This window comes from Leguminivora glycinivorella, chromosome Z, assembly GCF_023078275.1.
Source record: "Leguminivora glycinivorella isolate SPB_JAAS2020 chromosome Z, LegGlyc_1.1, whole genome shotgun sequence".
NCBI lineage: Eukaryota > Metazoa > Arthropoda > Insecta > Lepidoptera > Tortricidae > Leguminivora > Leguminivora glycinivorella.
In genome coordinates this window covers 16,825,254-17,070,002 of record NC_062998.1, presented here as the reverse complement: position 1 = coordinate 17,070,002, position 244,749 = coordinate 16,825,254, and the positions used below count along the sequence as shown (strand labels likewise).

General features: G+C 36.5%; 9 protein-coding genes across 12 annotated transcripts; 4 read left to right on the top strand and 5 right to left on the bottom strand.

Annotated features, from left to right (window-relative positions):
* Positions 1-38,172: 38,172 nt before the first annotated feature.
* On the top strand, positions 38,173-42,945 carry LOC125241024 (glycerophosphodiester phosphodiesterase GDPD6-like). Its single transcript, XM_048149298.1, has 2 exons — positions 38,173-38,217; positions 40,805-42,945. The coding sequence occupies exon 2, from the start codon at positions 40,815-40,817 to the stop codon at positions 41,940-41,942; it is 1,128 nt and encodes a 375-aa protein (XP_048005255.1). The 5' UTR covers positions 38,173-38,217; positions 40,805-40,814; the 3' UTR covers positions 41,943-42,945.
* A 2,857-nt stretch (positions 42,946-45,802) lies between these two features.
* Positions 45,803-50,481, top strand: LOC125241034 (UDP-glucuronic acid decarboxylase 1). The gene is made up of 9 exons (XM_048149311.1): positions 45,803-46,531; positions 46,691-47,010; positions 47,375-47,554; positions 47,655-47,760; positions 47,842-47,955; positions 48,038-48,225; positions 49,389-49,521; positions 49,710-49,846; positions 50,223-50,481. Exons 1-9 carry the CDS (start codon positions 46,471-46,473, stop codon positions 50,337-50,339), a joined length of 1,356 nt encoding a protein of 451 aa, XP_048005268.1. The 5' UTR covers positions 45,803-46,470; the 3' UTR covers positions 50,340-50,481.
* A 742-nt stretch (positions 50,482-51,223) lies between these two features.
* On the top strand, positions 51,224-52,486 carry LOC125241036 (trafficking protein particle complex subunit 2-like). Its single transcript, XM_048149313.1, has 3 exons — positions 51,224-51,423; positions 51,561-51,710; positions 51,913-52,486. Exons 1-3 carry the CDS (start codon positions 51,334-51,336, stop codon positions 52,090-52,092), a joined length of 420 nt encoding a protein of 139 aa, XP_048005270.1. The 5' UTR covers positions 51,224-51,333; the 3' UTR covers positions 52,093-52,486.
* On the bottom strand, positions 52,269-54,851 carry LOC125241035. Its single transcript, XM_048149312.1, has 4 exons — positions 54,670-54,851; positions 54,333-54,578; positions 53,950-54,099; positions 52,269-53,298 (listed from the first exon to the last, which is right to left on the bottom strand). The coding sequence occupies exons 1-4, from the start codon at positions 54,752-54,754 to the stop codon at positions 53,231-53,233; spliced, it is 549 nt and encodes a 182-aa protein (XP_048005269.1). The 5' UTR covers positions 54,755-54,851; the 3' UTR covers positions 52,269-53,230.
* Positions 54,852-57,863: 3,012 nt separating this feature from the next.
* On the bottom strand, positions 57,864-59,835 carry LOC125241742. The gene is made up of 2 exons (XM_048150356.1): positions 58,966-59,835; positions 57,864-57,881 (listed from the first exon to the last, which is right to left on the bottom strand). Exons 1-2 carry the CDS (start codon positions 59,833-59,835, stop codon positions 57,864-57,866), a joined length of 888 nt encoding a protein of 295 aa, XP_048006313.1.
* Positions 59,836-62,890: 3,055 nt separating this feature from the next.
* Positions 62,891-65,398, bottom strand: LOC125241716 (beta-1,3-galactosyltransferase 6-like). 3 transcript variants are annotated; one of them, XM_048150319.1, is made up of 3 exons: positions 64,611-65,396; positions 63,850-64,040; positions 62,891-63,557 (listed from the first exon to the last, which is right to left on the bottom strand). In XM_048150319.1, the coding sequence occupies exons 1-3, from the start codon at positions 65,244-65,246 to the stop codon at positions 63,227-63,229; spliced, it is 1,158 nt and encodes a 385-aa protein (XP_048006276.1). In that variant the 5' UTR covers positions 65,247-65,396; the 3' UTR covers positions 62,891-63,226. The 3 variants fall into 3 exon arrangements, with proteins under 3 accessions (XP_048006276.1, XP_048006278.1, XP_048006277.1); XM_048150321.1 differs by having other exon boundaries at positions 65,205-65,395; XM_048150320.1 differs by having other exon boundaries at positions 63,422-63,557; positions 63,850-64,036; positions 64,611-65,398.
* Positions 65,399-66,618: 1,220 nt separating this feature from the next.
* Positions 66,619-115,059, top strand: LOC125240824 (ATP-binding cassette sub-family C member 4-like). The gene is made up of 27 exons (XM_048148950.1): positions 66,619-67,019; positions 67,180-67,266; positions 67,593-67,678; positions 68,492-68,648; positions 79,971-80,181; positions 82,553-82,775; positions 85,591-85,747; positions 87,540-87,742; positions 88,053-88,310; positions 89,701-89,860; positions 91,270-91,412; positions 92,059-92,211; positions 92,517-92,710; positions 93,085-93,279; positions 94,107-94,315; positions 94,794-94,933; positions 99,032-99,258; positions 100,214-100,364; positions 101,003-101,129; positions 101,495-101,598; positions 102,887-103,010; positions 107,774-108,013; positions 108,819-109,005; positions 110,898-111,070; positions 112,201-112,300; positions 113,360-113,500; positions 114,390-115,059. Exons 2-27 carry the CDS (start codon positions 67,190-67,192, stop codon positions 114,435-114,437), a joined length of 4,188 nt encoding a protein of 1,395 aa, XP_048004907.1. The 5' UTR covers positions 66,619-67,019; positions 67,180-67,189; the 3' UTR covers positions 114,438-115,059.
* A 2,221-nt stretch (positions 115,060-117,280) lies between these two features.
* Positions 117,281-213,894, bottom strand: LOC125241006. Of its 2 annotated transcripts, none has more exons than XM_048149267.1 (11): positions 213,677-213,894; positions 192,430-192,627; positions 150,355-150,536; positions 148,984-149,079; positions 144,898-145,006; positions 142,830-142,963; positions 133,287-133,469; positions 121,452-121,592; positions 121,127-121,272; positions 120,808-120,978; positions 117,281-119,848 (listed from the first exon to the last, which is right to left on the bottom strand). In XM_048149267.1, the coding sequence occupies exons 2-11, from the start codon at positions 192,618-192,620 to the stop codon at positions 119,768-119,770; spliced, it is 1,434 nt and encodes a 477-aa protein (XP_048005224.1). In that variant the 5' UTR covers positions 192,621-192,627; positions 213,677-213,894; the 3' UTR covers positions 117,281-119,767. The 2 variants fall into 2 exon arrangements, with proteins under 2 accessions (XP_048005224.1, XP_048005225.1); XM_048149268.1 differs by having other exon boundaries at positions 117,281-119,839.
* Positions 213,895-218,531: 4,637 nt separating this feature from the next.
* Positions 218,532-220,461, bottom strand: LOC125240649 (dynein regulatory complex protein 9-like). The gene is made up of 2 exons (XM_048148648.1): positions 220,353-220,461; positions 218,532-218,848 (listed from the first exon to the last, which is right to left on the bottom strand). The coding sequence occupies exons 1-2, from the start codon at positions 220,428-220,430 to the stop codon at positions 218,645-218,647; spliced, it is 282 nt and encodes a 93-aa protein (XP_048004605.1). The 5' UTR covers positions 220,431-220,461; the 3' UTR covers positions 218,532-218,644.
* Positions 220,462-244,749: the final 24,288 nt, after the last annotated feature.

The window sequence follows — 244,749 nt, the reverse complement described above, 5'->3', positions numbered from 1 at the left end:
TACGTAAACAAGACAGGTACAATCTGCCGCTTGCAACTAGTCCTAAGTACATGAGGCTTTGCAATAGGTAGGTACTTTCTATCTTAGTACCTTGTAACATTTGGATATATGTAAAAAGGAATCTTCGTGTAAGCATTTTTTTACGTTTTAGCGACGGAATGAAGTGCGGACGGAATATAATGCAAGTGTATATAAATCAAAAGCCGTTTAAACCACTAAACAAACATCACATTTCCCTATCCCATGCCTCTTATTGAGCCCGGCGCCGCGATGGATGACTAATGATGTAGTATTATAATGATCTACATGCCTCATTTATCCGTCCCGCCATGCGCCTGAGTCTCCTAAATTTACAAGCCCGTGCTTTTTTAAATCATGTTGAGGACGGGCGTTTTAATGGATATACCTAATAACTTGCTTGCCTCAGCACGAAGAGTGCTACGGTCACTAAAGCTTACAGTTTTTTTATTAGCAAGCTTTAAATCAAAGATTTTTATGAAAGTTTTGGTTGATCGAAACTCAATTCAAATTAACGGTCATAATTCATACAAAAGTTAAATCCCAAACCATTACTGCCACTAATTAATAAATAGCAACGATATTCCAATTGAAATGGTCTAAATAAGATCCCCAAATTAAGTGGTAGGTCAGTATGTAAGTACCTACGTTCAGACTCAATAAATAGGTACTGTAATGAAAGCGTTATGTGGAATATTTGATTAGCTTATTCTTGTGCCTGGTTCACAGTGATACATTAAATGATTTGTAAATCGAGTCAGGGGGCCGATTTTTGAAACTCGGCCATTTGATTTCGTGAAATTCGTTCAATAATATCTCCACTACTAGCGCTTTCAATTCTACTAACAGACTCGAAAACGAGTGGTCATTACCACTAGTTTTAAAATTACTATTAGCCGTCCTTTTTCAAAAATAGCATTACGTCGTTTTCCACAGACTTTTGAATGCCGAATTCGAGCGCTCTAAATTCAAAAATCGATCCCCTGATTCTACTTAATGTCCTCAAAAAATTAGGCTACAAGGCGCCATCGCCAGTCACGAGTTGAAGGTTACATTCAAAGCGTCTCCAGTTCCACAATATGACAAATAACATTAAAAATGAAACTACACGAATACCAACATAAAATAAAAATGTCAAAAATTTAAATTAAGGATTAAAATATTTAAATTTAGTGCGAGCGAGTCCCGCTCGCGCCCGGCCGGCGTTCACGGGCTGGCCGGCCGACGCGCGGCTCAGCGCTGTGGAGACCGACTCTTCTCGGCTCTGAAAATGTCCATCTCAACTTGACATTTCAGGAACTGAATGTAATCAATCGAATTGAAAATAAGTACCATGATAGTAGCAAATTCCTTTAATTCGCTTTCTGAACATTTTTATTAGAGGCCTAATAATGCACGTAAGCAAATAAAAAACTTCACCTAAATATGCTATTTTGTGATGTAAACCAAGAATGGAACTGTTTCTGTTTTGCAACACCCATTATCCCCAGACGCCTACTTTTCAGGTCGCGCTGACCATTTAGACGCGAGCGCGTTCCATATTTAGTCAACACGGCCGAATACTATAAATTAATGGAGTGTACTGTATTTTAAATATTTGAAAGCATTATACAGTTTAGAAAAAAAATCAAAATATCCACCATAAAATAATATATTACTTAAAATAAATAATACAATCATAAAGTAGTTATAAATGTAGTGTTTATAAAACGTGATCGTCATTTTATGGTCCATATAATATCTGGGATGGACGGACCGTCAGCCGAGAGGCGCGCCGCGCCGAGCGCCGGAGCCGCGGATGAGGCGACTTGTACTCATTAACAGGCTGAGACGCCAATACTATTCATTCCAATAATAACCTTTAGTTTTCCTCTTCACCAAACAACCCGGGTAACTATATTATAATGTGTCTATTTTGTACTTTGTCATTAAGTTAGTACTTCCTTCTTGAAACGCAATGTCATTTTCAATCGAGTAATTTCATATGATAAATAGGTATTTCGTTCATTTAATAATTGATTTCTTGAATGTGGTCGATAAACAATAAGTAATTTTCATATCATTTTGTCCAGGTATACGTAACTACGTACAGCACAGTCGAGTGTAAAAATATAGGTTTAAGTACAAAATTTGTTCTAAAAATAAGAATAAAAGCTCTGTGACATATTTTTGAGCAATTTTTGAACACCCATATTTTTACAATCTATAGACGACAATTCAAACCCGCCAATAAATTGAGCACTAATCAATAAGACGAGCACGTCTTAAAGAATTAGTTGAGAGTGCACACCGACGACAGGTAGCCGAGGGCTGCTCCTGACAACTTATAATTCGCGCCCTCCGCCCTGCAATCACCGGGTGTGTGAGCCCGACAGGCGACCTTTGTGCCTTAAATGGTAACTACAGACACGTTCAAAGCTGTCTACAACAGAATATATTCGGGTATGGGAAGGAAACTACTTTAATTATTGACTTAAAGCGGGTTGTGTGTCTTGATAAGTTTCTTACGACGGTTGAGAATTGAGAAAGATGAAAATCTGTCATATTAATATGAAATTATCCACAGATTGCATGAACTGCCATCTGACCCATTCAAGTATGGTATAGTGGGACAATTACGATTGGGGGCCCTGCCTGGGGGCAACTGATCCATTTTTTCCATGTTTTACACTATTAACTTGAGCTCCATATGTATCCACTGAAATGCCCCCCCCAGTCGCAATTGTCCCGCTGTACCTTACCTATTATACTGCAGTTATTGCAACACACGTACCCCTGAATAATGAATAATTTATTAGTAATTAATTAAAATAGTGAAGCCTTTATTTGCTCTATTTTTATCGCCCACGTCATAAAATAAATAAGAATCATCAGTATCACGCCGCCTAAAAATACTCACTAACTTTACAGCGTGTAGACAATGGCACTAAAATCGACTGTCAGCTGCAATCTTAAAATTGCACAAGACTCTGTTGTCTCGCAACTGGTCAATAAATTGAACCTGCTGGCTGCCGTTCCAAGTTCTAAAGGTGTTAGGGACGATCGGTCCCAATATCCGAATGGCACCTTGTTTACGTGATCTAGTAACTAAGTTGCTGGGATGAAAGCAAAAGGGCTGTCACGTGAGAAAAGTGGGAGAGGGTGGTATCGATTGCCACGCCCACCCGCTGGGCGGTTGCCTAGCAACCGGCACGCTACCTCCGCCCGCCCTTCCGACAAACGTCTTGCGCCCAGACCGATTTTCAGTGATACTGCCGCTCACAGCGTATCAGTGTTTGACAACCCTGGCTACTATCCAGTAGCCAAGTAATAAATGTATATATTATTTTTACTGATCTTTGCACAGTTATTTACATTATATTTATATTAAGTATATAAGACCTGCGTGCAAAGGTGAGTCTTAATCAATCAGTAAAATAATAAACGAATATGAATGCTAGAAGACTTCTCCCTAAATTCATTGGTATTTTATACACGAGAGTAGATTAAAAAGCTTGCGGCCTAAGTAAGAAAACCAATTCAAGGAATTATATAGACCGTCAACCAAATCTTGTCACTAGAAAAAGGCGGCAAATTTGAAAAATCGCGGGCTAGCAACACTAGTTTTGAAAATCGGTGGAAGTTCGCGTGTCATTTGTATCTTATCTATGGAAATCTCCGTCCTACCAAAAAGAGAAATAACTAGCACATATCCGTCCCTTTTTAATACATTATCTAATTCGTAAGGAAGGAGCGAGCCCCTTGAAAAAAAAATATCTGTGGCTGTTCGACGTACATTGCTGGTTTTTGTACGTTTCATAGGGATATCATACTTTAGTTTGATGTACATTGCTACTGCCAAAATTTGGTTGACAGGCTATATTTCTGTATACGTAGCATCTGCCGAGCTTACTATTGCACAGATGACTTAGATGACATCTGGATCCTTCAATTTTAAAAAGAGCTTTTCTCCATCTCCACTCCTTAAATATGTAGTATAAGTACATTACGATACAAGCGCGGAAAACTTTTGTAACGTTTTTCGAGTGCCACGGTTTGGAAATAGTGGCGATAAATTAAAACACAACCGAAGGGAGTTTACGAATTACGATATTCCTCTTAGCATGTGTATCGTACGACGTTTTTCAGTACATATGGCCCTTTGAATTTTGGACATAGGCACATAATGAATCACTTCTCTCTATACTCCTATTTTTAATTAGCCAGAATTATTGTAAACAAAAGTGTAGCCGGAGCTATAAAAAATTTGCACCATTCGAGGTATTAAAATTGCCGATATTTTACAGGTTTAATAAAAATCTTTACATATTCCATTACACAAATAATGGCTCTTTTTAAACGAAAATAAATTGAAACACTAAACGTTTTGGTATATTTATTGAAATTAAAAAGCCGTTTTCGTCGGGTAGTTTGTATATTGCTGTGGAAATGTACCTGGGCGACCAAGTAGCGGGCCGCTAAATATTATTTTTTAGCAACTTTTGAGACTAGGTGGCAGTGATTTTTAATTACTAATTAAAACCGTCATCTTCAAATGCGATGGTGGTAAAAAGGTGGTTATAAATTAAATTATTGGTTTTGTGAGTATCTGATATGACAGGACATCGTCTATTTTGGACCAATTTCTATATTGACTTGCATGGGATCATAACATAATATAACAGTCATTGTGTTCGACCGCTTCACGATTTTTAAGTATGTAATAGAGTGATCGTTAATAACTGGTTAAAAGTAATTTGATTTTCTCTCGGCCCTTACTTTGAGAACCCCTGACTTGAGCTGCACGTGTTACTTTGACAGTGACAGCAGTTTGTTTACGTTTATTCCGTTCAATTCGTAATGGGACAATCAATCACCTTGGAAAATGAAGTCACTTGAATATATTTTACGTCCCGTTTAAGAAGGAACATGCAGAAAATGAGACCTTTTAATTTTGTTTCCACTTGTAATAGGTTGAAGAGTTTACAGTCGACCACTCTATTAACGTCCTAGAAAACAAATGCCCCTTGGAATCACATAGGCTTGTTTTAGAAGTGGAAGCATGAACAACTGTTGTTAGCAATTTAGGTCTCTGGCTTATATTCGTGGGACCCCCGGCAGGACCACAATATGAATTCTTGACAAAAAGTACCGAGAAACCGTTTCTGCAATACTGAAAGGAACTTCGGGTTCGGGACCTACCTACTTAAATATCTTGGTCACTTTGAACTTGACATCGTTCGCTGACACCTAACAGCAATATTTTTGAACTCATAGGAAATGTATAAACTGAAATAGATATCATACACGAAAGAAAAAACGGCAAGGCCCACTGGTGGCCGAGCCGGGAATCGAACCCGGGTCTTCAGCTTACGCGGCTAACGTCTTTAGGAAATGTTTTTATTTTCTCCCTTCCTTTTGATCTTCTCTTTCATTATCATAAGGCATAAACGCCATTTTAAGTACCTACATTGATCAATATTAAATGGAGATCACCTTGAAAGACTTGATAGAGAGTACCTAAATCAATATTTAGGTACTCAACAGTTTGAGGAAATATTTTAAAGTGAGTATATCTATGTTTTACAATTATTATTTATCATCATAAGGCATAAACGCCACTTTAAGTACCTACATTGATCAATATTAAATGCAGATCACCTTGAAAGACTTGATAGAGAGTACCTAAATCAATATTTAGGTACTCAACAGTTTGAGGAAATATTTTAATGTGAGTATATCTATGTTTTACAATTATTATTCATCATCATAAGGCTTAAACGCCACTTTAAGTACCTACATTGATCAATATTAAATGCAGATCACCTTGAAAGACTTGATAGAGAGTACCTAAATCAATATTTAGGTACTCAACAGTTTGAGGAAATATTTTAATGTGAGTATATCTATGTTTTACAATTATTATTCATCATCATAAGGCTTAAACGCCACTTTAAGTACCTACATTGATCAATATTAAATGCAGATCACCTTGAAAGACTTGATAGAGAGTACCTAAATCAATATTTAGGTACTCAACAGTTTGAGGAAATATTTTAAAGTGAGTATATCTATGTTTTACAATTATTATTCATCATCATAAGGCATAAACGCCACTTTAAGTACCTACATTGATCAATATTAAATGGAGATCACCTTGAAAGACTTGATAGAGAATACCTAAATCAATATTTAGGTACTCAACAGTTTGAGGAAATATTTTAAAGTGAGTCTATCTATGTTTTATAATTATGTCAGTGTATTTTACATTTATTTATGTATACGAGTATGTTTTATTTAGGGATTCTTACAAAATGTATAAATAGTTAATTACTTATAATAAGTACCATACAATTATAAAATTAAAAAACAATTGTTACTACATATGAACAAAGTCTATTTATTGAACAAAGTATCTACCATGAGCGTTGACATACATTTTCAGTTTACGTTCACCGCAGGTATTCTAAAGCGTCAAAAACTCAAAATTAGAACAAGATCGACTTAATTTATGTTTCGTCAAGCTTACGAGTATCTAATTTTTAAATTAGAATACGCTAGCTTACAAATTCATGGGCTAAAATGCCCCAAAGTAGTTTAATTAAAATTACTTTCCTAAAAACAACACAAAAACAGCTTATCAAAGTTCAGAAAACATTCTCCCAGTACTGCAAGTGACACATCAACACTTTTTAAAATTTGTGTTATACTTGTAGTTACGGAGCGGGGGACGAAATGGCAAGGGGCGGAACTTAATTTAAGGAAGGCAGCTTGTAATGAATTGTAAGCTGGAGTTAATAAAGGGCGCTCTGGCTGGGCGCACACTGACGCGGACTTGCTATCTCCGTTTTACGTCTAACATTCTCGTATGTACCCGTACCACAAGTCACTTACATGTCAACATACTTAAGACGATACGCTCTCGACTATTTCCTCCCTGGTTTTTGAAGATAGAGCAATGATTTTTTCAACACAGATTATTATTATTTTTATCTGTGTCGGACCGTTTTGATTTTTTTGGTATTTTTATTTTAAAAGACGCTAGAGCCAATCAAAAATTTCTAAAAACGGCCTTTTTCAATATGGCTCAAAAAAGGTGTGATACTCAAGATCGGTAACAATTAGCCAAAAAATCTAAACGGTCCGACACAGATTATTTCATTGTTATTCAGATTCTCAAATTTCGTTTTGTTTAAATAAGTTTTAAAGGAGGAAATAGTCGAGAGCGGAACCTCGATTTAAAAGATTTTTTCGCAACATCTTTTAACTGAGTTTTTCTTAATGGACATTTTTTTTTCGATAAATCTAGTTAATAACACTAGTATATTTAACTGAAATTCCCAAATTGAAAAGGGGCCTCCTTTCCATTTTAGCATTTTCGCTCCCGTAGCGTCTTAAGTACTTTTTTCCTCAAATTGTACAAAAAGTACATACCTACACCTACGAATATAGTTATAGGAATGTGAGGAATGAAGAGTACATTAATTTCATAGTTTACTGATTCAATATCGATTACAGTTATTTTGTTGCAAATAAAATATTCTACACTTCATTTGTTTTTTGCTTCGGAAACCCACACGCAGTTATTTATGTTCGTTTTATATCTTTAGAACGATCTCTGTGACGATCGTCTTTTGTCGCAGGAGCCGCTGTTTTTTAGCGCCCCAAAAAACAATGTTGGTGGTTAAAGGAAGCCGTTGATTGCACTGCCCTGGTAGATCGTAACGCGCGGATTTCTTTGTAGATCCCATCTTTATAGCTCGTCTACTCTTTGATCTGCAAGCACTATTAAATAGTTAATAATTTTCATTTATTGGTCGCTGGTGAGTTATGGTAATCACTTCGTATTGGAAGTTGTTATTAGTTTTTCTGCTAAGTTATTCGTTTTCCTACTATTTATAGAATAATTTTTATACTGAAATTTGGACCTCATCGTATTCAAACAATGTTGTGGATGGCACAGCGACTCGGTACCGATTTGTACTCAAATCGGTATCCTATCGCTATCTTATAATCATTGTTCGAATATAACCGACAACTACATATTCGTATATTTATTCCGTTTTCATTTACTGCAAACTTAACGTCCAAAAATATTGTCACTTTAAAATGTACATTTCCAATACGGTAGATTTATCAAATAAATAATAATTAGTATAATTACCTATAGGTACTTGTAGGTACGCATAAAATCGACGTTCACTCTATCCTAATACTAACACTAATTTATTGTCTGATAGGTAATTATTTATCTAGTACTAAATATAATATAAATGGCCCCATTTACCTACTTTACGTGTAGTGAAACGAAATACCTAATACCTTAATTAGTACACATTATGCATGCCTATAAATATAAATACTACTAAAGATAAAAATCTCTAAAACACATTCCTTAGATAGACATATATTACACACCTATCATATTAGAATTATACCCTATAATTTAATTTTCGAAATGGCGTACGCAAACAAAAACTTAAGGCGGGTGTTGTCAGGTGAAAAAAACCGGTCGCACATTTCATTTCTTTCTTTTTTTTCCCGAGTTAACCCGAGCTAGTGGTCCGGATTATATTAAAAAGATGAGGTTTATTCTAAGAAGAACTATCATAATTCACTAGAGATCGGTCGTGGAAGTAATTATGATAAATAGATTTACCTATAGTTCGGACGTCGACAGCAAGAACAGAACAGTAATAATGATGGTTGCATATTAATGAATTGGTCTACCATGAGTTTCTATAAGAGAAATTCCTTTTAACGTTCGTATCGTACGAGTAACACAGTTTTCAAAAAAAATCTAAAAGTAAAATTAAGCTAAAGGAAAATTTGACCCAATAAATTGAACGACTGCAATATGCCAAGTAAAATTTGGCGAAAATGATTTGTGCTAAATTGAATTGAATGCTCGTCATACCGTCAAAGTTCAAAGAAAATATGTTAAGTAGGTATAGTAAAATATATTTTAATGTTAACCATAGGAATAGTACATTACATCAGAGGCCGGGAAAATGAGGATTTCCGGCCAAGTGGGTATATACGGCCGAGCGAGCGTGCGAGCGAGGCCGGATAGGGATACGAGGCCGGGAATCCGTTTTCACGCCGAGGCATGTATAGTGCTTTTCTCAAACATACAATGAAATAAAAAAAAAATGCTCTAAAGGACAATATTTTATAAAAAAAAGTTACTTTGCAGGCCTAGGCCTAAAAAATAATATGAAATCCCTTTACAGTCCTCTCGAATTGTTGCGCCCAAAAAGCGATACTTCCCAGCCCATTTTAAGGAACGTAAAGACAATATTTCATTGCATGTTTGAGAAAAGAAATTTTACATATAACTCTGTATAGACAGATAAAGTCTAAGGTACCGCGGGGTAAATCTCGACTGGGGGTCAAATGTAACTAGTAATTTTTTTCCATGTTTACATTATTAAATAGAGTGTCCACCGGTTATATATGGTAGGCGTCTTCAGTGGATACATGTAGAACTCAACATCATAGTGTAATAATGGAAAAAATGGATCAGTTACAATTGTCCCCCAGTCGAGAGTTGCCACGCTGTACCTTAATATTAATATTTGACAAACATATGAAGTTTAGAATTGCTACCAACCTTCTGGGCACTCTTTAGAATCTGGTCCTGTCTTTTATTTGTATATTTCGTGGAAATATGTTGTTCGTTAGTTTAAGTTTAATTACATATATAGGTAAGTATTTTTTAATGTTTTAATATCAGATGTTTTAACAAATTAAGTTCAGCCGCACAATACTTTAAAATAACTAATGGACACCGGACATCAGATGTGTTTAAAAAAACCTTATAGCAAAAAAATGGCCGACGGGCCGAACTAGTTAATATGCAGACATTAGACGTCTATCTATACGAACTCTACATTATCCCAAAGTTTCATATTTGAGAAAATGAGGAAGGTCTGGCGGCTCTGGGCTCTTAGTCCATAGGCAGTTAAGGAAATGGGCAAAATTGTCAAAACAAGTTCAAAAGTTTTAATCATGTGTCGATTATACGGCAGTCTATGTACGTTACTACAAATTATAATTTAACAGTAAATATCTTTATATACTCGATCAACTTTGGCCAAGTTAGTATGTAAATATGAAGTAGTTACAAAAGCAAAATATGTGTTACAGAATGTATAAATATGATTCCCACGACCCACGAGAGGCGCCTCGGCACAGCGGCGTGACGGATCGCCGTATGACCACCACCTTATCCGTCAATATCTGACACCATTCTCTATTTTCGTCGTTTTAGGACGTGAAGCGATTTTATCCCAAAATATAATAAATATGATGAAGACTTTACCGGTTGTCACTACTAATATTATGTGAAAGTAACTTTATTTGTCGGTCTGTTACCTCATTACGCTTAAATCTATTAAGAAATGTATTTAGCATGGTTAAGTAGCTACATCCATATACTATGCTACTCTGGAATCATTTTAAAGGGGTTCATTTGTCTTCTAGTGGTATCTATTCGTGGTATAAAATCATGGGTGGTATAAAACCTAAGGCTTTCATGGGTTCCTGAATCCATTAAAGAGCGCCTAACCTGAAATGATGTTATAATCAAACCGTTATCTGTAGGCACGGCACAGGTGGCGCAACGGGTGTTTTGCATTTCACAAAAGCTCAGGCATAAAGGTCTATGGCCAACAATAGCCTCACTCCACTTCTAAGCGCCGAAGCGACAGATGCAACAATGCACCCACGAATGATTAATTGTACACAACTATTAAATTTTACATATACGAATAAAAAAACAACAAAAACTGAACTCAAGTTTTTGCCTTTTGTTTATTGCGACGACGCCAACATGTCTGCACTAAAAACGGCTCGAATTCGAAGAATGAATATTAATTATATTTTGTCTTACTCATGCATTCCATTTTCGAGACCGATATGATCTATAGATCTGATCTACGAGCCTATCGATCATGTGCATTGTAATCGGAAATTATCGAAGTTGTACCTTTTTGCGGATAATGTTTGACGTGGACTGGTGATGAATAATTGGGAACATTTATTTATAAGAATATTATTATCATATTAAGTGATTATGAGAGAATCACCAATGTAAGGTAAGAATAATATCAATGTAGGCTACGGTTGTCATCTGTTTATTGCTGTTTATTAATATGCAGACGATGTCTAAATTTTAAATAAAGTTGAATAGAAAAAAAGCCTTTATTAGTAACTAATTAACTTTTGGTAATATTTCATCTGCCGGGATTGCATGACGCGAGACAAAAAACGAAAGGTCGGATTGACCGCGCCAAAACCAAAACGCTGTGTCCAAAACAAATAAAACTTAAACAAAAAATGAAGCCGGTTAATAAGCTGGATGACATTTGGGAATTCGAAAAATTCATTTAAACCATTATTAATAGCGTGCTTGAAGTAGGTTCCGTGTGATTATTAAAATGAGAAGACAGCGATTCGATGTTTGAGAGATAGACAAAGCATTTTTAATTACAGCACCCGAGAAGCCTTCGCACGTCCACGAGCCCTGCCTACCACGGCTCTACAAACTGCTGAAGGTTAGCTCACTCGATTGTAATGTTTTGGTTACCCGCCTCCTTGTTTTATTGCTCAAACAAGACTCTTCATAAATGTTGCCCATGCAATACGCTTATTTCATTTTTAAGTTCTGTTGCTTCTTCGTTACAAGCCTCGGATGGCGTGATAGCAAATAATTTTATAAGGACCTTTAACAATATGTCAAGCCGTTTCTTACCCACTTTTTTCTTGTTTTCACTCATAAGTTTACATTGTTCGATTTCGAGCCAGACGCGGCTTTGAGACGATATTTTTCAAAATTTCTTATTATGTAAAAAAACACAAAGCGGGTTCTTTATGCATTTCGGGGCTACATTTGTTATTATGGGAGAATGATAATGTGATTATTGTTTTGCGAACTTCGGGATGATTGATAGTCGAATGTCACGGATAATGAAGTGTTTTAGGAGCCGGAGCCTTGCGTTTTGGCTTTTAAAATGATTGTCGTTAGTTAGGTAAAGAGTTTTTTAATGAATATTTTACTGTGTTTGGTAACAATTCGGTTATTCAGGTAGATATTTTGGTTTGCATTAGAGATGACTTTATATCAGATTTACTTTTACGAGTTCCTGTATTAAGTGAATAAAATGCTTTTTAGACGAAAAGTAATGATGTCAATTGTACAGTTTTGAACTAAAATCAACCTTAGTCATCAATTAAATAGGTACCTATCTAATTAGGATCTAAGGAACTCAATACACAAATGAATGGATGACTATGCGGTAATTGAACGATAGGTTATAAGCAAAAATGATTGTATTTGAAAGCAATTGGGTTTGTTGCAGCAAAAGGTGGAGCTAGAGACCGCGATACAATCGCTCGTTTGCCGCCACGATCGACGCACGGGACAATGCTGCACAAATTAATAATTCACGGCTCTAATGCCATTAGGCGTGATTTTAATTTGAATCGATACGCTCTCGCTTGAGAACGCGTTGTCTTTTTCTGTTTATAGTATTTCGTCAATAGCCATTTGTTGTTGGTGTGGCGTGTCGATCGGATCAATTGTGAATCAATTTGACCATTGTCCGTTTGTCCAATATCAATTCTACAGGGTATAGGAATACATGCTACACGGATGTAAAAAATACGTTTTGTTTGTAATATATGAGTATATGAGTATTATCCTTACTGTGATTAAAGAAATGGCTTGACGTAAACATTAGGTACAGTAAGTGTTTTTACTCTCACTATGTTGAGAAGGGTTTAATTGCACTAATAAACAATTATTTAAAAAAACAAATACCTTGTTTGATTGAAATGAAGTGGTCAGTCCCTGTCCCTTTTCAGTTTTCGTAGAAAATAAAAAGGAATTCCATGTGAGTAGGCGGCGCTGCCCCGCCCCGGCTCTCCGACCCACTCATTATCCACTTAGTCCTATCACTTCTGTATACAACTCCTAATATTTATTGACACCGTTACAAATTTAAAAAAACTGGAGTTTGAATCACGATCTTATCGATTTTAAAACTGTACAGAAATGGCGACAGCGACAATGACCGACGCCCAACGTCGGGTCCATCCCTGGAAGCTCGAGCCAGTCGAGCCCAACTCTGAAAAGCTGTCTAGAGACAAATAAAATATTGTTATTTGAAGTAATTAAATAAAGTTTTTAAAAGGGGTGGGAAACAAGATTGTTTGCAGGATTGTTTTCCTTGTTTCGTGTGGGAACACAAAATGTAACCACCCTAATCAAGTTACAGCCCCCGCTCTGCGAGTGTGATGTCTCTCGGGAGACATTTGTTCAATAAGTAAGTGAAACCACGATGATTGTAGTAGGTACTTGGGACAATTATAGCTAATTAAATAAATAAATAAATATTATAAGACATTTTTACAGAGATTGACTGAAGCTCACGGTAAGCTCAAGAAGGCTTGTGTTGTGGGACTTGCGGGTACTCAGACAACGATATATATAATATATTTTTATTTTATTTTTTATTTTATTTTATTATGGCAACAAACAGTCATTACATCAAAAGATACAATAGATGGAATACATAAAAGACATACAGTGCCGAAAATAATATATAAATACTTATATACATAGAAAACATCCATGACTCAGGAACAAATATCTATGAATTAATCGATTAGAAACAGGGAAAAAATATGAGTCACGGTCAAACTGCCCGTGATATGTTTTTAACTTTTTATGTAAAGCTACTAATAATATAATGACATTGAATAGGTACGGTTTCAGGATATCAAGTTTTGTAATTAAGTAGTTTGTCTGGATATTAATTTAATCAACTACATAGATTTTATAATATTCTATTTACATTTTTTATTGGACATAGATATAAAAGTGTTACCTAATATTCCCCTTATAAATATGCATCATCTTTTAACCACCTTATGGTCGACCCAGATGTATGTAGATCACGTAAATGTAAAAAACAATATTACCTAACCTAGCACCTTCATAGGCAAACAACCATATTCCCCTAAATTGATACGTACCTATCTTTCGAGGTTCGAATAAATCTGACTCAAAAAATCTATGAACATTTTTTACAGAATCTCACAATCGATATACATACTTTAATTATTCTGTTAGAAGTCTAAATTTAAATAACCTTAAAATTTACTTGGCTCACACCGAATAAAAATAAACCTACCTAAGTATATAAACATTACAAAAAAAAAACAATTGACTTCTCTTTTGTTACTGTAATTTTAAATAAAGTCGTCTTGATTAAAAAATATACAATTTATGTGACAGTAAATCTTTACTCCCAATAAAGTCGGCTTATCTGTTCACCCTTGCAGTAATCAATGTCTAATTCAGTATTCGCAGCTTACGATAATGATTAACGACAAGCTTTATTAATTCGATCTACTAGGATTAGAGGCTCACACAGTGGTGAAGGGTAGGCGGAAAAAACAAACGCATTTTGCAAGGGATACCGCCGGGGCGCTTGCTAGCTCACTCTCAGCTAGGGTTGCCTATTTCGCTTTACTAGAAAGTAAATTCGAAATTTAAAAATCCTATATTGCCATTAAATGGATTTTTTATGTAACAGTAAATATTATTTTTCACCACACCAACTGGTAAAGGGTTTCTTTGCTATTCGAAAACAGATAGCAAAATTGCATTTTATCCACAAGGGGGCAAAGTAATTTCATACAAATTTTAACTCGATGTCTTAATCTGGCTGCTAGATTTTTACCTATAAATGATGATTTTGAATCATAAATATTGAATAAATTGATGGATTTGATTTATTTGGATGTTTTATAGTCAATTTTAACTATAAAACTCCCGTGAGACTCATACATATTTAAAAATATTTTAAGCGGGTTACTCACGTATTAAGTCGATATAGCGTTCGACATGTTTCGGTTCAATTCGCTCGCTACTCTTGAGAAAGGTTCTCGAAACTGAACCTAAACATGTCGAACGCTATATCGACTTAATGCGTGAGTAACCTGCTTAAAATATTTTTAAATATGTTTTATAGTCAGTTTTTTGTTTGTGTTGGTGTGGTGAAAAATTTTGTGTTTCACTCGGTGGCAAAGTTTGTTTAACCTTCGTGCCTTGATACCCTCACAACGCTCAAGATTCCACTTTTTGAACCACTCGCTACGCTCGCGGTTCAATATTGGAATCTTTCGCTTGCTCGGGTATCAATATTGGTACTTTGCCCCCTTGTAAAACAAATAACTATTTTCAAAATAATACGTGTGACGCAATTTATTAAACTGTTTGGATAAAAAATGTAATATAACTACAAAGTACATGAATAAATATTTATTCAAAGCTTATTTGTTGTAAAAAAGTTAGCATTTCACTGGATGTCCCACAGCTATGCCACATGGAGGCAAAATACCTAAAATATCATATATGTATTTGCTGAACCTAGATTTTTATTTTGCTGAAATAAGACTATTTTATTTTCGAAACTTAGTAAACCTGCATTCAAAGTTTTTTTTTTTTTTCAAACGAACAAAAGGCTAAAGAGCCCTCTATTCCGGCTCTGGTTTCTAAAATAATAGACAATAGTATAGGTGCACGGCTGGTGCTGCCATCAGTTTGTAAGTTTTTCTAGATTGAATCTCATGGACACTTTGTTCCAACGGCTGCTGCTAACATTAATTTGTGACAATCAGCGCCACTTCTTAACTATTAATATTGCCAATAAGTAGAAGCCTTTTATTTAACCTTACCTACTCGTAAGTTAAGAGTATCAACATTTGCTGATGCATATTGTGTATTTAGTATTTATTATCATACTTATATTGGGGTATAAGGTACGGAAATGAACATTCTTTATATTTAAAAAGACATTTTCTTTTCATCCAGTAATAATCAAATAAAATTACAATATAACATGAGATACCCGATGAAGTGGTATAATACAAGAAGGTATAAGTACCCACAAGATATTTAGATATGAGATAAGTGCTAATTACCATAAGTATACCTAACTCATAACAAAATGAAATGAACTACTGCTTATTTGCAGCAAATATGATAACAACACGATAAAACAACTATTTATTACTTAATTATTGCACTTCGGTATCCGCTTTATCTATGGTAATCCATCATAATACTATTTTGGTTAGTTAATAATTAATCATGGTTAAAAAAGTAAGTAAAACTATTGCCTCTGCGAACTATAGCACTTCGCGATATGTTTAGAAAACGCAAAAGTGAAAACCTCTTAGTTCGTTCAAACGAGTTATTATCTTAATCACACGTCACGATGGTCTTAATCTTAAATAAAATTAATATAGAAATCAATTACCTGTCATCATATGTAGGTGATTAGCAGTCTAACACCAGTAAAAATAATTATGCAAAAAATAATATTAAGGTTCGCGTTAACAACCCTGCGGGTAAAAGTCTTGTGTCAACAAACAGGGGTATGGCAGACTGCCTCGAGGGATGCGTTTATTTTTAATAAACGCTTTTATTTAACAATAATGTGATCACTGGTCGTCACTCTGCGACCACGCACACACGCGACGTCATCGCCGCGCGCCGTGCCCGTATTCATTACGTGGTCTATAAAATAATCAGTCTTAACCAAACTATAAATATCATTGGAGTAGCTTATCAAATCGACTTGGTACAAGTTTAAGCCGAGTATTTTCTACATACAATAGGTATGTATAATACGTAACTAAATATTACTAAAATCAGTACATTATTAATGAGTGGTAGAAGTAGTATAATATTATAATCGTTAAATTACACAAATTTAAAATAATATTTATTAAGATATGTTATGTAGGTGTAAAATAATTCGCGCTACGGGTACGAGTACAGCCACTTTTAACCTTTATTATGTGCTTAACGATGTGCATACAACCATTTTGTCTGCATCCCGATGCAAGCGATTTGGCTCTGCCCCCAAAGTAGTCTAGAGCCAATTTGGCCACAAGTCTTCTCCTTCACGATTTTCGTCGACATCTCTTCTAAATACCTAAAACAGGTATGGATATGTTCCTCGTTCTCTCCAGATTACGAATTGACCTGTTTTAGTTTAAGGAGGGGGGGACGGGTCGAGAAAAAGGGGGAAAGATGGCGACCGACCATCATAGATATTTATTCACATCTCGAGTCCTATGGCACCAGTCTGTTCGTGCGAGGTGTCATTTGAAAGCTTATTAAACCTACTTTAATTGTTTTCAAATAACTATGCTCATAAAAGTAACCGTTTAGGAAATATTTGAAAATATGTGTTTTTTTATCGCGCATGAATTGCACAAGTACTAGTAAAAAATGCGTCTAACTCAATAAACAATAACTTTACCGCAATTGATGTTATTATAAAATTTTTGCGTCTATTCATGCTCTTTCTAAAAATATAAGTTTCATTGGTATATGATAATATATAACCATGTAATTAAGAATTTTGTTTGGCAGGGGTTATCCTCCAGGTCGCATAAACGGGCGCTGACCGTAGTAAAGTATTCAATATTTTTGAGGTCTTATTTTACGGATCCATATGTGAGAGGTATCGTTTGAAAGATAATTAAACCTACTATAATTGTTTACACATAACTATAGTATTAAAGGTAGCTGTTTACATAATATTTGAATATATGTGTTTTTTATCGAGCATGAATCGCACAAGTACTGGTAAAAAATGCTTCTAAGTCAATAAACAATAACGTTACCGCAATCGATGTTATTATAAAATTTACGCGACTATTCATGAGCTTTCTAAAAATATAAGTTTTATTGGTAAGTGATAATATAACCAATAAATTACGAATTTTGTTTCGTAGTGGTCACTCCGCCGGTCGCATAAAAATGAGCGCTGACCGTAGTAAAGTATTCAATATTTTTAAGTTCTTATTTTACAGATCCATATGTAAGAGGTATCATTTGAAAGCAAATTAAACCTACTATAATTATTTTTGAATAACTATAGTTATAAAGGTAGCTGTTTACAAAATATTTGAAAACATGAGTTGTTTTTTCGAGCACGAGTTGCACATATACAGATAAAAAATGCTTCTAACTTAATAAACCATAACTTTACCGCAATTAATGTTATTATAAAATTTACGCGAAATTTCACGCGCTTTCTAAAAATATAAGTTTTATTGGTGTATGATAATATATGACCAAGTAATTACGAATTTGGTTTAGCAGGGGTCACTGCGCCCTGTCACGATATTGGGTGCTGACTGACGTCGCCAAATTTTCTACGTTACTCAGATCCTATTTTACTGATAAATTTGTGAGAGGTATCATTTGAAAGCATATTATGCGTACTATCTTTATTTCTAATATTTCAAGTCGAAACTGTAGAAGTTTACAAAATATTTGATTAGTAATATGTGTATTTTACTGTGCATGAATAGCATTGGCATTGATAAGACACGCTTCTAGCTCAATAAATTATAGTTTTCCGCAATTGAAATAATAATAAAATAAACGGAAAATGTATGACTTACACAAAAAATAAGTTTGGTTTGTATTGCATAAACAATTAATTTGAATTTGTTCAGCTCACCTACTGCGCATCATCATATAAATGGATGTCCACCGTCGTTGCCTTTTTTCATGATTTTTCAGATTTTATTTCACTAATCGTATATTCATAATAAATATAATCTATCACGTATCGAATTTACTTATATACTTAATTGATCAGTAAAATAAAATCTGTAAAATGATGAAAAAATTAAGGCAACGGCGGTGGACATCCGTTTATATGACGATTGACCGTGCGCAGTGGGTATGGTGGACAAATTAACATTAATTGTTTAAGCAAAACTAACAAAACTCATTTTTTGTAAAGGCCATACATTTTGCGGTTCATTTCGTTATTATATCAATTGCGGAAAAATATAATTTATTGAGATAGAAGCATGTTTCACTCGTATCAGTGCGAATGCTATTCATATACAGTAAAAATACACATATTGTCAAACATTTTGTAAACTTCTACAATTACGACTAAAATTATTAAAAAGTAACGATAGTACGCATAATATGCTTTCAAATGATACCTCTCACAAATTGATCGCTAAAATAGGATCTGAGAAATACATAAAATTAGGCGACGGTTAGCACCTATTTACGTCACGGGGGTGCAGTGACACCTGCTAAACCAAATTCGTAATTACTTGGTTGTATAATATCATACATCAATAAAACTTATATTTTTTAGAAAGCATATGAAATGTCCTGTAAATCTTATCATAACATTATTTGCGGTAAAGTTATTGTTTATTGGTCATGCACCAAGATACAATCTTAAAAATTATGAAAACGGCAACGAAAATGGTCATCCATGTATATGACGGTGCGCAGTGAGTATGATGGATAAATTAACATTAATTGTTCATGCAATACTGACAAAACTTATTATTTGAAAAGGTCATACATTTCGCCGTTTATTTTGTTATTATATCAATTGCGGAAAAAATATAATTCATTGAGCTAGAAGCATGTTTTACTCACATCGGTTCCAATGCATATTTTCAAATATTTTGTTAGCTACTACAGTTACAACTAAAATTATTGAGAACTAATGATAGTACGCATAATATGCTTTCAAAAGATTCCTGTAAAATAAAATAGGATCTGAAAAATATAGAAAATTTGGCGACGGTCAGCATCCATACGTGGCCGGGCGCTGTGGCCCCTACTTAATCAAATTTGTAATTACTTGGTTATATAACATCATACACCAATAAAACTTATTTTATTAGAAAGCGCGTGAAATTCCGCGTCAATCTTATACTAACATCAATTCCGGAAAAGTTGTTGTTTATTGATTTAGAAGCATTTTTTACCAGTAGGTACTTGTGCGATTCACGGTCTATAAAACACATATTTTCAAATATTTTCTAAACAGCTACCTTTATGACTATAGTTATGTGTAAAAAAATATAGTAGGTTTAATTAGCTTTCAAACGATACCTCTTGCACATGGATTCGTAAAATAGGACCTCAAAAATATTGAATACTTTTCTACGGTCAGCGCCTATTTATGCGACCGGGCAGAGTGACTTCTGCTAAACCAAATTCGTAATTACATGGTTATATATTATCATATACCAATGAAACATATATTTTTAGAAAGAGCATAAATAGACGCGAAAATTTTATAATAACATCAATTGCGGTAAAGTTATTGTTTATTGAGTTAGACGCATTTTTTCTAGTACTTGTGCAATTCATGCGCGATAAAAAACACATATTTTCAAATATTTCGTAAACGGTTACTTTTATGGGTATAGTTATTTATAAACAATTAAAGTAGGTTTAATAAGCTTTCAAACGACACCTTGCACGAACAGATTGGTGCCATAGGACTCGAGATGTGAATAAATATCTATGATGGTCGGCCGCCATCTTTCTCCCCCCTTTTTCTCAACCCGTCCCCCCCTCCTTAAACTAAAACAGGTCAATTCGTAATCTGGAGATAACGAGGAACACATCCATACCTGTTTTAGGTATTTAGAAGAGATGTCGACGACTTTTTGTAAAAGAGGTCGTTTGGTCCCTGACTAAAGATATAAAAAGTTGATAGTAGACATTTAAATTAGACTCGCTTTTGTTCGTGCCAAATTACATAAACAATTTCACTAAATTATTCTTGTTTTTAGTACCTACGAGTAGGAGGAGGAATCATAAAGAACTGTAACATCTCAAAAAAGTAAATAAGAGAATCAGGTCTGGCTACTATCACGCTGCGCTGCGTTACACGGAGAAAAAAGTCTCGTCCATGATACCTGAATAGTGTAATCTGAACGAGAAAATCTAGTAAATTCTGGGACAATTGTTCACATAGTATAAATAACTAAACTAGTCTGTTTAAATGCGTTGAGCTTAGTGAACTAGTTATCTTGTAATTGCTACACATTAAAATAGCGTGTATTACTAGAATATTTAGTAATCATAACACGTGGACCGTACAAATAAATAATATTTTCTTGCAGAGCTTAATAAATGAAATGTGACCTTGACAATATATTCTTGTAAAGGTAATATATACATTACGTATCATAAAATAAAAATATTGTAAGGGTCACACAGTCAAATTGTGTGTATTACTAGATTATTCAGTATTTATAACAAATGGAGTGTCTAAATAAACAAAATAATGTAAACTCCACAAGAAATTCTTGTAAAGGTTATAAAACTTTAGTTAGGCCAATAATAGGTATCGTTAAGAATACAAGTCATCTGATATATATTACATTCTCTTCATTTATGTAAACTTCATTAAATGGTTGATAGAACAAGAAAGTTAGTTACAGCAACTGCATTTATGGTACTCTCTAATAAATATACAATTGCGTTAACGTGTTATATTTTTATCGGTACCTATGAATTTTTCTGTGCACTGTATAGACAACTAACATTTCTTGTAAATGTAAAAAAAGGTTTGTTGTCTATACAAGGTGGTTCAGTAGGATTAAAGGCCGAGCCACGCCAGATACGTGTACGTAGACGTGTGCGTGGCGTGCGCGCTGTAAAGTACGAATCTTCAAAAGAGATGATACACCGTTAGACACACACGGGAAACACGTCACACAAGCGGTGTAATCTCTAATGAGGATTCGTCATTTACACCGCGTACGCTACGTGCACGTCTACGTACACGTATCTGGCGTGGCTCAGCCTTTAATCCTACTGTACCACCTTGTATAGACAACAAACCTTTTCTTACATTTACAAGAAATGTTAGTTGTCTATACAGTGCACAGACAAATTCATAGGTACCTACCGATAAAAATGCAGGTTGCTAGGACCAGTTCCAAGAGACAGAAGCCTAGAGTTGAAACTGGGATCCGGAAACCTGGGTCACCCAGCATATCGTCCCATTAATGCAAATACCGACTAAGTGACTTTTTGACGAAATCGAGTTTTTAGCACCTATAGAATAAGATTTTCAAGGGCTACAATATGTTAAAACCCATGTATTGATACGACGCTGCATTCAAAAGATAGCTTCCGCATAAAGTTACTTAATGGTCAATTTGTTGCATTATAAACTGCCAGAATGTAATATGAATATTTAATATAAACTTTTATGCTTTATCCGCCAAGTAGAACCTTTTAATGGTGTATAGTGTTTTTTTGCATTTAAACATTTTGTTAAAGTAGCCATCTTATGTTCTACAAAAAAGTTTAATGTGTACATATTTGATTTTTGCAAATAAAACTATCAACAAAATTCTTTATTTTAAGCCAGGCTAAATACACCAAATGTCTTTAAGATGTTTTTCCAGAAGATGTTTGTTTACAAACATCAGCAATTTCATTCTACCAAAAAGTTGTATAGGGACTATAATTGGTTTTGCATGTGATGTGACGAAGGAAAGGATAACGGTCTATTACTGCAAATACCGACTATGTGTAAATAGGCGATTTTGAGATAATGCGGTTTGAAAGTTTGAAGGCACGTTTTATATGAAAACATGAAAAAATTTACGTTATGTGTATGGCATTTTAAACCCTATATTTTTTTGTTTACTACTTTGTCGTATATATATTCAGAATGTATTTAGTTGACGATCAAATACGATTTAATGAAACAGTCGAATACCTACTTAGTTGGTTTTTCCTGTAGAAATAAATGTTTGCATATTTCTCTTCTTTATACATAATTATAACCCATTGTTTGTCTTAAATAAAGCTTCGTTTTTCATACGATGTTCTACAACCTAAATGAGTTTTTTCTGAAATATACCGGGTAATAATTATAAGTTAGCCAGTAAGCTAATATAGTCAGTAGTTTTTAAGAATATTGTACGCTCGAAATGGGCACTGTTGATACTGTATTTCCTGTATATCATACCATCTTATGTACACAGTTAACAATGAATAAACTTTACTTTACTTACTAGCATACCTACGGTACGAGTAGACTTCAGATGTCACAACTGTGTACCACTTCACCAACTGCAGTATTAAGTGGTTGAAACCACTCATGGTACCCTTTAGGTATTAAATCTCTGTCACAAAGGCTGAATAAAGTCTTGAGGACACTTAGGTGGAGTCGAGGCACGTCGAATCGAGCCCTGCATACATTTACAATGAACGATGAATCCGATTCGACGCGTCGCTAATGGACGTAGTTTCATAAGAAATGCAGAAGGCGAATTAATGAGATTCGACTCGGCGAGCTTAGTGGTCACTAGGCTTAAGTTCATATCGAGATCTGGACGTAGCACAAGGCAAGAAAATCAACGCCACAAATTAAACTCCAGTTCAGTAGAACCACCTCAAACCTCTTAATGTATCATATCATATTTCTATCTCGGTCTAAAGCTCGATAAACAACTAGCTATCTCTGCGTTCAAGAAGATGGACTTACGCAGACTTTTTGACAAAGGTATCGTAACTAAATAGTACCATGATTGCTTCCAATCACTTAATACCTAGTTAGTCTAGCATTGTCAGCCGTGTTACGGACGTGTTTGTATCGAATTCCACCAGCGATGAAGATGTTGTTTAATAACTTTTTATCACTCTTGCGCAGTAAGTGTGCAATCGCACGAAGGCGTATCAGGAGTAAAAGAAAAAACTTTTTCCCAAAAGAGTGTTTAAATTTGTATTTTGGACTACCATAAATACTTTTTTATCTTTTTATTGCAAGTGTGATGAAAAACACTGCATGTAACTGGGGGCGTAAGAATATTGCAAACATGATTGCTTTAAATCGCCCCAGAAAGCTATGTAATTACCGTTACACATTACTTTTTCTTACTTATTACCTCATCTACGCCTACATTTTAGTGACTTTGGCGTAAATACTACAAAACTTTAAATAAACTATTACTTCAGGTTATTGAGCGTACAAAAACTATTTACCTATACTAAATGTAACAGTGTAGATAGTGAAATTTCGAACATAAATTATGGCGGACTTCGGATTGCTGAGACAGTGAACTAGTATGTAGTAAGTACCTATGCATATTATGCTATTACCCAAAAACGCATTAACAGATTTGTAAAATTCTTTTTGTGATTTCAAGGGAATGCTATTGCGTTACTTCTTGTTAAATTTTACTGAAATCGGTTAAAGTATTTTGTGAAAAATCTCCTAAAACCGGTTGAAGAGGATTTTTTCAAAATTTTTTTTGAGAATAACTCTTCAAAACCATAAATAAAGTATTATTAATGGTTAGTAATGTTAAAAAACTTTTTATTACAAATGTACCAGTTAAATTGACAATGATAAGTGAAGTTTTGTAACATAAAATTAGAGCAGCTATATTTCCTGCAACTAAAACCGCCTATGTCATTGAGAATATTTAATATATTTTGAAATAAGTTCAAAACTTTTGTATATTTTTTCTTTTTTTGCAAATCATAAGTAAAGTGTATTAAAAGCAAAGCTTAATCAAAGGGAAACACTGCTTTATATGTATTAATAAGAGAAATATACAAATTTTTATTTCTACAGGAAAAACCAACTAAGTTTGCTACTATTTTTTTTAAATCGTAGTTTTATCGGCAATCAAATCAAGCCTGGATATTGTTTACGATTAAGTATTAAACAACACAATACGGGCTGTAGAATGCTGTATACAAATAGTAATTTTTTTCATGTTTTCATATGAAATCGTACCTTCAAACATTAAAATCGCATTATCTCAAAATCACTTTTTTGCACATAGTCGGTATTTGCAGTAAGGGGACGATATGGAATGGATGCTATGAGCGGTGAAAATTGGTGAATCTGAAAGTAAATAAAATAATTATATAATTTGTTAAAAAATATATTTCAACGATCCTTAGTGCAAGACTTTATTCATATATTCGTCAGTGTTAATAGAACCGTCCTTCATTTCGTCCAAAATTTATATTTTGCAGAATTTTTCCACTTTTGTTCCACAGTATGGCATGGGTCACAGGAAACTTGCAACCATTGTAAATCATCTGAAAAAGACATTAAAATTTCTATGAATAAATTTTACAATAAGTAATATTCTACGTCCACTTCAGATATATATAAAGACTGTCCACGATAAAAAGTGGTCATATATAACATGGTAAATCTTTTGATACAATGAGAATTTATAAGCAGCATGTTTGTCAAATAATTTGTAGATATCAAACTACATTATAAAAATACAAACAAATTATAAACTTTAGGTGGCCTATGAATTTTAGCAGTATGTATCTCATGATAACAATATTTTTTTGTACAGTGTCTTCTTGCAGTCTTTAAGTACAACAGTTTTAATGACAAAAATATTTTTTTAATGTTTAATTATAATAGCCAAAATATACCCTATTACATACTGATTTTACGATAGTAATCATTTTTCTGATTGTAATCAGATTAAGAAAGTACTGAGATTTTCTAACTTTGCTGAATTCGACTTTTTGACACTTTTTGGCTCTCCATACAAAAACAACTGTCAGTGCTTGGAGTAGAAAGTCTTCCTGACTCCCAAAAGTCGAAATGAGTTTCAAAAAGTATTTTTTTGTCTGCTAAGATGTCATTCTAATGTGTGTAAAACAGCTTATAAAAATATAAGTATTTATAAAATTGTGCCAGGAAGCGTGAGAAGTTTGTTAAACAACACTGTACAAGAAATGAAATGCTTGATGGTATACATTCGGCGAAACCTCAGACACACTAAAGCATTATAAGGAATAGCTTTAATTATTATATAGTTTTATGTATACAGATTTATCAAAATATAATATTGCTTCAAAATGTGCATTCAGGAAGAAAGATTTATCATGTTATGTATGACCACTTTTTATCGTGGATAGTCCTTATTAGTTCAGTATTTAGATTTTGCCCACGTAATGTCGTATGAATTTGTATGCAATGTAAAATGAATACAACATTAAATGCCTTTTTACTAAGTTCTAATTATCTACTAAGTTCTACATGTACGGTACATGACTCACCTGCTTTTGCCAACTCTGCCATCTCCCATCCTTGCAAGAGTTTTTGCACCTCTTCATCCATTTCCTAAAATGGAAACTACCAAACGAATGGATAATACGTAGTGAGTACGTTTAACGATAAATAATATAACCTATTGCGATCCGCGTCCACGCGTGATCTCTCATGACACGTAAATGGCCGCCGACCACGCCGCGAGTGCTTTGACATTGCGTTTCGTTACACAAGCAAAACATTTATTTATGCGGACAATATTTTTGTTATAACAATTATTTTTCGGTGTATATTAATAATAATAATAATATAAAAAAAAAAAAAAAAAAAAAAAAAGACGCTGTCAACGTCAGACGTGTTTTTGTAAATTCTCTTGTATTTTTTTCAAATTTTTGCGTTTACATGTTGATTTTATAATTGTTTTTGTGGAAAATATTGCCCACGATACGAGAATTCTATCATGAACACATGGGCAAGAAGCTAACATGACAAATAAGTACAACATGTGTCGACAACAAAAATGATAACAAGAAGCAAAGCACGCGGACAATCAGCGGTTCTACAAAGCGCACGCCCACCACCCTCGCCCGCCTCGTCCGTCTCCTCGCAACCGCCGTCGAGCGACGAGTTCGCCACCGCCGCGGCTGACACCAGCGAGTCGAGCGACGAGAGCGGGCCGCCGCCGCCGCCGCCACGACCACCTGCGCGACGAGGGCGGCCACCGCTGCCGGCACGCTTGGGGCCTGCGGGACATCCTGCCCCGCCCACGGCTCCCGCTGCCGGTGGTGTAGTGCGCCGCATGAGATGGTCTCAGTTGATGAACGAGAACGTCATGCGAGCGTACTATGGGGCTACAGAGGGGGGAACTAGGCTGTCAGCGTATCGTCCAAGAATGCTGCTTCTGTTTCAGACGCTTGAACCCACCACCACCGTATCGGAGCAGCGACTATCGGATCAGGTGCGCGTCATTCAGCGGTCAAGGCGGTTGGATGACGCCACACTTGATCGGCTTCGCCAGGAGGCTCTCGCTGCTCGCGCGGACCCCGCCTCGGGGCGGAATTTGCCCGCCATGTCGCCGGACCCGGTGCCCGAACCCGACCTGACACCGGATGCGCCGCGGGTTGATTCCGGTAACGACGGCGGGGACTTCGCGAGTCAGAGCGTGAGTGAGCCTGCTAATGAGCAACTGAGGAGGTCTTTGGAAGAGGCGATTACGCAGTATCGCTCCACAAACAATCCTAGGCCACGATTACCACGTCTGCCTATGAATAGACGCAATCTAGCGTTAATGGGAGCCTTAAACGCTTTACTAGAGCCATTTATACGGACTAGTAAAGATCTAGATGATACACACTCGATCATGTACTGCGGAGCCATCGCGGCGTGCCGTGTTGCTCGAGTCAAGTTTCCGGACGCTGACCGTGCAACTAGGACCGCCGGAGGTGTCCCTGCATGGCAAGTACGGATCGAGCGTCGTATCAACTCGTTTAGGACTCTCATTGCAAAGCTGATCTGCTTCAGAGGGGGTAATAATCGCCCTCGAGTAATGCGTTTTGTGAACCAGGCATTCGCGGGGACGGACATCAGGCCCCGCGACTATTTGGCCAATGTCACAGAGCGCATCGACTTCCTGAAGCAGAAAGTCTATGCATGGGCAAGCCGTATTCGCCGCTACAGAAAGCGTGTGGACCGATTCCAGCAGAATCGTCTTTTTCAAAGCGACCAAAGGAAAGTATACCGAAGGTGGGAGGAAACCGACCCTCGTGTGTCTGACGTGCGGCTGCCGGATGCTACTGCCATGTCTGATTTCTGGCGTAGCATCTGGTCGGTGCCCGTCGAACACACGGAGAGTGAGTGGATGACCGTTGTCGAACGCGAGTGCGAGAACATCGAACCTATGGGGGCTATCACCATCAGCCCCGACGACGTAAGTTGTGCTACCCGTACGGCCCAGAACTGGAAAAGTCCTGGACCGGACGGATTGCACAACTTCTGGCTAAAATGGTTTCGATGCTCGCACTCGCGTTTGGCAACGCAATTTCAACAAGCCCTCGATCTTGGTTCTCTCCCACCTTCCCTAACAACTGGTGTTACTTTCCTGCTCTATAAGTCCGGTAGTACCACGGAAGCAAAAAACTACAGACCCATTACGTGCTTGCCTACACTTTACAAGCTCCTTACATCCATTTTGAGAGCAAAAATTAACGCGCATATTGTCGCTAACAACATTCTGGCTCCCGCTCAAAATGGATGTAGGGTTGGGTCCCGTGGTACTAAAGAGCTCCTCCTCATAGACATGACCATCTGCCAACAAGTTCGGCGGAACAGGGGAGCCATCTCGGCCGCTTGGATTGACTATAAGAAGGCCTATGATTCGGTGCCTCATTCATGGCTGAGAAGGGTATTGGAGCTGTATAAACTTGATGCAGCTTTAATATCCTTCCTGGCTGCATGTATGAGGCAGTGGACCACAGTCCTTCGTCAACCAGGAGGCAGGGATGGCCCCCTGGCCCGCAGGACTTCATAAGGATTGAGCGAGGAATATTCCAGGGTGACAGTTTGAGTCCATTATGGTTCTGCCTAGCTCTGAATCCCCTCAGCACGCTGCTGAAGGATTCTGGGCTAGGTTGCCGGCTTCGGAGAGAGGGTGAAGTCATCTCTCACCTTCTGTACATGGACGATCTCAAACTATTTGCACCGAACACCCAAGACCTGATGGTGCTATTGAAAACCACAGAAGTTTTCAGTACCGCCATCAGAATGGAGTTTGGTGTCGATAAGTGTGCAGTCATGCATGTACAGCGGGGGGAGGTTGTAAATTCAGAACATTTTCAACTTTCTGAGACGATGTCGTTCAGATCTATCTCTGAATCAGAAACCTATAAGTACCTTGGTATGTCACAGTCGTTGGGTATTGAGGATGTTGGCATTAGACGGTCGGTGAAGGAGCGCTTTTTCAGTCGGCTCACAAAAGTCCTTAACAGTCTTTTGTCAGGAGGCAACAAAGTGCGCGCCTTTAACGCCTGGGTAATGCCTCTACTCACATACTCCTTTGGCATACTACGGTGGACCCAGACTGAGCTGGACGCCCTGGATCGGAGGGTCCGTTCACTGCTTACCACACATCGTATGTTACACCCGCGCTCGTCTGTTATGAGATTGTACATCCCACGGAAGTGCGGAGGTCGAGGCTTCCTAAACGCCAAAGATCTCCACAACCGTGAGGTGTACAATCTCAGGAATTACTTCCTTAACAACGAGTGTGGGATGCATCGTGATGTGGTGGCAGTTGACGGAAACCTCACGCCGCTCTCCTTGGCGAAAGAGAACTGGCGCAAACCTGTGGTACTAAGTACTGCGGACCGCAGGGCGGTATGGGAGAGCAAGCAGCTACACGGGCGGTTCTACAAGGCCCTCACGGGACCCGATGTAGACCTACTCGCATCGGTGAACTGGTTACGATTCGGGGACCTCTTCGGAGAAACCGAGGGTTTTGCCTGTGCAATTGCGGACGAAGTTATGATGACGAACAACTACCGGAAATATATCCTGAAGGACGGTACGGTCGACATTTGTCGGGCATGCCGCCGTCCCGGAGAGTCACTCAGGCATATCATTTCCGGTTGTTCTCATCTTGCTAACGGCGAGTACTTGCACAGACATAATCTCGTAGCCAGGATTATTCACCAGCAACTTGCTCTTCAATACGGCCTTGTGGACCGCGAAGTACCGTACTACAAGTACTTACCTGCGCCAGTTCTTGAAAATGGTCGTGCCACGCTCTATTGGGATCGATCTATTATCACTGACAGGACTATTGTAGCCAATAAGCCTGACATTGTGATAATAGATCGACTGCAACGCCGGGCAGTGCTCGTTGACATCACCATCCCCCATGATGAGAATCTCGTGAAAGCCGAGAAGGACAAGTCCAGTAAGTACCTAGACCTGGCTCACGAGATAACCGCCATGTGGGATGTTGATTCAACGATCATTGTTCCGATAGTCGTTTCAGCGAACGGTCTCATAGCGAAGAGTCTCGACCAACATCTTAAGAGACTCTCGCTAGGTGGCTGGATCAAGGGCCAGATGCAGAAGGCGGTGATCTTGGACACGGCGCGGATAGTCCGACGGTTCCTCTCTCTGCAGCCCTAACCACCGGCAGCTTGGGCCCTGCCCCGCTGCTGGCGGCACCCTAGGTTAGGTTTTTTATAATGTGTTTATATGTTTTTTTTATATTGTTTTGTATGTGTTTTTGTATTTTACTTTTATATCCATATTATAAACAGCCTAGCCTAAGATAGAAAATAAATACTGGGAATAATAATATAATTTATAGAAGGCCTATGATTCGGTGCCTCATTCATGGCTGAGAAGGGTATTGGAGCTGTATAAACTTGATGCAGCTTTAATATCCTTCCTGGCTGCATGTATGAGGCAGTGGACCACAGTCCTTCGTCAACCAGGAGGCAGGGATGGCCCCCCTGGCCCGCAAGACTTCATAAGGATTGAGCGAGGAATATTCCAGGGTGACAGTTTGAGTCCATTATGGTTCTGCCTAGCTCTGAATCCCCTCAGCACGCTGCTGAAGGATTCTGGGCTAGGTTGCCGGCTTCGGAGAGAGGGTGAAGTCATCTCTCACCTTCTGTACATGGACGATCTCAAACTATTTGCACCGAACACCCAAGACCTGATGGTGCTATTGAAACCCACAGAAGTTTTCAGTACCGCCATCAGAATGGAGTTTGGTGTCGATAAGTGTGCGGTCATGCATGTGCAGCGGGGGAGGTTGTAAATTCAGAAAATTTACAACTTTCTGAGACGATGTCGTTCAGATCTATCTCTGAATCAGAAACCTATAAGTACCTTGGTATGTCACAGTCGTTGGGTATTGAGGATGTTGGCATTAGACGGTCGGTGAAGGAGCGCTTTTTCAGTCGGCTGACAAAAGTCCTTAACAGTCTTTTGTCAGGAGGCAACAAAGTGCGCGCCTTTAACGCCTGGGTAATGCCTCTACTCATATACTCCTTTGGCATACTACGGTGGACCCAGACTGAGCTGGACGCCCTGGATCGGAGGGTCCGCTCACTGCTTACCACACACCGTATGTTACACCCGCGCTCGTCTGTTATGAGATTGTACATCCCACGGAAGTGCGGAGGTCGAGGCTTCCTAAACGCCAAAGATCTCCACAACCGTGAGGTGTACAATCTCAGGAATTACTTCCTTAACAACGAGTGCGGGATGCATCGTGATGTGGTGGCAGTGGACGGAAACCTCACGCCGCTCTCCTTGGCGAAACAGAACTGGCGCAAACCTGTGGTACTAAGTACTGCGGACCGCAAGGCGGTATGGGAGAGCAAGCAGCTACACGGGCGGTTCTACAAGGCCCTCACGGGACCCGATGTAGATCTGCTCGCATCGGTGAACTGGTTACGATTCGGGGACCTCTTCGGAGAAACCGAGGGTTTTGCCTGTGCAATTGCGGACGAAGTTATGATGACGAACAACTACCGGAAATATATCCTGAAGGACGGTACGGTCGACATTTGTCGGGCATGCCGCCGTCCCGGAGAGTCACTCAGGCATATTATTTCCGGTTGTTCTCATCTTGCTAACGGCGAGTACTTGCACAGACATAATCTCGTAGCCAGGATTATTCACCAGCAACTTGCTCTTCAATACGGCCTTGTGGACCGCGAAGTACCGTACTACAAGTACTTACCTGCGCCAGTTCTCGAAAATGGTCGTGCCACGCTCTATTGGGATCGATCTATTATCACTGACAGGACTATTGTAGCCAATAAACCTGACATTGTGATAATAGATCGACTGCAACGCCGGGCAGTGCTCGTTGACATCACCATCCCCCATGATGAGAATCTCGTGAAAGCCGAGAAGGACAAGTCCAGTAAGTACCTAGACTTGGCTCACGAGATAACCGCCATGTGGGATGTTGAATCAACGATCATTGTTCCGATAGTCGTTTCAGCGAACGGTCTCATAGCGAAGAGTCTCGACCAACATCTTAAGAGACTCTCGCTAGGTGGCTGGATCGAGGGCCAGATGCAGAAGGCGGTGATCTTGGACACAGCGCGGATAGTTCGACGGTTCCTCTCTCTGCAGCCCTAACCACCGGCAGCTTGGGCCCTGCCCCGCTGCTGGCGGCACCCTAGGTTAGGTTTTTATAATGTGTTTATATATTTTGTATTGTTTTGTATGTGGTTTTGTATTTTACTTTTATAATCATATTATAAAAATCCTAGCCTAAGAATTAAATTGAATAAAGGAAATAATAATAATAATATTCTTTATTGTGCACCATACAGAAAAAAATACACAAGATGGATCACGCTTAATAACTAGGTAACAACAGGCGGTCTTATCGCTAAGAAGCGATCTCTACCAGACAACCTTTAGGTAGCAGGAAACAATGAAAATAGATCATTAAACGGGTAGTGCCGATATATATAAATTACAATGAATAAAGTATTATATATAATATAGTACATAAATACATACATAAAGATATATAATAATAAATACCTGTATAATATATAAATACTATATACCTACTTAAATACGTACATATACATAAATATATTACATTTAATAAGTAAATAAAGGCAGATTAAGGCAGCGACAAGTAATGAGATTTTAAGAGAGATTTAAAAACGGGGAGGGATTTAGCAAGTCTGATGTTTAATGGCAAAGCATTCCACAACCGAACAGCACGAAAGGTGAAAGAGTTCACGTAAAATTTGGAGTAAGAAGTTGTTGGAAGAAGTATATTACGAGAATATCATTGTTATTTTTTTACAAGAGGCGCAAAGTAAAATCAACTATACTGCTATAGCATTCACTAAGATATACAATGGTACTTAAACATGGCGTTTCGTTACAAAAACGAAACACAATATTAATACTAACTAAATAATTTTTCAACAGAACTATTTGTTCACCAGTATACATTACGAGAATATTATTGTCATTATTTACAAGAGCTGCAAAGTAATACCAACTTATAAAACAGTCATATCAACTATACTGCGATGGCATTCGCTACGCTGCGATACAAATAATAGAGTTGACAGCGATGCGTACATATTTATACAAACTTAATATTTTTAAATATAACTCTTCGTTGAGTTTACATTACAAGAATATTCTTTTTATTTCTTTACGAAAACTACAAAGTAATGGCAACGTATAAAAAAGTTACAGGAAGTATACTGTGATAGTAACCGCTAAGATTAAGATTGTATAGATAATTTTTATTTTTTTGGCATTACAAGAAGCTTCTTGTTAATAGAATTATCGTAACCTTTATTCTATTAGTTGTAAATAAAACTAGAGTTCTCGTATATGTAATTCAAACAGAACTGTTTAGTGCATATTAATGTTTGCTTAGTTCTATTGAATTCAAGATATAGTAAACGTAACAATACAGTTGTTTTTATTACGAGATTGTAGTATCAGTTACGATAAATCTATTTTACTAAACGTTCTGGTAGTATTGTTAAAATATTTTTTTTCCGTGTACTATCAACACAGTGACACGCTACTTGAAAATGTCAAAATTGATACGTATTGATACATCATATATGTCAATAGTTAGATTACTTAGTACTTAAGTCATAAACTCTTACAACCAGGGACATATAAATCATAAACTCTTATCAAATAATACAGTTTTGTTCAAAACTCTTAATATTAATCTTTCAGCAACATGAGTAGGTACATAAATATTAAATAGGACAGAAAATAATATGTAATTTAAATCCAGTAAGACGTAAAAAAACGCTATACGATAAATAAATAATGGTTTAATATGTATTTAGTATAGAAAATGAGGCATTAAATTCATTATTACATGATTTCAGTGTGTTAGTTGTCAAAGTGGACCCCCATGGCGTGGAAAATACCGCGATAACGTACGGAGAATAACTTCATTTCAGTTTTTAGTATTTTTTGTCGGTTTCATGCTTTCATTTTCGCACGTATTTCTGTAAAAACGCCACATTATTGATTATTTTCAGCTTGTTTCAAATTAAAGTGTAATTTTTAACTAGGTATAGGTATACATAACACCTATTTCAATAAAATGAAACAAGATCAATCTAACGTTACCGGTAATCTACGGATTTTTCGCAAAAAAAATAATTATGCATATACCTACCTAGATATTATGTATCACATACATGCTTTAATGCTATAGGTACTATTAAGTTACGAGAATAATAAACACAAAATAATAGCCCTCAGATCTACCGTATTCTTTAAGAGGACTTTCATGTGAAAAATAGTGAAATCTCAACCGAGCCCTTAATCATACCGTGTGTTCCGAGTAGTTTACAAATATATAACATAGGACTTTTTCTACTTGGTCTAACAAAATATAAAAAAATGTCCGAAAGTGGCAATAATTGTGAATGGGAAGGCCCGTTTTCAAAAAATTGCCAAAAATATATAATAGAAATTTATAATCACTAAGGCATAAGAGCAATTTTAGTAAACGTTGCAGATTAATTTTGTACGAAAATAACTCCGATGTGATGTAGATTTTCAAAGAAATTGTCACATCATTTTAGGTAATTTCTGAAAAAAATTGAATTCGTCTTAGCCTTGTTTACTCTTTTTGAAAACCTTATAATAAAAATGTAGTCTGAGAAGTGAGAAGTTTGTAGTACAGGATATACGTATTATAAATTTACCAGTTTCAGTATTCCAAATTGTCCAAATTTTACAAATAAGATCGACTAATCCAGCACTATAAGCGGGTTTTCCTAAACGTGCATCAGAGAAAAATTCATAATTAATTTAATGAGTTAGTTTTATAAAATCCAGTCTGATAAGTATCAAGATAATAAGATGCTCTAATTGAAACTCGAATTAAATATATCTATTAGATAACGGAAAGTGTAGTATTTCACCGACTAAAACTATCAATTTTACATTATTTTGACGTTTTTCTCGAAAGCACCCTTAATTTTATTGTCTTAATATTTAATAACTATGTTAATGACTGACATGCGAAAGTAGCTTTTCGGTTACATATGTGTTTAAATTTTTTTCAGTCAGAATTTATAGACGTTGTCGTATCTACCGTGTTTCTACCGGTACATCGGTAGGTACGTAAATATATTCATAATTCAGGAATAAGATTTGCCACTTCACGGTCGAAATTTAGTAAAGTGTTAAAGATCAGAAATGGATAGGTTGTAGTACGAATCCTTCACCAATTGATTTATTTCTTAGTGTTACGGGCACTGAACAAGACACGATGGAAATAATAATGTACAATCAAAAACAAAGGAACCAGTAAATAAAAGTAAACAAAACTAATTCGCGATATACTCGCTTATCTGTGGCCTAGTGAAAAGGGTACCAAGACCAAGACTCACTTAGACTCAGACTTAAAAGGACATAAAGTGTCGTTTTACTTCAAACTTGGGTAAATCCATTCTGTTCTAAGCAGAGATCGGAAAAATTTGCGTCATTGCTCGCAATAATGTGGACATGTCTCCAAAATTAATCAAATAATTAATCATTTAATTAATTTCTTACTTGACATATAATTTGATTCCTAGTCAATAAATACAAAAGTTTGTTAAAGTGTAGATTTATTAAACTAGTTCGTCTATTTCTCTAGATATAAGACCACCGTGGATTCACTTTTTCTTAATATATATATTTTGACATTGATAGCTAGTATTCAAATTACAGTCGTATTTGCCGTATACCTAAATTACGTACGTACCTTACCTAAACGGCAACAAAATTAAATAATGGCATTTTCTTTACTGATGAGTACCCAATATCGCCAGTTTAAAAACGAATTAATGGCGCAAATTGAATTTAATATAATACGACGTGAAAATGGTACGTATGCGTATTTACCTATACTATTTATATTGATGTAAATTCAAACAACTATGCAGATACTAAATCCCGATTTTGAGGTTATCGCCCACAACTTAGAACAGAAAATAACTGTGAATTATACTGGAATAATAATATTCCTATAAAACTACTTAAGTTTGCCCCATTAACATCAGTGGATTGCGAGCATAGTTTTTCAGCACTTAAGTATGTTTTTGATGTAAACAGAAATAAACTGACTGCTGAAAATTTGGAAAAAATACTGATTATTTTATTTAATAAATCTATACTTTAACAAACTTTTGTATTTGTTGACTAGGAATCAAATTATATGTCAAGTAAGAAATTAATTAAATGATTAATTATTTGATTAATTTTGGAGACATGTCCACATTATTGCGAGCAATGACGCAAATTTTTCCGATCTCTGGTTATAAGGTTGATTATCTTTCAGATCATAATATATTTTTTATATAATCAACCTTAAAGCAGAATGGATTTACCGAATTAAGTTTGAAGTTAAGCTACACATAAATGTTTAGTGGCACTCAACCTTTTACACCTGAGCTGTGCATGACTTGTTGGTACCTCTTTTCACTAGGGCCAGTGATTACATTGTTATAACGCAATAGTTTTAAATATTATATTACAATTATTACAAATGAAGCAGCGGTTTTTTTTCACGGGAAGATGTTAAGGTTCAAGGCTAGTTTCATAAAGGTTAACTCATTAACTGTCAAAAACATGAGTTATTAGAAAATTAAGACTATAGTTACGGAAATACAATTACTAGAAGGTTCAGATTATTATTTGCTAAATAAAATACAATAAGTATAGAAAAAATATTCATACATACCGACATTACTCTGCAAAACCAACGCGAAAGATCTGAAAAAAAAAAAATAACATGTTTATAGGTAGGTAAATATTTATAAACATATCATAAGTATAGCTTGGCAGTAGTAGCTTTCAACGGGTTAAGAATCTAAAGTTGTTAATAATTCACGAGTATATATCAATAGCAATAATTATAGGGCTTTCAAAGCCGGTTAGGTACAGGCGTCAAATCAAATTAAAAAAAAACCGGCCAAGAGCGTGTCGGGCCACGCTCAGTGTAGGGTTCCGTAGTTTTCCGTATTTTTCTCAAAAACTACTGAACCTATCAAGTTCAAAACAATTTTCCTGGAAAGTCTTTATAAAGTTCTACTTTTGTGATTTTTTTTCATCATTTTTAAACATATGGTTCAAAAGTTAGAGGGGGGGGCGCACTTTTTTTTCCTTTAGGAGCGATTATTTCCGAAAATATTAATATTATCAAAAAACGATCTTAGTAAACCCTTATTTATTTTTAAATACCTATCCAACAATATATCACACGTTGGGGTTGGAATGAAAAAAAATATCAGCCCCCACTTTACATGTAGGGAGGGGTACCCTAATAAAACATTTTTTTCCATTTTTTATTTTTGCACTTTGTTGGCGTGATTGATATACATATTGGTACCAAATTTCAGCTTTCTAGTGCTAACGGTTACTGAGATTATCCGCGGACGGACGGACGGACGGACGGACGGACAGACAGACATGGCGAAACTATAAGGGTTAGTTGACTACGGAACCCTAAAAACTGGACGAAAGAAATGTCCGTTAAACCGCGTAAAATGAGCGTAAGAATTCGTTGCCTAATCGGATCAAGGAAAATCTGCATAGGTACGCTACTGCCAAAACTGAAATAAGTGTAAAATGCAGAAACTTTAATTCAGCAGGGTTAGCACATGATTGCCGCGAGAGTAATATGTCGCCGCGAGATAGACTACCCGTCCTTATGTCATTAATATAGTTAGAAGAAGACGTGTCGTCTATGTCGCGGCGACATACTCTCGCGGCCATCATGTACTAGGCCTACAGACCATATCTTGTAATTTACATTTATAATATTAGCTATGTATTGAACCCCGGCTCGTACCAATGAGTTTTTTCTGAACTTATGTACGAAATGTCATTTGATATAATTTGCCAGTAGCTTTTCGGTAAAGGAAAACATCGTGAGGAAACCGGACTAATTCCAATAAGGCCTAGTTACCCTTCGGACTGGAAGGTCAGATGGCAGTCGCTTTCGTAATAACTAGTGCCTACGCCAAACCTTGGGATTTGTCAAAGCGGACCCCAGGCTCCCATGAGCCGTGATAAATGCCTAGATAACGCAAGGAGGATGATTAGCTATGTATTATGCAGACAAAAATTAATTCATGATAATATGTTTAAATGGAAACATAATAAAACCTCATTTCCTATAACAATTGTGACATTGAATGTACGCTTCATATAGCCGCTCAGCCAAGCACAAAGTGACAATCGCTATCTGCTCGCGCCCGAAACAGTCCGGCTGGCGAGACACTTCCACAACATACGTACAGTAAGTTATTACGCTAATGCTGTCATGTTCCATCAATTCCGAATCCAGTTTGCCATATCAGTGTTATACTCTTCAGCATACTTATTAATAATTAACACAGTACTTGTCAGTAATGGATAATAAATATTCAAGTAACAATACTTTTCTGTCGATGGTAAATATTGTGTGTAGTAAGTTAGTTACAGGTAGTAACTGTAAAATTATTTTGCCCTTGCCATTTACCTTGATTAAGGCACAAAAGGAAAAATATGTCTCATTATTTTGTTCGCTATGCTCATCATTTGAAAATACACCTATTAATACATATACAGACAAGTATGCCCTGCTATATGAATTATATGATATACGTAGGCACTTTTAAGCATTGCCAATCCAAAATACATACTGTTCTACTTCATGAATAATATAGCTAAAGTCATTAGATTCGCTATTAAATTTACAGTGTGCGTAGCCGAATGTACAAACGCTCACGAAACGCTCACGATAATATCTCTTTCGTAGATATCTATCTCTATCGCTCTTGCGTATTGGCGCGACTGAGGCAGACTACATTTCTGCGGCGTTTCGGTGGCGTTTCGCGTCGCAGAAATGCCATTCGGCTACAGGGCCTGATAGGGATCTCATCCATAATTAGACAACTACCCAGTAAATAAGTACTTTCCTTCTAATTAAAATTTGCGGATTATTAAAAACAGTAAAAGGGTTTTATTTTACTAGTATTTATGCGTGATAAAATTTTAGACAGTCGTAGCTACTCGTACTTATTTGATTTTATAGTTTTAGATAAATTAAGTAGACTAAGTACATTGAAATAAAACTTACAGTTTTAAAAGTGCATTTAATTACTAAAATAGACTTGAAATTTTTCTAGTTTGGTTTCCTATAATCTATCTACGACATAAGTACCTACCTACTTATATCAGACTGTCGAACTGTGGTGACTAGTATAGTAACAAGATCTTTATTACATTGAAATAAGGCTGACTAAATTGTCACCGACAAATGTAAATCTATTAAAAAATACAGATGTAACGACGAGTGTTATTGTTCATACGTAAGTAGTATGTAAAGAAGGTAAATAATATAACAACAGAATAATAAAATATGAAACAAAGGCGCTACAGCTACAGGCGAAGTCTTAACATATTCTGTTACATGAAATGAATACTTTTTATCTTATCTATCTTTATCTTAAAGAATACAATTAAGTTTGTACTTACGCCATCTGCACATAGTACCTAGATCATTTATAAACACTACCCAAACTCTAAAAAGTGAATATGAAGATTTGCAATGAATGAAGGTACTAACTAACTGATTTGACTAAAGTATGACGAAGAAGTATAGTGACTGTAAAATTGCATAAGGTTACAGTATGTTAGTTAACCCTGCTCAAGAAAATAAACATGAACTTATTGAGCATGTTTCACGGTTCCGTGATAAGTGCGTTTTCACATTATCCGATCCAATATCGGATGTAGGAAGGATTTCAAAGGCAAAAATCAAAGATGAGGCCTTGAATGTATGGGATATCGAGTGTAGGAAGGATTTCAAAGGAAAAAATGAAAGATGACGTCTTGAATGTAAGGGATATCGGTCCTACATCCGATATCGGATAGGATAATGTGAAAACACACTACTACTACTCATAGCTACACGGGTAGTAGATAAATACATACTTTATACATATACTTATAGGTACTCGTATTCAGGTTTCAAAGTATTTTTCACCACACCAACTGGTAAAGGCTTTCTTTGCTATTCGAAAAAAGATAGCAAAATTGCATTTTATCTACAAGGGGGCAAAGTAATTTCATACAAATTTTAACTCGATGTCTTAATCTGGCTGCTAGATTTTACCTATAAATGATGATTTTGAATCATAAATATTGAATAAATTGATAGATTTCATTTATTTTGATGTTTTATAGTCAGTATTTTGTTCGTGTTGGTGTGGTGAAAAGTTTTGTGTTTCACTCGGCGGCAAAGTTTGTTTAACCTTCGTGCCTTGAAACCCTCGCAACGCTCAAGATTCCACTTTTTGATCCACTCGCTACGCTCGCGGTTCAATATTGGAATCTTTCGCTTGCTCGGATATCAATATTGGCACGTGCGGTTAAACAACTACTTTGCCCCCTTGTAAAACAAATAACTATTAATTGTATCTTAGATAAGATGTAGGTACTCGCGGCAAAATAATATAATATTATATATCGCGCGGTCAAGGGGTTTGTGAAGAAAATCTTTATATTTTTATTTAGATACCAATTAGGTATGTCCTGTATTATTTCTGAATTACATACTCCATGCACTTGGCAACATCATAATATTCATAATCACAAACTGTTTGCGCTTGTTATACGAGTATAATATTTACACATTTGTATTCAGGTTTAGGACATCACACTGAGCATCCATTGATTTGATACCGTATTTACCTAATTACCTACATGAACGGAAAGTAGGTGGTAAACCTAAAACCTGTTTTTACACTCCTTTGTCTCATACGAGTATCTGGTCAATTATAACTTAAAACAAGCAATAATTTATATCTACCAACTAATTATTACAATTTTTTTTCTAACAGTTCGGCCAAGATGAAAGCAAATGGCGGCAGGATACTGGTTGTGATAACCATCCTCCTCATCGCCACGCTCTGCGTCACGGCTGCAGGATTAATGAAATCAGTCACGAACACGAAGCGTAGCCCAGACTTATGCCATCCTCTGGTGATCGCCCACCGAGGAGCCAGCGGATACGTGCCCGAACACACACTCGGTGCCTACAGCCTGGCCATCACGATGGGTGCTGACTACGTGGAACCCGACGTCGTCATTACCAAAGACGGCCACTTAGTGGCTAGGCATGACAATGAACTGGGTCTCACTACAGATGTCAGTCAACGCTCTGAATTTGCTGATCGTCGTCGAACCCAAAATATAGATGGCACTGAAATGACAGGCTGGTTTACCGAAGACTTTACTCTCGATGAACTTAAGACATTGCGAGCTATTGAGCGTATACCTCAGAACCGACCGGGTAATGCACGAATGGATGGTGCGTTTGACATTCCTACTATCCAAGAAATTATTGACTTAGTGAAAAGCTTGGAAATAAGTCAACGCCGAATCATTGGAATTTATCCTGAAATCAAGCATAGCACACACTTTCAGCGACTAGGACTACCAATCGAAGGGCCTCTCGTCACACTTCTGCATAACAACGGGTATGAAGGACGTGATGCTCCTATATATATTCAGTCTTTTGAAGTTAATAACTTGAAGGAACTCAAAAAAATCACTGATTTAAAGCTTCTTCAGCTTTACAGCAGTGACCAATCATCTCAGCCTTTTGATCAAGCTGTACAAGGCACCAATCTTACTTACGGCGCCATGGCTACATCGGAAGGGCTGCAAGATGTAGCGTCCTATGCATATGCAGTCGGTCCCGACAAAAGCTACGTTATTCCACGCGACGAAAATAACCATCTCGGTAACCCAACTATGTTTGTGGCTGACGCCCATGCGGCAGGTTTAAAGGTGCATCCTTACACGTTTCGTACTGAAAATACATTTCTACCAGCTGAGTTTAATAGCAGTCAAGAATCTGAAGCAGCAATTGGCAACCTTAAGGGAGAGATAAGCGTTTTTCTGGCTGCAGGTATAGACGGTCTTTTTGCTGACCACCCTGATATACCCGTACGTATGCGAGGACCATGTCTTTGAAATATATTTTTCGAAATAAAAGTATTAGGATCATAATAAATAAAAATATGCAATTATGCAAACTGAAGGATGACACGCTAGAAGCCTTACGGGCCTAGATGTTTTATAACACGAACCAACCCGGCATCTAGTGACACTTAATTGACACATCAGCCCGTTTCGTTCTGTTCTAGCAAGTCATGCTCAAGTTATACTTAAATTGCTATTTTATTTTACGTGCACAATATCTAGGGGACTGCACGGGAAGCATGGTCGCGCGATAGACGATAAAATATCAGACCGTCGCTATCGCACTATTAGTAAGTTCGATAGGGACGGCCAGATGTTTTATCATTAATCGCGCGACCATACTTGCCTGCCTGGACACCGGTCTCGCAGCTTATACCTACATATGATTGTGCCATCACATGAGTAGGCCTAGCACATGATTGTCGCGAGAGTATGTCGCCGTGAGATAGAAAGATGACATGTCATCTATCTCGCGCCGACATAGGTACTCTCGCGGCAATCATGTGCTAGGCCTACTGGTTGCGAGGGAATTGAAAATCGAAGCGAATGATGGAAAAAACCGACGCTGCAACGCAGCGACTTCACCGCCAGGCGCAAGCTTATTTTAGAGCGAGATTTGTCAAAAGAAGCGCCCTAAAACATATATTATGAGATGAGCAATATGAGGTACCTAATGTAAACGGTAGTTATACAAGAAATGCTGATATATACTTACTAAATTAAGTTTAATGTTAGTACCTAATCTAGAATAAGCTAAGCCAAAATGTATTTATTGTGAATGTACTACCAAATCTACCAATGTAGGTATTGTGTATTACCATATTTCTGTGTCCAATGATTATGGTTTCAGAAAAAACAGAGATTGTTAGTTAATATAGACGGTCAAGCAAATCTTGGCATTAAAAAAACCGGTCAAGTGCGAGTCGGACTCGCTCACCGAGGGTTCCGTACAAACTTTCAATAGTTGGATCATCAAAATGTTATTCATAGAATTTACAGATTTGACTAAATCTCTCAAGACTCAATTTCCCACATAACAAGTAATATTTTAATATTACAATTTTATTGTTAGACAACGTCCAAATAAAATCAAGACTATTCGACTTCAATAGTTTACGACTTACGACATGTCGCAAGGACGCTCCTGAACCGACCTCATTATATCAGGAAAAACGCGATATAGTAAATAAGCGTTCAACGTACAGCGACATCTATCGGCAAATTGAGTAAACTATTGCGCGCGAGCTAATATGGAAGATGATTTTTATGGGATAATTGTTTATTGCGTGAACCGAAATTAACCATTTTGCCTCTATTTGAAAGCAGGTAATTTCATTGTTATTTTGTTAAAAAATACAATTTTGTACAATATACTTGCGGGTGCAAGGGTGTTGAAATTTAAAATGTAAATATGAAAGGTTTTTTAAAAATTAAAAAAAAAGTTTTCACTGTTTTCAAAAAGTGTACGATTTTATGTTTCCTGTAATATTCATTATAATAGTCATGTTTGGTGAAAATTCATTTTAGCCATTTTCTGTAATGAATATTAATAAATTAAAAGAAAAATATTTTAAATTTGTAGAGGTTAACGATGTTCATAAGTATTCTAAATTTCAAAGCGATAGCATAAGTAATTCTCGAGATATTTAATAATGTGACAGACAGACAGACAGACAGACAGACAGACAGACAGACGGACAGAGCGGCGCCATAAGGGTTCCTTTTGTACCTTTTTGGTACGGAACCCTAAAAAGGCGAATTTGAAAAATGTAGGGATCACCGGCCAATTGTTTTTGTAAAACCAATGCCTTCCTAAACCTTATATAATGTTGGCGGAATCATCGACGGGCCGTAACAATAAAAAAAATTATTGAAAATGTAGGTGCGAAGGTTTAATTCCCATAAAATTGAATAAAACTGGAATTTCGCGCCATTTTTAGTGTCACAGTCTATACGTCTACAGCGCGTAAACGTATAATAAGGGCGATAAATGAAATCAGGCATATAATTCAATATTTTTATCATCAATTAAGAGGTGTTTTTGAGTTATTCTTAATTTTCAACCCATAATTAATTTTTGAAAAATTTCCCAGCAGCAATGTACTGTAAACGTGGTTGCGATGACAATCAATGACAACTGTCAACGAGCGTTTAACGCGAGTGTGTTTGCATTACGTTGCGGGCCAAATTAATTTGTATGGATAAATAAAATATTTCAATTTTAAGTAAAAGTTATCTAATTCCATTTTTTATGTCCTATACTCACCACCGTTAAGAGGTTCGCCCGTATTAGGTTTACACCCTGTATACCTATGGCGGAGAACGAGCAAAATGTGGTCTAAGACACGACAAAGGTTTTACGACATCGTACAACGGCTGGTATTAGATTCACTTTTATTTACCATAGATAACGCTGCTGTCAAAAAGAACAGTATCCGAAAACCTACACTACTATCTTCTACTATCTTCGCTTGTGTTTTAATTTATCACCACTCGTTTCGAATTTCCTCCGCACTTGTATCGTAATGTACTATCCATAATATACTAATATTATAAATGGGAAAGTGTGTGTGTGTCTGTTTGTTTGTCCGTCTTTCACGGCAAAACGGAGCGACGAATTGACGTGATTTTTTTAAGTGGAGATAGTTGAAGGGATGTAGAGTGACATAGGCTACTTTTTGTCTCTTTCTAACCCCCACTTTCTTAAATTGGGGGGAGGAAGTATATATGGAGCATTCCGCAATTTTCGAATTTAACGCGAGCGAAGCCGCGGGGAAAAGCTAGTAAGGTGCATTGGAGTAATTTCGAAAGTCGTCTAATTTTGAAAGTCACATAAAAATCACCATTATTTCCATGTGTTTCCATCTTATCAAGATTCCCCTTTCGAAATTACCCTAGCATTTTTGTGCTTCGTAGTTACCCCAATGCACCCTAGTTTATAAAACGTTTATGAATGAATAACGCCATCGTACCTAAGAGATGAATTTTTAATGTGCTAATATGGCACCGTTCTTCTGTCACAGTAACTGAGCATGACGCGCCAATTAAGATAAAAAAAAATCATTACACATATGGCCAACGGTTCCACCAACCCTTTGTGAAACCCCTTGGCCAAGATAAGAGCCGCTGTTTACACATTGGCGAACCAATCACTTGGCATTGGCTCTTCATGAAAGATGGACGTGGAATGGAAAAGTCTAGGAAATTCTAGGTCATAGACGTTGTCAGAAAAATTTGATTAAAAAAAATTAAACCCCGTAGTAAAATTAAATTATTTGAAAGTTTATCTATGCCAATAATAGTGTAGATTTTAGCAAATAAAATAACCTTGCAAATGTTTAATGTATTTCCTAAAAAAGATAAATGTTCGTATCAGAATATTAAAAAAATTGTTAATATTAATATTATTTTCGTAAATATTTCACTACGACAGCGACAACGTGTAAACGCAGTTGGCCATTGGCGCCAAGATCCTTTGATGTGTGGACAAAAAACCGACACCAATCGGTTGGCCGGCAAGCGCAAGCGCCAACTGCCAACTTACGGCCAAGTAGCCCTCTACACGCTTGGCCAAGGGGGTTGGTGGAACAGTTGGCCATATGTGTACAACGGCCATTAGGTTTTAGCTCTTGTGCAACACACATTGGGGGTGTTTACACCTGTTGACTTTTTTCTATTGAGCGAAATTTGTTGTGATCAAGGCCTATTAACTCTCTTCCTTGTATCCCCCACAGACGGGAGACAAAACTGTTTTGTCTCCGTCGCTCGGTCTATGGGCCAGTATGAAGGTGCGCACACGAGGCGACGCAACTTTTCATACAAATACGACGGAGACAAAACAGTTTTGTCTCCCGTCTGTGGGGGGGCTTATACGCATGTAGTAATCGGTCGTTCGGCCGTGTATACCAGGAATAAAAATATTTTTTATTTCTCTTAACTGTTACTTAAGTCCGGCCTCCCGGCTAATAACCTCCTTGTGCAACCTATTTCTAGCTTTCTGGCCACTGATATTTTGATTGATATTTGTGTCAATACTGTCAATGTCGATATATGAAAATTCATGCGAAAATTGGTTAAAAAAACCGTGTAAAAAGGGCTTATTCAAATTAGATGATATTCGATAACAATAACACTAGCGCCACCTTTCGAATAGTGTCTTCTTCAAATAGTGAAAGGTTTGCTTTTACTTTGTACAAAAGTTCCAGACATGAAATAAAGATGTCGCCGCTATAGCCAGTCGGATTTGGTAATGGCAACATTGAATGAACGAATAAAGAAAATCATTTCTTTGTTTCATTCAGTCATTCAGCTGATTCCGGTCAATCATCAGTCAGGCAGAATCAGACTCGGTCAACATCATTATTGTGATATTCGTGATATCATAATCGTATTGTAATTGTATGTATGACGTTTCTATTTCGGTCCGCTATTTGCTGATGGGATATTAGCATTCAGTTTTTGGTTTTTAACATTTTGCCGAAATGTGAGCAATAAGATCTATAGAATATTCCTTTCAGATATGTTAAGGCAATCTTTAAAATTTAGAAAGACAATAACCGTAATATGTATTTTGTCTTTACGTAAGTACACATGTTTTCGAATTGTTTCTATGATAAGGTGTTATGTTTTACTAGCTGTGATACTAGAAGATTAAATTCTACCGTTGTCAAACATTGGTTTTGTATTTTATAAATTATTATTTCTGTACATTATAAGTCATATAATTATCTCTTTTCTAGTGTTTTTACTATTTCTAATTCTTACGAAAGATAAATATGAAGAAGGGACTCATAAAGATAACCAAAGACTAATTGTCAATTCACCAGAAATAACCTATAATCAGATAAAAAAAATACCAGTTAGGTTTGAGAATACAAACATGGATAATCCTAAACCAATACAATCTAATGAGGCAGAAGATAGTACGAAGCGTCAACTACAGGAAGCACAGGCTAGAATAGAACAATTAGAGAAGAAAATTGCTATATTAGAGGGAAGGGTACCACAGAAATATCCTGAAGTGAAATACTTGGGTTACAAAGAAAGAAGGCGCATTTTGGTAAGTTAAACAGGTGGACAGCACTTAGACATACTCCTTGTAGACAACTTTAGGGAGCAAAATTCCTGTATCCGGTTGGTCCCATCAGGCAAATCATGTAACTACAGCAACAAAAATTTCTTCACTTTTTTACCAGGCTCCCATTTACATACAGATATTAATTTGAAAGGGCGAAACTTGCCACTTTTTACTTTCTACTCTTTTTTGCCAGGCTGTAATGGCTTGGTAGCTATGTAATAAATATTAAAAAATATATATATATATATATATATATATATATATATATATATATATATATATTTTAAATATGTTATGTGTTATTTAATATATTACTACTTGACAACTCAATCCATTTTCATTTCAGGTTACAGGTGGAGCTGGTTTTGTAGGCTCCCACCTAGTAGATGTCCTTATGATGCGAGGACATGAAGTAATAGTTGTTGACAATTTTTTCACTGGCCGCAAACGCAATGTTGAGCATTGGTTTGGCCATCGTAACTTTGAAATGATTCACCATGACATTATCAACCCATTATATGTTGAGGTAAGTATTCTTTCGAATAGTAGCCGTTTGCTTACTTTTGTAATTATTTTGTATTCCATCTATTATAACCATTCTTTTTAAAAGAATCATTTTGTTTCAGGCTGATGAAATATACCACTTAGCTAGTCCTGCGAGTCCACCTCACTATATGCAAAATCCTGTCAAGACAATTAAAACTAATACATTAGGGACTATTAATATGTTAGGTTAGTGTGTAGAAATTATTTATTTAAAGATTTTTTTATCTTCAGAGTGTATTGTAATATATTCTTAATTTGTATTTTCAGGGCTAGCACGCAGAGTAGGAGCAAAGATTTTAATAGCCAGTACTTCTGAAGTGTATGGTGACCCAATGGTTCATCCTCAACCAGAGTCATATTGGGGCCATGTCAATCCAATAGGTAAATTACAATGAATACCTAAAATGTATATTTTATTTAAAATAGAACAATGAGCCTTACACTATGATAATTTCTGTTTCAGGGCCAAGAGCGTGCTATGATGAAGGCAAAAGAGTTGCAGAAACATTAGCTTACTCATATGCAAAACAAGAAAATGTATCTGTCAGAGTTGCCAGAATATTTAATACCTATGGACCAAGAATGCACGTGTCGGATGGGCGCGTAGTGTCTAATTTTGTTATGCAAGCATTACAAAACTTAACCATCACAGTAAGTTTATCTTATCACATACGCACACATGTGTTAGCTAGTTTAGCTACACAATAATAGACTCGAGTGTTTTGAACAAATGAGGAAAATGCAGCCTATAGCCTAACCAAACATACACTGTTTGTGATGACGTCACTTTATATTTTGATTACTAAAATCAGTGGAAAAAAATATCAGTCCAGTCTAATAGTCTCAACAACTGGACTGGCGTAATAGTTAGTCACTGCCTGTGAAGACAATGGTCCCAGGGGCATGCCTATCCTGGCCGATGAAGTTGAGTGCAGATATTTGTCAATCATGAGTGTTTCTATGAATTTAACTGTATATTTTGTGTATTGTTAGATCAGCCATTCTCAAAGTGTGCTCCGCGGAGCCCTAGGGCTCCGCAAAACCTCTCTGGGGGCTCCGTGTGAATTTTGGTTGACTGATATGCGATTTCAACTCTCTTCCATACAACCAAAGATTCCCCAATTGTAAAAATAAAAACAGTTCCATGTAATACCTCACATTAGAATCTAATCTAGTGATTACATTTTACTATTATGATTAAGACTTATTAAAATAACCTAACCACAAAATTAAAATTTTGAAAAAAACCCTGACCGCGACAAACTCGACCGATTTTCATGAAACATGGCTAAGAACACTCCCGACTTACTCAGCTTTCAGACAAAAAAAACTAAATCCAAATCGGTTCATCGGTTCGGAAGCTACGATGCCGCAGACAGACAGACACACGTCAAACTTATAACACCCCGCCGTTTTTGCGTCGGGGGTTAATAAAGGTTGCTATAAACTATTTTTTTTATTTATTTAATTTAAGGGTTCCGTCAGACAATTTGCTTTCCAAAAGGGTTCCATGGGAAAATAAGTTTGAGAACCGCTGTGTTAGATATTTGAGTACGCACAACACAAACCTAAACCTTTTGAATGTCAAAAATGACGACAATAGGACATTACTAGTCATGCCCATTGCCCACTGCACCTAGGACATGTATAGGTATAAGGAAAGGTTTACATTAGCTTGTTTGCGCCACATAGCTTTGGTTGTTTTGGTGTTTATGACAACTCTTTAATTTGAATAGGACTGTGTAAATTTGTGTATGAAAGTCTTTTAATATTTATGTTAATTTGTATTTTCTGATTTACATTTTTTTTTTCAGGTATATGGTAATGGAAAGCAAACAAGATCATTCTGTTATGTCTCAGATCTTGTAAATGGTCTACTGTCACTAATGGCATCGAGTTATACTCTGCCTGTTAATATAGGAAATCCTGTGGAGCACACAATAGAAGGTAATTTAACATAAAGTGGTCCCAACTATGAAAGCTAAACAAAAAAATTACCAGGGAGTCTAGCCAAGATTAATAAATCGTTCTAATATCGAAATATTTGCATGAATTATCGTATCACTTAGCATCTGACTGGTGAGGTACCGATCAACGTATCGAGCCTCGGCAAATGATAATAATTTATGTTCTAGAATTCGCGATGATCATAAAGAACATAGTCCCCGGGTGCCGTAGCACGGTGGCGACGGGCGCGGCTGTGGAGGACGACCCGCAGCGGCGGCGACCTGACATCACCGTGGCTGAGATGCAGCTTAACTGGTCTCCTAAGGTTTGTTTTAATTGCGTTATTAGTATGCACATATACATAGAAAGTCTAAGGGGAGGGGTTGGGTTATAAAATATTATAAGTATTATTTGTCTTATGAAATGAAAAGCGTAGCGAGCGCGAAGTTTTTTCCATCTTTAAAAGCATTTATTTTCACTCTCAGATTGCAGGTTGTCCTTGCGTTAATGAGGTCAAAGTAATCAAAATTATTGGTTATAAGTTAGTGTTAATACTCGCTATGTTTAATGCTCAATTTCGGAACTTACGCTTCTTCCCTTCCGTTGTTTTTTGTCGTTTTCCTATTAAGTTACTTGAAGTATTGAGACGGGAACAGATTTTGGGTGACACGTTCGTAATAACATTGTTTTCAATTTTATAGGTTTCCTTGGAGGAAGGATTGCAGAGAACAATTGACTATTTTAGAGAAGAATTGTCGAGAACAACTTTTTATAACAATCAAACATATATGGACACTAAAATTAAAGGTTCTCATTAAGACATAAAGTAACATACGTTAAGTATGTATATGGAATGGATTTAGTTATGGATTTTTGTAAATGTGATATTTAAGTATTGACTGTACAATGTTTCACATGTTGTGTTTTTTATTATTCAATAAAATACAATATCATATGGTTCATGGTCGTTTTATTGTTTTCATTTATTCTTATAAGTAATAATTGTTAGTTTAATACTGACTAGAAGTTATGTTCCGTTTATAAGTTAAGTTTTGGGGGCATAGCACAATGGATATTCTCATGTTATTCTGTTCCAAAATTTCAATGAGATAATGCCAGAAAAAATCAGATAAAACGAACTGTAAGGATATTGCAAAAACGCAAATTAAGTAGATCTTAATTGGCAGTCCTTAGTAAAATATACAGCTTAGAAAATCATTATTGATGGAATCTTATCAGTAAAGAGCTATCTTTTCCAGACAACCTTTAAGAGTATTTCATATTACATATAATAATGTCAGTCCCATCCCGATTTTGGTCTCCATCTACATAATGGTGAGTGAAACGATCACAACAGTCTGGTCTGGTTTTAGAAAGGAACATCACCGAAATAATGTAGGTATATTACTGAATTTGTTTTGCGAACGATGGCATGTGTTGTGACTTGACAGTACTCTAGTGACAAGTCTGTTCTAATATTAAACTACATATTTGTTATATTTGAATATTTATCAAATGTTCATTGCATTAAAATGTTTTCTATAGCATGCGAAGTTTATTTCATAATTTAATTTTTCTTTTTTTTCTAGCGATAAGATGTATGTGCACTGCAAACGCATGTTATTTTTTGATTAAGGTTTATAGTTTTCAGGATAATGGTTACCGAACGTCATTGACACATTTTGACATCTGTCTTGTCAGTCAGGTCAGCCTCGATTTGTAATTTAATTTTGTAGGCGTAAATATTTATATTTCTTGTTCATTGATGCAAAAAACTCTAACAAACTTAATAAAACAAATCTTCCACCCAAAATGGCGGGGACGTATTATTTTGTAATTGTAGGTCATTCGGATAATCCTATTTTCGAGAAAGATTTTATCCCTGTTCCGAAGGAGGTTAAGGTATACACTTTTTAATTTTGCTGCTAACGAAACTGCTTTAAAGCTTTTTTCGTTTCTTCTTACTCTCAACTCAATGATTATTACATAATACCAATTTAGTTAAGTATTTTAATTTAAATATGTCAATTACTTCCCAGAAAGAGGACAACAGACACTTGAACCAGTTCATCGCTCACGCAGCGCTAGATCTCGTAGATGAGCACATGTGGAAGGTCACTAACACTTATCTGAAGTCGGTGGACAAATTCAACCAGTGGTTTGTGTCCGCTTTTGTCACTGCTAGTCAGGTAAGCCATTTATTTGTATATAATCATCTGATACACGAATAACGAATAACCCGCCTGGTGGGCACCCGTGAACATTGCTCATTTGCCAGTCATAAAAGCGGGCAGTTACAAATTACGACCGGTTTCTGATGTGCACAATTTTTAGTCTGGTAGTGTATGTGTTAATTTCAAATATAATACAAGAATGTGTTGTATTCCACAGATGCGCTTTATAATGGTCCATGACGCGAGAAATGAAGATGGTATCAAGAACTTCTTCACAGATGTGTATGAAGCATACATAAAGCTCATGCTGAACCCATTCTATAAAGAAGACACACCGATAACTCTCCCTGCTTTTGATAAGAAGGTGCAATTCTTAGGGAAGAAGTATTTAACATAGTCGTGTATAGATTACTAGTCAATTTATTGTTGAAAGGCTACTCTGAGGCAAATGCTAATGTATTGAGATTTTCAGTCTATGCCAGATTATTCTCAGGACTTGTTTTTATACAGTTTACCATCATTCCATGGCAAAATGCCAGCCTTCTAGGCCGTTGCAAGTATTGCAGCTGTGCAAGTGCAATTCAATAGAGAATATATATTCATAGAATAAATAGTTATGATTAAGCTTATCAATAAAATGGATTTTCAATATCATTTATCATAAAATGCTGATGAAATGTTTGTCTCTTAAAACAAGCAAAATATTGCCTAGCCTAGGATATAAGAATATTTATTACCTATAAATTTATACTATTGTTAAGGTTGTGTAAATAATAAATGTCTGATTAATAGAAATGTTTTTCAATCTCAAATCATTTTCATTCCTAAAAAGAATTAGTAATAAATATCACAAGTCATTATAAAACACTTAATTATACAATTATGTTAATCTAAGCTAAGCTAGAATTACTAATCTATATTCATTTCCTTATTCAATTTAAAAGCAGTAACATTGAGTGACATATTTGCTCAGGAGTACTAATAAAAACATTTAAACTTTAAAATTAAAAATGGGACTTAATATTTAAGTTTAAATGTTTAATAGTTTGTTTAAAAACATAATTTTAGGCAATTAAGAGCCCATTTTTAGTTTTAAGTATGTGTAAAAATCGTGGATATTTAAATCCATAATTACTGGTGATTTATCATTTCTATAAACCAACTACTTACAAGATTATGATTGTATTTAAAGAAAATAGGAACATGGAAAGTTAAGAATTTCATAATAATGATGTGACAATACAATAAGAATGATTTACAAGCGCACATTGAAAAACTATACTTGATGAAACTATGTAATGTTTTGGTTAAACATTTATATTGTGCATTTTGTGACATTATAAACCAACCTTGTTATATATGTATATATACAATTATTTAGACAGGCAAGATAATACCTAATTAAAACCTTGAAATTAATAAGTATAGAAAGTTCACAAGTTCTTATTTTGTTGTATGAATTTAATACTGTGTCAAAAATGTAAAAATCATTATTAAAATATACATTAATACTATAATTCAAATAATAAATCAACTTAATAAATGTCCGGCAAGCCCAGGTCACTGTCATTTGGATCTGGGATACTTTCATTTGAGAAATCATCTGTAACAAAAACAAGTTTCAAATAAGAGTTCGTAACATTTCCTAATGTGAAAATTCAATATGAAGAAACTATTATATTAGAAGTGACCAAATAAAATAAATGCTTGATAGTTGTTCATACACTCTAGACTCAAATTTGAATGTTAAGTGAAAAATATCTGACTTGGTGAGTCTCTCAAGCCTAAAATCGCCGTCAATAGAAATTGTCAACAATGTAAACAAACCATTCTATAAAATATCAATATTCTAGCACAATTTTATTATTTTAAAGGTGGAGGGTCATAATGTGATATGAATTGATTAAATAACACATGGATTTAGCCAGTATCTGATGGGTTAGAATGGAAATTAAAGACATTTTGACTACAAGGTTTGTTTACATTGTTCACAAATTCTATTGACGGCGACTTTAGTGCCATCAATTGCAGATGTTTATGCTTCTCAAAAACATGAATTTTGTATTTATTGATGGTAAAGGTGATGATGATGATAATAAATTTGCAGAGAGAAGTGTGGGAGTGCTGCCAGAACAGTAACCTGATGTTTCAACTCCAGAGAACTGGGCTGAATTGAATGTACATGACAAGTGATTGACAGCCCGCCTGCTTCTGGTCGGAAAGCCTACATCTACTTGATGATAATAAAAAGTACCTGTGAAGAATTCATCCTGGTAGGAGCAGTCAAAGTCCAGGGTGGGGCGGCGCGTGTTGGGCGGCGGCGTGCGCTGCGGAGACAGGGACAGCCGCTTCAGCTCCGGTTCTGGCAGGGGCAGGTAGTCAAGCCAGTCTTTAGTGTAATTGTCTGAAATATGATAAATACTCCTACATTTTTACTTCAACAAGAGGACAAGAATGTTAAGTCAAAAGAAGAAATGCAGCTTGATATTATAAAAATACTTTGAAACAAAAGTAATAATAAATGTGTATGACCATTATAGAATTTTATTGCCTCAGCCACCGTGGGTCTCAAGGCCTCATCTAAGCCCACTTTTAAGGCCTTTAAAGTTGTCAACAATAGAAAAGGAGCTTCCTTACCATATTTGTAAACAGGTCTAGTGAACTCCAACTCTTCAAAGTTTACAGCATCGTCAGACTTAGCGTCAGCGTCGTTGTAGATTAGGGCTCCGACGTAGACCGCGCGCGGCGTGAAAGCCTGTCGCATAGGCGTGCTTTGTAAGGCTTTCCCTTTGTTACAAAGGAAAGTTTTCTTCGGTTCGGCGCCCTTTTTCAATGGCTCGTTGGGTTTGATTGGGCCATTTGAGACAGTTTTGCCCATATTCTCTGTAGAAGCACATTAAATTCAAATTGTATTTAAACTTGAGATACATATATTTGTAAATGTGAAACATATAAATATCTGATAATAACATACCGATGTTGAATAACGGTTGGCGTGCCACATTTCTTGTTGGCTGGTGCGTCAGGCTGTCTCCAAAGATGTTGAATAACTCAGACATGGTGAATTGGGTCAAATTTAACTTTTGATAGAAATGGGACAGTAAAATTGTTGTGTAATTGCTTAAAATCTCACTGGTATGCTCGTGCCGTTACTCGATTCAATTTTTTATTTTTTTTATTTATTTCATGACCATGGATACCAGTCCTTCAGTCGCATTCTTAGAGTTAACAAACTTAACAATTACAAAACAAATATAACTATGACTATAAAATACATGAAAATTAAACAGTTTCTAAAGTATTTAAAATGAATTTGAACACAGGGTTAAAATAAACTGGATTAGATAATAAATCCTGAACGCGGCGGGGAACACTTAACGAATTTTCTTCGGCAATGTCACTAATCACACTGACAAGCAATAACCTCTGTAACGAAAACGACTCGCACTCAAAAATCACATGTTTTATATCTGCATTTTCTTTGTAACAATAAGTGCACTTATCATCAGTGATAATGTTCTTCCTCTTGAGATGCGCTGGGACCAAACAATGACCAAAACGTAGCCTATTTATGCAGGTTATGAACTTTCTGTTGCTGTATTTAAAACCATAGTACCACGGTCTTGTTGGTAAGTTTTTTTGTATTTCTGCATACCATCTACCTTTTTCTTGTACTTCGGTATTAAAGTGCCAATATTCCGTCCATAGTCTTTTGGAAATACATCTAAAGTAGTTATAATAGTCTGTAAAAGGCACTTCAAATGATTCTGTGAGGTCCAGGTCGTGGTCCTGACGAGTCGCCTGATCCACAACCTCGTTTCCAGTTATGCCACTGTGGGAGGGCACCCATACAAATTCTACATTTTTCTCTATTTTTCTTAACAAATCCTTAATGAGGTATATAATATAATTTTGCTTATAACCTAAGGAACTACTACATAAGGCAGTTAAAACACTCTGAGAATCACTTACAATAAGAATATTTACATTATTTACATTAGTATGTACATATGTTAAAGCTTCTAGTATTGCCCAAGCTTCAGCAGTGAAAATACTACAGTTACTGTTTAATCTAATGCACTTCGTTATTTTCATAAATGGGTCATAATATGCAGCTTTAACATTTTCTGTTTTCGAACCATCAGTATATATGGTATAGAAGTCGTGTTTTTCATTTAAAAATTCTAAGAAATCAAATTTGTTTTTTACAGAGTCTAAATGAGTCTTAATATTTAAATAAGTTAGCATAGTATTATATGGGTAGTGATAAATTGGCCACTGGCTATTGGTATACATATTTTTTGCCAAATTTTTTGTGTTCATCATTATTGTGCATATTTCAGGTAATGATCCTGTTATGAGAGTATTCGCCGAGATATTAGTTGGCTGAGCAAATTCTACTGGGTATAATATTTTATCCAAGACAACATGGTTCTCGCAAGACAACTCCTTCAGACAAAATCTCTCAGCCAGCTGTAATCGTCGCAAGGACAAGGGAGGTATACAATTTTCAATTTCCATTGAATTAATGGGAGTGGTGCGCATGGCTCCACTTATAACTCTTAAACCAATATTTTGTATTACATCCAATTTTCTTAATAATGTGCTACTTGCATTCATATATGCTAGGGAACTATAGTCAAAATGACTTCTGACTATGCTTTTGTACAACATGTTAAGCGTTTTAGGGTCAGAACCCCAGAATGTTCCAGCTAAACTTCTAATAACATTTATGCTTTTCATAGCATTTTGACTAATGTAATCTATGTTTATCAAATTTTAATTTATTATCTACAATTACACCCAAAAATTTGTGATGACCAGTAACAGGAATTGAATTATTGTTATAACTAATATTTACATTGGACTGTGCAAATGGGTCTCTACTAATTACTAATACTTTACTTTTTTCTGGACTAACTTCTAATTTCAAAATGTCACTATAATATCTTTGTAACTGAGTTAAAGCAGTGTTCATATTATCAACAGCCATGTTTAGATTTTGGTTTTCACTGTATAAAAGCAAATCATCAGCAAATTGCAATATTTTAACTTGAGATGTATTAACAAAATTAAGGATCTGAGATGTGTATAGGTTGTACAGTAACGGTGACAAGGTAGCACCTTGCATTGTTCCTTTGTTAGCCGTTCTGGGACCAGACAGTTTATTGTTGAATTTTACATATATAGTCCTATCATGTAAAAAACCATATATCCAATTTAAAATTTTAGCAGGTAGATCTAATTGATGTAGTACATAAATTAAACTTTCAATATTAACATTATCAAAGGCACCTTTTACATCCAGAAAAACACATATAACATTTGTGTGACTAAGTTTAGCTTTTTTAAGATCACTAATAAATGAAACAAAGCTTTCAGAGCAACTCTTGCCTTTTCGGAATCCAAACTGAACATCTGGTAGCTTTCCTTGGGTTTCTGCATAGTAATCTAAACGTAATTTTAGCATATTTTCAAAAAGTTTTCCTAAGCAAGATGACAATGAAATTGGTCTGTACGATGAAGGATTATCTACTGGTTTATTTGGCTTTAAGATGGGAATTACACATTGTGTTTTCCATGAATCTGGAATGACTAAACTATCCCATAATTTATTATAAATATGCAATAATATTTCTATAGCTTTAGGATGCAACTTTTTAACTAATATATATGGTATATTGTCCAAACCTGGTGATGTGTCTTTTCGACTCTTAAGTGATATAAACAACTCATTAAGTGTGAAAGGTCTGCATAGATAGGTGTTACTGGGAGTTTCATGAGACTGATTAATGATATTATGTATATGACTTTTGTTTAATGGAGATGAATCTGATAATTTATCTAAAAAACCTGGCACCCATTCATCATTTAAATATCTATTATGGGAAGAGCCAATTCTTTTAAACTTTTTCATGTATCCCCATATCCTAGAAACCGGTGTCATCCTATTAAAAGTACTGCAAAGTTCATGCCAAGATTTTACACGTTCCTCCTTTAATATTCTTTTTTTCTGTGCATCAACTTTTTTGTAATTTATAAAGTTAGTAATGCTAGGTGATGTTCTATACTGATTTAAGGCTTCTTTAGACTTATTAACAGCCTCTAGACATGTTTGGTTCCACCAGGGAACAGGTTTCCTCATGACTTTCATGGATTGTTTAGACTCTACTTTTGGAACTGTTTCTGAACGAATATCATACAGAATGTTTACAAAATTATTATACAAATTAAGAGGTTCTGTATTATCAATGTCTAAATGAGAAAAACATGTCTCTGATAAATTATAATATTTGGACCAGTCTGCTCTGTTATAAATATATTTTTCATTTACAGGTTGCGCTTCATATATGGCAGGCTTCACATTTATATCTACCAGAGTTGGATAGTGGTAACTGCCCATCGGGTCATCATGAACTCGCCATTCACAGAGTGGAGCTATGTTGGGACTGACAAGAGTTATATCAATTGCAGATGAATTCCTATTTGGATATTGCACTGTTGTTGGACTGCCATCGTTCAAAATACAAAAATCAAATTCATCTATTATTTTGTATAAACTATTGCCTCTACTGTTATTTGATTGACAGCCAAATAATATGTGATGAGCATTAAAGTCGCCCATAATGAGACATGGCTTTGGAGTTTCAAGTAATATCTTTTTCATCTTATTGACATCAAACCTACTACCATTTGGTGGACAATATATACAAAGAATGTAAAGCTTACCGATAGATGTTTCTATAGCTACACAGATGTTTTGAATGCATTCATAAAAAGTTGTGTTTATGATACTGTATTGTAAGTTTTGCTTAATAAGTATACCAACTCCATTCTTAGTATTTTTGGAATTTTTATGAACAAAGTTGTATGGAGCAAAGTTAGGAATTGTGGATGTATTTTTAAGCCATGTTTCGTTTAATAAACAAATATCAATCTGTTGTTCTGTAAGAAATGTATTTAATAGGGCTCTCTTATGTAATAAGCTTTGAATATTAAACTGTGCTAGATGTAAAAAGGTGTCCATGATTTAATGTAATAAGTTAGATTTTAACACTTCTCGTATTCTTTTATTATTAATTGGAGTATCAGATCCGTCATTTCCCAGCATGACCAAGGACTTAATAAAAGCATTCATGATAATGTCGTCATTCAGTATTTGTTCGTAATTTGGTGAAATTTGGCTTGCGCCTACTGTCTTATTGGGTTTGGTCATATTAGGAAATACTTTTGTATTATTTACTACTGGGGCTGATGGTGCGGTACTCACCACAGTGGCAAAACTCCGGTTGAGGTTTTCATATTTTGCTTTCTTTTCTTCCATTTTCTTTTGTTTAATCGGGCAATCTCTGGAGATCGCCAGGTGATTTCCTTTACAATTTATACACGTGATCTCATCGACTTCACATTCTTTATACGAGTGTTGGCCGGAACAAGATGAACACATTTGTTCCCCTCTGCAGACTCTTGCTGAATGGTTGAATTTCAGACATTTGTAACATTGCAGCAGCGGTGGTATATACATGGATATTGGGTATCTATACATCTGCATGTATGCGTACTGCGGTAAAGTTGTAGCAGCGAAAGTAACGGCAATCGTTCCCAGGGGTACTAATTTGCCGTCAACTTTTCTCATGAATCTCTTGACTGAGATGACCTCCGTGTCACAGGAGATGTTTTTGTAGATTTCCTCGTTGCTCATCTCTTTAGGTACATATCGGATCACGCCAATTGCCTCCGTGAGCATCGCCGGGACAAAAGCTTTTAATTTGTGCTTTCCTAAAAAACTGTCCATTTTCAGGAAGGTATTTGCTGGTGTGGGCTTTTTAAAAGTGATGCCCACTTTGTGGGCATTTACTCTGTGTACTCCAATTATGCCTTTTACATTGTCCGTAAACAATTTGGTTAGAGCAATGGGATTCCTATTGCCTATTTTGTCGTTGTCTTGTGATTCTACATACACAACACACTCGGTAGTTTGATTGTCCGGGAATTGACGCTTGTAATTTGGTTTCACATATAACTTATATTTCGTTTCAGGCGTAGTAGCCGTGGTATCCGCAAACTTTCTCTTTTTCTTCCGCTCCCTATCAGGTTTTTTCTCACCGGGGGCCTCGCCCCCGGAGCTCTCGTCACCCATTTTTATTTACACTATGCTATATGTAAAAAATTATCTATATTTACACCTAAACTAAACAAATATATACAGAGAAAATTAATTTTGAAAATTGGAGAAAATTAAATCACCCGCTCAATTCGACTTCCCGCCAAAAAGTCCACTCGATTCAAGTTCAACCAGTGTTGCCAGGGTATACATCAAAAACATGCAAATGCGTCTTTGCGAGGAGAAAAACATATGATAAATTTACTTTAACAACAAAAGTTTAGATCTAATAAGTCCTTTTAAAGCTGGAAGTGAATGCATAAATGGATCGATGTCATAGAAATACTCATTGTAAGTTTTAGATACACGTTTGAAAAAAGTATGCCTAGAATAATTAGTACGTGCGAAACTCACATAAAACAAATTTCGAGGACGTAAGGAACGATGCGGTACATTAAACATAATATTTTGTAGTAGATTTGGGCTATTAATTTCATTTTTTAAGATTTTAAATAAAAACATTGTGTCTATAAAAAGTCTTCTATTACAAAGAGAAATTATGTTGAAATGCTTAGCCGACCTGGCTGATGACTCAAAGTGCCGGTTCTGTAACAGAGTGCTCGTAAGAAAACATTTTGTATTCTTTCTAGGCGATTAATATGGATATGGTATTGAGGAGACCAGATCACAGACCCAAATTCCAGAATACTCCTAACATATGAATTAAATAGTATTTTAAGGGTGCAGGGGCGCCTGAAGGGTTTACTCATTCTAGTATCATACCTAAATTTTTGTAGGCTCGGTTACAAATGTTGTCAATATGAATATTAAAATTAAGCTGTGTATCCATAGTAATACCTAAATCTCTAATAGAACTACTTTTATCCGAAGTAGAAGATTTTATCCGAAGTCGGTCGCAAAAATCTCCGAAATGTCAACCAATTCTCCGCCAGACCTTTGCAATCCATATGTTCCGTAACGTATACAAGAACCAGTTTTTTTTCGGCAAGGGGGGGGGTCTGAAAAAAGCGCGTGCCTTTCGAAACCTTAACGTTGATGGAATCAACGACCCAGAATATAGGGGCATATTGAATTACGCGTCTTTTTTTGTACCAACATTTGGCTAACCGGCACGCGTTTTATTAAGACAATTGGCCGGTGAGCCCCTTTTTTAACATTTCAAATATTCCGCCAATTTTTAGTGCCAAATTTTGGTTCACCGACTACATTTTACACGCAAAAGCTTTGTACTCGCATTTTAATTTAATGGCTGCGCAGTTTGTAGCTGTCAGTGTCACCGACAGAGCTAAAAAAAATATTTTTTTTATTTATTTACAACATATTATCTATTCAGGGTGCGCGCCCACGGCCGACAAAGTTGCTCGGCGACCTACGTATTTGTATGAAAAGTTGCGTTGCTTCATGAGCGCACTTTCATACTAGCCCATGGTCGCGACAAAAAAGTCACTTCGAAAAGTCGCCCGTGAGCGCACCCTCCAAGCTTCTTTCTGCATTTCTTATGAAATAGCGTCCATCAGCGACGCGTCGAATCGCATTCGATTGTATGAGAACTCGATTCGACACAGTTCGATTCCGTCTTAAGCCTGGCATCCACTAAGGCCGGAAGCAGTCAGACAGTCTGAAAAAATCATAATCTGAAAAAAGATTTGTATGCTAACTGACACTGACAGATCTGTCAGTGTCCGTTTGAACTGACAGTTTGCATACAGTCTTCATTTCATAATCTTAAAAAATCAAAATATTATGAAATCAGATCGAGTGCATTGAAAATTAAGATTATTCGCAATTTGTCAGATCGATCAGAAAAAAAACATAATCTTAAAAACTAAGACGGACAGTTGTGAATTGTATGGAAATCCGTGCACTAGATCTGATTTCATAAAGCAGGCCACAGCACAGACAGTCTGAAAAATTCATAATCTGAATTTGGATTTGTATAAAACTTGTCAGTTCAAACTGACAAATCTGTCAAATTGAACTGACAGGTTGCATACAAATCCAAATTCAGATTATGAATTTTCAGACTGTCTGTGGCGTGCCTAAGACTGTCTGTTGCCGGCCTAAGGCGGAATCAAGCCGCATCACATCGAGTCCTCATACATTTTGAATGCGACTCGACGCGGCTGTTTCCGCCTCCGCTTTAATGGACGCGGTCTTATAAGAAATGCAGAAAACGAATTAACGAGGCTCGACTCGGCGAGCCTAGTGGACGCCAGCAGTTCCTCGATGATTCCATTCCTCCAACTTCAATGTTTAGGATACATTTTACTAATTGGCCGGCTTTTTTACTGCCAAGATTTGGTTGACCGTCTATAAACAAAAAAAATGTTTATAGTGAATACATACTTTTTATTACTTAACGCTTTTATATCAGAAATGCACAGAACATTGAGAATATTTGAAATATTTAATTCATGCATTCAGGTTTTCCGAGCGGTTTAACTTTAAAAAATTAGGGACCTTTTCATAATCTCCGAAATTCTCCGATCGTACCTGATCTCCGCCAATTCTCCGCTAGAGGCTAAAATTCTCCGAAAATCGGAGGAAAATCTCCGAACTGGCAACACTGGTTGTGCGTCTAAAATCTTTTGTTTTTAAACATAGTTACACAGCAGCACATTGTTGATTGCGCCATTGCTCGGAACGGTAGTAAGAGTGCTACGTGATAAGGATAAGCTTATGTGCCAATGAATCGAATTGCCACAGCAACATTGGTACATTTGGTACTTATCGTAGGTGCCGTTCATTTTAAGGGTAGTACCTATGACAGCAACATAAATTAACGGTAAAACTTATATCAAGTGAGTTCTTTTTTCACCTTTACTTTCCTTAAACCAAGGTTTTCCGTGCATAACGAGGGTTTATGAAATGAAATGTCCACCAACAGTATCAGCATAACTAAGCGAACTACTAACAACTATAATTCTGGACGCCTAAATAAAAACCTTTGTCATCTAATGTTGTCATGAGGTTGAAGGGATAGTTTCATAGCTGCTTCACTGCTTAAAATGTAGTCATTAAGTCAGGCTGATGTATCTTCTAACAGATTAAGTCCTGATTTAGACGACGTGCGAACTCGCATGCGATTTTAGTTACATTGCGGGCTTTTGAGGTTACATACAATTTTGCACAGCCATCAAATACCGCAATGTAATAAAACTCGTATACGAGTTCTCGTGCCGTCTAAATATGCCCTTAGGATGGCTATGGTGGATTAATAACTACATGATTTCTTTAAATAATTGTTCTGGCAGTTAGTCAATAATTTTAAGATTGATTTTTGCTTATTAAATAAATATTTACTAGCATCACCTGGATTGGTACAAAAATATACCTTTTTGTTCAGACTCTGAAATCTTCTGCAGTAAATTCATACCTACTAAGAAATCACATTTTACTAGTTCTTTCATGTTTTCATGTTGCCTGGAATACTATCTTTATTCCTACTAGACAAATGATGAAGTGTATTACAACACTGACTTGGACGTGAATTCCACTTATACTCATAGGCTCCTCTTTCAATGGCCTCACTTTTACACAAGTTTCCCCCTTTTGAGTCTACCAAAGATTTATACATTTGAAACATATCTTGAGTAGTCTGTTTATGGCGTACTAACAGTTCATTTAGGCATCCTCTTGAAATCCATTCGGTGTCAAATCTGACATCATGGACTCTGTTGATTCCATCTAATGGAGCTGTCCAAACACCCATAGATATATCCTCTGATCGATACGAACTGAAACAGGTAAAGATATTATAAAAAATATAAAATGGTTGTGTACACAACATTACTTTCTTTGGTTTTAACATAATTATTGATTTATTAGTACTGTAAGACATTTACAGGGGATCGATTTTTGAAAGTCTGTGGAAAACGACCTAATGCTATTTTTGAAAAAGGACGGCTAGTAATTTTAAAACTAGTGGTAATGACCACTCGTTTTCGATTCTGTTAGTAGAATTTAAATCGCTAGTAATAGAGATATTATTGAATGAATTTACAAATATTTAATATTAACTATATTTACCTTAAATAATCTGCATTTTTGGCAATAAAATCAATGATATTGCGAGAAACGACATAACCACCACCAAGTGCATATGGCAGATAGTTGTCACATAAGAACCAATCTTGTTCTTGCCATTTCCCTTTCCGTTGGACGCGAGCATGGCCATTGAAATATCCCCAATATAAGCCTTGATGTTGAGCCGTACCTGTCTGACAAAAGAAGATTTCATAAGTGTCATTTAGGGTCTTTCAACACCAGATAAACACAAAGTGGAGGCTAGGGTAAAAACCCTTCCTTTAAAGTGCTTGAATACTAATATTTCTGAACAGTAGATAGGACTGTTCAAGATCAACTTAGTTTGTTAACATAATGTCCCTAAAATGGATACCTCAGATCACAAAACTTTTATTTAGTTAAACTGAAAATCCATCCTTAAACATCCTTATTTTCAGAGCCTAAATAAAGCATATCAAGAAAATTTTACAAGCTAAAATAATTCTACCTATAGATACAAGACTGGTATTATTTCCATACAAGTTAATGAACACAATCGGTGATAGTATTTTGACAGGCAGAGTACTTCAATTGTTGACTCTCTTACTGTTGATTGATGAGAGATAATAGGTGTTTGTTTGGTAACCTGTAATACCTTGTTTGTTTAATACTTATGAGTTGTTAAGCAGAAAAGTAGTTTTCAAAAAACTTGGACATAAATTTGGGGCTCAAATAAGTTAAATGCATTTTTCAAGGAACTGAAAACAGTCTATTGTTCTTCTTACCTTGACTTGGGTAGATGTATATGTATTGAGAGTATATGAATTCATCTGAGGTGCAAAAGCTTCTAAATCCTTAACTATTAGGTCTACTCTAACAAAGGAGTCATCATCACATTTAATAACATACTTTACATTCTTTAAATTTTCATGGATCCATACAAAAGACAGTTTCATTTTCATAGCCAAATTTTCATATTTATCAGTCAGGTTGTCCAACAAAACCATATCATTACTTCTGGTATTTTCTGTTTTTAACATGTTTATCTTTTCAGTGTTCAATCCTTTAGTACCTACTACAAAGTACACTTTGATAAAATCATGATTGATTTGCTTTTCAGTCCAACTGTGGTTCCACTTGTAGAGTCTTTCTCCATTCTCGACAAATATATTGGATATAAACTTTGCCCAGGTGCTACGTATAACATTGCGCCGTTCCTCGTTCAATGGACTGGTTAAAACAAGCACTGCGTACTCAACACCATTAGTTACACCGTACCTGGCAGTCACTGGGTTTTCAGTATTTACGGCATTAGCACAATCAATTTTCAAAAAACACAATGCTATTCCACAACCAATACAAAAGAAAAATATACTAACGCGTATCATACTCTTATGCCTTTTGATAAATATTGCCACCATTATAATACTCGTTGAATATCGGTGATGCTCAACTAAAAATATATTATCTTTGCCAAGACTAGGGCCAATTCAAAGGAAAATATCCCAATTTTAACTCAGCATCTCATTCCATATCCATCGTGTCGTATTCTCGAGTTCTGTTCTGTTGATACTTCATACTTCAATGTCATTATGTCACTGTCACTAATGTCACTGTCACTAGTGAATGAATGAATGAAAGAGTCGAACGTATCCACAGAATTATAATTAAACCAGAATGAGTTGTTAGGCCAAAAAGTGTGTCCACATGAGAGGTTAAAGTTGGGGCTGGTGTCCCTCTCGCACTTATTACCACTATCAAAATCATTTGAATGACGTCATCACTGTCATCATTTGGGGATACCAGTCAATATTCAAAGTTACTACCAAATCTACTAATACCCAATTAAAGGTTTTTAATAATTGCGCAATTTTTTGGTTTTATGGCTTCATAATAATGACTTACCAATTCGTTACAAGGTATTAATACCCTTGCCTCGATATAATACGAAAATAATTTAAGAAGTTTATAAACTTAGTTATCATACAGGTAAAAATACTACTACTATAGTAATTTTTTAACACTGGTCACACGTGCGAGAGGGACACCCACAGAATTATAATTAAACCAGAATGAGTTGTTAGGCCAAAAAGTGTGTCCACATGAGAGGTTAAAGTTGGGGCTGGTGTCCCTCTCGCACTTATTACCACTATCAAAATCATTTGAATGACGTCATCACTGTCATCATTTGGGGATACCAGTCAATATTCAAAGTTACTACCAAATCTACTAATACCCAATTAAAGGTTTTTAATAATTGCGCAATTTTTTGGTTTTATGGCTTCATAATAATGACTTACCAATTCGTTACAAGGTATTAATACCCTTGCCTTGATATAATACGAAAATAATTTAAGAAGTTTATAAACTTAGTTATCATACAGGTAAAAATACTACTACTATAGTAATTTTTTAACACTGGTCACACGTGCGAGAGGGACACCAGCCCCAACTTTGACCCTCTCATGTGGACACACTTTTGCTAGTCTGTCAAGAACGCCTTTATGCGCAGGTGATAAGGTTCAATTTAGTATGGCAAAAAAAGTGTGAGCTCAGTCCCTATTGTAAGTCGATGGGGACACCAGCCCCAACTTTGACCCTCTCATGTGGACACACTTTTGCTAGTCTGTCAAGAACGCCTTTATGCGCAGGTGATAAGGTTCAATTTAGTATGGCAAAAAAAGTGTGAGCTCAGTCCCTATTGTAGATCGATGGTCGTCGGTCGCCGGTCGTCTACTACGTCTAGTCTAGTCTACACTACAACGACGTGTTGTGTCTGTTCGATTTGTTCTCTCCTGTCTTTCCTTCATTCGCGTTGTGTCGTGTGTAGTGGTTATTTTCCCTGTTTAGCCGTCACGTCAAAAAATTGTTGGTGATGATCTCTTGTGTTTAGTATTATTTACTTTATTACTATATTTCTTTTATTTCATTTATTCTTGTGATTCAATTTCTGTTCCGACGTTAAAAACCTTCTTTATAACTAACCAAGAGTACGGGTATATTTCATTACCACAATATTTAGCAGTTTATTTTGGGGTGTCTTGTAGGTAGTTCTAACTCCTATAATAATTATATACTGTTGATTTGTGACTTGTTGCTAGTTATATAGTAGCATTTTACGGCAGTTATGTCTGTTCTACATTCCTGAAGCTATACAGCTCATGTTTCTTGTATCAGCTGACGAACGACGTTCAGTAAGTATTTATAACTTTCAAACCACGCAAACTTAACTAGTAATATTAAGAACTTACGATACGATACTGTAAATTAATATAGTATATTGATAGCATTATGTAATTGTTTATGGTGAATTAATAATTCATAAACCAATGATATTTATTAAATTACAATTAGGCAAGCAAACATGGAATCAGCGAAGAAAAAAGGCCGTCCTGCACACCCGAGAGCGCACGCAAATCCTTTATCGGCTCTCACATTTGGGTAAGTGTGGTTATTTCATTCAATTATACTTATGCATACAATTATTAACTTTCTCACACATGTCTATTATGTATTGTTTTTGGTAAACTTAATTTTCTACTTGTTCATTAACTTAATAAAGTTACAAAGCTGCTCAGTTGTTATGATTTTACATTAGGGAAATTATTTTAAATATGTGGTGATTTAATGCTCATATTATAATAATACAATTTACTCATTGGTGAATAGTTTAGTTTCGGTTAAACTCCTTTTTAAAACTATAAAGTGTGACTGGAAGGATATAGGTAGTTTTGTAGCATAATTTTACTATAGAATTCATGTTTTAGATGGACTTTGCCAATTTTTTGGAAGGGCTTGAAGCAGGAAATGGAAGAGGAAAACCTATATGAACCTTTGAAAGAACATGCATCAGGTATATCATAATATTCTTTATTTATCATGAACATTTTACTTTTACCTCCTATTAGAAAATCTTCATATCTGGGACTCACCTCTCAGCTGTCCATAAAAATATTGAAGGCAATTCTCAGATAGTTGAGTTAGAATGTTGTTTATATTCAGGACCCAACCAATATTTGCTCATGCCTACAGTTATTCAGTAGGGATGTAAGGTAAATATGGGTAAGTGTGTCATAAGGGGAATTGTGCCTGGCCTTCACATTTGACCTCTTTACTTATTGTCTCGTGTGTTTTGCGATTTCATACTTTTGCTACTTGCTATTTACAGTTAGTGGTAAACATATGAACTCTCAATAAACACTGATCGTTGGTTTAAACAGGTCAAATGTGAAGGCCAGACACACTATTCCCTGTGACACACTTATCCATATTGACCTTACCAACTATGAATTTGGTGTTTGGGGTTCAGGTACAAAGGTCTATGAGAATAATTACATTTGGCTTAGTGGGTAGTGTTCCTGCCTATAAAACCGTTAGGACATATATTTCTGTGATGATCACATATTGTTCTTTTGACTAACAAAGGCATACCAAATAGGTAAATAATACAATCACATCAGTTGTCAATTTTTTTGTACTGTGTATCTATCTTTTGTACTTATGAAGTGTCGATTAATCAGCTTTTTTTGCCTTTATTTGTATGCCTCTTGCTTAGCTATTTTAGGAGTATGTTTCTTAGTACATCAATTATTAAAAGAAAGAGTAAATGAGACTTCTTTGGATAATGCCCATTATTTCAATTTTATTCAACTTTTTTTTTTTTTAGGTCCTCTCGGTGACAAATTTGCTCGTCTTTGGGAAGAGGAGGTGGCTCGCGCTGGTACCAAGCGTACGCCGAGTCTCCTCCGAGTAATATTGCGAGCGTACGCCGTGAGGTGCATGCTGTATGGAATAGTGCTGCTTTTTATGGAGTGTGGCATACGGTAAGTTATTTCCGTATGTAATGTTATTTTTCCTTGTATCTCACTTGGTTTATTTGTTATAACTTTCTAACTAGAATTTTATAATATAGTAAAATTATGTTAAATTTCTAACGTACTTAAACAACAAAAAACATCTTTTGCTGGAGATTTTCTAGCAGTTTTCAAAGTGACGCTTAAGCTTGGCGTCCAGCGTCCACTTGGTTCGCCGTCGAATCTCATTAATTCGCCTTCTGCATTTCTTATGAAACTGCGTCCATTAGCGAAGCGTCGAATCGTATTCACCGTTCATAGTAAATGTATGGAGAGTATGGAGGGATTGGAGGGCTTGATACAACGCGGCTTGATTCCGCCTACTTTCCTATAAGGGGGGTGGAAGTTTGTACGGAGAATTCCGCAATTTTCGAATTTAACGTGAGCGAAGCCACGGGCAAGATAACTATATGAGGTCAGTGTAATTACACGAAACAAAAGGTTGGTTTTTAAATGATTAATTAGTCACAGGCTTCGTACCGGATTGGCGTAGAATTCATTTTCCTGATATTTTATTAAGTTACTGAATTTTGTGCTTAAAATAACGTTAGACCATACCATGCGCATAAATTATACACATAGCGCGCGCCGTAGCGTAATACAAACTACGCTACGGCATGTGTGAGCCTCTTCATTTAATTAATAATCTACAGTTCTCAGAGCAAAATGCATCTGTTATCAATTGATCATACGACGATCCAGTCAAATTGTTGAATAATTTTAAGGTTTCGCACTATATCTTTTGTCTTCATTTTCATCATTATTATTTTTGTTTTACACTTTTCGCCTCCGATTTATTAATTGAGGGATCATGTACAGTCGCCATCAGATATATAAGAGCGCCCGAGGTACTCAAAAATATCTGAACACGCCTCTAACGCCTAGGCAATAGAGGCGTGTTCAGATATTTTTGAGTACCTCGGGCGCTCTTATATATCTGATGGCGACTGTACATGTACTTAGCTACCTAGTAATAAAGTTTGATGTATCGATCTGAAACTCGAGAAGGTACCTAATGGCTTTGTCTAAGCTAAGACCCGTTTAGCCTTTCTCCCTCAGGCATATTCTATAACAAGAACACATTACGTTAACGTGTTTATTTTATAAAAATAAACATAAATGTAATGGGGGGAAAATATGTATACACACCTTAATTTACAATTTTACAGGCAATAAAGTTCAGTATACATATTTTTTGGCACTTCTGTACCTATTATGTGATATGTGACGGTATTGTTTGGCACGTATTGTATGTTTGTATAGACAACCGAGCACCCCTTGAACGATTAAAGACATGGTGATTCCCAATTGATTGACTAGTTACATCATAGATTGCCAATAAGCTTTATCAATTACGAATATGAACACAACACAGCCACTGATCTATTGCTCATTAGGATTCAATAAAGTCAAGCCTTTTGTATAAATTTTGTAGCGTAAATTAAGCTCCGCGCATTACGCTTATATACTCTTGGCTTGGCTTTATTGTAGTCTAAACGAGTCATCAACTTAAGTATCTCATCTGTCACTTCAGAGACTAAATGTCGGCGGAGGTCTCCGGTTACCCTCAAATAACCATCTCGTGATTACATACTGGCACATCTCGGACACTGGCGATCAAATATATGAAAGAGGTGCGTTCCTAGCACACATTCTAAGCTCGTGTAGGTGAACGCGTACCATGCTTGTATGAGTAACATATGACAGGTTGACTGTTCGTGTTTTTGACAGGCGGTAACTGTGAGGTAACCGACAGGGGGTCGGCGGCGCTTTCAGCGGGGAGCGGAAGTGACCATACTGTACAATAATACTCTTTATTATACTGTGATACTGGTGACCCTTATTCATTACGCTTGGTGACAGTTATTTCCACAAGTTACCGCAAAGTTTTTTTTTAAGTATACATAATTAATTAGTTTAATTACTACGGTGTTGTACCACTACTGCATTAGTTGCCATCGGTAAGAGCTCGGTAATAAAACTAATAAATAAACCTTGGAATTACCCGATGACTCATACATAAATTGCTAATGAAATATTTCTACGGTAACCTACTAGTAAATTCTAAAATCATCTTACAGTTTTTATGATTATAGTAGACAAATGTGTAGTAGGTAAACATGTATATGTAACACATTTTTGTTTTAATAATTTCGCAAAATACAGTCTTGAATCAATACATACAGTAGCAAATAATATCGGGCACATTTTTTCAGATAGATACAGCGCGTAAATAATGGACTATTTGATCAAACCAAGGTTCAATTTTTAAATAAAATATATGCCCGAGATGTTTCTAATAATTTCATTGCTTTAGTTTTCTCGGTATACCTCGGTGGATAAATACTCGAAATTGTAAAGATGCCATAGGTACAATTTTCAATCTATTCATCTAGATTATTTATTTGGTGAGATATGCTTTTGTGTGCTATGTTATCAATATCATATAAAAGTTTAATATCCATACTAATATTATAAATGGGAAAGTGTGTGTGTCTGTTTGTTTGTCCGTCTTTCACGGCAAAACGGAGCGACGTTTGACGTGATTTTTCAAGTGGAGATAGTTGAAGGGATGCAAAGTGACATAGACTACTTTTTGTCTCTTTCTAACGCGAGCGAAGCCGCGGGAAAAAGCTAGTTAATTTATAAAATACATTGATAGTATACGAACAGCATTCCCAATCCGCATTGGGCTAACCTAACGTGGTGCCTTCGTGCCGTGTGGAGTGCCGTGAGGCGCCGGGGCGTAAGTATTAGGGTCAACAAACCATCGGTCACCCTTAAAGCGTTCGCTAAATTTTTGCACTGTAATATGTAGGTATGTAGCAGCATGACAGTTTTTTGGCTATTATAACTGTTATGTTCAAAAATATATCTACTTTTTGCAAGACTACCATTAGTGAGACTATACTAGTACTTAGTAATCTTATCGTAATTTAATAGTTAATTGTGAATACCCGTTTACGAGGCATCTTTTTGATATCGGCGACGTCTAGACTAGACAAGCTGTTTTTGTGTGTACGAAAATACCAAGTTCATTGATTGGATGATAATTATTCGACGAACGGCTCATATAACCTAAAGTAGCGAAAAACAACGTTATTGATATTTTGCACCAGCAGTGTTATTGTCCCCTTAACGGACAGATAGTGAAGGTGAAACGAAACTCTTGCATAACGTTAATACGACGTGGTTTACTTAATCCATACTAATATTATAAATGGGAAAGTGTGTGTGTCCGTTTGACCGTCCTTCACGGCAAAACGGAGCGACGAATTGTCGTGATTTTTGAAGTGGAGATAGTTGAAGGGATGGAGAGTGATACAGGCTACTTTTTGTCTCTTTCTAGCGCGAGCGAAGCCGCGGGAAAAAGCCAGTATAATACATACATACATACATACAATCACGCCTGCGTCCCATGAAGGGGTAGGCAGAGCACATGAAACTACTCAGGTTTCAGTGCCACTCTTGGCAAATAAGGGGTTGAAAGAAAACGAAACTGTGACATTGCAGTGACAGGTTGCCAGCCTCTCGCCTACGCCACAATTTAACCCATATCCCACAGTCGCCTTCTACGACACCCACGGGAAGAAAGGGGGTGGTGAAATTCTTAACCCGTCACCACACGGGCACAGTATAATAATATAATAATATCAGATAGCCTCTCGTATTATTAGGCAGTTTAAGTAATGCTACTGTCAATGTCATGTCGTTGTTTGTTTTCGTTAATTTCTTTTTACCGGAAGACTATGAATTTAAATAGCGCAACGTCTCATAAGATTTTTTTTTCAAAATCTAGAACCTTGTATTTGATTTGAAATAAGATCACTGGCTTTAACAAGCAATTCTCTGTTCTCTCTCCGCTAACACACATATGTGTATAAAAGCAATAAAATGGTAATTTTGTGTGATTAAATCCTTGTGTGTGAATACTTCCCTCTCTTTACTAATTAGGTTGCCCACAGATATTGCTGACGATGGTAGTCAACAGTTTCAGTTTTACGTAATCACTAACTATTTGAGCGACTGAGCGTATACCAACCAAATTCACAAATGTGTCACGGTCATGACATGAAACTTGCAATTACACACTCCACAGTTTCTACTTATCTTAGGTACCTATAATACAGAGTATTACGTGCCTATTTGATAACGGCAACATTTAATAATCGAAAATTCGCTTAGGTAAAAAATGCGATGATTGACGTTTGCAACTTGAGAACCTCCTTCCTTGTTAGTCGTTAAGGTTTTCAGTGTTCTTACGAGTATATATTACATGAAGCATAATTGGCGGACCGTATGCTTGTTTGCCACCGACGTAGTATAAAAAAAAAGAATGTGGTCGAATTTATTTACGGAATATGTTTGTATGTGGCTGAAATAATTGAAATGCCACACAGCATTTCTTTTTATTCTAGAGCAAAAATGACATCATAATCTATTATTTAACAGCCTTAATATTAAGGCACTTGTAACTTCGTGATAATTTTCGTATCTTTATTGTTTTTTTTAAATTAGGTATATTTTGTTGCGAGGGCGTACGGAATAAACGGGCTGTACTGTGACAGACGGACGGACTACGAGTGCGCCTAACTAGTAAAAAGGATAAAATTAATTTGGTACTTTTTCTCCGCGATGACATTGTGGTGCACTGTGTTAGCTGCATTTGTTGTATTAAAGTGTTATCTAACTAATAACAATTGCAACCTGTACCGAGGTCGGTCAAGTATCACTAATATACTTGCCCACTCTGCATCAAAGACATATGTAACTCCGTATAATTATGTAGACGGATAAGGTCTAAGAAAAAAACGTACCTCAAAGCCATAGAGAAAAAGGTACGGTGGCCAAGATGGCGTTACACCTTTGGGGAACGCTCGGCTAGATGGCGCTAATATTAATATTTGACATTTTAAGACATATCAAGCTAAGCATATGGGCCAAATTGTCAAAACTGAGGTTCAAAAGTTTTGTTTGTGTCGAGAGATGGCAGTCTATGCACTGTGATTACACATTTTACTTTGACAGTAACTCTCTATAGATAATACTCGATCCTCTTTGCTCTGCATCGAACGGTCGTAAACTCGTAATAGGTACTCGTAATTAATTAACCTTTTAACCGTCGGTCGCACCGTTATAGCAGAAGTATGATAAATGAGAATAAATATTATAAATCACAGATTGACTCAGTCCTAAAGTTTCTCAAGAAAGCTTTTGTTGTGGCTTCGGCTTAGCATGGAGGTACCTACCCTGTAGGTAAGAACGGTCATCAATATACAAGACAAATATTAGTTCAACTTCGTACTACCCGCGTCGATAAGAGCACGCTCAATGAGCAATTCTAAGCGGTTTAAAGGTTAATAATAGGATCAGATGTCTGATGACAAGTGCGGAAAAGTGGAAGTATGAAACGATTGATGCTGATGATGAACTAAAACACGATGGAAGGGTTTTAAATCGAGTTAAGAATTTCCTCTTCGTTCGTGTATTGTAAGATGTTTTTAGGGTTCCGTACCTCAAAAAGGAAAAACGGAACCCTTATAGGATCACTCGTGTGTCTGTCTGTCCGTCTGTCACAGCCAATTTTCTCCGAAACTACCGAACCGATTAACTTGAAATTTGGCACACATATGTAAACCTGTGACCCAAAGACGGACATGTAATTTAAATTAAGAAAATTCAATTATAGGGGCCACTTTTGGGGGGGTAAAAGTGAAAATTAAAAATCAAAGTTTCTAGAACTATATTGTGTTACATATCAAACGAAAGAGCTTTTTATGTATTTCAAAAATATTTTTTTAATAATTTTTAGTTAAGTAATTTTTAAGTAATTTAAGAAAATAGGCAAAAAATGACCCCCCCCCCTTATCTCCGAAACTACTAAGAGTAAAATTTTCAAAAAAATACACGAGATAGTTTTCAATCTATAGATTACAGGAAAACCTATCAGAAATCTAAAGTAAAGCGTAAGTTGGACTTAAAAGAAAAAAAACTCAAATTACGAATTTCACTCACTGCCGCTGCAAGGAGTTACCAAATCTCTCGAAATTGTGTGATATTATATATAATGCGCGTTTGAATATTACATATAAACTCATTTCTGTTACGTTTTGTTCAAAATATCGATTATTCGCAAAAATGACTTAAGTTCCTACTAAAAAGGAGGCGCTTAAGCCCTTCTTGTAGTGTACGGAACCCTTGCAACGCGAGTACAACTCGCACTTGGTCGGTTTTTCAGTACATATGACCTTAATTTTGAAGTTTCGACATGATAAGAAATGTACCACTTTGCGCACTAGTGTGGGTTAAAAGCACCATAAGTACTGAAAAAGACAGTTCAAGTTAAAACTAAATATGCATAGAACTAAAGTTTTTGTCTTCATTTTTGTCTTCATTTTTTAAATAATCTGTGCTCACTAGCGTGTTCGGTATCAATGTTTTAAGAATAAATACCACTAATTGTTACGGGTACCACTATTATATCATGCCTAACTGAACTGAACACGAAGCGAGCAGGACAAAGGTTCCCATCGGATACAGTGTTAATTAGTGGCTACCATTAATAAATATTCAAGCAAAGATGATGTCATGTGATAGGGCTCACTGTTTTAATAATTTACTCACCAGATACCCCACGTGGTTATAGTTGTAGAAAAAAAAAAAACATTGTTTTAGTTGTTTCCTGTAACAATAATAAGTTAATTTATAATTCATGAATTTACTTACTTATTTTTGATATACAAAAATACGACCTCAAACTATTACCTAATTAACAAGCTTACTAGCTCGCGATGGGACCAGTGCCTAACTCGAAATCGTTAAAACCCATGGTAGAGAGACCCAGGAAATTATACTAAATCCACTGCTATCAAATCCTCATATCCGAAATGGGTTATGCGCTGAACGATTTCTAGACGATTTTGGGACTATATACCTCTAGGGTGTTATCAAATCAGTCACGGATATTTTAAGGGACGTTAATTAACATCAAAACAATTAACTTTCACTAGAAATTCATACAAAATTTTCATATGATTTTTTTGTTTTCATTTCCTTAACAAAGAAAATATTTTCATTTATTTTCTAAATTACCATCCTCTATAATGTAATTGCCTATCAGGATGTTTAACACTGTCTCTCATGTCACGTTAATAGTGTTTAGAGAGCTCTCATTTAATTATTTTAGTAACAGGGTGTTTTAACAAAACCTACGATGTTTCATACATAAATATACTCCTGTAGGCCTAGCACATGATGGCCGCGAGAGTATGTCGCCGCGAGATTGATGACACGTTTCTTCTAACTGATATGTATCTAACATATACTAAACATAATACTGTATTTGAATTTTTAGGTTTGTATGAGATTTTCAAAATTTCAATGACATTGATTGATAACTATTAGGTTTGCTAATTCCAGAAAAGTGTTTTTTCGCTCCACCCTAGATGACACGTCTTCTTCTAAGTATATTAATGACATAAGGACGGGTAGTCTATCTCGCGGCGACATACTCTCGCGGCAATCATGTGCTAACCCTGCTGGAGCGGAGTACTGTAATCTGCCGTAAAAATATCCGTGACTAATTTGTTAACACCTTATATAGAAGCCGACTTACTATATTGTACCCACAGTAACTTTAAATTTAATTAGCTGTAAGTATTATGTGATACAAGTACTCCTGGTATCATTGTTACAAAGCAGCATGATTAATATTGGATCACACGTGCAGCTCAATAGATGAATCAAGAATAATTTATGTTATCTGTGTCAGCATCAGTTCAGACTTTGCTCTTGTGTAAATAAATGTTTTTTCCTTCCGTCCCCTTTGTTATAACATAATACCTTAATAACTTATGCGGATCTGTAATATTTATACTCGTAATAAATTTATTATTTTCTGTGAAAAACTAAATTAATCTCGATTCAGATGTTATGGTTCAAGTTGGAGGTCTCACTAGCTCAAGGCGTTGCTAAGCTCAGATTGTAATCTAGGTCATTGTCAACTACGTATGAGCAAACGTAAGGGTACACAATACACATATATCTTAACTAGGTAATTCTGGGTCAGTTGTAGGTCTTCAAGCATGTCCCTAAAATATCGAAACACCAACGTTCTTTGTAGGGGAAAATGTGCGTATTATTTATTTCTGTAAAATACATCAAAACATTGCGGTTTTTCCTAGATGTAGAATGGTAGAGCTCTAATTCTAATGAATTACGTACAGTCAACCAATTGGAACCCTAGGCCACTCTACAACCATGTCAAAATGACAAGCAGTAAGAGATTTCTTACAATCTGATCTATAACGTCACTATGACATAGTTCTAATACAGTGGCCTAGGGTTACAATTGGTTGACTGTACATTAGAAACTCGTGTTAGTGAAATCCAATAAAAAAATGGATAAAATGCTTCGAGTATTATAAACAGATCAATCAACGTCTACATTACAGTGTTTGATAAGGCGATCTAATTCGCTAATATAACAAGCATTTAAACGTAGGTACTTAAAGTATGTAACTGGCTATCACCGGTTAGGGGTGATCTATTATTATGACATGACAAACTCAGGTGACTTATCAGTCCAGAAGCAGCGACCTTCAGTTTGTGTAATACTTAACTACAGACTTGATTGAATACGCGTCATGCTTGGCAACGTATTATTTTAATTATCTTTAATTTACCAGAATTAATTAAAAGGTTAAGAGCAGTAAGTAGCTACAGGTACGTCTACGCTAATGTCGGTGTTCAAAATAGAAACATCTTTTATAGAGTGTACGCATTTTTAGTGTTTTATTGTTATACTTAATGCAGTATCCATCGTACATTTTGTGTCACATGCACTTAGGCCCCCCACATCTAGCGTCTCGCGAGCCTAGCGTCGGGACAACTGTATGGCGAAACCTGACGCGGCGTCTTTTTAACCGCCTTCCAAATCTCAAAGGAAGTTATCAAGTCGTCTGTATGTTTTTTTTTATTTTTTTTAATGTTTGTTCCTCGATATCTCCGTCGTTACTAGACCGATTTTGAAAAAATTGTTTTTGATTGAATGTATATGCATACAGATTGGTCCCATTTTTCTCAGAACCCAGTTCTGATGATGGGATCCTGGAGAAATCGAGGGAACTCCTCAAATCTGAAAGGCATACATATGGTGATTTTTGTGTTTTTAAAGGAACAGCATGCATTTACGTACGGAACAGTGACATTTGGTGCAGTGGAACTCCTGATGATGGTCAGAATGGAACTCCTCAAATCTGAACGGCACACTTATAGTGACTTTGGTATTTTTATAAGAACAGCATGCACTTACGTCCAGAACAGTGATATTTGGTGCAGTGGAATTGCTGATGATGGTCAGAACGGAACTCCTCAAATCTGAACGGCACACTTATAGTGACTTTGGTATTTTTATAAGAACAGCATGCACTTACGTCCAGAACAGTGACATTTGGTGCAGTGGAACTGCTGATGAAGAGTGAGCCGCCCCTGGTTAGAGTTCCGTTCTGATAATCATTCTCATCTGTAAGTACTTCAGAATCATCCAGATTTCAAAATTGGTTCAGAAATGACGGAGATATCGAATAACAAACATTAAAAAATATACAGACGAATTGATAACATAATCCAACATTTGAAAGTATTTATCACCAGAACCCCAAAGGAAGGCGGTTTTTTTTTTCTTAAAAATTATTTTCCATACAGTTGGCCCGACGCTACGCTCGCGAGACGATAGATGTGGCGGGCCCTAAGTGTGACACAAAGTGCAAATATTATTTACATTGGTTCTGAAATAGGGGCGCGTGAAGGAATAATAAATAAAATCAGAGTTCAGACGTTAGGGCAAGGTAACTTTTAATAGATGATGTACCCTATAATGCATTGAATTGATGATGCTAATTTTACACGTTACTCACCGATCCTATAAATTGAAATGTTTTTAAATATTTTCAGATTTAACCTCTATATATCTGAATAAAAACATTTGAATCTCTAAGTGTAAGTCCTGAGTGTAGCAGGGCACTCGCTCGCCCCGCCGAACGCTCCGCTCTGAGCGTCCACTCAGGCCTTACGGCTCAGCCACAACATTGGTCTAAGCGCGACAGCGGTGAGCGGCGGCCATACATTGGAGCGAGACACATCGATGGGACTTTTCATTCGCACGTACGGTCAGCCAATTTGAATCCTAGGCCACTGTAGAACCTTTGCACAGTAAACGTCAATGTGACTTCTTATGGCAAATAGAATATGGTTTAAATGAGACAGGGTTCTAGAGTGGCCTAGGATTCAAATTGGTTGACCGTATGGCTGCCGCTCACCGCTGTCGCGCTTAAACCAATGTTATGGCTGGGCCGTTACACTAAATGCTATCATTAATCTGCCTATCTATGAAGAACATGAGCTCGACCATGCAGGATCATATATTGCGTTTATTTTGCTAGGATACACCAGCCGTTGATGCTGAAAGGACTTATCAACTTCTTTGACCATGCGCGACTTCATACTTTGTCTGACGGTTCCGAGAAGTGAGCACACATTAGGTACTTCGGTAGATTAATGTATCAGATTTAGATTTATACTGCGTTTAGTATTTATTCTATATTTCAATTAGCATAGTTTGATTTGGAAAAAAAGTATTCCAGTTGATTGTTATTGTAATATTCCATCAAATAGCATTTAAATGTCACACAATGAAAGTTTTACTCATTTTATTTTGTTAGTTGTAGCGATAAAATTTAATGATTAGGTTTTAGTACTTCATATGTATGATCATTTTTCTCTTAGAAACTACCTATTTATCTTACTAGTATGCACGTAAATGCATGCGAGTTAGATCAGAATGTTTATCATAAATACAAGTACTATTGTAGCTTTAATTGATTGATATTTATCACCGTTTCATTCTTGTCACTGTGTAGTGCGAGTATACATCATTCTAATGTTTACCAACGTAATTCTGATTTTCAAACCTCTTCAGAAACTTTTTGCATTATTGATGCTTGCGGCAAGATAATATCGTTGTTTTTGTTAATTCTACCATTTTCCCACTTTATAGAAGAATCGACAACGAATGCTCCCCCGCAATAAACCGCAAGTGCAAAATTGCACGATAGACCTAAAATCACGGACAATATAGTCTTGAAGGCTTAAGTCCGTTTTCACATTATCCGATCCGATATCGGAAGCATTTCAATGGAAAAAATCCAAGATGGCGCCTGTAATAAACGGGATATCGGTCCGACATCCGATAACGGATATCGGATAATGTGAAAACGCACTAACTGTTGGCAGGCTCGCGCAGCCGGTGTTCCTCGGCAAGCTGGTGGACTTCTACGCGATGCGGGCGGACCAGCCCGTGTCGCTCAACGACGCCTACTGGTACGCCGCGGCCGTGGTGCTGTGCTCCGCGCTCAACGTGCTCGTCGTGCACTCCTACATGATGGCCATACTGCACATGGGCATGAAGTTCCGCGTCGCCTGCTGCTCTCTCATATATCGCAAGGTAACATGCATTTTAATGCATACGCCCCTACTGTAGATCACATACGGGCTGAAACAATGCCACATAAGGAGCCTACGTTCACACGCATGACGGTATTGCTGACAGGGCAGATCCCTAAGCTATGCATCCAGACTCACAGGGACTCCGAACGGAGCAATGCTAAATCAATCACACTTTCATATTCTTTCAGCTAAATTGTCAATACCGTAAAACGAGGTGGCTTTGAAACGCAGGGGCGACGTTGAAACTTTAGTTTAAATTCATACTGTAAGTTAACTCGAGATTATCTATAGTAGATTGACGGAGTAAATAATGAATGTTAATTTTAAGGCTGTTCAAATATCATCAAAGAAGCCCAAATTTTCATAAAGCCTCCCCGGTTCACTGTACACAAATAGAGAATTCACTTCTTGAATATATATGACGTAAGGTCTTGTTTAAACGCAATTTTAATAGTCTTAAATAATGCTGCTCTTTACTGTATAGGTGTTCTTTTTGCTAACGTGGTGAGTCACCGCTTTCATGGTCAAAGGATGATGATGGTTTTCTCGTGTTTTGTTTGTTACCTAATGTAAATAAATTCTAACGCGATAGTTTGTCATGACCTTCGCTAGTGAAGTCTTCTATTCATATAATGATAGAGAATAATCACGAAGGTGAAAATGACACAGAAGTATCCGAACGTGACAATCACAATTCAAGATTTTATTTCTCACATCTCGTTAAATCCGATGGATACGTCGGCCATGCCGCCATAATGGACATTTCTAACACTTTTTGAACCGAAATAAAATCGACCAATGACCAGTTAAGTGGTCTGTTTGTAAATTTACTTAAGTTATTTAGTGCGAGTTTTCCTCAACGTCACGGTGTCAGCAGCCGTGTGTCTTACCTATTTACCAAAGACATTGTTGTCTATGTGTCATACATTAGAAAGATGAGATCGGCAGTTTTGTAATATCACTTAGGTTGTCTTAATATGTTTATTTTGATATTTTATACTGTTTACCGAAAATATGCTATCAGAAGCATAACAAAATGTATATACATATCGTCACTACTTTGAAAAAATCTCGTATCTCACACTGCTCCTCAAAGTTAAAACGCAGTAAGTCTATATGCATTCCATACATACTTATTACATTTCTCTTTTCATTGACAGAAGAAGATACAAGTTTTTTTTCAAAGTAGTGACGATATACATAACTATCAATCTGTCTAAACAAGGCTAGTCTTCTTTCTTTCGCTTTAATCATTACCAAAAACAATAACAAAAATAAATCACAAAATAAAGTATCCGTCCGAATAATATACATATGTATATATTACTCATCATAAGTTCTCACTAAAATTAACAATATCTTTACTCGGTTTTGCTGCAATCTATTTGACAATATCTGAATCTGAAGTTTGTTACAATTTTAATTAGGTATATGCAGTGTTGGCCGAACGTCAATGCAATTAACCATTGAAAACGTTAATTGCCATTAACCATTGACAATTGACGGAAAATTAATTGTTAATTGCAATTAACACCAATTGCCATTAACGTTAATGCATTTCGAAAAATTAACAATTTAAAAGGATTAATGGCTAATTGCTACACAAACCATTAAAAATTAATTAATTGCTAATGTAAATTGAAAGTGTCATTGACAATTAACAATTAACAAAAATAAATTGTGTAATTTAAAAAAGACGAAACATATAAAAGTTTTAAGTAGGTAGGTACTTATTTTGAGATTTCTATTCTGCTCTTCGTGAACCCTGGTTGTGGTTGTACCTAGTGGAACTCAGGTTTAGTGCAACATAAAAACAAGCCGTTTTCGTCATCCAACTCGCCTTGATGAGTATTTGGGTGAGCTGATAACAAGATAGAGCCCAAGATAGAGCTGATGCTGAACCCTGGCAGCACCTAAGGGAACGGGTTCGGTACAACACACGTGTGTCTATGTCGCACCAAACCTGAGTTCCTCTAGGCACTGCCAGGGTTTAGGCCGGGTCATTCTGCTGGGCCTTATTGACTCACTGAAGTTTGTTTTCATATGATTTATAATTTTTAAATACTTTTAATAAAGTGGTAGTATCAATTATTAGTTCATGAAAAAAATAAATTAATTGCATTAAACATAATTGCAATTGAAATCAATGATCATTAATTTTTATTAACTTTAATGGCATTAATCAGACAATTGCATTGACAATCAATGGCATTAAGCTTCGCAAAAATTCAATGGCCATTACATTTAATTGCAATTACCATTAATGCAATTGATTAATTGCGAAATCAATGGCCAATGCAATTGATTAATGGTTAATGGCAATTGACGATTACGGACAACTGTGGGTATATGCATGTGTTTTCTTTCAGTCGCTCAGACTGTCAAAGACGGCTCTTGGCGAAACGACGGTCGGCCAAGTGGTGAATCTGCTCTCGAACGACGTGAACCGATTCGACGTGGCCGTGATATTCTTGCACTATCTGTGGATAGGACCGCTGGCCACGGTCATCATCACCTACCTCATGTGGCAGGAGATCAGCTGGGCGGCGGTCGTCGGCGTCGGATTCATGTTGGCTTTCATACCTCTGCAAGGTAACCCACTTATTTAATTTTTGATACTTTTGCCAGTAGAACTCTGCGAAATTGTACATACATGTCTTTGTTGAATTAACTTTAACAGATTAAGAAACGGCCAAATTATGACCAGCGGCAATGGATGCATGATAGTCAGCAGCAAAAATATTTCTAATTTATTCACAAAATGTTGTATCCCAAAGAACAAAAGCGTGTGCAGATTCATTTCATTATTTGACCCTCTTTGCTACTTCTGCTGCGGCTTGAATCAGGTAATGCGGCACATGGCGACCGTAAAATGAATTTTAATGCATTTTTTATATTATGGTTCTTATAGATATAGATGCGAATTAGTAATAATTAGTAAAACAAATATATTTTACTCAGTCTATCGTAAAATGTGTGCATCTTATAGCGAAATACGTGACATTTAGATCACCTTCATATGGCGGTGGGCACGTTCTGCTATTTATTTTCAGGTTTTGGTTTGTCTTGTTTCTTAATGATAAAGGAGAAACTACTTTGTTTTTTTTTTAATGGGTGTTGCGTAGTTTCCTCTATTCTCTTGCCGCCCAATGTGCATTCAGAGGCACATTAATTTGGTTACAATGGAATTTCAACTTTCAAATAAACAAATAAAGTAGCATTTCTTTTGTTTCTAAATTTTTTCGAACATGTGAAACTCAACTCAATTTCAAGTACAACTAGACTCAAAATTTCCTAGCCAAAATGTTGTATGGTGGGCGTTACGAGGCTATACCAGAATACTGTCTTTTTTAAGATCAGGCCCTCAAAGTCTCTGAGCTCAGAATTGCTATCAGATTTAATTCTGACGATAATAGATGTCCTTAATTTTATTTGGAAATTGTAATTTACAATTCCAACAGGTCACATCTATTCAAATAGAAAATGGTTGAAATATTATATAATGACGGCACGTCTTCGACTCTTATAAATTTCAAAAACAAACCGTCTCTGTTATTTAGAACGAATTACATATCTATGGAAATATTATTTTCGCATAAATGAGACGCTACAGGCATTATTTGCATGTAATGTAATTATTTTAAAGCCTGATCAAATATCGACAACATCTTAACATAATTTGGTCATCATTGTCTGATGTTTTAGATACTTGTATATCTAGGGCAGTGAACATTACTACTCCAGGTCTTTTGTTATCGTTTTCTTTTATTGGAGTACGTAGCAATACATAATGCTAATAATTATGTAATGCTAAAGCACAGTCTCAAAATAAAAAATAATATCACTGTTCAGTACTCCGCGAGAGCGCATTTGATAATACTTACTTAAATCATATACTTAGCTTTAATATAAAAAAAAAGTACTTAATATGATTGGCAGATACATAAGCTAGAACATTCAACATTGAAAAGCATAATCTATACGTACCTACAGTAATTGTAAATTCGATACATACAGCCTACGACGTAGACAAAGCATCAACCTAAATTGAACATGTTTATATAGGTGAATGGTGTGACATTTCAGCCTTGCATTCGTAAACGTAGTGGTATTATGTTAGCATAATAAGAGTTCGGTGGCATTATGGCCCGGCAACGACATTATGTCTGGATATACTATTCCACATGTGTTTGTATGTGTCCGCCGGGCTGGCTGGCTTTACTTAAATACCTATACAGCATTATTAATTCATTTTCGATTGTATTGTATATACAAACACTTATTTAGCAATATTTACATCCTATATGTACTACAGTTCGATGACTCAATTGAACTGTAGAAAATAAAACAAGTATAACATTAAATATTACCAACCTTAACACGCTATCAGCTGTCTTTGAGGTTTGTTTTTATTCGCATTAAATTTAAATGTACTCGGCGCAATAGTAATATTTTGTTTTTATAAACAAGATAAGTTTGAACTTGTATTATTTGTTTGAATGCAATTATAGGAACTGTCTCATATTTCATCTTTTGATTACATTTTTTTCTACTTTTCAAAACGACAAGTGCAAGTCTCAACCCTTTAAGACGATACGGTCGGGGTCAATTTTCCATACAAACGCTCTCGACTATTTCCTCCCTGGTTTTTTAACACTTTCGAAACCGGGCTCTACGCTGCGCTACGACATTTTCGCTACATACGGGGAAACCCATGTAATCGGCTACGCTTCTACGAGCGGTGTGCCCGACAGTCGGGTTCTTGGTAGCGAAAGTGGTTTAGATAGAGTAATGATTTTTTCAACACAGATTGTTATTATTTTTATCTGTGTCGGACCGTTTTGATTTTTTGATATTCTGCTTTTTAAAGATTCTGGAGCCAATCAAAAATTTCCGAAAACGGCCTTTTTCATTGTGGCGCAAAAAAAGGTCTGATAGTCAAGATTGGTAACAATTAACCCAAATCGGTCCGACATAGATTATTTCATTGTTATTCAGATTCTCAAATTTTGTTTAGATTGATTAAGTTTTGAAGGAGGAAAGAGTCGAGAGCGGAACCTCGATTTTAAAGATTTTTTTCAAATATCTTTTGACTGAGTTGTTCTTAATGGACAATTTTTTTTCGATAAATCTAGTTAATAACACTTGTATATTTAACTAAAATTCCCAAGTTGAAAGGGGGCTCCTTTCCATTTTAGCATTTTCGCTACCGTATCCTCTTAACTGACCTGACAAGCTCTGCTCAGGTCTGACGCGCACGAATAGTTTTATATGTATTAACTTTCATGTATTTAGATAAGGTTTACGACGGTGCGTTGCAATGCTTATTCGTTGTATATATCTGGTATGGATTTGTCTCATAATTTTAATGTGTTTGTTATAATATAACAAGTGGCGTTTATTGTAGCATGGCTGGGCAAAAGGACGTCGGTGCTGCGGCTGAAAACTGCGCTGCGCACGGACGAGCGGGTGCGGCTCATGAACGAGATCCTGTCCGGGATACAGGTCATCAAGATGTACACCTGGGAGAAGCCGTTCGCGGACCTCGTCGCTAAGGCCAGGAAGTACGTACATTACAGCACACTAAATTGTAGAGAATATTAACGAAAGACAATACCTATATATATAATGTATATTATTTTTTCTTATAGAAAGTCTACGGTTTTAATCCCCATAAATTCCCTCGATGTTTGTTAAGTGACGTAGCGCTGCCACTTTCATTCAAAAGGGCGTGGGTTCAAATCATTTAAGTTTATCGGAACTTATGTACGGAATATTTGATAAACAATATAGAAGAAAATAATTTCAAAGATGTGGAGTATTGATACTAACACATACTCTAGCTAGCCCAATGCGGCCTGCGGGTGCATTGGGATAGATAGTCAGTCCTCTCGCGCTTCAGTGGAGGTCTGCCCTGCAGTATGACGTATTTAGGCTGAATTATATTCATTGAAATCTCCTTAACATTTACATATATTAAAATGTTGGCTTTTCTATTACGTTTTTATTTCTAAACGTAACATGAATTTCACCACACCGTCACATCATAGGTTGCATTTTCCTACCGATTTGCGTGGTTATGAAATTATCCTATTGTGTACGTAATGATTAGGTGTAATCATGGATCACAATGTCGAAAGAAAGTACGCCATGACACCATTTTTATAGGTACCCATGAGGTTGTAACGATATGTACATATGTAATTTTAATGTAAACAAAAATAAGCGTGTATTTTGGCTGGTACAATATATATTACACCTTCAATCTTCGAGCCATGCAACTTGATATTGCTACATAATTCTTTTTTATTTACAAGGTTTTAATTTTCGCAACAAATAGGTAGCATTTTGTTACCTAGGTAAAATGAAAAGCTCTTAGACAGGTACATTTCTTTGTGTTATTATTAACAAAAGCCTTTCTGCAGCAAAGGCTTTTGTTATATACGTACTATCTACTTGTTTTCGGACAATGGGAGGAATATCGTGGTAATTTATGAAATGCTTCCAAGAATGTTATTGAATTTGTTCCTGAGGGTATTTACCTATCAGTATTGAACGGTATTCATTTGTATTGAACATTTCATCGGATTTCCTGGTTTTGGCCATTTTATACAGCATAAGTTAACAAAAGCAATATTTATTCCGTCACATAGCAGATGCTGTGAAAACCCTACTTCTGTTTCAGACACAGAGATTAATACGGAAACAAACTAAAATTCCAAATCGGGAATTAATTTCGTAATCTCTGTAAACGTATGAAAGGTTTGTTTATTAACGCGCGCGGTCTTGTAAGCGGGGAGATCACAAAACCTTCAGTTTTGTATTGTTTGAAATTTCTCATAATAATCGAGACACATTATACAATAGGCAACTTGACTGTACTTAAAATTAAATATTTTATACCATGCACGAAATAAAGCATAAGATAATTATAAGAAAAACAGGGACAGAAGTTACTTTTAACTCCAATTAATATTTTATGAATCAGATAGAAATATATAAAGTAGGTAACTCAGTTGACCGTGACGTCACTCAATTCGACGTCATATTAGCAAGTCGTTCAAAATCGTTTTGACAGTTCTTAAAAAGAAGCTGCTTTGACTAGGAGGCAAGTAGCTTATTTAAAAAATGTAACCCAAGATTTGATGTTGTAGTTTCAGTGTACAAATATGTATACACTCTACCGACACTAAAATAATAGGTACTTAGGAAAACATTAGACGCTTGTGAGCTAAGTATTCTGAAGTAAGCCGCGCACTTATTTGTTTTCTTGTATTGAGTAAGATATCATAGCCACATTAACAAATGTTAACTGAGCAAACTGTTTGTCATTTAAATATTTGTCGTTCGACGCAGGCAGGAGATAAAACAGATCCGCGCCACCTCATACATCCGCGGCGTGCTGACCTCGTTCACGATGTTCACGACGCGCATCTGCCTGTTCTGCTCGATCCTGGCGTTCGTGCTGGAGAACAACGTCATCTCCGCCAAGCAGGTGTTCGTCGTCAGCAGCTTCTACAACATCCTGCGCCAGACCATGACCGTCTTCTTTCCACAAGGTTGGTTTACTAACAATATTCGTTACGAGAACTGTTTATCTGTTTCACCTCATCCCACAGCATGACAGCAGGTGCCCATTTCTCGAAGCTACAAGTTACAATTTACTAGTGGTAGTCAATGTCTAATATGACAGGTTGGAAAGAGATTTCCGCTTGTAACTTGTAACTTTCAGTTTTGAGAAATGGGCCCCTGGTGCTACCATGACATTTCTAAATATCTTTAACTCTTTTACAAACATACAAAATTGTCATGAAAAAGATACGAATGGGTGTCTTAATATAAATTGACTGCTAATTTTATATGTTACAGGGATCGCTCAAGTAGCAGAAGCATCAGTGTCAATTAAAAGACTCCAAAACTTTATGCTCTATGAGGATACGAGCAAACCAGTCCCTACTTTGAGCGAAATACAAACTTCAACGAAATCAAAAATCAAACTACTAGATGAGCCAAAGGAAACAGCCACTACCCCAACCAAATCTTCATTAGATAAGCCACGAGACACGCCTTCTCAAGAGTCGAGCACTGTCAAAGAAACGAAGAAGATAGATGAAGCCAAAGGCAATGGTGAGCAAATAAGTTCTATCAATATTTATTAATAGTACGTGTCACTGCGTGGGTTTAGTTAAATAAACGTTGCTCTAACAATTTAAATACGCCTAGATAAGATAACGGATCCTTCGTTTTGCGATGTGTCAGATGATGCGCTGGGAATAATATTGAAATGTTAAACGTGACGACTTTGATAGACAAGGCTTCTAATAAATAAATTCTCATTATTCTCAATTTATTGATATTACCCAGCTAGGGTCTACACAGAGCGAGGCACGTCCCGAGGCAATGTGCTCACGCGACGAACGTCCAATGCAGACGTGCCTCGGTCGGGGCAGAATGCTTAGCCGAACAAAACGCACGCACTAACTCTGCTGAGTCACATCTACATAGCACGTTCGTCGCGTGAGCACATTGCCTAGGGACGTGCGGACCCGGCTATTGACTTTGTTACAGGCTGTATTACGGCATTTTCGCGAAAAAAGATTTAAAACTTTTTTTTTTTCAAAAATAGGTAAATTTAATGTTTTTCTCACTCAAAATCACGAGCCCTTTCGATCCTATTAGGTAAAAAAAACGTCCCAAATTTAATTTTTCCACTTCGTTACTATTTTTTAACCCCCGACGCAAAAAAGAAGGGGTGTTATAAGTTTGACGTGTCTGTCAGTCTGTCTGTCTGTCCGTCTGTCTGTCTGTCTGTCTGTCTGTCTGTCTGTCTGTCTGTCTGTCTGTCTGTTTGTCTGTCTGTGTGTGTGTCTGTCTGTGGCATCGTAGCTCCCGAACGGATGAACCGATTTAAATTTAGTTTTTTTTGTCAAACTGACTTTCTTAGCCATGTTTCATGAAAATCGGTCCACTATGCGGTTAAAATTTTAATTTTCAAACACTTTGTAAAGCGGTTACAAAGTGGAAAGTATGCAAAATAGTAGAAAATTTTGGGACCATTTTTTTGTCTCTTGTTTTTTATCCTGGATCGAAATTATTATTCTGAGTAGGAAAAACATGAAATTTACCTACCTTAGAAAAAAATATTTTTGGTGATTGTTGTCGCGAAAATGTCCATTAGGCTAAGATTCTTAAGGGCCACTTGCACCAACGAATATGGAGGTTTAACCCACCATTTTATATGGAATTTGACAGATTACAGCCCACTAACCCTGAGTTAAGTGGCTGGTGCAAGTGGTCCTAAGTGAAATAATGCAACCAAATGATGCTGATTTTTTATTTATTTATTGAATAATAAAAAAAAAAAAACACTTTTTTACACAAGACCCATCGTTGGCAAAACCTTGAAGAGGTTTGTGTGCCGATGGGTAGTTCAGTATATTACCTAACTATATCTATACCTAAGTATTGAATACTAGTTAGGATTCTTAGTCTGGATTATGTTTGTCTGTTTGGACAGGGCGGTCGGCGGCTCCGTTGGAGTCTGGCGAGGAAGAGGACACAGAGCTGGAACAGTCCCAGGGCGCCGGCGTGCGCCTGCAGCACGCCACGGCCAAGTGGGTCGCCGCGCACCACGAGAACACGCTCACTGACCTCAGTTTAACTATCAAGCCCGGCAAGTAAGTGGCGTGGAGTTGAACGGTGAGAAACCGCGATGGTCTCTACCACTTGCATTTTTGTTTATTTCGGAGAAAGTCTGTGGTCAAATTGAATGTGGATTCGCATGTCGCTTCGGGGTCCGAATGGCAAAATGGACTCCTGAAAGACAAAAAGGTAAAGACCCCTGCCTTACCTTACATAAAATACTAAAAAGGTTGAGGTAAATTCGCTCACAATTTTGTGACTAAAATATCACTGTTACAATCAATCCTATGGTCCGACTCATGACTGTTGGTAAACACAAACAGTCACCTCAGAATATGAACTACTAATCCACAAAGCGTGAGAATATTTACAGTACCTATCAGTGGCGGGGCGTGAACATTTTCGTTGGTAAAGCCGGAGGGGTTTTTGGAATCTGTTTTGTATAGACAATTACAGATACTAGAGAATTTCAGGGAACCCGTTGGGAATCGAGTTGTATCGACGATCGATCGAGTTACTGTCAAAGTAAAATGTGTAATCACAGTGCATGGACTGCCATCTCTCGACACAAGCTTAAAACTTTTGAACCTCATTTTTGACAATTTGGCCCATATTGTTAGCTTGATATGTGTTAAAATGTCAAATATTAATATTAGCGCCATCTAGCCGAGCGTTTCCCAAAGGTGTAACGCCATCTAGGTCACCGTACCTTTTTTTCTAGGGCTTTGAGGTACGTTTTTTTTTAGACTTCATCCGCCTATACGGAGTTACATGTCTTTGGTCATAGTGACGTTATAGATCAGATTGTAAGAAATCTCTTACTGCTTGTCATTTTGACATGGTTGTAGAGTGGCCTAGGGTTCGAATTGGTTGACTGTACCCTGTATAGGGAACTTGACTGTTCTTAAAATAAAATATTTTATACCATGCACGAAATAAAGCATCAGATAATAGGCTAGTTTCCTACTAGTCAAATCAGCTTCTTTTTTAGAACTGTCAAAACGATTTGCTAATATGGAATTACTATGAAATACTGAGGAGTGACGTCACGGTCAATTCGTTTACTTTATACCTTTCTCTTTGACTTATTAAATAGAAATTATGCTTTAACATAATTACTGTCCATATATTTCTTCTAATTATGTGGTACTTTATTTCGTGCACTGCATAAAATATTTTATTTTAAGTATAGGAAACTAGCCTATTGTAAGATAAACATGGACAGAAGTTATTTTTAAATCCATTGTCTATTTAATAAGTCAGGTAGAAATATATAAAGTAACTGAATTGACCGTGAACACCATACAACACAAATCATTATCAATTCGATTTCATATTAATTCCATATTTAGCAAGTCGTTCTAATTCGTTTTGACAGTTCTTAAAAAGAAGCTGATTTGACTAGGAGGCAAGTAGCCTATTGTTAAGTGTGCGCTTGTTGCAGACTGGTGGCGGTGATCGGGCCGGTGGGCGCGGGCAAGTCGTCGCTGCTGCAGGTGCTGCTGCGCGAGCTGCCGCTCGTGTCGGGCTCCGTGCACGTCGGCGGCTCAGTCTCCTACGCGGGCCAGGAACCCTGGCTCTTTGCAGGTAACTACTGTTTTACATTCTTCTGATATTAGGGCATTTTCAGAATTTGGGACCCCCAATTAGCGTAAGTTGTTAACAAAAATTAACTCACTGTCAGTTTTGTGACGATAATAAAATTAAGAATGAAATTTGAATAGAAATATTGTTTTTGTGTTGATTACATAAGCTTTGAGCGATAATCTACATTCAGAATGAATGAAAAACAGATTTTATGCTTAATTGTCGTCACAAAACTGACAGCGAGTTCATTTTTGTTAAGAACTTACGCTAATTGGGGGGACCCAAATTCTGAAAATGCCCGTTAATGCGAGCTAAACAACATGATGGCTGCAGTAGTAACTCATGGAATGCTAACGAAAAAATACAAGCAAGAACTACTTTAGTCATCACTACAGTTCATGTAAGGCTGATATAGTAAGGGAATTTTTATTAAAATATAAAATGTTTGGCATAATAACAAAAGAATAATCATCAATAAAAATGTATTAACATTAAAGTTTGAGTCGTTCACATACGAATAAGAGTAGAACTTTGTGTGCGATTGTCGATTTAGAGGAACTGGATGTAGACAAACATTGTAAAAATGGAGGTAAAATATGCAGAGAAGGTTCAGAATTAATGTACTTAATTAATTTTTTCTTGTTAGGCAGCGTAAGACAGAATATCCTGTTCGGGCAGCCAATGGACCGGCCGCGGTATAACACAGTGGTACGGCGCTGCGCGCTCGATCGCGACTTCTCACTGCTACCGCACGGAGACAAGACCGTCGTGGGCGAACGAGGCGTCAGTCTCAGTGGAGGTCGGTCTTTACATTACATAATACTGGTGCATACAGCGTGATAAAATTCTGCTCAGGCGGCCGATGGACCGGCCGCGGTATAATACAGAAATGTGGCTTAACCGCTGCCGTCACGAGGCGACAAGAACATCGTACTAATCACAATACCGTGATGCGATGGTTGCGCGCTCAACTGCTGCTTCCACACGTGGCGATTACGCCGTTAAGGCACAACGTATGTCGGTCTTAATTCTCTACAATCTAAATAATTCCTAATTCAAAATTAAATATGCAACAGATGAATTTATATCTACGGTTTGTTACAGGTCAGCGCGCGCGTATCTCCCTGGCGCGCGCCGTATACAAGCGCGCCGACATCTACCTGATGGACGACCCGCTGTCGGCCGTGGACGCGCACGTGGGCCGCCACCTGTTCGAGTCCTGCCTCGTCGGCTATCTGCGACACTCCACGCGAGTGCTCGTCACGCACCAACTGATGTTCCTCAGAGACGTCGATCAGGTAATCACGGAATTATTTACTATCGAATAACCTTATTACCTCTGATCACATTTCGATGATTTATATTTGCCAGCGAGGTATATTGAGGAACAAAGCCGGCTCCACTTGGTTTTGTCGTTGTGAATTTCGTCTATTGCGTTCACGAAATTGAGGATTCCGACTTATTCGCTAAAAGCCATATCTAGACGCACATTACGTTTTGACGCGCCACTTTGTGCGCGGCATGCCACCGTGTGCCTTGATTATTGGGTTGTCGGTGGTAAAAGGGTTAAATTACTCAATGTGCCCCAAAAATACACGTTCATCCAAGTTGTGTACTCTTCATAACACGTCTTCTTCTTTACCAGCTATGAAACTTACACAATTATTTTCAGATTATAATCCTAAAGAATGGCGCCATCGCCGCGGCGGGTAGCTTTGAAACGCTGAGCGCTTCGGGGCTCGACTTCGCGACGTTGCTCGCGCGCGGCGAGGAAGAGGAGCGGCCCGTGGCCGATTCCCAGTCCGCCATCGACATGGAGGAATCGCCGCACGGCAGCTTCCGCAAGCGGCAGATGAGCATACACTCTGTAAGTTTATATGTCTTGTATATAAGTTTATATGTATCTATTAGAAATATAAATCATTTTATAGTGGTCACTTCGTGTATGTGTCCGCGGAAGATTGTAAAGTTCTGCAATTTTTGACAGTTAGTTACATTTATCTTCTAAATATATAAAAGAAGAACGATTGGTTTGACTATTTTATTCGAAACATCGCAGGGTATTCCTAAACATATATCTTATACTTTTAAACGAGCAATTCTTGTATATAGCAATTCTTGTGTATTATTTATTTATTTGTTTATTTATTTATTTATTTATATATACCGACGATCTCGGAAACCGCTCTAACGATTTCGCTGAAATTTGTTATGTGGGGGTTTTCGGGGGTGAAAAATCGATCTAGCGTAGCCTTAGATCCCGGAAAACGCGAATTTTCGAGTTTTCATGAGTTTTTCTTTCGCGGTAGTAAACATAAAATATGGTCGTGAATTTCGCCGCGCGCGCATCGATTCCGCTTAGCTCAGTCGTACGAGGTCGGTCTAATGTACGCAGATAGATCGTAGGTGTCAGGGTTTCGAATCCCGGCCAGAAATTACATTTTAGTTTTTTGTCTTTTTTTTTTGTTTTTGTATTTATAAGAGTTTTTTTTATCTAAAGACGTGATATATTAAAATAGAACCGAGTGAAGCTCGGTCGCCCAGATATTGACTTTAGTATGCGGGCAAAAGCTAGTAAGCAATAAATAGGCTGGATAGGTTCATTAGCTTCAGATGCCCGGGGGTGAATATTGTATGTATAGCGTGACGAAATTTCTCAGTCTCAGTCGCTGTGAACATTTGTTATTGTTTCAGGTGAGCTCTGTGGATAACTTGACCGCGACGGCGCCGCCAGAGGGCGGGCGCGAGGAGGCGGAGATGCGGTCGGCGGGCGCGGTGTCGGCTAAGGTGTACGCGGCGTACTTGGGCGCGAGCGGGAACGCGCTCGTCGTCACGCTCATGGTGGCCGTGGCCGTGCTCGCGCAGCTCTTCGGCTCCGGCTCCGACTGGTGGACCAGCTACTGGTAACTACTGGCCGACTGGGGGCCAACTTTTAACACCTTCACTAGCAGACCGGCCTCACCTCAGTACACACTACCTCAGTAACCGGCCGTAATTTATAACCACCCGCTTGTATGAGGAGAACCCGCCCAGCGGCATCATCTCCGGCATCTGAGCAAAGTTCACGAGTGCCCACCAGGCGGGTTCTTAAATGCGAAACTGTTAAATTAAATAAATACAAAATCTAGTCTAAAGACATCCTATAGGCAAATTCATAAGAGCTAGTATGAATGAAACAAATGAATGAATAAAAATATCTATGCGTGTCACATTAGCCAATAAGATCAGCGTCCAATAAGGCGTCCCGTGGCAGGTTAAACGGTAATGCTGATGTAGGCGTCACTCAAACTTTGATTCGTTCAAACTATTTTTGCTAACTAGTTTTCTTACGGACGTTTATCGCTATAGTCTATCTATTTTAATGACTTTGTGTGTGTTCAGGGTTAAAATGGAAGAAATGGAAGGAGGGATCCCGGGCCTACAACTAGCGGCCACCAACACCACTCTCGAGCGGATGATCGAAGACGTCCAGTTTGGGGAGGGGCCGCTCAGCCGGTACAACTGCATCTATATCTACACGGGTATGTTAGATACGTACAGTAAACGGCCATAAAGAATGCCCATCGGTCTTTTGAAAGAGACAATTTACGTCACATAAGCAAGAAAGAGACAACGCTCTAAGAAGACGAAAAACCGATGTGCATTCTTATGGCCGTTTACTCGTACCACTATTCGTTCGCAAACATCACACATAGTTGCACTAGTTTTGTTCCCACTTGTTTCTACATGACCTGTATGACATAGTAAAGACGATTAGTACGAGCTCTTAACCAGATCTATAGTCCCGTCTGGCAGAAAGCATGAAATTTGGCATGTATGTAGCTTATAGGGTTATAAGAAAAAAACCGGCCAAGTGCGAGTCGGACTCGCCCACCGAGGGTTCCGTACAAACTTTCTTTCAAACTACCTAGTAAAAATAATCTCATATTTTCATATAACTTTAATGACTTGACTAGAAGACAAAAGTATAGGCACTAATGAGTATTATAGTGTATAGCGCCATCTCCCGGTCAATTTGCTAACTAATTTGCGCGACCTGGTTTTTCAGGGATAATTCTTTATAATGTTAACCGATTTAAACAGTTTTTACTTTATTGGACAGAAGATGGTTTACGTAACATCTCGTATTAATTTTAAGTACGATATACATCCGCAAGGGTGGGTAAATTAAAAGTAAAAATCTGAAAAGTTTTTTGTGAATTAAAAAAAAAGTATTCAAAATACAAACACGATTATATTTTTCCTGTAATATATAGCATAAAACCAATGTTTACTAAAATTTTCATAATTTTTCGTTAGTAAACTTCGGAGATAAGGGGGGGGGGGGGAACGGTATTTTTTTTTACATTTTCCTTTTCAAAATTCTTTTTTTTTCCACAACAAAAAAATTATAAAAAATAGTTCATTTACGTTCAATTTGAGCTCTTTCCAACGATACCCCACTTGACCTAGTAACTTGAAATTTACAGCTTGCCCCCCTTTCATTTTGGCCATTTTCTACAATTAAAATTAATATATTTAAAAAAATTATACTTTCTATTTGTAGAGGTGTACAATGTTCACAACTATTCCAAATTTCAAGTTGATAGCATTAGTAGTTCTCGAGATATTTAGGAATGTGACAGACGGACAGACAGACGGACAGAGTCGCACCATAAGGGTTCCTGTTGTACCTTTTTGGTACGGAACCCTAAAAATAGAAGTAGAAACACGCCGAGGTGTCAATGTTTCCCCTCTTTCCCCCCACTTTTGTATCCCTGTTTTCAGTTTTTTTATATTTACATGAAAACCGTAAAAGCTACAATAATAACGTCTAAGAGAAGTATATTCTCTATAAAATTCCCTACAATATTGTCTTTGGAAGTATATAGCTAGAACTTATAATTTTCAAACTATGCTCATTTTCCCTTTGCCATATTTGTGTTTGGTGACCAGTAGAATAAGTAAGGCCAGCGACTTTTCACTTTTGCCTGTGGCGATGCTGCTTGGCAAAATTGTTCCTTGGGTCGAACTGATCCGATTTAGCCCAATAGTCATGAAATCGTACGTGACTACTCCCCACAAAGAGAAGGGGAAGGGGCCGGTTCCCTCGATGAAATCTATGCAATACTTCTTCTTGCTCTTAGCGACTAGGGCAAATCGTATATCATTTCCGTGTAATGTAGGGACGTGTTAATCGTTTCTGAAAAAATCGTTGCTCCTTTTCATACAAAAATATCGATTTTATAACAAAATAATGTTTTTTTATGTATTTAATTGTAACAGTTATGGCATTTACAATTAAATCGTGGCAATTATCTCATCAATAAATTAAAAAAATAGGACAGGTTAGCCCAAAACCCAGTTCTGATGATGGGATTCTGGAGAAGTCAAGGGATCTCCTCAAATCTTAAAGGCATAGATGTAGTGATTTTTGTGTTTTTATAAGAACAGCATGCATTTACGTTCAGAACAGTGACATTTGTTGCCGTGGAACTGCTGATGATCATCAGAACGTAACTCATTAAATCTGAAGGGCAGACTTGTAATGACTTTGGTATTTTTATAAGAACATCATGCATTTACGTGCAGAACAACGACATTTGGTGCAGTGGAACTCCTGATGACGATCAAAATGAAACTCCTGAAATCTGAACGGCACACTTATAGTGACTTTGGTGTTTTTATAAGAACAACATGCATTTACGTTCAGAACAGTGACATTTGGTGCAGTGGAACTGCTGATGATCACCAGAACGTAACTCCTCAAATCTGAACGGCAGACTTATAATGACTTTGGTATTTTTATAAGAACATCATGCATTTAAGTTCACTATCCTTATCACTATCCTTTTCATCACACGTATAAATGACAGTGACAGCTGACATTTATCTGACAGATATTATTTATCTGGCGATTGAAAAACCAGCCCTGAAAAGGTAAAATTTATAAAATGAAAGCCTACGTTTAACACCTGTTAACAATAGATGGTGACTGACAACAACCTGAACGTGACTATACATTGATATACAGATATAAATTGAATTTATCTAGACATAAAAATACTTATTATAGGGGAATACGTGTACGACATAATTATTATTTTCATATTTAGGTTGTTACTTCATAACAACAAATTAATTATGTTGTTATTTTTTAATATGCATAAAATTAAAATTATTTCTGCTTGGTTCTTTAATGTATGACATAAACCCATCCCTTTTCGTGTCAAATTTTAGTCAAATATGAACCGCGAATTCTTAGCTGCCAGTACGTATAGCAAGAAGGTTTTTAGCCGAATAAAATCGCTGATTGGTAGTTAGTGACATTATATGCATTTCAGCTACACTTATCTGTGTGCATTAGTATAAAAGAGATGAGTATTGTTTTGTTTACCAGTTTTGATTACAGGGCCTGTAAACGTATTGTCTTGTGTAAATGTAGGCGTAATTGTGTATGTGTGCTAAACGGTGCCAAGAATTTGAACGGTAATGTTCTTAAAAGCGGCTTCCATGTTTATCTTACTTCGTTGTTGCCAGGATTTAATTGTAAATGCCATAACTGTTACAATTAAATAAATAAAAAATCATTATTTTTTTATAAAATCGTTATTTTTGTATGAAAAGGTGCAACGATTTTTTCAGAAACGATTAACACGTCCCTACATTACACGGAAATGATATACAATTTGCCCTAGTTGCTAAGAGCAAGAAGAAGTATTGCATAGATTTCATCGAGGGAACCGGCCCCTTCCCCTTCTCTTTGTGGGGAGTAGTCACGTGCGATTTCATGACTATTGGACTAAATCGGATCAGTTTGACCCAAGGAACAATTTTGCCAAGCAGCACCGCCACAGGCAAAAGTGCAAAGTCGCTGGCCTTACTTATCCTACTGGTCACCAAACACAAATATGGCAAAGGGAAAATGAGCATAGTTTGAAAATTATAAGTTCTAGCTATATACTTCCAAAGACAATATTGTAGAGAATTTTATAGAGATACTTCTCTTAGACGTTATTATTGTAGCTTTTACGGTTTTCATGGAAATATAAAAAAACTGAAAACAGGGATACAAAAGTGGGGGGAAAGAGGGGAAACATTGACACCTCGGCGTGTTTCTACTTCTATTTTTTCTTATAACCCTATAAGCTATATACAATTATACATGCCAAGTTTCATGCTTTCTGCCAGACGGGACTATACATTCATACTAATTATCCGTTAACGCCCCACACTAGATGGTCCTAGGTTGAAATGGTTTGTGTGTGGAGCATGAATATTTTGTTACCATCGGTATTTTCTGTGTATTTACATTTTTGTAATTTGGTCCGTAACTTTCAGAGGCGTCCTGTCTGACGGCCTTGTTAGTGCGTTTTCACATTATCCGATCCGATATCGGATGTCGGAAGGATTTCAATAGAAAAAATTCAAGATGGCGCCTGTAATGTATGGGATATCGGTCCGACATCCGATATCGGATCGGATAATGTGAAAACGCACTTAGGCGTAGCAGTTATCGTGGCTCAAACTATTTTAACTGTGCAACCGCGTCTGCTTAAGGATGCATTAAATTTAAATTTTATTCTAAATGTAAATTTGTGTTATATCGTCCTATATACTTATTGATTATTTATTTACAGGAATGGTAGTCGCTTTGGTAGTGATATCGCTGCTGCGCTCGTTCATGTTCTTCTCAATGGCCATGCGAGCCTCGACGCGCTTGCACAACAAGATGTTCTCGGCAATAACGCGGGCGCCCATGCGCTTCTTCCACGTCAACCCTTCGGGGCGTATCCTCAATCGATTTTCCAAGGACATGGGAGCTGTCGATGAAGTGCTGCCTGCTGCATTACTCGATGTTCTTCAGGTGAGTTTACCAACATAATTTACACAACAATACCAGGGGCCCGTTTCTCAAAAGGTACAAGCCTTGTATTACAAGTGCGTTTCCATGGCAACCCATACGATTTGACAGTTCACGCACTTGTAATACAAGGCTTGTACCTTTCGAGAAACGGGCCCCAGGAAAGCCGAGGTTAGGAAATTTGAAAGTGGTGACGACCTTTGCGCGGAGCCATAGAATTCAATGTCGGCTGCTCGCGTGCGGTCCGTTTCTTAATGTGAGCAAAGAGGATCGAGTATTATAGAGAGTTACTGTCGAAGTAAAATGTGTAATCACAGTGCATACTTAGACTGACATCTCTCGACACAAGCTTAGAACTTTTGAACCTCAGATTTGACAATTTGGCCCATATTCTTGATATGTATTAAAATGTCAAATATTAATACTAGCGCCATCTAGCCGAGCGTTCCCCTACCTACCTTACCTACCCACCTACCTACCTTACCTACTTACCTACTTACGTACGGTCAACCAATTTGAATCCTAGGCCACTCTAGAACCCTGTCTTATTTAAACCATGTTCTATTTGCCATAAGAAGTCACATTGACGTTTACTGTGCAAAGGTGGCCTAGGATTCAAATTGGTTGACTGTACCTTTTTCTCTATGGCTATACGGAGTTACATTATGTCTTTCATGTGGGTAAGAATTTAGAATGGCGGCAGCCTTCTGTACTTGTACTATTATATATTCTGTGCTAAAATTTAAAAATTACATGATTACATTTGTTATAATCTTTTTGCTGGCACTTCAATTTAATATTAATGTGTTATCATTGTTATTAATTCCATGTCAAAAATGCACTTACAGCTAATGTTCTGACTCAAATCAATCAACGAAAAGCTTTATATTGGACTGTAGTCTCGGGCGGCATTTGGCGTTCGAAATGTAGATTCTCAATTGTTTTTTTTTGTATGTAGATTGGTCTATCGCTGATCGGTATCGTGGTGGTGGTGGCCGTGGTGAACTACTGGCTGCTGCTGCCGACGCTGATCATCGGGCTGGTGTTCTACGGCCTGCGCATCGTCTACATCGCCTCCTCGCGCAGCATCAAGCGCCTCGAGGGTGTGAGTGAGTCATCTCTGAGACGCCGCTCATTACTATACTGTGTGGATGTTTAACATTCAACTACACATCTATATCACACTGTATATCTATTCACAACTGACAATTCTCACCTGACGATAACACTGGGTACTGTCATTACTTTACTTACAAGTTCAGAGCAGTAGATAGAAGGACAATCAATCACGCTCTTTGGCCATCAAAACGATACCATGTGGAAGAGTGATAGAGAGACAAGCTTTTTGCATTAAAATTGCAAATTGGTTGCCGAAGCGATAGCGATTGTAAATTTGGCTAGGTCGGCGTGGTGAAAAACACTGCGCTTTAAAAATTATCATCAGTGACGAATTCCTGCACATTTTTAGGCTGATAAGTAATAACCGTACTTCAATATTGCAATATTGAAGCTTGAAATATATTAGATTAGCACAATGAAATACGGCCCAAGTTGTTGTATAGCCATTATACATTAAGTGACGTGTATTGCGTGTTTTATAATAATGTTATCTTATATGATCACCCAATAGCACATATACAACTTATATGTATTTCTTACGTTACAATCCGCAGCAATAAGTACGAAAATGGCTATCGTACTCAGTTTTTAGACGCATGGTCATTCTACAGTGAGACTTTTCCCCCAGCTCGAAGCCCGGTGTTCTCCCACCTCAATGCGTCACTGCAAGGCATCACCACTATACGCGCGTTCGGCGCGCAAGAGACGCTCATCCGCGAGTTCGATAACCACCAGGACCTGCACAGCTCCGCTTGGTGAGTACAACCAGATCTCACATCTCAAGTCTCAACCTTAGTTGTGTTTTGTCATTTTCTAACAAACATAAATGTAATAATAACGCATAGGGACACGTTTGTCAAAGATTTGTTAGGGTAGAATATCAGATCATGTTGATATGATATACGGTTCCAAACAGCTTCGAGCGTGCCAGCGGCATCGCGAGGCAATGTCCATGCGCTGCCATTGTAGATGTGCCTCGACCGAGACAGCTAGCGCGTTTTCCTTGGCCGAGCGACCTGACTTTGCCGAATCCAGTCTAGACATTAGATATTGCACACTTTCTTAAAGGTTATACTTAATAGTTAGTGAAGACGATTAAATCTATGTACTTATTTCACAGGTACCTTTTCATTGCAACTTCCCGTGCGTTCGGATTCTGGCTGGACCTTGTGTGTGTCATATACATCGCCATCGTTACTCTCAGCTTCCTCGTGCTTAATTCAGGTAATGTAACTAATGTATTAACTATATTTTTAACTAAATTAACGACAAATCCTCCTTACCTCCCTTGTTGCACAATATACTATTGCATTCAATGTCTACAGCGACATTTATTAGATGAACTTTGCTCAGTGTCTTGTATAATGTTTTGTAAATCATATTATGCTATTCTAATGTATTAACAGTTCTGGTCATGTTAGTTTGTATTAAATCGCCCCAGACAAAACAAAAGTGGACAATCGCCTTTTCATAAAAAATTACGCGGGAGTGATTATCTTTTGTTCGTTTTTATAACCGATAGCTCATAGTTTACTAGCTGGCGGTGGGACCAGTGCCTAAACGTACTCTAAAGTTATCAAGCCAAAAAACTTCCTTTGTCCTTTTCTATCACAACAATACGTCAGAAAGGGACAAACGAACTTTTCCCCTCACTAGCTCGGAAACACGTGTTTTGTCCTTTAATACCAGCGGGTAAAAACGCATTTTATCCCCTAGTGGGTAAAGTAATTTGAGTTTTGAATGATTCACGGTTATTTTCATTAGACTTATATTGACCGGGATATAGACCTGATTACCTTTTTGACTTTTGTCGAGCTCCCGATATTTCGACGCAGTTGCATGCATCATGATCACGGATGTTTTCCGTGATCATGATGCAAGGTAATCACGGTCTATATCCCGGTCAATATAAGTCTAAAGTAATTTGACCTTTAATAAAGTCAAATTAACTGCTTTAAAATTAATAAAAGTAGGTGAATCTAGTAATAAAGATGATGTACCACCTGTGGAACTACTGGAAGCAGTGATAAACGCATTTTTTGCGTTGCAGTTTCCTCGCTATAGTGAGGGGAAAAGTTTTGTGTTACACTCGGGTGCAAATGTATTAAACTTCTCGTGTGTTAAAAAACCTGTGTTGAATCAATCAAAGCTACGAACGCTAGGAGCAAAATTGTATAGTAATCGTTTCGCTCTCAGATCCTCATAATAATGTCATTGAAAATCAAATTATGTAAAAATGTTTTTCATGATGTTAATATGTATACTTATAGGTGTCTTGAGCGGACAACGTTTGTATGAAGATATGAGCACACCACAGCCTATCCTCTGAAGGCGCGGCCGTATTATAGTACCTAGCAAATGTGTATAAATATTATCAACAAGTTATACTTCATAGAAGTATGTATATCGTCGCCTAGCACTCATAGTACAAGCTTTGCTTAGTTTGGGGCTGGGTTGATCTGTGTAAGGTGTCCCCCAATATGTATTTATTTTTATTTTGTTTTGTACACAGTTGGGCAGTTTAGCGGCGGGGACGTAGGTCTCGCTATAACGCAAGCTATCAGCTTGACTGGCATGTTCCAGTGGGGCATGAGACAATCTACTGAGTTGGAAAATCAAATGACCAGTGTGGAGAGGTAAATATACGTACATCTAACGTATGATAAACATGTATAAAGGATCAAAGTAGGCAACAAATCAAATTATTAAATATTTTATGATTTCTTTTTTAGGGTTCCATAGTCAACTAGGAACCCTTATAGTTTCGCCATGTCTGTCTGTCCGTCCGTCCGTCCGTCCGCGGATAATCTCAGTAACCGTTAGCACTAGAAAGCTGAAATTTGGTACCAATATGTACATCAATCACGCCGACAAAGAGCAAAAATAAAAAGTGGAAAAAATGTTTTATTAGGTTACAACCCCCCCCTACACGTAAAGTGGGGAGTGTTATTTTTTTTCTTTGCAATGCTAACGTGTGATATATTGTTGGATAGGTATTTAAAAATGAATAAGGGTTTACTAAATTCGTTTTTTGATAATATTAATATTTTCGGAAATAATCGCTCCTAAAGGAAAAAAAAGTGTGCCCCCCTCTAACTTTTGAACCATAATGTTTAAAAAATATGAAAAAAATATGAAATATAGCTTTATAAAAACTTTCTAGGAAAATTGTTTTGAACTTGATAGGTTCAGTAGTTTTTGAGAAAAATACGGAAAACTACGGAACCCTACACTGAGCGTGGCCCGACACGCTCCTGGTCGGTTTTTTTTTAATTATAAACTAAAATAGATACCATACAATCGATGGAATCAGGCGTTACTTTGCGGAAATCCATGTTAATCGTAAACTAGAACTTTCCTTTGCTAATCCGCGAATAGATAACGTGCAAGTCAATCAGTGCTAACCTGTTATAATTACTTGCGTATTTTTTACATGCAATTAATTTTCCCACCCTCCCACCGCAAAAATAAAAATAAATACGCAAATAAATATAACAACCCACCACCAAAAATACAAAACTCGACACGTGTTTCGCCTCTCTACGAGGCATCCTCAGGAGCTGATGTTGACGGTCCGAAGTCCCGCAACTGACTGAGTCAGTGAGTGAGTCAGTTGCGGGACTTCGGACCGTCAACATCAGCTCCTGAGGATGCCTCGTAGAGAGGCGAAACACGTGTCGAGTTTTGTATTTTTGGTGGTGGGTTGTTATATTTATTTGCGTATTTATTTTTATTTTTGCGGTGGGAGGGTGGGAAAATTAATTGCATGTAAAAAATACGCAAGTAATTATAACAGGTTAGCACTGATTGACTTGCACGTTATCTATTCGCGGATTAGCAAAGGAAAGTTCTAGTTTACGAGATACCATACAGTAAAGAAAAAGCGGGATTCGATTCCTGGCTTCGCCACCAGTGAGCTTCATCGCTTTATCTTTAGTGTACGGTATCTATTTCAGTTTATAATGTATAGTGTCTAAAAGAGCGTCAGTGTAGAGCGCAAGTTAATAAGTATTAAGTATGTGAATAATGAACTAAAAAGCAGTTGAACAAAGTCCTCGAGAATTAGACTCAAATAGTATAAACAGGATACGTATGTACCATAGTCGTTAATGATGCCATTTACACTGCTGTACCATTCGCACAGTGGTATCGATCGCCGGCTTTTGTTTTTTAACCTTTCATTGACCGGGACATCGTCCTAGTAGAGGAGATTATAGCCTTGGGGGTCATAATAATTACCACAGAACCGAAGTTTGGTTTTTTTAGTTCTTTTTCTACTCCAGCACTTAAATCTGTCAATTAGATTATTGTCAGCGGTATACAAATTAAGTTCATTTGAGTAACGATAGAAAAGTCTATCTGTCTATAGGTTCATATGATAACTGCTGAGCAGTATTCATATGAATATAGGAGTTCTGTAAGTTTATTTTTAAAAGTACAACTTCCATTTATCAGGTATGTTTTCATTTGCATTAATAAATAACTCTTAATAAATAATATAATATTTAGGTTCATAATTTAAATCAAGATGAAAAAATAAACTGAAATGCGTTTTACATATTAGATATTGCAAAACAAAGGTAAAAGTCATAAGTTTATCAAATAATTTTACATTTGACATTTAAATATTCTTGAACGCGACCACATTTTTCGTAATTGAAAACCGGCTTATTTTCTATTTCTCTTGTCTATGGCATGAAGAGTTCGGTTAATGTACGACCCAGAAATGTACTTACAGCCCAAAATCGGCGTCCACTTTTTTGGACGCGAATTACGGGGTCGTACAACACTGCCGCCCTGTAAAAAAAGTGGCTTAGAATTATCGCCCGGACCAAACGTGTACAGCCCGAGAATGCCCAACCCATCAATTTACGGCCCAAGAACTCTCGTACATCATGGACGCCAATTCCTGGGTCGTAAATTCTTGGGTTGAGCATTCTCTGGCTGTGCATTATTGGTTCCCGCATTTGTAAACTTTTTAAAAAAATATTTGAACTATTTTAGTGTTTTATACTTTATTTTAAGTCGACGTTGTGCAAAAACTTAAGTAATTATGAGTGATTCTGGTGAACAATATACTCCCCAAGAAATCAAGGCTATGGCGCTCAAAGTGACTGACAATTTGTTACCTGAAAAGTCGGATACAGCGTAGCAAAAATGTTATGATTGTTTTATGACATGGAAATTGCAAAAAAATGTTTCAACTTTCTCTGAAATCGCATTGTTGGCATATTTTGAAGAATTGTGCAACAATATCTCACCATCAACATTTTGTGGACAGAATACTCAATGCTACGACGATCCACACAAATATTCCCATTCATTATATGAAGTAAGTAACTAACCCATTTTATTATTCTTGAATAGGTATTTATGTGGCTGTCGTAGAAAAAGCATAGTATACAATCGTAACATTATGAAGGCTATAAAAGTCACGAGTACCTTACTTAGGCCACTCGGCAAGCCTTCGTGGCCTAACCGCGGTACTCAACTTTTATAGCCTTCATAACGTTACCGTTATATAATATACTATTGTGTGTGTCTTTTTGACATACTAAAAATATAGTAAAATATATTTATGCAAAATGCGTTTTTTCGACCGCCAAAAGTTGTATGAAAAATTACTATGGAAAAAAAATCCTAAAATTTAAAAATCGTCTCTGGTATCAACTTATGGGGAATTAGGCGGCAAATTTTTTTATAGCGTTGATGTTTAGCAAAAATATAAATATTTTTCACTATTTTGGTAAAATAAAAAATGATAAAAATCATAAATTTGATGAAAGGAAGTAATTAAAACATAAATTTCAGCAATGTAATTTTTTTCATATGTCCCACACCATGGTAAATACGGGTACGATCCGCCTGGTGATTAACAGTTACGGTAGCCTATGACGCCTGCCAATCTAGAGCCTCCACATGCGCGTTGCTGGCCCTTTAGGGTACCTTTCCACTAGAGATGCGCAACGTGATAGTCTTTGATATCCACCAATCATGTTCATTGTTCACAAAGCGTAGCGCTAGTAGGAACGGGTTCGACTAAGCTGATTGTGGATATCAGAAGCATCCATAACACATCTCTGGTGGAAAGGCACCCTTAACAGTCCTTAGCTAGCTCGCAGGATAACGCGCGTCCGCGGGAGAAAAATCCTCCTATTGGGTAACCGTATTTACCATGAACTTGTATTTTGGTGGGGTTCAATATAAGTATATAAATTGTCGCATCCCACAAAAAAACTGTCGATAAAGCATTATATCGAACACGAGAGAAAACCAAAACCTAATAATCATCGGTTTTTCTAGTCATAAATCTGCGCATCCACACACCCTGGACCCGTATATGGTCGCACACTGCGGCTTCTTCTTCTTCAACCTAGTGTTTTCCCGGCCTAGCGCCAGGGTCCGCTTTCCTACTCAGTCTTCTCCACTTTGCCCGGTCTTCAGCATACTTAGACGTGAAATTGTTCTCTTGTATGTCCGCTCCCACGACGTCCAGCCAGCGCTTCTTTGGGCTACCGGGGCCGCGTGACTTAGAGCCTTGGACAGCGAGATTAAGGCATCTGTTTTCGATGTAGGCTTAGGAGGATTTTTATCCCGCGGACGCGCGTTATCCTGCGAGCTAGCTGAGGACTGTTAAGGGTGCCTTTCCACCAGAGATGTGTTATGGATGCTTCTGATATCCACAATCAGCTTAGTCGAACCCGTTCCTACTAGCGCTACGCTTTGTGAACAGTGAACATGATTGGTGGATATCAAACACTATCACGTTGCGCATCTCTAGTGGAAAGGTACCCTAAAGGGCCAGCAACGCGCATGTGGAGGCTCTAGATTGGCAGGCGTCATAGGCTACCGTAACTGTTAATCACCAGGCGGATCGTACCCGTATTTACCATGGTGTGGGACATATGAAAAAAAATACATTGCTGAAATTTATGTTTTAATTACTTCCTTTCATCAAATTTATGATTTTTATCATTTTTTATTTTACCAAAATAGTGAAAAATATTTATATTTTTGCTAAACATCAACGCTGTAAAAAAATTTGCCGCCTAATTCCCCATAAGTTGATACCAGAGACGATTTTTAAATTTTAGGATTTTTTTTCCATAGTAATTTTTCATACAACTTTTGGCGGTCGAAAAAACGCATTTTGCATAAATATATTTTACTATATTTTTAGTATGTCAAAAAGACACACACAAAGAACTAAAAAAACCAAACTTCGGTTCTGTGGGAATTATTATGACCCCCCCCATACAAATTCTCATTCCACTCCTCTACTATCCTGGCAATAAGAAAATAAGCATTATATTCATTAGTGAACCTTTAGGGTCACGAGTCAATGACATTTCGGTCTCTCCACAGACGAAAAGTTAAACAAAACATTGTTCGTGTGCAGAGTGGACGAGTACTCAAAGATAGAGTCGGAGCCGCCGCTAGTGTCGGAGGGCAGCCGCAAGCCGCCGCCGTCGTGGCCCGAGGCGGGCCGCGTGGAGTTCCGGCACATGTTCCTGTACTACGCGCCGGGCGAGCCGCCCGTGCTGCGCGACCTCACCTTCACCATCCACCCCAGGGAGAAGGTCGGCATCGTCGGCCGCACCGGCGCTGGCAAATCCTCCCTCATCAACGCGCTTTTCAGGTTATATATTTGTAGATTTACTTATACCAAAGACATATATAACTCCGTATAGACAGTTTGGGGTACGCTCAGCTAGATGGTGCTAATATTAATATTTGACATTTTAAAACATATCAAGCTAAGAATATGGGCCAAATTGTCAAAACTTAGGTTCAAAAGTTTTAAGCCTGTGTCAAGAAATGGCAGTCTATGCACTGTGATTACACATTTTACTTCGACAGTAACTCTCTATAATACTCCATCCTCTTTGCTTATACATATTTTAACTGCAATTAAGGTATTTTTCATTTGAAATCACAACAGATATTCTGATAAAATGGTCCTACAGATTATTAATAAGTTGCTAACGTAACAGATCCTTCACTTGCCCGCAAAACGACAAACACCTACGCTTTATATAAGTAATACTAATAAGTTATTACGTAAAACTTGGAACAATAGTAGGTACGTGCCACGCGACTACACAGGCGGGAGCGTGGCGCCCCTCTGCCACTTGTTCATTCGAATGAACGGCTAGCGTGTAGGCTAGGTACTTAACGCGCGACCGCGAGCTAGTGACATAGGCCTGCTATTACACGTACCGAATAAAAAATAACACATAAACAAGCTGACTAAAATAGTCTCAAACTCTAGTATCAAGCTGCATTGTATTTCATTTGTCAAAAGTAGGAATTTTATAAAACGGGAGCAAAAACAGAGTCAATCAACCCGCTTAGATAGATCCTATCGGCAAACTGCTTGCATTCCGACTAGGTTTACAATAAAAGTATCTGTTAACTGTATTAAGTTTGTCACGTCACTACAGACTGGCGACGATAGAAGGCGAGATCATAATCGACGGTCGCGAGACGTCCGCTCTCGGGCTGCACGAGCTGCGGAGCCGCATCTCCATCATCCCGCAGGAGCCGGTGCTGTTCTCCGGCACCATGCGCCACAACCTCGACCCCTTCGACGAGTACCCAGACCACGTGCTGTGGCGCGCCCTAGAGGAGGTACGTCACCTTGTCACCGCTACAGCACAGTATAATAAAGAGTACTATCGTACAGTATGGCTACTCCCGCTCCCCGCTGAAAGTGCCTACCTCACAGTTACCGCCTAATAAAAACAGTCTACCTGTCATATCTATGTCTCACTCATAAAAGCATGGTACGCGTTGACCTACACGAGCTTAGACTGTGTGCTAGGAAGGCGCCTCTTTATACAATTGATCGCCGGTGTCCGAGGTGTGGTTGAGATCAGGCGGGCAACCACGGTCGCGTGATAAAGTCTATCACGTCAGGCCGTCCTTTTCTCACTACGTGTAAGTGCGATAGGGACGCAGACGGGTTCATAATACCAGTCCTTAAGACGCTACAGAAGCGAAAATGCTAAAATGGAAAGGAGCCCCTTTCAATTTGGGAATTTTAGTTAAACCAAAATTGTCCATTAAGAACAACTCAGTTAAAAGATATTACGAAAAAAATCTTTAAAATCGAGGTTCCGCTCTCGACTGTTTCCTCCTTCAAAACTTAATCAATCGTAACAAAATTTGAGAATCTGAACAACATTGAAATAATCTGTGTCGCACCGTTTAGTTTTTTTGGCTAATTGTTTTCAATCTTGAGTATCACACCTTTTTTTTTGCGCCATAATGAAAAAGGCCGTTTTTGGAAATTTTTGATTGGCCCTAGCGTCTTTAAAAATAAAAATACCAAAAAAATCAAAACGGTCCGACACAGATAAAAATAATACTAATCTGTGATGAAAAAATCATTGCTCTATCTTCAAAAACCAGGAAGGAAATAGTCGAGAGCGTTTGTATGGATGTATCGTCTTAACCCTTAAATGCATGATTTTTTCTTTTAACGAGATATTAATATATGCATGTGATAGACAATGGCTTTCTGACTCTGGGAAAAATAATAAAAAAAATATTTAAGATCGACTTTTATTTTAAATCAGTGTTAGAAGTTAAATAGGCCAAATCTTATTTATATAAATATATCGTAATTGGTAAGTTTTATTTAAAAAAACCGGCCAAGAGCGTGTCGGGCCACGCTCAGTGTAGGGTTCCGTAGTTTTCAGTATTTTTCTCAAAAACTACTGAACCTATCAAGTTCAAAACAATTTTCCTAGAAAGTCTTTATAAAGTTCTACTTTTGTGATTTTTTTCATATTTTTTAAACATATTGTTCAAAAGTTAGAGGGGGGGGCGCACTTTTTTTTCCTTTAGGAGCGATTATTTTCGAAAATATGAATATTATCAAAAAACCATCTTAGTAAACCCTTATTCATTTTTAAATACCTATCCAACAATATATCACACGTTGGGGTTGGAATGAAAAAAAAATCAGCCCCACTTTATATGTAGGGGGGGTACCCTAATAAAATATTTTTTTCCATTTTTTATTTTTGCACTTTGTTGGCGTGATTGATATACATATTGGTACCAAATTTCAGCTTTCTAGTGCTAACGGTTACTGAGATTATCCGTGGACGGACGGACGGACGGACGGACGGACGGACGGACGGACGGACGGACGGACGGACGGACAGACATGGCGAAACTATAAGGGTTCCTAGTTGACTACGGAACCCTAAAAAAATACTACTATTAAAAAGGTTCACTATTTGTGAAACCTTTATGATAAAATGTTTAAACATAAAATAATTACTAACTCTGTTTTTTCACACTTTTCCGCCATTTCATCTTAATCCTTAAATAATAAATCATTATATTATTTAATTTATTTAATAGTCTATTAAATAATAATAAATAATGAATAATAATTAAACAATAAATGTGATTTTGGATAGCTACATATCGAGCCACGGGCCATCAAATATATGATGCATATATACATCACCATGAATTTAAGGGTTAAAATATCATTATATGTCCAGGTGGAGCTGAAAGAGGCGGTGATGGAGCTGGCGGCGGGTCTCAGCTCGCACATGTCGGAGGGCGGCGGCAACTTCTCCGTGGGGCAGCGGCAGCTCGTGTGCCTGGCGCGCGCCGTCGTGCGCCGCAACCGCCTGCTCGTGCTCGACGAGGCCACCGCCAACGTCGACCCGCAGTAAGTCACACGACTACGATATCACCACAAATATTAACTGTAACTGTAAAATGTTTTTTCTCAAACATGCAATGAAATATTGTCTTTACGTTCCTTAAAATGGGCTGGGAAGTATCGCTTTTTGGGCGCAACAACTCGAGAGGACTGTAAAGGGATTTCATATTATTTTTTAGACCTAGGCCTGCAAAGTAACTTTTTTTTATAAAATATTGTCCTTTAGAGCATTTTTTTAAATTTCATTGTATGTTTGAGAAAAGCACTATACATGCCTCGACGTGAAAACGGATTCCCGGCCTCGTATCCCTATCCGGCCTCGCTCGCACGCTCGCTCGGCCGTATATACCCACTTGGCCGGAAATCCTCATTTTCCCGGCCTCTGATGTAATGTACTATATTATTATTATATCATTATAAATATAGCTGTTTTTATATTTAAGCGGGTTACTCACGTATTAAGTCGATAGCGAGTATGCGTCGCGCTCTCGACGCGTAGAGGCGGTGTCTCTACTCTTGAAAAAGATCCCCGAAAATGGATCAAAACATGTCGAGCGTTAATACGTGAGTAACCCACTTAAAATATTTTTAAATATGTTCGTTTCACGGGAGTTTTATAGTTAAAAGCGCTGTTTTCATTACACATTCAGTGCTAGTGACCCGATATTCGGGTGTCCTATTACTCTACATACGCATTTCCTCGTGTTATCGGGTATACTCTTAGCGAGCAGCTCGCGCTGGCACCGAATGTGTTGGGCGCGCGGTTGTTTAAATCGATAAACACGCCTGTCGCACACCATTCTTCCTCCGTTAATATGTGTATAAGAGTATTTTATCACACAATAAACATAGCGAGAGACTAATTTTTCTATTTAGATGTGAGTGATTTCAACGCTGTGTTTGTCGCATAAAACAACACGTACTTTATTCAATCTGACGCTACCCTGCATTGTATGATGTAGTCAAAATTTGAAAATTATGACATCATCTGTTTGCTAATTAATGTGTGTTGCATTCTCTCACGCAAAAACTCCAAATCACGCCAGAATTGTTATATGTGCGCGCGAGTACCCAACTCGGCAGTAATCGTTTTTGCTTGTGGATATAAAATAATTGATATAATACATCTTTTTCAGGACGGATGCGCTGATCCAAACTACAATAAGAAACAAATTTGCCGATTGCACTGTACTCACTATTGCCCATCGACTGCACACCGTTATGGACTCAGACAAGGTAGGCTTGTAACAGCAGCAGTAAAGCAAATTTCCTGTTTATTTGACCATAAATTGGAATTTAATAATAACGGTGACAATTCAGGCGTATTTACCTAATTCTTACTTAAAATAGGTTTGACAGATTTTATGTTCTCATTGATAATTTGTGTTGCTCCAGACACTAAAATCTATCGATTATAAAAATAAAATATTTTCATACGCTTACGGCGTTATGAGCGATGTTCGTATACAAATACGACGCCGCGGGACGTAAGCGCCATCGACACTAAGGTCCCATTATCCAGATAACGTCTCATATACACGGTGTTTCCGGTATCACTCAAAACCTCAGACACCCCAACTGATTTTTATTTTTTTAAACGTATCTACAATGTTCATTTTTTAATCTGATGATTATTATTTTTTTAAATTGAATTTTTAATTTTCTGTGCAGCTCTACTCTGCTTTTAACTCTACACTCAATAAAATAATTGCTAGCTACCATCATAAACCTTCAAACTGTTTAATTGTGTATGTTACTGCAACGACATAAGGTTTACCAATAGACAGCTATGTCACTGTAAAGCACTTTAACCTGTGTCACAGTAAACTTCAAATTGGACAGGTGACGCAGTAAGCAAATTTAAACCTAACATTCAAAATGACAAGGTTGTAATTAGGTACGAGTTCAATTTGTTATGACTTATGATAAACTTTAAAATTAAAGTGACGCACAACGTCTATCTCGTAGCGGAAAAAATAATCGTCCAAGTAACCAGCCAGTATTAATACCCTTAAATACTGAAAAAGGTATACAACCTCTAACAATATGATATGCACAATGTTGTATTACGAATTTGTAGAATGGGCACGTAAACAATAACTAATAATACAAATTAAAACAAAAAATATTACCCCCATCAAGATATAGCTCAATCGATTCTACTCTCGATTCTGAACAAACAGTTTTCAGGTTTTTAGTGTTAAGTGAAACACGGTGTATAATAGTAATTTTCAAGTAGGCTGCGCGAGGCTGTTTTGAGTAGCGCCACAGTTCTGAAGGTGTGTCGTAATGCAGGTGCTGGTGATGGACGCGGGGCAGATGGTGGAGTTCGACCACCCGCACGTGCTGCTGGGCCGGCCGGGCGGCGTGCTGCGCGGCATGGTCGACCAGACGGGCCGCGCCATGGCCGACACGCTGGCCAGGATCGCGGAACAGGTAGGCTACATGCACTACGGCTGCAGCCGGCCAAGCACATGATGGTCGCGACAGTATGTCTCCCGAGGCCTACTCGTCTCGCAATCATTGATGTAGTTAAAAAAATACAAGTAGTTTTGTGAACGAGATATTAATGGTGCTCCCACACTGGTGCGCGATGGCGCGCTGTCACACGGTGTTAAACACTGCAGCTGCTTCTGCAGGTTACCTTTTCGCGGGTATAACAATTAGCAGACTCCATACATCGGTGATATAGCGACGACAGTAACTCGTACGCGAGACATTCAGCTTATTTAGTTTCACCTGTTTCTTTGTCTGTTTGTAATACAATCTGGCTTGTTAACTTTTCCTTCCTCTCGGTTTCTGATAAACTGAAAATGTTCATCGGTTGTCTGCCTCATTAGATATAAATAGATATCTTTCTGTTATTTTGACATATCGTCACTACTTTTAAAAAAACTTGTATCTTCGTCTGTCAATGAAAAGAAAATTGTAGTAAGTATGTATGGAATGCATATAGACTTACTGCGTTTTAACTTTGAGGAACAGCGTGAGATACGAGATTTTTTAAAAGTAGTGACGATATGTATTGCAATTACAGGTAAAAATATTCTGACAAATTGAAGCCCCTAAAATTATTTGAGTAACACTAAACTACGTTGGCAACAGTTACGATTTTTTGCAAGGGTTAAGTTTTTTATGTCGTCGAAGTTTGACGTTTAAAATAACATTTACGACGGCGAGGCTATTATTATCGCTATCATCTTAGCTTGCTATAGCTCCGAGGGTAGGAATTTAGCATTTCGTGGCTTACAATTAATTTGCATAGAGCGTCATATTGCTGATATTATATTATTGATATTATAAATTATTTATTTCTTTGTTACAGTCTTATAGTAAAAGGAAACGGCCATCAACCACGAGCGGCGCCGAGTGATCTAGACAAATTTTATTTATATTAGATTATTGAAATCAATGTACACAAACGTTCCTATGTTTGAATTAGTGCCCATAAAGTTAATATAGGTACTTAACAAGGATCTGATCCTGTATCAAGTATATTGCGACAAAGCACGCAACCTTGTATAAGTAGCCAAGATACTTAAATTATAACAGATCCACTCAACTATGTCCAATTATATTTATGAAACCAGTTATTTTTATATATTTCAAGAACTATGTGTAAGAATAGTTTAATTGATTAGTGTGTATTTGTTAATTTTATAATCGACATGATTCATCCTATATTTTATACCAAATAATTAAGTAGGTGTCCATTCTGTGTTATATGCCTATTGTTTAAACAGGTTTACCATATAAATAAGTGCGGTAGGCCCGCCTGCGAAAGCCCGATGACATTGCGAACACGAAGCATATTTATTTTGTACATAGCGAATTTTATTTACCGATTTATTTTACTACCTCATTCACATCATTTGAGCATTTCTTTTTGTTTTGCCAATATTTTTTTTTATTGTTTTAGGGACTTTTAGGTCAATTGTACTCAGAATCACGAGTACTTTCAATCTCACTGGGAGACAAAAAGTGTCCCAGAATTTCCATAGCATTTTTTTTACTTTCCTCTTTTGTTACCCCATACAACATGTACGGAAAATGGTAACAAAATAAGAAAAAATCGTATGGGACAATTTTTTTAACTACTATGATTGAAAAGGCTAGTAATTCTGAGTAGAAATAGCATATTTTTTTCAAAAATATCACACTTCATAAAAGTGGCAAAAAAAAAGAAATGCTCATTTTACAATGTTTATTTGTAAATCAGTGCAAGCGACGTATCTCGAATGTATTTAACTTATTTTCATGGTAAAACTGTACAAGTTAATGAATTTACTATATTATACGAAATCGAATATTGAAAGATCTGTCTGAACGGAGAGCAGGAGCTAATTTACTTATAAGGGTGTGTATGACATTTAGAATTATGAGCTAACTTACGGAACTTTTGTAGTGTTTATAGTTGAGGTGCTATTATACTATCGATGTACTTAATGTATAAGTAAATTTGTATGGTGATGTTGTTGGTAGGAATGGCGACGCGACGGTTTACACGGTTGCAGTTTCATGCCGAATTGCTCACAAGTGTACTTGATAATAATTTATAAATACATGTAACATACAAAGTATGTTATTGGAAATATTTCGTGTAAATGCCATAAATGGTGCCCATTTTTGATCTTTATATTTTTACACACAAAGTCAGTGATAAAGGGGGAAATATTGTCCTGATTCATAAAGGATGATGAATTTATGTGAAATGCTGTGCCTGTTATAATTATTGTATTCTGTAATAGTTATTTAATGTGAATTAAATGCAGTTCTTATGTACCGATATATGTTCTTTAATTTCAGTCTAAATGATCTAAACTCTTATCAGATTAATACACCTTCAGTACAATAATCTCCGTAGTGCAATCTATTAGTTCATTTAATTGTCAAATAGGCCTGTTACATATTAGTTGGTTCAAATCGCAGTAGAGCACTTAAATTTGCTTTCAAATTGATTCGGTCGCGCCAATACAGAAAAGCGATAGAGATAAACTGTCAAACAAGTCTGTCAGTAAATAAGAACAAAGAAAACTATATGCATCCTTTTCTTTAGGGTGCTAGAGAAAAGGATACGTATAGTTTTCTTTGTTCTTATTTACTGACAGACTTGTTACAGAGTATAGCTACTGTCGTTGTCGTTATTACCGTAGGTGTTTGTGTTGTGCATTTGGCTACGTAGGTAGTAGCCATGGACCCAGCCCATTCTAACTTGAGTCGGGTGATTGGTATTTAGGTATTTGGTGAAACAATAAAAATAAATACGGGTTTAATATTTTGTCGTCTTTATTCGTTTAAACTGCCATTAATACATTGATTCGGTATAGCTATGTAGTGCTTACAGTCCTTAAGAGCATGAGGCGGATATTTAAACATTAAGTTTAGATAATAGCCGAATAGAAAGATATGAACATACACACACTCGTACTAATACATAAATGGATTTCAAGGATTTCATTTTTAACCCATTATTGCCAAGTACGGCCACTCGTGCCTACCAGTTGGGGATAAATCCGTAAGGTATGATGGGGAAGATCCGGAAGATTTAAGGGTTATTCGATAGCAAGCCACCCGTAGTGATTCGCTATACGAATTACGGAACGTATTTGATCTTATCCCTCAAGAAAAACCCTTCAATCTTCTTGCACCTTACCTTGCCTATTTCCTTGACAATTACTTTAAAAAACCGGCCAAGAGCGTGTCGGGCCACGCTCAGTGTAGGGTTCCGTAGTTTTTCGTATTTTTCTCAAAAACTACTGAACCCTACTTTGGTGATTTTTTTCATATTTTTTAAACATATGGTTCAAAAGTTAGAGGGGGGGGGGACGCACTTTTTTTCCTTTAAGAGCGATTATTTCCGAAAGTATTAACATTATCAAAAAATGATTTTAGTAAACCCTTATTCATTTTTAAATACCTATCCAACAATATATCACACGTTGGGGTTGGAATGAAAAAAAATATCAGCCCCCACTTTGCATGTAGGGGGGGTACCCTAATAAAAAAAATTTTCCCATTTTTTATTTTTGCACTTTGTTGGCGTGATTGATATACATATTGGTACCAAATTTCAGCTTTCTAGTGCTAACGGTTACTGAGATTATCCGCGGACGGACGGACGGACGGACGGACGGACGGACGGACGGACAGACAGACATGGCGAAACTATAAGGGTTCCTAGTTGACTACGGAACCCTAAAAATGGTTGATGTGTTTTTATTTGCTTTTTCTCAACGACTCGCTTCATATAATTGATACAAAAACGACCCCTGGAATGCCGACGTCGGAAATTTGCTACTCAATTAATAACTTTTCATTTGTTCATTAAAGACCAAATTGTCTATGACGGATACGGGATAAGGCATTCGAGGGGTTAACGAATTCAAGTCTACCTTAGAGTTTTGTATACACACCTATTCGTAAACATATTATAATCCGTGCATGGACACACACTTCCAGTAAACAAGAACCCTCCTTTGGCGAAGCATAAATGTTTGTAAATCCATTTCAATTAATTACAAAATATAAGTATTGATTATGCAATTTTCGTTTTAATCTACAGAACTCTTCAGAACTGAAAAAAAATACAGATGTAGACGAATGATGTTTTACCATCGTATTGCAGACATTCATACAAAACATACAGCGTGTGAATTCCATACGGGCGAATAATGTATCCAGTTATAGTATCCGATCATACGAATCGTAATAAGATAACATTTTGTTAAAAAATGTTTAAGAGTACCTAATTATTTTTTTAAATCTGGCCAAGCAGCAATCTACGCTGTCCAACCTAATTTGACATGACATAACGTCATGTTGTAATGACGTTTAGGTAGGTACACTAATTGATGTGGACATAATACACTGCGTGCTGAATTATTATGTATGAAAAAAAAAATATCTTACCTATTAAAAAAAAACATATATTCGCCCGTATGGAATACACACGTTGTATAAGTAGGTACAGTAGAGTTCATAGATATGTGTGCATTTCTTTAACAGGTTACTTAACCTTAACTCGTTGCAAGAAAGTAAAAAATGTACCCATATTTCTGAACTCGACTGTACAAAAGGATTGAACTTGATTGAAGTAGCACGACAAATAGGAAAGTTTCCGAAAATATAATAATATCGTACCTATGGCAAAACATGCACTCGTGCATGTAAAACACCGGTACACGGTACACCAAATACATATTGATAGACTATTATTGTGATTTGTAAAGGTCCATGCAATGATCTAAAGAGCTGTAGGTATAGGTACTTATTGTATTGTAAATTGCTGCTTACATAATCGGAGTGTACAAATTACGTGTTGGTAGGCTGTGAACTTAAACAGTCTTGCTACAAAATCCGGAAAGGGTCAATGTATCTATGACCGAAATTACAATAAATATATTTAATATTTAGGTAAAAAGGGAATTTTACATACATGTATACACTTTAATAGGTACAGCGAATATCTAATGATTAAACATGTGTCATTGAGTTATTGGACATTGTGGTATGCCTACCTTCTAGGTATTTACCTACATTACAATAGTGAAATACTTACACATAATTATTCTAAATAAAATAACTAAAACAAAAACAACGTCTTACAGTATAGGTACAATTCAACATATTTCAATTTCGAGAGAGATAATAAAAGGGATCAATTTTGTCGTGCACACGAAATAAACACAACTGAATACTTTTGAGCAAATACTTGATTTAGTAAATAAAAATAAAATGTCCTTTTATGGTTGCTTTAGGTACAATAAAATTGTGTACGATGTGAACGAGCCACCGGACGACGGATAGCTATTGAATTTTACCCTGTGATATCTTAAATTCAGTCTTTTGGTAAGTTCAAAAACTTGTAGCACAACGATTCTAAGAAATATAAAAAAAAATCGAAAATTTTCGTACTCATGCGTTATATAGGTACTGTAAAGATATTATAATAATGTAAAATGTCGAAATTTTTGGCACATAGTAACGTTTTTATTTCTATAATACATTTACGCATGTATCTAATTTTATTGGTACACCTAGGTACCTACTAATGAATATACGCAAGTGCTTTAATTGATATTAGGATTACCTACATAGAGATCTTTGAAAACTGTCTATAATACCGACAAAGTGAAGCTCAGTTCAACTGTATTTACTGTACTCTATAGAGTTTCTAAACACTACTTACAGAAATATTAACCTGATTAAATGGAATGACACCACAATCGCGACACATCACGAATCACGCATGGCATATCAGCAGCCACATTTTTGGACCGTTTAGATAATATTGAGACGGCTTGATTAATTAGACAATAAATTAATTACTTAAATATTCACTTCACCCTCACCACAAATAACTTTCAAAAAGTAAGTAGGTAGAAGGGCGTTATCATCGTATACGTAAAACTAATAGACAGTGACATGATAGGCTTAAAATGTTACATACCTAAGTAGATTCATTCACAAGCATTGCTATGAGTCAATTCGATTAGTAATTCTGTAAACTTATAACTACTTATGCAGATTCCTTTGCTCATGGATGTATATTATCCTAGCCTCCCGATATGAATATTTTTATTCGAGAACAAGTAAGAAGTAACAGACACTAGGTAAATTTGGTTCATTGTAGTGCTAGTTCCGTTGGTCGAAGTCCACCCGATTCGCAGCTTGCTTGGAATTCTTTTGGGCCTCGTCGATAGTTTACACTACGAGAGCTGTAAGACTACCAGATCGGGATTTCGTATTGTAGTCACTTTCAGCTTGGATCAGGATCTGGAAAGTCTGTAGAATGTTAATGAATGTTAATCAATCCGCACTGGTTAATTGTTTTAATTCGCATTGGCTAAGTTTATTACTTTTCACCTCACTAGCTTGGAAAGGACTTTTTTATTTTTTTAAAACAGATAGCAAAATCGCATTTTATCCACAAGAGTGCAAAGAATATTTGAAATCCGAACGTGTCATTAGTTACTTTTTTAAATATAATTTCTTGTAAAGGCATCTCCCAGACAGGACAATTTTGTCCCTGTGCTTAAATTGTCTTAACAAATCATGTGATGCGAACGTAAAAATAATTTCATATCGAATTGTATCCGACTAAAAACATAAAATACAAATAATTTTATAACATGATTTTACCATAAGACACTTGAAATCGTACAAAAAATTGTATGTTTGACTCTTCTATTGTACTTATTCAGAACGCACCTTAAGTAACATTGCAATCTCAAAACGCGTGAAACGGAACGCACCCAAATAGATTTTTCTTCTTGATTCTTAATTTGAAACTTTTGTGGTGTCGGTCGGTGCTTCGTGGAAAATGTAATAAACGCAAATTGACTTATTTCTGTGCAATTATGTTCCAGTTGTTTTTATTGCGCGTTTCCTCGCTTTAGTGAGGTGAAACACACACACGGGATGCAAAGTTATTTTAACTCGTGTGTATTTCAGCACTCTCTACGCTCAGGATTCTATTTTTGAACTACTCGCTTCGCTCATGATTCTATTTTTGAACCACTCGCTTCGCTCGTGGTTCAACCATAGAATCCATTCGCTCGCTCGTAGTTCAACCCTACCCATTCGCAAGTTCGTGTTGCAATTCCACACTCGGTTAAAATACAACTTTGCTCCCTTGTATAACAAATAACTATTCCGTGCGGCAATGGCAATGAAAGTCGCAATGATAACTTCACCATCGTAGGGGTTGTTACCTACTGATAGTGAGTCGTATGAATACTGACGTGTTGCGGGGTGGTCGGCGTCGACGGCGGCGGCAGCGGCAGAGCGAGCCGCAGCTGCGTCCAGAACTCGCGGTCCTGCAAACTGCGCCAGGGGATCAGGCGCGTGCGACGCAAAATATTCACCAAAGTTTCTCCTGAATCTTTGGCTTCGCGTTTGAGGTTCGGCAGATCCTGTTAATAAAAAGTGAACGAAAAAGAATGATTAAATACGTTTTAGCGATTATATTATTTTGGTAAATGGAATATGACTTTCTCTTTAAAACTACGACGTCAGGGAGGTGGCCCTTAGGTAGACGTCGATTAGTGGCTGATTACGTACCTGCAGCAGGACGACGACAGGGGGCACAGGCAGCGCGCGCAGCTGGCGCAGGCACGTGAGCAGCTGCGCGGGCGAGTACTGCGCGGGCGACAGCACGGCGACCAGCGCCCGGCACCGCGCGCACTCGCCTTCCAGCTCATAGTACCCTGCAATTCATCAATTTTAGCTCCTAGTCTACCAGATCCCTGTGTGAAGTGTCCTTTTTAAATTATTGATTTCCAGTTGGAAAAACATACAGGGTACGAGAATAATCCAGCTAAATAGCCACAAATCATGCCATGACTTTTCTTATTAGTATGAAAATGAAACGTAGTAGGAAGCTCACAGTTGTCGGGCTCGGTGGGCACCTGCACGCCGTGCAGACGGTACTTATATTTGTGCTGCAGCGTGGGCAGCAGCGCGCCGCGCACCAGCTCGCGGTCCACGGGCGTCCAGCACACCAGGACATCGAACTCCTTGTCCAGCACTGTACACAATTTACATTATTACTCTAACTTGATCTTGCCTCGTCAAACTACCCACACAGTATTCTAATACCCGGTCTTTCTTAGAAACTTGTCTCACAGCAACATGGTAAGCACATGATAGGCGTGACAGTATTGCGCCCGCCCGGAGATATTCTACCCGTCTTCTTGCAACTATACGAGTAATACTTATATGTAATTAGAGTGGGATAGGTAGGTAGTAGGTACCTGTAGGTAGTCATCACGCATCATATGTTTGCCATGCTGATTTAAAAAAAAAACTTTTAATATCCAGCTACTTTTTAGTGCACGTTCTGCATAAGATAACTTAATTAAACCAATCCTATGTGGTATTATTTCAACAGCTCGATACAATACGTGTGGGTAGTTTGTCATTGCCATGCCACTCTAATTCATATCAATTATAATCAGACTACATCGGCATATTAATACATGTATATTGTATATGTATAGACAAATACATACATACATCGATATTTAACATTACAACAACTACAATGACTTTAAAAAGTAACAACAACCATAATTTATGAAATGATTCTGCTTATTACCAAAATGAAACATGTAAATTGAATTGTATGTTGTTATACAGTGTGGAAAAATCGAATGCCACATGGATGGCAACTACCTTAAATATTGTACAATATTTAAGGTAGTTTACAATTCAATTTACATGTTTCATTTTAAATAGCACATTTTGTGTAAGGGAGACTTTCCTTTGTTTTTAAAAACAATAAATTCTGCATTTAAGGATTTATGAAAAATCGCTTGCCTCAGTCGGGACTCGTCGAACCGGTCAAATGTGACAAAAAATAACGTGCCGTATTTTATGATGCAGATTGAAAGGGTTACTGGTAAGGTTCATTTTTCTCTATTTACTTTACCTACTACAATTACCTTTTAAATTTGATCTCACCCGTCACGTGAAATGCAAGGTAATTGTTAGTTTTCATAGCCTTCCGTTATTCTGATTGTATTTGTTATTTAGAGAAAAATTAACCTTACTAGTAACCCTTTCAATCTGCATCATAAAATACGGCACGTTTGACCGGTTCGAGTCCCGACTGAGGCAAGCGATTTTTCATAAATCCTTAAATGCAGAATGTATTGTTTTTAAAAACAAAGGAAAATCTCCCTTACGCAAAATGTGCTATTTACATAGCTGGGCACCGTTAATCAAATAGTTAACTTCGATAATCGCTAATCCGTTGCTATAAAAGTTTACTTCGTTAATCGTTAAAGCGATACATTTCAACAAATTTAACGGAAGTTAAAGTTAATCGATAATCCGTTAATCGCTATAAAAATATAATATTACTGTTGCTAGTTGCATCATTTATGAACTATTTAGTATTTGCGTAAGTTTATATGTTACTGTAAAAGCCCGAAGTTCGCCAAAATCTCTTAAAAAATCCCAGCTGCCAATTGGTAACAGCGAAATGTTAATAAATATTCTATTTGGACTTATATCGACGTTGGTTTGGTAAATTCTAGGTTTTATATGTTTTATTGGGTCAATCATGCGGTCTTAGGGGCTGTCCATAAATTACGTCATCGATTTTTTCAGATTTTAGACCCCCCCCCCCCTATAATCATCCTATCGTCATATCTTAATGACCCCCCCCCCCCCCCTTCTCCCAAAATTGACGTCATTACCAGTTTGACAAAATAAAACATTGCAGATTTGAGAAAAATAGGGTATTATATGATTAAAACACTTGGTTATAGAATCATCTTTTATTATTTTTACTTTGGCAATAATCATTGATATAATATAACTACTTATAATATAATATAAATACATAGTATAAAACAAAGTCGCTTTCGCTGTCTGTCCCTATGTATGCTTAGATCTTTAAAACTACGCAACGGATTTTGATGCGGTTTTTTTAAATAGATAGACTGATTCTTAAAAAAGGTTTATATGTATAATACATTTAAGTACCACGGGCGAAGCCGGGGCGGGCAGCTAGTATTATATGTAATATTATTGTTAGAGTATTTTATCTGTAGTTATTACTGTATTTGTGTACATTTATGTTGCATTACTTATGTATGTTTATTATGAGTTATTTTAGTATTGTATGCGCCTTAGCCGCCTCTCACATTTGCAGTCTCACTTACTAGGTGTGCTGGAAGAAATTTCTTTTTAGAAATAATCTTTTTGTACGTGAAAAATAAACTATAAATAAATAAATAAGAATGACGTCAATTTCGAAACACCCCCCCCCCCCCCCCCATCTATCATTTACCGTCATCCGCAGACCAAACCCCCCCCCCCCTAATTTAGAATGACGTAATTTATGGACGGCCCCTTAGTCATGGTGCGTAGGTTTCTCGGATTGAGACACCTCTAATCGAAGTTGTGATCCACGGTAACTTGGTAGATAGCGCGGCCCGCCGAACTCTGCACTCTGGCTTGATACGTCGGTTCCGTGATTTTTGAGACATGCATGATGATTTACATTCTATTTCGCAGTTAGTGATGGGTGCAGTAGGACTAATAAACTTTGGCAGGTCTCGAACAAGTGATCCAAAGGCACCAATTTGTCTGTAGACTGTGAATTTACGTGAAAATCTTAGGTTTTGCCGTACTCCGGGCTTTTACAGTAGCGGTCAGAGCAAATTTTACTCGGCGCGTGCGGAACTGGATTAACGATTAACGGACTCGAAGAAATTTAACGGAAGTTAACGAATCCGTTAACATTTTTTAAAGTTAACTTAAAAGTTAATCCGTTAACCAAAATGTTAACTTCGTTAATTAACGATTAACGGATTAACGAGTTAATGCCCAGCTATGGCTATTTACAATATTTAAAGTATTGTAGTTGCCATCCATGTGGCATTCGATTTTTCCACACTGTATATTCAAACATATACGTACATTATATGAGTGCAGAGCATACGCTTTCATGCATTATAATAACCAGACTTTTCTAGCAATTTCGGAGCGGCATTGTCGCGTTATAGAGGTGTGTCCGAATCTAGCAGGAATAGTTAATTAGGAGTATGTATTATGGACCTTAATTTATCATCTACCAAGAAAATGTTTAGTTATGCCATATGTTGCAATGAAATTGGTACAAAATGTACGATGTCTGATTATACTCACGCTTGTATTCCCAAACTGGGTAGACAGAAGCGTGAGAGCACATGAAACTGGGCCATTTGAAGTTGTCCACCCCACTCTTTTTTTGTAGCATGGGTATTTTTTACACGATTCATACCGAGGTCGAGGTCTTTCGATCCTAATAGGAGAAAAAAATGTCCCAAGATTTTCATACATTTTTCAAACCTTCCATTCCGTTACCGCCATACAAAATGTATGAACAAATACAATAATTATTAAAGTGCGCAGCGCATAACCATTGCGATTCAGCGAGGTAATGCTGCCAGCATGTACGGAACACTGCCGAAGAGGGAATTTTGATTTTAAATAGTTCAATTTGGGGTTTTTATTTATTAGATCATACTTTAGTTCATTGAAGTTATATTTAGTGTTAGTTTAATTTACATATGTAAGTAGTTTAGGTATAACTTTTTCTTAGTATGTATTTAATTTGACATGATACATAAATAAACAATTAAATAAATAAATATTGGGGGACACCTTACTTACACAGATCAACCTAGCCCCAAACTAAGCAAAGCTTGTACTATTTATGGGTGCTAGGCAACGATATACTTACATATATGTATAGATAAATACATACTTATATACGTAGAAAACATCCATGACTTACGAAAAAATATCTGTGCTCATCACATAAATAGATGCCCTCACAGGGATTCGAACCCGGCACGGTAAATAAACGGTTTCCTTCAACCATTAAGCAGCTTAAGACGCTACAGGAGCGATAGGTAATGCTAAAACGGAAAGGAGTCCCCCTTTCAATTTGGGAATTTTAGTTCAATATACTAGTGTTATTAACTAGAATTATCGAAAAAAAAATAGTCCATCCAGAACAACTCAGTTCAAAGATATTGCGAAAAAATCTTTAAAATCGAGGTTCCGATCTCGACTGTTTCCTCCTTCAAAACTTAATCAATCGTAACGAAATTTGAGAATCTGAATAACAATTAAATAATCTGTGTCGGACCGTTTAGTTTTTTTTGGCTAATTATGATTGTGACCAATTTTGAATACCAAACCTTTTTTTGCGCCATAATCAATAAGACCGTGTTTGGTAATGTTTGATGGACTTAAATATATTGACCGGGACATAGACCGTGATTACCTTTTTGATTTTTGTTGAGCTCCCGATATTTCGACGCAGTTGCATGCATCATGATCAGGGAATGTTTTCCGTGATCATGATATAAGTCTAATGAAAATAACCGTGAATCATTTAAAACTCTTAATTTTTGACGGGCTCTAGCGACTTTAAAAATAAGAATATTAAAAAAATCAAAACGGACCGACACAGATAAAAATAATAATAATCTGCGCTGAAAAAATCTTTGCTCTATCTTCAAAAACCAGGGAGGAAATAGTCGAGAGCATTTGTATGGAGAATTGACGCCTCCTAGCTGTATCGTCTTAAACAAATAAAGATCTGACACGTTTTTTGTAAACGTCCGAGTTCTAAGAAACTCATTTGTATAGCCATCTTCCTTCATTTGAGCATTTAACTACAGGTACTAAACATAATTAAGGTGTACTCGGGTAATTCCGAACGTCGAAAGCCGTCGGAAAATTCCGAAATTCAAATGATAATCACCCGTGATTCCATAGTAATAAGGGTCCCTTTTCGGAATTTGCCGACGGTTTTCGACGTTCGGAATTACCCGAGTACACCTTATATCAAGTATATGTACCTACATTGAATAAAAATAACCTTCATTAATACGAGTATAATATAGAGTCAGGGGGCCGATTTTTGAGTCTCACTGTCACTAATAACACAGAGACAGTACCTAATTAGCGTTTAAATAGTTAGCTATAACCCTAACTAAGTATATGTATGTATTCGCGTCTAGGTTAAGCATAAGCACCCAGAACGTTAGTTATTTTTATAAGGGGCCTTTGCACCTACTAAAACCGTCGTTTTGTTTTGTTTTTCGTTAAATTCAACACGTCGTTAGGTTCACTAACAGGAACCACCTGGTATTGATCAGCTTTATTCGCTTTTTGTTAAATTCGAGTACCTAAAACAAATTTCGATTTCATGTACAATACTTAATTTTTTTTTTTTATAAAAATGGCCTCAGTCCCATTTGGTGGGACTATTTTGCCAGTGTCAGGGTAAGTGCGACGTTGTTCGGTAGTTGGCACTTGTAAATTGATAGCTAGATTTTACAAGGGCACGTGGACTATCGGCCGTCGATGACAAAAAAGGGCTAAACGCGTTTCGAGATTAATTCTTCATCAGCTTCTCACTATAACATTAGTTTACTGCATAATAAGCTATCGATATTACACTTTAAACAACATTAATGAGCAAAAGAAGGAGAAATTATTCGCGACACGTGCCACTAAGATGGCAGCCGAACCGGAAGTCCCCAATACTTAATTAATCGATATAATCGATAAGAGTGAAATATCCTTAAGAACAACATAAAAGTTAGCGTAAAATATCAGACGGCGCATGTCTAAATAATTACTTAACATTACTGAATAGGTTATTATGTCAGTACCTACCAAAGGATCCTCCTAGATACCTTACAACCTTACAATCGATAATTATTTCCTCATAGGTAAAAGGGGATTATTTTTTTGTTCAGGTAGAGAGCATCCTTTTGTTACGGGAACGTGGCAGTTAATTTTATGGCTCAATTGTTGTCCAAGTGTTTGTATGCCCGGCAATTAGAGATGGGTAGTGAGTAAATACTCAAGAGTAAATATCGAGTAAATACTCAGTATTTACTCAAAATACCCGTATTTACTCGTTTTTACTCAAATTGGTGGGTATAAACTATTTAGCGTGCTGAAATGGAAATACAAATTAGAAATATTGGTGTATTTTTTTATCGGCTACTAAGTTAAGTAATCAAATTTATATTAATTTTATTTTAAAGACGTGCTCTCCATACATGTAACTATTTTTCACAAAAATAAAATTCAGAAATTACCAGTGTGTTATACATCATCTGATAGGTCTTTAAAAATTAATTGAATGTTTCTAAAAAAGTTTGTTAATAATATGAACAGTTTTGGAATAAAACGATAATTAAGGCCGAAATAATGTTTATACCTTTATAACTTTCGAATTCGTTGTTGGAAAAATATCCAGAAACCGTCAAATTATTGCCCATATAATACAAAATACAAAACTAGTACTTTAAACGTCATCAGCTGAGCCATTTTTGAGTTTTCTTTAGAAAACCCTTAATAAAAGGTCGTAAGTGCCACATTAACAATTACTTCCGAACGTCATGCCGTTATCTAGAACATCAATTTAATTTAAGTCTCATACTTTTACTGTAAATACCTGCTTTTTTAAAACAAAACTGCTAACTAAACATTATCACTATGTTTTTCTCACAATGATTACCTCTTTTTCGACAAACTAAGACTCCCATAAGCTTCTAATAATGTAAATATCATTTAAACATGTCCACACAGTTAAAATAAAGACGACTAAGTACTTAAATCTCATTTTTTAAATTATTTTTAGGTAACAATTTCCACTCACCCAAATGAGTAAATACGAGTATTTACTCGGTGCTTTGAGTAAATTACGAGTAAATACTCAGTATTTACTCACCCCTACCCATCTCTACCGGCAATGGAGGCCGGCGCGCTTCCGAGAATATCCCACACCGCCGCTGTCGTTCAAGAGCTTTTGATTTGATCATCATTCTTTGAAATCTGAATTCATACTTTTGCATCATAAATAAATTTATAAGCGTTTTCACATTATCCGATCCGATATCGGATGTCGGAAGGATTTCAATGGAAAAAATCCAAAATTGGGCCGTAATGTATGGGATATCGGTCCGAGATCCGATATCGGATCGGATAATGTGAAAACGCACTAAGGCTCTCATTTTGTCCTTTAACGACTCAACGTTAAAATACTAAGCTCCAATTAAAATGTTCTTTCTTAATTAACTACACGTCACACGATCTGTTTTTGTTTCTCCAATAAACTAAAAACAAAAACATGAACTGTAACATCAGAAATTATTTTCTTCCGTTTCCACAATAAATGCACGACCTTCGGGCCTAGCCTGCCGGACGCGGTGCGCCTGCTGCGTGCTACATGCCCCTTTCAGGCGTCTACCATGTTTGTGGCACCATTCACAATTCAGGAGGTATTCAATATAATAAAGAGAACTAAAGCTAAAACAACCAAAGACATATATGGTATCCCGACGTCTATTCTACACAACCTACCTTTAAACTTCATTGATGGATTGTGTGAGCACTTTAACTACTCCATTCTAAATGGTCACTACCCAGACTCGCTTAAGAATATAAAGGTGACTCCGGTTTACAAGGGAAAAGGTGCCAAAGATGTAATGAAAAGCTACCGCCCAATATCCCTTGTACCCTCCAAGGTCTTTGAAACAGGTCTCTGCGACAGAATAGTTAGATTCTTTAGCATGAATGGGGCCCTCAGCAAGGAGCAGTATGCCTACCGAGAAGGCCGATCTACAGTGGGTGCAGCGCGCGAATTGCTTGCAACTATTCTAGATCATTTGGAGTCAAGAAGGTACGTTGCCGCTATTTTCTTTGACCCCTCTCGCGCATTTGATCTGGTCGATCATACACTTATAGCTGCAAAATTGGAACATTACGGCATACGTGGAACGGCCCTAGATATTGTGCGGTCCTTTTTAGCAAACCGGAACCAAATAACGGAAGTGGATGGTGTCAGGTCTGATCCAGGATCTATCGGTGACAGGTCGGTTCCCCAGGGCTCCAATGTAGGGAACACCGTATTCACATTACTTATGAATGACCTCCCATTCCAAAGTCCAATCGTAAAGTTTATTATGTATGCAGATGACATATGTGCAATAGTTCACGGATGCGACCACGAGGAGCTACAGAGTAACATTAGAGACATTACACTTAAATTACAATTTTGGTTTGACGTCAACGGCATGAAACTGAATATAAGTAAAACAAACCTAATACACTTTTCACTCAGCTGTGTAGCGTAGTCGACACTCGATATCAATGTCGATGGCGATCGAATTGAACCTGTGCACCATGCTCGTTATGTAGGTTTCACGTTCGATAAAGGTTTGCAATGGGGGGAGCACATCGACGCCGTATGTTTGAAACTCAACTCTGCCTATTATGCTATATCTCGCCTAAAGCGGACGTTAACACGGCAAAATTTAATGACTGCGTACTATGCCTACTTCCATACACACCTGACCAGTGGAATAGATTTATGGGGCTTAGCGGCTGACAGAGACAGGCCGTTTTTGATTAAAAAAAAAGTTATTCGCCTTATATGCGGAGTTCCTCCAGATGAGACGGCCAGGCCACTCTTCATTCACCTCAGAGTGTTGACAGTGCCTTCTCTCTATATCGTCGAGGTGGCTAAGTATGTGAGAAGGAACCCGAATGAATTCCCCTTAGCACGAAGTAACTTCGCAAGGAGGAAACTGGGGCTGGCAGTCCCCGCACATAGACTGCAGAAAACGGGCAAGTCTCTCAAGGTAATGGGCGCTAAAGTGTACAATAAGATTCCTGAAGCTATCAAAAATGTTGACAATGAACGCCAATTTATACATAAGTTGAAAATGTATTGCCTAATGAAGGCCTATTACACAATAAATGAATTCCTTGATGAATGAAAATTTAGCTAAAAATTAAACATGACCTAAAATGCTATAATAAAATTGTATTTACGAATTCTTATTTATTATTATTATTTTTAATTGTAATTTCATTGATTTTCGAATTGTGTTGTAATTATTGTATTGATATCACTTTTCTGATCATTACTATTATTATTTATTTTTTAATGTACAAAATGGCATCAAGTTCCTTAGATCAAATTAGACATCATTTTATTGGAATTTTGTTTGAAAGATTGTATTTTTTTATTTATTTTTTACATAATTGTAACAGTGTTTGACGGTGTATGATTAGTACCAATAAATGTATCTATCTATCTATCTATATATATAATAGTATGCTGTATAATATACATAATCATTTATGGTTATTTAGTAGGTATTCCATTTCTCGTCATTGCGATATTTCCTGCAGCTTTTATAGATCTCTGTTTGGCCCAAAGGTTAGCCGGTAGAGAATGCATTCTGGCATTAAGTTCGCCTTTTGTACATTTTTTACTGTGAAAAGTTTAAATAAAATAAATACTTGTGTAATGGACACAGATTTGAGGGATTTGAGTCACGAGTGTTTTCTATGAAAGTAAGTACGTACCTACATATGTACAGATGTATTGCGAAAAGGCTTTCCTTCGGAAACGTTCGTATTTGTCATGCTAGTTTAGTTCAGTCAATGTCAGTACATCTTGTACTGAGACTGACTGAAATAGCATGACACGTTCGTAAGTTTCCGTAACAATACGAAGGCAAATCTGTTCGCACTACATCTGTATGTATAGGTACATATGTATGGTACACTATCGCATTGCATGGTACCCAATGTACCCATAGCACGAGTTTTGTTTAAGTAGTTTCGGGCAAAGTCGATCGATGTAAGACGGCCCCTATTATTATTATTTATTTCATCATTATTTCATTTCATATAACTAATTAATTACAACAACAAGCAACAGCAGAATCCACAGATGTCATATATACCATAGATCAAGCAAACGTATCTACTTAGCGTGTCAAATGAACTCAGTGAAATCCACTGAGTTGTCCGTCTTTAATCGCAGCTTGCAGCTTTCGGGCGTCAATTTTTGTAAGTTGAAGTCAATCAAAACATAAAAAATGCCTCGTTACGTGATATTCAATTGAAACAACACAAAAATTATGAACAATCAAGAGCCTGAGACATATTTAAAATTACAGGCAAGAAACAACTTCAGTACAAAATTTGACACGCTCGGCCCCTATACAAATAGATGAACTTGTTTCTTCTATCTAAATATAGTTCTGTGGCAGAATCTATTTATACCGACGAGCCCAAAAAAAAGTAGGTACCTTTCACATCACCCATTCGGAAAAGGGACTTTCTTCTCTGTTACAAGGGGGCAAAGTAATACTTACTGTAGGGATTTTGTTGCCAGTAATTATTAAATATTAACATAATAACAATAGTTTGCACACGATATTTTTTTGTCAATTGGTTATACGTCGAAGTGTGTACTATTTGTACATGAAGTGCATTAGGTAGCTATCCATACTAATATTATAAATGGGAAAGTGTGTCTGTTTGTTTGTCCGTCTTTCACAGCAAAACGGAGCGACGAATTGACATGATTTTTTAAGTGGAGATAATTAAAGGGATGGAGAGTGACATATGCTACTTTTTGTCTCTTTCTAACCCCCCACTTCCCTAAGATGGGGGGGGGGAGTAAACGTTTGTTTGGAGCTATCCGCAATTTTCGAATTTAACGCGAGCGATGCCGCGGGCAAAAGCTAATCATTAATATTTTGAAGTTTCCTCATAGGTGATGTGAAAAGCAAAATGTGTCACATGGTGGCAAAATAATTTCCATCTTCAACTGCCGTAAATTTGTCATTTTGCTCCCTTGTGCTAAAGACCGAAATCATGTCAGTAAATATAGATTGGCACAAAAGTACCTAATACAACATCGCTTAAGTCCTTTTGTTTCGGCTTTAGGTGTACTTCCGTAGCCTCACCCGTTACTGAGTCCAAGACATCAAGGGCAAGCGACAGTCATGTAAAAATAATGGATTTAGTTTAGGTAAGTAAATACCTACAAGTCATAGTGATTCAGTAATAGTGCGTTTTTTCGAAAAAACAAAATTTAATGCACTTCTGATCCTTGGGGTATTGTGCTTTGCGCACACTAGCGTCCCCTCCTCGGCCCCTGACGCAACCCCCCCTTTTAGCACGGAATAAGTCCCGGTTCACGGTTTTTTATTAATTTTTGAGAAACGTACTTGAGTTAGGACAAAGTGTCTATAATCCATACTAATATTATAAATGGGAAAGTGTGTGTGTCTGTTTGTTTGTCCGTCCTTCACGGCAAAACGGAATGACGAATCGACGTGATTTTTTAAGGGGAGATATTTGAAGGGATGGAGAGTGATATAGGCCACTTGTTGTCTCTTTCTAACGCGAGCGAAGCCGCGGGCAAAAACTAGTCCTTAATAAATTCTAAGCAAAGGTTGTATTCTTTTGTTTCATACCATGTATGTTATGACTGTTATGGCACTGGTCTCACCGCGAGCTAGTAAACTATAAGCTATAAAAACGAACAAAAGATAATCCTGTGTAAATAAAAGAGACACGCCAATGTTTATAGTTACTCGTCCAGCGGTGAACTATCAATATCGCCGTGTCTCTTTTATTTGCACGGGAGTGCTTATTTTTTGTTCGTTTTTATAGCCGCTAGCTCATCATAGCTTACTAGCTCGAGATGGTACAGGTGAAATGGAGTGTAACCCTGAGTGCGTTTTCACATTATCCGATCCGATATCGGATGTCGGACCGATATCCCATACATTACAGGCGCCATCTTGGATTTTTTCTATTGAAATCCTTCCGACATCCGATATCGGATCGGATAATGTGAAAACGGCCTGAGGATAGGTATGAGAATTACCTCGAGCTCTCTGAGCAGGCGTGGTGGCCAGTGCGCGTGCGCGGCGCGCCAGCAGCCGCAGGCGCGGCGTGCAGCGCCGGTGCAGCACGGCAGCCGCCAGCAGCAGGCATGTCAGCACCCCGCCGCCGACCGCCAGCGCGCGCCACGGCACCGAATCTACCTGCCACGGCGCTTCCGGCGGCACTGTTAAGAGGGGGTAGAGCAGGGAGAATTTTCAGAATCTGTCAAATTACCCCATTACACACACAAACACCCTTCACTCACACTACCTCAATTTACTGTGAAAGGTCAGTGACCCTTAATTTTTTTCAAGAGTGTTATTTTGAGTTTGTAGTCAACTACTGACCTCCTTTGAGAAATTAAAACTGTAAAAAAGGTAGCATACAAGAAGACAGAGAAAAAATACGCATCATCTAGCTTTCCTTCTCTGTTCATGTCTCATGTGACTTAAATTTACCTAAATATGTAGATAACGTTCCTTATTCAATTGATTGTTTATCTAGGTGTATTTCAAATTACTTTGCACTTCATTTTGCGTTACTTTTCTATACTTAGATTAAAAATCGTCAGCCTGCCTATCCCCGCATATCCCCGCAAACATTAGTGCTGTGCATTACGTATATGCGGGGTGTATTAAAGACTAACAGATAGGTACTTTATTCTTTTTGGTCGTTAGGTTTTTTATCAATTTATCATTTATTTTGATACAAAAATAAAGTATGTGTATAAAATAAAAACCTAATGAATAGAGTACACCTAACAGCAGTCATGTCAGAGACACAAAGAAAGACAGGGAATATCGACGCATATCTTATCTTATCCAATACTGCCATCGGCATCTGCATCAGACTCTTGATCTTACCCAATTTCCGAGTCCCTTCTCTTAATTTCAGTTCCTTGAGTTGAAAATGTTGAAACTCATACTTAGTATTAAATAAACCACAAATACATATAAAAATCACAATATAATTTTAAATTATGGTTTAGGCCCTGTACCAGTTGCAGTCGCCACGTCTGTAAAGCCCCTTGTAGTTTCTTTTAAATGGCTAAATACCTAGATGTCATGTCATACACATCTGTGATGTACCTAACTGAAAATTAAAAAACATCGCTCAGAGATAAGGTTCAAATTAGCATGGAAAAAATACAGTGCAGTCAAAATACCATCAAAATACGAAAAAGCATATGTCAATGTCAATATCACTGCCGTATGCCGTATTTCAGGCCATAAGGGCTGTTTTCTCAAATATGAAAAAATCTCAAAAGCAGAACTTTAAATAGTATTTTATGCAACAGGCGTTTAAAGGAGATCAAAAAAGACGAGTGGCGTGGGTAACAATCTGAGGCGAAGCCGAAAATTGTTATTAAGACGGCACGAGTATTTTTTGACTCAGTTAAACACCGTTGCATACAATACTTTTTCTACGACCATGCACTTAGTTTTTAATAGGTTTCTTGAATAACTTTCGTGAAATTCACACTGTTTCCTGTATTTTGACGCAAAGGTTTGCACTGTCAGCTCAGCTGCCCAAAGCCTTCCCGCGCACGCGCGCCGTATCGTTATAAGGCGTTGCCATGGTTACAGAGCCAAACAATGCGTTTTCAGTTTTTTCGATAGTGCGCACGCGCGGAAAGCCGGCGGACACTGGCTTTGGGGAATAGACTTTTATGTAGGGTTTTAAAGATCTATGCACGACCCTGTAAATGACGAATAATAGTTCGGGAGTAGAAAAAAGACTTTCTAGGAAAATTATTTTGAACTTGATAGGTAGAACAATTTTTAAAAGTTGTACAAAAAAATCTGAACTAAGTTTGTAACTATATAGTTCATATGAAAAGCATTTTTATCTTAGATTGCATATTTTATATGCATATTATCGTAACGAATTTTCTTTCAAATAAAAAGAGAATTATTAGAATAGGTTGACGGTGTCTACCGTAAACTGGGGTTACATTGACCAATTTGGGAATTTAAACTTCTCTAGCTTCTACATTTAATGGGTATTTTTACCCATTAAATGTAGGAGTTAGAGAAGTATAAATTCAAAATTGGTCAACGTAACGTAACTAAGGAAGAAAAAAAATGGGACTTTTTCGGTCATTTCCTGCTAAAAATCTAAAAAGGTAACAAAATAAGTGATATCAGGATTATTGTTTTCTGTCACGATGCCTGCACGTATGAAATGTTTCTTTTTAACCCAGTGGTTGACTGGTAGAGAATGCCTTAAGGCATTATGTCCACCATTTGTACTTTTTTTTTTATGTGCAATAAGGAATAAATAAATAAAATAATGTACGCAGAAAAAAAACGATGTGATCAAACATAAACTGACATTGGGGTTAATTTGATACACTATATATTTTTTTTAATGATAATCGAATGCAATCCCTTACAAAAGTATTTTATGTCAAGAAAAGATAAAAAAAATGGTTCGCAGTCAAATATTACAACTCTTTAACGCTATTTTGGGGTTACTTTGATCAAGAATAAAAATTAACATCTTCGAAAAACCAACTTTATTTACAATTATTTCAATATTTATCACAAGAAGCGATCAAATTATCAGCCTCAACAAGTACCGTGACAAAATCAGACAATAATTAACTATGTGTCATTATGGTCAATGTTACCCCATGCAAGTGATCAAAGACACCCCACAGAGTAAATCATTAGTAGTAAATACCTAGGTTGACTTTATGATACAAAATTCAATACAATGGTATAGCTAAACACATTTCTGGCAACCTAATATTCACTGTGAACCTTTTACTTTAATACCCACTACGTTCGTTTAGAAGTTTATTTAAACATGAAAAATAGCAACAAACTACGCTTATATTTTGACACGTTATCCGCACTGCCCACGACCATACTTACTTATTCACCTCGTCAGAGCACCATCTAACTATAAAGGTTGGTTAAGGGTTATCATAATATGTGTAGATTTCATTACCGACCACTCATAACATATTAAATCCTTATTTTTTGGTAAAATTAATATAATACGCTCGTGACAGGTCATATTTTGTTCGCAATCCGAAAGAGTCAACCCTTTTCCCTATTCACCCCCTTCCCGACCCTATTCACTCCAACGTTAGGGTGAGCGAAAATTACTAAATAAAACGACATATTTTCAAAGACAAACCGAAGTTCACACTGCCGGAAGATTTTTTGTGTAAAAAATTAGCATGGCACATATAAAAAAACTGCTATCGACGTTCAAAAGTCGGTTTTGGCCCTATTCACCATAAATTACGTTAGTTATACCCGTTCCGACCCCATGAACCCAAAATCTTCAGAAAACGATGTACTATGTAGCCCAATTTTTATTTTTATTTTTTATTTTTATTTATTTATTTCAAAAAACTTATGACTATATTACATTTTTTTCTTTTCGCCAAACTGGAACCAGTTTGTTGGCGAATAGTGCGCTCTCAAACATATTTTACCTTAATTAAGTTGTTTACCACAAACCACAATGCAACTTACAACTAACATGCGTTTGCGTACCTACTTCGTCTCACGACAGCAGTGTCTATGAACCTTATTTATATGTTCTTACGATCTGCAACATGTCGCTCTCGTGAAACGAAATATCTACGCATTCCTACCCACTAATATTTACATGACATGATATGTTAACTGAAAATCCACTACTTAGGCAGTTATATTATCTAATAGTGTTGACTTTAATATTTTTTTAAACATCTGTTTACTAGACCTGTTTAGACCTGTTCGTCGCCTTGCTATTGCCTGTTTGCCCCACCCAACCATACACAGGCTGGTACCGACTCCAAAAATAATTGATTTGTTTATAATTTGGATGTTTAGCTTATTGCAATACGATAAGAAATCTGAATTGAAAGGTTTATTATTTTTGGCTTTTTAGTTTCTCCGTGTTTTGTAACGCGCTTATTTTTGAAGGCGGTTTTATTTTTTGTTAAAAAGTTTATTTATTTGTTGATTTTTAGTGGTTCCTAGTGATATTATATGTATCAGTCCGAATACATGTACAGTAGTGAAAGAATTATCCTTAAACTCCTAACCATTGAGGAGTTGACCTTCCATCATCAGCTCAGCCACATAAAATTATTACCATCAGACGTAAATACTGGTGTACCTTTGAAAAATAGACTAAAAACATTACATGTGCCTATAACATTTGAAGAGTTCCCTCGATTTCTCCAGGATCCCATCATCAGACCCTGACTTGGTGCCAATGAGACCATCTCGGGGTTATACCGGTTCGATCAAAAAAAAAATTTTGAAAATCGGTCCACGATTCTCGGAGATATCGAATAACATACATACAAAAAAAAAAAAAAAAAAACATTCAGTCGAATTGAGAACCTCCTCCTTTTTTGAAGTCGGTTAAAAATAATTTTATTTCTTCCCTAGTTGTATAGTTTCATACTTATGATTTTTATTTTAAAGTAATCCGTCTATATTATAGCAACCATGGGTGATTTTTGCGGACTTAAGTAGAAACGTAGAGGTAGACAGAAGTGTGATTAACATTTCTAAGTGTTAATTTCTTGTATCTAGTCTAACTACGAAGCAATACATTGACGTATAAATTGCGTCCATATACAGAGAGGTCATTCATAAAAATACCACTTTAGGTAAGTTATATATATTTTATACAATGTGACAAGCATTGACCACACATCCCAATTCACCCCTCTTCCGACCCTAATCAGCCCCTTCGTAAACCTATTCACCCCTTTGCGACCCGATTCCCCCATTCCTGATCCCATTCACCCCTCAGGCCGCGGATATTTATTCATCCCGTAAAAATTCCCCAACACAGTTGCATCGCTTTCTTCATGAAAATCATTATAAAAATGAAAATATGTCTTATGATTTTCTGTTATACATAAACTTTAGAAGTGTATACACATTCAAAAGAATAATGAACGATTAAAATGAGTCAAAATCCAATAAATTTGAACGTCAACTTTGACAGACATGAAACTGTAAATAAAAATGTGTGGCTTGCACATTTTCACTGTAATTTTAAATATGTAACACATTTTTTTTAGTAACATATTGTGTATAATACTTTTCACTCAACAGATAACTGTTATTGGCCTAATACTATGTAAAAATACCTATGTAAGTTGAATATTTACGGCTGTTGTCCTAAATACCAATAATAATAATAATAAAAAAAAACATAATATATTATTTTCCTACTTTGATTGCGGAAAATAGAAGGAATATGCCAAGAAATATAATAACATTATATACCCCCGGAACCCTTTTCACCCCAAATTACGGTATTTATTAAATTGTCATTATGTAAAATGTCGGAAACTACGGAACCCTACACTGACGCGCTCTTGGTCGATTTTTCTTCTTAATGCTATGTAAGAGATAATAAAAAATTACACCTCCCAATTTATAATAAGTTTTTTTTGCAAAAAAAATATTTATTGCTCTCCGAGATATTTCTTAAAACCCCTGACTCAATGGGGATACGACGTTTCATAACAGAGTTCCTATGATCACCTTTCTGCTCCATCATCAGATTAGCTCCATGATACCATAATATTGCATTGTCACTTGATTTACATATGTGTGCAAAATTTCAGCTCAATTGGAAACCGGAAAGTGGGTCAAATTTAGCTTCTACGTTTTGACTCAAACTAACATACCTACTAACAAGGCAAGTTGAATAAAAGCTTGTACCTATAAAGGCTTCTGATACTAGATTTGCAATAAGTTTACTTGTCATAATTTAAGAACAGATGAGACAGACATATCCAATGACACAAGTCTATACCGTTTTCGTGAAACTGTCAAATCACCTCATACAATTTACGGCTGTAAGGCAACCAGGTAGGGTTTATTATTGCACTTTAATTACATATTAATGATTTCTAGCCCGTAAGATATATATTTGCTTTAACAATGGATAGATATTTATGCGGGTGAAAGTGTAATTTAGGTTTTTATAAAGAATCAAATATTTTTAAGCGACCCGATCAGATATGTATGCGGATAAGGACCCTCCCACATCTACCGTCTTGCGATCGTAGCGTCGGGCCAACTGTATGGCTAAGCCGCGCTGACGCGGCGTCTTTTTCCATACAGTTGGCCCGACGCTATACGCTCGCGAGACGCTAGAAAGAGAGACGATGTTTTTGCCGGTCACGGAGCATCACAAATTTTTGCCGGGAACATGTCGTCATATACTTATGGCCCACTATAGAAAATCAGATATTTTTGCACGGCTGTTCATAGTCACCAGCTGGTGTTCCATGAATATTTGGTCTAGTTGAGTGGAGAAGTGCCATTCAAAACAAGCGCTTTGTAAACAACGATGTATTTAGGTGATTTATAATTATTATTGTTTTCAACTTACGGTTACGTGTTCGCGGTATGCACAGAGTAAATCTTTAATGAAATTGAGTCATTTTTTTATAATATACACAATTAAATTTGAACCAGAAGCACTATACCTATACCCGCTCGCATTCCCCTTTTTTCTATTCTAAGTAAGAATCGATTAATACGTATCTGAATATGTATAAATAAATTAAATTGTAATTGTTTACATACAACCTGTGAAGTTTGGTTGACAAAATTTGACATAGGTACTGTCATATATATTTTTAAAATGACGTACTGTTAATACCAGCGTAATGAAAATGTATTCCAATGAGTAAAACAAAACATGAAACTTTTTTCAATTTAACCGAACTATAATGAAATCTTTTATACTCATTCGGTTGTGTTCGTTATTTTCTTTAATAATGTGATATATTTTTATTTATTTTTTATGCACAAGCCATGCACCTTAAAATTTTAAATGAGATTGGATCTCCACCTGACATATTTGATTTACCCTATTTATTTTGAGCACAGTTTTACACTGGTATGGTTTTTCGTGTACGTACACTATTTTCTGTCAAAATATTTGTCAAATTTAATTGTCAACGCGGAGCGACCGGCGACACGTCTGCCTCCGATGAGCCGCTCACGGCATCTAATCGAAAGGAGAATTCTGACAGCAATGGCGAATGTATGGAAATTTTACGATAGTTTAAATTTAAGGTAAAATTTCTTTGTTGCCTTTGAGAGGAAAAATATAAAAAACCTCAAAACTTCTAGTCCATTTATCTGGCTTTTAGAATCACTTAATGTTATAACTAAAGTATTGAATTTTTTTAACAAAGTTTACTAAACGGCGACATACGTTTTTCTCATTTTAGGTCAACTTTGCGTGGGTTTATTTATTATACCTTTAATAATTAGAGATTCTGAATAGTCAAAAGTTGTAGACACACTCTTTAAGATAATAACTCCATTTATTTTATTTCATTTAATTTAGAAATGTGAGCAGCATTTGTTAAACGCCGAATGCACTTTTCGAGGATTTCGTACGACCCCCTCTTAACATCCATACTTAATATTATAAATGGGAAAGTGTCTGTATGTTTGTTTGGCTGTCTTTGATTTTTTAACTGGAGATAATTGAAGGGATGGAGAGTGACATAGGCTAGTTTTTGTCTCTTTATAAGTATAAGAAGTGTGTATGGAGCATTCCGCAATTTTCGAATATAAAGCGAGCGAAGCCAAAAGCTAGTACTTACTAAATATAATGTCAGAAAGTAAATTACATAATACACACACAACAGTATTTTTTTGATGTTACGCTTCAACATACTTAGGTATGTATTAAATAAGTACATAGAATTAATATTCGCTCGGCAAAACTTCATAAGGTATGTACCTATATATATTCGCAATGCTTTGCAATGCATTATTCGATTTGCTGAATTTATCCCACTTTCCAATAAAATTGAATGAATCTATATGGGTAGGTGGTGACTTTTAGGTATTCCAACTCCGCTTCCAATATATCCTACACGAATAAATACCGTAAATACATAGGTAGAGCTTTCTTAAAATATATTTTGTCATGTTGTTTTAAAAAGGGAATTTGTAAGCTGTTTTAGACAAAAGGAATGCGTTAAGATGAGACACGCTGACCACCACACCAGCAGGGTTAGCACATGATTGCCTCGATAGTATGTCGCCGCGAGATAGACTATACCCGTCCTTATGCCATTAATACAGTTAGAAGAAGACGTGTCATCTATCTCGCGGCGACATACTCCCGCGGCAAGTATGTGCTAGGCCTACAGGTGCCGTAGCCAAAAATGGCATTTTTGCGACGCGAAACGAAAACGAAATGCCGCGAAATGTAGTCTGGCTCTGTCGCGCCAATACGCAAGAGCGATAAAGATAGATATCTACGAGCGTTTCGTTTCGTTAGTCCAGCAGCTAAGAATGCGTGACACAGGTGTGACGTGTGTGTGCGCCACGAACGAACTACTTAGCCGTAGTTGTCCGCAGTACGCGGTGCACCAGCAGTCCAGCAGATACGACCTGACCTGTAAAGTGTAAAAATGCGTGCAGGCGTGCTTACGCGGCGGGCTGACGACGACGAACGTTGTCGTGCGCCACGCATGAACCAGCCGTAGTTGTCCGCAGCACGCGGTCCACCAGCAGTCCAGCAGATACGACCTGACCTGTTAAAGTGTAAAAATGCGTGCAGGCGTGCTTACGCGGCGGGCTGACGACGACGAACGTTGTCGTGCGCCACGCATGAACCAGCCGTAGTTGTCCGCAGCACGCGGTCCACCAGCAGTCCAGCAGATACGACCTGACCTGTAAAGTGTAAAAATGCGTGCAGGCGTGCTTACGCGGCGGGCTGACGACGACGAACGTTGTCGTGCGCCACGCATGAACCAGCCGTAGTTGTCCGCAGCACGCGGTCCACCAGCAGTCCAGCAGATACGACCTGACCTGTAAAGTGTAAAAATGCGTGCAGGCGTGCTTACGCGGCGGGCTGACGACGACGAACGTTGTCGTGCGCCACGCATGAACCAGCCGTAGTTATCCGCAGCACGCGGTCCACCAGCAGTCCAGCAGATACGACCTGACCTGTAAAGTGTAAAAATGCGTGCAGGCGTGCTTACGCGGCGGGCTGACGACGACGAACATTGTCGTGCGCCACGCATGAACCAGCCGTAGTTGTCCGCAGCACGCGGTCCACCAGCAGTCCAGCAGATACGACCTGACCTGTAAAGTGTAAAAATGCGTGCAGGCGTGCTTACGCGGCGGGCTGACGACGACGAACGTTGTCGTGCGCCACGCATGAACCAGCCGTAGTTATCCGCAGCACGCGGTCCACCAGCAGTCCAGCAGATACGACCTGACCTGTAAAGTGTAAAAATGCGTGCAGGCGTGCTTACGCGGCGGGCTGACGACGACGAACATTGTCGTGCGCCACGCATGAACCAGCCGTAGTTGTCCGCAGCACGCGGTCCACCAGCAGTCCAGCAGATACGACCTGACCTGTAAAGTGTAAAAATGCGTGCAGGCGTGCTTACGCGGCGGGCTGACGACGACGAACATTGTCGTGCGCCACGCATGAACCAGCCGTAGTTGTCCGCAGCACGCGGTCCACCAGCAGTCCAGCAGATACGACCTGACCTGTAAAGTGTAAAAATGCGTGCAGGCGTGCTTACGCGGCGGGCTGACGACGACGAACGTGCGCACCGGCACGTTGTTGCTGTGCGTCACGCACACGAACTTGCCGTAGTCCTCCGGCGACATGCGGTCCACCAGTAGATATGAACCGTAGATGTTCGGCACGTCCTCCCTGATACAAACAGACTTTACTAGATAAAAACATAAAAAAATCGTTTATAGGGAACTTGACTGTAGTTAAAATAATAGTATTTTATGCAACAGGCGTTTAAAGGAGGTCAAAAAAGACGAGTGACGTGGGTAACAATTTGAGGCGAAGCCGAAAATTGTTATTAAGACGCCACGAGTATTTTTTGACTCAGTTAAACACCGTTGCATACAATATTTTTTCTACGACCATGCACTTAGTTTTTAATAGTTTGTTTGAATAAATTTCGTGAAATTCACACGATTTCCTGTATTTTGACGCAAAGGTTTGTACTGTCAGCTCAGCTGCCCTAAGCCTTCCCGCGCAGCGCGCACGCGCGCAGTGTCGTTATAACAATGCGTTGCCATGGTTACAAAGCCAAACAATGCGTTTTTAGTTTTTTCGATACTGCGCGCATGCGCGGAAAGCCGGCGGACGCTGGCTTTGGGGAATAGACTTTTATGTAGGGTTTTAAAGATCTATGCACGACCCTGTAAATGACGAATAACAGTTCGGGAGTAGAAAAATTATTTTATACCATTCACGGCACGAAATAAAGCATCAGATAATTATAAGAAAAACATGGACAGAAGTTATTTTTTAAACCAATTTCAATTTAATAAATGAGGTAGAAATATAAAAAGTAAAATGATGATTGATTATTTTGAATTATAAATGTTTATGAAATGTGTGGATTTGACATAGTTTGAGGTTTTTATTGAGCATTTCCCTCACGTTTCAAGGCGTTTCCCACAACGCTCAAGATGCAACTTCTCGAACCACTCGCTACGCGGTTCAATATTGGAATCTTTCGCTTGCTCGGGTATCAATATTAGGACAAGGGGTTAAACAACAACTTTACCCCATTGTAAAACAAATAACTATTAATAAGTACATACATACAGAGTGGGGCCTGTAACAAAGGCGAAGAATTGAACTCTAGGCTATTCTCCTTATACTGATCAACATTTGTTCGGTGACTTATAAAAATAACTTGTATTTTGATTTTAATCACCCTTGAAAGTTTTTTCTAAGAGGTAATGTATTGCGAATTCTGTTAAGTCTAAAGTGTGACAGACAACGTCAATGACAACAATAATGGCGTACATTGAAGCTAATATTTATTTTGTATGAAAAATTAAAAATTTAAAGTCTTCATAATTTTTAAAAGTCACTGAACAAATGTTGATCAGTATAAGGAGAATAGCCTACAGTTCAATTCTTCGCCTTTGTTACAGGCCCCACTCTGTATATGTATTTACGGCTTTCATATTTTTTGATATTTGGCTGTTGTTATCCTGGACAACAATAATAATAAGAAATGAATCACAGACCGGTATTCATCAAAATGCCTACGCATTCTATGAAAATAAACTCAACCTACATATCGCGCTTATTCCCATAATTGATAATAAGCAATAACAGTAATAACACTATTGAAATGCCACTGGGTCCGACAAATGATTACATTATTAGATGTTTTATTTTATTTACCAGTAACAGGAAAGCTTCAATAATGAGATTAACGAGCATTGTAGGTATTAACATCATTTCAAAGGAATATTTCTATTAGGGTGCATTGGGGTAATTTCGAAAGTGACATAAAAATCACCATTATTTCCATCACAACAAGATTCCCCTTTCAAAACTACCCGAGCATTTCTGTGATTCGAAATTAGGCTTTTTCATCCCTATAGCCCTTATAACAACGTAAACATAATAATATCGTTGGACGTGTCTTATATGTATATTTAATTGTATATTTATTATTTCAATAGGTACCTACCTAGGTTAATCCGTATCAATACATCGGTATAAAGTGTATAAACATATATAAAGTTTGTTTACGCTTATGTAGGTAAGTTTAATATTTGGCTACGATACAAGATGTAGGTAGGTAATCAACTAATCATACTTACCGCGATGTGTTTATTTCTCTTTGAGTAGGCAGCAAAGCCCCTTCGGTTCCATTCGGCCAAACTCTCTTCCATTTCAAATCGCTGATTGCATCGGCCAGGTGTGTATTTTCTGCGAATTGATTCTCTATAAGTATATTTTCACCATACCATACTTTAAACATGGATGATAAAGAGAGATTTTCCACGATGACTGATTGAAGAGTGTAATAGGCTAGCTTCTTATAAGTACTTAAGGCGAGATGATCTGTCAAACTAACCAATCCAAGGGGGTGAGGTGCGCGGTGACCGGGCAGCCCCGCCCGCGCGGCTCTGTTCGTTTGTCACACACGGGAACTCAAATTCGCGCGGCAACATGGCACAGACGGATCGCAGTGAGGTAATGATCGCCGTATTTTAACTGGGCTTTCTTAGTTTTTTCATGAAATAGGAGGCAAATGAGTAGCTGTACCTATCGCCTGATCACCGCCCGATTACTGCCTTTATTTTCGTGACGTACCTAAACTACAATCAATTTTATCGATTTTTTCGGATTCACCAACTGCCATCGTCAAAACTTCTTAGTAATCGCACTTAGCTACAGATCGACAGGGTGAAATAAAAAGGACCATTCAAACTTTGCATAGTGACTTATGAGGTCATTATGAACAACTTTTATTAAGGGTCCAATGCTGAAACTACGAAAAAAATTGGATGTTCCATAGAAATGAGCTGTATCATGAGTATCATTTTTGCGTTTTCAGCATTAGTCCCATAGTAAATAGGAGCACAATTTGAAAATTACGAGTTACAACTATTTACCTGCAAAGATGTAGTGTGTAGAGAATTTTATGGAAATATACCTACTTCCCCTAAATATCATAACTGTAGCTTTTACGGTTTTCCTGAATATATAAAAAAACTGAAAATGAATATAATTATGAAAAACTGAAGGGAGGAGGGGAAAGATTAACATCTCGCCGAGTTTTCTACTTCATGTAGAAGTTTTTTCTTATTAACATATTGTTAACAGAACACAGTAACCGTCAGCTTCTTTGACCATAGACTTTATGTAAAAAGATTATTATGGCATGTCAGTGTTGTTTAAAAATACACATTAAATTTGTCAGTCGTGAATAAATAACGCTTTTTCATTTTCATATTGAAAGCTCTTAAGCTGTATACATGCCAAAGTTTCGAATTTTATTCTTGTTATTTATGAAACTACTAATAGCAGGTTACTTACTTGTATATTTTGATGACCATCATTCAAACATGATGAAATCACTCATCCAGTCACTGACGAAATCTATGCTATTTATATTAAGATATGAATAAAATCTAAAGTATGAAAACTATGCAAGTGAAACTTTGTCTACTTAATAAAGTTGCTATTGATATCATATCCTGACAATTATATTTATCTGGTTTAAACCAGACCCAAAATTCGAGGATTCAGAAGACCGACAAAATGCTTCAAGAAAACAGCTTTTCTCTTCGATTGACTCGTGTTGGCAAGGGCACTACCGCCACTCTCGTACCTCCAAATAAAATACAACCCAGCACAAGATAAAGTATCAATACCATTCTATGCCTACCTTGAATTCTCAAGTATATTCATATCAAGTATCAACTGTTGTCAAAGGAGTCAGACAGCTTGTTGAAGGATTTATATAATCTTGCAAATTAGACAAATATCTGTAAATATAAAGTACCGTAATCATAACCCACCAAATAAAAATAAAAAAAATTGTCCAGCTTTATCAATGTATGATTATGGACTTTCATCAAAATTTATTGAGAAGTTAAAATACTGAAATCTCTTAACTATTGTGGAAAAATGTCGACAGTTGTCAAACAAAATTTCTGTCAAGCTGGCCACATGTTTGGCATAGACACAGGAAAAATATAGACTGAGGGTAGCACGATCTAATTAACCTTATACCAAAATTTGAAAGACAGAAATACCTACCCTACCTGATCTTCAATCAGTACTGTACCTACCGCCGCCTTTTCTTTCGAACTACTCAATATTTTTATGAAAATTATACTTAAGTTTCTTCACTAGCTGGACATCAGTCATATATTTTCCAAGTAGAAAAGTTGTGCTGTAATGACGTCACAGACGCGTCATCTGGGGGTTTCATTAATCTATGATGTAAAGATATCATAAATGTCACTTGATAACATCATATGAAAATGAAATATTTACGAGTATAAGGTGACGAACCCAATCATGGACAGTTTAAGAAAAAAAATCGCCAGTTTTTGATATTTCACTGATAAATGTAAAAATTCTACCGCCAAGCGTGTTAAATCTTGAATGTCCTATCCTTCTTCTACATTTCAAGCGTATTGCAGAATAGATACTCCTATTGGTTTCTTCATAGTTAACAAATTAAAACTAGGTGTTTTTTCTCCAATTATGGACGGCAGTTCTCCAGTAATGGATCCCCCATTATGGACAGTGAAATAAGTTTAAAATTTTACTTTTAAAGCCAACTGATACGCAATGAGTCAATTTTATACACCATAAATACAATTAGTTTGGGTTATTTTAACATAGGATTGTTTCTTGTAAATTTTGGTTTTGTAAATTGTTCCTTGTCCATCATAGGAGGTAGGCAGTTTTTCGGGTCCAGTAATGGACACTTGCAAAATAACATCATTTCTTTATATCTTTGGAGCAACAAACTAGTATGTTTTATTACCTTATCTCATGCTTAATGCAGTAAGTAAAACGCATTCAAGATTACACCGTGCGTTATTTTTTTATTATTTTATACATGAACTCATCTCTCTTAGCAACATTACTAAGAATTCGTCTTGATATTTTTTTCAGTAAACTGGTGAATTTTATCTTGTCTCCAAATCCTTCAGAAATAACCGAATTAATTGAAACTTCAAAATTAAACAGCTCTACAACTCTAGTTTATGGTACATAGCCGTCAGTTTTTAGATACTTATTTTTAAGGATTTGTGTTTTTTTGTCCATAATGGCATCACCGTCCATTATGGGGTATTTTACCTTATATAAATTATCATTTTCCTCCCTTTTCACAGTCTTTGATTAGAATTTTCTTTATTTATTTGTTTTCTAGCACGCAATTATTTTTTCTGCTTCCTCAAAGCTTTGTTTCCCATTGTTTCAATGACACGTGACCACGCGGAGAAAAATGACACAGGTCCGTCCTCTGAAAGCGCCGCCGCGCGACTGAAGAGGCCATAAGTGCCATCGAAAATGTTTTGAATTTCAAAAAAATTTTGAAAAAATTTTTTTTTTTTGCAAAAACAGGATTAGTAACAGGTCTTAAAATTGGGTTCATAGTTGTTCCATCTTTCCGTTGCGGATTTGGTAGTATTTGGTAAATATTATATTATTTTAATGACGCTACCGGCACAAACTCATCAGATTCGTCTAGATAATCTTATTAGCTATATATTGAAGTAAAAAACAAGTCAAAAAAGTTTTTATCCTAGCTATGGGAACGATTTATTGTTAAAAGAAGAGGTAACTTTGGAGTCATTTTCTATCGAGCGAAGTTGTAACATTCATGTTGTTCAACTCCATAACATACTCACCAGATCCTGAAATTTAACATATATCGTTTTCAGATTTTTCCATTGCGATTTCCTATGTTTTTAACGGCTTCAAAAAACGAGTGCGCGCAGCGTCTACGGAAATATATCGCCTTAAAATAATATATTTTAAGCAATATACGAAAAAAGGAAATATATGAACAGTAGTTATGTTTAAACATAATTTCTATTTAACAACTCAAAAAAATATAAAGTAAATGAATTTACCGTGACGTCACTCATCAGTATTTTATAGTAATTCCATATAAGCAAATCGTTTTGACAGTTCTTAAAAAGAAGCTGATTGGACTAATTACTAGGAAACTAGCCTATTTCATGCAAATTACATATACATAGATGGTGGCGCCCCTATTAATTTCTACTCTATTTTTTCAGGCTGTACACCGTATGTGCACCGATATTTTTACTAAAATGGTGTTTGCATAATTTCGATCTAGGTATACCGTACTCAGGACAATTAGAAATATGTATTTAGAAAACCTAGGGCTGAGTTATTTCACAGTGCCTTACCAATCAGAGCTTCACAGAACAGGCGAAGGGGAGCGCCCTCTTCCACCGATTGATCTTTGCTCACGTACATTGTTCTCGGAGCATTCGTAACTCTACCTGCGGATGAAAAATAACATTAGATACCTATGGTAAATATGAAACAGAGTAAGCCTTATTACGAATTAACTTGTATAAAAATTAATGGACACCAATAGATACTCGCCAATACAGGAAAGGTATGTCGGTAAAGTGTATTAAATGATGAAATATCAGTTAGGGAAAAAATCATATCAGAAGAATCGGCCCCTGTAACTGCATAGGGGGCCGATTCTTGAATGTCGACCATTCTATTTCGTGAATTTCGTTCAATAAAAGAAAACGAGCGGTCATTACCACTAAATTTCAAAATTCCTAGCTATCCTTTTTCGAAAATAGCATTTTGTTGTTTTCCAGAGACTTTCGAACTGTGAATTTGTCGTTCAAAATTCGAAAATATTAAATAGATTAGAAACGATGTCATTTACAAACATTTTGGTTCTAACCGCATTATGACTACGATTTGAAGAAACGAGTTACTGATGAGTGATGACATCTAGACCGAATAAATCTGAGTCATAAGCGCTCTTCTGCTAATGGAAGATTTTTTCCTCTTACAAAGTCAGTCAACTGGATTCTTGTTAATAAATACCTAATAAGAGTAATAAGACATATTTATTGCACATTTATCCTGAAAACTGTTCAACGATTTTCTCTTCTCTTGTTTACAGAATTTTAATAAGAATAATAAGTATTAATAAAAGGTACTTACGGGTTGCTATGGTAATAAGGATAGCATGAAAGATAAAATAAAATACTTTATAAATATATTTGAGATAATTTTTATAATATACTCAGTAGGCCTAGCACATGATGGCCGCGGGAGTATGTCGCCGCGAGATAGATGACACGTCTTTGTCTAATTGTATTAATGACATAAGGACAGGTAGTCTATCTCGCGGCGACATACTCTCGCGGCCATCATGTGCTAGGCCTGCAGATCACACACATGAGTTCTCATAGTTCTAACCAGTTAGCTTTTTTAACAGCACACATGAGAGCCCTTATGTACATCTACTTGTACATATTATGTGCCATTGCCTCATGTGCCCTGTCTAATCGTTAAGGTGGTCTAGGTTACTCACAGAAGATCTGCAGGTTGATGAGGTGGTCTTGTGAGTGGACCTGGGTGGACACGCGGCAGTAATGCAAACTCGCCGGAGTCGAGTCGCTCCGCATATACAACGTCTAGTTGCCTGCCGCGGGGCACAGCTACAGGATGAGGTTGGAGCAGCCTGCCGGCCAGGGGTACAGTATACCGTCCTAATAGTCGTTGGTGATATGTGTGTCACTCACTGAAGATCTGCAGGTTGATGAGGTGGTCTTGCGAGTGGGTTTGGTTGGACACGCGGCAGACGTACTCGCCGGAGTCGGAGCGCGCGGCGCGTCGCACGTACAGCGTCTGGTTGCCTGCCTCGGGGTACAGGATGAGGTTGGACAACCCGGCCGGCCAGGGGTACGGTACGCCGTCCTTGAACCTAAACAATATTGTGTACAGTGTAAATATTTACCCCCTTATTCTTCATCGTTCATTAAAGTTATCAAGCCGATAAAGTTAGTTTGTCCCTTTCCGACTTATAGGTGTGATAGACAGGGACAAACGATTTTTATTGGATTGTTAACTTTAATGAACGTTTATAAGGGGGTAAGTATTTAGTAATTTTACTGGTCGTTACAAATTATTGACTGCATTCTTGGTGTCAATACTGTCAATTAGACGAAGGTCAAAAAAGTCCGGTGGGCGCTGCTTTGCCTAGAGTCCGGCCAAGACAAGTCTGCAAAGATTGTAATAGCCCCACCTCTGCAAGGGTACACGTCATAATTTCATTAAAGTTTGACGTTTTAAATGACCTCTGCACAGGCGAGATCCACGAGATTTAGTAAGGCGTAGTGTTAGGTATAAGTTATTCCTAATTCCTAAGTAATTATGTATTTATTTAATTTAAACTCAAGCTAAATATAAATCTTGTGCAAGTTTTACTCTAAAATACTTCTTATTATACCACAATACCTTTTAATTTGTGATTTTTAATTATTATTGTCCGCTTCAAATATCTTTTTATAAATTTTCTACCCACTTTCAAACTTCCATGCTTGATATCTTTAGGTACGGTACGTCAATCTACTGAGTATGATTGCGCAATATCTGTAAATTTTATACCGCATGTATTTCGTTCCAATATCGTGGAAAACATTGTGTGTACGTTAATGTAAACACGAGCGGGACATAAAAACAAAAACCCTTTGACATCCACTCGTATTGACGTCGTTTACTATTTTGTCCGTAGGTATCTACTAGCCAATAACTATCCCTTGTTGGACAATGCACAATGTTAAGTATGTGCCAATGTACCTATTATATTTATATGTAACGAATCAACAGACACGTGAAGCTTGACTACAAGCAGAAGTTGCGTTTAAAATGCTTATTTAAATTCTTGGTAATAATATATCTCGTTAATAAAACAACAAGGAGAGCTATGAAGTCATCCTGTGAGCAGATTTTCGGTGTGGTCCACCGTGCGCCGCGTGCCGCGTGGCTGGATCCCCGAATGACCCGAACCGGTCTTTGACCCATATAACGAGGGCGCAACGGACTGAATGCAGACTGCACCGCCGCTATTCTTGCTAAATATTATTATGTATATTACTTTGGCAGACCCTTAGATTGTAAAAACCCTTAGATAACGAGTGTCATGACACCACTTCTCCATTACGGTAGTTGTATGACTGATGTCCAGCTGGTCACCAAAATTCCCATATTTTTGTAAATATTAAATACTGTTGAAGATCGAGCAGAGTACCTATATCTGTTTCTTTCAGTGTATGGTATGCTTCATGAGAGTGTACAGGATGACGAAAGGTTATTTAGATCCTGACGTCTACATTTTTCGCTATGTCTGATGCGCCAGTCGACCAGCTGTGAATGAATTAAGTATTTTTTTTCTTCGTTGGTACCTACCACATTTAAAACACAAACACTTAGAAAGCGAAGTAGATATCCGGTGACCAAATTCTAACTAGAACTTTTTTACTCAACGCAAAATAGGTATGGCAGGTTTTTCCTTATTGCTATATAGTTCTTGTGCGTCGCACTGTGGTCAACATCGAGAAAAGAATTTGATTTTAAAAAGATATTTACTTTTTTAAAGAAAACTTTATTAGCGGTAGAAGAAAATGTAAATTTAACGTACGGAGAAAAAACTTCAACATATTTTTTCATAACAATGTAACCGAGCACCATATTTAAATTTTAATATGTTAGTCGAAAAGTAAAAAAAAAACTTGTTTATTTTTAATAGAACAAGGCGGTTGGATCGTGAACATACGTAGAAAAGCAATCGCGAGCGTACAATGTGTTCAGAAAGAAGTGGACACAACGCAGGCCCGCTCGGCACGTCCCGGAACGGAACATCAGTTGGCTTGCTGTTATGGGCAAAGAATCCCGCGTGCGGCGCGGGATCCCGCCGTCGCCGAGTTCGCAGCGCCAGCCGGACCCGACATCTGTAAAACCTGATTCTGGCTGCTTGATAACGGTTTTCCAATCAACATTTTTTCTCAGCGTACCTTTGAAAGGGTTGAGTCGAGGTAAAATAATATGGTTAGAAGTCCTAGATTGCCTGTTTATATACTTGACACCATCCACGTATTACAAAATATATCGTTCGTTACACACCTACACAGTACACTACACACCAGGCCCCGTAGCCGAATGGCATTTCTGCGACGCGAGACGAAATCGAAACGCCGCGAAATGTAGTCCGGCTTTGTCGCGCCAATATACAAGAGCAATAGAGATAGATAGCTACGAAAGAGATATTATCGTGAGCGTTTCGTGAGCGTTTGTGCATTCGGCTACGCACACAGTTCATCATTATCCTCCTTGCGTTATCCCGGCATTTGCCACGGCTCATGGGAGCCTAGGGTCTGCTTTGACAACTAATCCCAAGATTTGGCGTAGGCACTAGTTTTACGAAAGCGACTGCCATCTGACCTTCCAACCCGAAAGGTAGCTAGGTCTTATTGGAATTAGTTCGGTTTCCTCACGATGTTTTCCTTCACCGAAAAGCGACTGGCAAATATCAAATGACATTTCGCACATAAGTTCCGAAAAACTCATTGGTACACAGATAGAAAAGATATTTTAATTTAAGACGGAAAACTCTCTCAAACACTGTTATTTAAAAGGAATAATATAATTCTTCATCTAATAACATGGTCTTAACCTAAAGGGATATTCCTTTTTCAAAGAAGAATCAAAATTGTTCAGTCGTAACTTTATATACATTTGGTACAAATAGGACAGATTTGAATCAAAGAAGTATTTATTTGCAACAAAATATTACACCGTTTTAGTATGAATATGCTAGTTCTTAAAAAACGTCTTTGGTTCAAGTAACCTTTATCAAAGCAAAAATAAAAACCTGTTAAAAGAAGATTCACCACAATTTAACTACAAGAATTCTGCGTTTTTAATAGGAAATCATAATTTCTTAATTTAACTTTTACGTTCTACAGTCAAGACATAAAAGTTTAAATAAAAAAAATACACGGTTTTACGTCAAGATTTAGTTCAATCTTGGCTTGATTTTAATAGTTCTTGATTTGATGCTTTGCAACTCCATTCAAAGTTCCAGAATAACTTAAAACAAAAATAAACACAGATTTATGTCAAGATTTATTAAGTTCTTGGCTTTGTGTCACAAATTCTTGATTTAATGTCTACAAGCTCCATTTGAGAATCAACAAGTTCAAATCAAAAAATATCAAGGTTTTACTTCAAGATTTAGAACAATCTTGGCTTGATTATAATAATTCTTGGTTTGATGCTTATAGACTTCATTCATAATTCGAGCAGGTTTTAAATAAAAAATCAACACGGACTTAGGTCAAGATTTATTACATTCTTGGCTTCATATCACAAATTCTTGATTTAATGCCTACAAGTTCCATTTGAGAATCAACACGTTTAGATCGAAAAATAATAAAGTTTTGCTTCAAGATTTAGTTCGCGCGCCGAGCGGCGACACCGGTTTAGTTACCAAAAAACCCGCTAGATGGCGCTGACCCCAGCCCATAGAATTCGTACATCGCGGTGTTAAGATTTTTCCCGATTTGGTTAGGCTCGCCGGTTGGAACTTGATATGTATCGAATCATAGGAATACAAATTCCGACATAATAGCCCCCTGCTTCCCTCTGGGAACTACGCGCTATTATTGAGGACTATCCTAAACGTGCTTCCGCTCCAGTTCTCTCTCTCTCTCTAACTGGCTGGGGAACTCGTCTTCGTTCTGAGTTATAAGCTTGTAACGTACGGGTTATTGAACATAATACACACCTCTCACGTCATTTCGGCTTTCCCTTCTCTCCCCGCGCGCACCCCCGCTACAAACATTATTTACTCAATCTAAGAAATATAAAATTTCATTTCAAGAAATTATATATTTTAAATGAAATAAGATAAATTACATCCAAGAAGTAAGTATATTTGGTTTAAGATACTTACTGTTTCACCCCAAGAAACATTAAATCTAACTTCAAACATGTAAATCTTCATCTAATACCGTCAGAACTTTTAAAATGAAAAATGTATATATTTGGTGTAAGTAACTAATTGTTTTACCCCAAGAAACATTAACTTTTACTTTAATTATGCATAACGCTTAACCGAAAACCGTCATAACTCTTAATACAACAATTTTATTACTTAGAACCAAGAAATATTATACTTGTTTCTAAGAACTTGCTGATTTGCTTCTGAGTAATAATTATCACTGAACAAAACGTTTACGCTCTTGGAATAAATGATTAAGTTTTTAAAAAAAGATTGTTTTGCTAATCATGTTAAGGGCGATTCTCAGAGATGACGTTCGGTGCCTGATTTCGGTGCTGATTTTTATTTTTTACTTTTTTGATAAGTCAGTCTATTTACTAAAATCTAGCCTAAATATAAAAAATATTGGTGGAGGCCTCCATTAGAACCTTATAGTTTGTAAGAAATCTGACATTTTAAAATCACCGAAATTATGTATGGGCACTGTAATCAATCGGCACCACCGAATTCAATTTTTTACACATTATTCCACATTTTCATCGTTATGTATAACTTATTATTCAATTTATTGATATTTTTCATTTTAATTCGATGACAGGTGATGTACAAAGGCTCATAATCGCGCAATTTTACTAATTTTGACATGTTAATAGACTAGTCATTATCGAGTAGTGAATTTTGTACCCATAGTATGGCTTAATTTGCTTACAAACATAGTTTTATGTTTTTACAAAGTATATCCTACTATTTAAAAGTATTAAATGTTAGAAAATAATGCACAATAAACTAGTTTACAACGTGGCAATAGAAGTCGGTGGTCACTTTTTTTGATATCGGTGGTCAAAAAATCCACCGAAACCACGGAAATCAACTCCACTGATATCAAATTTTATCGCTTTTTTGGAGATAACTGCAATAGCATGCATGATACAGAGGAGATGTCATAATGACGTAATAACATACGTTCAAGGATTTATTAGTACCTTACATAACGACAAATGCACTAAAACTGTGGGAGTAAATTGAACCACCGAATCTTAAAAAACATGAGACCAAACCCACCGAATGACTGAGAAACCTTTAAAAAGTCCCCTTTATAAAACGGTACTGCAACTCCTCTACACTGAATGGTTAAAACATAGTTAAAACTTACTATATTTGTGCCACTATGTCCCTGATCTACTAATTTGTAAGAGTACTGTCTTGTTTAGCAAATGACACCGAAATCAGTCACTAGCCCGAGACACATCGTAAATTTGTCTTTACTCGATGAGTTTAGCTAACATATTATTTTTATATAGAAAATATGATAGGTAAACTAATACGTTCAATTGTTCTTAAATTATTTCTCTCTAGGTACATATGTTATTATACTGTTTATTTAAGTTAAGATACATTTAGTTTTTTTAAATTAGTTTAATTATGAGTAGTTAGTTTATTTTAAGATACTTAGTTCATAATAATCAATGTATTTTTTCCTGTGGTAATAAAGTATTCATAACTAATACTTTATGCGTGAATATCTATAACAACTGCGATCAACAACTCCATCTTGAGTTATGATTTTTTGTTTTGCAAATTCTGGGTGCGGGACACGTCCACCGAAGGTCATTTTTCGCATTTAATATTTTATTACTTATATTATACAAATAATAAATAAATAATTTGATAGTGTACCAAACAGAACAGAGGCTAAAGATTATGCCTGAATTAATTCAGATTTTTAGAACAGTCCGTTCTGCCGTTTTTTGCCCCGGACACGTAACCCGCGCCTCCTGAGTGCCCTTATTTTTAACCGCCGCCCCAAATCTCAAGGTTTCTTTGGTTGAAGGTGGAGCCGGGGTTCTCAATTCGTCTGTATGTTTTTTTTAATTAAATGTTTGTTCCACGATATCTCCGTCGTTACTGGACCGATTTTAATTTTTTTTTATTGAATGTATATGCATACCGATTGGTCCCATTTTTATCAGAACCCGGTTCTGCTTCTGATGATGGGATCCGGGAGAAATCGAGGGAACTCCTCAAATCTGAAAGGCATACATATGGTGATTTTTGTGTTTTTATAGGAACAGCATGCGTTTACGTACGAAACAGTGACATTTGGTGCAGTGGAACTGCTGATGATGGTGAACGGAACTCCTCAAATCTGAACGGCACACTTAATAGTGACTTTGGTATTTTTATAAGGACAGCATGCACTTACGTCCAGAACAGTGACATTTGGTGCAGTGGCACTGCTGATGAAGATCAGAACGGAACTCCTCAAATATGAACGGCACACTTATAGTGACTTTCGTATTTTTATAGAAACAGCATGCATTTAAGTTCAGAACAGTCACATTTATTTGTTAGGAGATTTGTTCTCTTTGTTATGCTTACATATTGAATTTTCAAATTTTGTCAAGCTCGATTTCTTATAAACGGATATCGGATTCATGAGGAATTGAGATAACTCTTTAAACCTTAACGGTATACGTATATTCATTTGTGTTTCCATCAGATAATCAAAGATTTACATTAAAAGCAGTTTTAAAAATTACCTACACATTTCTACATAATCCAACATTCGGAAGTACCTTTCACCAGAACCCCAAAAGCGGCGGTTTTTTTTCTTAAACAATATAAAGTGACATCATTGTATGGCATCTCAATGGCGAACCACGCTCCTAATATAACGTTATGCAAATATGTAGGGTATCCGCAGTGCAACCAATAATGTGCCTAATGAAATAGGTTTGAGTATGCGGCATATACGAAATAAGTATTAGGTAATTTATATTCATAGTTTAAATCCTACAATAATGATAACTTTGATAACCAACTGACGTGACGCATTGGCAGGAATAATGAAGCTTCGAATTAGAGTCTACAATAGCATTAAATAATTAAATTATATCTATCGTTCTTTTTACGCTCATTTCGTCACAAATAGACGATTTAAATGTTTCCTGAGATTTTCACCTTTGATGGGATGGCAAGGTCACATTTCTGGCTTTGTAATAGTAGGTAATTTCGGTGCAGCATGGTAGAGATATAGGAGTTTTAAGATGAAGCGCCTGCAGAATGTTTGCAAAAGATATATATTTGGTTTGCGAAAATTTGACCATATTTCGTCATTCCGTGAGCAGCTCGAGTCCTATCCGCCGTCGCAGAGACGTGCACACACTATCCCTCCTTTTCAAGGTGCTGTTCTAAACCTTCCTTACCTTACCTCAAGGAACGGTTCCGGTTTTTGACGGAAAGCAGTGACCCGGCGGTCTAGTGCGATCTAGTGTGGATCTTTCGCTTACGATCCCTTCCCATAGACACCGATCGTACGACAAATCAGGCACAGTATACTTTGTAAAGCTATGGAATGCGTTGCCAGCTCCGCTGAGATAGTGTCAGTCAGTAGCATCGCTGAAGGCAAAATTAAAGAAGTTATGGCTTTCACATGAAAACCACACACTACTTTCACAACTATTCCAAATTTCAAGTTGATAGCATTAGTAGTTCTCGAGATATTTAGGAATGTGACAGACGGACAGAGTCGCACCATAAGGGTACCTGTTGTACCTTTTTGGTACGGAACCCTAAAAATGAAAACTGGTCCGTGTGCGGTTATTATTATATAGATATAATATTATTTATGTATTTATACGTATTGTATTCATTTTAAGAGTAGGGATGTATATTATGTGTAAAGATTTATGTTGATATTAGGTACTTTGTATAATATGCCGATGCACTTTAGTTATGTTTGTCTACCATTTCCTATTTTCCTCTCTGTTAGGTATTCTAAGGTTAGCTGGAATAGATTACTTAAAGGGATAAGCTCGCCTTTGTACATAACCATTATATTTATTTACTGTACTTGTAATTTGTTCTGTGCAATAAAGACTACTACTACTACTACTACTAAAACAATCTTGGTAATTAATTAAATATTCCAGATAGAATCGGAGATAGGTACAACAATAATATGAATATGCCATTAACACGACAATAATGCGCCTAAAAAATCTACGATGTCTGGAAATAGGAAAATAATAGCCGTAGATAAAACTTGAAAGTCAATAATTGACAATGGCTTGAGATTTTAATATAAAGAGGCTACGGAGTGATCGTCAGGATGGCGGGTGTAGGTCAATACATCGAACTGCGGTATACTCCAAGAGTTAGAGCTAGCAATGTGTCAAATGTGCGCCAAAATTCGAGCAATGTGCTCTTTAAACTCCAGATATATTTAAGAAATTAATGACACCCGCCATTCTGACGTCAGGTTGGCGGGTGCACTTCCAGTTATAGCTAATGGCTGCCTACTCAAGGGTGAAAGTAGTAGTAGTGCTCGCAATATGCTTCCACATGTATGAAGTATAAACAAATTCAGAGAGCCGTTAAAGAGTAATATGGAATCGAATATGACAAATACGAACGTTTCCGGAAAAATACGAAGGAAAACCTTTTCGCACTACATCTGTATACGACAATGCGGGCTAAACCGATGTGGGTTTAGTTAGTAGGCAGGTCCCTCCATTCTCAGTAAGTGAACGGCATGGGACGTGGAAGTCCCACATAACCCTCGGCGGCGCCTCAGTAGGCCAGACGTGGAGAAATAGCGCTGATTGATACAAATACAGCTGTAATCTTATCTTATGTGGGTTATGAAATGTCAAATATATATGCTAATGTCAGCTTTTGAAACAATTTTGACTCCACGAGGTTTAAAATAGAAAAGCTAATAAAATGAGGCCGGCACCAGTCGTGCACCTAGTTATTTTATCCAATATTAATTTTATTAAAAATTACCATAACAGTGATGTAGTTATGTAGGTATATGTACCTACTTATTATTTAGCCACCCGACTACAGAGGAGACGGTGCGAATAACAATACTCAATTGACATTCACCGCTCGATCGCCGCCAATTGTTGGCACTACGTGAAGTTGCAAGTTCAGAAGAATGTAGGTACTATATGTGCCTTTTCCCGCGATGCATACTAAATATGAGCCGGAGACGCGCGGCGCGGCAGCAACCACAACTACTGTCGGTCGTGCTTGTGCATAGAATTCGGTATCTAGCTGTATTTAGACGCACTATTGTGTCTAAATACTAGTGTATGGTATACTTGCGGCCCGCCCCGGCTACGAGCGGCGATCGGACCATAAATATAGTGCTTAAGTACCTTAGTTATCCGTAAAAAATAGACACATGCCATCACGGGCTTTTTTGTAGACATATAAGAGGTATAATTCCATTCCACCATTATTTATTTTTGTTATACCTCAATCCGTATGGGCAGCGTATTCAATTAAAACCCTTGAGTACGTACAAACGTACATACATAAGTACATACATAAGTGCTATAAGTAGATATTTATAACAATCTCCCTGATGAACTAAAAACTCTGGAGGGCAATCAGTTCAGATGTAAATTAAAACAATGGTTAATACAAAAAGTATTTTACATCATTAAGGAATATTTTGAACATGATAGTGATAAAATTATGTAACCACCTAGCTTCACTTCAATTCGCGGTATTACCTAGTTATTTATTTATATTTAAGATTACAACTGAACTAACCATAAGTTTAGGTATTACCTAATTAGTTTAGGCATAATTTGCATGATAGTTAATAAAAGTTACGAGTAATATAGATAATAAGTAGATATAGTTATACATTGCACGCCCATGTCGGGTAACTGTTGGGACTATACTATATACATTATACATACTTGCTATCTTTTGTACACAGTTTGTCAATAAAGTGTTTCTATTCTATTCTATTCTTGAGCAGCGCCATTTTTGCCGACATGATTACCAAATATATACCATAGGTGAAAACTGCATGAAAATCAATTCAGTTATTTTTGAATGACACATACACACGCACGTACACACACACACACACATACTCGTAGACACACAAGAAGACGCGGCGGGTGACTTTGTTTTAGTCTGTTTTTAAACACATTCACTGAGGGAGCAGTAACAATACTATCCGGTAGACTGTTCCAAATCGCTACAACACGATTGGATAGGGAATGATATGCAGCTTTAGTAGTAGTAGGAGTGCAAATCAGTTTCAGGCTGTGACCTCGGGTCTCGCGGCTGGTACTTCTCTTGATATGTAATAATTTGTCATGATATAAGGCATCTAACCGAATAACTGCTTTGAAATATAACACTTTGGTAAATGGTTATTCATTCATTCATTCTGGAGTGTCTGTGTAGTGCATCAGGTGCTGCGCGGACGGAGCGGCCAGATCTGAGGCAATCCTGCTAATCGGCCAGTATCGATCGACCGCTACTGCAATTTGCCTTCCCAGGGTGCGTAGCCGAATGGCACAAACGCTCACGAAACGAAACGCTCGTAGATATCTATCTCTATCGCTCTTGCGTATTGGCGCGACAGAGCCAGACTAGCTTTCGCGGCGTTTCGTTTTCGTTTCGCGTCGGAGAAATGCCATTCAGCTACGGGGCCAGAGCTATTAATACATATTTCCTGTGTTAGATACTTATAGAATAGATAGACTTATGAATCTGAATTTTCTACATTCAAATAGTAAATATGGTGTTAGTTACCGCGGAACTATTTAGCAAGGAAACTACCTAGCCTTAAAGAAAAAATCTACTATAACGTTGGTTCACGCGAAGAGCAGTTTTCATTTGTAGGTAGTTTATTACATTCAAACTGTGATACACACAAAACCGAACTGAAAATCAAATCAAAATCAAAATAATTTATTCAGCAAATAGGCCACAGGGGCACTTTTACACGTCACATGTACATAGGTATTTAAAAAAATATTTAATCTGATACTAGAAAAGTTGGTTAGGTTAGGTTAGAACTGTGACCATCCCAAACCAAACTGATCTAAAAAAGCAGGTTAGTTTAGACTAGGCTAGAACAATGCTGTGGAACTGCAGCCCCTTTATAACAATTTATTACATGACATTTGGTTAATGCATCAATTTATCAAGTAAACATACTATTAGGCAACATTAAAAATATACAATTGATAGTTTATTAAGTAACACATTGTACTAAATGTATTACTTACTAAATGATTATTTGTCAAGTAAGGGCCATTCCATATGAAATCATCAAATGAGGTGCGCTGCATGCTTTCCGATTTTTATGGAAAAAATCATGGATGATAATATAGGTATGTTTTACATAAAACCGTAGCTGTTTAATTTTTAAACAGCGTAACAGCCAGGTAACATAGGTCTGTAGTTTAAAAATGAGCGATTTTCGAGGTGGATTAAAATTGCTTTAACTTTTTTTTAGGGTTCCGTAGTCAACTAGGAACCCTTATAGTTTCGCCATGTCTGTCTGTCCGTCCGTCCGTCCGTCCCTCCGTCCGTCCGCGGATAATCTCAGTAACCGTAAGCACTAGAAAGCTGAAATTTGGTACCAATATGTATATCAATCGCGCAAACAAAGTGCAAAAATAAAAAATGGGAAAAAATGTTTTATTAGGGTACGCCCCCTACATGTAAAGTGGGGGTTGATATTTTTTGTCATTCCAACCCCAACGTGTGATATATTGTTGGATAGGTATTTAAAAATGAATAAGGGTTCACTAAAATAGTTTTTTGATAATATAAATATTTTCGGAAATAATTGCTCCAAAAGGAAAAAAAGTGCGTCCCTCCCCCTCTAACTTTTGAACCATATGTTTAAAAAATATGAAAAAAATCACAAAAGTAGAACTTTATAAAGACTTTCTGGGAAAATTATTTTGAACTTGATAGGTTCAGTAGTTTTTGAGAAAAATACGAAAAACTACGGAACCCTACACTGAGCGTGGCCCGACACCGACACGCTCTTGGCCGGTTTTTTTATATCTGAAACTGAACATTTTTATATATTAATTTACTATTTAATATGTGTACTTGTATATGTATGTATTACAGTAGGTATATTTTATTTACTTATTGTATGACATACTTCTAAAGCCTCATGTTATTTGGCTAATGTTCAGTGATGTTCAGTAGCTTTTATTGGATTGCTCGCTTGGTTTAGACAGGTTGTTTTCTTTTCATTGACAAGCTCAAATAGTCTTTAAATGAAAACTCAAGCAATATTTTTGGATATAGTTCCTTTAACTTAAAAAAACAGTAAATTACAAAACCATTTTTTCAGAATTTGCCTTTTTTGACGTTAAAAAAACCGTGTTTGGCAAAGTTTTAAAATCTGAAAAGTAGACAGAAAAGAAGAACTCACTTTGCTCTTTGTAAATTAGCTTCATTTATGTTGTGGTTTTGGTTTTTGAAAGAGATATAATTTTTTGAAATCTTCAAGTTAGTAAGAAGTTTCAAAGTAGTTATTTAAGTTTATGTTTTTTTAATATCACGGACATTATATATAAACGTAATAAACAACAAAATGAGGATTTTTGATTACTATGTACAGTCAGCCAAAAAAGTGGTAGACCACTTTCTTGATGGTACCTATGAAAATACTTGTGGCACAACTTATGTCTAAAATAGGCTACTTATAGGTTTTATTACACATACCTACTCTCTTTATACCTAAAAAAAGCCCATGCGATGGTGCTGGAGGTACAATCAAGAGAATTGTTAGAAAGGCGAGTTTACAATCATGCAGCCATATATTGACGCCTCAAAATATGTACGAATTCTGCGTGGAAAACATTCCTGGAATAAAATTCTTTTTTGTAACCAAGGAAGATGTGGAATCCTCTAACTTGCATCTCTTAGCGAGATTCAATAATGCGATTACAATAAAAAATACCAGGTCGTATCATAATTTTGTGCCTATTTCCAACGACACCTTACGAGCCCGAAGATATACCTACTCCAAAAATTCGAATGTCGTAAAGGTAGTCAGGTAATAATATTTTAAGTTAAATAATAATACATCAATAATAATACATTATTGTGACATGTTTGTGACAAGCTTTTTTTGCTGACTATACTTTTTTTTTTCATGATATTCGTAAACTGAGCGAATCTAACGAGACCTAACATGCGATTTGTATTGTATTTTATTTAAGATTTCCTATAATTACCTTCCATCTTCATCATCAGATCAGCTCTTTGGTATCATAATATTGTATTTTCACCAAACATACATAAACATGTCAAATTTCAACTCAATCAAGTGTTAGCATTTTAAAAATCAAATTATGAATATTATTATAATAGTGGTATAAAAACATAATTATATATATTTTAAATGTATCTTTGATTGGTAAAACAAACTGTTTATTCTGGCAAGACGTAAAACGGAACGTCATAATTATTGTAATCTGTGGGTAAAAAAGAAACGACAACTGTGGAGTGAACGGACGTTAGCGATTAATTATCATAAAAACATATATGTAAAGATTCTGATTACATGTTGTTTAATCTTCAGTAAGTGTTTTATTGTATGTGCTAACAATCAGAAGTGAAGAACAACTGAAACGCTCATCATCGCTCTGGTATGTACATTTGAATACACTTGTAACGGAACTGTCATGTTTGCCGAAAAATGTTTTGCATAATTAAATAATATAATTGGTATTCTTTAGATAAACGAAATATTGTCGGCAATTATTGGTCACTATTAGGTACTTTGCTATAAATGCTGTGCAACAAGTTAATCAGGTATTTTCTCACAATTTCATCTTTTCATATGTGTGATATTGAACTTTACGGTTTTGTAAATAAGGTTTTTTTTTTTAGTTTGCGCAAGCAGCAACATGTAGGAATAGGGTTTCCAGAGATGCATACATTGATGCATATAGTTAAGTTTTAGTAGCTAAATACATACGTACTTTTATACGCGTATGGTAGGGATGGCAGAACGGTTGTGGTATTCTCCTGAAGAATATCATAATTTAGGTATTGTGCGTACCTAACTGTTTATTGACAAGCAATCTTTGCTTTGAATGAATTAAACATATATATTAAAAAAATGTACATATATACAATTTTGTAAAATTGAACTCCCCTATGAACTCGTTTTGCGGTATGTAATAACCAAGCAACACAAATGGATTTATTTGTTTTAAACCGTTAACCCAATTTCATTCAATACACACTTTGTTAAAAAAAAAACATTTAATGTCGTTTTATACCTACTATCAATCAGGTATATTGTACGTACCTACGATACTTGTTTTATACTTACTCCACAAGAGTATCTTGTGTTGGTAGGCTACCATATCTACCATACAACTGCAAATGTTGAAGTTTATTGCCATTAAAACTAAAACGTCGGCTCGTTTGTAACTACAAAGAAAAATGCAAACGGAACTGTTGTAAATACAGATTGTTGAGAGCCAGCGCGGCTGACTAAGTTGTCTAGTTAGCGCTCGGGTGTTTTGTAATAAAGTACCTATATAGTACTTAGATTTCTGTCTACCTTGTTCTTACCCAGTTGAAGAGTTTGCATATTCTACGGCGTTCGATAGACAGAGTTAATTAATAACAGTAGTTTTATAATACAATATTCAATAAATTATATATAAAAAAAATGGCGTCGCATTGAGTCAATTAGATACGCTCGAATTAATTCGTTATGTATATCTATAGTATTTTTGTTTATGTTCTGTTGAGTATTATCATAAATTCATATCCACATGCGTATTATATACGCACAAATGTATATTTAATATGTGCTAATGAAATCACATTTTTATCCCGTCCCTTAACGACCTATAAAAAAAAGGTAGAATATTAAAATAGGAAAATAAATATGTCTGACGAGGATAGTAATCGTTACACTCCCCCGATACCTGATAATAGTCGGCGTAAGAGAACTCGGAGTCTCTCAACAACACGCACTGCTAAGAAGGCTCGCGGAAATAATGGTCGTGATAAAACTGACAAATCTGCATCGCGTACTAGGGACAGGAGAGGAACACGTAAAAGACGCCATCGCACACCTACTAGACACTCTCATACGCGCCGTATGGGCCGAAGTCGATCACGGCACATTAGAAGCGCACGGCGTACTCGTCGAGCTAGTAGTAGTACAACTAGGACATCTTCAGAAAACACCTCTACGTATGGGTCAAGTAGCGACTACAGTGATTCGTCGTGTTCTCAATCACCCCGTTCACAGTCAAGAAGGCGCGACTATAATATAAGGCGTAAACATCACAGGTCGTCTTCTAGTAAAAGTGGGAGCGTAATGGAGAGATTTATAAACGCAATTAGTAACCATGGTAAAAATACTTTCATAGGTTCACATGACGTCATACCCAAATTTGACCCAAGTGAAAAGACTCAGTCAACCAAGGACTGGCTTAGAAAAGTAAACGAAACTGCGGCTATTTATAAATGGAGTGATAAACAAACCATCTTTCATGCACTTCCAAAACTAACGGGTTTAGCAAAGCAGTGGTATGAAGGACTATCAACGGTTAGATATTCGTGGAAGGAATGGCAACGCAAATTGTCTCGCAGTTTTCCAGATGATCGTAATTACGCTGATAGGCTTTCTGAAATGTTGGCTAGAACAAGTAGACGGGAAGAATCTCTCGAAGAGTATTTTTACGATAAATCAAAACTGGTCAGTCGTTGTAATATAAAGGGCAAAGAGGCAGTCGACTGCATAATACACGGTATTTTCGACTTTAATATAAAATTAAACGCACAAGGAGCTAATTTTAGGAGCCCTAGTAAACTGCTAAGATACCTGCGTAGCATTGCTCTCAAACGGAATAGTAGGGATATAAAGAAATCAAGTAATTTGATAAAAACACCAACCCCCTCTTCAAAAAGCAACGAAATTAATAAACCCAGTCAGAGAACATTGCGTGTTTGTTACAACTGTTCCGAATCTGGTCATATTGCGCCTAATTGTCGTAAAAGTCTCCAAAAATGTACCAAATGCAGTAAATTAGGACATTTGCCCGCTTATTGTCGTCGAGGTGCAGAAAACGGGAGTACAAGTACCAACACAAACATGGCCAATACGGAAATTAATATTAAAAAGGTATGTATTACAGCTCAAAATATACGTAGTAAGATTTATAATAAAATAGTTTACATTAATGATAATAAAAGGACCGCGTTCATTGATTTCGGTAGTGAATGCACTGTGATAAAGAAAAATACAATAGAAGAATTGGGTCTAGTAATGAATACAGAGAACATGCCAATATTGAAAGGATTCGCGTTAGGTATATTTCAAGCTATTGGTAGGGTTTGTTTCGAGATAAAAGTAGATTTTATAAAAATAGAAACGGAAGCATATGTTGTACCTGATGAGTATTTAAACACGGATCTGCTAGTTGGACAGAACCTCACAGAGATGCCTGAAGTGACAGTTTACAAGACGAGTTCAAATCTAGTACTTTTCTCTAATGAGTCAGAATTTGATAAAATTCTCATACGTAACGTCGAAGACGTTACATTTACCAATTTACAAGTTATCAAAGTACGATGCGATATCAGTTATACTGGAACCATTTACGTACCTGGAAGTGTCTCACAGAAAGAAGGTGAAGAATTCATGATTTTGCCAGGTTTCTATTATATTAACGATGGTGTTGGACAAATTCCGGTAATGTCTTTCATGAGTCAAAATGTTTTGCTAAAAAAAGATAGACTCTTGTCCCGTGCAAAAATGGTGCCAATTGATATCAAAACTACGCAAAATAAAACTCCCGATGAATATTTGGTAAATTCATTAAATTGTGACTCTTCTTGCGACTCTAATAGTCAGATCCAAATGATAACATTGGATATGCTTAATATAGGAGAAGATTTGACACCAGAACAGCAACAGCGTTTGTTAGATCTAATTAACGAATTCAGAGACTGTTTTGCATTAAACTTAAATGAGTTAGGGGTGACTAGCGTAACAGAGATGCACATCAAGTTGCAGGACAGTTCACCAGTCTCGTATAAACCATATCGACTACCTTATAGTGAACGATTGATTGTCAGAGATTTGATAAATGAATTGCTAGAGGCTAAAATCATACAAGAGTCAGATTCATCTTATGCAAGCCCGATAGTCTTGGTAAAAAAGAAAAACAACGAGTATCGCTTATGTGTTGACTACCGGGCACTGAATAAGAAGACGGTGAAGGACTCATATCCAATGCCAGTTATCGACGACCAGCTAGACCGTTTGAGCGGCCAAGTATACTTTACGAGCCTTGACCTTAAGTCGGGGTATTATCAGATACCTATGGCCGAAGACTCCATGCATCTAACGTCCTTTGTAACGCCTGACGGCCACTATAAATATACCCGCATGCCCTTTGGTTTGGTCAATGCTCCGGCTGTGTTTCAACACATGGTCAATAAAGCTTTAGGGAAGGATAGATATGACCTTGCTATCCCGTATATGGATGACCTATTATCTCCCGCTACATCTATAGACGATGGTTTGGTAAAGTTGAGGAAGATACTAATGTCTCTGCGAAACGCAAAGTTAACTTTGAATATAACTAAATGTCATTTTTTCGAGAGGAAGCTAGATTACTTAGGGTATGAAGTATCGAATGAAGGGTTACGACCTGGTGCAATAAAGACTGAAGCAGTTGCCTCATTTCCTACTCCAACGAATGTTCACCAAGTGAGACAGTTTGTGGGCCTATCCAGCTTCTTCCGAAGATTTATATCTGGTTTTGCTAGTATTGCAAAACCCTTGACTAATCTCACAAAGTCTAACATTCCATGGAAATGGGGTACTGAAGAAGAGACTGCATTTCAAGACATAAAAGCTAAATTAGTTGCTAGACCGATATTGGCACTGTATGATCCATCCTATTTAACTGAAGTACATTGTGACGCGAGTAAATTAGGGTATGGCGGCATTTTGTTACAAAGGACCGATGATAAAACAGCGCTCAGACCAGTAGCTTACTTTAGCAAACAAACAACTAGAGAGGAGGAACATCTACACTCCTACGAGTTAGAAACCCTTGCTGTTGTGTTGTCCCTTAAAAAATTTAGAACATATTTAATAGGGATTCCGTTCAAAGTATACACTGACTGTAATGCCTTAAGATCTACATTAACAAAAAGAGACTTAGTGCCCCGAATTGCTCGATGGTGGTTATTACTTCAGGAGTATAATTTTACTGTTGAGTATAGACCTGGTCAAAATATGAAGCATGTGGATGCTCTCAGCAGAAATCCCATTCAAGGAGATTCTCAGGATGAAATGGAGGAAATACGTCAGTTTGAAATCATGCATATTACGTCAACGGAGTGGTTGCAAACTGTCCAAATGACTGATCAGAAGGTGAAATTAATAAAATCAATTTTAAATACTGATAGCAAGGACATAAAGGATATCACTCAGAATTACGTTTTGAAGAATGACAAACTGTATCGTAAAGTAGGTGACGGGCTAAAGTGGGTTGTACCCAATGGTGCAAGATGGCGTGTGTGTCAAATGTGCCACGACGAGGCAGGACACTTTTCATTTGATAAAACCATAGATAAAATGAAGGCAGATTATTGGTTTCCTAAAATGAATAGGTTTGTGCGTAAGTATGTTTCGGCTTGTCTCAGCTGTGCGTACAATAAAGCCCCGACTACTAAAAGCAGTGGGTATTTGCATCCGATACCAAAAGGCAACATTCCTTTCCACACATTGCATATGGACCACCTCGGACCATTTGTAAGGAGTAAACAGGGTAATTCTTATATATTGGGAGTTATTGACGGTTTCAGCAAATTTATTTTTATAAAAGCATTGAAAAATTTAAAAAGCAAGACGACAATTAAGGTTTTAACCGATATATTTAGTATAATAGGCAGCCCGAAAGTAATTATCACGGACCGCGGTACTAGTTTTACCTCCGCTGCGTTCACAAAATTCACAAAGTCGATCGGTACAAAACACATTCTTAATGCCGTGGCGACTCCTCGAGCAAATGGTCAAATAGAAAGGTACAATCGTACCATACTCGAGTCGTTGGCAGCTTCTAACCACGGCCAAGACGAGCGTGACTGGGATCAACATATTAATAATATCCAAACAACACTGAATAATACTGTAAATCGTGGAACTGGGACATCACCGTCAGAAATCGTTTACGGACGTAGGATGACTAGCCCTCCAGAAGGCCCTGTCTTAAATGCTGTTCAAGACGATGACTCTAATATACAAGGGAGCCATGATACAGATCCGTTGACACAAAGTGAGCAGAACGCGAATACTAGTGTGTCTGAAAATGATAGGAATGAGATCCGTGAGACGGCGGTGGAAAATATAAAGAAAAATCAGGCAAGTATGAAAGCTCGATATGATAATAATAAAGCACCTACCAAATTTTTCAATGTAGGTGACTTGGTCATGATTCCTAACAACCATTTTCCAGCGAACGGGAAAAGCAAAAAACTGTGCCCTAAATTCAGAGGACCGTTTAAAATTAGCGCTGTCCTCTCAAATGATCGCTACGAAATTGTCAGCATCGATGGACACGCTAAGCGAAAATACAAAAGTATATACCCAGCTGATGCTTTGAAAAAGTGGATAACTTTTTCATTACAAGATGACAAAGATGATATTACTAATAACTCCAGCGACAGTAGCGATTATGATACCGAAGTGACTCACGAAAAAGATGATTAGATATCACAAATTGTGTACATATTATATATTATATAATCCACCAATAACTATCCTTTCATATTCCCTTAAAATAAAAATTAAATTATTTTCAAGCATCAAAGTCCTATCCCTACTGAATGTTGCAGGATATAAAGCCCTAGTCAACAGTTACTTCTTCAACGTGGCGTGTCTTGCTGACTCATGCCATTAATGGAAATGAAATGTGTAAGTAAATATTTAAACGTTTTATTTGTGTGACTAATGATAAACGAAATGTTCTGCATTCAACGACACTTCTGCAATGATATCTTGCTTTAACTGTAACAAATATAGAATTATGCTGAAATATGCCGTGTAATACGGTGATCAGTGCCTAAATGAAAACTAGTGTTAATGCTGAAATATGCTGTGTAATACGGTGATCAGTGGTTAAAATAAAATTAGTGTCTATGCTGAAATATGCCGTGTAATACGGTGATCAGTGGTTAAATGAAAACAAGAGTTAATGCTGAAATATGCCGTGTAATACGGTGATCAGTGGTTAAATGAAAACAAGAGTTAATGCTGAAATATGCCGTGTAATACGGTGATCAGTGGTTAAATGAAAACAAGAGTTAATGCTGAAATATGCCGTGTAATACGGTGATCAGTGGTTAAATGAAAACAAGAGTTAATGCTGAAATATGCCGTGTAATACGGTGATCAGTGGTTAAATGAAAATTAATGTTAATGCTGAAATATGCCGTGTAATACGGTGATCAGATTAAATGTAAATTAGTGTTTATACTGAAATATACTGTGTAATACGGTGATCAGTAATCAAATAAAAATACTGAAAAGTTGAGTAAATGAGATTAATTTATTTTGTTTTTATATGTTACAGGTATTCCAATAGAGGAGCAGCTGACGCCACTTCAACAAATCATCAGGAACAACCAGGAGACGAAGACTTGATTGCGATTGGATAATTATTTTATTTTACATTGTATCACAATTGTTTTTTTTGTACTTTTCTTTTATGATTGTCGAGTAAGAATAGAGTATAGAGACATACTTTCATGTGAATGGCCGGAACGGAATAGGGACATTCCGTCTTACAGGAAGGCCGTCTGTTAGCATTTTAAAAATCAAATTATGAATATTATTATAATAGTGGTATAAAAACATAATTATATATATTTTAAATGTATCTTTGATTGGTAAAACAAACTGTTTATTCTGGCAAGACGTAAAACGGAACGTCATAATTATTGTAATCTGTGGGTAAAAAAGAAACGACAACTGTGGAGTGAACGGACGTTAGCGATTAATTATCATAAAAACATATATGTAAAGATTCTGATTACATGTTGTTTAATCTTCAGTAAGTGTTTTATTGTATGTGCTAACACAAGTATCGGGAAGACGTCTTTATTTAGTTTCCAAGATTCCACGGTAACAAACATACATACTGACATAATTACATACATCGCAAGTTAAATAAAGGTTCTTGTTGTTGGTATTGACTAATAAAATATAGTTTTGAATAATTTTATGTGTTTTAGTTAAAGTAATGTAGTCATAGAGCGCCGGAAAATAGTCGTACATGGTTCCGAAAAATTAACATTTAAAAAAATCATAATTCTCACAGAAATGAAAAACACAAGGAAAATCAAACTGATTTATATAGAATAGAGTAGGTTTTATCTTTTGTATAACTTTTTGGATATTTTTATTTTGCCAAACATGATGAAATTTGAAGTCAAAGTTGACCAATTTCATTAAATTGCCAACTTTACCATTCTTTTTTTTCAGCTAAATGAAAAGTTTGTGGTCATACCCTCAGTTATTTTATGAGATCAATACTTGTACTAATACAGTAAAAAAAAATTGTTTCCCTAAGCCCAGTAAATATGCCACAAAAACCAATACAAAATGGGCGAAAATTCAAAATATTTACAAAACTTTTAACATTTATAATGGAACAAGTAAAATGGCTTGATGCATATTGATAAGTACGTTTTAAAGTACCTTTACTAGAGAATCAGAAAAAAAATATAAAAAATATATATTAGTTACCGAAACAAATTAACATCGCTTCTCGTGGAACCTCAAAAACAGGTAAATTGAAAGTTAAAGCGGCCCCCATCCGGATGTGCAGCAAGTAAAAAAAAAAACTATTGACGGTTTTACGTACAACTTACTTAAACTATCACCCTTGATTTTTTTCGAACTATTTAAAAATCAGTCAGCGCGGAATTTAATCAGAATCTGACGATTTCATATGGAATGGCCCGTAAGTTTTTGTAAAATGATACATATGCGGAATAACATATTTGCCAATTACTATTGATGAAGGTTTACCCTTGAATCGCCGACAGACACTTGTTCGAATATTATTTCAAAGACAACGTTTCAAATAATTTCATTTCATCGACAGTTCATATCATAGAACAATCGACACAAGTAAAATCAAACCGTAGACTTTTATTTCGTAGATAACTTATTCCGAGTATACTTTATATCGTGGTATTTCATTTCGTGTTTTTTCATTTCATTTTGTTTTACATTAAATACAATTCATTTCATTACGCATAATATTATTTCAATTATGTTTCTTTCTAAAATTGTACAATTTGTAAACTGTTTGTTTGGTCACAGTTCTAACCTAACCCAAACCTACTCGGTAAGCTGGTCGTTTTTGTGTGTGGTCACAGTTCTAACCTAACCTAATTTAAAAGCCATTGGTTGTAGTGTAGGTCGCAGTTCTAACCTAACCTAAACCTACTCTGTAAGCTGGTCGTTTTTGTGTGTGGTCACAGTTCTAACCTAACCTAAACCTAATTTAAAAGCCATTGGTTGTAGTGTAGGTCACAGTTCTAACCTAACCTAAACCTACTCGGTAAGCCGTTTGTTTCTGTGTGATCACAGTTCTAACCTAACCTAAACCTACTCTGTAAGCCGGACGTTTTTGTGTGTGGTCACAGTTATAACCTAAGTGTTTTTGTGTGTGGTCATAGTTTAATTATGGACGTAAATATGTGATGTGCCACGATAAAATCGACAATTTGAAGTTTCCTAGAATAGAAACATCTATTAACGTGTAGTACGACAAATGAGAAAGTATTGTAATAATACGTCGAATAAATGAATTGCGATGTTTTGTAGTTCTGCTATTTGAAGTACTTTGAAACGAATCAGCGATGAAACAATATTCATTGAATAGTATTTATAATAACTAAGAAAATTTCAAATAAATAGTAGTTGAAACAAAATTACTCGAAACAATTTTACTCGAACTAAACTTTCGATGATTTGTTGTCGATGAAATGATATTCGATGAAAAGTTTGTCGGCGAAACAAGGGTACACCATTGATGAAACATTTTTTGTATACCAGGAATAAATAGTTATTTGTTTTACAAGGGGGCAAAGTAGTTGTTTAACCGCACGTGCCAATATTGATAACCAAGCAAGCGAAAGATTCCAATGTTGAACCACTCGCAAAGTGGAATCTTGAGCGTTGTGAGACGGATTTCAATTTGACACGCTAAGTAGATACGTTTGCTTGATCTATGGTATATATGCACGAAGGTTAAACAAACTTTGCCACCGAGTGAAACACAAAATTTTAGTTCCATTAATGTCTCAGGGATTTGCTTGAGACCGCCACTAGTATAAACGTGTGAAGTATAAGTGTGAGTGTGACTGGAAGGGGGTATTTTTTTGTATAAAGTTGGCTTTCATCTCCTAGTGAGTATTATATTCTTTGGCATCAACGCCGTTAAAAAAGCCGACGAGTTTTGCACTGACGAGTAACAATAAGATTTTTTTTCAATTGGTATTAATAACTCAGAACTTAGGCGAAATCCAGAAAAGTATATATTAGTATTTAGTATGTATTATAAATGGTATCAGGAATATGCTGTTAAAATATCTCGCAATGTTAACGAGCACCGTGTATGAATATAGTTTCCTTAGTTAGGTGCTCGTTGCCCACGAACGCTGAAAATTAAGTTTCCGAAACGTGGGCATGCTCCTCCATGTTGGAAATTCCATTATACGCGATTTAATCCGTTTTCATACTCTTAGTTTTATTTCCTGAGCTTAGAGTAGAGGTACCTATTAATTTATACTATATTTGTGTTTCACTATTTTTCCCTGAATCTGAACGGATAAAGAACGTTTTAATGAATTCATATTCTGTGAAAAATAGCTTGGCTTATGTTATGTTTTATTATTTCCAGAATAGTGAAAAGCACTGCTTAATTAAATGTACACATTGATATGATTTCAAAACAACGTATAAACGAATTGATATTAAAATATGTATAAATCCGAAACTACCATGCACGGTAAATTGAATGTGTAACATACTTTTTTAACCGACTTCAAAAAAAGGAGGAGGTTCTCAATTCGACTGAATGTTTTTTTCTTGTATGTATGTTACTCGATATCTCCGAGATCCGTGAACCGATTTTCAAAATATATTTTTTTTAATCGAACGGGTATAACCCCGAGGTGGTCCCATTGGCACCAAGTCGGGGTCTGATGCTGGGATCTTGGAGATATCGAGGGAACTCTTCAAATGTTATAGGCACTTGTAATGTTTTTAGTGTATTTTTCAAAGGTACACCAGTATTTTCGCCTGATGGTAATAATTTTATGTGACTGAGCTGATGATGGAAGGTCAACTCCTCAATGGTTAGGCATTAAAGCATAATTCTTTCACTACTGTACGCATATTCGGACTGATACTTAATAATATAAAAAATATATAAAAAAATAAAAAAAATATTGGGGACACCTTACACAGATTCAACTTAGCCCCAAACTAAGCAAAGCTTGTACTATGGGTGCTAAGCGACGATATACATACATACTTATATACATATAGATAAATACATACTTATATATGTACATAGAAAACATCCATGACTCAGGAACAAATATCTGTGTTCATCCCACAAATAAATGCCCTTACCGGGATTCGAACCCAGGACCGCGGCTTAGCAGGCAGGGTCACTACCGACTGAGCCAGACCGGTCGTCAATCGTCGTCAATATCAATAGGAACCACTAAAAATCAATAAATAAATAAACTTTTTAACAAAAAATAAAACCGCCTTCAAAAATAAGCGCGTTAGAAAACACGGAGAAACTAAAAAGCAAAAAATAATAATTATAAACCTTTGAATTCAGATTTATTATCGGATTGCAATAATCTAAACATCCAAATTATAAACAAATCAATTATTTTTGGAGTCGGGGCCAGCCTGAGTATGATTGGGTGGGGCAAACAGGCAATACCAAGGCGAGGAACAGGGCTGCTGGGGGATAGGACGCTAGAGTGCGCAAAACACTCCTAAGGTAATCAGTATGTTTATTGCTTTCATAGCTTATACAGGTGGTATCAAACCGCATTTTCTATTTATTTGGATTTAATTATTTTTTACATAAAACACAGTTTGACCGAATTATTTACGGACCCATAAAAATGTAAGTGAAAGTAGCACAAAATGGGTTTAGGTTTTTTAATCAGGGAAATTTGATTCCAAATATGCAGCTCTTTCAATGTGCGGATAAAATTATCATGCAAAATACGAAAAGATTTTCTGCCCGACGTAATATTATTGAGATCTGTGTTGTGTAGGTATATCATATAAGTATGTAGCATCATATCTCAGCATTTATATATTTTATTTCAAAAGCGAGAGATAGATAAGTACTTAGATTTAGATGAGGTAAATAGTCTAAACAACGACCAATCAAGAAACTTGTGTCTACTTTGCCTTTGTATTCCAATCGCTTATTCAGCATTCGAGACTCAATTTGCATAGACCAGTTGAAATTTGCCATCGGCATCCATACAAGTGGTGTTCGTTCTTCGGAGACCATACTTTTATTATTTCGTCGAAACGTTATTAGTTTACCGAAGCAGAAACACGTTTGCGTTTGCATGCAGCCTTGAATTAGGATAATTCCCGTGCACCGGCCGGCCGGTGGAGACTGGAGACGACCACTTATTATAATGAACAATGACAGCGCCGGCAAAAAGCTCATGTAAACTGCAATCACGACAGTATCATTATTAAATAACTGAAAGTAGGCACATACATATCTACTTATTCTAATTGTACCGTTTATATCTTACGTTTCAACAGATTTACATGCCATGCTAATCACAAGTGGAGTTCTTGGTCAGTAGGCACATTAATAGGTAAATGTCTACCTACTACCTATTGTATATGTACATAGAGTGTGTGTACACTTTGTCTATTTTTTTTTATTTAAGTTTTCGTTTGTGTTTGAATATTTTTTCTATGTTGAACATATACCCTACAGTGTAGTTTCTTCTGTATAGTGTAGGGCCTACACTATACAGAAGAAACTAATTGCAATAGAAGAAACTAAATATTTAAATTGATTATCTACTGGTTTCTGTGATACTTTCGCTCGAGCGCAATTTTTCACCCATTTGCACAAATAAAAAAACTTTCCTTGTAGTTATTGAAATCTTTACCTACCTACAAAAATAATTTTCAAGCACCACGTGAAACATTTAAGATTAAGTGTGCGGCTGGAAATCTATTTTTTTTTAAGTTGAACATTGTCATAGAAAAACTAAATATTTTCATTTTCGCTCGATAGAAACTAACACAGAAACCCATGTACTTAATCAATTTAAGGTTTAGCTTCTTTATGTTATCTTTTAAATAGCTTCTTCTGTATTTGACATTATGATAAGTTCTAAAATGACCTAATTCTCAGTCTGTAACATTAACCAAAACTGTTAGAACAGTCCCTGGACGTGTGGCTATGGCTATGGCTACACGGCGAGGATGCGTCACTGTCGCGGAGGTCTCGGAAATATGATTATGTTGGTTTAAAGACGTGGGCGAGCACGCGGATACGGCCGGCCGTGTTGATATTCACGGTGGGGGCATTGCGACTTGAGACGTGATCGGGCACTGCAACTCGACGTTTCTCAAAATCGATTCCATCCCCACTATACAATGCATATACTATACAATGTGATGCGCTTTCTGATAAGTTTCAATCACAATGAACATGTTTTGATTATGCTCTACACATTGATCCGTGTTCGATGACTTTTAAGAGAATTGCTGAGTAGAGTGAGTAGGTTAAGGGTTCATACAACATAACATACAACAACATACAATCACGCCTGTATCCCATAAAGAGGTAGGCAGAGCACATGAAACTACTAAAGCTTCAGTGCCACTCTTGGTTAAGGGTTCTCTAAGATAAAAGAAAAAACCCGGCCAAGTGCGAGTCGGACTCGCCCACCGAGGGTTCCGTACAAACTTATTTCAAACTACATACTTACCTAGTTAAAATAATCTCATGTTTCTCGTATAACTCTAACGGCTTGCCTAGAAGCTAGAAGTACTAATGAACATTATTGTGTATAACGCCATCTGTCGGTGAATTCGCTAATTAATTTGTTCGACCTGTATAGTATGTTGGTTTTTCAGGGATAATGTTAACCGATTCAAACAGTTTTTACTTTTTTTGAAAGAAGATGGTTTACCTAACATCTCGTATTCATTTGAAGTACGATTAGAGATGGGTCGTGGGTAAATACCCAATCTACCCACCCAGGTATTTACCCGGTAAATACCTATCTACCCGGTATTTACCCGTATCTACCCAAATTGACGGGTAGATTCATTTCATGTTGGACATGCTGATTTGTGTTAAAATGGAGATAAATACTAAGTTAGTGGTTGTAATTATTATACACAATTTAAAACGAAACTGTTCAGTCAAGTATACAATTAAGTTTACAGAAGTTTTAATGTATATTTAAAAAAAAAATTAAAAAGAACAATGTTTTATGTGTGCTTTTTAGATTGTATTAAATAGTCTTATTTATACGATAAAAAAAAACTTCCTAGTACTGATTGGAGGGGGTTATGGTGGGGTTAGGGGGGTAAAATGTATTTTTTTCATATTTCATGGAAACTATCATTAATATCGAAAAGTATTGTATGTACGAACTAAAGTAGACACAATTTCCTACAAAAAAGTTTATATGCATTTTTGTCATAAAACATACTATGTATGAGTTATGAGCTTCAAAAAGAGATTTTTAAAATATTTTTATTCACATATTTTTATTTACAGTTTTAATTTATCAGACTTATAATTTATACTAAAAGCATTTTAAATTATTTCCGTATGTCAGACAATGATATTTTACACGATTTTTATAGTTGGAATGATACACTAAAATCACATTTTATCTCATAGCAATCTATTCGTTCCCAATTTGAATAAACATTATGTATACAATTACAAAGACTGACTTAAATTAATCTATTTTAGCCTAAACACCATTCAAAAACGTCAAATTTGGAAGAAAAATGAAAATACCCGCGTATTTACCCGCGGGTAGGTAAATATCGGGTATTTACCCGGTAAATACCCACCGTCGGGTATTTACCTGGGTAGTTACCCATCTCTAAGTACGATATACATCCGCAAGGGTGGTTAAATTGAAAGTAAAAATCTGAAATTTTTTTGTGAATAAAAATTTCCAAGATACAAACACGATTTTATGTTTCCTGTAATATTTAGCTACAACCAATATTTCCTAAAATTTTCATAATTTTTCGTTGGGGGGGGGGGGGGGCTTACTTTTTACATTTTCCTTACTACTATAGTTTTAAGAGATCGCAAACGAAGTCTCGAGAAGCTAATATTCAATAATAAAAAATATGAAATATAAACTACTTATAACAACGAAAACCTCAATAGATGTGTAAACGTGTATTGTGAATGTGAACTGTGAGAGGTGTGCAATACACTATTACTATACATCATTGTATTCTACGAGTGTTAACTACATATTAGAATTCTTTCAGATACAAGGTGGGCCAGATATAATGAGACAATGACATCGGGTTGCGTAACCAAAGCGACGATAAACCATAAGTAGTATTAGTATCTAATTACCCTATTAGCTCTGCTGCCAAACGTTTGAGTGGCTTAATACTGTTGATGGCACCTTTGGAGCCTGGGTAAGTTTGTATCGAGTTGCATTCGCTAAACTCTGTTATACTGGCAGCCTCGCTCGGTGGTCTTCGCCGTATTAAGTGAATCATTTGAAGTAGGTGTATATATTGGTGTTTGGCGCTATACACACATTCTCACTCGTATTCCGACTATTCCGAGTATTCTAATTAGAGTTAGGGTTAGATACCTAACTCTAAGAATACTCGGAATAGTGTTCTCAGTATTTCTGTCCCCATAAAATTAAAATTGCTTAGTAACCTACTTTAATTAATTGTACCTTATACATATACATAGAATAATATATAAGGGAATATATTTTAAAATAAGATTGATTATATTAATAACTTAATAAAGTATGTAGTTACCTTACCTACATAGCTTTCTTTTTAAAAGGTGTTGTTTTGCATTATTACATAGGTTTACGTTAGTTTTAGGTGACTCGTCCTTGCTTGGCCTAATCAGTGAGTTTTACGCTTTGGGTTAGGTACGATTAATCTGTGCTTTAGGTACGTTTCAAGTATCAAGGCTTGGATTCAAAACCATCAAGGAGGAGTTTCCTTAATTTGAAATGGATTTTATTGGACTTTGACAAACATAGTTATCAATGTATTTAATATTAATATTACAACTAAATACTTATAAGCTATTAAAAAAAACAAAAAGTTTTAGCACAAAGAAAATTACTAAGTAAATGTAGAAAATGATGATTTTTGCTGTCACCTCCCTAATCCGTTTTGACATAATGACATCTTAATAAACAAGTAGCATCAATGGCATTGAACAAATAATAAGGCGATCATAAAACATACAAACCGTCCATCTGATAAATTAATAAAAAGCCGTATCCCAACACCGACTAATTGTGAGATTTGTGAGCTTCTTTAGTGATCGCGTTCAGGTAGGACGAGGCATTCGACAAATGTTTATTGCTTTATTTGGTTAACTCGTGGAGTGATAGAAAAAAAGGGTTATTTAAATAATATCGTTATTTAAAACCTGTATTAACTAGTTGCCGATAAATAGAACTATATTAAAACAAAACTATGGTTACATTAGACATATATCTGGTATTTGTTTTTAATTTGAATCGCGTATTAGGTACCTACATACTACCTATACCTAGGTACTATTCTCTAACTAACCAATCTCTTTACTCATTTAAATTACCTACTTACTTATGGTTTTTCTATTAGTATCTTATTAATGAGACGGTCACAATTGTGACAAGCTATGTACTATATCTCTTATAACAATTTTAGTCAAACCCGTCAGTATAATTCTATCAATCAAGAACAATAAAGTGACGTATGCGAGAGGGCGACAATCTCAGTGACAACCGTTAGTAATAAATTAATAATACCTAATAAAATATTTCTATTTCTAGTGAAAAGATAAATCGGTAACAAATGTATATCCTACAATACTCGTTTTATTATTATCCCAGGTTACGTCGATGTTATCCTTATGTCGACCCCCCACGATAACAAAATAAATACCTAGAAGATGTCTAGAAGCTAAAAGAGCATTGCTTTAGAACAATTAGAATACACCCACAACAAAGTCCATTCAGAAAATAGGTACCTAAGTGTCTCAGAAATAGGTAGGAAACTACTCTTTTAACAGACTTTTTTGTGCCTTGGCACGATATAATTTTTCGAAGAAAAGGATAAGACCCCGATAACATAATATCGTCTAGCTAATGGATTGATACTATTGAAGCCCATGAGGTATAAAAATCTGATCTGGGGTGGACATGTTTTCTGAAACCCAAATAATATAGCTTTGTTTGTATTTTAAACTGAAGGATGAGTTGCAAGTCTTTTTTATGGCTGGATTTCGAGAAATCCCTCGGGCGCACCGCAACACTCCGCCCGATCGCATTATGGCTCCGCCGCCGAATTCCTTACAAATTAGTTATAATCGAGATCGCATCATCCAATCCAAGTTTCTCACGATTCACCGGTTAGGTATTCGACCGCGGAATGAAAATGAGAATATTCCCAAGGATATGAAATCCATTAAAAAGCATGCAAACGAAAACGAAAAACGATGATTCGAACTTCTCGAGTCATAATAGGATCCTCCTCGTGTTAACTCTTTCGAGTCAAATTGAACACTATCTCGTTCCTTCTGAGCGTGCCCGTTTTGCCTTGAACACATTCTCACGTCGATCGTTTACAAGACACTTATTTACCTTTTCTAATCTAAATAGACGATGTTGACATGGCATAGATTGTTTAAGTTTCTCTCACTTCCTTTATAAATGGTAGCACTGTTTAAACTAATATGCGGGCGTGCATGGCTTAACAACTTAGTATATTATGTCCAGAAAAGGCACGGCACAAGAACATAATTAATTAAATCAAAGAGAATCGAGTTTCTAGAGAGTTACTGACAAAGAAAAATGTGTAGTCACAGTGCATTTGGCCCATATTCTTAGCTTGATATGTGTTAAAATGTCAAATATCATTATTAGCGCCATCTAGCCGAGAGTCCCCCAAAGGTGTATCGCCATCTATCTAGCCCACCGTACCTTTTCTCTATGGTTCCGAGGTACGTTTTTTTCTTAGACTTTATCTGTCTATATTACCTTTGTCTTTGATTAAATTATACATACCTATATTTGCATGTTAAGTACGCAAACGGGGTTTTTAAATTACAAAAGCTGTCTAATAATATGCGTGAACGTATAGAAATAATGAACCACATGAAACATCAAACCGTTATCGTAGTTTGAATATCTGTTTTGCCCTGTTTCCCCCTTAAACGGTAACAATAACTAATCAACAGCTTATTTTTTTTGCTATTGCTACCAATACTTAAAAACATGATTATTAACAGATATCGTAAATTTACTAGTAATATGCGACTGGTGGAGTGTGGTAGAAATATTTAAGGAGTACGTTGTATGTACAATCATTTTCTAGGTAGATGATCAATTACCTTACCTAGGTTAATTATTATCTACTGTTATTAATCCTAATTATTCTAATTAATTATTCCAGCTAGATTTTGACGTTACATATTAGGTACGTTTAACGCGTCAATATTGCACCGAAACTGCTAGAAAATGTACGATGTCTGATTATTAATTATATTTAGTTAAAATTTGTTTATTGAGCATCCTCAAAATTATCTGACCGAAAAGAAAAACATGAATATTAAGTTAGATACCATACGTAACAATGCACGTTGTCGGTAAGGCCCGGTGGTGGCGTACCTACCTACTGAACTGACGTGTTTCATTTGAATGCGAGTAGTAGGCATTGCGGCAGACAGCCCTCAGATACATTCCCTTTAAGTGAAATGTGCGCGAATTAAAATACCTGTATCCTCGTTTCAATAAATGCAGTACCTTCCACCTTTACATACACTGGAACTCATATAATAATGAAATGCCAAAAATATTATCACATTGTTTCCATTGAAAAGAAGTTTGTGTGCAACAGTAAATATTATTGAACTAGCTTTTGACCACGGCTTCGCTCGCGTTAGAAAGATACAAAAAGTAGCCTATATCATTATTTCCCATTTATAATATTAGTATGGATATTTCATAAACGATACGTGTAGCAATGACTCGATCGAAACCTAAAGGGGGATGCGTCCCTGTTAGTTACGGACATATGTATTTGTAACTCATTATGTTATTAGAAAAGTTATTAAGACGTTTCTAAGAGTGTCAGGTGTTATGGTTTTTATTAATAATATGGTAATATAATAGCAACTATAGCAAGGTAATGTAAATGTTGATTACATTTGCAATTTTTGTGTTGCGCTGAACTCTTTGTGTTGCGCTTTTATGTATGTACCTACAGGTACTTGTATAGTTTTGAATGTTTTATTAAATTATTATAAATACCTAATGCCACTATGATTAATCGTAGTATCAACACAAATCAGCTAGTGTCTAAAAATCTTAGGTGAAAAGTTACCGCTTTCATGGAAGCCTCCAAAATCATATATGTAGCTAGAAAATATGAATATGATACATAATATGAAATCAATAAGTCATAGGAAAAGTACCGATATTTGGAATTCATGACTATTTTACAATGATTGTTGAATGTGTGTGAATTATAAACTGACACGGCTCTACTGTTCATGATAATCGTGTATTTAACTCTCAATAATTGAAATGAAAGACTTTGATTTTTCATACAAGGTCTAAAACTTAATGACAATTTCATGTGGATTGGAACGTTATTGCGTAACTACGTCCAATTGTTCTCACAGCAGCCGGTTCATTGTAGCGAGTCGGGGCGAATGGAACTTGGAGGGAGGGCAGCGGCGGCGAACAAAGCGCCTTCCTGGAACCGGCATAATACAGGTTCGCGGCGACGCGACGTGCGATACCTTGCCAGATACCGCGCCCAGGTACCGCGACCACCTTTGTCAACCGAGGCCCGAGACCCGCAGACCACATCGTTCATGCCCTGTTCTTATATACACAAATATTCTTATAATGATGCCTATGTATGTATGTGTCACTACTCTTCATAAAACTATCCTCCGCTACGTGTGTCTCTACATTTCGCACCTTTACAATTGTACCGACCGACCTTATACAAATTACATACATAAATTGTATGAGAATTAGGTCGGTACAATTGTAAAGGTACAATTTAATTTACCGTAGGTATATATTTAGTACAATATAGCAATAAACTTAAATATGATTCTCGCTTATTCTTGACAAAACTTTAAGCGAATAATTAAAGTTTTTGTTGATTGATATGACGATATTTATTTTATTAATTGTCAAAAATCTACATCACGCCTGTGCCAAGCCCGGGGTGGGCAGGTCGCTACCGCTAGTAACTAACTACATAATTATAAACTACACATGAATCGAGCGTCTGCAATCGCTCAGTTGGCAATCAGGCTCGCATATAATATTTTACCGCCATTCATATGCCGTCATGGATTAGTTATTTGTTATACAAGGGGGCAAAGTTGTATTTTAACGCCGAGTGTGGAATTGAAAAACGAGCAAGTGAAAGGATTCTATAGTTGAACCACGAGCGAAGCGAGTGGTTCGAGAATAGAATCCTGAACTTGCGACTTTTTTAACACACGAGAAGTAAAATACATTTGCACCCGAGTGCACACGAGTAGTAAAATACATTTGCATCCGAACACAAAACTTTTCCCCTCACTATAGCGAGGAAACTGCAACGCAAAAAATGCGTTTATCACTGCTTCCAGTAGTTCCACAGGTGGTAAATCATCTTTATTACTAGATTCACCTACTTTTACCAATTTTAAATTTTAATTTGAGTTTATTCAAGGTCAAATTACTTTACCCACTAGTGGATAAAATGCGTTTTTACCCGCTGGTATTAAAGGACAAAAACAAAATCCGAGCTAGTGAGGGGAAAATAATATTTTTGCTATTTGTGCATCAGGTATCGCGTTCGCCGTGTTATATTCTCGAGTCGGTGCACTCGGCGCGTAGCCAAAATGACAATCGCTAGCTCCGAGGCGAAACATTGCATTAAGCAATATCCCTCTGTCACTCTTCTATATTAATATGACACCACCGGCGTTTCATTCACTACCACAGCTTAATCGGTAAGTATATTAACACATCGGTAACATACTGTTTGTATTGCAAAGTAATTTTATACCAATTTTTAATAATTGTCCAAACCTGGGGGTTGGATTTCACGAATAAATGATGATTTTGAATCATAGATGTTAAATAAATTGATGGTTTTCATTTATTTTGTTATTTTACAGTAAAGAAATTCATATTGTTGGTGTGGTGAAAAATGTTGTATTTCACTCGGTGCGGTGGCAAATTTTGTTTAACCTACGTGCCTTGAAACCCTCGCAACGCTCAAGATTCCATATTCTGAACCACTCGCTACGCTCGCTTCAATATTGGAATCTTTCGCTTGCTCAGGTATCAATTTGGGCACGTACGGTTAAACAACAACTTTGCCCCCTTATAAAACAAATACTTAACTACTATTTACTACACTACTACTACTATTTCAAGTATAAAAATATGACTGTATTATTTTTTAGTTGCAAATAATGTATACAGGATAACGTTATGGTAAAATAAAATAAAAATCTATTCGCCTGGGTTCACCTATTAAATGAACTGGTCTGCTTAATTAGCAAACCAATCAATAGATTATGCGTATTCACTGAATTCGACCACTGTTTATGGTGTGGGAAATGAAATCTCGTGATTATTCGTATTTACCTTCATATTTCAGGCAGGGCAGGCACTATGTTTTAAGTTATAATTGAGTGGGTAGGTATGTACTTTTTTGCACAATACTATGCCAGAAATCTTTTAATACCTTTTTATACGACGACAGAGCATCGACTATAGTTCTAGTTGATAATTAAACTAAATGAACAGTTGAAGGGTATTGCCGGTCATTGACGCCATAATCAGCAATTAAAATGTCCATTTAGCTTTGTGATGGTGAATGCAATACATTAAAGAATTACAGTTCGCGCATTCTTAGAAATCTCATTTAAAAGAAGTTGGAACCAGTGGATAATAATGACATAATGCTTCGTGAGTCAAGGGCAAATATAGTTGGTCATCGCTCATCCTAAATATCTCGGGCCATAAAGCTACGTATTCACTAAGTATAGTAATAAGCATTTTTGTTTCGAAGCACGGTTTTTAAACAATACCATACACTTTTTGAGAAAAAATATTTACAAATCGTGTTTCGAAAGAAAAATGTTTATAGTGAATACCTACGCACCTTTTCGGCATTGAGAACGTCAGCTGCCACTTCGTTGGCATATTGTGAACCGGCAGCTAACCAAACACGTCAAAAAATGTTATCGTTATGGCGGCCTGATAGAAAAAATATTTAACATGTAAAATAAATGTACCTTCTTACCTATTTTGTCAACTGTTAGTCCCGATTTCCAGTTGAAACTTTGTTCATACAGATAGTTAATTATTAATAGGCTAACTAGTTAATTTCCTACACTTAAAATAAAATATTTTATGCAGTGCTCGAAATAAAGTACCACATAATTAGAAGAAATATACGGACAGTAGTTATGTTTAAACATAATTTCTATTTATTAAGTCAAAGAGAAAGATATAAAGTAAACGAATTGGACTTGACGTCACTCCTCGGCATTTCATAGTAATCCCATATAACGAATCGTTTTGACAGTTCTTAAAAGAAGCTGATTTGACTAGTAGGAAACTGGCCTATTATACAGCACAGCTCCTTTAATCACTGTGCCCACTTGGTTGATGAGTTATCGCTTAGGACGCATGGAAATCCGTTCCGGGTCCTTGCACAAATGTAATTCCTAGGTGCATTAGCCCGACTATATACCGATATCATTGATGTGCTTTGTGAGTCACCAGAACGTGGTGCCAAACAAGCGAAATTACGCTCACTTCTATTACAATTCTGACATGAGTATTCAAGAAACACAAATAAATACTTAAACTTAATACTTAGATATTTCTTTTCAGTAAGTAAAATATGAATACGACATGACACCGTATTTCTTCTAGCTATTTCGGTGCAGCATTATTGCGGCGTAAATTGTACCTATGTCTGAATCAAGCTGGAATAGTTAATAAGAATTTATACAAAACCTTATTTGATAGATGCCATGCATGCACCAAAATTATTAGGAAATTTATGATCAACACATGCATCATTCCAAGCGGACAGTCCCCGGTATAAGCAGGTAGTTTACTACGAGTATATTACGTACCTGGTATTGGGAGGAGGTGGGGAAGGGGGTTCCAACCCTTCCTTTGGACTAACGAGTACAAAAACGGTCCCATTCATTCTTCATATGAAATCCTAAAATCCTGAACGTCTATGAAATTCCGAAATTTGGTACGCGATATGCTCGCGTTTTCATTTTCATTTTATAATACCCCACTCCACTCTTCCCCCTCTCGTGTACAGGCAAGCACTTAGTTAGCCTTTATACGCGGTGTAGGATGACGAACCGAACCCGGAAGATTTCAATATCTATCTTTTTTAGTTTTTCGAATTTATTTTACCTTAAAACCTAAAATGAATTCTGATTTAATTTTCTGAAAGTTTACAATGTGTTGATTTGATATACACATTTGACATTTATCGATAAGGATTAATTATGCCCCATTCACCCCATTGTGTCATCGTCGTTCGTCGCCTTAAAAAACACATTTTGTACTAATATAAGAAATATGAATACTAATGAGTTGTTTCTTTTTTTAATGGTAATTACTTCGAAAGTAGACAAAATCGGGAAAAGTTCATGTGACAGTCTTGAAAAGTGATCAGGAATGCACTGTTAAAATTATATGGTTCTCATTAATCATTATTATGCCCCGTGTACACCGTGTATGCGTAGAACCAAAACGTGGATCCAAAGGGATGATCGAGAACGCGCCGAAATCGGGTTTTCATACAAACCTAGTCCTAATTTTCGTCCTCAATATAGGGAACTTGACTGTTCTTAAAATAAAATATTTTGTACCATCACTTGTACCATGCACGAAATAAAGTATCAGGTAAGTAGAAAAACATGGACAGAAGATATTTTTAAATCCAATTTCTATTGAATAAGTCTGGTGTCAAGAAGCTGATTTGACTAGGAGGCATGTATCCTAAATAAAGTATTGAAAAAATTTATAAATATTATTATCTTTAATTTTGATTTACATATTTTGTGCTTTTAGTAAAATTAGGAGCGAAGAATTGTTTCATATTATATGAATCGTATATTAAATGCTGAAAGACATAGGCACATACGTTCACAATGTTCACTTGGGCAATATGGGCATAAAAATGGTTAAAACAAAAAAAAAATGGTGAGGAAAATGAGGAGTAGGTATAGGAGCGTTTGTATGGGGATCAATTGCCCATATCCGCAGCATATATATCGGTAGCTACGTACATGTACAAGTGCTATGTGATGTGAATATCGGGCGCGGCGGCGCTCGCAGCCGGGCTCCTTCCGAGAATCGTGCGCACTTACCGACCGTACATCTGCCGAATACGTCATATCTAATCATCGAATGATTCTCTGCAAGTCTAACATAGCAGATTATTAAAATAAACACGCGGTGAGGTAATATTTCAATAATTCTACAACAATTTTATTTCTGCACAGCGTTGGTATATGTATATATGTTACAATATCTGAAGTTCAGGCATCTGTTGGGTTGATTGGCTAGGACCAAGGATTATTTATATAGGATTTAAATAATTCATACCATACTAAGAATCGTACCTCGATCTTTTAGCGCCACCTATTAAATACTATCAACAATTAAACATACTGATGATGCCTACCAATTTATTTTATTCAAAATGTGTATTGACGTGATATAATGATTTTAAAATAAAGAAATATGTCATTTTGTTCTTGTAAAAAATAAAAACACGCAAAAATATTCAGGGAAAATATGATTTTGGCCATTTTCAGGCAGAGAAACGGCGCCATCTAGTCTTAAGCCTAAAAGGCCCATAGATTTCACGGGTACGATTTTTTGTATGGGCTTTGTCAGTCCAGTATTAATTCGTTCTCGGTTAGGACACGTATTATGAATTAAAGACTAGAGACATGGAGTAGAGGTACTCTGCCGTCAACTTATATGAGTCCAATGTTCACCCGTCATACTGAATATGAAGGTTGATTTGTCAATCTCATGTTCAGTCAACCACCAAAGTGATGACACTTTACGCATCTGCAATTCTGCACCTACTTTTCTGCAACAAAATATAGGTGGCCGTGTATAATCTATCCATGGTCGATCCGCGGTCGAATATATCCATGTAAAATAAACAAAATTATCCAAAGGGAGCGTTCAAGTATTACGTAACGCAATTATTGAAGATTTTTGATCCCCCCCCCCCCCCTCCTTGTAACGCACCGTAACGTTTTACTGTACCCCCCCTCTAAACGTTACGTAACATTCTAGTGACCATTTTTACCCAAAAGTCGCAAAAAGTTATAATATATTATTGTTTTTATCCTTGGTATAGTTTTTAATTGCATTTGCAGTAATAATACTGAAACGAAAAGGTTTTCCAACTTGCGAGAACAAATTAAAAATGACGACCAGACTAATACAATCGAGGGATTCCTTGTAAAACGTAAATGGAAAGGGTTGCCAATTTGGGAGTTTTAATTTCCTAATTTAAAAAAAACAATGTTACGTAACGTGTTGTAAGAAAGACCCCCTCCCGCCCCTGTAACGCATCGTAACGTTTTACGAGACCCCCCCCCCCCAAATTGCGTTACGTAATACTTTACGCTCCCAAAGTATTTAATTTCTAAGTTATTTACACAGATTACATACTTAATAGTACAGTTATTATTACTGATTGGAAATATATTGTTAGTATAGGTATTAATATTTTTTCAACTGCATGTGATCGCTGATTAAATTTATCTGTATTTTTCGAGCAGCAGCTCTTCATTGAGCACAATGATTTATACATAAGTAGGTAGTAGTAGGCTATTAGGGGTTTGAGCGCTAACGCTAATTGATATGAACCACGGAATACATAATAAGCTTTTAGGTTTATGATGACTATGATGAGGTAGGTATTCCCTGTTATGCTTGCACATATATTTATGTAATATATTTCATTCAAACTTTAGATTTATACTTCACGAATAAGAACTAGTTTATTTTACTTGCCGTGTTTTAATTCATAGAATAGTTATTTGGTTATACAAGGGGGCAAAGTTGTATTTTAACACACGAGAAGTAAAATACATTTGCACCTGAGTGTAACACAAAACTTTTCCCCTCACTATAGCAAGGAAACTACAACGCAAAAAATGCGTTTATCACTGCTTCCAGTAGTTCCACAGGTGGTAAATCATCTTTATTACTAGATTCACCTACTTTTATAAATTTTAAAGCAGTTAATTTGACTTTATTCAAGGTCTACTTATTTTACCCACTAGTGGATAAAATGCGTTTTTACCCGCTGGTATTAAAGGACAGAACACGTGTTTCCGAGCTAGTGAGGGGAAAAGAATCTTATAGACAGGCACGGACTCGGAAGGATTGCATTTAACACTGTTAACACGGGCGCACTCGGAAAAAGATTTAGTAAAAACGTCACTTCTGTGGACATTTATAAAAGTTAACGACTAACATTCTCCCGTTAATTTGAGTGTCAGAACTTCCCGTGATTAGAATGTCGTCAAAAAATTAGCACTAGATTTTCTTAACTTTTGTAATGTCCACAGCCCATACATTAAAATCTGTTTGACCCGTAAGGAAGTCAGCACATTACTAATACTATGCCCACACTATGACCTATGTACCTGACCTAACGTGTAATATTTTATTTTATCAACAAAGGCACAATAAAGATTGTATTGTATTTTTGTATGAAAATAAAAAATAGGAAAGAAATATAATAAGAGTCTTTTTTAATAGAATATTTATTCTATTAAAAAATATAAAAAAACTTAATAAATCCAAAAAAAAGTTCAAATGATTAAAAAAGACTCCGGAATGGAACTCGAGATCTTCTGCTTCATAGTCAATGCGTTTGACCGAGACGCCATTTCGATTTACACTAGCAGTGTCGAAATACACGATATGTATCTTTATTTACACACCGTTATCTAAAGTAGCGAGTCTCTTACGCAGTCCTAAGGATGTCATTCCGTACCAAAGTCCGGGTGTCTACAAGATAGATTGCAGTTGTGGAAGTGCGTATATTGGCCAAACAAAGCGCAGCGTTCAAGAGAGGGTGAAGGAACACATAGCGGCAGTTAAAAATCGCCATATACACAAATCTGCAATCGCCGAGCACTTGCTTACTGCGGAAACGAATCACTGGATTGAGCTACACAAACCCAAAGTTCTTTCCACCGAGCGACACTATTATCCCCGGATTGTGAGGGAGGCGATCGAAATTAAAAAATATCCTAAAAACTTTAACAGGGAAGACGGGTATAGATTATCGCCAACATGGGGACCAGTGATTCAAATGTTCAAACCAAAAGATCTATCTTCGGACCAGTGCGCGGATGTTGTGAGTGCTGTGTGTCGTGCGGTGGGAAATAAACAATAACTAAAAGCGGGTAGATTATATTTATTTGTCTACCCCGAACATTTATATAAATTAATATCGGGTAGTTTTGTGTTGTTTACATCTCCGGTGACATTTTGCTGGGACGTCAGTCTTCCGCGACCACGGCCAGTGCAACCTGGCCGAAACGTTGGAAAAAAGGTAAAAATAATGTTAATTAATCGCGTTCGACCTGTGTGTGACTTTAAATATGTGTACAAAGCGCGAGAACTTAAAGTGTTATGTATCTTTATTGACAAAATGCGTCATTATTTCTGAGTCTGCTTGAGTTAAGTAAACCAATATCTTTAAATAATTACTTGTCAAGAGCCAAGTGTCACTGATGACAATGTCAACTAAAAATGCGCGAAATATGACGGCTCTGTGTCTGTACACAAAATTTGGCACGCACATTTTCGTAAAATTCACATGGATTTGTCCATGATTTCTGTATGAAACAATGTATTTCGTTCAATACTGCGACGATGGATAATGTATAGTAGATGTATGCGCATATTTTTATTTAGTTGTAGTGTGCGGTGACTAAATAAATGGTAGATGTTTTTTGTATGGAAAGCGAGCCACCTTAAATGAGATAATTGCATACTAGTCAGCGAATATACACGGTGTACAATGAGCAAACCGAATAGTTTTAACAACGTATTCCTCATCATATTAGAAGAGAAAAATGTCATATAAGGTGCATTGGGGTAATTCCGAAAGTAGTCTAATTTCGAAAGTCGCATAAAAATCGCCATTATTTCCATCATACTCGTAGATTCCCCTTTCGAAATTACCCGAGAATTTCTGTCAGTCTTAATTACCCTAATGCACCTTAAACTTTTCTGTATTTCGCCTACTTTCAGAGTTATAAGCATTCAAAAAATAACAATTAGGTACTTATTATTTCTCAGAATAAAACGCTATTTTGATGGCGATGATGCCGTTATCGGACATAATTTAACTATCCTCGTTGATAGATGTCAAAAAATTACTAGAACGTCTTTGCAAAAACTGTTTTTTTTTTAGTGCCAGTTTTACTATAGTAGTTCTACTTTTTATGTGAAAATACACCCAAAAAATTTCCCAAAAAACTTTTTTGGCGTAATTTGCTTGACGTCATACCTATAACATTTACCTTCATTTTGCCCTCAGAAATGCGTTGTGAAAATATTTCGATTCCCTCATGTTACACCGTGTAAGTATAGGGATGTACCCAACACTTACCATTCAATACTTCTGTATCCTTTAACGCAGCAGTGGATGCTTTTGAACTGGCCCTGGAAGCCGTACTCGAGCGGGATAGGCTCCTTCGTGAACTGCATGTAGGTGGTGTTGGACGGCATGAGGTGCAGCGAGCACAGATCCGCAGCGGCGGCGGCGCGCGCCACCGCCACCACCAGCGCCAGCAGCAGCATGCTGGACCTGCACAAAATGTCTATCTTTGAAATCTCTCCAACTATAACATAGGCCGAATAGGCTACTTAACCCACAGAATTAGATTTAGATAGAAGAAACGAGTTCATTTATTTGTATGGCGGCCGAGCGTGTCAGATTTTGTACTGAAGTTGTTACTTGCCTGTGATTTTAAATATGTCTCAGGCCCTTGAGTGTTGATAAGTTTTATGTTGTTGCAATTAAATATCATGTAACGAGGCATTTTTAATGTTTTTGTTGACTTCAACTTACAAAAATTGACGCCCGAAAGCTGCAAGCTGCGATTAAAGACGGACAACTCAGTGGATTTCACTGAGTTCATTTGACACGCTAAGTAGATACGTTTGCTTGATCTATGGTTTATATGACATCTGTGACTTAACCCTTTCTTAAAGTCTGTCTTATATGATTCAGTACTGTCCAATTAACAGTACAACAGTTATTTTATTATGATAAAAACAGCAAAAATATTTTTTTAAACTATACTTTTACGTAATCAGGCGAAAACAACACAGTCATGTTAATCATCAGATCATTCTACTCGAAAACAACATTTTCTGGCTTTTTATGTACCGTAACATCGGGGTACTTTAGCCCTAGGGGGTAACATTGGCCCAAAACGGTAAAAAGATTAAACTTCCCACCACGCCGCACGTCAGGAGCTATCGATCTAATTCGTGTTACTCATCGATAAATGGCCGTATGGGACAACCGGTAAAACAGTTTCACATTGCTAATTGGTTAATCCATCATTTTAGCGACAAGTTGGTACCAGTAAACTATGCGAATTTAAAATGTGCAAACTTCTTCACGAAACAAAGAAAGCAGGTGAGTCTGTTTGATTGTTATCAATCGTAACAGATATGTATCTGGGATCCTAATGTGATATAAATCAAAGGTTTTTAAGACATTTTTATGAGAAGTAATGACAATCAAAATCTCAGTATTCTTTAGCTATCTCTTTCGGGTAACTTTGACCCAAGAGGTAACCTCGCATTTATCCAAAAAATGTATCTGTATGCGAAGAAGCAGCGCTAGTAAGTTGTATGAAGAGAGGAAAATTCTGGAAATGGCCTGCAATAAAAGATGAACAGTTATACCACTGAGAAGAAGTGACAAAGAAAATGAATGTTCCTAAATTTGTGAAAAAGGCTATTTACTGTACATTCAGCTTAGTCCTTGTTGATTTAAGTAATAGGCACGCACAAGTTTGATTGATATCTTACCTAATGATTCTCAATTTTGAATTTACGTGCCTACATATTAAAATAATTTGATATAATAATAATAATAATCCGTTTATTGCAGACAACATATGGGAACCTATCTATTTTTAAAATAAATAGTAACACATGTTAACATAATGATTAAATAGGTATAATGAATAAGTTTAGAGGACTATTCTGCATTTTCTGGCAAAGTTTTAATAAAAAAAAGATATGCATGATATTTTTAACCGCCTTCCAAATCTCAAAGGAAGGGGTTTTCAATTCGTCAGTATTTTTTTTTTAATGTTTGTTCCTCGATATCTCCGTCGTTACTGGACCGATTTTGATTTTTTTTTATATATGCATACAGATTGGTCCCATTTTTCTCAGAACCCAGTTCTGATGATGGGATCCTGGAGAAATCGAGGGAACTCCTCAAATCTGAAAGGCATACATATGGTGATTTTTGTGTTTTTAAAGGAACAGCACGCATTTACGTACGGAACAGTGACATTTGGTGAAGGGGAACTCCTGATGATGGTCAGAATGGAACTCCTCAAATCTGAACGGCACACTTATAGTGACTTTGGTATTTTTATAAGAACAGCAAGCACTTACGTCCAGAACAGTGACATTTGGTGCAGTGGAACTGCTGATGATGGTCAGAACGGAACTCCTCAAATCTGAACGGCACACTTATAGTGACTTTGGTATTTTTATAAGAACAGCATGCACTTACGTCCAGAACAGTGACATTTGGTGCAGTGGAACTGCTGATGAAGAGTGAGCCGCCCCTGGTTAGAGTTCCGTTCTGATAATCATTCTCATCTGTAAGTAGGTACTTCAGAATCATCCAGATTTAAAAATTGGTTCAAAAATGACGGAGATATCGAATAACAAACATTAAAAAATATACAGACGAATTGATAACATAATCCAACATTTGAAAGTATTTATCACCAGAGAACCCCAAAGAAAGGCGGTTTTTTTTTCTTAAAAATTATTTTATTCTGACTTAATTTTTTTAGTGTAACAAACAAATTAATCAGGATACTATGGCGTTCTTTAATATGTGTGACCAATCTAAACAGGTTTATTTGTGCTTTCATTGCAAACCGTTACGTTTAACTTAATGGAAAATCCAGGGTCAAAGACGCGCTACAAAGCATCTTTAGCCCAAACTTTACATTAGAAAAGAGTCATAGTGCCATTTAAATTCAAGTACTCAAACGAGAAGTAAAAAGTGTCATTTCAATGTTACCGGTACATATGAGGGCATAAAGTTCAATATGTCAGTGATTGTTTTCACATGCAATAAGGTTCAAATTCGATGACGTCACTACATCGCTGATAGCGTTTTCGGTGGCCAATTTAAAATTGTCGCTGAGTTCTTGTCGCAGTGGTAACATACGCTGATTCTCTTCCGAGCGGTGCAATTTCCGGCAACAGTCGAAATTGGTTTTTCATACGGTACAGCTGCCCTGTTTATCAAATATTACAAGTCTACAAGTTCACAAGTTACACGTTACAAGAAAAAATTCACAAGTACGTGTAAATTATGTTTATCAAAATAACCTACAAGGATTGTAAAATTACACACTTGTAAATTTTTACTTGTAATTCTTGTGAATTCTAAAATCAAATTAATGATGTTCTTTCCCCGCCATGTCACTTTTTTTTTGTTTTTAAATGGTTGTGGACTAGTTAAATACATGGCTGAATAGTATAACGTCTGTGCCTAACATATAAAAAAAATAGGAATTTTCTTTTCCCACGTGTATCGTACGAAATTTTCCGGCATATGGCCATTTAAATTTTTGACATAGTCACGTATGAGCTAATTGATATCATCATCATCCTCCTTGCGTTAACCCGCCATTTGCCATGGCTCATGGAGGCTGGGGTCCGCTTTGACAACGAATCCCAAGATTTGGCGTAGGCACTAGTTTTTACTAAAGCGACTGCCATCTGACCTTCCAACCTGAAGGGTAAACTAGACCTTATTGGAATTAGTGAGCTTCTTAATATAATTCGACAAATGCTATTCGTTAGAAGCGGAATTTTAAAATGATATTTTTACGTCACTCAAGGGAAAGGCTACTTTTTTCTCTGTGAGGAAGGAGCAAAGTCGCACTTTTCCTTCAAGGACTTCATGTTGTCAGTATATATAACAAAATTTCCACCTTTTGTTAACACTTGAATCCCTCGATATGCTCAGGATTCAATTTACGCTCTCTAAGGGAGCAAAATTACATATTTACATGTAATTTTGCTCCCTTCTAACATAATCTACTATATTTTTTATTGTATGAACATGACTATTATAAATCTGGTTCCGTGGCCACTCGAATCATTTAGCCACATTTTGAAATAAAATCTAATTAAAAACACCTACCAACCGACACTTGTGAACTTGTAATACGGAATAGAGGGTCTCCGGACACTCTAAGGTTTTTGCGTCATTTTTTACAAGTTGTAACTTACAAGTAATATTTTGATAAACAAAATCACGAATACACGTGTAAAAATATACTTGTAAAATTAAAAACGTCACTTGTAACTTGTAGTCTACAAGTGAAGTTTTGATAAACACTTTCTTGTAATAATGAATAATTTTACAGGCACAATGCTTGTAATACAAGGCTTGTAAGTTTTGATAAACAGGGCACTGGCCATATGCAACCGATTTTCCGTTTATCTCAATCCTACATGCGGTGCTATTGTTGGTCATGAACTTGGTCTTCGACATGTTCATCTGAAGTCCAACCTCGAGGCTTGCGTCGCTGAGGTCTTGAAGCATTGATCGTAGTTCGGAGGCAGTTGAGGAGAACAGAACAGTGTCGTCGGCAAACCGAAGATTAGCCTTCTACTTATTCCCGACGATAAGGCTCCGATCTCCCCAACTCGGCATAAGCTTCTGGAAGACTTGTTCAAGTGTGCTGGTAAACAGTTTTGGCGAAAACCGATTTCCTTGCTTGACTCCTTTTTGAATAGAAAATGAGGGACTGTAGTTTTATGGCGGCTGTACTATTTTGATAAATGGTGGTTATGAGCTGAATCATTAATGTAACTGGGATCTATATCTTGATTGCGTAAAGCAGTGAAAATGAAATTGTGATGAAGACTGTCAAAAGCTTTAAAGTAATCGACAAATGCGATGTAAACTAGGATTTTGTATTCTTGGCATTTTTCGATAATTTGATTAAGGGCTTGTAGGTGGTCGGTGGTGGAGAGGCCTGGGGGGTTACCATGACGTACTAAAGACGTTCAGTTTAGGTTGAGAGAAAGGGACACAGCTATAGCAGTTACATAGCTCCGTCCCTCTCTCTCAACCTAAACTGAACGGCTTTAGCACGTCATGGTAACCCCCCTGGACGGAATACAGCCTGTTCGGGAGGTTGGTGCCGATCGAGTGTTCCCGAGATACGGTCTTCTATGATTTTAAGAAATATCTTGTACATATGGGAGACAAGACTGATAGGACGGTAGTTTCCTATATCAGACTTGTCTCCCTTCTTCTGAAGCAGAATGATGTTGGAGTGGCACATTTTTTGTGGGAAAAGTTTGAGTGGTTACTATAGTATTACACAGTTTGGTGATATACGGGATCAAAGTATGTTCTCCTACTTTCAGTGCTTCGGTGGTGATTCCATCCTCGCCAGGGCTTTTCCCGTACTTCATTTTTTGAATAGCCATATGCTTCGTGTTCCGTAACTGGCGGGACAGCTTTGAAGCTTTCTTCTAAATCAGGCACAGGCTGTGGGTGTGTGGGAGATTCGGAGTAAAGGGTTTTGTAGAATTTGGTGGCTGTTGTTAGAATTTTATTCCGGTCGCCTATTAGGACCAAAATTACAGTAGGTATACCAGACTGCGTTCTAAGCATACTTTCAAAAACCTGGACGACATATGCAAGAAATCATCACAGACCTCAACTAATTCTAAGCAAAGTTAGTTTGGTTTACCCTCTAAGTATAACTGGCGCCGTGGTTCCGATCATAGCCGATGAATACCGAGCGGGACGAGTCTAACGCGTTTGAAATTATTTTGATTACATTTGTGCAGCATTAAATGAATATTCCGTCGTTAACGTTCAAATTTTTGAAGTGATTAAATGCGTTTTAGTTTGTAATCTTTGTCCATTTTTCAGTACCGAAAAGTACCGAAGAACCGGGATTTTATAACATCAGTACCGGTACCCAAAGAGTTCAAAAATCCCGGGATTTCCCGGTACTTTCAGTACCGGGAATTCCCGGGAGCATTCCCTACTATGAACACTGCCGAATAATTCAGCTTTCAAACAACAACAAAAAAATCTAAATCGGTTCATCCGTTCGGGAGCTACGATGCCACAGACAGACACGTCAAACTTATAACACCCCGTCGTTTTTGCGTCGGGGGTTAAAAATACTATTTCCAGAATATAAGCATATCAGTTGGGTTCTTTTATTTTTTATTTAATAATAAATACCTAATCTTCTTGTTATACATATACACCGTCCATGCAAACATAGATTATTAACATGTATAAATAAAATTGATGATAGAATGTTAACGTGAATTGTCACTGTCTGTCATTTTTCTGTTCATGTCATGGAGCAAAAATTTACAAGCTCTTTTCTTTTATTTCCTGTTATGATCGGAAAGCTGGTAATCGTTTGACACGCATTGACGTTATTACCACAGTATAATAAAGAGTACTATCGTACAGTATGGCCACTCCCGCTTCCCGCTGAAAGTGCCGCCCACCCCCTGTCGGTTACCTGACAGTTGCCGCCTGTCAAAAACGCGAACAATCGACCTGTCATATCTCACTCATACAAGCATGGTACGCGTTCACCTACACGAGTTTAGAATGTGTGCTAGAAACGCGCCTCTTTCATATATTTGATCGCCAGTGTCCGAGATGTGTTATTACTATCTAGTACTTATTGCGACAAAGTTTTATAGTGGCCTAGGAATCAAATTGGTTGACTGTACATTTATTTGAACACTTCGCTCGCACATTCAACCTAAGTTTTTTACCAAGACTGGGTTTAGCAAACAAGCATGTCCTAAACGGGTTGTAAAACAAGAATTTAATCGTCTTCCGCGACAGCCGGCGCAATCTTTGCAATTACCGACAGTCGGCACACAGTAGGTATCTGACCACATTTCGCAGCCTCGAGCGCTGATTGCCTTCTTGGAAGAGCAGTTGCAGCAAACTCGAGTGCCACTAAAACCTAGTACTCAACGGAGGGGGCTACGAGTACTTGAATGTATCGTATGCATACATTCAAGTAGGTACTAAGTACTCGTATATATGTACCAAATGTATCTAACACTGTAGCAGCGTGATTTGTAGAAAAGGGCGTCACTTTTTATGCAGCTATCATATTTTTGAAGTAAAAAGCAACATGGCAACAATTTTGTATGGAGAATTTTTAAGTTACGTTTCGTTTCGTTAGCGGGAAGTTTGCAGAGTTTAGACTTAAGACCCTGTCGACGAATGCCATTGGATATCTTAAAACCGACATTCTAAATATTTAAGTAAGTAGATAAATGTATGCAATAAAAAAAATATGCCTCTCTATGGGTATCGTGTAGTTTACTTAATTACATATTAGGCTGTCGAATTATTTAAGTGTCAGGTGTACTTAAAGCAGCAGTTAATAGCCATGGTATTCTACCCGAGTAAGCACTTTCTTAGTACCAGGACCAGGTTGCACATGCACAGCTAATGTATCAATCGCTAACGCTCCGTTTCAAATGATTAGACAACAATCCTTCGTGATCTAAAAGGGCTTAGTGATTGATCCCCAAAGAGAAGCCTTTCAAATCGAATACTTAATAACTAAAAGTGCAAAGTACATACATTATGCACGTTCATAGGTACACAGGTAATTTCATTAATGTTACGTTATTAAAGAAGATACCTAGAGTGAAGTACGAAATCTTTGAGTCACTTTGCAAAGTTTTCCGTTCGGGATGCATTTGCTTTATCGCACTATAATTTAAAAGCCATCCTCGCTAGCACGCTCGTTATATTCACCTGAATTCACCGTTATATTCACCTGAATTCACCTGACAAGGGGCTCAGCTCCAATTTCTCCTTAATGCGGTTAATGCCATCATAAAAGTAAAAGAGACGAGAACGAAAATGACTCCCCGATTCATCGCATATGCCCCGTACCAGCTTTTCCGACGATCTTAGCGTGGTGTAAAATAGTACCTACGAGTACAGAAATGTAAGAGCTTACGGGCTAGGCGAATGGGAACATTAAATTATTTGGCTTATTTGCCTTCATGCCCACTGCACGTTTAGAAATACGAATCGTATCGACGCGACGGGTGTAGCGTTAGAAAATGTATTCCTCTCAAACAATTTGTTAAAATACATATAGGTACAGAGTGTATTCTTGATATTACCTCGACCTCATATTCACAGGTTTATTAGTATTAAACCATACGGGACATATTTCAACTAAGTTCAGAACAGTGACATTTATTTGTCAGGAGATTTGTTCTGCTTACATATTGAGTTTTCAAGTCAAATTTTGTCAATCGAGCTTATATCTCGAGCTTATTAATCGAGCTCTTATAATCGGATATCGGATTCATGAGGAATTGAGGAAACTCCTCAAACCTTAACGGTATACGTATATTCATTTGTATTTCCATCAAATAATCAAAGATTTACATTAAATGCAGTTTTAAAAAATACTTACAGTTCTACATAATCCCACATTCGCAAGTTCACCAGAACCCCAAAAGCAGCGGTTTTTTTTTCTTAAAAATTAAGTTAGCTGACTATGACTTGACATACGAACTGTCAATTAGTTCCGCGTCTTCGAGATGTCAAATACTTAGGTGCAGACAATTACATTGCTGCTCAATATTTAAAAATAATTAATTAGGACCAAACTTATAAATGTACTTGTATGGTTTCTTAGCACTAAAACCCTGGTCTGGTTAAAGTTTGCGGTTATATCAAAAATACACGCTGTATACGTAGACGTACCCTTCACACATACGAAATATTCCTTTATTTTTGTTTAGGTACTAGTCGGTGCAACTACGCAGATTGAGATACATCGTAATGTTTCTAGCAATTTCGGGGCTGCATTGTCGCGTTCAAATGTATGTTCGAATCTAGCTGGAATAATGAATTAGGATTATTGTAATATAAACCTACTTCGAAAATGTTTGTAGATATAAACTAGTGATGGGCCGAATATGGATTTTGCCGAATACGAATATTCGGCCGAACATTCGGTTCAGTTCTTACCGCAGCAGTTCTCGAAAAGTTTGTACAAAAATTAAGGGAAAAGTTAAATTTGTTTTTATTAATTCCTATTTTGTTACCAAGATTTTGTTGATGAATTGAGATTTTATTAAGTTTTATTTCGTCATTAAGGTTCTCTAGTATCTATATTTTCTTAATTATAACAATTATCCTGTATATATCTTACGAAAGTCGAATTATATGTATTACTAAATGTTGGTAACAAAATAGGATCAATTAAAATTTGCTGACGTGGCATTGTACAAAGTTGACGGGAATTGCTGACCGAACCGAACATTCGGCCGAATATTCGGTTACGCCATACTTTTAAAGTGGATGTTAAGATTAAAACTAGTTAATGATTGATAACGGTTACATATGTCACTACAACTTTGTTCTTATGAATTATGATTTAGTGGATAACTCAAACTCAGTTAAAATAATTCTGAACTCTTCTCAACTCTTAAACTACGGTCTTTTAACTTTTTTTTAAACAATTGTATTTACATTTTGAATTTTTGACGCATAATTATCTCTTTTTAGTAGTTCCTTAGAAAACTATACTAAAATAGGAGCTTATTATCCAATGGAATACGTAAGATCTTCATTAATTATTTGCTTTGTTTATTCGGTAAATATTCGGTAATTCAACCGAATTATTCGGCCGAATACGAACATTGGAAAACTTGCCGAATATGCCGAATACCGAATATTTACCGAATATTCGGCCCATCTCTAATATAAGCTATTTCTACCACCCACGCTCCACCGAAATTGTCAGAAATTGAACTGATCAAGTAACGTTACTTTAGAATGATATAATAAGTACATAATTAGTTAATTTTGGCCACAAAATTTAAGTAGGTCTTACTTATATATGACATACTTTTATATTACTTATACGTATTTAGCGGGTGACACTTTTGGCAAGTTCGTGCTACCTGACCGAGTAAACATCCGAAACAGCGAAACTCAGATCATACCAACTGTGATTCATATGTCTAATTGCATAGAAAACGACCAACTGAAATTCAATACGGAGTCCTGTTAGTAAGGTTAAAGTTGAAAACGCGACGCGAAACAGGGTATGTAGCCGAATGGCACAAACGCTCACGAAACGAAACGCTCGTAGATATCTATCTCTATCGCTCTTGCATATTGGCGCGACAGAGCCAGACTACCTTTCGCGGCGTTTCGTTTTCGTTTCGCGTCGTGAACGATTTCACAACCGCTACGGACGATGCCGAAATCGTAATGTTTGCCGACGACGGTTGTGTGATCGTTGCGGCCGAAAACCAGGACCTGCTTAGAACTAAACTAACGAAAGTAATAAATCAAGTCGCACCCTGGTTTTCGGTCAACGGCATGATACTCAATATAGACAAAACAAATATAGTTTACTTCTGTCTGCGTGGTAAAAAGGACCAACCATTGCTTATTAATTGCAACGGACAACTCGTCCCACAGGTCGATGAGGTAAAATATCTCGGTCTTATTATAGATATCAAACTGTCATGGCGGCCACACATAGACTGGTTATGCGATCGCTTGGCGTTTGCCTGCTTTGCGTTAAGTAGACTACGACCTAGCCTAGACCCGGCTAATGTCAGAAAAGCCTATTTTGGCTACGCCCATTCTCTGCTTTCATATGGAGTTGACCTGTGAGGGGATGCGACCGACCGCATGAAACCATTCCTTATGCAGCTAAACGCGCGATCCGTTGCATGGCAGGAGTCTCTTGGGACCACCCTGCTCAAGAACTATTTAAAAAAATAAAGGTACTTACCTTACCATGTGTATACATCCTCGAAATCGCAAAGTATGTGAGACGTAATCTCTCGCACTTTCCTACACGGGGCGACACACGGGGGGCGAACAGCAGGAGGTGTGACGAACTGCGACCTCCCCGAACAAGGCTTGTGGCGTCGAGAAAGTGTACCCAAGATATATAACGCATTACCGCATGATATCAAAAATGCTACATCTTATTACTTGTTTAAAAATAAACATAAAAATAAACTAGTATCTGAAGCTTACTACTCCTTAGACGACTATTTTCGTTTCTATATCTTATATCTTATATCTTATCTTTCGTTTGCTCGGGTATCAATATTGCCTCGTGCGGTTAAACAACAGCTTTGCCCCCTTGTAAAACAAATAACTATTTTATTATTCTGTAGAGCTTAAAGGAAGCGGACAGAAACTAGCACTAGTAATAAATGTTACTTTTATCAGTTTGTGCCCAAAAGAAGGTTGTGGTAATCTTCGTTTGAAAGCCGTGATAATCCGGCCTCTATACATTCCACACAATTAAAGGATTATCTCCCGTCGTCAAAGGTGATAAAGTAAAATGATCAAAATCATTAGAATCGATTATGTAATCCTTATTTTCTGGAACTGTTAAAACATTTGCTCGACAATGTAGGTACATACTAGGTTAAAATAAATTGAGTTTTCCAAACTGCTGTCGTTCTTGTTAATATTTACCGTAAACGCTTATTGGATATCTAGTACTAAACAGCGTATGGCTACATTTGCCTTACAAACTTTTGAGCTTTGTTATCATTACAAGACATTAAGTATTAGGTATGTGACAGCCAAAGTGCCAAATATACCGGAACACGATCATATCCACACTGGAAATTTCAAATGCCGTAAGGGACAATTTGTCGTAAGTACACTAAAGATTACTTACTTACATAAAAATCTAAAAAAAAATACTATCAGCCTGTTCTATTGAAATCTTGATTCGGCTCTTAATAACGAAGTTATGAGATGAAAGCAATTTGTCGTAACTTGGCTGTCATATCGCCTCATATCAATAGATTGAATTGAAAGTAGGTAAAAATTAAATCGTGAACCGAAACATGTTACTTTTTTGTTGAATGTGGTTAATTTTTAATCTCGTTGTAGTTTTAGGATATCATAATAACTTTTAATATTTAAAATAAGTAGTAAATGTGTAACGTACTTCACTAACAATTCCAATTGCAAATAAAATACTTATTTATCATTCTGATTATCTTCAAAATTTGTTACTTATATCCTAAAACCAAAAATGAATAAAAAATAATGCTACAAAAATCGTAAATAAATAAAAAAAAAACTAGTATGTTTTAAACGACAAACGGGACGGGACATCCAATCATCAATTGTTTATAGAGAAAGAAAAACATGTTTCGGTTAACTATTTAATTTTCACCCTGTATTCTGTATACCTTGTGCAATATTTTCCCTTCCTTCTTCCGTATGCATTCGCATACCTACGAGGAATAAGTACCAAGCACTAAACATTAAACAACCAGCAATAAGTATTAATATTAAGGCAGGAGAATATTTTTTGATTCATTTAGTACGAGCTTTTGCCCGCGGCTTCGCTCGCGTAAAATTCAAAAATTGCTAAATGCTCCACACAACTCATTTTTTGCCTATTTTCTTAAATTACTTACTTGAAAATCACTTTACTAAAAATTATTTAAAAATATATTTTTGAAATACTTATAAAAAGCTATTTTATTTGATATGTAACACATTATAGTTCTAGAAACTTTGATTTTTAATTTTCACTTTTACCCCCCAAAAGTGGCCCCTATAATTGAATTTTAGTAATTTTAATTACATATCCGTCTTTGGGTCACAGTAGGCCTAGCACATGATTGTCGCGAGAGTATATCGCCGCGAGATAGATCACACGTCTTCTTCATACTGTATTAATGACATAAGGACGGGCAGTCTATCTCGCGGCGACATACTCTCGCGGTAATCATGTGCTAGCCCTGCAGGTTTACATATGTGTGCCAAATTTCAAGTTAATCGGTTCGGTAGTTTCGGAGAAAATTGTCTGTGACAGCGGACAGACAGACACACGAGTGATCCTATAAGGGTTCCGTTTTTCCTTTTTAAGGTACGGAACCCTAAATAACCCGAAACCCTAAATTTCATACAAATTTTAACTTCATATCTTAAGCTGGATGTTAGATTTTATATAAAAAATGATGATTTTGAATCATAATTTTATAAATTCATGGATTTGACTTAGTCTTATGTCCTAAAGTTAGATAGTAAGGTCTAGCGGGGCAAAACCCGACTGAGGGCGAATGTAACTGGTCCATTTTTTCCATGTTTTACAATGATTGCATTATTAAATAGAGTGTCCACCGGTTATGTGTGGTAGACGTGTTATACATGTAGAACTCAACATCATAGTGTAATAATGGAAAAAATGGGTTAGTTACAATTGTCCCCCAGTCGAGATTTACCCCGTTGTACCTTATTTTGTTCGTGTTGGTGTGGTGAAAAATTGTTTCACTCGGTGGCACGGTTCGATATTGGAATCTTTCCCTTGCTCGGGTCTCAAAGTGTCAATATTGGCACGTGCATTTAAACAACTTTATCCCTTTGTAAAACAAATAACTATTGTTGTAAAAATGTTTGATATATTATTATATTTTAAGTAAGGATTACCGGCTTTTTTGTGAGTAAATTCTACCATAAAATAAAACTCACACAAGGGCCGGGCCGCGCCCGTCCGGCCGTTGATTGTAGACAACAACGCAAAAAAATGGTGGAACAAGTTAGGACACGTTTAATCTTGCTGACTTACCTGTTTAGCATTAGCATTTGTTATGGCAATACATAGGGTATTGACATAACAATTATATTTCGCCAGTATGCAACGTAATTATTAAACTTTTTTGTTATTCGGACGAAAACTAGCGTACCTAATGACAATAATAACAATGAGCTCACTTTTCGATTAATATTAACTGGCATGTACCTATAACATTTTTGTTGAGCTGTAACTTTCATGCCCATGATTCAAGAGTTTTATTTAATAATAATCATTATTTATCAATAATTTTAATCATTACTTCAAAACTAATATTTTAATCATAGAAAAATAATAATTAATTACCTACTTGATACGTCAAAAGTAAATTAAATTATTTGTTTATTTCTTATTCATACATAGTTAATACATTTTATTAAATGGTAGTTTCGTTACCATATTTCAATATATATTATAAAAACAAAACAAATTGTTTCATTTTCGTTTTACTATGAATAGCTTACCATCGGCATAATAGTCCTGCGGCGCTGGCTATATTTTGGGCCCTAAGTTAAAAAAATATTAAAGTCGATTTTGTTTTCGTTTATAAATGCATTGATAACATATAAATTTAACATTTCGTTTTGGGTCACATTCCTAGGGTGCTTTTTTAGTAATTTGGTAATTTGTGGTTATAATTTTTAATTTGATCTAATGTGGTAAAAAAAATATTCGAGAGAAAAAATGTAACTGTATTGCATTTAGAATGATATTTTTAGCGTGTATACGTAGTTTGGGTCAATTTACTCGAGTGCTATATGACAATTTGTCATACCTAGCGAAACAGACACAAAAAAATATTCATGTTAAAAAAAATAAGAAACGTCGCATTGCCTCCTTTAAATATATCAATAAACTGAAATTGTGTTTTCCTACTCCAGTGCTTGATAAAATTTGCGATAATTTAGCAAAAATAGGTTTTTACCATTCCAAAAAATATTAAAGTTACTAGAGTTCTTATCTTATTAACTAAAAAGACAAGATAAATAAGATACGTGAATTTGGGTAAGTTTAATAGAATGCTTCGAAAAATAATACGGTATTAATATTTGCGTTCGATCAAGTCAAGCGAGCGCAGTGACGCGGGTAGTGTAGGTATTATGATACCGACCGCGCGGCCGTGGCGCGGCAGCGGGGAAGGGCAATGACCTCTCTCGACATTCGACAAACCGCACGTTGTGTACAAAACGCCAAAATTTATTTTAACTGTGCGCATCACGCTATTTAATGCTAAGCCTGAAAGGGTTGTATTTGATAAGACTACTAGAGTAACAATTTTAACTTAATATACCTATTTTCCACATGCGTCAGTAAATAATTTAATTTATAAATAATAAATTTAGTATACATCGTGGAATCTACTACTACTACTGCCAAATAAAATAATGCGATTTATCATCTAAGTACTTTAGACTTATATTTAAGCGTGTCACTCACTATGCAGGTAGCTGAGCGCTTATCTTTCAATATGAATCCACATACATAAAATATATATAATTCAATGAGCTAACACACGCGCCGCCGATTATTCATATTTTATTTTGAAGTACATGTGGGGATCGACGTTGGTACGAGATCATATTATATCGTAAAATGGTGAGGAATTTATATGTAGAAAATACAGGATTATAAAGCAAAATACAGGATGTACTTTTTATAACCGGCAATATTTAACGTGGTGAAGTCATATAACTGATATCGAATACAAAACACTAAACGCCCAATGGACTTGCCTCGCGTGACGTCACGTAGTGTTTTTAGGGTTCCGTAGTCAACTAGGAACCCTTATAGTTTTGCCATGTCTGTCTGTCCGTCCGTCCGTCCGTCCGCGGATAATCTCAGTAACCGTAAGCACTAGAAAGCTGAAATTTGGTACCAATATGTATATCAATCACGCCAACAAAGTGCAAAAATAAAAAATGGAAAAAAATGTTTTGTTAGGGTACCCCCCCCCCCCCTACATGTAAAGTGGGGGCTGATATTTTTTTCATTCCAACCCCAACGTGTGATATATTGTTGGATAGGTATTTAAAAATGAATAAGGGTTTACTAAGATCGTTTTTTTGATAATATTAATATTTTCGGAAATAATCGCTCCTAAAGGAAAAAAAAGTGCGTCCCCCCCCTCTAACTTTTGAACCATATGTTTAAAAAATATGAAAAAAAAATTTTATAAAGACTTTCTAGGAAAATTGTTTTGAACTTGATAGGTTCAGTAGTTTTTGAGAAAAATACGAAAAACTACGGAACCCTACACTGAGCGTGGCCCGACACGCTCTTGGCCGGTTTTTTAGATAAAAATTAAACGAAATATTTCCTCAAATTACTATTAAGCCAATCTTATCCTATCCTACCTGTCGTTTAAACAAAGATGAAATAAAATAACTTAATTCTTTGCATGTTAATTTGGTTAAATATAACTTATATATTTTCTTTAAGAATATCATATACTTTTAAATGAGCAATTCTTGTATATTCATTTATTTATCAATTCTATATTCTATTATATTTTTCCCCGACTGACATTTTTCCAAAAATAGCCAGGAGATTTTGCAGGTGGCAGTATTTGGTGTGGCTGTGGTAGGTTAGGTTGATCTTGCGACCCCGGAAAAATCCGACCGTCGGTCTACCGGTTCCGGGTAAAAAAATGTTGAACGGTCTGGCCAAACGGCAGGAGATAACCGGGGGGTGCTCGACCAAAATGTCATGGGCAGTTTTTGACGCCGCCATTTTTTTTTTTCAAAATGGCCGACTTTTTTTTGAAGATTTTTCAAGTTTGTCGTAGAGTGCTCAAATTTTTGTTGTAGAATCTCCAAGAGGCCTTGATTGGAATGAAATAAAAGAAATTGAAAAATACTACAAATGTGAGAAAACTGGCCACTTTTGTTTTGTATGGCAACTTTTAAACGGTAAGAGATAGCCGGGGCTGCTCGACCAAATGTCATACAGGGTTTTAAGTAGAAAAAAGTTTCATTAAAAAAATCAATATGGCTGACTTTTTTTTTTGAAAAATTTCAAAATGGTCCTAGCGCGCTGAGATTTGTCACACGGGTGGACGGCCACCCGAAGATTAGCTTCGCTGAAATTTGTTACGTAGGGGTTCTCGGGGTTGGAAAATCGATCTAGCGTAGCCTTAGGTCCCGGAAAACGGCGAATTATGGAGTTTTAATGAGTTTTTCTTTCGCGTTAGTAAACGTTAAATATGGTCGTTAATTTCGCCCCGCGCACATCGGCTGCGCTTAGCTCAGTCGTACGAGGTCGGTCTAATGTTCGCAGACAGATTGCAGGTGTCAGGGTTTCGAATCCCGGCCAGAAATTAAGTTTTAATTTTTTGTTTTGTTTTTTTTTTTTGTTCTTGTATTTATAAGTTTTTTTCTAAAGACGTGATATAATATAATAGAACCGAGCGAAGCTCGGTCGTCCAGATGTTTTAGGATATTATTTATTGATTGGCTGCAAGAAATGCCTAGGAGTATTGGCCGAACGGTAATTAACAAAAATTACACAGTCAAAAGGTTAATTGTCATTAACCATTAAAAATTAATGAACGCCAATTGTCATTAAAGTTAATGTATTTCGAAAAATAACAAACAAATTATCATCGTAATTAAAGAAATCGTCACGGTGAGTTCGTGGGTGAGCAGTATCCAAGATAGAGCTGACACTGAGCTGACACTGGCTCGGCTGTACCTAGTAGAACTCAGGTTTGGTACAATATAGAGTGTTTTGGTACGACTCATCATGATAAGCGCTTGGGAAAGTAGTACCTAAGCTTTAGCTCATGCTGAACCCTGAGTCCTGTTAGCGTAGCCAGCGTTTTTGGGTATCTCTTTATGATATCACTGCATGATTTGTTTTGTTAATTTTTACGCTGGGTGACGTTTGCTCTTAACGCGGTTGTACAAAATGGCCGAGGCGATGCCAGTCACGGACGTCTGAAAACTGTCACGACTTCGAAACTAGTCTCCAAAGTACTATATAAAAAGTTTTCACAAAACAACAGTTAAAGCTTTTGAAATGGTTGATACTGTAGGTATCTCGAAAATAATAGATACATCATTTCCTTATTGAGGAATTATACTATGAAATAATAAAATCATCCCCTATCAAAAATAAACACGCCAGTGTTAAAGCCTGTTAAAGGTATGGCAAAAACCATCGTTTTGAACTATGATTTTAATATATATCCATAATTTTAAACAGGCCTATCACAGCTCTCGTTAAATATTACTTAGATACGAGAGACTAATACGATTGGTCGGCCGAAGGCAAGACAACTCATTGTGATTCGCTGAGACGCTGCTGCAAAAGAATACAAATAGATAAACCTTTTCATTAAACTTAATTATCTTATAATTTAATCTGGGGGCACGGCAGTACCCCCGCCAAGTCGAGCACGAAGCCAACACTGCCGTACCATCCTTTACTGGAACTATTTCGCCGCATTTTCAGGCCCCTATTTGAGAACCTCTGGATAAGACCGGAACGCAGAAATTTTCGTCGTCTAGTAAGCTATAATAACATACTTAAAACTCAAAATTGCAAGTCTGTACGTCGCAACACGGGTGGATAGCCGCCCCAAGATTAGTATACAAAAAGAAAATTTCTAAAAATTCAAAATGGCTGCCTTTGAACGCCAATTGAAATTTGTATGGAGGTTTTTTAATCGCCATAGCTCCGTAACGGTAGGAAAAAGGTTAAAGTGCTTGAACTAATGTTGTACAGTTATCTTAGGTCCATCGAATGGCATTTACAAAATTTCAAAATGGCCGACTTTGAATTATTTTTTTTTATCTTCGGTCCGAGCGCGGTAAAATTTAGCACGTGGTAAAAACGGGGGCCAAAAATAGGAATGAGAATTTTTTTTTGGAAAAGTCAAAAACGGCGGCGAGAGGGGACAAAGTCAAATTTCCCAAAATCAAAGTCGGTCATTTTGAAATTGTGTAGTTCAAGCTTTTTGACCTTTTTCCTACCGTTACGGAGATATGGTTATTAAAAAAATCTTCCATACAAATTTCAATTTGCCCACAAAGGCCGCCATTTGAAATTTTTCAATAATATTCTTTTTGAATACTAATCCGTCGGCCGTCCACTCGTGTGCCAAATCTCAGCGCGCTAGGAGCATTTTGAAATTTAAAAAAAAGTCGGCCATTTTGAATTTTTTTAATACAACTTTTTTCTACTCCGAGATCTGTATGACATTTGGTCGAGCACCCCCGGCTATCTCTTACGATTTAAAAGTTGCCATACAAAACAAAAGTAGCCAGTTTTCTCACATTTGTCGCATTTTTCAATTTTTTTTTATTTCATTCTAATCAAGGCTGCTTGGAGATTCTACGACCAAAATTAGAGTGCTCTACGACAAACTTGAAAAATCGTCTAAAAAAGACGGTCATTTTGAAAAAAAAATGGCAGCGTCAAAAACAACCCAGGGTCCTCTATGACATTTGGTCGAACACCCCTTGGCTATTTCCCGCCGTTTGGTCAGGCCGTCCAACATTTTTTTACCTGGAACAGGTAGACCGACGGTCGGATTTTTACAGGGTTGCAGGACAAACCTCTATACGGCCACACCAAACACTGCCACCGGCGGAACCTCCTTCTGGCTGTTTTTGAAAAATGTCAGTCGTGTTGCAGCTTTATATTACACTAGCTTTTGCACGCGGCGTCGCTCGCGTTAGAAAGAGACAAAAAGTAGCCTATGTCACTCTCCATCCTTTCAACTATCTCCACTTTAAAAAATCACGTCAATTCGTCGCTCCGTTTTTCCGTGAAAGACGGAGAAACAAACAGACATACTTTCGCATTTATAATATTAGTATGGATAGATAAATGTAAGTAAAAAAAATACATACGTATTTTGATTACCATTTTTCTAAGGTAGGGTTAAATTCGAAACCAATTGAGGTAATGTCGAAAATCTGTAAAAAGGATACTAATGCCATATAATGAGAATAATTACAATAATGGCCACCGCAGTCTCACCACCTGTGTTTGCACACACGCGCGCGCACAGAGACACACGCGGCGGGGGACTTTGTTTTATAAGGTGTACAGATATATTATGCCGCCGTGCGCTTCGTGTCCATTATAAATGAAAATTAAGGAAAATATAGGAAATAATATTCAAGTTACAATTTATTGTTTTTGGGTTTTGTATCCATTTGCATCCATAAATATTTCCCGTCATAAAAATTACACCCTGTATTGTGGAACTAAAAACTGAAATCAATAGTTACAATAATATAATCACGGTGTATGAATAGGAGCGCCGGATCGAATTAGGTACTTCAATATCGGGACAAAAAGTTCTGGAGTTTCGAGGATTTCGTAGGGAAATGTAAAATAATAGTGCATTAGGGTAATTCCGAAAGTCGTCTAATTACGAAAGTCACATAAAAATCACCATTATTTCCATCATATCAAGATTCCCTCTTCGGAATTACCAGAGCATTTTTGTCATTCGGAATTACCCTAATGCACCATAATAAAAATTTACGATAGTTTAGCTAGTTTACTTCGTTTATTTTAGATAGTAGACCTTTACGTGTTTTCGACATTTATATTTGGTCTGTTTTCGTTACTAATGTAATAAAGTTTTTAAGGTTACCTACTATGTATAAGTTTTAATTGGGAAGACTTACAAAAAAATCGGGAGAATCCCGCCAAAGCCCGACTCTCTGGCAATCTTAAATTATGTATGACTGCGCACGAGAAGTAGGTACCTACGCCTCGTGTCACAGCGCGGCGTCGCGCCAGCGGCATGCGCCAACCTGATTGGCTATCGGTTGCGCGCCACACAGCGCAAAAATTTAAAATACTACTCTATTGCGTTGCGTTTTATTCTGCCAAATATTGAAAACCCATGGATGAAAGTGACCCAAATTAAAAATGATGACTTGATATCATTTTATAATAATATAGACGTCAACTTATTAACATGAAATTTTTTTCAGGCTTTGACAGGGTTTTTATTAAAAAAAAAATTTTTTATATATAAGCAATGGATAAAATGTGACACACTTTAAGAAAATATATATATAATAATGTCCTGAATGGTATAAGATTTCACTTACCAACTCTAATATTTTGTTAGGTGTTTTAGGGCCAATATTAGACATTTTTAAAATATCATTAAACCCATGGATGAAAATGACCCAAAATGCATATGTACATCGGCAACTACGTTGTTTTTATATAGATACAAATAATTTCTTCTCGAATATTTCTTTGACTGAACACTGCTTAAAAATAGAAATACCTAAATTTCGAGCTAAGCAGGTACCTAGGACGACCCAAAATATTATTTTTATATTTGATCAATAGTCTAAAAACTATATGCAAAAAAGAAGCAACATGAATATTATCGAAACCTCAAAAGCTATCGCTACCCGACTATAAGTATCGGCATGAAAGTTACGGGCTCTGGTAATATCTTTAGAACACCTACCTATTTGAACCTGCGCTTCGTTGGACCGTGTGGCCAATTGAACTTGCAATCTCCGATGTAAAAATACACAAGTACTTACATACTTATCACCTAATACTAAATGGTCTAAATGGTACCTAGTACCTACCTACGTATGTTTAGGGACCTATACTCGTACGTATTTTTACATTAAATTTAAAAATAAATATCATACGTAATATATTAAATTTAAAAAACCTACATGCGTATTAACACTTGGCCAAATAGTTAGGTAAGCTAATCACAACATAAAATATTACATAATTATACTTAACTGATCCGCGACCGTTCGTGAAATATAACACGCGTGCTGTCCTACTATGTATTGTTATTTTATCTACATATGAATATTTATAACTAAAAAGCAAACCATTACAATTCGCAGAGCTAATAGCAAAATACTTAAAAGTAACATTTCTTATAAATTTGAGATTTGACAGTCACTTTGCAAGATTCATATAAATAAGCGAGCCAGAAAGTTTTCAACTTACCTCACTCCGACTTCTAGGAAAGTTGATTTATTAAGAAGAGCACGGGTGCAGTCCAAAACGTTTGTACACAGCCAATAAAGATAAGGAGATATTGTAAATACACAGAACAAACAGGAACGGCAGTCTAATTTAATGTGCAACTGGACCGGCGTGTTCCGTGCAGGCGGCGCGTCATAGTAGCACCGAGGGCTCAATCGGACTGACTCGACTCGACTCGACAGTCTCCACACCGACAGTCACTCTCGAAGTCTCGACATACTAGACTTTGCGACTGTGACTCAAACTCAACTCATGACATGACTCGCTGATTGACGTCATCAGTCGTGACCGTCAGGGCTCGTACAGTGGATGTGATGTTCGATGCAAAGACACACACACTACTTCTGGGAGAAATTTAACTTTTACTATAAAATTTGACAATAATGTTAACTAACAAAAATATACCTAATTAAATTTATAAGTAATTAATTTTTCACCACACCAACTGTTAAAGATCAATTTTGCTATTCGAAAACGGATAGCAAAATTGTATTTAATGTGTGCACCACAAGAGTGCAAAGTAATTTCATACAAATTTTAACTTGATGCCTTAAGCTGGCTGGTAGAATTTACCTACATAATTATTTTGAATCTTAAATATTGAATAGATTGCTGGATTTGATTTAGTTTGATGTTTTATAGTCAGTATTTTGTTCGTGTTGGTGTGGTGAAAAAATTTGTGTTTCACTCGGTGGCAAAATTTGTTTAACCTACGTGCCTTGAAACCCTCGCAACGCTCAAGAATCAAGATCCCACTTTTTGAACCACTCGCTAAGCTCGCGGTTCAATATTGGAATCTTTCGCTTGCTCGGGTATCAATATTGGCACGAGCGGTTAAACAACAATTTTGCCCCCTTGTATAACAAATAACTAGCCCATGTAACTCTGTACAATGATTTAGCAATATAAAATCGATATATTAAGCAAGGAAGAAAACACTGTTTAAGAAATTAAAAGACACAGTCAATATCATGATGCCAAAAGCTAATTAAGTATATACTTACATACCTACATATAAGGAAAGGTAGCCTACTGTCCCCCTCCGATTTGATTGATTTTTATATGTATATGTTATAGAGTAGTAAAAAATAACAGACACGTATTTATTTTATAGCGGCCCAAACATCCTGGGGGCCGATTTTTGAATCTCACGGCGTTCGAATTCAGAAAATTGTCACGTGAATTGCCTATTATTTTCGGTGACAATTTTCTGAATTCGAACGCCGTGAGATTCAAAAATCGGCCCCCTGTTGGGAAAAATTGTCCTACAAAATCCTAAAAAGTGACAAAACCCTCTAGAAATCACGGAGATTTGTTCAATCACATTGATAATTAATTACCGATTTCGTTTTTCGATGAAAAAATAAGGGACACGTGTTCTGCGTTTTCACCTCAAACTCATATTTTATATAAAAAAGACATGTCAAAGTTTCATATTTTTCATCGTTCCACTCACCTCCCTTTTAGTGCTACGGGAGCCCAGACATCCTAAAATTATCAAACTCCTAACCACTTCTCATTAGTACAGGCTGGTAGGGCACGTCTAAAAGATGATATGTATATAATCTGCAGATCAATCTGAAAATTCATAATAAGAGTGTGTGTGGACAGTTGCATAATTGTCAAAATTCCGTGCATAATGATTTTTCAGATTATTCATTTTAAGACTGTCTGTTGCCGGCCTTAATCACCTGCCGATCTCAAATTACGTCGGTATATTTGGATGGAATTGATAGGTATGTATTTCTGAATAACAGCGATTCATCAATAATTTTGTTTAAAAATTTAAAATTAATATTTCATTTTGCCAGTATTTAACAGGAAATGTTTACATTTAATAAAGTCCGAATATTGGTTTATCTTGACTTGACACATCGAATAATTTGTAAATGACGCCAAAACATCGATAATTTTACTTTTTTTAGGGCAACGAGTGTATTATGTTGCTCCATGTGGTGCATGGTGGTGGTGGAAGCACCATTTATATACACGCTGTAACATGAGGAAACCGAAAGATTTTAACTACACACACAGAGAACCTCCTACACATTTCTGATGGCAATTTACATGGCAATTTTGTGTAATATTTATTTGTTTTTTTTATGTACTTTCACATAAAAAGTAAATCTTATTCCTAAAACTGGTACTTAAAAATAAAAATGTAGAATTATTTTCTAAAAAAAATACTTTTTGCAATGTGTCAAAAGTTACTTTCTGATACCTATCTATCAACGAGGATAGTTAGATTATGGCCGATAACGGCATCATCGCCATCAAAACAGCATTTTGTTCTGAGAAGTAATAAGTAATCGTTATTTTTAGGGTTCCATACCAAAAAGGTACAAAACCCTTGTGGTGCGCCTCTGTCCGTCTGTCCGACAGTCTGTCACATTACTAACTTATTTAGAGAACTAACTAATGCTATCAACTTGAAATTTGGAATAGTTGTGAACATTGTAACAAATAGAAAGTAAGGTGAAATACCCCATAATGGACGGTGATGCCATTATGGACAAAAAAACACAAATCCTTAAAAATAAGTATCTAAAATTAGTTTCTAAAAACTGACGACTATGTACCATAAACTAGAGTTGTAGAGCTGTTTCATTTTGAAGTTTCAATTAATTCGGTTATTTCTGAAGGATTTGGCGACAAGATAAAATTCATCAGTTTACTGAAAAAAATATCAAGACGAATTCTTAGTAATGTTGCTAAGAGAGTTGAGTTCATGTATAAAATAATAAAAAAAAATACTCGGTGTAAACTTGAATGCGTTTTACTTACTGCATTAAGCATGAGATAAGGTATAAAACATACTAGTTTGTTGCTCCAAAGATATAAAGAAATGGCGTTATTTTGCGAGTGTCCATTACTGGAACCGAAAAACTGCCTACCTCCTATGATGGACAAGGAACATTTTACAAAACCAAAATTTACAAGAAACAATGCTATGTTAAAATAACTCAAACTAATTGTATTTATGGTATATAAAATTGACTCATTGAGTATCAGTTGGCTTTAAAAGTAAAATTTTAAACTTATTTCACTGTCCATAATGGGGGATCTATTACTGGAGAACTGCCGTCCATAATTGGAGAAAAAAACACCTAGTTTTAATTTGTGAAGTACGAAGAAACTGATAGGAGTATCCATTCTGCAATACGCTTGAAATGTAAAAGAAGGATAGGACATTCAAGATTTAACACGCTTAGCGGTAGAATTTTTACAATTATGAGTGAAATATCAAAAACAGTCGAAAATTTTTCTTAAACTGTCCATGATTGGGTCCGTTACCTTATATATTTTTTTAATTTATTAATTTATATAATAATATGTAACTGTAAATTTCAAGTTACTAGGTCAAGTGGGGTATCGTTAGAAAGAGCTCAAATTGAACGCCCTTCCTCTTATCTCTGAAGTTACTGACGAAAACTTATAAGAATTTTAGGAAACATTCGTTTTACGAAAAATAAAATTTTCAGATTTTTACTTTCGATTTAACCACCCTTGCGGATGTGTATCGTACTTCAAATTACGAGATATTACGTAAACCACCTTCTTTTAAATAAAGTAAAAACTGACAAAATCGGTTAACTTTTTAAAGAATTATCCCTGAAAATCCATTATACTAAGATACAGATCGCGTAAATTAGTTAGCGAATTCACCGAGAGATGGCAATAATGCTTATTAGTCTACTTCTAGCTTTTAGTGTTCTAGTCATAGTCAAGTCATTAGTTATATCAGAAACATGAGATTATTTTTACTAAGCAGTTTGAAAGAAAGTTTGTACGGAACCCTCGGTGGTATTAAATGCTTATAACCATGAACCTACAATTCTAAGGATAGATAACTCCAAAGAAAAACCTGTGATTCCATCATCCACATTGATAGCTTTGTCTATGACCTCATCCACTAATCTCCCGTCAGTCGGATCGAGGCGCGCATGGTGAAAACATCTCCAGAAAAATAAGAAAATATGCCTACATGCGTTGTCAAATTGTGTAAAAATGACAACAATCGAAAGAAAAAAAAAATACGGAGCAACTTTTCATGCGTAATTTAATACTTTATCACGTTATTACGCGTAAAATCACAATATTAATTAATGTTCATAGGTAATCGTAAACCAACAAACTGCAAAACAAGAGTGTGATCAGTATTTTTTTTAAATAGTGTTTGCACACGGCGCACTGAGTCATTATTATTTGTTAAAAACAAGATATTTCTAAGTTTCAAGTAAAATAATTAATTTTTGATAAATTAAGTGAAGAATTGATTTTCTTTTGACCTGAATTATAATTATTTTGATTTTAAATCGTGTTTGCACATCGCAAACCGTCTGCCATTGCTGGCTTGAAAGGTCGCCACCAAGCCATAAAATAAAATTAAAAAAAAACGTCGGCCATTGTTGGGTCACAGCCGGTCTTCAGTGAGACTCCCTCTGTTCTATTACTACTCTGTGCTTATAACTATGAAAGTAGGCAAAATCCAGGACAGTTTATGTGACATTTTAATCTTCTAATATGATGAGGAATACGCTGTTAATTCGGTTTCCTCATGTTACACCATGTATAAAATGCCAAGTCATTTACAAGTTTTATTGTAATTGTTTATTTTAATGATTAGGTAAAATAAGAAAATGAACCACTTTGATACTCAATACGGTGGAAATGGTGGGATGAACGTCATCTGTCACTTCAAAACATTTATTAGTGTTTTACCTTCGAATTGAAGAATTAATCAAACATGTTATTTGTATATGTATAATATAAATTTCATTATGTATTTGAATCTACTCATCTGCTTATTATCGAAATGATTTTATCAATACACCACTTCTATAGCCGACACTAACCCAACGAAGTGAAGTAACAAACAACGGCGTATTCATGATGAATGGGTATTAACATTATATTGTGCGTACAATATTATTTCTTCTTGGACTTCGGTTGTTGTTTCTTCACGTTCTTTAAGTGTTTGAAGGGTCCGAGCGCACGGCGCACCATGACGCCGCGCCACCAGGCCTGCGCGCGCGTGGCGGCCCGGCGCAGGCGCTCCTCGCGCTCCAGGCGCGCCGCGCGCTCGCGCTTGAACGTCAACCAGCCGCGCATCTCGCCTTCGTGGAGATCATACTGTAAGCAGGGGACCGATTTTATAATTTCGAACGCACGAATTCACCGTTCGAAAGTCTGCGGAAAACGACGTAATGCTATTTTTGAAAAAGGACGGCTAGTAATTTTAAATCTAGTGGTAGGTAATGACCACTCCTTTTCGATTCTGTTAGTAGAATTTTAATCACAGAGGGCTAAATCAAGCATAGAGCTTACATTCGCCTACCACATCTTAAATCATTGTCAATAAATGTGACAGAAGCAGTACTTTTACCTTAGAGCAGGGCCGGCTCACTCCGCGATTCTATCGCCGCGCTACAAGTACATGCTGGCGGCCGCGAGTTCGCGGCCTAATCAGGGGTGGCGCGCGTTCTCACGGAACGCACGTTCGCACTTTCTTTTGTTACTTCACGTCACGAGTTTTTTTAGGTTCATAATATGGGATGTCCGCGTGTGAATGGCTAATAATGTTTAGTTACTTAAATAGACATCATGAATAGAATAGGATAATCTTACACAGATCTAATATTGATTAAGTCCCACGGAAAAGTTCAACAAGGCTTGTGATGTTGGGACTTAAACAAAAATATATAAATACTGTATGTATATACAACGTGTTTCCGGTATCACTCAAAACCTCAGACACCCCAACTGATTTTTATTGTTTTAAACTCATCTAAAGTATTCATAAATTAATCTGATGATTACTTTTTTTAATTGAATTTTTAATTTTCTGTACAGCTCTACTTGACTTTTAGCTCTACACTCAATAAAATAATTGCTAACTACCATCATAAACCATAAAACTATTTATTTGTGTACGTTACTGCAACGACATAAGGTATTATATTATGTATATATTTACCAATAGACAGCTAAGATGTCACTGTAAATACTTTAAAGCTTTGTCACAGTAAACTTCAAATTGGACAGGTAATCGCAGTAAGCAAATTTAAACCCAATATTCAAAGGATAAACATTAAAATTAAACTGACAAACAACGTCAAACGCGCAGCGGAAGAAAAAATCGTCCAAGTAACCAGCCAGTATTAATACCCCTAAATACTGAAAAAGGTAAACAACCTCTAGTAATGCGATATACACAATGTTGTATTACGAATACAATAGAATAGGCACGTAAAAAATAACTAATAAGTAATACTAATTTAAATAAAAATATTACCCCCATCAAGATATAGCTCAACCGATTCTACTCTCGATTCTGAACAAACGGTTTTCAGGTTTTTAGTGTTAAGTGAAACACGGTGTATATATACCTAGAAAGTACCTACCTAAGACTTGAATATAATAGTATAACATTTTATCTGAGTATTAATTATTCGTTTTAATCCATAAGCTACCCTATCGTCCGACGCTGCGCACGTGCGGCTAGTTTCTTTGTTAGTATTTTGTAGGTATTTATAAGGCGACATTTTGTGAACATCAAAGTAGTGGGCCTTCTGTACTTGTACTATTATATATTCCTGTGCTTAGAGCTTTCTAATGGTACGAGTGTTATACTTACTAAATTCTGTAGTTGTTCCCTGCACTTAATTGCCTCCATGTAAACATCTCTTATATTTGCTAACTTTTCATTTATCATGGCCAAGTCATCAGAATATCGGAGTCGCCAATAATCAGAAACCTCTTCTCGTTCCTGTAAAGGAATAGTTTTATTAATAGATACACCCATTCGCAAATGGTACTTTTCTTCAATGTACGGAGGGAGCAAACTGGCACTGTACAAAAGAGTGGTCTGTGGTTTGCACATAATAATTATAATCTATATAAAATTTAAGGGGCTCCAAACGGTTTTCATCGATTTTTGAAACTCCTAAATTTGCACTACAGATAGAATTATAAGACCAACGGCCATCGGTTCTTCTATCTTTTATCTCTATTCGTAAGAGCCATATGTGAAAAAAAATTAATACGTACCTACTTATTTTTTTATGTTTTTTTTATACATGGTCTAAAAGACACTTTTATCGAAATTTTATTTTAGTAAAGGGTGTTACATAGGTACATGAAATGAAAATGTTTGTATTTACGTTTGAGTTTTCTAAAAATAGAAGAGAGATTTTAATTTTAAAGTAATTAATTAAAACAAAAGTTATGACCAAAAAAACAATTTTTGACCCTAAAATTGTTCAACTTTGATGCCAAATATCACAGAAACAATGAGTTGTGAAGTAATTATGAGATACTATTTTGTTTAAAGACGTTGCTGTTAATATGATAGGTTTTAGAAACTATCATGATATCAATGAATGATTCAATGATTCAAATCGAAGGTCATTGGCACAGGAAACGCCCTTAAGTGCGTAATGTAATGTTTTTACAACGGCAATAATTCATATTTTGGGATTTCCTCATAGACCAGGTGATAGTGATGTGGAAAGCAGTATGTGTCACATGGTAGCACAATTATTTCCACTTTGGACGTTAACAATTGAATCCCTCACTACGCTAAGGAGTCCATTTTAAAATCCCTCCCTATGGTCGGGTTCAGTTTACACCCTTGATGTAAATACGTCAGTTTGCTTTCCTTGTGACACAATCTACTATTTAATGTCACTTTGCTGACCATTAAATTTTACCACCTTAACATGGAAATTGACAATAGCGGCGGCAAGCGTTGATGAAATCATGTCACCTGAACTCGAATAAACCTTAAGCATCTTCTACGCAGAGTTTTGCAATATCTCCTACTTATACTAACCTTAATTTGCAAGTGAAACGCCTTGACTAGCTCGGTGTGCACGCGCTCCTCGTGGGCGGGGCACGGCGCCGGCGCCAGCGGCCGCTGCCAGCGCATCTCCGCTGCCTCGGCGCGCGCGCACAGCCATTTGTCGGCGTACCGCAATCGGGTGCTCGCGTTGAGAAAACCATCCTGAAATGCTGCATAAATTATGAACAACCGAAACACAAACAATGTTTGTATATAAAATCAACTATACATAAATATGTGCGTGCATGTCGTAGTATTTTAATAATTTCTGGGCCCTGGGGCCGTAAAGCATGAACCTTACTGTTTGTAGTTTTAGCTATGGAAAAATACAAAGTCAGTGTGAGAGTGTGAAATATTTCTGTCAATTCCATAACAGATATTAAAGTAAATAAAAGTAGCGGCACGTAACGTAACATCTGCGCTGACCGTTATTGCGCAGGGGGCCGATTTTTGAATCTCGGCCATTCGATTTCGTGAAATTCGTTCAATTATCTCCACTACTAGCGGTTTAAATTCTACTAACAGAATCGAAAACGAGTGGTCATTACCACTGGTTTTAAAATTACTAGCCGTCCTTTTTAAAAAATAGCGTCACGTCGTTTTCCACAGACTTTCACTGAGAGAAAATACAACCAGTTTTCATGTTCGTTCAACAACAAGCTACTTGTCATTTGAATCGGCAATATATTTGAATGAATCAAAAAGTCGATTTTATAAAAATAACCTGACACATATTGTTTTAAACATACGTTTGGCTGATTCAAACGGAAAAACCGCAACAAGTCGAACTTGTTAAATTCACAATGCAAATTTCTCTCAGTGTTGGAACGGCGAATTCGTGCGTTCGAAATTCAAAAAACGATCCTCAGAAGTCAAAAACATGTATCTCAGGGGATGACAGAAGGCGAAGGATATGCGCATGCGCAGCTATCCCCTCCACATTTCACTCAGCGCTAAAGTTACGTGCAGCCACTTGTATGTATACAAGTAATACAATAACATTAATAATTACTAATATAATAATAACATTTATAATTACTTAAATATATTTAAAAGTGAAATACTGTACACCAAGAAAAAACGTCAGGAATCGAACCTAGAACATTACGCGGCTAACGTGCTCACCACTACACCACCCGAACGCCGTAGTATCCGTTGCAAATTCTCTAAAGTATGTTATCTCTGAAGGCTAGGCGCCTTTGACCAACTCTTCGGGCGAGCAATGTGTGCTTGCACCTCCTTTACGAATCTTTACAGGAGGGCGATTTTTCAATCTCGCATACGGGATTTTGTCACTAAAATACTGGTTGAAAACTGTGACTTGCTTATTATTTTCAGTGACAATTTTCTGACTTCGAACGCGTGAGACTCAAAAATCGGCCCGCTGGTCTGAGTTTCCCCACGTTTACTTAAAAATATGTTGTTAATTACAGACTGGAACGGTATTTATTCACTGTTTTTCAACAAAGACCAACCTTGCTTGGGATTCTAATAAATTTTCTAGGAAATACAAAGTACGTTCCAACTGGTAGTTAATTTCATATTTTCATTTCAATTAAGACACGTTTCAACACTAACGACGAATCAGGAAGCTTCTGGTTGAAGTTATTGGTAACCGAAGAGCTGGCGGAGGAAATGCTGCCTTATTTCAAATGTAAGTTAGTATTAAACCTTTATTTCAAATTAAGTAAATAATAACAAATAAATTTATCAAGTAAATAAAAATAATAAAATTAAAACTAAGGTTTATCCTGTATTAAATCATTTTAATAAACAATATTTTTTTGTAGAGTTATTAGAGCATTTTCACATTATCCGATCCGATATCGAATGTAGTAGGAGGGACGTCAAACATGGCGCCTTTCTCGGGTGCAGTAAAATCGGACCTTCTCAGCATTTTAAACATTTTTTCAATTTCAGGTAAAACTATATAAAAGTGATCATAGTGTCGTCCTATATTTTTTTTCTGTGTGGGCAACGAAATATCTTGTCCATTTAAATTTAAAAGATATCAAGAGTCTGCACTACGTAACCGTCAGAGTATTAATCTTATATAACAGATTCTGTCGTTATAAACTTAATCTTACTTTCAGTTTGTCTCGTAGAAATGCGACTTTGCAGTCCGCGCTGCGTAGTTCTTGCGCAAATTGGTTTCGCATCAATTTCAGTTCCCCGGTAATGGCTTCTCTTTTTCTGGGAATAAAAATCAAAGCGTTACTCTGAGCTGTTTTTCGTCGGGTCGCGCTTAGAAACAAACAAGTTCGACCCATTTCATTAATTTAGCGATGAGCTTAATCTCTGTGTAATATGTAAATAACCTAACAACAAAAAGTACATACATTTTGAAAAAAAAAAAAACCCCGACCATAGTGGACCGATTTTCATGAAACATGGCAAAGAACACTCCCGTCTAATTCAGGTTTCAAACAAAAAACCTAACTCTAAATCGGTTCATCCGTTCGGGAGCTACGATGCCACAGACATACACACACACAGACAAACAGACATACAGACAGACACATCTAACTTATAACACCCCGTCGTTTTTGCGTCGGGGGTTTAAAATAGAATCGCTTATATCACCCGCATGCACATTAAATAAATATTATAGGACATAAATATTATAGGACATTCTTACACAGATTGACTGAGGCCCACGGTAAGCTCAAGAAGGCTTGTGTTGTGGGTACTCAGACAACGATATATATAATATATAAATACTTATATACATAGAAAACATCCATGACTCAGGAACAAATATCTGTGCTCATCACACAAATAAATGCCCTTACCTTATTATTATTATTACTTATGTATAATTTTTGCAGTTGGATGAAACCCTATAAATCCGTGTACACTGTCTCGCGCTTGGCCCCGCCAGCTCTACCAGGCCCTTCATTACCAATATTACCATGTCTCTTAGATTGCTCCTGCGGCAGGTGTGTGAGTAGCCGGCTTTAACGCACGTGCTTATACTGTATCAGTGTGTCGTGCGCCAGGCCCGCGGCGGCGGCCGTCTCATGCCGCTGGCGCAGAGCCTGCACGGCGCACCGCAGCGCCCCACACCGCCCAGCCTCTGCCAGCTCCACCAGTCCTCCATGTCTCACGTCACTACATGTAACGCCAGTGCTTACTGTCTCAGCCTGTCGTGCGCCAGGCCCGCGGCGGCGGCCGTCTCATGCCGCTGGCGCAGAGCCTGCACGGCGCACCGCAGCGCCCCACACCGCCCGGCCTCTGCCAGCTCCACCAGTCCTCCATGTCTCACGTCTGTAACGCCAGTGCTTACTGTCTCAGCCTGTCGTGCGCCAGGCCCGCGGCGGCGGCCGTCTCATGCCGCTGGCGCAGAGCCTGCACGGCGCACCGCAGCGCCCGACACCGCCCGGCCTCTGCCAGCTCCACCAGAGTTTTCGTTACCATCTTTTTCACCACCTCACTATATTTAAAAAAAAAGTTCGTTACCATCTTTTAGAGATCGTTATCACCAAACCTCAAAAAAAACTACATTTAAATATTCACCTTGTTCTTAAAAAAATAAATACTTACCTTCTAAGGATTACACTTCTACGACAAAGCCTTTTCCGATTATATATTTTTAAAACAATATAGTTTGTAAATGACTTATTATGTTACATACGCGAAGTGTAAGTATATTATTTTAATCCAAATAATCAAATGCAATTTTACGATATCTAAATTGTTATTCAAGTTAGTTAAAGTCAAAAGTATAAGTAGTGCACGAACCCAAATCTGTTGAACAAATTTCAGTTATTTGTTCAATGTAATTTAGATAAGTAATTATAAATATGTATATATATATAATAATAAGTAATTATAAATTATCGTTAAGTATATAACGTTTTAAATACTTGTGTATACACCAATACAGCACGCTGATAACGATCTTTAACTATGTACCTCCAATTTTGATAAAAAGTTTTCAGGTTACCTACTCTTTGTCCAAGTCATCTCGGATGCGCAAAAGTCAGTTTAAAAATTTACCTATTATTAATATTGCTTCGGTTTGCCCGATATTTACGCCGTGTCTTGCGTGGGCGACCATCGCGTCTCATACTTCCATATCGATAGGGTTTGATTTCGTATGCGTCGCATCGCCATCGCGCGACCATCGCGCGATCGTCGCCCACGCAAGACACGGCGTTACTCATGAAAGCAGATTATATCGCGTATGATGTATGAACTTACAGTTTTCGTGGTCGAAGGGTAACTAAGGAAAAATTTCAATGTACAACGTGCAAATTGACAAGATATATCGTAACTTACCCATGTTAATTGGTGTGAGTACATTACGTTTATGTATATGTACAGTTTAAAAAACTTACTAATTACTTGTACTTATTGTTACGGTATATGAGAGCTATAGCTGTCACAGTATATTCGATGCTGACTGTACAAATTTCAACGCTAATTACCCTGAAAAGTTGTTTTGCTAGGGACATCTACCAGATTTTACGGGAGACTAACCGATCCAAAACGAGCTTGTTGTGTTGCGCCTTCTCTCGCTCGTCGCTGTACCTCCAGTACCGACTGCGGAGTTCGGAGCTGCCCTCTGAAAACAACGACAGATGGCGCTAAGAGCCTGCATCAGAGATTTCGTATAGATGTCGCTGTGGACTCGGAATACCAGTATGATAAAATAAATACTTAGTTGAAATCAAGAACGACTTCACACTAGACTAACAAAGCCCATACAAAAAAACGTACCCCTGAAATGTATGGGCCTTTTAGGCTTAAAACTAGATGGCGCTGTTCGCAGCCTGGAGGTGGCCAAAATCATATTTCCCCAAATATTTTTGCGTGTTTTTATTTTTTATAAGAACAAATGACATATTGCTTTATTTTAAAATCATGATATCATCGGGGATAGTGCAATACCGCGTAACTAAAAAAAGTCAATAAGTTCCAATTTCTTTGTAAATTGTTGCCGTGTTGAACTCTAGCTATGTGTTTTGTTAGATACGCGGTATTGCACTATCCCCGACGTCACGTCATGTCAAAATTATCGGCCGGTGTCAAATCTATTTTAATTTTTTTTTATTTTTTCTTAAGTAGGATTTTTTCATTACAAATCGATGGCACAAATCTTTAATTATAGGGACATTTTTAATTATAAGTCGGGAAAGCAATAAAAAGATACATATTATTACATACGTTTGAAGTGCCAATTATATGTATACATGACTTTATTGTCTGTATATATTATATTAAAGTAGTGTAGGTGTATTTTTATAGTGTGTTTGTATGTTTTGCATTTTGACTGTATTCATCTTTATTGCTGACTGTACCATCGAGCAAGTTCGAGGATGGCGACATGATGTAGCTATAGGAGCATTGTGATAACACTAAGATATTGTGTTTTGCGTTGTTAGAATTTGCCTTGATGAATATAAATTGTACAGTCAGCAATAAAAGCCCGAAACAAAAATATGTATTTTACGACGTTCTTTAATTTATAAATAAGTATTTTTGCAAAAAAAATATATTTTTGGCACAAGCTTTTATCGCCGACTATACCTTTCTTTCAACAGTCATCTACTGCTCTCCGAGACATTTCTAAAAACCTCTTACTCGATGGGGATACGACGTTTTATAACAGAGTTCTTAATTATGACCACCTTTCTGCTCCATCATCAGATCAGCTCCTTCGTGCCATAATACATATTGCATTGTCACGTGATTTACATATGTGTGCAAAATTTCAGCTGAATTGGAAACCGGGAAGTGGGTCAAATTTAGCTTCTACGTTTTGACTCAAACTAAACATACCTACTAAACAAGGGAAGTTAAATAAAAGCTTGTAAAAATAAGCTGAATAATATATTTCATTATCTAAAGCTTTTTTATTTTCTTGGCTAATTGAATAATCCCTGAACTAAATTTAAAAAAACCCGTAGAACCTAGAATCGTTTGACACGTAAAGCGCGTAACTCAGTAATTATACTTTATATTTTAAACCATTCTCTATTTATATTCCGTGGAGGAACAGCAAGCTAAATGCCATCTTATTAGGTTTAAAATTTAAGACTTGGTACATGTATTCCTGTTGTGCAGTGGCCATTCGAGCGTGTGGTCAGATATTTATGAGCACCACGGGTGCTCCGCTATATTTGATGGCGACTGTAGGTGGTAGACCTAAATGCGTGTTAAAAGGTACCTTTTAACAAGAAATACGAAGAACACAAATCATGAACATTAATTACTGAACAAAAATAATGGATAAGTACAGGACTGAGGACTAAATTACCTACGCATTATTGCGTAAAAAAAATCGCGGATGACAGGCAAATTGAGTGGTTTTAAAAATCTGCTACTTATACTTATTGAAGCTGAATGTACCTGCAAATATTTAAGAATGCAGAAGGATACCTAGGGGGCACTGAAATTGTAACCTTCATTCCTCGTCGCGTCATGCCGTCAGTGAATAAAAAAGCTTGGAATGCTCGCTCCATGTACATAAAAATGTAAATATTGTAGGATAACTTATACACAGGTCAACCTAGCCCCAAACTAGCTGGTACTATAGGTATTTATTAGGGGCCTATCACCTATGTAACGTTACCGTGGACATGACTGTGGCTGTATGACGGGTAGATATAATAAGATATTATTAAATCTTGTTTAATGTAGTAATCACTTGCTAATCATGTTTCACCAATTTCACTTAAAATTTATATTTATGCACTATTTGGTTTTGTATGGAAATACTTACACAGAATAGGCTACTAGTGATAGTACTCTTTATTATACTGTGCTACTAGACATATCAATTTTTAAGTCAAATAAAATGTGATTATATTTTTTTTGGTTCAGACTGTAATTAATAAGAACGACTTTTAAAATCGTCAAATGGCCTTTTGTCGCCAGACAAAATAATTAAAATATAAATACAACAAGTAATTGGCATGAGATCCCCTCTTTATCGCAGTTATAATTATAGGAAGTAATTATCAGAATGCATTCCAAAGAATCCATATTATTATTACTCGTGTTCTTAACAATACTTGGAATATATATCACAACAAAGACATCGAAATACCTTGTTCATCAAGTGTGCAATTAATTGCTTAGCCAGAAGTACTTACGCAGGTATAATATACGTAGGTATAGGTAGGTACAGGTACCTGCGTCGTGTGAACCGAAATGCCTTATTTTGGTCTAGCCTGAAGTTATGCTGAAATTGAATTGAAAAAACACGATGAAACCATCAAGCAGGGCTGGGTTAGTGTAATTAACTCGTCAAATTGAGATATCTGTTTTCCATCTCGACGTAATCAGACTACTCTGGACTGTCAGAAACGGGTTCGAGGGAAAGATGGCTGAATACTTGAATACATCTACTTATAGTAAAACATAAAATATCTCCAGTTCATTTATATCATTTTCTGAGTTTTCCTGATATTTTAACATGACGAAGTCGGCATTATACTACCACTTCCAAGAATCAGCATCGACACTATTAATAAAAAAGTTTCAGGAAAATTGTCTAACTGACATACCTACTCTATAAGAGTTTTGAATGATTCACGGTTATTTTCATTGGACTTATATTGACCGGGATATAGACCGTGATTACCTTTTTGATTTTTGTCGAGCTCCCGATATTTCGACGCAGTTGCATGCATCATGATCACGGAAAACTGACGAAGGCGAGTGGATGTTAAAGTTGCATAGACAGCGCGCGATCTACCCTCCTTCGCGCGCGTCGGCTGCGTTCACTTTCAGCGTTACCACTGGTCGCATTCACACTCGATGGTCTGTCCAAACACACTACACTCACAGTGTCACTACGTTTGTTCAATTCTGAGTTCACCGGTTTTTTACACAAACAAATCACTGGATTCCATACATTAGATAGTTTGAAACCATCCTCACGATTGAAATTTTTATATTTGTGAATCTCAATGGCTTCTCTAGATTACCAATCTCGGTATGTAGTGGCGTTCCGTCGAAATTACCTTAGGACTATGCAACTCGATCCAATGATTTGCACCCGACTCAATGAGATGTTGAGCAATAACCGACTTGAGAGTATCGTTCTTTTTGACTGCAGCAATGTGTTCTTTAATTCTGCAGGCAATAGTGCGCTTGGTCTGCCCTATGTAAGAACTGCCACAACTGCACTCAAATTTGTACACACCAGGTTTTTCCAGAGGAAAATTGTCCTTAGGTGACCGCAAGAACTGTGCAATTTTCCTGTGTGGGGTGAAGATAGTTTTTACAGAGTAATTGTTTAGTATTTTAGAGTTCGTACGTATGCCACAGCCATTTTACTCGAAAAGAATACTTTATATTTTGAGTAGATTTGGTACATTTTGATAGGTGTATTTTGACTATTTTGTAAACCGCTACTTATACCTAGTTTATAAAATCCATTTTTAAGCGGGCTATGTCCATACACGTAAGAAAAGATGAAACATGTTTATTTCTAGTAAAATGATCATGTTCACCAGTCATCGACACCAATCGATAAATCGTTTATATAATTATATAAAGTTTGCTAAAATCCTATTTTGATACAAACACTTTTGGAGATACTTAATCACTCTCAAAGCCGATAAAATTGCCGAAAAAACTTTTCAACCACGTGATAAAAAACTATGTAAAGTAAAAGTAAAGTAAAATTTATTAATTGTTAACTGTGTACATAAGATGGTATGATATACAGGAAATTCGGTATCAACAGTTGCCCATTTCGAGCGTACAATATTCTTAAAAAACTACTGACTATATTAGCTTACTGGCTAACTTATAATTATTACCCGGGATATTTCAGAAAAAACTCATTTAGGTCGTAGAAAACATTTTCTACCAACCAATTTTTTAACTTAAGCTTATATCTATTACCCTCCAACATCTTTATCTCAACTGGTAAGGCATTAAAAACACGTATTGCAGTATTGTATGCGCATCTATAGTACAATGCGTTATTTGATTTTGGACACACGAGATTAAATTTATACTGCTCTCTGAGATTGTCTCTGTGTGACGATTTTTTCCTAAAATAATCATTGTTGTTCTTTATAAACAGACAAAGTTCTAAAATGTATATCCCAGTAAGTGTAAGATAACGCTTTTCTTTAAATATCCCACGCAAAGATTGCTCAGTATGCATGCGATATATTGTGCGCAAGCATCGTTTCTGGAGAATGAATGTACTTTGGATGTCCACCGAATTTCCCCAGAAAATAACACCGTATGTTAGCAGTGGAAACACACTTCCGTAATAAAACTTTTTTCCGACATCCTCAGAGCAAGTAGCCGAAAGTATTGATAGTGCATAACACTTACTAGATATAATCTTATTTATTTTAGCAATATGTTCCTTCCAGTTTAAGAAAGTATCTATTGTGATCCCAAGAAATGGTATACTATTTACTTCTTCAATCAATGTGCCACTTTCTGCAACATTCAAGCACAGAGAGGGTGTTTTATAGTTTCTGAAACTAATAAGTTTTGTTTTGGTTAAATTTACTTTTAGATTTAGAGTTTTAAGCCAGTTAACCACTTTGTGGAGGGTGTTATTAATATTTTGTTCTAATTCCCAAGTGTTTGACTTATCACCCGAAAACAGTATTGTTGCGTCGTCAGCAAACAAAATACATAATTCATTGACAATTTCTGGAAGCTCATTAATATAAATCAGGAACAACGTAGGCCCTAAAACACTCCCCTGAGGTACCCCGACTTTATTAGTTTCAAAGGCTGACTGTGTGCTGATCAAAGTTTTCTGCTCCTTGTCATAACTAACAACCTCTGTTGATTGCTGCCTATTCGTCAGGTAACTTTCAAATAGTTTCAGAGCATGTCCCCTTATTCCAGCATTATCCAACTGTTTTAAAAGAATTTCATAAACAACACAGTCAAATGCCTTAGACATATCTAGCAACAGAGATACACATGGTTTGTTACTATTGACTTTATCCCATATGTCATTAAACATTTTGAAAACTGCTAAGGATGTGGATTTTTGTTTTTGAAAACCAAATTGGTTTGGATTAAGTATGTTTTTTTTACTTAAATACGTATTTAACCGGTTTAAAATTACCCTCTCAAATATTTTAGAAAAACAAGGCAAAAGCGCTATAGGCCTATAATTATTTACATTATCCAATGCGCCCTTTTTATGCAGTGGTTTAATAATTGCCTTCTTTAAGGCGTCTGGAAATGTACTAGTACTTAACATTAAATTTATTATATGAACTAATGGATTAATAATATAGTCAATACATGACTTGATTAGTTGCATTGGAATACCATCATGACCGGAGCTTTTTTTGTTTTTTATTGTATTGACAATTTTTTTTATTTCATAAGCGTCCACGGGTACAATAAACATGCTACTTGATTCTTTATTTGCTGTTAATTTATATTCTGAGGGGCATAGCAACTTATCTAAATTTTGGCTCACATAAAAAGTATTAAATGTTTCTGCTATTTGTAAAGGATCCGTTATGACATTACCATTTGAATTTAGTTTTTCCACAGTCGGAGAAATACTATTTGAGGGTAATGTATGTTGCCTTATAAGGTCCCACGTGGCTTTAGTTGTATTAATACTATTTTTTATATATTTATCGTTTGATATTATTCTCGATTTCCGTATAATTCTTTTCAACATTTTACAATATCTTCTATATAATATTACATTCGAACTTTTCCTACATTTTTGAATACGTAAGTACATATTGCGTTTAGTTTTACTGGATGTAATTATTCCAGGAGTTTTCCAATTGGGTCTTTTTTTACATGTTTTTTTAACTTGTTGAATGGGGATGCAAAGACTGTATATTAACTGAAAGAGGTCTATAAATATATTATATGCATCATTTACATCATCCTGTGTATACACTTCAGAAAAGTTTATTTGTGAAATATACTTGACGAAGATCTCTATATTATCATTAATTCTTCTGATATTTGTATACCAGTACTTTTCCTGAAAAGCTATACTTGTGGGTATCTCAATCATTTGTCCTGTGTGGTCGGATAGTCCCATATTCAATACTTTTGAAATACATTTACGGTGGTTAGTTAAAATATTATCAATACACGTTTGGGATAAGTGAGTTATTCTAGTGGGTTCATGAATAGTAGGGATAAGGTTAAATTTTGCTAGTATCGACACGAACTCAGTCGATGGACCATCCTCGCTCAATATATTTATGTTAAAATCTCCTGCTATGAAAATTTTTTGTTTTAGATTTCTAATACGTAATAGTAACTTGCTTAAAAGCAACTCAAATCTTTCAATGAATAGTTTGAAATCGCTACCAGGTATTCTATAAACCGCTATTACAACATAATTCAGCTCAGGTATAAATACTCCACACATTTCCAGGTGCGTTTCAACAGACATATCTGATATCCATTGTAAATTTACATAATTTAAGTTTTTTTTTAGATAGATACATACACCTCCCCTAGATTTGCGGGATCTACAAAAATATGACCCCAAGTTGTAACCCTCTAATTGTAAAGTGCCCACTTCATTACCCTTTAGGAAGGTTTCCGTGAAACAGAGAACGTCTATATTATTTGCATCTGTAAGAATTTCAATCTGGCTCATTTTAGATCTTAGGCTCTGAATATTTTGGTGAAAAATGTTAAATGTATGATGGCCTTTAGTCACGAAAAAGATCACTAGGTAACAGATCTTCAGGCTCTAAGTTTGTTTGGACATTGTCATGAGATAAAGATACAATTTCCTGCTGTCTATTCGTTGTTTCATGAATCTTGCTTATGTATTTCTTTAAATTTATAAATATATTTTTTATACCAAACTGTGTAATTTTGCCAGAGTAATTTGAAAACATATCTAATGTTAGGTCTAAGTTTGTGTCAAATATAATTGCGTAATCGTGGCTTTGCAAATCCATAGCCAGTAAAGTGTTGAACATCTCAACTTTGTAATTATATATGAGGGCTCCACACACATAAGTTGGCAAGCTAATTATTACATTTGTGTGTGTTATCCCTTGAAGCGTTTCTCTTAAATAATTTACTAATTGAATACTATGTTCATTAGATATAATGTCTTTCTCGCCAATAAAGATTATACAATAGTCGTTAAAAGTAAAGTTTTTCAGTTTTTCGTCCATATTTGTCATGACATCTCTAACTCTACCATCAGGGACTACATAGTGGCAAAATTTATTGACTCCTTGATCAAATGCATATTCGATGGATTGCAGAGTTTTCTTATTTTTTTGATTACTTAATATACACAATTTCTTAGAGTTACAGGTTATCACACTATTTATGTCCTGCTTGTCATGATCTAAATTTATGGAGGCATCCGACTCGTTGCGCTGTTCAGATGTGGTGGTGTTACTTATATTCATTTCCTGTTGATCTCTTGCATGTTCACTTCCCATCGAATCAGGTGATTTCCTTTCTTCTTGAGGGTTATTGGAATTTTCCTTTCGCATAATATTTAAATTTATTCGCCGCCGTTGTTTTGTTTTTTTAGCTGCTTTTGGTGTGGGAGAACATAAATGTGTTAGTTTTTTTATGGTGATTCCATTTTCCTGAATCTGTTTTTTGAGAGTGCCGTTTTCTAGGATTAAGTTTTGAATTTCATTTTCGGCTGTTAGGAGACGCAGTTCAAGTTCACTTATTTTATTTTTATATTCCTGTAATTCTTCGTCAAATTTAGTCTCTAACACGGGGCAGCTCCTATTTAGTAAAGTATCACCTTCATCAAATTCCGACTTCGATGACTCAAATGACCCATCAGTTGAAACTTCACTGTCCGATTTTGGTTGTGGTGTGGTAGGTTGTTTATTTTCAGGACTTTTTTCCCCTTCCTTTATTTTTTCTAGCAGTGGTGTACTACTTCCGACAATGTTTTTGGTTGAAAGTTTGGTCTCTTTCATTGCTATTTGCCTTTTTGTCAGTTTAGCAGTATTTGTACCCAAACAAGTCTTGCATTTCCATTTACTCCGTTTATCTGGAGTCATTATCCTATACAACTTTTCCGATAAACCTACACAGTCAAATTCATACCTTTGATTGCAAGTGTTGCATAGGGCAGTCTCTTTAATTTGTACCTCTTTTTTACATTTAAAGCAATTTATTTGCGCATGCGCCTTTCCGCTGTTCTTTGAGGTTTTCATGTTCGTTTTATGTGACATAACTCGATAGGATATGGATTTTTTTTATAATATATCGACCTAATAAAATAAAGGTTCATAAATACTTCTTAAGGCTGCTTTCAAGAAAAACGTCAAAATAATGTAAAATTGATAGTTTTAGTCGGTGAAATACTACACTTTCCGTTATCTAACAGATATATTTAATTCAAGTTTCAATTAGAGAATCTTATTATGGTAATTGATTCTTATAAGACTGGATTTTTGAAAACTGACTCACTAAATTAATTATGAATTTTTATCTGATGCTCGTTTAGGAAAACCCGCGTATAGCGCTGAATTAGTCGATCTTATTTGTAAAATTTGGACAATTTTGAATACTGAAACTGGTAAATTTATAATACGTATTATCCTGTACTACAAACTTCTCAGACTATATTTTTATTATAAAGTTTTGAAAAAGGATTCAAAAAATTTTTTGTAAGTCCCTTGAATATAGAATTGGACGATATAACTCTGATTATCTCTCGTCTGCGGCTAGGCATAGTCTTCCTCCTTTAGAAAAAAGAAGAACCTATCTTGATGTTTTGTTTTTATTTAAAATTATTAATAATCACATTGACTCCCCCTTTTTATTAGAAAATATCTCCTTCAAAATATCTCGGTTCCACTCACGTTCTAAACCTACTTTCGCTATTTCCTCCTGTAGCACACAGTATGCTAAAAACTCTTTCTTTAGGCGCACTTGTAACTTTTATAATAATTCGATTAATAATATTGATATTTTTGCTCATAATTTGTCCAGTTTTAAGAACAAGGTTCGGCAATTACTGTTTTCTTGTTAACTGTATTATTTTTTCATTAAGTAGATTTTATAAGATGCATCCTTGCGTGTGTACCTACTCAACTACTGCGTGTGTAATTTTGTTAACTATTTTTACTTAAATTTAACCATCTAGTAATGTAGGAAACTCTAGGCCTAGATTTATATATATTTTTGTAAACCGTACTTGTAAAAGGCTGTTTGATTTCTAAATAAATTAAAAAAAAAAAAAAAAAAAAAAAAAGACTAAATGAGGCTAAGACGAATTAATTTTTTTTCAGAAATTAACTAAAATTAAGTGACTATTTCTTTGAAAATCTACATCCTATAGAAGTTATTTTCGTACTAAATTAATCTGCAACGTTTACTAAAATTGTTCTTATGCCTTAGTGACTATTAATTTCTATTATACATTTTTGGCAATTTTTTGAAAACAAGCCTTCACCGTCACAATGATTACCACTTCTAGACATTTTCTCATATTTTGTTAGACCAAGTGAAAAAAGTCCTATTATATGTTATATATTTGTAAACTACTCAAAAAGCCCTTTAATTTGATACCACACACGGTATGATTAAGCGCTCGGTTGCGATTTCACTATTTTTCACAAGCCCTCTTAAGAAAATTGTTCTGAAGACTATCGGAAGAACCGTTAATGAGTGTTGATTATAGAATTACGTAAAATCGCGAGTATATATCCTGGATCACGTAAACCGTATTAAAATTTGGAGCTTAGACTAGGCACTGAAAGTGAAACATAAAGCTTTCCAATCTATATTTTCCTCCTCAATGTTCTAAAACTGATCCATAAACATATCAAGTAGGTAATTTAATACGGCTTAGTTAAGTGTTTACATGCCCTTATAAATACCTCTAGAGTTTAGAAAAGATGTTGAAGGAATTTCAGCGTTTACTTTCAACTAAATCTTGTCATGCTCATGAAGTCATGACCATCTTACTCGTAGCTATAATGCCGTAATGCGTGAATACCTATGCACCTACATACATACATATAATCACGCCTGTATTTCCATAAAGGGGTAGGCAGAGCACATGAATAGTTTCAGTGCCACTCTTGGCACTAATGGGTTGAAAAAAAATTGTGACATTGCAGTGACAGGTTGCCAGCCTCTCGCCTACGCCACAATTTAACCCATATCCCACAGTCGACTTCTACGACACCCACGGGAAGAAAGGGGGTGGTGAAATTCATAACCCGTCACCACACCTTAGGTACCTATAAATACTAGAAGCTGGCTTAGTCGCCTCCTTTTTAGTAGGAACTTAAGTAAGTCATTTTTGCGAATAATCGATATTTTGAACAAAACGAAACAGAAATGAGTTTATATGTAATATTTAAACGCGCTCAATCAATTTCAAGAGATTTGGTAACTCCTTACAGCGACAGTGAGTGAAATTCGTAATTTGAGTTTTTTTCTTTTCAGTCCGACTTACGCTTTACTGTACATTTCTAACAGGAAAACTCCTTTAATCTATAGATTGCAAACTATCTCGTGTATTTTTTTGAAAATTTTACACATAGTAGTTTCGGAGATAAGGGGGGGAATGGCAGACAAACGATACGAGTGATCCTATAAGGGCTCCGTTTTTTCGTTTTTGAGGTACGGAACCCAAAAAAAAAAATCTATAAAATGCTAGATTGCTTTAAAATTTACCCACGTCCTTAGTTTCGTACAAATCTCGATATCTGTGACAATGTGCACCTAAACATGGCAGACACACTTATCCCTATGGAGCACTCATCCATATTGACCTTAGGTAGGTACTAACCTTGTATCCTAATCTGCAACAGCGAAACTTCCAGCGCCAAAGCAAACAGCAATGCGTCCATATTACTAATCCTGGACAAACAATGATTTTAATGTAGGTATACACACTTTTTCGGCATGGAGAAAGTCTTGCAACTTAATTAATATACTTAGCGACATTTACAGTGAAGCGTTTTGCATCTGAAAGTAATAGGTATACGGTGTTTGTACCATGAGTTCAAAATAAGTTACTCGATATGGGAGATCGTCTAAGAAATTTTCGGGTTTATTTGGGCTGAATGAACACGCCACGTGATCGACAGTCCGCCTGCTTCCGACCGGGCGTCCCTACACTACAACCGTTTGGGAGCGCTGTTCACTTTCTCAATACATTTTCCGTGACGTGCGCGACTTATCGAGTAACGTATTCCGAACTCATAGTAAGTAGATAGTAGCTACACAGGTGAGGGCACTACACTCTCTTCTCTCACAAATCTCACATACACGATTCTCAAAGGATTCTGCGAAATCAGATTGTTTGTGGTTTCGGAGTGAAAGTTGGGGAAACAGTATTGATTACTTACGCGTGGTTAACCCAGGGGGAAACAGAGCTTTGAACAATTCATTTCCACAGGTGTTGTATCATGATCAGCTAATGATAAAATTCAGAGGTTAGAGGCTGCTGCGGTAAGGTAGCTATAAACTTTAGCCTTCTTTTTCAAGTATACATATAAGTACAGTACAAGAAATTGTAGCAAATAAAAAGTGATAAGTTTGTAACACTCTAGTGTCAGTCCTTTCAGATCAATATGTATGTGTGTATGTAGTTCTATTGGAACTAGTCCAGGAATGTCCCCTCATCAAATTCCAAATACGAATTGAAGACCTCATAAACCTCAGCGAAACGGCAATTGAGTATTTGAAGAGCACATACATCAATCTCTAGTTTAAGATTTAATACTTAAGGAAATATGTAATAGAAATCCAGTAAGATGTAAAAATGCCATACCCTAAATAAATATTGCAACTGCTTACGAACCGCGGCCGAAGGGGACGTACAATTATAAATATACCTCCCAGTTCAAGATAACGTTATGAAAACGAATAATGGCTCTGATAAATATATAAAATATTTTGTGTCTGTTCAAAAATAACGCGCAATGTTTTTTATGCGAATGAACTTTTATTATTATATGTATTTTATTTATTTATAGCTTATTCATAAATTTATTGTCTGTTTTTATTTAAGTACCTACATTTTTGTTCACTATTAAGGTCATTGATCCTGTCACATGTTTAGATTTTGCACCTATTACTTATTTTTACAAAAATGTTTGAAAGGCTAAAGTTTCTAGGGGGGAAATGTTGTCCAAAGGCTCATTTCCCGAAAAGTCCGTCGTCAAATGCCGAATTCAATCATAATTTCTCCATGCAATTTTGCAGCTCACTGTACAGTTACTTAATATCTTAAGTCAAAATTCTTTGTTAATCTATTTGATCTATATTTTAGAGCGTAGAGGAGATTAGTAAGACTTCAAATAAAGTATCAAGAGAGTGGGTAAGGTAAGTGTATTTATTATATGTGTGTGCGAACAATACTAGTAGGTAGGTATATATAGGTAGGAGCCAAGGGATTCATTTTAAAACAAGGAGTTAGTTCAATTTGCTAAAAGGAACATTATTTTATCTTTCCGAATATAAAACAGAATACGTACGTAAGATAGCCAGTCTTTTTTTTGCTTATGTTTAACCTACATCTTTACTTTAGCCAGCTTTGTTCATTTTTAACAAATATACATATATGGAGAAAACCTCGGAAGGTTCTGCTGGTTCAGGTTTAGAAAGTTCAAATACAAAAAAACCGGCCAAGAGCGTGTCGGGCCACGCTCAGTGTAGGGTTCCGTAGTTTTCGTATTTTTCTCAAAAACTACTGAACCTATCAAGTTCAAAACAATTTTCCTAGAAAGTCTTTATAAAGTTCTACTTTTGTGATTTTTTTCATATTTTTCAAACATATGGTTCAAAAGTTAGAGGGGGGGGGGGGGGGGGGGGACGCACTTTTTTTCCTTTAGGAGCGATTATTTCCGAAAATATTAATATTATCAAAAAACGATCTTAGTAAACCCTTATTCATTATTAAATACCTATCCAACAATATATCACACGTTGGGGTTGGAATGAAAAAAAATCAGCCCCCACTTTACATGTAGGGGGGGGGGGGGGGGGGGGGTACCCTAATAAAACATTTTTTCCATTTTTTATTTTTGCACTTTGTTGGCGTGATTGATATACATATTGGTACCAAATTTCAGCTTTCTAGTGCTTACGGTTACTGAGATTATCCGCAGACGGACGGACGGACGGACGGACGGACAGACATGGCGACATGGCAAACTATAAGGGTTCCTAGTTGACTACGGACGGAACCCTAAAAAAGATAACCAAAGGTATCACTTACCTATAATACTCTAATACTTTGAAACTTGCCAAATTAGAGGTAATAAGAGGGCTGATTGTATTTTTTTTAAATAGGTACAGATGTACACACATCATACACAGGCTTACCCGACAAATTTAAATTACCAGTTGTTTTATAATTGACGTAAAATAAGTACAGTGCGCTAAGAAAGAAGTCTACCAGTTTTTACAAAAGTTTCTGGGAGCACTAAGCTCTAAAACGATCGCTAAGGTTGACTTGACACATGGCATGACGTAAACATCATATATAGAGAGAGCAATTGTCACTGACATAATATTATTGCAAGCGGAAATCGACCTTGTTGTCTCATGACGTTCAAACGAACCACATTTTTGGTCGACTGTACTTATCCCACCAACTAACGGTAATAACGTCTACAGTCATCGGCAGATCTAAATAAAATATACAGAAAATATTAATTTGTCTATCAAAACCATTGCAAACAAACTGCGTACCTACATTGAGTTTTATTAAATTTTATATGTAGCCAATATTTTGTCCATGAAAATATACCAATTAGCCTAAACAATTATTAGCTTAGCTATGTTTTGTGAATCTCATAATCCATTTGTGTGGCCGACCCTTTCATCTTTACCACCCAAACCTACCAGTACAAATATAGGCCATGAATATAAATATCATCAATAACCTAGACTTTAAATAGTACATCCATACTAATATGGGAAAGTGTGTGTGTCTGTTTGTTTGTCCGTCTTTCACGGCAAAACGGAGCGACGCATTGACGTGATTTTTAAAGTGAAGATAGTTGAAGGGACGGAGAGTGACATAGGCTACTTTTAGTCTCTTTCTAACGCGAGCGAAGCCGCGGGTATAGTGATGTGCAAATTGCGGAAACTTTCCAAAAAAATCTTAAATTTCATGAAAAATTCACGTTTCACGAAAAATAATGAAATGGAAAGTTTCCATCCATACAACTGGAATGGAAAGTTTCCGAATTTTCCTATGAAAATTTCAGAAATTTGGAAACTTTCCGTCGGACTCGAGTTAATATAATGGGCGGAAAGTGAATGATTACAAACTCGCGTTAATATTAAAGAGCAGCCTCTCGTTCGTAATTTTTCAGCCGCCCGTGATATACACAATGTTTTTCATCACCTCGCGAAATAACCAAATTATAAACTTAGGCCCACTTGCACCAAACATTTAACTCGGAGTTGGTGAGCTGTCATCTGTCAAATTCCATATAAAATGGTGGGTTAACCCCCGGGCTAACCCCCCTTTTTCGTTGGTGCAAGTGGCCTTTAATGTATTGAAATACCATCTTGTAATTTTTGACAGGTCGTGGAAGCCCCACCCAGGTATTTTCGTTACCACCCTAGGGCGGTAAAATAGATCATTACGTATCATTATGCAAGCATGTAATAACACCGTTTACGAGCGAGTGTGATGAAAAAAATTAAAAGTGCATTTTTAAAGCAGGAGGGGTCAATCGTTATAGTAAAAATCTACTACTCAGTCAGTATTCGTCATTATAACATGTTTCTACCATAGACATAGAAAAATATATAGACAGATCTAAATAATCTTATATTGTCATCGTGAATCATAAAGCTGAAAGAGACTTATATCTACTCAACTAGATTCTCAATCAGTACCGTGATCCCGCTTTTTCTCTCCAACTTGGAAAATAATATAATTTTCCCCTCACTAGCTCGGAAACACGTGTTTTGTCCTTTAATACCAGCGGGTAAAAACGCATTTTATCCACTAGTGGGTAAAGTAATTTGACCTTGAATAAAGTCAAATTAACTACTTTAAAATTGATAAAAGTAGGTGAATCTAGTAATAAAGATGATTTACCACCTGTGGCACTACTGGAAGCAGTGATAAACGCATTTTTTGCGTTGTAGTTTCCTCGCTATAGTGAGGGGAAAAGTTTTGTGTTACACTCGGGTGCAAATGTATTTTACTTCTCGTGTGTTAAAAAACTCGCAAGTTCAGGATTCTAATCTCGAACCACTCGCTTCGCTCGTGGTTCAACTATAGAATCCTTTCACTTGCTCGTTTTTCAATTCCACACTCGGCGTTAAAATACAACTTTACCCCCTTGTATAACAAATAACTATTTTTAGAAGGCAACCGGCTATCACTATCAGTAGCAGTCATACATATACTGTCATATGATAATCATGGGTATACCACATACTATGTGCTATGGACGACCGGTCTGGCTCAGTCGGTAGTGACTGCCTGCTGAGCCACGGTCCTGGGTTCGAATCCCGGTAAGGGCATTTATTTGTGTGATGAGCACAGATATTTGTTTCTGAGTCATGGATGTTTTCTATGTATATAAGTATGTATTTATCTATTTAAGTATGTATATCGTCGCTTAGCACCCATAGTACAAGCTTTGCTTAGTTTGGGGCTAAGTTGATCTGTGTAAGGTGTCCCCAATATTTATTTATTTTATTTATTTATTTATGATATGTATATCACATACCCTTTAGGGGCTTTACAATATATGGTCTCTACTCTCTGGATGGTAAAAGATCTCCAGTAAAGTTCCTTCTCGGGAATGGTAGTACATTCCCGAGAAGGAACTTTACTCGAGAAATAGTATTTAAATTACTAAATTAGATGATAATTACAGATATTTAAAATTAAAAAAATAAACATCTTGAAATGCATGAAAAAATTACAGCACTTTTATAAAACACCTCGTAGGTAAAACCGAAATAAATTACATTTATTTCGGTTTTAATTTATATACATAGTAGTGTGACTACTTTAAGACAGCACAAGTTGAAATATTTTCAATAGATTATAATTTAACTTGTGTTCATTAGGACCTTGTAGGTATATTATAAATTATAACAACACATGTCATCGGACTGAGATCTTTCGCTTGGCAGCCGAGTATGTAATAGGACAATACTAGTTACACTGAAGTACGTACACAAAACAGAGCAGGCGCAAATAATAGGTATCATACAGCGCGTAAACCTAATAAGGGCGATAAATGAAACCAGGCATATAATTCAATATTGTTATCATTAGTTAAGAGATGTTTTTGAGTTACACTTAATTTTCAGCCCATAATTATTTTTTTTAAAATTTCCCAGCAGCAATGTACTGCAAACGTGGTTGCGATGACAATCAATGACAACTGTCAACGAGCGTTTAACGCGAGTGTGTTTGCATTACGTTGCGGGCTGAATTAATTTGTATGGATAAAAAAGTATTTCAATTTTAAGTAAAAGCTCTAATTCCATTATTTATGTCCTATACCTACTTACCACCGTTAAGAGGTTCGCCCGTATTAGGTTTACACCCTGTATAGGTACGTATGTACATCCAATACACGTAATTAATACATATTACTAATAACTCTGTGAAACACATATTAATAACATGACGACGATTTCCGATTAATAAGGTGTAAGTGACCCATTATTATAATTTAATTAACATACATACTTACTAGGGATTGCAGTACCGGTACTGTTTTAAAGAACCGGGATTTTCGGTACCGAAGCAATATGGAACCGGGATTTCCCGGGATTTTCGGTACTTTCGGGACTGGTCTAATTATTTAGCTTTTTCAAATAAAACAACATTTTTTTTGGGATTTTACGTCTTTTATTATTATATTATATTACTATAACCGAGCCGCCCCGGCTTCGCTCGGCGTATTATTTTATTTGTCTTTTTTATTGCCTATTATAAATCGGAATTCGGGAGAACAAGCAAAAAATCGTGAGAATTCCGCCCTAAACCCGACCATCTGGCAACCATAGGCACCAATGGTTACTGTTGCAATACATTGCTCCGATTAAGCGATCTGCCATTACTGGGAGATGTTTTTTAAATCGCTTGGTAAAAGAAATAAGACAAATACACGAAAGAAATAAGAAATAAGACAAATATAGACCGGCAGTAAAACCTCACAAAATTCCCCAAACACGTCATTTGAAGCAAAGGATGTAAACTAAAGGAAACAAAACATCATTTTTTGCTAGTCAGAGGGTACGTTCTCGAGAAAGTTGACAATTTTCTGGAAATTTCTTTGGAATACCGCAATACCACATTATAATATAAACGTTTTTTAAAAGTTAACATGTTCACAGCAGTTATCCTTAAAAGTTAGATATAAGCCATCGCCAACTTTTTTCTAGACCTACATATGTATATGTATAAGAGGTACAATTCCACCATACATTATTTTGTTATATGTTGATCGGTATGGGCAGGGTTTTCGATTGAAGCTCTTAAGCAGCGTCATTTAAGTCATTTTTACCGACTTGATTAGCACATATCGTCATGTTTTAATCAATTTATAATAACATAGGTGAAAAACGTATGAAAATCTGTATAGTAGTTTTTGAGTCTACCGCAAAATTAGTGAACACAGACATACACGTCGGGAGACTCTGTTTTATAACATGTAGAGAAATGAGTCAAATGAGAAGTAAGATTGAGAGAGAAAAAATAAATACCCAAATTAATATAACAAAACTTCACCAAAAATAAAAAACTCCACTACCGATTAGCGGGACTAGCTAGGGTATCACGGTAGCTTCGGCAGCCAGTGTGCCACTGCCACCCGCTTTAAATATTAGTAGGCGCGTGTTACTGTACCTACGCCTATTTTTTAACTGTATAAATAATATAAACAGAAATAATTATTTTTTTTAGCAAAAAAGTCACTAAAAAGTATTTCCCGAAAGTACCGAAAGTACCGGGATTTTTCAAGTTGATTTCCCGGTTCTTTGCTTGGTCAAAAATCCCGGGAATTCCCGGTACTTTCGGTACCGGTATTTCCCGGGAGCAAACCCTATTACGAAGCTGATGATGTTAATGACATGCTAGTTTAAACCGTAACATGAAATAAATAAATAAATATTGGGGGACACCCAGCGCCGGCCCGCGCACTTGATCGGGGTATCGGGGCTTATTGTTTAATTTTTGGGGTCCGAAGCCAAAATGCCAAAAACGGAGTCCTTATACTTTCGCTGATGTTAACGGTATAATGACTAAGTAACAAAAATA

Coding starts and splice junctions, on each gene's coding strand:
- LOC125241742 (XM_048150356.1), bottom strand. CDS start 59,835: ATGGGTGACGAGAGCTCCGGGGGCGAGGCCCCCGGTGAGAAAAAACCT.
- LOC125241036 (XM_048149313.1), top strand. CDS start 51,334: ATGGCGGGGACGTATTATTTTGTAATTGTAGGTCATTCGGATAATCCT. Junction 51,424..51,560: donor CTGTTCCGAAGGAGGTTAAG/GTATACACTTTT, acceptor ATTACTTCCCAG/AAAGAGGACAACAGACACTT. Junction 51,711..51,912: donor CTTTTGTCACTGCTAGTCAG/GTAAGCCATTTA, acceptor TGTATTCCACAG/ATGCGCTTTATAATGGTCCA.
- LOC125241006 (XM_048149267.1), bottom strand. CDS start 192,620: ATGCTGCTGCTGGCGCTGGTGGTGGCGGTGGCGCGCGCCGCCGCCGCT. Junction 149,080..150,354: donor CATCAACCTGCAGATCTTCA/GTGAGTGACACA, acceptor TTTCATCCGCAG/GTAGAGTTACGAATGCTCCG. Junction 119,849..120,807: donor CGCCGACCACCCCGCAACAC/GTCAGTATTCAT, acceptor AACATTCTACAG/ACTTTCCAGATCCTGATCCA.
- LOC125241035 (XM_048149312.1), bottom strand. CDS start 54,754: ATGTCTGAGTTATTCAACATCTTTGGAGACAGCCTGACGCACCAGCCA. Junction 54,100..54,332: donor TAGACCTGTTTACAAATATG/GTAAGGAAGCTC, acceptor ATCATATTTCAG/ACAATTACACTAAAGACTGG. Junction 53,299..53,949: donor CCAGGATGAATTCTTCACAG/GTACTTTTTATT, acceptor TTTTTGTTACAG/ATGATTTCTCAAATGAAAGT.
- LOC125241716 (XM_048150319.1), bottom strand. CDS start 65,246: ATGGTGGCAATATTTATCAAAAGGCATAAGAGTATGATACGCGTTAGT. Junction 64,041..64,610: donor ATACATCTACCCAAGTCAAG/GTAAGAAGAACA, acceptor TTCTTTTGTCAG/ACAGGTACGGCTCAACATCA. Junction 63,558..63,849: donor AAAAATGCAGATTATTTAAG/GTAAATATAGTT, acceptor TACCTGTTTCAG/TTCGTATCGATCAGAGGATA.
- LOC125240649 (XM_048148648.1), bottom strand. CDS start 220,430: ATGATAAATGAAAAGTTAGCAAATATAAGAGATGTTTACATGGAGGCA. Junction 218,849..220,352: donor GGGAACAACTACAGAATTTA/GTAAGTATAACA, acceptor CCCTGCTTACAG/TATGATCTCCACGAAGGCGA.
- LOC125241034 (XM_048149311.1), top strand. CDS start 46,471: ATGTTAAGGCAATCTTTAAAATTTAGAAAGACAATAACCGTAATATGT. Junction 46,532..46,690: donor AATATGTATTTTGTCTTTAC/GTAAGTACACAT, acceptor TCTCTTTTCTAG/TGTTTTTACTATTTCTAATT. Junction 47,011..47,374: donor AAGAAAGAAGGCGCATTTTG/GTAAGTTAAACA, acceptor TTTTCATTTCAG/GTTACAGGTGGAGCTGGTTT.
- LOC125241024 (XM_048149298.1), top strand. CDS start 40,815: ATGAAAGCAAATGGCGGCAGGATACTGGTTGTGATAACCATCCTCCTC.
- LOC125240824 (XM_048148950.1), top strand. CDS start 67,190: ATGGAATCAGCGAAGAAAAAAGGCCGTCCTGCACACCCGAGAGCGCAC. Junction 80,182..82,552: donor GCTCTCTCATATATCGCAAG/GTAACATGCATT, acceptor GTTTTCTTTCAG/TCGCTCAGACTGTCAAAGAC. Junction 82,776..85,590: donor GGCTTTCATACCTCTGCAAG/GTAACCCACTTA, acceptor CGTTTATTGTAG/CATGGCTGGGCAAAAGGACG.